This window comes from Meleagris gallopavo, chromosome 1 (genome assembly GCF_905368555.1).
Source record: "Meleagris gallopavo chromosome 1, MGAL_WU_HG_1.1, whole genome shotgun sequence".
NCBI classification, from domain to species: Eukaryota; Metazoa; Chordata; class Aves; order Galliformes; family Phasianidae; genus Meleagris; species Meleagris gallopavo.
In genome coordinates this window covers 143,689,365-143,977,722 of record NC_139404.1, presented here as the reverse complement: position 1 = coordinate 143,977,722, position 288,358 = coordinate 143,689,365, and the positions used below count along the sequence as shown (strand labels likewise).

The following is a 288,358-nucleotide window of genomic DNA, read 5'->3' as shown; positions in this document are numbered from 1 at the left end:
TTTTGTAATGCTTCCAGTGTTTTCCAACTAGGATGGTTATACAGTGGTTATAGCAAAACTATATAAAGTTCATTTGTCTTAGATCTATCTGGGCCTTTACTCCATTTTGCAAGTAGAGTGCCAGTCCTTCCGGCACCTGAACACATTGCCTTGAAGTAAGCTAGTATGTGACCATGTAGCTTCTCTATGCCAGCTGCCTGTGTGCGTGCTCTTACTCTCTGATAAATATAGAAGGAAGGAAGAAAAAAAATCTAGAAGTTATCATTCAGAGGAAAAAAATCCATGCCTCCCCCCCATGTGCTATAAGTTAAGAATGAGAGAGAATTGGCATTTACAGTGGAGTAGATTTTATCCTATGAATTTGTAAGCTTAGTTCACAGGGATTTGAGCTTACTGTAGAAGAGAGCAGCTGCTCTTGTAGAACACTTGTAGATAGCCTTGTTATGGCCTCTTTCTGAATTGCTGGGACTCTGATTTCAATACACAGGAGACACCGAAGATGTCTTAGCCACAAAATATCCTCACTTCCTTCGCTTTTCACCAAAACCCAACCTATCTTAGCATAAGTACTTTTTTTTTTTAAAGTGATTTATCAATTAAAGTTGTTATATGCCAGAAAAAAATAAGTTAATTAATAATTTTCTGTATTGCTATAATTCTATTACAAAAATGTGCTGCAAATGTGCCCATTAGATCTGCCAATGAATTTGACCAACAAAATACCATATACTTTCACTTGCTTCAATTGAAATCTGTTGAAAATAGCTGCGAAGCTCTTATCTGTTAGTGGAACCAGGCTTTTAAACATCGTTTGTGAAAACACGAATGCAAAGTATGATTCCAGTCTACTAAAATTAATGTGAATGTTCCCATTGACACATGAAAAATGTGAAACTTGTGTCCTTTTGTTCTCTTGGTCCTTCTGTCCATTCAATGGACAAGTAAAGTACCTTCATGTTTCCCATACAATCTACATCAGCATTAATTAATGTTGGGGTTTTCTGGAATAGTATTATGACGGTTTGGGATTATTTTTTTTCCCCTCAGTTTTCATGGGAATGGCTTGAGAGTATTAACAATAAGCTTGGATCTACCAGTGCAGAAAGATAGGTAGATAGGAAATAAGAAATAGTTCACTTGTTTATTGTAACAATGATCTGAATCATAGCAAATACCGAAAGCATTCTTCATTATCTGAAGACTTCATTCAAAGTCCACTGAAATACATCCTAAGCTGATTCCCAGGTTGATTGAAGACAGGCAGTAAATCAAAATGGTCGAACCAACACTCTTGACACCACTGTTGAATTCAGGTCTTCTTAGGTAAGAGGCCAGTTCATTAAACCACTTTGTTGTCAGTCACCTATTCTTTGCTTATCTCTTGCTCTGTTTAATGGCATGAATGGTTATCTTAAAGATAAGGAGTCAGTTGAACTTTCAGTTCCTACCACTGCAGGAAAGACTGGAAGTGCATAATCCTTTTCCTTCAGAAGAATGAATCCCTTTCTCTTTGTCTCTTGGGTGTGTTAGTACTATCCCTTCAAACACTCATATGCTTATAGATGTTTTGATTTTCATAGAGGAAGAGATGAGTATAACACAGGAGTTTTGCCTCAAAGTGTAGATGCAATTAGTTTACTTTGGCTCACAGCTCACGGAGTTTAAGACAAAACAATAAATTAAAACCTTCGGGCAGGATTCCTTCGGGCACTCTGACGTGTTTCTTTCTCTTTTTTCCTTTTCCTTTTTGTATTTAAGAGGAGGTGGCAGTTGTAACATTTGCAAAATAATAAGTACAATAGGTTGACATTGTGATATGATTACTTATGTAAGTGCTTACACATACAAATACCTAAACACTAATGTCATTACTGGGAGTCATGGCAGTTACTACAGCCAAGTTAATAAAAGATCATTACTATAACTATCTACACAGGACTGAACACGATGGGGAAACTGGGATATGGGAAGCCTAACAATACCAAATGCACCAAAACTTAATGCTTTGTGTATCTGTGGGCACGTGCTTATTCTAACAAGTAATCAGAAATAATTAAATGTGTACTTTATCTGCAGGGGTTCTTAGAGCTAAAATTGTAGTAGAAAATATTGCCTCTCTCCTCTTGGTATTTCATGTCCTTATTTTCTCTGTTCAGGTAGCTCAGCATAGTTAATTTAAACACGATTCCTCTGTAGTTTACATGCTCCTGGATCTTAACATACAGATGTAAATATCTGGGTGTGAACTTGCCAGGTATTATATACAGCTGACACAAACAACCTAACCAGATAGTTCTGTGAAGATAACAAACTCATTCCTGTATTGGTTGGGAATTAGGACTCAGGTGATTGTTGCTCTTTAATGATTATTTATTTAAATCGGTCTCACTCATGCAGAGAACCACTCCTACGCAATGGCTGACTGGACAAACTTCACAAGTCAGACAAAACATTGGAGCTGAAAGTCTCTCTAACCTTCCATACCTAACCTTTCCCTCCCCCCGCTCTCCCAAACCAGGATTTTTCCACTGCGTTACTCTATCGTTCTTTCTTTGCATCCAGAAAGAGCCTGCAAAAACAAGCCTTGCCGTGTTATGCAAGGACCAATGAATCTCAGTTCTGGCAGGTCAGAGGGGAAGTAAATATCAAAGTGAATATTTGAGCTGTATCAGTAAATATGACTTCCCGAATAGGCCTGTTTCCAACCTACCCACTGCATTTTTAGACAGTATCTTATCTGAGCTCTTTGATACAAGGAGAGCAGCTGGCCCTGAATTAATGAGGATCAATTCCACTTAAGGCACCTAATAAAATGAGTATTTCCTACTGAGGCCTAAGGCTGAGTCCAGTGCTCCTCTGAACACACACACTCCTCACAATCCCTTCCATTAACTGGAAAGCCACCTTGCACCAGCAAAGTTTCTGACAGAACATAGGGACAACCACATATGAAACACACTACAATGCCATCCTGTGTCAGATCAAATGGTTCTAACCTCTTTCCGAAAGGAAAATCAGAGTGTAGATACAGCATTCCTGGTAGAAAATGAAAAGACCATTTTTCAAGAGACTGTCACTGCCAAAAAAGTGTTTAAATATCCCTGAGGAATGCAGGTATTATAGCTTGAGGACCAACATGGCAGGAACCTGACTCCTGTCTCCTGTCTCTTCCAGAACTTGTCTCTTCCTGCTTTTCACCAGCACTAAAAACTGTGGTCAGATTAGTCAGATGATCCAGCTGAAAGCTTACAGTCCAAAAAAGAAGACTCCAGTTTTTACCAGCCACAAAAACATCCATTTGATTATGAATGCTGGTGTATGAGAAGCAGGGGTAGGATGAAATCAAAGAGAAAGACACGACCTTCCATTTCAGCAGTGTCTGAAATCAGCTAAGATACTCATGAAATCTCATCCTGTGTGATAGACAGAAATTCAAAGAAGGAATCACAGAATCACAGAATTGTAGGGGTTGGAAACAAAGATGGCCTGTTCACCTATTGGAGAGTAAAGCTGGGAAGGATTTTGAATTTTCATGAAGTTAAATTCTCCTTTGAGAGAAGCAACGCCAGCAGCAGCTCACAAAGGCCAGCACTCCTGCTGATCGTGATTTCAAATTCCCCGGTGGCATATGTGAATTAAGCCTTTCCTTTTTTGCTTTGCAGCTAATGCATAGTATGTTGAAATCAGATAGATTTGGCATAGGTCCATCATCACTGGCAGTTTCTCTGTATACTATGTTTACTTAAGACAATGAAGTATAGGAGGAAGATGTTTAAGGCTGGTTGAGGAGTAGTCAGTGATATGTCTGGTCACTAGAGAGAAGGCTGTAATAGGCTTCCTCAGTCAATAACTTCTGGCCTGGAGCATAAACAGTGCTTGAAGGGAGCCTAAAACTGGCGTTTTACTTCCAGAAATGAAGAAAAAAATAATACTTCTATGTTCACCCTAGCCATGACTAGAGTTTCTGTCACCCTGTAGACTCTCAAGGAAGTTCCTACTGCAGTAGCATAGCTAGCCAGCAGGGGCAGCGGTGGCACAAGTAAAGGCTTCCAAAGAAACCTTTTGCTCTCTCCTTGAGCTGGTGACTGTGCTAGCTCATAAGTCCCTGTCAACTGGTCAGTTTGGAGATTTCATACATTCAGGACCAGATGGGAGCTAGGAGGTAAGTAAGCTCTCCCGATGTCGTTCCTCACCTTCCTCACAGACGAGTCTCCAAGGCTTGAACTTCCAAGTCACATCCCACCTCACTGTGCTTCCCACACCTTTCTTTCTCAGGCTCTTCAAAGTCAGAAAATCATAGAATGGCCTGGTTTGGAAGGGATCTTAAGGATCATCACATTCCAACCTACTTGTCATAGGCAGGATTGCTCCCCATAGATCAAGTACTAGATCAGGTTCCTCAGGACTCCATCCAACCTGGCCTTGACCACTTCCAGAGATGAGGTATCCACAATTTCTCTGGGCAGCCTATGCCAGCATCTCACTGCTGGCATAAAATCTTCCCCTTGACATCTAATGTAATTTTCCCTTCTTCAGTTTAAAAGCATTCCCCCTTGTCCTATCACTATCTATCAGTGTAAAAAAGTAGAGTTGCTTCCTGTTGCTAATCTCTCTTTAAACATTGGAAGGCCATATTGAGGTCTTTCCACAGTCTTGTCTTCTCAAGACTGAACAAGCCCAGCTCCTTCAGCCTGTCTTCGTAGGAGAGGTTCTCCAGCCCTCTGATCATCTTTGTGGCCCTCCTCTGGACTGTCTCCAAAAGCTCCACATCTTTCCTGTGCAGTTGGCCCCAGATCTGCACACAGTACTTCAGATGGGACGTCACAAGGGCAAAGTATGTAGGGACAGTCACCTCCCTCACTCTGCTAACCACTCCTCTTCTGATGGAGAGTCCAGGGTACCACTGACCTTCAGGACTGCAAGCGCACACTGCTGACTCATGCTAAGTTTTTCATCTACCAGTGCCGCTGAGTCCTTCTCAGCAGGTCCGCTCCCAAGGAGTTCTTCTTCCAGTCTATATACATATCTGGGATTACCCTGACTCAAGTGCAAAACCTTGCACTTTGCTTTGTTGAACCTCATTATGTTCACATGGGCCCAACTTTTGTGTTTCTCAAGGTCCCTCTGGATGGCATCCTTTTCTTCTGCCTTGTGAACTTGGTTTCATCAAGAAATGTGCTGAGAGTGCACTCGATCCCATCACTTGTGTCACTGCTAAAGATGTTAAAGAGTACTGGTCCCAAGACAGACCCATGGGGGATACCACTCATCACGAGTCTCCACCTGTACATACAGCTATTTACCACAATCCTCTGGCTGTGACATTCCAACCAGTTCCTTATCTGCTGAATAGTTCATCCTTCAAATCCATCTCTCTCCAATTTAGCGATGAGGATGTGACTGGGGACCACGTCAAAGGTCTCGGAGAAATCCAAGTGGATGACATCAATTGCCTTCCCTTTATCCACTGTTGCCACCCCTCCATCATAGAAGGCCACCAGATTGGTTAGGCATGACCTTCCCTTGGTGAAACCCTGCTGGCTATCTCGGATCACCTGCTCATCCCTCATGTGCCTTAATATGTCTTCCACGAGGATCTGTTTCATGATCTTCCCAGGCACAAAGGTGAGGCTCACCAGCCTGAGGCTCATGCATTTCTGAGCTTCTGACTCCTCCTAACTCCATAAGACCCTTTTCCAGGATTAAATAAACCCAACAGGGAGGAACATACTTACCCATAGCACTGACATCTGTAAGAGGAAATTGCTGTAGTTTCATATATCTTAATAACTGAGTATTTCATTAAGAGCCTGCATGTCCGAACACTGGATCAGATCCTCACTGATCCAAATCTGTCAACTTCTATGGAGAAATCCCTGGCATCACATTTTTTTATCTTAATCGACCATTTGTCTCATTGTCTCTAACACTGTTGAAACCACAAATGGTGCTCCAAGATCATTTGCCTTGATAAAAATGGTAACAAATTTAAAAAACACAGATATGTAAGCCATATTACAATCTTTATCAGCAGCACCCAAAACCAAACTGGAACCATTAGCCTTCAAGGAGAGACTACTAAAATAGGTTCTCCACCTCAACAAGATAAACCTGTCCATAATTCATATTTGTTTCCATGAGTAAATCACTTTGATCTTGAATGCAGTCTTTCAACAAATCAGAAAAACAAGAAGAAAAAAAACAATCCCAAAACATATCTAAGTATTCATATGGATCATTAAGACAGTGTGAGTAAACATATGAAGTTATGTACTGATGCTTCTACCTAGCAATGAGATGATTTGATTTCAGTGTTGCTTGATCCTTAAACTTCAGTGTGAAACTCTACAGGAGTTTCTTCTGGAGATGGCTGTTTTTCTTCTGAATGAGGCATCCACATGAGGGTTTAATGCATTGTAATTTATGTGCATTAATCCTACAGCCTCAGATCATAACACATTTCTTGTCTGTCCCTAGTTAAACAAAACACATGTATTTATTTGTGATTGAAGTCATAGCTGTCTTTCCTAGCATTTGTAGGTGTGGCTTAATGTATTGTCTTGAGTCTGTGTCTTTCACAAGCCATGGAGCAACGGCTAGTGTTTGAGGCAGAGTGCTCCATCAGCTACTCCAAAAGGACGGAGCGTACAGTCAAATAGCATTTCTATCCGTGATTTCCAAAATTCCAAAGCTATTACTGCTTGCAGACAATGGCCTTTATTTATATTGAATAAAGTTTCGTTCTTCATGCTTTAAGTTATACACTATGGCAATTATGTAAAAATACTTGTTCTACATCTGTGGCGGTAATAATTTGTCTTTCACATCATAGACTGTTCTCTATCCTGAGTTGCATTCCTCATGTTGTGGGTTGGGTGAAATGTCATTGAAGCTATGGGTGTAACCACCATCTTCTTTTAAGGCAGCTAAAAGAAACAGTTATGCTTCTCTGTGAAATAATACCTCCACCCCAAACAAAAACGCATGTTACTGATCAAAAACAAAGTACATACATAGGCTGCACAAGCTGAATATTGTAAGAGAGGGCTTCCGCAGACTCTTGTTTTTAATAGGGCAAGATGTATACTCATGTGAGTGGAGTCCTGCAGTGGATGGCTATAAGCTCTTCAGAAGGGATAGGCAAGGAAGGAGGGATGGCACGACTCTCTCTGTTAGAGAGTGTTTTGGTGTTGTTGAGCTTGGGGCTGGATATTGTAAAGCTGAGCATGGGTAAAGATCAGGGGTAGGGCTGACAAGGCAGACATCCTGGTAGGGATCTGTTATAGACTGCCAAACCAGGATGAAGAGACAGATAAGACATTCTATGAACGGCTGGCAAAAGTTGCACCATTGCCAGCCCTTGTTCTCATGGGAGACCTCAGCTTACCTGATATATGCTGAAAATACAACGTAGCGCAGAAGAAGCAGTCTAGGAGGAAGATAACTTCCTGACTCAGCTGGTAAGAGAGCCTACCAGGAAAGGTGCTCCACTTGATCGGCTGTTCATAAACAGAGAAGGACCAGTGAGAGATGTGGAGGTTGGGAGATGCCTTGGACAGGGTGGCCAAAAAAAAATGGTAGAGTTGTGTATTCTTGGTGAAGTAAGAAGGAGCGGCAGCAAAACTGCTACCTTAGACTATCAGAGGGTGGACTTTGAAGTTCAGGACACTGGTGGGGAGAGTCCCTTGGGATTCAGTCCTGAAGGGTAAAGGGACCCAGGAAGGCTGGTTGCTCCTCAAGAAGGAAGTCTTAAATGCACAGAAGCAGCTGTGCAGCAATATGAACCGGTAGGGAAGAAGACCCATCCGCATGGATGAACAGGGAGCTTTTCTTGGGGCTCCAGGAGAAAAGCAGAATCTACCTCCTGTGGAAGAAAGGATTGACAACTCAGGGAGAGTACAAAGAAGTTGTTAGGATGTGCAGGGATAAAATTAGAATGGCAAAAGCCCAGCTTGAACTCAACTTGGCTGTTGGGATAAAAGAACAAAAAAATTTTTTACAAATATATTTACCGTAAGAGGAGGGGCTAAGGAAAATCTCCATCCTTTACCTGATGCAGCAGGGAATGTGACCACTGAGGATAAGGAAAAGGCTGAGGTTCTGAATGCCTTCTTTACATCTGTCTTTAAAAGTCAGACCAGTTAACCTCATGGTATACTCTACCCCCTGACTTGGAAGTCTTGAATTGGGTGCAGAATAAACCCCCCATGATTCATGTGTAAACAGTTAGAACACCTACTACCCCACCTGGACTGCCACAAGTCCATGGGGCTGGATGGATCCACCTGAGGGTGTTGAGGGAGCTGTTGGAGGTGATAGCCAAGGCACTTTCCATCATCAATTAGCATTCCTGGTCAATCAGGTCCCAGAAGACTGGAGACTTGCCAGTGTGACTCCTATCCAGAGAACTACTGACCTTGCTGCCAGGTAAGGTTATAGAGCAGATCACCTTGAGAGAGATCACATGGCATATGCAGGATAACTGGGGGATCAGGCCTAGCCAGCGTGGGTTCATGAATGCAGGTCCTGCTTGATCAACCTGATCTCCTGATCAAGTGACCCACCTGGTGGATGAGGGAAAGGCTGTTGATGTAGTCTACTTTGACTTTAGCAAAGCCTTTGACACTGTCTCCCTGGTATTCTCCTGGAGAAGCTGGAAGCCCATGGTTTGGACAGGCACACTCTTTGCTGGGTAAAGAACTGGCTGGATGGCCAGGCCCGGAGAGTGGTGGTAAATGGAGTCACATTCAGCGGGCAACAGGTCACAAGTGGTGTTTCCTAGGAGTCAGTATTGAGACCTGTCCTGTTCAGTATCTTTATTGATGACATGAATGAGGGCATTGAGTGCAGCCTCAGTAAGTTTGCAGATGACACCAAGTTGGCAGGCAGCGTTGATCTTCCTGGCACTAGGAAGGCCCTTCAGAAGAGTCTGGACAGCCTGGATAGCTAGGCTGAGGGCAATCAGATGAAGTTCAACAAGACCAAATGCTGGGTCCTGCCCTTCAGCAACAACAACCCCAGGCAACACCTGGAGTTTTGGAGGCAATGCCAGGACTGGGGCAGAGTGACTGAAATACTGTGTAGAGGAAATGGACCTGGGTGTATTGATTGAGGGCGAGCTGATAATGAACCAGCAGTGTGCCCAGGTGGCCAAGAAAGCCAATGGCATCCTGGCTTGTATCAGAAACAGTGTTGCCAGCAGGAGCAGGGAGGTGATCATCCGTCTGTACTCAGTGCTGGTGAAGCTGTACCTTGAGTGCTGTGTTCAGTTTTGGGCCCCTCACTACAAGAAAGACATTGAGCCTCTGGAGCATATCCAGAGAAGGGCAACGAAGCTTCAGGGGGTCTGGAGCACAGGTCTTATGAGGAGAGGCTGTGGAAGCTGAGAGTGTTTAGTCTGGAGAAAAAGAGGTTCAGGGGTGACCTTATCGCTCTCTAGAACTACCTGAAGGGAGGTTGTGGTGAGCTGGGAGCTGATCTCTTCTCTCAAGTAACAGTGATAGGACCGGAGAGAGTGGCCTCAAGTTGCTCCAGGGGAGGTTCAGGTTGGACATTAGGAAAAGCTTCTTCTCTGAAAGAGTTGTTAGGTGCTAGAATGGGCTGCCCAGGGAGGTGGTGAAGTCACTGACTCTGGAGATATTCAAGAAATATTGTATTGAGGGATGTTGTTTAGTGGGAAATATTGGTGATAGGTGGATGGTTGGACTGGACGATCTTAAGAGGTCTTTTCCAACCCTGGTGATTCTACGATTCTCTGATTCTTTATTCATTTCTTTCTGCCTCCAACATGGACACATAATCACAAAGAGAAAAAAAAAAAAAAAAAGGGTGAGAAAAGGAGGGTGGAAAGAGAGAGAATACAAACCTTATCATTTCTCATAAATGCTCAATACAAAAATTACAATTTAATAATGCTTATTTTTTGATATAGTCATTAGATTTTTTTTTCTTCTTTTTTTCTTAAAAAGGAATAATGATGATAAACAATTGTTCAAGGTTTTTGATCTGACATAAGTTATGCAGTTCTTGCTGTATGGATTCCTGCACTATTTATAAGCCAGTTTAGCTTTGCACTTGTGTTGCAGAAGGATTGAACTATAGCTTTGCAGTAGATTAGTTTTCTTTGTATTATTCTATTTATATATCTGGTTGCTCTACTATGCATTTCCTTTGAACTATCTTATAAACTGATTGGGACATATCTCCTTTTCTATTGTGCACGTAAGTGCCCACCATAGTATGGATTTAAAAGCAAAATTAAATACTGAGTATACCAGGCTTAGAAAATCATTGGTGCTCTGTAGCTGCAATGTAATTCTGCTTACAGTTCTACCTACCTCCATTCAGCTTATATCAGAAAATGCAATTAAAGACATGGATTTTTGAGAAATGGGAATTATTTTCCATGAATCATAATGACTAAACTTTGTCAATTTCTGGCCCCATATGCCATACTCGAGCTTAGCTGAGGGGAGCTCTTGATGACACTTGTACATTCCTACTGCAATATACAGTGTAATATCGAAGTATCTTCTCAGCTCAGTTGGCATCTTTTTTTGCTTGGGGAGCTAGATGCCTTTGTGTCATAAAATTATAGCATTTGCTATGGGCCTTGGACAAACTAACATGTGATTACTTTCTGCAAGAGGCCTATGAAAGGGGAAAATATTGAATATATTAGTAAGCACTAAGATGTTATTCGCGTGATAATGCATCTTAGCATAAATCAGATTCTAATACTGTTCTTTTCCTACGCTGTTGAATTTGGTATTCGTGACAGTAGGACTCACAAAACAAACTAAACCCAAGCAAAACGAGGGCAGCTGCTGTGCAAGCTTTGCTCCCAGCTTCTCTCATGCCCCCTTCATCTCAGTCTGTTTCTGTTTTCATACTGTAATGCAGTATGTAGTACTTCTTAATGCAGAAATATGTCTTTATTGCTTGGACAAACATCTGCTGAATCCTGTGATGAAACTGCCATATCTTTTTCACTACACAGGCTCTGAACTCAGGTTCCTAGAGGTGAAGACCCGGTGCTCTGACACAACATCCCAGTCCATGTGAGCAGAGAGTAAAGAAGTGAGTACTGTGCTTAGTTGGCTCTTTTTATTCTCCCCTGCACCCAATAAATGTATATGGCAAGCAGTGAAACCCCTGTCTAAAGAATCAGGCAAAAGACATTTGTTTAACAGTGATAGCATTCAGACAAAGGCTTAACAGGAACATAGCTGGTATTCATAGGCTATTTTGGGTTAGTCAATTAAGTTGGTTTGGCCTTTTGCATTCATCTAATCGTAAATTAAATTCAAGTCCCATGATCTCTGAATTCATTTGCCCCTTCGAATGGCCCTATAAAACGAATTCTGCATGTTTTGTGTGTATTTGTATATTTATAATAAAAATGTAAATTAAAGAATCAAAACCTGGTAGCTTCACTTCATAATACTTCACTTGAAGCATAGAGGCAGAGAGTACACATTTGAGGAAAAAAAAAAAAAAAAGTATTAGTAGCTCTAGGAAGCATAGAGTGTTTAATATCCAGATTAAATATTGGTGGAGCTTGAGCTCCTTTTCTGTCAGTCTATCACCTGCTGTTGTGAAAGGCTCCTGTCACATATCTCCTGACCAATTATGTCTGCAGCAGCTTGGGAAGAATCCTCTGTGTGACTGCTCACGGTGCTGTGGGCTATGAGTAAGAGACGGCCCTGAATTATTCTCAGGGTAAACCCTTTATGGGTTTGAGAAACAATTAACTTATCTATTTTCTACTAGTCCGAAAGCTTTATGGGTAGCACAGATGTAAATTTATTTTAACCTCAAACCCAATGTATAGTTTTTGTGAAACTAGAAGTAGGGAACCAGTGTGATTGGAAGATACATTTCAATTAATTCTTCCTCCAACGCTTTATCTCCTCGGCATCAGAACCTTTTATAGTGTTAAAATTAACAATTATGCAGCTGATGGCTGGCTGAAACCACAAGGGGATCTGGAAAGGGCCTCAGATAACACAACATGTATAAATCATTCAGGAGAACAATTCATGAAAGAAAAGTTATCTGTGTTTTGGATGACATTGGAAGAACTAAATAGGAGTCAATTTGAGGAAGGGACATTTTGCTCCATTGTCCGGCTTGCCTTTTTTTCTTTTTTTTTTTATTGTGTTGTAATATACATTTTCAAAATTAATTAACCATTAACAGCAAGATAAATGTTTCTTCTTGTGTTAGGGAAATGCTGGCCTCACTGGTGAAAGATTATTTCACATGAGCAGCACTCCTGAAGAAAGCTGTTGCCAGATAAGGTGGCGACTGTACTTTGAAGAGGAACAATGAGAAGTGACAGACAAGCCCGTGTTTACCAAACTGAATAGGGGACTCGCAGGTTTCCACTCACCACTCGGTTACCTAAGCACAGTGAATCAGGGCAGGAGTGCTGTTTCACCGACCCGTATCAGTAACAATGCAGTGACTCCTTCAGAATATAGTAATGCGTCATGAAATCTTACCCTGGGCAGTAATGAATAACCATTTTATTTTATTTTATTTTATTTTATTTTATTTTATTTTATTTTATTTTTTAATTTCACTCTCATGAAACATTTAAAAAATACGCTGTTGGAGCTGCTCTTCTCTTTAGGCATTTGGCAGCTGCGGAGGATTTTTTGTACCGTGCCTTTTCTCAGCATTCAGGCTTTTGATTCCAGGCTGGGGTGTGAACACTGCACAACGTGAATGTGAAATCATTCCACTTTAACCAGGCCAGAGATGTAGAAATAATAAGAAGACGTTCTTGTTCTGCAACTCAGAGAAGATCTAAATTTGGCAGCCACGCTATACACGGAATGTCATGGGGCTCATGCATATGTGGTGTTTGAAACCACCATCCTGGCAGGAGCTGACACCTGGAGCAGTGCATAGCCCACCTGTTTCCACAGAAGGCCGCTGTGAATGGGAAACTTCCACATTTCTGTCTCTGCCATTGCTGAATGGGCTTGGAGGGTAGGGTGGGCCTTGTGATCGTTAATCAAGTGCTCTGCTTTTCCTATTTTTTATGCTTTGCAGGCGCACACCATGCTACAGTCCTGAAACCAAATATTTGTAGAGCTGAGGCCTAGAATGGTGTTGCTAACTGCTTGCAGCACCAGCAGCTTCTTTGCAGATAGGTACCACATGCATCAGCGCTGCAATGTGAGGGCCTAAACCAGTTTGGCAGGAAAGATCAATAAAAGCTGGACATACACGCTTCTTATATATATAGTAAAGTTGTTTCTTTCTCTCACATCTGTAATAAGCCATTGACATAGGTGGGTTATTGTTAGAGACCAGCACTCTAACAGTTTGTGATGCACACGTGAATGCAAACATACACAAATGTGCAAACAGTATTTACACATGTAAATACTATATAGAGATGTGTATAAAAACAGCTAAATAAATACAGTATTTATTTTAACGTACATTGCTTATATGAATGTGGGGATGTAATTTTTCAGCCTGTGCTTAATCTGTTGCTATTTATTTGTTTAAAAATGTTAAAAATAGTGCATCTTACTTTGTTTTTTTCATCTCTTGCTAAATAGTCTTTGTCTGCTGTTCGATCTGACTATGGTACAAACATTATTTTTACATGTGAGTTCTTTACATTTTTAGATTCTAGCAACAATATTCATTGTTCAAAGGAATAAAACAGAACTCTGATTTCTATTACACAAAACTCCATATCCATGAACACATCTTACTAGAACATATAAGCATCTTGCATATTTTTTCCATTCAGATCCAAACACATCAAATACAAATGTGATGGAACACAGATGCAGAAAATATTTGGTCAAATCACAGGTTTTGATTAACCAACAGAAACAAATCTGCTAACTTATGGGAGGAAATGTTTCGCATTAATTCTAACATGCAGGCAGTGACTGAAGAGTTTATTTTCTCCCAGTTACAGTCAGTAGGTTAGATTAATATGGGCAGTACGAAAGTAATACAAACCTTTGTTATGTATATTATCCCAAAGATCTTTAGAGACATCTTGGAAAATATAAGTTGTTCTCAATATAACATATTAATAGTGCTCAATATAAATTACACACACACATGTATGTTCAACAAGTGACTGAATCCCCTTGTCTAATGGCTTGTGAGAGTGGAGGGCTGAGGTTCCTTTGCTCTGCCAGCAAGAAAAGGGAGTAAGGGGAGAAAGGGGCAGTTTGGAGAGAGTAACAATTACTTCCCAGGTCAAGATTGTGTCCCTCAGCTGCAGAATCAGACTAGAACACCTCAGAGGCTGCTCTATTTCGTGCCATTTAGCTATACCCCCTAAGGTACAGCAGGGTAAGTAATACCAGATGAAAGCTCTGGATCTGTCCTGCTCCATGAATTGCCTGTGCCACAGCGACAGTGCGGATGAATGATCAGCCAACTAAAAATGTCTTCTGTACTATTTGGGGAAGTTCATGACCATTTCTGATTTGGTTCACCCTGTGTGGGGTATCTGGCTCCAAATTGTTTTTACAAGCTTCTGGAAGCTGAATTTTGAAGGGCCATTTCTTGGGCTTGATGTACATAATTAGCTTCCATAGGTGGTGAATCAGGTTTTCTGGTTTATTTTTGTTTTCACGCAGCACTATTCACTTTTGGAAAAGTAATTGTAGCCCTTGATTATGTAGGGATAAATAAGTGTGGTTTGAATGACAAGGGCACTTGGAGAGGAATTCTTGCTGGGATATCACGTCCTGCCCATAAGGGAAGGGTAGAGGTGACCAAATTCTCAAAGAGTATCAGCTCTTCCAAAGCTGCCCATTTTCTCTGCCAGGAATTATGGCATATGGAAAAAGGATGGCTGAAGTGAATATGTGTCAGCTTCTCAACTCTGGCAGTTTCAATACTGGTGTATTCAGTTTAACTGACAGATGTTCATTCCACTTTACCAAGCTGGAGCAGAGTTCCTTCAGCATCTGTCCAGTGGAAGCAGTGGCATGAGCAGAATGCTGGCACTCCTATCGTCTCCAGCCACTGCTGCTGAGTACCGCAGAACTCAGCCATCAAAGTTGTAAGGCTTATTGACATGTAGCCTAGCTCTAAAGCTGTCCTCTCTCCAGCAAGAAACACCATTTCATAGAACCATAGCATGACTTAGATTGAGAGAGACCTTAAAGATCAAGTTCTACTCTCCTGCCACGGACAGGGCTGCCCCCCACCAGCTCAGGCTGCCCAGGGCCCATCCAACCTGGACTTGAGTACCTCCAGGGATGGGGCATCCACAACTTCTGTGGGAAACCTGTGCCAGTGCTCCACCACTCTCTGATAAATGATTTTTTTCCTCACATCTAACCTAAATTTCCCCTTTTCTAGTTTAAAACCATTTGTCCTTAGGTCCTTCTGTTTAGTTTCCCTAGTATAAGCTGTAATGATAAAACATATTAATTTAGTTTCGTAAGGGCTGACTAATAAGCATGGGCAAAAATCCAACTGTAACTTCATTTCACCAGAAACACAGATTTAGGTCAACTGACATTCTTTACAAAACTGCGTTGGTTTTTTTTTTTTTTTTTTTTCCCCAGCAAATCTTTTTTCATTTAAAACTCATTTGTTAAGATGACTGTTCCATTTAGCACTTTCTAAGAAGATTTTTCCAAAGTTGTATTTTAATTATATTCTTAATGTAAATAAAAACTGAAAACTGCAAGAACCCTTTTGCTTTGAGTCAAATGATTTTTTCTCCAGGTTTTCAGAACAGACAATGCAATGAAAAACTAGTTATTCTTCCAGTTCTCTTATGCTAGTTTTTCTCCCAGTTCATATTTTAATTTGTGTAAACTCTCTACTCATATGGCCTGAGACTCTAAGAAAAATATTGGTGCATTAAAAAGTCTTAGATAACCCCCCCACATAATCTCAAAGGAGAGGCACAAGTTGACTGTAAGGAGCAAAGCAAAAGGTGGGAGGAGGAAAGAGGATAATGAAGTAATACCCCCTTCCATGAGAACAATATCTCAACCATGACTGAAGTCACTTTTACAAGTAGCCCATGGCTCCCATGTGCAAGCATTTGTAGGGCACTTGGAAAACACACACATTGCTGAGAATTGCTTTTCTGGATAATGATGGTTGCATGGAACTCCACTAGGCTAGATGATTGCTTTCCATGAGGGCACAGCTGTGTCCTCTACAGGAAAATCCAAAATCCTAGTGCACAGTGCTGGAGGGCTTAGTGCTTGGGAGATGTAAAGGACTCCAGAATGTAAAATTGGGCTTGATTAAAATTTAGGATTTAGGTCCAAAACTGAACATCCTGCAACCATTCCGTGGGTTCCCCTTGAGCTGAGATCCAGGACAGTGAATGAAAAGACTGGGCCAAAAGACAGCAACACTGTGTCAGCGGGAAGCTTTGAGGCTTTGAGGAAAGAACTGAGGATGTACTGGGCTGGAAAGAGAAAATCTGTGCGGGTTTGAGGTTAGGGCTGGAACTTGGCACTGGGGGGAGAAAACAGTGATTTTAGTTCGTGCACCTTCCCGTGTTGTGTACTTTGTCCAACGTCTGCTTAATGTATAGTACATAAATGGTCATTGGTAGGAACAAATCAACAGCTGTTCCTCATCAATCCATTCCTCATAAAGCTCATAACTACCAAGCCACAGAGTGATGCTGTATTTGGGCTTTATCTACACGAATCTTGTAATCTTCTCAGTGCTGGTTGTTTTCTACACAGGAAAATGAAGGTGTGAAACTAGCCCACAATTTTTGCAAACAAGCAGAATAAATCATATCTGTAGCAAGTATCTTTAGAACGCAGAATACATATCCAGAGCATTCACAGCAAGGGCTGTTAGTCTTCTTGTGAATATTCCCACCCACTCCCATGACTCTTGTGTTCATGCTGGAAGGTGGCCCAGCTTCAAAAGGAGGCATTGCGTTTAAATAATGTGGGGCATGTTACTCTAAATAGCACTGGAGTCAAACACAGCTCATGTAGTTGGATAAAATACCTTTTTGTACGTATTTTCCTTTTGAATACAGTCTACAAAGAGATGAGGAAATTTAGTTTAATCCATCAAAATAATTTGTTCCAGCATTTCCAAACATCTGCCCCAAGACAGGAAGCTCTCAACGACGCTTCCTAAAAATATCTTTGATTTTGATGAGCTGGCATTTTCCTACAAAAGCAAGAAAATTCCTGACTACCTCTAATTCTCCCTAAGATGGGGAGAAGATTTAATTTTATAAACACTTTTAAGATCCTGTCCTACTGGCTGACATTGTGTTTGGGAACGGCTGCCTCTGGCTCTGCACTGTCACATGGAAATTGCCATGTAGCAGTTGAGTTACTGACCTAGTGAAGGGAAAAGGAAAATGATAGGCATAGAGTAGTTGCATAGTGTTTAGCTGTGGAATACTATAAGCATTTATACAATGTCTTAATGAGAAAAGTGATGTTATAAATCATCCTACAAAGAGAAGAAAAAAACATCTAATTGCATGGTTTATCTTCAAAAGTGATGAATTTCATAGTGATCTGCATATCTGGTACCTACCTTGTCTGCATTTTAGTGCTAAAAGGCTTCTGTTGACAGGTATCCGACTTCTGTTGCCTCTCTTTGATCCATCACATAGTTATTTTCTTTTTAATCTCTGAAGAGCAAAAATATTGTGAGCTCTTTGCTGGTGCCAGCATGGATAGAAGCCATCCCTGAAGAGACGTATATTGCAATTGGCAAGATATAAATCACCTATTATATAAATATAGAGGTGTTTGTGTGTCAGGATGTTGGCAAGTGGTTTGTGGGAAAAACTACTGCGTTGGATGCTGTAAGCCACTCCTGACTTTTCCTTTCTTGCTGTTCCTGTGCCATCTTGACCCCTTGTCATTAGGGCCATATACAAATTTCTGTCCAGATGTTGCACAGAAGTGCCTTGAGAGAGAAGGATTTCCTGCTCTGCTCTGAGTTAAAACAACACAGTTCAGGGTTTGTGCATTGTTGGGGTTTTTTTTGGTGTTTTTTTTTGTTTTTTTTTTTGTTTGTTTGTTTGCTTTTTCTCCAATATCTCTCTTCATTCCCTAATATCAGCAATTGTTTATATGTACAGGATCTTTGTTCTCTACCAGCATTGCAGTTTGAAATGGCCTTGCATTGCTGTAACCTTGAAGCGCAGTAGTTATTTTTTCCCAAACCTCAGCTCCACATTGCTGCTCCTTGGCCTACTGCTTGTCATTTCACAGAATCACAGGGGTTGTAAGGGGCCTCGAGATCACTGAGTCCAACCCCCTGCTAAAGCAGGTACCGTGCAATAGGTTGCACATTTAAGCATCCAGATGGGTCTTGAATACCTTTATAGAAGGAGACCCCACAGCCTCTCTGGGCAACCTGTTCCAGTGCTCCATCATACTTACTGTAAAGAACATGTTAGAATGAAACTTCCTATGTTCAAGTTTTAGGCCATTACTCCTTGTATTGCTATATACAACTGAGAAGAACCTGGTCTCATCCATTCACCTCCCACCTCCTTCAGATATTTATTACCACGTATCAGATACCTCCTCAGTCTTCCTTTCCCCAGGTTGAACAGACACAGGTTACTCAACCTTTTCTCATACGAGATATGCACCAGTCCCTTTATCATCTTTGTTACCATCTTTTTATCATCTTTTCCTTTCTTCCTATTTCTTCTCCTCTCTCCCCCCAACTCTGGTGAACTTCCCCTGAGACCTCCAAGCCAGTTGCAAATTCACCAGCAGGTTGGGGTGATCTGGGGAATCTAATCTGTGTCTGTTATTAATCTGATCTGCTCTAGTATTAAATGTGGACATTGGTGGCCCTGCCTGTGTCAGGGGGGTTGGAGCATGACGATCCTGGATGTCCCTTCCAACCCAAGCGTAAGATTCTATGATTCTTTAAATACCTGAAGGGAGAGTGCAAAGGATACGGAGCCAGGTTCTTTTCAGCTGTGTTCAGTGACAGAACAAGAAGTGATGGGCACAAAATAAAAAATGGTGAATGCCTTTTAAACACAAGAAAAACTTTTGCACTGTAATGGTCAGGCACTGGAATAGGTTGCTCAGAGAAGCTGAGGATTCTCCAATCCTGGAAATACTCAAAACCTGACTGAAGAGTGTCCTGAGCAAGCTATTCTAAGTGACTCTTCTTGACCAGAAAAGTTGGATTAAACACTCTCCAAAGATACCTTCCCACGTTAGCCATGCTGAGGTCTGATGCCTTGCAGATCCATAGATAGCACCAAAAGAGCTAATCAGCTTGAGAATTGGGGAGCAGCAAGGAGTTTGTGGGGTTAGAACATGATACGAGAGACAGCCTGGCCATATATACATTAAACAATCATACTAAAGTGCCGCGGATAGCATCCTAATCAGATTGTTCTCAAGCGGGGAAGCACGACAGTACTCAATATGAGTGATCAAGCTTCACTTTATTGTTACACACACAGGGTTTATATATGATTCCAATACACATGTGTTCACTTAGTATTGGAGCACAACTGGGCGGCTAGGTGGGCTGCCTAGCTTCAACCAATGCTCAGCCAGCATTCACACCTGCCACTGAGCTCATCCGCTTATCAGCCCCCCACATATCCACAGAGCACAGCTGCGGATGTGGGCCTGCTGTTTACATGCAGCCCCAAGGATGTTGTGATTCCCATCTTAACTCCTAATGTTTTCTCATGGTATGCACTCTGTGCTGCCGCACCAGTTATGCTCATACACAGTCTCATGTCTGCCCTGCTCCTGCAGCCATTCCCCAACACTAAAGAGTAAAACAGACTGTTGGAGGCTTTCTCATCACGGGTTATCTTAGATCAAATTTATGCGAGGATTGACTTATTCTGAAACTATACCATAAAATAATTCACAACAGTAAAATATTGAATAAACACTACATTGTCATATTTTTATTATTTATGTGGCTTGAACTGTATTAAAATCAGTTAGAATTCCTTAGAATGAGTTCCTGAAATTAGTTATCTGACCTGGATATGAATCAGTAACCTAGAGCTGCAAAGCCATGCATGTAATTATACCACTTTCCCCACTTTAACTTGCTTTATTATGATAACTGTAACCAGCCGTGTTATGAAAAACTGCTTCTACACTGCATATATAGCCCCTTCTGAAATCAGATTGAAAAAATAATGACCTGGGCCATCTTCAGAGAAGAATCATTTAAATAATTGTGTTTCAATTTTACATCTATTTTCTTCAAAAAAGACAATGATTTCAATACTCACATTTACTTTTTTTTTCCCCCCCAACTTATTTGAAGTTCATCATCTATTCGTTAGGAATCAAAGTGCAGTAGTGTTCTGCAGAACTAGGCTGTCAAGGCAAGAACTGATATCAGTTTAAACAGTCTGTGCAATACAATGACAGAAACCAAAACCTTCACAAAATATGAAACAGGATCCAGTAAAGAAGCAGTTCCATTAAAAACAAAACCTTAATTAATTAGGTTTTTAATTAAATAACAAGATGTAATTTTATATAACCACTTTAGGTTTAATGGTGGTTTGCTATCATGAAGGATTTTGCAAATGTTAAAGTTATCAGTGTCCCCATATACGCCTCAGCTCAGCAAAGCAGTTAAGCATGTGCTTAAGTCTCATTCTGTAATCTCTTTCTCTAACCATAAATCCTGCTTCATTGACTTCTGCACTTTTTATAGCTTGCTGAGGGAAATTCATGCTACCTGTTTGGCAACATAACAGTAGCTTGACAGACTAGTGCATGCCTGCACCTTGTTTAGGATTTTATTAGAGAACACTTTTGGAAATGGAAGGCGAATGCAATAACAGAGATAATCACTTCATTCTTCTCATTTCTGTTAGCCCCAGATGTTTTAACTCATAAAAGGTGTACTGCTAATTACAGATGATGTCTACTGAGATATTAATTCCTCAGTTGCCTTCATTATGATATTTTTTTATAATTGTCCTTGTAGAACGCATAAGGCTTTGTACTAGCCTTGAACTCAGATGTGGTATGAAAGGCAGCTCAGCAGAAGCTGTATGTGCTATGAGATTTAAAGTCTGGGGACAGTCAGAGAAAACAAGAAGTTTTTTGGTTTGGTGAGGACTGCTGTTTTGGGTTTCCTTAATGCTTTTGCATGGATTAATCAGCTCAGTGATTGTACATTTCTATAAGTTTGTATGTTTTATACATCCATATCAGCCATTTCTGAATGTCAACCACATGCAAGCAGATTAGATAAGCACTTTTTTTTAATAAAAAAACCTCACTTTCTTGTATATGTTACACACCAGAACGATTTCCAGCACTGTGGATGAACTGGGATTGTTCAATCCGGAGAAGAGGAGGCTCAGGAGGGATCTATTGCCCTCTACAATTACCTGAAAAGAGGTTGAGACGAGGTGAGGCTCGGCCTCTTCTCCTGTGTAACTAGCAACAGGAAGAGAAATAACGGCCTCAAGTAGTGCTGGAGATGTTCAGATTGGATATTAGGAAACATTTATTCTCCAAGACAGTGATGAGGCATTGGAAGAGGTTGTCCAGGAAGGTGGTGGAGTCACTGTCCCTTGGAACTGTTCAATAAACATGTAGATGTGGCACTGGGGAATGTGGTTGGGAGGCATGGTGTGATGGGTTGATGGTTGGACAAGTTGACCTTAGTGGTCTTTCTCAACCTTAGTGATGCTATGGTTCTATAATTTCATGACTGATGCTGTAAAAGAAGGATGCATTCCCAACTCAAAACCTCTTACAAATTTCCACATCATACAGGTCTAGAGTTTTTCAAAACTCTACTGGTGATGCAACCTGGTCTAGCTTTAAAGTTGGCCATTTTTTAACAGGGCACTGGACTAGATGATTTGCCATTTTTAATGGTATTTTAATAAGAAACAGACGGAATAGAGTAAATCATAATGTCCAGTAAAATACCACTGATTATTTTATTATACTCCACGTGATAATACTAATTATTGAATAAATAATTGCATGACAACATGTTAGAAAAATATAAAGAAGAGAACAAAATAAAATTCCTTACTGAGGTATTAATGCTATCCTTTAAAAGAACAAAAAACCTGGGAACAATACTGAGAAAATCCTGTTTGACAAAGGTGGCTCAGAAATGTTTTCATAAGAAATGCTCACATTTAGGAATTTGCAGAGGCATTAGTTATGAAAAATACAGAATTTCAGCAGCATTTCAGAATTCTGTCATTGTGTTCCATATGACGTTCTCTGTTTTCAACCCAAGAATATATAAATATAGTGTTTATTATTATCAGGTTACTTCTGACAGCAATGTAAAGTACACCAGATTTGTTTCTAGCAGAAATTTCTGCAATGGAAGTGAAATCTTCGAAGGAGTGGATCTTCCCATAACAATGTTAATCACAAATGACATTATGAAAAATATTCAGATGTCAGCTAAAATTTGCTTTCCATTATTTTTCCCAAAACACATTTTTAAACTACAGAATAGGCTTATCACAGAGAGTTGTTATTATTACTCTTTTTCCTTTGAGAAGAAAGAGTCTTCTTTTAGAGGAAAAGAACCATGGCCAAGGAGAGACCAAAACTCACAAAGGAAAAATCTGTTTCTGTAAATCCAGAACATAACCAGCCATGGGATCTGCTGGAGCTGATAGAGCTGGAGCAAGCTTGGGAGAGCTACTAGGACTCTCACTCCACCAATACATCTGTCTTCTGAAGTCAGGTGCTTAATGGTGTGGGCTGATTCTTTTGAGGCGGTACACAATGCCCCTTTTGCTCTGGCCTTGCAGCCCAGTGTATGGAGCACTTACCCAAAACACAGGAGAGCCAAGTTCTACACCTGCTGAAGCTAGACGTGCTGTAGAGCAAGTACTCTGAGTATCAAAACATAGAGCAGAGGGCAGTAGCAACATTATTATCATTGAGGACATTATGTTCAGTTCTGACTGGGACTAGATTTTGGGATCCTCACCTCAGATACAGGATGACAAACTGACAGTGAGAAAGGGAGACAGAAGTAACCTGACCTAAGATACAGAAAGAAAGAAGGGGATGGTAAAGTCAGAACTGGCGTTACACAAGAAACAAAAATGGCCACAAATATTTTAAAGAATAGTTTTTAAAAATTAATGGAATACTACAGTAAGAGATGCAACAGTGGCAAAGCTATAGCTTGTGATAATCTCCAAGCATTCAAAACTCATCTAGAAATAGAATGAGAGAAGAAAGAATACAAGCAGAATTAATTCCATCTGGATAGATATAAATGTTAAAGAAAATGAAAGAAAGATCCCTAAGGAGCCTATGAAAAGATTTATGTTGAGAAAGCTGCCACGAACGGATTTGGAAGAGCTGAATCTCTCTGTAGAAGAAATGGAACAGGGAAAAATGGTTTTATCTACTGAAAAATCATTTGTATGCTCTGCAGTAAGTACTCCAAAAGGGAAAAAGACCTAAGTTCAAAGAGCTGATCCAGATGAGGTTAAAGAGAGACAAACCAATAATCTTGTTTAGGTTTGCTGTAGGAGAAACATGCATTTCTGAACAATGATTGAGCAAAAGAATCTGATAGAGATTTTCTCTGTTCAATGTCTGAGTTTTCATTTGGTCAACATCATGCAACGTGAATCACTGAAAAACTTACCAACTGGCTTCAGACACCTCCTGTTGTGCTCTTCTGGAGATATAAGCCCTTACCTTCCTTTTCAAACAAGCAAATGCCATTAGCAATGAACATCAGAATCCAAAATACAGCAAATCTGTTGATTAGCTGGTAATGTGCGGCTCTGCAACATTCTCACAGGTAGCCTTCAAAGTGTTACTGGACACTGGAAAATCCACTTGTTGTGAACTTACTGTGTTTAGGAGTCAGAAGAGCTCAAACATAGTGCTGTTTTTTCCAGTGCTAGACTTCTCCAGACAGTGGAGAAGTTCTCACAGTGCCCAACCTTGTATCAACATAGAGGTACCTGCTTTGATCTCAGGGCCCAACGCAATGTATTTGTGCGTAAATAATTTCATTTTTTATTCTCATGAAGCCATGCTACCAGTTCTCAGAACCATGAGATTTGCTGACTTTGTTTTGCTTCATTTTTCTCTTTATCATGATCAGTCAGATAGATACCCTTCTGTTACTCACTAACTGTACCCTACACCTTTTTCCACCAACTTTAAGTATTCCCAGGAGACAGCCTCAGCTTTTCCTGGTGCTATCCTCCAGCTTAACAGTCAGAGCAAGCATGATCTCGTTATTGTATTTTTTTTTTTAATAAGACGTGCTATTATTAGATGTTTGTTAGATTTGAGATAGATGAGACCAAGAGTTCCATGCTTAAACTTGGGCTTCCCTGCAAATTCCTCATGACCACTAAGTTTTGGCAGTTCTAACAGATTTGTCTTAAATCGATAATAAGGGCTGGAACTTGTCTTGAGTATCCTGTGTTGTTAGTCTTTACGCAATTAATTAGGATTAATAAATTAACTTTCAACTAAACCCAAAACATTTGGAAGTTTTCTCTGTAAAAATTCAAGTCATCAAATACAATCAAATTTGGACTTTTCTCTGCTGCGTTTTTGTCAGATGCCATCAAGATTGTGGCTGAACCATCAAATATATCCTCATTTATATTTAATTTGCAAATGATACACTTGTGGCTGGAAAAATTATCTCTTCTCTCTGTTCTTTGGGGTGGAGGCGGGAAAGTTGACAGGTCCCTTTTGGCAGTGGCAAAAAGTGGTTTATGGTAATTTAGGCTAACCTTGGCCTCCCATATATAAAGACATGACACTTGGTAACACCCACACTCCAAGTCTGATGCTTCTCTCTTGAGTATATAACACTCCACTTGTTAGCACATTGGATGCAGCAACCCCAGTTTTGGCTATGATGATGGCCTTCTTGAAAGACCACTTTGTCTGAGTTCAGATCTAGAAGACCACTCCTGGACAAGGATTCATTTAACCCTTTCATTTCTTTTACTACAGTTTGTACCCTATGTCCCTCGCCTGCCTTTGCATGCTAGTGCTCCCAGGGTCATGCAGCCGCACCATGTGCTTGTTCCCTTTTCAGTGCAGTCTTTGGGCCCCTCTCTCATGTGTTGAAGGAGGTGTGACAGCCTGCACCATGTTCTGCAGTACTCTGTGCTGTACTACGACCAGCTAAAGTAAGGTAAATGCCTTTCCGTGGAGTTTGCAATAGCATAGAAACACTGATTCTTCCCAAAGCTTCTCAGAGCGTCTGCTTTGATCTCTCCTGGGGTTCCTTTACTTCAGAACCTTCAGTGGGAAAGTATCAGTGTTTTATCTACTGTGAAAAAAAAAAGTTGCCTTTTCTGGTGATATGCACCAAGCTTTTAACACAGATTGAGAAAACAGTGTTTCCCAAGGGGGTATTGAACATGCTCAGACGAGTGCTCTGTTTTCGTAAGGACACCTGCCAGAATCTTACTGACATACCAAGCATTGAAAAATGTTTGGCATCAACTGTCTCTCTCAGAATTTCTTCCCTTGTTGACAGTAGGAAACAGCCATGTTATGCATATTTCTTTAATTCATTTGGCTCTCTGATAGCAAAATGTTTCATGTCACCACTGATTCCCAAAGAAATCAAAATACCCAGCTTTGTTTTAATCCGAGTTTTAAGAAAAAGGGAACTTCGGACTGGGAACTGAAAGATGGGAGAAGGTTATTTTTCACCTTTATACTTTTCTGTGATAGGAACTTCCTTGTCTACTGGAAAATACTTTTGATGAAATACTGGTTTCTTTGTCCTTTCTGCTCCTAATCATATCATACCTGTTTTTTGTTTGTTTGTTTGTTTTTAATTTATGATTGGGTACCTTTTCTTGTATTACTATGATTTTTATCTTTTCTGCTCCATTCTTTATCCATGGTTTATTTCAAAATTTTAACCTAATTAGAAGCAAAAATTCTCATTTACCTTCTGCTGACTGTGTGGCAAAAATCTCTTAAAGCGCCACTCGTTTGCACGCAAATATCCATCTCTGCTTTCAAAGCCTCATATTCCTCATTGCACTGTGTAGGGGACAAGTCCACTGGTGAAGCAAAAGCTCTTTCATTTGGGAAGAAGCTAGCGGAGTTTTACATTTCTCTGCATAAATTTCAGGACAGCCCCACTCACATACAATTTTTGCTTTCGGACTGTTTATGCCTGAACAAGATCCTCTGGCCTATTGCTTCCTGTTGTAGTCACACGCTCTTCTGCCAATCAAAACATTACACACAGCTATCAGGCATTATTATCAACACCTATACTGCAGCAGCTCTTTTGTTTGTGATGAGTAATTTAACAACTCAACACTCTGCAACTTAAAGCTAATATTGTGAAGTACTCCAAGGAGACAAATTGCATGTATTTTATTTGTTCGATCATCATCTGATAGTTTGGAGATACTGTTATATTATTACACTGTGGGTTTTTTTTGGGGGGGAGGGGAGGAAGAAGAAAAAAGTAAACTCATTCATACACACAAACCAAATAAAGGAAAGTTCTGTTGTTGATACAGCCAAGGACCCCTTGCTTTGCCTGTTGGATCTGACCTGAGCTGGGCATCGGTGGCTGGGTTACCTCCTGGCACAAGGAAAGCAGAGTGCTGTATTGGTGCTCCTTCATCAGCAAGCCTCAATCCAAAATGAAACCTTCTACATTCATTCAACTTCTAGCTAACGAGCCTGTCCGTTTCTTTAATCTGCTAAACATCCAATTCCTGGTACTTGACCAGTATTGCAAGTTTTTGTGTGCACATGAACTACTGCCGCTTTGCTGAACAAGGTTCCCTCTCTCATCATGGGGACAAGCTGTCTTTGCAGTGATCTTTGGCTTCCACCACCTTCCTCGGCTCAGTGGTGTAACTAAATTTCTTTCCTACACTGAGCAGTGCAGGAGGCAGATACTCACATGCTTCCCCAGCTGCACGAGCTGCTACATAAGCAATACAGTGCCCATTCTTTGAAGTAACCCCTATGAACAGTTGAGAAAAATCTAATTCTCAAAAAAGGTGTTTTCTTGGAGAATTCCTCCTTCTCCACTGAAGTCCTCCTGAACGCTTAGCTTAGAAATATGTGAGTGTCCAGTATGGGTCTGACCGGCATCAACAATCAGTCAAAGTAATTTCTAATGAAAAATACCTTTGGGTGGCTGCTACCTTTTGTTCTGTAGAACTTAAGCCTGATATTAGAGCAAAGTCACTACTTGATGGATGAACTTCATAGCTGGATGTAGAGTTTTCTAAAGTGTAGGGGCTGAAAACATTCTCTCCCTATGGATCTATGCATGTAAGTTGAGATCAGCGGTGACAGTCCTTCCAGTGAGGCCACTGTCTTTCTTTCTGTTGACAGTTGGACTAGAAGATCTTAGAGGTCTTTTCTAACCTTAATGATTCTATGATTAAACTAGCCTGTATGGTCTGCAGCCAATGCATTTGGTTGTTCCTATTCCCTCTCCTCAAAACAAATATAATTTTTCCCTTTGGCATCTTTCATCTCTCCCCTTGGCTAATAATGATCTCAGTTCCTCATGTAATTCCTCTCGATACTTTACCAATAATTTGTTATTCCTAGTACTGATTTCAGCTACCATTTTCTATTTCAGACATTTTCTCTTTGCCAACTCAGATAATTCAATGCTATATTCACTTCTCATGTTTTACTTTTACCTCCTCTCCCTCCTTTCTGTCACTTCCAAAAGCGGATATTGATTTTTTTTAAAGAGGGCTTATTACATAGTTGGCACCTTCTTTTGAGATGCACTTCTTTGTAACCTGCACACCGGAGAACCCAGATCACTGTTATTCTGATGTGCTCTTTGGAGTCATGGTCTGGCACAGCTCGGCTCAAGAGCGTGCAAGGAATCAGAGTGGTTCCAGCATGGACAGCCCAGGCTTGCAGTGGACACCAGAAGGGCAGCAGCAGAAGGGCAGTGGTCTGTGTGTAGGCTCACTCAGTTTCAATTCTGACTTCAACCAGGAGGAGCTCCCAGACCTGGGAAGTCCTTTTGGGTAAATGTCCTTTTCAGTGTGGAGAAGAGGATGCTCAGAGGAGACCTTATGTCTCTCTATAACTACCTGAAAGGAGGTTGTGGGGAGCTGGGGGTCGGCCTCCTCTCCTGTAACTTATGATAGGGCTAGAGGGAATGGCCTCACCTTGTGCCAGGGGAGATTCAGGTTGGATGTTTGGAAATACTACTTCTCTGAAAGAGTGGTCAGGCACTGGAATGAGCTGCCCAGGGAGGTGGTGGAGTCACCATTGCTGAAGATGTTCTAGGAACATTTGGATGTTGTATTGATGGACATGGTTTAGAACTATTGGTGATAGGTGGACTGTTGGACTGGATGATCTTATAGGTCTTTTTCAACCTTGGTGATTCTATGATTTTAGAAAGTGATTTTAGTTCTCTGATTCTATGATTCTAGAATAAGACTTAATTGTGGAGATAGATCTCTGTAGGAATTAAATTAATGAGGGAAAGCCAAACTGCTGTGTTGAGTGACAATGTGGAATAGACCAGTTCAGAAAGCCTCACAACACTCTGCAGATAGTTGGAAGATTGAGGTGTATCATCAGGCACAGAACAAGATAGCAAATACCTCAAGAAAAGGAGTTGCTTCTTTTGGTTTGCAAAATATAAGCTGAGCAAAGATAATGGGGGATGGCATCCTAACAGCATGGTCTTAGCAGAGTAGGAATTCAACCATCACTTCCAATGTAACTCTGTGCCATGAAGGACACATCTTAACTGTACGGATATGGAAGTAATAAGCAGGAGTGGAGGGATGATAGTACTTCTTTTGTTCTAGCAGGATAAAGGATTCAGTTCTGGCATTTAAAAGAAAAATAAATAAAAAAGATGGAGATGGTGTTAAAAAAAATGCAGAAAGAGATTTAAGAGCTGGAAAAAAAAAGTCTCTCTCTCTCTCTCTCTTATCAGAAAGAAAACTGAGAATCGACTTGATTAAGTATATAAATCCGTTCACTGGGAGGAAACACTGAGCATTAAAATGATCCTGAATTTAGCAGAGAACAAAACTGGCTGGAATCTGAAGCTAAGTCAGTTCAGGACAGAAGTCAGATGCCTTTTTTTTTTTTTTTTTTTTTCACAGTGAGTGGGATTAACTATTCAAATTGACTTCCATGCCATAGATTTTCTGACTCCAGATATTGTCAGATCAAGATCAGATATTCTGCTAGAAGTTATGCATTAGCCAAACAGAAATTATCCTTTCATCAAACAGAAGTTATTGGACTCCATACAAAAGTAATTGGGTGATGAAGTAATAGCTCTAATATACTGTAGATCAAATTTTGTGATCTAACAGTCCTTTTTGGCAGTAGACTTTAAATACCTAAGTGTGGATTTAAATGCTTGAATTTGAGATACAGTTTTATCATTTTCAGCCATTTTCTGTGGAAATCTGTTTCTTAGGATCACAGAGTTTTCTGTATTTGGTTATAGGGTTCTCCATTACCTCTAATTTCCCATCTCCTATACTGAGAAATATCTGTGAAGGTTCTTCCCCTGTTACACTTCTAATTAGCTGCATAAGCTAATTAGAATTCCACAAACACTCTATGTTGCACATGTCATCAGCTTTGCAAATTCTTTATGTGTTGTAGCACCCTATAAGCTTTGACCAGTTACCCCTGAGAATACCCCTTCCTTCCCAGGATGAATTCTCATCCCCATTGAGTAAAAGAGGAAGGCCATGGAGGCAGCAGAGGCTCTGATTCTGACAAACTCCACATTCAGAACTACTCGCTTGCAAGAGACAGTGCTGAAGTTGAATGTGAAATTTTGCTTCTGTTTGTCAGTGTAAATTCATTTGCATGTATTCATTTCATATTTCAGCTTCTTATCTAGCCTGCCCCAGCATGCACTCAGCACAGCTCAGCTGAATTCAGTGGTGACACTAATGATCTTTTAAAAACTCATTGCAGTTAACTAAATAAGCACATTTAGATGTCCAGTGTCTGGAAACCTCTTACAGAGTAATTCTTAGTTATGTTCTGATGGCTTAAGATCTATGAAGAGGGAGAATTTGCTTGGGAACATTTACACAAAATTAAGTAATATACTACAGAATTGCAGAGGTATCTGTCTACAATTAAAAGTAGGATGAACCAAGTAGTATCCAAGATGACCACACATTACCTTTGGTTCAGACTGCCTTCAATATCTAGCTATGCACGTGAGAAAGTCCTGCAGATTATCTCACCCTTCATGACCTCAACAGGAGCCTGCTCACAGCTCAGTTATTGTGAATATGCCTGCGGGAGGAAAAGACGTCATCTGGACTGCTCTGTACGTAGGGTATGTATACCAGCACCGTAGTGATGGGAACCAGAGAACATGTATGTTCACGAACAATATTAAGCATGTCATTGAAGTCTAATGCAATTCATTGCAAAGCAGAGAAGTTCATTTGACAACGATACTGTGAACATTAAACATTTTTATGTCATGGAGTAGTGGAAGGATTCCTCTGCATAAGTTCATAACAAAGCTGGAAGGGGAATCTGCAAACTGATTGGCAGGTAAAATAAGTTTTCCACTGAGAATACTAATAGCTAGAGATTGCCTATTTTGTAATTACAGAAGTGGTTGAAACACATGTGGGTGTATCTCTTGACATCAGTAGCTTCAGGTGAGGCCTGCTTTGCCATGCTGCTACTGTCAGGGGATGAGTGGCTAATGCTATTTTCTGCAGTGCCTCAAACTTCTCATACTTTGAGATCAGGGATATCTCCAAAGACAAAGTAGTTAAAGAAATGAAACCGTTCAGAAATTCCTTGATACTTCACTGTTCGACATCTCAATTTCAGGAGGAAAGTGTCTGTGGCAATATGACAACATGGTAACTTTATATAAATTTCTGCTTGTATGCCTGATCTGTTTTAGTACTATTTTCCCCAAGCTTATTCACAGTTTTATTACGTCTTAACTCTAAGTCACCCAGAAACCCACATCCTCCTCCAGTTCATGGTAGTTCTTGATCCCTCCTAGCCCAGGAAGGGGTAAATACTTGTACTGGTGAGAATCCAGATCTGGAGGCACATGAAATTTCCTGTCAAGGTCCTATAGTGTCTGAACTAATTGCACAGGACAAACGTTTAAAAATGGATGGAGCAGGATGTATCCCAGTGCTGTAGTTCTTCCTAGCGGTCAACTCCAACACTGGGAAATATTTAAATCAAAAGGATGTATGTACTAAACTGAAGTCAGCTGAAGGGGGAAACATAATCAGGAATTCCATAAAACTTCAATTTCAAATTTAGTACCTAGTAAATTTGTTTTGAGAACAAACTCTCTGTACAACAAAAACTAAAATCAAATAGAAAGCTACTGTGATAAAATAATAGAATGAGAAAATAAGTACTTTATATCAAAGCAACAAATGTAACTCTGAAGTACAGGGCCCTCTGAAACAAATACCTTCTGAAATAATTTAGTTTTAAATGATCTGTGGATTATTTTCCTGATCTGCGGCATTTACCGGCAACAAATCCCGCTTCCAAAGAAGGACGATGGGTGATGTTCTTGAACTGTGATGACTAAAGAGCCTGAAGCATGTGAAAAGCAGCCACAAGCATGAACAGTTGCTTAATACCACTAAATATGTAAAAGAAAACTTTTTAAAATCCTAGAATCATAGAATATCCTGAGTTGGAAAGGACCCATAAGGATCATGGAGTCCAACTCCTGGTAGACACAGAACCAACCGATTGGTCCTGTGGCCAAAAGAACTTTCTAACTCCTCAAATCTTATACTTTAATTCCTGTTCCAGTGGGAGCACAGCAATAAGCAATTTTGTGTAAGGCACAAAATGAAAGATTCCTTACTGAAGTTCTTTGCAGACCCAGAAAACACACTCTTAGCAGAACGTTGTTGGAATTCTAAGTAAAGAACAGCTTTATATTACTGACAAATAATGGTGTTCTACACAGGTGTCTCCAGGTATGCAGATTATGAGCAGAAACTGATATGATTTAATCCTGTTAGAGGCTGCTGTGAGGCTCCAGCTGAGGCCCTGGCCTGCTGCAGGCACTGCCGTGCATGCATGGAATAAGGAGAAGCCCTCTTTCTGGAGAGTTGGCAACTTCTGTAGGTGAGATCTCAACATCAATTGCTAGAGTGTGGGTCAGGACACAACCCACAATTACACTATGAAAGAGACTTTGCAGGAGGGAATTAGCCTTACTCAAAGAGCAGATAGGCAGAAGATTGCTTCTTATTAAGAATTTCATGACAAGTTCTGAGCATAGTATTCAACCTTATCCATGTGGGTTTTGTACTGGAAATGTCTTTAGCATTTGCAAGACTATGAATGTGTACATCAGCTCTGTAAAAGCTGGCACAGAGTGAAACTGGGAGAAAGCATGGCTTATCTTATTACTTCATAGACAGGAAATTGGAGCACTTACAAATCGAAGGTGCAACTCCTGAACCTAAATGCAAGCACCTCCTGCCATTGTAAACATCTGAAAGTATTCAAAACATCTGAAAGTATTCAAATCTGCATGAGACTGAGAGATGCAGATGGAACTAAGAGAGGCATGTGCTTTGCCAGGCTAGAGCTGGAGGCAGGGCAATATTCCAGTCAGGACTCCTAAAAAGGCCTTATGTTTAGAAACCTGAATTGCTGTCCCAGTGATCATTCATGGACTGAATCTACTGCAGGGCAGGAATTTAAAAGCAGATATTTTGAGAAGTGTCTCACTTGCATTCTTGTCTACTCTCAAAACCAAAAGCTATAATTCAAGAGCGTTTACCATGTAATGATATGGATATGTTCTTTCCTGATCAATACTGAAAAATACTTTTGAGAAGGACCCCTTGGTTCTTCCGATTTGTATCCTAATTTTAAAAAGTGAATCTACTTACATATAGTAATTACTGAAACCCTGCCTACTTGTAAATGTATAAAATCTGTGTGCATTATAAAAATGACAACATTCCGATTTCACTCAAAAAAAAATTTCTTTCTCAACATTTCCTTAATGTGAGAATTTCTTTAGCTTGGGAAATCCCATCAGAATCTGTTCAGGTTAAATATTTCTTCTCCCAGCCTGTTCTAACTGCTGTCTATTAAATGACTTTGTGGCTTCCTGACACTGTAGGCAGCTTAATTGAAAATTTGATTAAGTGAAATAATCGCCTGTTGTACAGCAAGAATGAGAATTTTTGTGGGAGAGCTGGTTTCTTGTCATTCGTCTCTGTCAGATGAATCTCTGCCACTGTGTTTTGATGCACATTTGAATTGATATAATTGCTGACAAAACAGTCCCAGCCCATCTTTTGCTCTTATTATGTTTTCCACTGACATTTCTGAGAAAATAATAAAGATCTTAAAGTTTCTTAAAGACAAGATCCACAGTTCCAATATCAGCTCTTGGTGATCTCTGACTACATATCACTAGTAAGGATTTAGCCATTTGAGTAGCTTAACTAAAATAGCTCCAGCAGAGTTGGAGGGTATAACAGCTTTCAAAGAAGATAGGAGATATCTTCCAGAGATGTGGAGAGCTGCTCTCCTCGTTGAGTCCTATCCGATCGCAAAGCAGAACTTTTGACTCAGGAGCAACCCTTGAATTTAGCCAGGCATCACAGCCAGGCACAACATGAAGATGGTGGCTTTTGGTTAACTGCTGAATTAGTGCTGTGTAGGACAGAAGCTCTTTATTACCACATATCTCCATAATTTCAGTGGAGGGCTGCATTCTCAACATACAGATTTGGGAAGCTTTCCCTGTCTCCCAGATAGACTGCTATTGAGGACACAAGTATGAACTCAAGCATTTCAGAATCTAACATGGAATATTCAGGAAAGGAACAGCAACCTCAAAGGAAATAGGAAAGAAGACCACAGGATCACAAGGTCACAAAGTCAGTATTAAAAAAAAATCATGTAATGTTTTTTTTTTTTTTCTTCTCTACATTTCAGGGCTTTGTGTTGTTAATGAATATCATTCTGTATGCAGTAGTATGTCACTATGAATTTCTTTACTGTAAAATCATTGTGTTGCTCAATATGGTTAGGTATTTAATATGAAAATATGTTCTGATATGTCAGTCAGTTTTAGAGAACTGCTGCCTGATAAGGGGGAAAGCACATTAAACCTTTCTGAGTATTTCTCTTGACCAAAAGGAAGGATTCAAAAATTGTTGATATTAAAAACCAACTGTTCATAATGGCTATAAATAGGCTTTTCATCTTGTCTAATATTTGAAATACAGGTTCAGTAGTATGTCAGATTTACGAAAGTGGATGATCCTTCATCAGAAGAACTGGGAATAGGACAAAATATGATGGACAGCATTCCAGTCTAAGTCAACAGTTGCGAACTAGTGTTTGCACTAGTGTCGAGTGTCAATGGATAAACAAGACACATACTTCTCATTGATCTGTGGTCTCAGAGGATTATGAATTTTCAAATCTCATTCCTGGACAAACACTGTATTAGAAATACTGAGATGAACCATTAGAGACCACTGTGGCATTCGGAATAGCTTGGAAGAGAAACATAAAATCATGAGAAAATGAGGCTAGAAGGGACATTGAGAGGTAACCTGGTCCCTCCACCCCCTCAAAGCAAGGTAAACTATACCTATGACATTCTTGAAAGGCACTTGTCTAACCTGTTCTTGAAAAAAGAAACACATGGTGATAGAGATCCTACAGCCTCCCCAGGCAATCTATTACAAGGCTTAACTAGGAAGTTTTTCCTAATGACTATCCTGAATCCCCTTTACTGAAATCTAAGCTCATCAATTCTTGTCCTATCTACTAGGGACTTAGAGAACAGATGATTTTCTGCCTTTATGATTACATTTAAAATTATGAAAATTTCTGACTTAATTTCTCTGGTATAAGCCTTGTAATTTCAGGAAGTAAAAGAAGACTCATGAAAAAAATGAGAAAGTAATCAGGAATAGGTGTAGAGCAAGTATATAGGAATAAGATTTCATATCTATCAACCTCTGGTGTTTAAATATAATAAAGATGTAAAATTCACATGAGCGTATATTTTATGGACTAAAATGTTAAAAATCAATGAATAAGAATGCAATATCAGACTGTAAACAGAGTGAAGAAAGTTCCTTATTTTTGTCAGAAATCACATCTACAAAGCTAAAACTGTTTTTAGTGCTTCGTGGTCATTTCCCTCAAAGACTGATTCTGATTTGGGTTTCGTTTCACAAAAATGACAGCTGATTTCTGACTTTCTTTCCAACTCTCCTCCCTTGAGAGGGAGGCAAATATGAAAAGGGGAGAGATTATTTTGATCACATTAAGTTCACATAGCATGCGTCTCTGTTAGCATAGCCATTTGGACCAGAAGAGCAGTAAGTAGAGTGAAACAGTACTGGGGACCTTGTGTCCACATGTGGGGTGATCACACAGGGTGGCCCAGTAATACAGGCTGTAGCACAGGCCCAGGACTGGAATGCCTGTATGGAGGGGGAATACCACGCGTGCACTTCTGGAGCGCATCCTCTACCCTAACTTCACCACTCAGAAATCCAGCTGACACATGCCATGGTGTGGTGTGAAACAACACGCAACTGGGGAGGACAACCAGGAAATCCACTTAGAAAGTCTCGATTTGAGCTAAAATGCTTATTTCTTACTAAGTTAAGGAAGAGCCAAGCTATGCCATCTCCCAAGTTATGCTCTGTACGTCATTTCAACAGGTAATTTCAGAAGCCAATTTGATATTAAACGTAGAAATGGATCAAGCAAAACAGAACAGTTTTGTACAGTTCTTCCTTTAAACGCTTTCCTTTAATTCTCTGGATTTTCAGTGCGTGGTTTCTTCACATGGTATGTCAATTTAAGGAGCTCCCATTCCCTTCTGCTCTACCAGGCAGTGCTTGCTCCATCAGTTTTGCTGCCATACTTGCTTATGAGCTGTGAGCCTCATCTGGGCACCAAAGGGTCAGAGAAAGGCAGACCAACAAAGCCAGAGTGGGTGGCGGGAACTCTTTACATCATTACCACAAGTGAGGAAAAGCTTGTGGATCCTCAGTCTCTAGGAAAGCATTGTATCCTGCCAATAAATATCTGTCTGAGCCATAGGACTGTCCTTGATTCTTCCAGTGTTGTTTTCCACTGACCCCAAATTAAGTAAATAGCTTAAAGAGGAAGAAAGATGAGGATGACAGCCCTAAGGGACTGCATCTGTTGTGTAGACAAGAGGGAAAGAGCGATGTGGGTAATGAAGAGAAAATCACAGGGATCCAGTAAAGACAACAGAGCCTTGGTAAGGGTTATTCTGTTGAGTTCAGAAAAATGGATATCAGAAAACAAAGGCATACAGTGGAGGCTGCCTGGAAACTGTCACAGAATCATAGAATCACAGAATGGCCAGGGTTGGAAGGGACCTCAATGATCATGAATCTCCAACCCCCCTGCCACAGGCAAGGCCACCCACCTCCCCATTTAATACTAGACCAGGCTGCCCAGGGCCCCATCCAATCTGGCCTTGAACACCTCCAAGAACGGGGCATCCACAACCTCTCTGGGCAGCCTGTTCAGCTCCTCACCACTCTCTCTGTAAAGAACTTCCCCCTGACATCCAACCTAAATCTCCCCTCCCTCAACTTCAAACCATTTCCTTTTGTCCTGCTGTTATCTACTCTTTCAAAGAGTTGATTCCCCTCTGTTTGTAGGCTCCCTTTAGATACTGAAAGGCTGCAATGAGGTCACCCCGCTGTCTCTAGCCCATATGCTGCTGTTGTGGTATTTTTTCCATTTTTCCAGTGTAGTGGTTTGTAGGCAGAAAGGAGTACCATTCTTTTTTTCCTTTAGTAATTTTTCAACCACATCAGTGTCCTGACCTTCTTGACTCTGCAGCCACAAAAATGACCAGCAGAAGATGGAGTTTAGGAGAAGCAGCAGGGCAATGGTTAAGTCATCACAGCCACCTGGAAAGCTCTGTGTAAGCGCTGTATAGCCAAAGATGAGTGAAATGCAAGCAAGACTGACTGAGGTGAATGACAATAGGTTTATTCATCACTGTGGTTTGGGAAGCACTTAGTATGATTTAAAATAGGAGAAATGTCCAAATATAGAGACTTGACTTGATCTCTCTGGACACAAATCTCCTTTAAAGTCAGGATGCAATTCATTTTACCTGTCTTCAGCCATCTAAAAAGTTAAACGTTTAAGCCAGTTACCCTAGGCTCCCTTTGTAGTCAGTCAGGAGAAATAGGCATTTCCAGAGGGTGATTGATCCCTCCTTAAGCTGGATGTCTGACACAGGTCACATAATTTGCCTTCTGAAGGTGCATATTTTTCCTGTTGACTCAGAAGAGAATCCAGGGTGGCTAACTCAGACTCAGGTGTCTAACTTCTAGATGTATAAACATAGGTGAGATGAATCCCATCCCAGGGAATCTCACCATTTGGGAACCTCTGCAGAGCTATATGAGTTGTATTTCACTTACATGACCAGAGTGCTAAGAGGCCTTTACATTAATAAAGCCTTGTGGGTCAATGACAAAGCTCCATTACTCCAGGGGAGCAGGAGCCAGTCAATATTGAAAAACTGCTTGCTGACTGAGATGGCCTTAATAATTCTATTCTACTATGAACTTCTGACTTGTGGCTTATTTATTTATTTATTTGTTTGTTTGTTTGTTTGTTTGTTTTACTGGAACCTTTATCCTAACCAAATGAAGGGTTGAATTTGATGTGAGTCATCTCTGTGCCTCACCAAAAAACAGGGATGATTTGAATTTTTAGAATGATTTGAGTGAACAACATAATGTAATTATATAATGGCAATCATCACAATTGATTAGATACTTTAAAAAGCTTTTCTAATATGCGTGCAAATTTCCTCGTATATTGAGTTGCGGAGTTCCTAAGCAAGCATTCTGTTCATCTGTAAATATTTTATTACTTGCCATTCATTTCTGTAATGTATAAATGCTGTTGTCATACTTCTGGTCAGGTTCTGTCACGGTGAGAACAACATGAGAACACGATGAGTATTTTATTCTTTTATTTTTCCTGAAATTGATTAGAATTTTCAGGCACTATATGAAATTTTTCGGTCTCACTACTGAGTATGCTAATGCCTGGGTCAATAAACATCACCATTTCATTTACCGAGAAGTGTCTCTTTTCAAGTCTTTCCATTCCTAAGTGACAAGCTCCATATCCCTGCACCGTGCTGATGTAACCTTGCCTTCTAAAGCAAGGTGCCCTGTTATATCAGATCCAGCGCAATGCCAGGTCAGCAGCCTAAGAAGAAAATGAAAAGGAACGTATATGAATGATATACCATACACTTCTTACTCTACAAGTTTAGTTAAGTACTAAAAAATGTCAGAACAATGTATGGCTTACGTTTGAGCAGCAGTTATGTGATATGCACTCCCCTCGTGCATGGACACACACAAGTATGCGCATTCATGAAAACATATCCACTGCAACTGGCATTTAGATATCTGGCTCTCAAGGGAAGGAGGTGCCACGGAAAGGTTACTTTTCTCTGGGAAATCAACAATACTGTGCCAGGCTCACTAGGCATCATGGTATGTATTAACCTCCATAGAGGAAAAAAACAAGAAGAAGCAAAGGGGAGTTAAAGTTTCAGTGACCTGTTCCAGGATGTTTTCGCCTCCTGCATTTTGTTTAAAAGCTATCAGAGCCCATTTTCACTCAGGAAATAGTATTTTTGTTGACATGTAGTGAGTTTATCTTTTGACAGTCATTGACTTTAATTGGTGTTTGACTCATAACAAATGACATTTGTGTTCTTCTGAGCAAAGAGCTAGACCACATACAATTAGAAATACTTTAGCTGACCTTTCATAAACCATGATCCCCAACAAAATTGCTCAGAATCACATTAAAAATGGTCTTACATCTTTTGTGGATACAGACAAGATTACAGGATACTTTTATTTTAGAATAATTACACAGTGACCTTCAGCGTTATTTGCAAAGGTCATATTCTCTTCACATATCCTTGATTTCCTTTCAGTTTTCCCTTTTGTCCCACCAGACATAAATTTAGCAAAGGAAGAAGAAAGAGAGAGTATTTTTTCTGTGGCTGAAAACTGAAGAAGATAGTTCAAAGTCCCCATAGGCACTCAGAGGGCTGTGGGCTATGATAGGCTATTTTCTACCATTTAGCTCCTGTATTATCACTACTCCTTTTTCTTCATTATTCTCCACTTATCACATGCAGCATCACTACAGAGCCCAAATAGAGAGTTGTAATTACCCAGCTGCCACCTGATAGTACCCCTTCTATCATCTTTATCTCACAAGGCCTTGCTGTTTCATCATTGGATAAAACTTGCCCATGGCAATGCCTGTGATAGCACATCTCAGAGATACATTTAAAGTTTACTCATTTATCGCAGAAAAATGCTGAGCCCATGCAATTATTAGATACACTTGCCAATTTATTTGTTCAGTAAGGCTACTTTAACTCCTTTTTCTATCAGCTATTTGTTCTGTTCTTCTCGAAAACACCGAGGTCACTGTTGGGCACCGAGATGAAATAGGAAATTTCTAAACCATCCAGGCAGAAGGCAGCCAGAGACTCATTGATAAAAGCAGATCTGTGCATCCCCTGGCTGTGTAATGTGAGATACATGCATTTTGTGAATATTTTTTCTTATAGTCAACTCTGTGAGGCTGACTTGTGGGTCACATGGCTTGAGCATCTCATGCTCCCAAAGTAGATGACACAACTGTCAGGTCCAATCCAGAAATACCACATTTGGGAAATAAGTGATCTGCTGACAAGCGTAAAAACCGAGAGTAAAACTGTGAGGACATGATATAAAACGTATCCAGATGCAATTGCTCTATGAGTAGTCATCACCTGCTCTGGCCTGCATGTCTGATGTTTTAAATTGGTAGTTTGCTTTAGGATCAGCACAAGCTTCTCATTCTTCAGTGAGAAATAAAATATAGAAAATGAGAAAACAGAGAGTAAATGAGAGTTAAACTTTTTTTTTTTTTTTAATGTTCAAATCATAATTAGAGTATAGCAACAGCAACACTTCCAGCTGAATCCCACACCAGCCCACACAATGGGAAGCCCTGTGAAGATCCCAATTGTTATGGAAGATTTTTATACTGGGGACTGAATTTGGACTGTATTACTGATTTTTCTGCAGCCTTTGGCAAGTCACCTAGAGCAGTGTTTGCAAATACTGGAGTTCAAAGTGAGGCACGGTGAACAAAGTCAGTACAGGTATTTAGGCTAAGCTGAGGTATGCAGCAATTAACCCTTTATGTGATGTGCCACCTGCTGAAATATTCACTCCTGAACTAAACATCCCACATAGACACTGTTATTCTAAATAACAGAAAAGCCTGGATAATACATGTGCAAGGGATCAAGAGCACATCTGGTGGGTTTATTGCTTCCAGCTGTTTCCACCTTAGCCTGGGCTCTTCCTGATGCAGAGGTGGCTGCTACTCTCTCGAATCCCAGCTGCCAAGAGATAACAATGGATCTGAGCTGGCTGTGCATCCCTACATTTATGGTTTATCAGCCACTTGTATAGACAACACATATAACTGGGAGCTGAATTCGTAAAACATGGAGAGAATGAGAACCTATGAATGGGAGTCAGAGAAGCCAGAAAAGTGAGAGTAGCACTGCTTAAACTAGTCACTGGCAAATCCTGGGGAGGAATGTGTGGCTGAGACGCTCAGTGAGGACACTTCTTGCCCAGAGAGAGACACCAACCTCCCCCATCCTTCTCAAGTGGGCAGCAACGTCTGAGCCTCTGATCTTCATCCAGGACAAACCTGCCTGGAAAGAAACTTGGCAGAAATTTCCTTCCTCCATCTCCTATGGCTGCTAGCAATGGCCCTGTGGTTAGGATAGTAAAAGACCTTCCTTTACATGGTCACCACACTTGATTTGGAGAGGTCTGAAAGTAATCAGCCCAATCACTGAATTTTTATTTTGTAAGTAATCCTGCATACATCTCAGTTTCTCATTGGAAAATGGAAAAATCATTAAATTTCCCCTCTCTGGGACAAACAGTGTTTAGACCTGTTCTCATTATCAAGATCACTTACGCTACTTGCATTCTGGCACTGCAGAACAAAAGGGGTTCTTGAAGACTTTCTGGAAGAGATTGCCTCAGGTGCCCACTGCAAGAGAGACACAAGAATCCCACCTTCCAAAAGTAACGGAGAAATCCATGTAGCTTGAAACTTAGAATGTTCACCAGTGTGAGAGAAGACATAGAAGGCTTCACAAAGCTCCCACCCACTTGAAAAAGAGAATGCCAGATAATTAATGGAAATTGACATTAAATATTGGCTCCACAAAGTGTGTTAGAATTTTTTATCCCCACCCTCAGCAGCTCTGAACAGTGTTTGTGTGCATCCTGACACGAGATGACATACTGTGGCATGAATTTTTAACTAATATTTTATTGAGGTTGTATGCATTTCATAAATTTTTACTACTTTTTAGCAGTCTGCTCTTTAGTACAGAGATTATTATGGCAGTTACTAAAAACGAAAAATAGCCCACAAACCTATTTCTCTTTTAAAAGCAGTCCTTCTAATTAAGCAGTCAGTACATGGTCGAAATGGAGTGCCATGCAGTGAATAGTTGGCTTGCTTGAGCGAGTAAATGCTGACAGAGAGACTGAGCAGTCCACCAGCCCTAAGATCCCTTTATTACAGGTACAACAGTCATTTCTCCTTATACCATAGTTAATATTCAGGAAATAAAATTATTAATATTATTTAAATGTCTGGCTCCATTTTAGAAATTTTAACTTTGAAACAGAGCCGAACCAGATGCTGCCTTTCTTCAGTGTGCCAAAACTAGCATATGGCCTTCCAGACGTGGCTGTTCCCCCAACTACCACTACATATTTTTCTTTCTGAGGAAGGCAAGCTCAAGAGGTAGCGTGTTCATCCTCCTCTCCCAAGGCAACCTCCTTAGGACCTCAGCAGCAGAACATTTGTCTTTTCCCATTTGCTGACTACTACAAAAGACCCCGAGGAGTTTGCAGGTCAGGCCTCTGTGCTGCGTATTTGTCATGGTGATCTAATGGTGAGGAGCAGATTGATATTTCCCTCACTTCCTCTCTCGCACAGAGAACGGGACAGTGATTTTCCAGATGGAAAGAGGTCTGGCTCATTCCTGCCTCGCTAAGCATGGTTTTGGCTATGTGGGATCAGAAAAGAGCTCTGTGGTAACAGAGGGGCTGAATGGCTTTTCTTATCCAGACCAACTGAGAAGGAAAAGGATTGCCATAACCCAGTCTCCAAAGAGGCTCCACTTTCAGTTGCAGAGCCTTGCAAATTGTTTCAAGGACAATTTCTAATCCCGTTTCAGACAGAAGAGAGATTCCCACCATTTGTCCTTTCCCAACTTAATGTTGTATGTGCATCTATATCCATGCAGGAGCATGTTCTGATCACCTTCTTCCCTGCATCAGACAGGGCCTGCCCAGACTGATTTCAGGTAGGGTGTGCAGGGGAGAACTGCCAGCTCCCCATCACATCGCCATTCTAAGTGGTTTACCCACTGTGCAGATGGGTGCACATGAGGTGGGACCCTGAAGGCTAGAAGGCATCTCTCCATACTTCCCTGCATGTGCTCCTCAAAACACATAGGGGAAAGCAGCCTCATTCTTCTTCTTCATCTGTCCCCAGAAAGTAGCACAGAGCTCATTGCAACCTTTTAGAAGAAAAGATTTGGTCTATAGCAGAAAGCACAGCCACAGTTCTGGCAAAAATACACCTGGACCTCCTGCCATGGCCTACCTCAGCTCCATCAGCCCACCATGGATCCACTGAGGGTTCACACAAGTAGCAGATCTTGGAGTTCAGACCCTTCATTGCTGCTTACTAAGAGAATCACTACCAGTAACAAACAATTTGTGGCACAGTGCTACTACTTGCTATCTGTGCTGCAGCATCACCAGACCTTCCTGTTGGGGAATGTAGTCCACATTCAGAATATGGTGCACCAAATACATAAGAGGACAATGTATGTCCCAAGGAGCTATAGCCAAGACATATGTAAGATAAATAATGAATGCTATCATAAAAAAAAAGAATACTCCAACCTCCTCCCCCTCCAAAACTCCCCAGAAAAGAAGAACTTGGGGAAAAGATTGTGGAGATTTTGAAGATTCACAGTTGTACACCATAAATCATAGTAAATTGAGAACAAGTCACAGATGTGTTGGTTCTGTAATAAAACAGCTCCATATATGTGAGGTTTAAGCTTATGAGTCCAAGGCCAGGGCCCAGCATGCAGGGCACGGACATTGCCACATGCTGAGTGCCATGTGCAGGTTACACGTGCTCTCACAAATTGCCTCTGTTGTTTGTATTGCTTTTACCTAAAAATCTACTATATACACAGGATTGAGCCTATGGTTCAGAAAGGTACACACTTGAGCAAAGCCCTGTTCAGCAAGGCACTGCTGCACTCGCTGAAAGTTTAGCATAAGCAAGCCTAATACTCAGATAACTTCTGTGCCTGAAATAGGGGACATCCATTTGGATACACCAGATTGTAAGGTCTTAAAATGATTCAGTTGTGTAAGATATGTCAAGTCCAGGTAGGAGATAGAGCAGTAGCTGTAGTCCATCATAGATTTTCTGAACCTCTTGTTTGGCATTGTTTCTAAGTAGGGGAGGAGAGGAAATCCGTCTGCCTTAAAGTTGCTCCAGAAAGAATAAATCAGTCTCTCCATCTGTGCAATATTCTTTGTATTTCTGAACTCATCACAGAAAGTGCTTTTTATATATTCACGCATGCATGCATGTACTTACAGCTATGTAAGTTCCCTGAAATACCTTTTCTTGTTTTGTAGCCAAAGTCAAGTCATTTTCAACCCAGTTATTTATAGCAGATTAATCTAGTAATTCTTATTATAAACTTTTGGATCTAGAAATACAGGTTTAAATAAAAATATACAAATCTAAATCTTTGTAAAGGTGGTTGTACTATAAATCCTCAGTTTAATCTTGCCAAAGCACCACATTTTCAAGGCAGAAACCTGGGCAACCAAGGCCCAGATAAACGGAGAGTTCTACAGTGCCCAACAGTATCAATTACCTTATAGCACAGAGGCAGCTCAGACCTAATGAAGTCTAGTGTTTGGTATAAAATACATAAAAATGAGGTGATTTTTTCTTAATAATATTGTTGTTATGACTGGAATGCCCTGAGAATGCAACGCTGAGACTAATTGAGAAGAGAGATGTTACCAGTGACAGTGTGGAGTTTATAAAGAGGACGAGCTATGTTTAGAATACCTATTGGGTGTCTCTCCTTAAAACACAGATGCCAAATAAGTTATCACCATTATTTTTACTATTTGAAGAGAAGCTGTGGATGCCCCATCTCTGGAGGTGTTCAAAGCCAGGTTGGATGAGGCCCTGAGCAGCCTGAGATGGTGAGTGGCAGCCCTGCCCATGGCACAGGATTGGGGCTGGGTGGTCTTTAGAATCATAGAATCATAGAACCACCAAAGTTGGAAAAGACCTCCAAGATCATCCAGTCCAACTGTCCACCTATCACCATTATTTCCCACTGAACCATGTCCCTTGTGGTTTAAGGTCCCTTCCAACGCAAGCCATCTGTGATTCTGTGATTCTTTGATTTGGTGTTACTGCTAGTTCTCCCACAGCACCAAGCTCCGTACAACCACAGAGAGAGATGTAATCCATGCTCCATGGCATATATGTTCTAAATCAACTAAAAAAAAATCAGTGTGAACAGAGAATAAAGAAACAACTACAGATGGACAATGTGACGCTGATGCTAAGTTAGCAGTGGGGATTTGTCACCCAAGCAGGAATAGATCTCCCACATCTTCTGAGCTCAGACCAGTACCTTACACAAATGGCATTCATGGCTTGTTTCCTTGTCTCTTTGAGAGGGAAATCTCTAAAGCCATATATTGAAAATGAGTCATTTTTGTGCTCTGTGCACTGGGACCAGAAGCTAGCAAAGCAGCCTAGCCAGAAACCAGCTCTTCAGAAAGTAACACAGACACCAACTACCTCTGTGAAAGAACAGGCTCAGAATCCTTCCCTGAAGTGAGATAGCAAGCACACAACAGAAGGTTAGCCTTATGTCTTCCATGGGACATAAGGATTAATGAGATACCTTGCAGTTCTTGGATTTATCAGGCCTAGCTAGCAAAACGGCCATTCACATAATATTTTACCTGGAATCACAAATTATGAGAACTCTTTGAATGCCAGGCATTCAGGTAGAGTTTTGGTTTTTTTCTCCTGACTTCATGAATGTTGGCTTCAGGCACTGGTAAGGTTTCAAGGTAGTTAAGACATTCCATTTACTGGTCCCTATTGACAAACCTGAATCAGTGATTCATATTTTATTCTGGAAAAAAGGCCTTGCTTTTCCTTGACAGATTCTGTTCTAATTTGTTTCTGCAACATCATAAGAATTGGTTTGATTTATGTCTTATTTTCATTTGTTATCATGCCAGCAAAGCTAACTATTCCACAAATCTCAGGACAATCTATAGTGTTCAGGTATGCATCTTGCAGTCTCTCAAGTACAGCAATTGATTTTAATGCTAAATTACATATTTTTATAAGCAGTTGGCCCCCCACTTCTCACCCATGTCCAGGAGTGTTGGAAGAATACCATTCAGTTCTGCTTTCACCAAATACAGCTTGAGCTTCTAGGCTCTGTCTTCACTGCAATGTTAGCTGTGTCAGTCGGAATCTAACATTAGGGAAAGACTGAGAGGGGAAATGGAGGATCAACTCCCCTGACTGCAGTGCTTCTTGCTTGTTGTAAGTTGAACTGTAAGCTAAGTAGAGCTATAAATGAATGTCTCACCATTTTGTGTAAAGAAAACATTGATTTTTCTAAACTCCGTTTCCCCTCATTTGCACTAACCAGGGCCCACCATCCTCCACAAATTACTGCTCTCACTAACACAGCTGCCCCTCTAACACAGATTCTCATTTTTCCATTTTCTCCCTGCTGGACAGACCCTCAGGATCAATTGTACTTTAAGCCCATGAAGCCATAAAGTCTCCAGCGGTTCCCTCAATCATGCACCCCTCCAGCAGTTCGAAGGGCCGCATGCATTTCAAGGGTTTCGCTTGCCTCTCCCTTCAGCCTTCGCTGAAGTTTGCAAAATAGTTTGAAAGCATTTTTCTTCACAACAGATCTAAAGATGCCCGATACTTCAGTAATCTGGTAAATAGCAAATAAAACTCTTGGGCATACTCCCTTGATACTTCCACTACTTTGAAAGACAAAGGCAAATTGACTGCCAGACGAGAGTTCTCCAGTACATAAATCCTTGTCTGCAAAGCCACAGAAACTTTGCACAATGCCTTTATCTTTCCTCTCTTTGACTGTGGTGATATAATGGGGACACTGTGTTCAAACAGCTATTTGCTGGAAAAACTGCAAACACTCCAAAAATTAAACCTAGCACAATTGCATTCAGGCTAATGAAAGCCGGGAACGTCACAGAGGTGACACTCTCCATCTTGGCAATGAGGGTGCATTATGGGACCTGTCACTCCCCAGCACTCCTGACTGCCAATCTCCCAGAGGGAGCGGGGCTCACAATGCCCGCGCCTTCCCCGCCGCCAGGCCGGTGTCACCAGAGGGCAGTGGGACATGGCGGGAGGGATGGGGGGACTGGGCAAAGGCGCTCTGTTTCCCCACAGCGGTCCAGCCGCCCGCACCACTCACTCGGTCACGGATATTGGTGGTATGTCCTCGGACAGCTCTACCACAGGCTGGTTCAAAACACTTTTACTAAGTGCAAAATACTGCTCAGTAAGTCATAAAAATACTGTCTTCTCCAATATTTATCTGAGAAACAGTAGCGACAAAGCTACCTGTGGCAAGTAGCTTCAAGAAATTTCATTACTCATTAGGAAAATCATCCAGGACTTGCTTGCTCAGTGCTTGACTTGTACAGTGTAAGGTGCCTGGTGCCAAGAGTTGGAGCTCAAGGGGGTACCGTCCACACACAAGGCTTAGTAGCACATCATTATCCATTGGCTATCAGCTGCCATAGCTGACGGGTGCCATGGATGGCTCGTGGGAGATGCAATGCGTGTTTACAGCATGGTTATTATTGTTAATAACCAGCATTTGAGCTTCTCCTCCCAAATGAGCTTGCTCCTCCTGCTCTACAAAAGACCAGAGTTATATGGAGGTGGCACTTCTACATGATATTTCAAGCATATGGACGTAATAGTGGCTGCCAGAGGCTCCCGGTATCATGTGCTACCTATAAAGGGGAGGGAAGGGTGACCATATTCCACTGATGAGTGGGCCATGACCCAAGAGTGCAGAGCAGAGAGGAGGCTGTGTATGGCAGTAATACCTTGGGACACCTTTGTGGATGCAGAGGTGTGCACAGAAGGCAGATACCTGGTTGCCTTCTCACCTCACAGACAGGGCATTTTCTGCCTCCAGAAAAGCAGACACTCAGAGTCACAGGGAGATAGGAACTAGCCCACTTCTTCAGCCTGCAGACTTGTTGACTACCCATGAAATTTGTTCTGAATTCTCTCTGACTCTGGGTAGCTCTCCCAGGACCAACAGCCTCGTAATGGAGTGTTCAGCACAGCGCTTGGGCCTCTTACATCATCTTAATTCAAAAGCTAAAGAATAGCAAGGCATTTGCCAACTAGCCAAAATAAAAACAGCAGTGACAACCCCAGTTCCCATTCATTTCCATGCACACCACAGCTATGTGCAGCCATCCTGCGCTGCCACTGCCGGCAATGCTGCCGCCTGCGCTGACGGCCGCCAGGTGATGGGCAGGATGCCTTGCTGGGCCGTGAGCCAGCCTGGCACAGGAGGTGGGACCCAGAACCACTGCCGGTTGCAGGGTGAGATGGGCATAGGACAAACAGTTCTCTGCATTCCAGCATCACAACAGGAGCCTAATTAAGGCTGTAAGAGTCACTGATTCTTTGATGCCCAGATTCCCACTCATTCAACTGGCATAGAGTCTGCCTTCCTCTCCTGCTCGATGGCTGTTAAGGTGTTTTTCCAGCTGAGTGGCTGTGGTGGGAGCTGGAAGGCAACTCCCACCTCGAGCGCCTCCCAGTTCAGGGAATGGAGGTCACGGGGTCCACATCTTGCCCCAGTTTGCATGCAATTATTTAGTAGCTTATTTAAGTGATTGACGGAGAACAATCCATGGAGAGAATGGGAAGCCTACCCTATAGTTTAAAAATTAGGTTACTGAGGTAACTGTTCAAATCTTTAAGCAAGAAAGAAAATTGAATTTGGTCTTCCAGATCCTGCATGAGTTTAAAATGACAAACTAAAGACAAAAACCACCATGGGTATTTGACTGACTACCTTGTATCCCCACCTTTCTTCACAAGGAAAGAGATGAATTTACCTCCAACCCATTCAAAATTTTTCTTTAACAAAGTGTCTTCTTGGGTGTTTTTCTTGTAACCAAATATTGTAACTCGGTTTGGAAAAGTTACGAATCACAATATTATCTCCCACATTAACATTAAGAATGAGGAAATATTTTGGCTTTCTGGTTTCTTTAATTAGGAAAGAAAACCAACAAAAAACAACTTATCTTGCTAGCATTTTCTTAAAAAGCAAATTCTGATAAAATAAAATATAATGGAGATGAAATCTTGTCTCTTCAGAGATTGAAAAAATCGCTTTTTCCAATAATCAGTATTACAATGCACAGTAACATAACACTATAACATAAATAATTAAGTAAAAGAAGTATAATCATAGTGGATAGCACCATCAAATACATTATTGCATGAGTTTGTAGATATCCTAGCACAACAGATGTTTGATATTAATCAAGAGTATCTGAATTCACCACAACAGAAATGTGCAAGAATTGCTATTGCAGTGACAGCCTGATGCACAGAGTCAACATCTCACACCAGAAGAAGGCTACAAACCACAACAAAACAAACAATAAATGACATAAGGCTATACTAGATCCTTCTTCCTTATTAATTTAGAAAAGATGTTCTGTTTAATCCTGAGGACTTATTTCTTTTGCCTCTTTTCTAGAAACCTTAACAAGAGGCCATTTACTCACAAGCAGACTCAGTTTCAGGTATCCCAGTGGTTCCCTTCTTCATGAATCACAGATCATGGACTGCTCTATCTCCTAAGTTACAGCAGGGGGTTAACACATCAGCAGAAAAATGTTTGTGTAGAAGTAGCAGTGCTTTAAAAAGCCATAAACACCAAGGTTCCTCAAACTGTTAATCCTCAAGCATGTAATATGATCTTTGGCCATTTCAAGAGGCAAGTACTTTACAGACATTTCATAACTCTTCATTCTCAGAAATTCAGCCTACTAAATTTTACGTTCCCTCAGCACCTCCTGATCTTGGAGACCAACAAAGCTCTACGAAGAAAAGGATGTTATCCACTAACTGATCAGTATTGAATACAGCAGCTATCCAATGACAACATCAGCCATCTCCTTTTGTGGATTTAGAGAAACCATAAATCACCAAAGGAGAGAAAGATAGAGTGAAAGAAAAGAGAAGAAAAAGGAGTGAGGAGGGGAGGGCAGGGAGGGAGGAGGGGAGGGGAGGAGGAGGAAGGGAAGGGAAGGGAAGGGAAGGGAAGGGAAGGGAAGGGAAGGAGGGAAGGGAAGGGAAGGGAAGGGAAGGGAAGGGAAGGGAAGGGAAGGAAAAGGACTTCATATTTGTCAGGCAGTCTTTACTGAAGACTGAACAGTCCAGTGCAAGTTAGCAAAGTTGGACTGAGGTGGGATAATCTCATTTAAATTCAGTAAGATTGTACCTTGCTGTGTAACTTCTCAGAAAAATGGCTCAACAACAGTGTATTTACTTGTCTTAAATGCTCCTTCCTACTATCAATTTACTCTAGTTTTACTTCAAGACTGCAAATGCTCCAGGCCTTGTTTTTGCCTCCCTTGTTATGTTCTTGAAGGAATGGAGAAAACAGGCTGTTTATCTACCCAGCTATCAGAGCGACTGCCAGGCAATTATCTGCTGGAAGCAGTTTAGTCTCATTATTAGTGTGTGAGCTCCTACAATAGTCAACACATTCTCCAAAAGAATCATTCGTTGTCAGATCACCTTCTAGGTCATCATCACCTGGCTCAGGGATAGCACCATGTACATCACAACAAAAGCAAGTCAGCACTTTGCCCAAATGTGCAGCCAGCACTTTTGTCTGAATGTCTTTCCAGTTCCTTCCTGTAGCCCTGAAAAAGAAGCAGTAATTGTACAGGCAAGAAGAAAAAACACTGGTGCCTAGCACCTGTGTAGTTGCTCAGAGTGCATTATACTTATTCAAGTTTGCAAATAAGGGCTGCTACTGTGATTCTTGAACAAAAGAAGCCATTAAGATAAGTGAGATGCTTGCTCCCTTTCCTGCCAGCTGAGCAGCATCCTTACCCCAGTACCTCAGAGCCTCCTGCCTCCCATTCGCCTGCCTGCTGTGGGCACCGGACGAGCTGCCTGGCAGACCAGGGCTGGAGTTCACTCTTTCCTCCTTTTTGATCTCATTAGCATGAGATTCAGACAGGGCTGCTCCATTCAGAGCGCTGGATGCAGCCTGGTTTGGAGGGGTCTCTAATTCCTCCTTCTGGCCTCCGTGCGTCCAAAGGGAAAGCAGGGGGTGAAATCATCCGACTGCTCTTTTCTGAGGGCAACAATGAATCCTGGTAGTCAAGAAAAATGCCATCAGCTAACAAAGCTCTCGCATAAAGTACATACTGATATTTTGGTGAAGCTACATACTCAACAGTTAGTATTTCTCCTCACTGAACAACTGTATGTGGCACTGCAGACTACATGGCAAATTGTAGCCATCCTATGATTCCTGCTTTCCTCCCAACAAGTAATAGGTAGAAATGGAGAGAAGAATCTTATGGAGATTATGATAATTTAAAACACAGTTTCTCATAATGACTGACTATATATATTATATATATATATGTTTTTTTTTTTCAATACTTTTTATATATACCTGTATTTTTAGAGGGTTTTAAAAATCTCATAAAATAACTTCTCTTGATTAGTATGTGATAGTGTTTCTCTCTGGAGAAAGAAATGAGGAAACAGAGACATTTTTGAAGGCATGACTTCCATTTCTCCCTTCTTCTAAATGAAGTCAGCACCTGGCTTGGATATTCTGAAATTCCTGTTGCATTTCTAAGATAAGAGAATAGATGATAGAATGATTATGTGAGCGATACATAAACCTCTGCCCAGAAGTATCTAGCTCTTGGGATGTACCCAAGCTGGGAGCTGAAAAGCCCAGGTTCTGTGCCCAACAATTTGTCCAAGTGCTGTGCAGGAGTTTCCCCCCCTTGTCTACTTGGACTGTACGCAACATAATTCTTCATTACGTTATGCTATATGCTGTTAACTGCTGGTGTTAATACACTCTGTACAATCCATGCACTCTGTGAAGGTCCTACACGATGTTATAGGACCTAATTCTTATTTTCAGACAGATAAATATAACTTACTAAGATCAATGTACTGACGTTCTCATCAGGAGACATCTCAGGCATGGCAAATGATTAATGTTGCTGAAGAACTTGACCTCCGTCTTCCTAAATCAAGAGATTGATTTATTCTTCTTTATTGCCCATTGTTACCTAAATCAAGTGCAATCACCCTTCTTTACAAATGCATGTGTATTAGTCTTTGGCTCCTCCTGTAGATTGCCCTGGCTTCTTCAGTCCTGCTTTCTGCAGTTCTTCTTTGAACAGTTAGGAACTGGCTTTGGAAAAACCAAAACTGTCAGGACTGGATTTTGGAAAATCTTCTAATTTGGCTTCTCAGAGGACCTAGGCACTGGTGAACAGATCGTGTCCCCAAGAGGACTTCCAATAGAAAAAAAGCATTTGTTCCTTAAGATCGTGCTACCTCTGTCACTCCCAGCAAGCTACCAGCTAAGCTTTTGACTTTGAAAGAGAACTACATGGAGGCTCCATGAAACCAGAAAAAGAGCTAAAGGAAGCTCCATTCACATCAGCTGCGTATGAGAACGCTGTGTCCCTTCCGCAGCCTCGTTCTCCTCTCCACACCCCCTGTGTACATCAAGGTGCAGCTTTTTGCTATTTAAATATGCTCCATGAGGAACAAGGTGGTTTTCAAGTTTTGAGCAGAAAAGCAATCTTCAAAGCAGCCCTGAACTTGCTTTAGGTAGGAATGTGAAGGGATGGAGTAAAGAGCGTGGGAGGCATGGTATTATTTTGGAAACAGGGAAATCCCAATTTTATTAACATCTCTGAAGAATCCAAATCTTTCTGCACCTGGGGTTTTCCCAAGTGGGATGGGGAAATACATTTTTCCATTTGATAAATGCCTGGATATGGGGCCAAACTGAAAATTTGAGGTAAAACAATGTTTCCAGTCTGAAAACTGCCTATTTATAAAATTCCTGGGCTTCATTCAGGAATGCTGCACTTCATCACCATGGAGTATTAGATTTTGCAAATCTGCAAAAGTGTCATATGCTTTTTTGAGCTCCATGGCTTGATTACAATATTGCAATAGCAGATTATCACTTGGTATGAGCTTTCACAAAAACCCAATGCCTGAAGCCCCAAGAAGGTTTCAATACTACCTAAGAGTCTCTCACAATGGTGGTGGAAAGCTCTGGGTCTGCCCCAAAAGAAACCCTGCCCCCTTGTTGCCCCCGTGTGCACTGATGGATAGGGTGGATGTGTCTGGTTTCCTACCCAGGGCTGGTTCCCCTTGTGTGGGAACTCACTGAGGTGCAGCATCAGGCCTGTCAGCTTGCTCACACCCCCAGGTATTGCCAGTGAGAGCCCAGGTTCTTGGTTGTCATAGAATCACAGTCATAAAGTGGCTTGGGTTGGAAGGGACTGTGAAGCCCACCCAGTTCCAACCCTTCTGCAAGGTTGCCAACCACTAGACCAGGTTGCCTGGGGCCCCATCAACCTGACCTGAGATTTCCTAGAGTGCAAAGGGGCCCTGAGCCAAAGTGATTCTTGATGCATTGTAATGGAGCACTCTAAAGCCCCACTTACCCCTCAGAGAAGAGAACAGGCCAAACTGCTCGACTTGCTTCACAACCCAGGATAGCCCTGGATGGTGCTCCATGTAGGAGTAAATGAAACCAGAAATTGGAATAGAGCAGGGACTTTTCTTTGTAGGAGATGCCTTAGATGTCACCTTCTGCCTACAGCCCATGCCTGCAGCACAGCTACTGCGCACTCACAGTTCTGAGTAAATGGAATAAAGCAGTGATAACAAATACATGCATTTCAATGACTAAAATGTTCCTATGCACCAGGCCACAAGCTCAAAAACTCCCATCTTTTTATTTAATTGCAGTTTACCGGGATTGTGGTAATTAGAGATAAAACAGATCTGTTAGATTATCTAGTTTATTTTACTGCAACAGTGGTAATTTAATAAGACATATTAACATATTAAATTCATTCTGCTCTAGATTTCAGCCAAAATGCTGAAGAGATATGTTAGTGCAGTTTGCCTTCATAATAAAATGGTTGATATCTGCTTGCTTTTGGCTGCAGTGCTCCGGTGAGTCATGTTAGAAAAGGCTTTTTTTGTCCTTGTTTTACCTGTAATCCAAACCTTGCCATGCTGTTCAGAGCAGCTCCTGACCACATTGCTCTGGATGGAATTAACTGCAGCACAGGGGTCGGATTCCTGCTGCAAATAATCTCCCAGAAAGTTACCCTGGCTCGAACTTGCGGGAAGATTTCTCTCTGAGCTACAGGTTGCAGCTGGGCTGTCTCTCAATGTGTGCTGCTAAGTGCTTAGACTGGCACTTTATTATCAGAATAGAACAAATCTAGGCTAATGTGTGTAGTATAAAGAGTCCCAGGGAGCCAGGGCTCCTCATTCTCCAACCATTCTTTCCAGTTTTTCTGCTGTTGCACTCCGGATAATTGCAGTTTAATTGGGTGACATGAAATGAAAACTGTGTCCACATTATCCAGGATTATCTCTTTTTCCTGAAGCCTGCCACCAATTGAAAGGAGCCCATTTATCAGTCCAAAGAGCTGTGCTCAGTTGCTTTTACGAGCTGGGAAGAGTGTGAGAACAGGCTGGAAGTGGGAGAAAAGGACTTGACAGCTAAGAAAAATTATTTCAGTTGTTTATCACAAGGAAAGTTTATCTGATTCTTTACAAAATGATATGGAGGCTCAGAGTGTCAAGCCATGAGTAATGAACATTGACCAAGTTTGCTTCCTCAACTTGATGTGCTCAAACACTGCCTCCCTTTTGTGTGGGCACAGATCAACTTTAAAAGCTTCTTTCAGGCAGCATGAATGCACTTCATTTTACCAAAAAGAACTTTGTATTGATAGCTAGGAAAAAGGAAGGTTGTTTAAAAAGGAAGGGTAGACAATCAGGACAAAATGAAGAGCTTTCAGTTTCCATTATGAGCATGTCGCTCTATTCTTCTCAGCTGTTTATACATTCCCAGCACAATAATGCCTCTTTGCAGTAATATGTTTCCCCTTTTACACTATTCATATTGAAAAAAGCCCTCACATCATGACCACAATAATAAATACTATAGAAATGTGGGTATAATGTCAATTTGCATTCTGTGAGAAGATCAAGGTAAACCTAAAGGCCAAAAGAATATTCCACTAATGCTCATTCATCATTCTACAGTTCCAGGTAACAGAAGGACCTTGTCACTACACCGCACACCCTTTCAATTGCTAGTGCATCTATGTGAATATTTTAGCCTAATGCATTGATTGTTAAATAGAAAGAGCAGTCTTTGAAATTGTCTACTGCACTCAAATCCCTAGCTGCACAAGGTCTGGGCAGGAGTGGTTTCTATTCAGAAGGAAATAGAAGGCTTTAGTTCAGTAGGCACAGTGTGTGTGAAAGCCACTGAGGATATTAGGAGTTATTAAATTAAAGTTTTTAAAGAAAAAGGCAAGCGATCCATAAATGACTACTGTAAATATACTGTACATAGCTTGCATAGATGACTGAAACCACAGCAGTTGTCCAGGCACTTCTAATCATCAATCTTGCCAAAAGAAGAAATTAAATATGTACAAACTAATAAATTTCCCTTTTCTGTCACTTACGCCTCCTTAGAACATTGGTCAGCCATGTTAATTGTCAATTGCAGCACACCTATGCACAGAGCTTCTCTCACAAGCATATGCACAGAGCAATGCAGAGCAGCCAGTTCAGCCCTGGCTTGCTCTCTGGGCCAACTCCTGCTCTCCCTCCATACAGACAACATATTAATGCCAGAGCCCATCCTGAGTCTGTGGGCAGCAATCGGGAACAGCATCCCCTACCAGAGCGGCTCTGGGACCAGTTCACTCTGCCTGTCTGTGTACTGAGAGTTCTTAAAAAAATATGCAGAATATCCAAAGCTTGTATTTCCACTTTTTAATACTTAATTAACTTAAATGTCATGCTCAGGGGCTTAAGCGAATTTCTAAGTATTAAAGGAAGGAATGAGATTTAATGCAAGGGACTGTATTTGCCACTGGGCATTTTTAAAATCTCTGGAGTTTTGAGTGCTTGTTGTTGCCAAAGATTTACTGCTGGACAAGGTGAAGCTCGAGGAAGGTCCAGGGTGACAATTTTGGTTTTCCTGTTAGTGTGCTAATGATGGTACATGATGTTTGGATAGGGAAAAGTAAGAATATTTTCAAATGTCACTGCAAAGATTTCTTAATACTCAGAGAGTCTCGTGAGAAGCCACCATCTGTAAGCTGGGCCTGAATGGTGGCTGTTTACATCACAGAAATCAAACTATTCCATATCCAGCTACAGTCCAGCTAAATTCTTCCATCCAGCGTTGGCTGAAATGAAAGAGATAGGAAACATAATCCATTCCACCTTCCTAGATGTTAGCAATGGAGGCAAGCCATGAAGGAGCTGGAATTTCATATAGCATATGTAGGTGCTTGGGTATTTAATTTTTTGACCATTAGAAACATGAAGGGCATACTCCTGGGAGAATGTATTTTAAATGTTTATGGATTTCAATTTCACAACTTGTGGCAGGTACAATCCATTTCTGCAGTGTCTTATGCAAATTTACCAAAACAGCATATATCTTCTAAGCATTAAGGAAAAAAAAGAAGCGTGCTAAGAAGCCAAATAATTCACTTCTCATTACAGCACATAGCCAAACACGGGGAGATGAAAGTTGTCTTTATCCACTGAAAATGAACAACTCCCCAGCTGGGAAGAGTGCGGAATGTTTATCAAAGCTGGATATTGTGCGTCTCCCAGACAGCATTCTCTTTTTGTGTACAGCAGATTATAGAAGTTACTCCCTCCTCCTGGTGTGTGGCTGACTACCTTTTTTTAAAGATCTGCAGGAGCTGTTTGCCACTCAAAGCCGTATTATAGTTTATCTTCCCTTTACTGATCCATATTTTCCGTACTAGGGAGTCATGGAGGTCAGAAAAGTGATGAGAAATTTACTTTGCTTTTTTATAAATGTTTCACTAACAGCCAGGCATATGCCACTGTATTTTTCTCATGTTTTCTGTAGAAATAAGTTATGTCACGGAACTGTTACAGTTATGAAGAGGAGTGTGAGTAAGTCAGTAATGCCCAAGTTAAATAAAAATGACCTACAGCTATTTATAAGTTTGTTCTAACACATTCCTTTATGCAGACTATTCACTGAGGAAATTCCATTTTTTTTTATACATTCCACCTTAGTAAAAAACTAGGTTGACCCACGCTCTCTCCTTTTCTTTGATGAGACATCATCTGAGATGAAGGGAAAACAGTTCTGATATTACAGAGGACAGAAGCAAGGTAATTGTAGTGAAACGCTTATTTCAGCTTTGTGAATGGCAGTGCTAGATCTTGCCAGCCCAAACTATCTATGCCTTTTAGTCAGAACTTCCTTAACTTCCTATTTTACTGAAATTAACGATCCTTAAGATTATTAGATTTTTTTTTTTTTGCATGTTTCCACATCCAGCTTTTTTTTAAAAAATGTATTTATGTAACATTTCTGACACTGTAACTTACAGAAGTCAGGAGACTACAGTAGTACCCAGGATAGCCCCAAAGGTGTGAACCCGAGGTAAGTGGTTTGTTGTGCTGCCAGTTCAAATCATTCTAAGTAAAGAACACATACCTCAGTACAGAAAAAGATATAAGCATGCTTCATCCAGTACTCAATTTTGAATGACTAATGTCTGTAAGATGTTTTTTATTGCAAGTGCAGTTGTACTACCCTCTGTTTTGCTGAGCTATCTATGCCTTTTGATGCATTAATTTTCCCTTTTCATTCAAGGTGCTGCTACTGAGAAGCAGGAAATAAAAAGACATAATTTGCTTCTTTGCATAATGCATTTCCATAGCTTTGCTGTGATGAGGACTCATGTCCATGGCCTGACCTTATATATATCCAAGATTTTCAAAAGAAGGGGTGCTTCCATTTTTTAGTAGTTGTGTCAAAAGTGTGGAGTGAGGAGAGTACCGAATAGTCGCAACATATATGGGTCTTTAATAAGGCTCCATCTTTCCTTTGTTATCCTGACATTCACGTGGTCTAAAATAGGGTACTCTTCATTTTCAGAAACATTTGCTGATGCTGCAGTAAGTGTGACGTTTCACAACTTGTTCTATCTGCCTTCACAGCTGACACTTCACTAAATTCACTGCAAACTCCCTTCAGACGAATTCTGGGTGCTTCAGGAGACCTGGCAATGGAGACATACACAGGAGGAAAAGGGCTTCTGCAGGAACACACTTGTAAATCGCACTTCAATAGGAGAAACCTGTATAGTAAGGGATTGCAAACGTTTTAAACTGCAAGCTTTCCAGACATTCTGGTTCCAAGTCACTCATTTCCAGTGTTGAGTAAACCAAGGTATTTCCAGCAGTGGGGAAAAAATAAGTACCAGTACCAGTACCACGTACAGGACTTTGGTAAAACCTTGTTTTGGACATACGGTTTTAGGCATTCATGAAAAATCAATATCACACTTAAAATTATTAGTAGGAAAAGGGTTTGTGTTCTCATGTAAGGATCTGGAAGAGACTGGCTTCATTATCTGGTTGTAGTAAGATGTGATAGCTCTCTGTTGATGCTTACTGCTCTGACATATTTTCAGAACAGAGTTACTTCACGTAAAAGGAATGCTGGCAAGAGAACAAGTAGATACAAAGTGGCCACGAGTAAACTTTTCCTGGAAATATGGTTCTCTGCTGTCAGAAAGCAGAGGGTTTGGATCAGACTTTTACTTGGAAGAAAGTGGGCAAAATACTATCAACACTTCAGATGGAGTCTCTTATATAATGTGGCATGTATGCTTGTAATAGCAGATGACTGAAATGAATGACAGATTCCCACCTGCCCTATATTCCTGTATTTGTAATCATCTTTCTTATTCATTTTTCCCTTTTAAAATTGTTCCTTACTTTTTTTCACTCTTGCTTGTAAGAGGACAGGTTATTTAGAGGACAAAGAAGGAAATGCTGATGGATAATATAAAGCATTGTCAGTTCCCAGGGATTTGAGTAAGCCACCAGTGACGTTCTGCGCTAAGCCATGGTGTTGCAAATATCTAGACACTGTATTTGACCAGTGGAAGGTTCTTTGGGTACTCTGTTTTTCTGTCACTTGTGATCGGACAAGGCATGTCTGTGGCATGGGAATACAAGACATGCCTATCTAGATTCAGCCAGCTGTCTTCATCACAGGCAGTGAACGGTCAAGACAACTGAGGTATCATTTGACAACGTTCACTGAAAGAGGTAAAAGAGTCAAGCTACTACTCAACATTTATACTCTAGGCACCTATCAAATAGGAATTGCATTGAAATCAACAGTCCTCTAACAGATAAACCCAGAGACCACAAATTTACAGTATCTCATTTATGTGTACATGCTGGGGTTGTCATACTTGCTTCAAACCATGAAATTCATAAATCAGGATTTGAAAAGCCATACATTATAGTTGGTTTCAGATAACAATATTATGAGCTACAGATGAAAGGGAACAGGTTGGCCAAGCATCAATCCAATCCCAAACTCGTCTCTGGTTTTCTGCAAAAAATTTGAACACATTTATCCTTTTTCATCCAATTTCACATTTTTAAAAGAAAATTCAAAGTCCATCATCTACATAATTCTACACATAGAAAGGACTCCTGATCAGTCCTTTCATGTCAACTAACTTCACCTCTCTAAGTGAAAATCAACTGAGATTATGACCCCCAAACTTAAAAGACCACAATGTTGATGTCTAAGGTAAGCTGGGTGCTTCAGGTTCCCATTGTGGTCAATGGAAATCACGACTGAGATGTCATAGGACAAAGAGAAATGTCTGATATCCTTTGAACCTGCCGTAAGGTAGTCAACTTCAACTCTACATTTAAGTTACTGCCCAGAGATCAACTTGCTGGAAAAAAAAAGGACAAGAAAAAAAACATGCTCTGTGGTGGCTGTGGAGATGTTTAACACATTTTCTGAGTGAGCAGAGGCACTTGGAGAGTGTTATCTTGCATCTGTCCTCTGCCCGGCACCTGCTGTTGGTCTGCTCAGGCAGCAACTCTCAGATGCTTGCCAGCATGCATTTGAGTTAACACATTTCAAGGCTGCAAAGCCCCATGCCCTGCATGAGTGTCCCTTAGTTACACAGCAGATATCTGTGGGGTTATGCTGGAAAGCAAAGGGAATAGAAACTTCCTCTGACACGAGCATCACCTGACATTTCATAAAACTATTCTGCTTCTTAAGAAATGGGCTGTTTTTCTGTACCTGATAGCTGTTCCAAAACTTCATGACTCTAAAGAACTTTTGATTTTTAGCTGAAATTTAGCATGTATCAGCTCAACCCTATTTATTTTTGTGCTGACGATGTCCTTTACATCACTCTTCTCCTGCCCTGTGCTTTCATCCTGTGATGCATTTACAGCCAGCAGGCACATCTCAGCTTTGTTTTGCTGGACTGAGCCCAACTTGCTCTTTCAGTCCCTACTTTTAAAAGAGGATCTGTTTTCCCAGCCATATGGGGAGCTGTCCCTTGCATGCCTTCCTCCCCTCTTCCCAGTCTGTGCTCACAGACCAGGCAACCAGCAGCGTCACTGCCCATGTGGCAGCACCATGGGTATCTCTGTCCTGATCTGGCACCTCTTTCCATGTTAATGTTTCCCTGCATTTACCAGCAGTAGCTTGGCTGTTTGATCTTTTTTTCTTGCCTTTTTTCTTTAATTCCTCTGTTTTATTTCTTATTTCTGGGCTGCTCCACATCTAACAGCCCAGTTAGCTGACCAGCTAACATATTCAAGTCCTTCAACTCCTTGTTTACTTCCAAATGGAAATCTCCAAACTGACAGCAGAAATTCTTGTGCAAAACTCCATTTTTTGCCATTCCTACGGCACTTTTTTCATCACGTTTCTCTTAGGCCATTTTTAAATTTTATTTTATTTCTAAGATATCCCAGTCATCTTGTGTATTAATGATACTGCCTAATGAGACCAACAATTAGCTTCCAGTGGTGTTGAGCCAATGCCATTTCTACAGCAACTGATTTCACTGAAGATTAATTTTGTCTGCATTTTGCGCTGCTTGATACATGTATCATCCTGGCCCCCTCCTAGGAAGAAGGGAAGATGGTCAGGAAGAAGTAGGTCAACTTTCCTTGAAGGTCCATCTGCATCCTAGTGCAGATGTTTTCTCTTTGGGTTCACAGGGCTGGAAAAAAGTTCATTCCTAGATTTAAAGGAAAGCACAGCAAAAGCAAGCAGAACTTCCCAGGACCCTTCTTGCAGTGCTACTTTTCCACAAGAGGGTAGGAGAGGGTCTAGTCTATTAAGCCACGAGCAGATGCTGAGGATCAGATTCTCTGGGGTAGCAATGGATCATAAGGCAGCTTTTCCAATCTCTTGATGTTTCCCTTGGATTCTGAACCTGAACCTCTGCAGGTCCCTCTGCAGCTAAGCTATATGAGGCTGCAACTCCACATACGTTATTAGCAACTGATAATCACCTCATAATCTTCCCTTAACTCAAACAAGGGTAGCAGTAATGAAGGTAGCTGATACAAAACTGTTCCTTTATAGGAACTGAGTGACAGAGAGGGACTGCAGCAAGAAATGGCCTACAGTATTTGAGTTCTCTGCAGCTGTAGCATTGCCACAACCCTGGGGTAGAGTGTTTTAATTTTTGTCATGGCATCAGGTGACTGCTCATGGGCTGTGGCTTTCTGTAGCCATAGGTGTCCAAGATGTTGGCCATGAGAAGGAAAAACAACTGTTTTTGCCAATATTTTTGCCAGTGACCTTTCCAGTCAAATAACTCAATGCATGTAAGACACACAGAGATCATTTTCAATATATGTATTTTAATTATATTTCTAAAATTCTGACACACTGTCATCAGAGAGCAAAGCTCAGTGCTCCCTGTGAGGGGCTGCAGCTGCCATGAGGCCTCCCCTCAGCTTCTCTTCTCTCAGCTGAGGAAACACAGGGGCCTCAGCAGCTCCTCAAATATCTTATCCTCTCAACATTCATCATATGCTCCACTACAAACACAGAGCAGCATCCAATAAGCTTGGAAATAACAGAGGCTGCAATGAGATAACTACTGTAGAGTAGTGACCACCAGTGTAAAATAACTACTCTGTTAAACATGTAACTCAGAATATACAGTTCTGAACTCTATATGTTCTCCTTGCAACCAAAGAAATAAGCTATCACCTTACTTGAAACCACTTCCAGCTGCCCCCTATGCTGACTGCAGTAATGACGTGATGTGCTGTGATGTGATAGAGGAGGCAGTCCCCTAAGCAGAGCTGCTCTACCCTACCTGCACATAGGCTGTCTATGCTCCCCTGAAGCCAGTTAAAAACTCACATTTCCTTGGCCACAGCCAAGCCCTGATGATTACTGCTAACACTGTAAAACCTCCTCTGCAAGCCTGAATAAATAGAAACAGAATACAAGGAAAAATGTCTACAAGGACAGGGTACTGGGAGCCAGCTTGTACAATAGGGGCCACAGCAGGCCATTTAGCATGGCAGCCTGAATTTCCATGCTTCTTGAGCACAAAGTTTTTCTATAATAAATATCAAACTTAGAAAAAACTGGCACTACCAAATATGGCCTTTCTTCCCATTTTCCCAAGAAAACAAAGCAGTCTAGTAGGGTAAGTAACAGTCACAGAGACCTTCTCCCATCAAAAGTGAAGCCTCATTTTCCCAGAGGGAAGTCTGTAGCTTGCAGATGCTTGGACTTGTATCACCCAATGCCACATAGGTGTACAAATTCCAGCTGACATCAGAGGTTCCCAACATGACCATTCTCAAAGCCAGCCTAAACATCCCATATATTAGTTCACAGCTGTGCATGCAAAACAAAACAAAACAAAACAAAACAAAACAAAACAAAACAAAACAAACAAAACAACAAACAAAGCAGGAGTGATATCTTTTTATTGACTGAAAAAAAAAGATCAGGATATTAAGATAAAATAACAGCAAAAGCAGTAGACATATCTGCTACTGTCTGGGAGTCAATTGATCTATAAAATGCTCTGCAGGAATCTTTAAAATACATTTTCCCAAACTGAGTGATGAAATCTTTCACTTAGCATGGCTACACGTTGTTGCTACAGGCATGCAACTACCAAGCCATCTTCTGCTGATCCCAGTGCTGGTCCCACTGAGCTGCTCAGCAGAAGAACCTTGCCACCTCCACCTTGCTTTCTGTATGCATTTCTTTCTGCAGCCCACACAGAATCATAGAATCACAGAATTGCTCAGATTGGAAAAGACCTTAAAGATCATCAGATCCAACCTGAACCTAACCATACTACCCTCACTCTTAACAATCCTTCTCTAAATCATGCCCTGAGCACCACATCCAAATAGTTTTTAAACACATCCAGGGATGGTGACTCAACCATCTCCCTGGGGAGCCTGTTCCAGTGCTTAACAACCCTTTCTGTAAGTGTGATGATGATAGGACTGTGCCTGCAACCTTTTTTCTGTGTGCCTCCGCTACAACTGCAAGAGCAATATTTCTGTGATCTTCAGCAAACAAAGTGAGAAACAGAGGCTAAACCTCCTGTTTGTGGGGCAGCCCACTGCTCTGACTCTTGCAGCAGGTGGAAGGACTGGACTTCTTTTTTGTGGGACTGGGATAAAATTGACTTTGACTAAGAGAGAAACCAGGACTTTCTGGTTTCTTTCGTTTCTTCTACAGGGAAATAAAATTAAAGGAATATAAATAAATCCATACTTCAGCCTGTTGTCTCGCAGATATTACTTTCCTCAATACTTGTTGCACAGGAAGCTTAAAAATGCTTCTAACTGGATACTTTTGGCATGACTTAATTCTAATCTTTCAAGTATCATAAAAACAGCCAAAAAATACATCTGTCAGAGAAACCTGTGTGCATGAGGCCTCTTTCAGGCTGGAGCCTGCAAACTGTGCTGGGACAGATGTGGTTCTGCCTCACATGGACTTCTGCAGGGAAACAGAGGGGGATGAGCTGATAGTTTTTACCAGATGAGCACATGGCTCTGGACAGCAAGGGATTCCAGAGCATATCTGAGGATCCCTGGGTGGTGCCAGCATATCTATAGATGATGCATATTTCACACCAGCTCAGGGATCTTTTTAGAAAGGCCACTGACCAAGGCAGGGATCACTCTTTCCCAGCTACCAGCCGAGGAGAACATGTGACTGAGGGGAGACCTTACTGCTCTCTTCCAATACCTAAAATATGCTTACAGTGAGAGTGGGGTTGGACTCTTCTCACTGGTGACAAGTGACAGGATGAGGCCTTAAGTTGCACCAAGTTAAGTTTAGGTTGGATATCAGTAAACACTTTTTTACAGAAAGGGTTGTTAAGCACTGGAATAGGTTCCCCAGGGAGGTGGTTGAGTCACCATTCCTGGATGTGTTTAAAAACAACATGGATGTGATGCTCAGGAACATGATTTAGCGGAGGGTTGTTAGAGTTAGGGTACTATGGATAGGTTGTGGTTGGACCTGATGATCTTTAAGGTCTTTTCTAACCTGAGCAATTCTATGATTCTATGCACAGGGTGATCTGTGAATCCTCGGGGCTGTGGTCTGTAAAGGGTTACAGTGAAAATGTCTGTAGAAAATCAGCTTTAAAATGTTATACAACAAAACATGTTATTGCTGGTATTTGAGACAGGCTTGATAATGCATTTCAGGCTAAAATATTTCTTTGATTGTCACAGAAATATGTGGAGAGCCAAGTGTTTGCTTTCAGTGTTCAGAATATATTTGGTTGCATTTCATTACCAGAGGCTAATTGTCTGAGAAACCGTTTTCACATCCAGAACTCCTGATACGGTGCAAAATAAAAGGGACTGCTGGGAACCAAGAAGCCTTATGTTGCTGATTATTTAAGAGTGAAAGGATTAGTAGTGGCAGCACCTATTTAGGCCCTTTTTGAAAGAAATGTAGGTTAGTCATTGGATTGATGTGGGTGCCCAGAAATCCTACCCGACACAGAAGTTCAGGCACCACGTGTATCCTGGCTGTTTGTTTATAAATACCTCAATAGCCGTTTTCAGTAAAATATGGAAATTCCTTCATTCTGAAGCTGCTCTCTGTTAGATCATTAAGCATGTCAATACCGCTGAACAATCAAACAGAAAAAAAAAATGGTTTAATCTGCTTATGCTGGAGTGCTTATTTATTACAATCGTTCATCAACAAGACCTGAAAAAAAGGGTTTTGATTATATCCATTGGTTAAATACCACACGGTACACAAACGTGGCAAACACAAGAAAAAGATGGGCACACTGCCTGATAAAGAATTACACTGGAAGTGAAAGGCTGACCTACAGTCTGCAAATGTTAATCATTTTTACACCAAAGTGAGTGTAACGTTTCTATAGGGAAATTACTTCAATCTGGTCAGTGCAAGGAGCAGTTTGTATAATCGGATTGCAAATAAGGTTTGATCACATTCCAGCTTAATCTACTCTCTGAGCACCATTTACAGCACTAAATCAAACACTGGGAAGCTGCAGGTGCTGCTTTACAGTCATTACACCCAAGGGGCAGGGACTTGGTAATAAACAGCAAATAAATTGAAGCACTGACTTGCCTGCTACAGGGCATTTCTAATTATCCTCTAGTTTAGCTGGAAATTGTCATGCTCTCATCACAGCCTATTTTAACTGCTACTGAATAAGTGTGACACTTTTAGACTGAATTAACTGAGAATACGAAGAAATGCTTTTTTTTTTTTTTTAGTTGGGGAGAGGTGGGGATCAGAATTAACTTGCTAAGATGCAAGGAGAACATTGTGTTTTCGTGTCCCCGCACTGGAAGTAGAAACATGACAACTTTAAGCCTCGTATATTTTAATTACGGGCTGAAGACCTACCAAAATGAACAGCACTTACTATGATAGCTCACACATATTATCAAACAGGCTGCTGGTAAGCAGAGCTGCAGCCACCCATGTTGTAGTTTATTCAGTGCTGCTGGTAGCGATGCTTCCTAAAACGTGGTAGGAAAGTGGATCCCAAGAACAAATGGCAATTAACAACACTGTACACTGTTTCTACAATAAATTTAATAATTATAAGGAGATAGGAGGAAGCTTCCAATAAAAAAAAAGCTGTTTGGAAATGCACAGATAATTGTACTGATGAAAAGCCACAAATATCTTAGCTTTGTGATACCTCTGGATCCTCCCAGCCAGCTTTCATTCTAGTAACTTGTCAACACAAGCCATGTTCAGAGGAATGCTGATATAAAATACATCTCTAGCAGGGAGCGCAGCACTGTGGCAACAAAGGTATGCAGTACACTTTGATGAGAGGTGATGCAGCCATCATTTCCAGAACTTTTAATAGGATGTGCGATACGTAGGTAGCCTGACAACTGCAGGTGGTTATGAAGCTGCTGTTTAGCTCAAGACCAAATCTAAACATTTTTTTGTGGAGGTAAAGAGATACAATGCGTCTGATGCAAGGAAGCTTTCTAGCTTTTCAGTGAGAAAGAAGCTAGATGGAGCTAGCTAAGACATTATTTCTTTCTGTTTTGAGATGACATCATTGCGTAAATTTCTGAACTGGACTGAAGTCACAATTAGTAATCATATTGCCACCCAGATACGGATGCTTTTTATTAATACAGTATGAAATAAGTTTCATAGCCTTTAGGTAAGTTGTTCTCCCTAGTATGTTTAAGATAGACAAGGAAAGCACTCAGATAACAATCCTGTAAATATTCTTCTTGTATTTGCTAATGAGCAAGAGAAAATAGAATAATCCTCAGGTCTGCATCTTTTAAGACAGCAAACAATTAACAGCTTAAATGATTTATTACAGGAAAGAAAAAAAAAAAGTGCAACTGCCAGTTTTATGAATATCAGCAGCTCCATTTAGAAAGCCCACCTTTACAGGTAGATTACATAAGAGGTATCACTGCCAAGTGCTGCACAGCTGCTGCCACCTAACAAACAAAAAACCTCAGCTCACTGACCTCAGGAGGTTCCGAGAAGAGAAGCAGAATTGCATGGCTGCTGGGCCAAGTATTTCTGTAGAGGGTAAATGCATCTTTCTGTCGGTATAAAGTCAATTGTGGACTGGCGTGATGGTGGAGCAGAGGTTACTCCATTGCCCAGTGAAATACTGCTGAGGTTTCTACCTCAACTACAGGAGCAAAGACTGGACTTGGAACTGTTCTACTGGAAGAATAGAGTACAATCTGTCCCAGGAAATAAAACATGTGTTTTAAGGGTTTAAAGGCCCTGAACGATTGAGATCTCAGTCACTGTTAGGTATGATTATTTTCCACCCACCAGTTGGGCTTCAAAACTGCTTATTTACTTGTAGATGTTACCGTAGGGGCACAAAGTATTATCCTGCTCATAATACTTTCTTTCCCCAGTAGCTACCATTACTTCCAGTGGCCACAACCGGAGCCACTCAACATTAGCTGGCAACTTTATTTTACTTTTTTCTTATGGAAATGCAAAGAATGTTCTTTTGTTACATGTTGATTTGGTATGGTGTCTGCATTTAAAGTGCATCCATGTTGTAGATGAGCTATGCTTTTCACATTATGTTCTTTCTTTTGGTTTTCAGGCAAATTAATTAACATGATACAGAAAAGGGAGAATACAAATGCTGAAGCCCTCACTTTAAGCCCTCATACTCTTTTGTTCTCCATTATTGCACCAAATTATTTAATTGGGTCTCTCTGATTGTGCATAGACACAGAAAAGAACACAGTCTATTGTGAGAAGCCCTATAACCATAATGCAGTATCAAATTCAATTCCCATCAAAAGTGCTTGCTGCTAAAAGCCTGTACTGTGGCTGCAGATTAATGAAGATCTGCATTGAGCAAAGTGGTGGTCGTAGAGACATTATTTTTCTCCAATAGAAGGCCTATTCTTGAAGAACAATAAAAGCATAGAAAAGCGTTAGTCTGCTTATGGATGGAAATAAATCAAAATGAATAAGAGGGTTGATGGAAATAGTCTGAAAGCAGTAGAGTGGAATTCTGAAAATACTGTTTTTGTTTTGTAAGGATTTTTTTTTTTCCCATAGCCTCTCAAAAATGCTGCTTGATGGAAGCTCAAAAGCCTTGGAGTGAAGGACAAATCTGAAAAATCAGAAACTAATTGCAGAAAATCAGCATTTCACAAATGCATTTTTTTTTTCTGCAGAAATGTTGCACAGAATCAGGGATCAGAATAAGAGGAAAATGTAAAGAAGAATGAAAATCAGTCATATTAACTAATGTACAAGTCTGATCCAAAGAGTAGTGAAGAGCTCTGAGCAGCATTCAGTTACTTCAGATGAACTCTTCGCTTTTCCTTTTTTTTTTTTGTCACAATCTGTTGGTTTTTGGTAGTTTTTGTTTTTTTTCTCCTTTCAATGTCAAAATCGACTGTGCTTGGTTACATTACCTGTTAAGGCCAAATCCCACCATACTAACCAGCAATAAGAATATCACTAGCAACCTTATCTAGACAAGTCTATTACTATAATACTAGACACTTTCTTTAAATAGCTGGATGGTTACTTCACTTACCAGGGTTTTCACCCAGCACTGCTCAGTGCTGGACAGGTCTGAAGAATGAATAGAATACTCATGTAAAGCAAGTAGTCCAGTCCTTGTCACGCCATGGTCAGTGATGATAAGTCAGGCCAGGAATAGAGGTGGAGACCCAGAGTACATTACCTGAAGTCATGCCCAAGCTGAGATAGCTAGGTAAGGATGTTAAGCAGGCTCAATCTTCTCTCTGGAGGTCTGTCTTCCATATTCATTTTGACTGTGTAAAGAAAAAGTGTGGCATCTGTCATCCTGACTCAGGTGTGTGTTCTAGTCACTGTTGGCCAACTTAAATGAGTCAAGACGAATTTTAAGCAGAGATTTGTATTTTAAGTACTTACACTCACTCCTTCATCCATTTCTAGCAATCCAAATCCACATACAATTGTAGGTGATTAATAGCAAGAAATCCTCTTTCCAGAGCTGATTTCCTAACACCAGAATTGCAAGGGTTGGAAGGTTGGAAGGAACCTCGAGAGATCAGCGAGTCCAGCCGCCCTGCTAAAGTAGGTACCTTACAATAGGTCACACAGGTAGGTGTCCAGATGGGTATTGAATATCTCAATAGAAGGAGGCTCCGCAACTTCTCTGGACAGCCAGTTTCAGTGCTCCATCACCTACCACAGCTTGTTGTAGCCACAGAATGAGAAAAGATGCAGGTTCTTAAATTGTATTCATGAACCCACCTTGTTGATTTACTTAGGGTTTCAGTAGCCACCTGAAGTTTACACTGCTACCTGCTATTAGTTCACTGGACGTGGAAAATGTGCTTCTTGATCTGTATTTTATGCTGAATTAAGTCATGAAAAGTATGCAGCAACCTTGAATTGTGCATTAGAATAAATTCTCACTAGACTAAGCAGTGCACTTTCTCATTTAGCATTTTTATTTCCCAGATCAAGCTCACTGTAGACGAGAAGAAATTCCAGAATAGATCCATTGAGTGGTGTCCCTCTGGTGACACATGTATTGAAAAAGAACTTTTAAAAGGGCTTATTTATGGAAAGATCTCAATATCAAAACACTATACCTCCTCAGAAAACTGCCCCTATGCATCCAGACACGCCTACACTGATTTCTGGGTCAAGACTTGTCGTCTTAGAGGCTGTGAACATGTGTGGGGATGGTCTGTAAATCCAAGCTGGTCTGAGCATGGGCAGCTGTAGCACTGAGCATGTCTGGGCAGTTTAAGATACTGTATATTACATTTACATTATCCAGGGACTGTTATGTGCAGTCTTATGATCTCTGCACAGAATTAAGAGTAACTAAAATTTATGTTGAATAAAAAGGTCTGAAAATAGAATAGGGTTAACCACAAACTAACACATCCTTTCACTGGAAAAGGATTCTGTGCCTGTGAAATGCCCTGAGTATATCCCGCATCTCTGCATGGGCTGGAAGAGACAGTACAGGACCGAAGGGGCTCCTGTGCCCTTCCTGGGACACAGCTGAAGGCGAGCAAGGACACTTCATGGTGCCCAAAGTGACACCATTGCTTTTTGTAACAGAGTGCCAGCTGCCTATAAGCACTGTGTCCTAGGTCTGTCCTGTGTCAGCAGATGGGAGCCTTCCTAAGGGGTTAAATCATCTGTGACAAACTGTACCCATTCATGTAGCACAAGCTAGATAAAATATTGGGTTTATTGTTCACTTCTTGGTTCCCTCTCATTGAACTTTCTCTTCTTGGTAACTGGTAATAGTAATCCAGATGAAGTATGTGGTTTAGGCTGCACTGATGCTCTCCATCACCATCCTCTCCACACCCTCTCAGAGTAAGGTGTATGTTATCCTGAACATAGTGAGACAAACTATCATTTGGAGGGGGACATGCTGAACATTTGGCATATGGTCACCAACATATACAGAGTGGATTCAGTAGCTCCAAAATGTTGGGTGCCAAGAAGGTCTTCACTGTTCATAGATAGATCCTATCTCCATCTCCAAGGAAAGGACAGCATTTTCTTGGAAATGATCTGGAGCTGCCTGTGATGGGGAAAGAGAGGTTGCAGTGATCCTAATTTTTGGCACAATACTCCTAATTTTTCAGACACAGTTCCCTAGCACTGGCAGGTAAAACCTTACATTTTTCAGGTAAATATATACCTGATGTAGATCACATCCTATCAAGGGCAGGAATCCATAGCGCTGCCAGCTGGTCTGAGAGCTGTCACCTAAGGCAGCCACAAACCACCTGCACAAGGGCCCTGTAGGGAAGTCAGCAGCCATACCAGCTGGCTATAGTTCCTCATGGTTGTTCTTCTGCCCACTTCAGGTCACACCAAGTTTATAAACCTTACAAACCATGTCAAATGAATTGATTACTTTGGATGGCATTATTCATGCAGCAAACAATTACGTACCTGACATTTAAATACTTTTGCTGAACCCTAACCCAAGACTAATCAAGGACCAAATGAAAGTTCTTCACTCATCTTATTCAATCAGACAAGAAAGCAAACTAAACAAAATCAGACAAAAGTATATTGAGCTCACACATAGCTCCCTCACTGCTCATTCAAATCCTTGATGTTTGTTAGGAAACGGTGCAAAACTGCACTTGCAGATTTATACACCTGCTTTTGCTCTAGCAAAATGAAGGTGGGAATGAAAGTCTGTTCTGAGCTGGGGGAGAACCCCTCGCCTTTGCTGCAGCCTAACTGATCTCTCCACACCAAGTATTTGAATTTGGCATTTCCACCATCAAGTTATCTTACACAAATTCTCACCAGTTTTCATAAGCTCCAGGATTTGAGGTGTTAATGACCAAAGCTTCTTATCGAGCAACTCCTTTCCTAGGCCAAACTTCCCTCAGTAAATGCTGTGAGCACCTCACGTCTTCACTGTCTTTGAAACACCCATCTCTGTTTTGCAACAAAGGCACTCCGGACATAGTGAGCTTTGCACTGTGTTATAACTTTCGTATTACCCTTTGCACAGCCATTTTACTTCAGCTGCATACTGTGTATCATTCATTGCAAGTTTACTTCATTCTCTGGATTCATGGCTGATGCTCTCTGGACCATAAAATTTCAGCTGCAAAACCAGAACATCTCATTATTTCTGAAATATCGAGCTTGTATCTTCTTGATAAATAATTCCTACTAGTATAATGTATCAGACTAAAACATATTTTCTGAGGCCAGTGAGGTTAAAGCGGCAATCTCACCTTTTTTAATTTTTTTGCCCTGAAGACAGTGATTTCCATATATAGAGTGACCCCGGTTTGTGTTGAACATGGGGAATGAGGATGAAGCATGAAACGACACATATTGCTGTCAGAGATTTGAAATGAGGCCTGCTAACCTGTAGGCAGCCTTACAGGACTAATCAGTCCCTCACATTACCAATGTATTCAGATTGCTGCATGCAGCAGCCAGCAATGACCGGGGAAGTTTTCTTTTTTTATCACTGCCATTGACAAACATTACATTTTAATGCAATTCTCCCTTTCCTTCCACCGTCTAAAAAAAATCTTTTGACACCATATCTCTGAGACACTGGTCTCATCTGGTTTCCTTGATGCTTGAAGAGTGGGTGCGACTGTGTTGATTTGCTTTTGAATATACATTAGTCAGCAGTGCTTAAACAGCTGATAACATTTTTTTACTCTTGTAGCTGACAACACAAACTCTTTTGAATTCATCTTGTTTCTTAAACTTTGCCTCTGAAGTTTAGAGTAGCCCGAAACACCTGAGCTGAGTTTGTTTGGAGATGATGGAAGATGCCTGAGCAAGAGTGAAAGCCAAAACCTGTCTTACTCACAAGAGTTTTCTTTTTTATAGTATTCCAAACATCAGCCAAAACATTAACAAAAGAGCTTCTCGAATCCCTAAGTTCCTTACTTTCCTATTCAGACAACACACCCAGCAAAAACTGGTTTTCCCATTTTGCTGATAAATGTAATTTAAATATACTCTTTCAGGTGATTGTTGTACTAAGTAGTACTTCATCTACAGACAGTGGTGTTTCTTGTGTTTTGGTGTTACGTGACATCTCTGTTTCAAGGTTTTGTGTGGGGAAAGCAAAGCACGAAAACATAGGAAAAAAACCACTAGCTGCTCCAGTGAGTAGCAGCTACTCAGTGCACAAATCCCATTTAGCCCACCAGACTCTGGGGGAGGAGAACCGTGTGGTAGGAAGGGCTGCTGTTCAGTTGCTAACTTCTAACAAACAGATAAAGCAGTGGTGCTCTCTGTCCATCTGTCTCACCAGGTTTCCTCAGCACTTTCTCCCTAACTGGGATCCTTCTTAGGAAAGGAATATGGAACTTGCACCACAGCTTGCTGTGTTTGGTTCTGGGCTTGCTTTTAGGACCAAAGTATAGCAAATGGTGAGAGGAAAAATGCATGCCGTTGGTCTGTATTATCTGTAATGCTAGAGAGTTTAGGGAGGATGTTTTACATCTCTCATCCTCAGAGGGTGCTGCTCCAGGGTGGCATGGGACAATGTGACCCACTCTTTTACCCCCACCCTGGGCTGTGCATTCCTTTCCCCTCCCTGCTTCTGGCACCAATGCTCAGACGAATCGCCAGCAAGCTAGCTCCAGGCACAAAATTAGCTGAAATCTAACTTGGGATTTAAAAAAAAATAATGAATGGAAGCCTAAAACTGTTGTGGAATCAGATCCTAAATGTGCTTAGCAGCTCTTAGAGATAATAAGCCCCCCACACTTTCCAACCCAACCATATTTCGTCCTGGAATAAAAGAGGAAAGAGAAGGAGATGTGCTATCCTAGAGCTGTTCCCCAGTCTGTGCATCCATAGGGCATCCCTCTATACATGTAGGGCTGCCCCAGCCCACTCCAGGAAGAGCAGCTCTGGCAGTGGAGTGATGTGGTCACACCAGCATGGCGCTTTATTTAGCTGGGCAGATGTCAAAGCTGCACTTGAAGATGGCATCAGCTGGCTCTTATGGTCAAGCTGGGTCACAGGTCTTCCATAGGTTCCATGTACACGTGGGGACATGTTGGACATGCCATGTACTTGAGAAGGCATCTGTCCATGGGCAAATGCACTGAGTCCCAGTACTCCATTGAGAGGAACTGCATGGATGCACCATTGCATATTCCTCCAGTTCACTCCCTCCCTCAGTCTGGAGATCAGCCTCCCTCCTTGTCATCGTCTGTCACTTCTCAGTGCTTAATTCCCTCTCAGGGGGATTCACCTGGAGGTTCAATTTACCACAAAACTCAAAAGCAGCTCAGGGTAAACATCTGCTCTTCATGAAACAGAAAAAGAGAAAGTTACCACTGAGGTTTTACATGGGTGTTATTTTTCCCCTTGTGTGCAGTTGAACTTGATTTTTTTCTTAATATAAAAGAGCTTCAAAGGCAGTTTAAATAAATAAATAAGCTTGATGAAGTGATAGAATTTTTCTGGAGGAGAGATCATCAGCAACTTCATTTTAGACATCCTTTTTTTTTTTTTTCAAACCATGGCATCTTGTTTTTAAAAAGATGTTTGAAGTCTTTGAATTTGCCCCTTGGACCCATTTAAATCTAATTTCTAATCCCTTAGTCTCTGTAATCATATGAAACCTCTATTTTGGTATTATCGCTCGAGTCCTAAGTATTTGCCAAAGACATACTGTATCATCAAATATTTGTCATATAGTTGTGATTAAGATGTAGAGCCCTCAAAAGAAGTTGATAACAATTTAAACAACTTTGGAGTAAATTAAGGGATTTAAAGGATTAGAAAAGAGATAACAGATGTTAAGTGTGTACAGATTTTTTTTTGTAAGTTTTGTTTATTCTAAAATACCTGCCACAAATAATGAACCGCAGAAGCTGTTCTTGCACGTTGCATTCCCGCTTTCCGCTCTCCCTCCTGTGAAACAATTAAAAATAAGCTATCCCTGCCATAATTTAGCAAGGCATTTTACCCCAGCGGGACGTTTTGTTAGGGGAAAGTATAATGACTGTGAACCTAACCCTGCAACTCCAACTCCCGTCTCTCCAGCAAGGTAGAAATCAAACCTGTGTGTTCTCAAGTCTCGCCATGTACGTGAGGGGCCATGAATGTCCCTGGTCATCATGGTGCTGGCAGCCGTCCCATGTCAGAACAGGCCTCCAGGCAGGGCCATGCTGCAGTAGATCAGAAGAGGGAGGGGGGACTGCTGGGAGAGAGGAGAGGTCGGGTCCCTGCTGGAGGTAGCATGGGGCCATGACTCAGGTGACTTGAGGGCTGAGCAATGTTGCTGGGGCTGATGTAGCCATTAAAAGCTAGACAAGAATTTGTTCAGTGTCCTTGGTAGAGGGTTATCTTTTGTCAAACTAGTAGGGGGTTATCTCGCAAATAGAGAGTTCAGGGCCCAGCCCTTTCTTCCTCTTGGAGGTCTAAAATATTAAAAGCTCATACAAAAGCTTCTTCCTGCAGGTTTCATTTTGTCTGTGTGGAGAAGTGGGTTTTCAAACACTGAGAGCTTCTCTCAGCCGTGGAAGCCAGGCAGCATTTCTAGTGCAGCACTCAGCAGATTAACAGTGCTTGCTGTATGCAGGGTGGCGGCAGCCCTAATGCGAGGGATGCTGCTGCAGGAAGACCTGGTGAATAGTTCTTATCCTAAAATGCCTGGAGTTGAAAGAGGCAAATGGAAGCAAGTATGCACAGAGGGCACCTCAATGAAGCAAAGAGTGGCAGAGAGTATTTGCATAGGCAGGAAGGCTTGGGGTGACTGGGGTGAGAGAGGATCCTGACAAAGCTGCAGCGCTGCTGAATGCGAGCCAAGGCTCGAGCTGAGCAGCATTGGACCTGGAGATAAGCTTTGGCAGCAGCTGGCAAAGCACGAGACCACATCTGAAAGTGTGTGTTTATACCAGGTGCTGTTTGACAAGCCGGGCATCGGAGCGATGGCAACCGAGTAGAAAAGAACAAGTGTGAGAGGAGGCCTCAGGTGTTCCAGCAGGGAGGGCTCATAGCAAGGAGGGAGGAAGGGACCATGCAATGCCGAGCTATCCAAGAGCTGGGCGGTGTGGATGTGAGAAGGAAACAAAAAGGAAGAAAACAGAGAATGAGAAGACAAGGTTTGCACAACGTTTCTGCACACTCTCTCCCTATAGAAGGTCATTGGTATGAGGAACACAATAACCCACAATTGTCAGGCAGCCCGGGATGTGTTTACAACACAATGGTTTGCTGCATTGGCAGGAGAAACTGCACAGCCTCTTGGAAACCCCCTTGTTAAAATTCTCCCACCAAACTGAGGGTTATATGACAGAGATAAAATCAGAAAAGCTAAGACACAAAACGCATTTCAATTAGCAAGGGACATAAGAGGCGACTGAAGAGATTCTTCAACACAATGGAAATAAAAGGAGAATAAAGGGAAGTATAGCGCCCATTAGCAAAAGGCAACCAGAGCAAATAAGCAATGATGCAGAGAAGGCAGAAGTGTTAAACATGTTATTTCCTATGGATTTCCATCTCTTTTGTTTTTTAGATTTTGACAAAAAGAAGGAGAAATTTGACCAGATAATTATATTATTATATTATTTTTTCCCCAAGGAACCAAGAGTTCAAGACAGGACAGCAAAACCATTGCACTACAGAATAGTTCTGGTAGGGAAACAGTCAAGCCAGCTAAATGGAACAGCTGTATCTATAGCGCTGAAGGAATGGGCTGCCACCCACGAGGCAACACCAAGCTGCCACCAGGAGAAGCTGAGGTCTGCTGGATGGATACAGCAGTGGCTGAGCTTCCAGCCCTGCTTTCCTCACCAGGGAGGCAGTTAGGCACAATGAGTGCTGACATCCTTTGCTGGACCTAGCTCACTGCCCCTGTTTTTAAATATGCTAGGTTTATGGCCACACAACCAAGTCACTGTGAGGGAGGAGGAGGCATATACTTACTGAAAGTCTGCTGCCTTGCCATGGCTGCCAGGGCACAAATTCTTACCATGAGGCACACATGAGAGAGTTTCCTCTTCAGCAAGTAAATGAGGGGTAAACTGCCAACCTGGAGAATTTACTGCAGGAAGAAGAGCAATTAAAGCAAGTCAGCTTTGAGGCACTTTCACACTTTAGCAACCCATCAGTAATTAGTTCCTGTATTCATATCCTTAGTGCTAGATTGCAGAGAAATATTTCTGAAGGATATATTTTTCTCTTTTGTGTTCAACAGGCTGCACTCTAAGACATGGTCTGCCAGAAGAGCTGCGTGGCTTACTTGATCTCCCAAGGCTGTTTGCCTTCATTCCCTCACTGTGGTTACGAGTGTCGCTCTTTAACTGGTGACATGCAAGTTACTTGACGGGACACCCCAGCAGACATGTTCATGGTAGAAGGGAGCAGAACATATTAGAACACAGATGAAATCTTTTAGAGAGTCTTGAGTAAAATACCAGAATTACACTTTCAATGAGAAAAAAAACCTCTCAGACCTAATTCCAAGCCAAGTGACCTGTAAGCCAAGATCGATAGACTTCGGACTACATCATAAGGTGGGAAAGTGTTATCTAGCTACAGATAGTCTGCTTCCATTTTGCACTGTTTGCATACTCTTTATGCTTTGGACAAATCAGTCTCATTAAACTAACATTTAAACAACTTTTTCAGACATCTGTAATGGTCTCCCCTGCCCAGATCACTGTGATTTTACTTCTGAAAACTAAGTAGAACTCCTGCACTATTGTTGTGATGCATTTTTTGCAACCTACTGTGCCAAACAGCAACAAAGATCCTGGATGCTCACTCCATTCCCAGTGGTAGGCCTTGGATCTGGGTGCTGTGGCAGTGGCTGAAGCCCCAGCTGGAGGGCCTGAAGGTGCTCCCGGTGGTGCAGTCATCTCCATCTGAGCAGCCTAGCAGATCTCTGGGCTCTGCAAATGTGGGTACCTCACTCCTGAGCAGACACTTGAGTGTGAACACCTTTCTGGTAGCTAAATCCCATTCCTCCAGTGTCCTGTCCCAGGCTGTGCTAATGCCAGTGTAGTCCATCTCATCATCCCTCATGGTGCACATTTCTCTCCTGTCACCCTGGAGGCATCAGACTGTAGGTTGTCAGTGGGAGACTTTTTGTTGATTTCAACAGATCAGGAAATAAATCTACAAAGAGCAGATCTCCAAGCAAAGCCCTTTAGTGGCTGATATGAAGCAATTTGGAAGGGTGCCGCTCGTTGGAGCGATGCCCCCCTGGTGAGCTGTGCTCCATTGGGTTTCTGCAGTATTCAATTAGTATTCCCAAATATTACACCTTGTCCTGATTAGATTTGTTGGTTATGGCTCTCTTATGTAGTTACCCTTTTGAAAACCAATGATGCCTGCAAATTTACGTGGAGGAGGAGACAATAACCTTTTGCATGATGTGGGGGATGAAATCTACCAGTCCCTGGTGATCTGCCATGGTGTTTTGTTTTATTGGATTTTGTGATATTGAGATGGTTTGGCAACTGTTGGCCTGTCAGATTGAGAGGTCACTCACTAGTCTCCATCAGAGATTTAAAGGCACTGCAAGGAAACTCCTTGTGTCAATTTGACTCAATTTGCAAACTAATGAGTTAAGCCCTCCCAATGTGTTTAGGGTCAGCTCAGATCTATTTGGGAAATGTTTGACTATTAGCATTTAAAGCTTCAGATGTGCCAAGCCCAGTTCCCCCCTCCTACTCCCCAGCCCTCTCCAGGTTTCTCCCTCCTTTAATTTCCCTGCAGGTTTTAGAAAGGATGCATTAAATTAAAATCACTAGCTGTTTTGTGAGCAGTCTTTTGTGACCAGTAATGAATGTAATGAGTGAAAAAGGAAAGGGAAAACAGGATGATTAAATGATGCTGGGCTGTTTTTTACCCAGCAGTTTGCAATGTGACACAAATGGACAATTGGGGCTTTTCTTTTCCCATTAATTTGTATCTGTGTTTGCACTTGTCACATAAAAAACAGACTATTTACTAAAACATGAGGTAGGTAACAGATGCCACCTCCTTTAAAATGAAGGGAGCTGAACCTGATTGACCTTGTGTCTGATAGTACAGTTGCGCAACGCTATTTTGGATTTTCTCGATATTGGATGCAGCCCCAAGCACTGTGGCAGTTCAGTTTTATTCCCATGTGCCTTAAGAAGGATTGGATCTTACCTTATGTGCTTATTGTGTTTTATAAAAACATAGCAGTCATTCTGAAATATTAACCCTGCCAGTATTGAAATGTAGTCAGGATTCAGATTTTTTCAAACTTTGGGCAAGGCTAAGAACTTTCCTTCCTACAGTGTGTGTTAGGATTTTTCTGTGGTAGATATTAATCAAAAGCTTTAGCAATTAATCATTTTTGTCAGGGCGTGCTATCAGGTAAGTCCTATTTGAACATGTGTATGTGTTGATTGAATCATATATCTGGATCAGAAATCCTCGGATATCTGTACTCCAACAGATTCCAAGTACTGTTTGGTGTCTGTCTTGAGAAACAATTCTAAGAAAAAATTTCTGCCCTCTCCAAATATACCAGATTGCTTCTTACTGTTTTCCCATTCCTCTGAATCCCACGAAACAGCCCACAGAATGGGGAGTGCCCAAACTCAGTACCTTAACTGAACTGAACCCCGTGCAATTTTGCGTACACAATTTCAAAGTGTGGTGCTGTTTTATCTTGATAGGATTTATGCTGAGGCTTTACGCTGGTGTGGAGCCAGAGGTTCAGAAGTATCAGAAGTGTCTTCTGTTACAGTCTGTCCCCGGAGACTTTCAAGGCGAAGCTGGATCAGATCTTGGGCAGCCTGTTGGAACTGTGGTGTCCCTGCTCATTGCAGGAGAGTTGGATTAGATGGCCTTCAGAGGTCCCTTCCAATTTGAAGGATTCTATGATTCCATGATTCTATGAGCTCTTGGACATGAACACCATAATGGCCATGTGAGACAGCATAATCCATGGATGGAAGGACACAGTCTGTTAAATGTTTTGCTAAATCTTTATTTCTAATGGGTGCACTTGGCACTCTTACAGACGTAACAGGAGGCTGAACCAAGAACTGGCCAGAATCAAGTTACGTTCAAAGTCAAAACTCAAACAGACCACCTTTGCAGTAACAGAACAGGGACACAGAACAGCAGAATTTAATTCAGAATTAGCAGAAATACACTGAGGCTGGCCAGAGTATAATGGATTTCAAAAATGAACTTGGATCCACAAAGAAATCAGGTCTTTTAAACCTGATTGTTTACAGCTGCTGCACCATGTGAAATGACAGGTCCTGGAGCTTTGATGGGGTTCTAACGAGACTCATCATTGCCAGAGACAAGTGACACATGCAGTGAGCCGCAGTGCTTTAGCAAGAGGCAACCTTATCCTACTATTAAGTAAACTCTTCATCCGATTGCCATTTCAATTTTATAGCTACTGCCGACACAAGCCATTAAAATGCGCAAGCTAGCTTCACAATTATTCATTCAAATAGCACTTAAATTTGTAGAGGGGTATTCTTGCTCTTGAACTTGCAGAGCTGCCATCCACACCTCACTGAAAAGCTGCTTTAAAAACATACTGGCGAGAAAGTGTCCTTTCTATCCTTGTTGGCCTCAGCTTAAAGATCTGTTTCTGTTCACAGGAGGAAAATGAACTCTCATGCAAATAAGGCAACAACGGTAAATACTTTTTGTTTTGTTTTTCTTGAATGGGAAAACAAACTTTAATTTGAATACTAAACCATCCAGAATATCTAGCTGAAAACATGTTTTTATTATTTACATTCCTAGGTTTGGCTTGTTATGCTCCTGGCATATCTATTCATATCTCTTGCAATATTTTTTCATTTCATATATTAATATTTAATATTCTTTATACATTGTTCAACCTTAATGGTTGTCTAATTTCTGTTTTTCATCCACAGAGAAGCTATTAATTTATGAGCATATAGGGCAGTAAGTAATAATTTGCATGAATGCCTTGAGCAGATATGCTTCCATAGGCCTCCCACAGCATAGACTTTGGAAAGGGTGATACCATCTATTGGCCAAGCTTCAATGAACACTCTTTACAAGAAGAAAAAGAAAAAAAAGTTTTTTAATCCATAAAGAAGTCTACTAAGTGAAAAATCAAGAAAGATGACAGGAACTGGATTGTTCCTACGGTTTGTTTAGCTCTTATTCCCTCCCTTCCCCCCTCACCTCCCCCATTAATGTATTAACTATATTCCTGTGGTTTATAAAGCATCACAGAAATTGAAGTTTTCTGTACATCCTCAGGATTTACAAGGAGTATTCAAAAAGATTCTCAAAGACTTGCTGGCCTACAGGGACACCCCCACACCTGGTGTTTTAAGCCACAGTCTGGGACTCTTTTTAAGAAGGTCAGTGGTAATTTAAACTCTGTGATAAGACTGACTTTGAGTCCTTCTTCCACAGGCAGATGTCAATATAAGGCATTAATGATGTTTATCATATATTATTGTCCCCAAAAGACACAAACGAAGCAAATAATGAATTTTTTTTTGTATTCTGCTTACTATGGGATGGAGAAAATGGCATTGTTTGTTGCTTAAGTGCATGTCTTCTGTTTTCACATCCAGCTCATTATAGTGTGTGAAACTTCTTGCTCTGAATAACATCATGAATATATTTCTGAGGGGAGACCTTTCTACTAGACAATAGAGACAAGGAAATTTCAAAATACTTGTAGGCACACAACAGCAACATCATTTTCTATATGCAAGTGTTGAAATTTTGACTTGATTAAGCCACCAAATTCTGATTTCATTTTTTCAGTGTTTTCCTGTATTACACTTCGTCATTCAAATTTTGAGTGGAATGTTAGACAAGTTTTCAATAAGTTGTTACAATATTTAAAAAAAATTACTTTAAAAAAATTTTTTTAAGAAATGACTCAAGCATAATAATTTCTTCATGACGGTATTGCAGTGCGATCAAAGCATATTTCAAAAAATTAAACTGTTTTGTGGAATAGAAAGACTATGTTTTGACTAAGTTCTTAATGGGAAACTGGATCTCCCTATTCAGTATAGGCACAACTGAGTAGAATGCTGCAACCACCAAAGACCACCCAATATCACACCGAGGTGGAAAAGGAAGACAGTTCTTGGTGACTGACAAGATCTTCCAAGGGTTATGCCAGTGTGTTTTTCACATAATATTCTATTTAAGCAGACAAGCTATATAAGCACTTCTCTCATTTTAAGAGTAGAAAAAGAGTACTCCTCACTAAGAAGTTACTGCAGGATCTCTTGCAACTCATCTGCTTTGCCAATAGGCATTTCCAGCACCTTCATTTAGGGACATTAGGGACATAGGATATGGCTGGACTCCATATTTTTTGTAGAGTTCACAAAAATAAGGTAATAATTCAACAGCATTTAATCATGGTTCAATTATTATGAGGGTCCATCCAGACAGAAATATGTGCATCTTTTTCTTCTGTCATCTGAAGTGTAGTGATAATGCCAATAACTTTATTGGCATAGACACTATGGCGGGAAGTCTGGTCATCTGCATGTGGTCCCAGCTTTCCTACCCTAAAGTGTACTTCTGCAGGGTAGAGCTACTGGGAATAAGGGATCCTTTAGGGTGCCACTTATCTGACCTACCCCAGGCTATGATATTAGGACACACTATATGCCAGGTATACCCATCTGCCTCCACTAGTGACAAAGGCATGCAGAGAACAGGACTCATGCTCTCATTTGATCTTTCTCCCTCTGAGAAGGTGCTATTTTTCAACCAACTTTCACATACCTTTTAAGTGCTTTTCTTGGCACTTCTACACAGGGAGAGTGTAGAAGTCCAGGAGTAGAAGCTTGATTTAGGTGCACAGACGCAGAGCTCCAACACCATACAGGACGGCTCTTGGTTGTTCTTCATCTCCAAACTGCTGATCCAGCAGAGTCTAGGAGCAGATTCAGCATGCACAAAGTCTGTGAGTTTCACCACTTTCAAAAGTTACGTCACTGCTCATTCTGACATTCTGCCCTACTGGAAATCAATTAACTAAATGATAGCTGGCTTTAAGAACATCAACAAAAAACAACAGTAGTCTTCCAATGTTAAAGGCATATTTTTTTTTTTTGTCACAATTTGAACTGTGTAATGAGTACATGGTACAAAATGTGGTTTAAGAAAAACATCAAATGAAAATTTATCTCTATAGTCATTTTCTACTCAATTTCCATGGTTGAAGAACTTAAACTCTAATATAAAAGTTCTAAATTAAGCTGTGTATATCAGTGCACTAATAGTACTTGGTGGCATGTATAATAATCTGTCACATTGTTTTTCCAACTAATCATTAATGAATTAATGAAAGGGTTTCACTGGATTTGTACTGTGTAACATAATGAGATATACAATATTTAAGGCTTTCAGAGATTTAGGACTCTATTAATGAAAAATAATTATTATCCTACAAGAGTAATTAAGTGTAATTTGCATGGAACTAACATTTTCTAATCTGTAAACATTAGTGAAGTCAACAGTTCCTCTCAGAGCTATTGCTGTGGCTGTAACTGTTCTGCAACTTTTTTTTTTCTTTTTTTTTTTAAGAAAGATGAATGGGCTCATATGCTGGCAAACGAGTACATGGTTCAGAAAGCTGGTAACAGCACTGGGGCAGAAGGCCTCTTTGGCAGATCCGGAAAGGTACAAAGATGTCTGCAGGTGCCTATCTACAGCTTTAGGTGCCTAATTTCCCCAGGTCCTTCCATTTAGGCAAAAGACAAAACAGGGATGGTGCATATGCATGGAGCAATTTTCATGGTGCAAAGCTGCCTCTTGCACACATGCGTGGATGTGGGACTCAGCAGAGCCTATAGGAGGCAATCAGATGGTCCTGCTATGGGAACCTGCTGAAATGCATTTGAATTATGAGGCTTACAAGCCACTTGCCAAGAAACCATGAGTCACTACCTCAGTGCCACACAGCCTCAGCCAAATAAACAAGAGTTTTGCCTGTATCCTTAGGGCTGGGCCACTTGTAAAATCACAATGAGTACCACACATCCAAATTTCCAAGGCTCCTCTTATAGCATAGTAGATTGCAACCAACAGGAACTACTAGCAGATCTTTTGAAATTATGGGTTGATAAAGAAGAGCAAGAGTTGTGACTAGCAGGGCAACAGAAGTGATTGTCCCTCTCTACTCTTGTAAATCCTCATTTGGGATACTGTGTCCTGTTCTGGAGCTCCACTACAGGAAGGATGTGAAGCTGTTGGAGCAGGTCCAGAGGAGGGCCATGAAGGTGATCATAGGGCTGGAACTCCTCTCTTATGAAGAAATGTTGAAGGAGCTGGGCTTATTCATTCTGGAGAAGAGAAGGCTGTGAAGAGACCTCACTGTGGCCTTCCAGTACTTGAAGGAAGCTTATAAACAGAAGGGGGACCAACATTTTACCCTTCCTGATAGTGACAGGACAAGGGGGAATGGCTTTAAACTAAAAGGAGGCATTCAAGGGCAGCCTGGTCTGGTGGTTGGTGACCCTGCACATAGCAGTGGGTTTGAAATTGATGATCACTGTGATCCTTTTCAACCCAGACCACTCTATGATTCTGTGATTCTATGATTCTATGATTCTATGATTCTATGATTCATTAATTAAAGAAGGGAGAATTAGATTAGATATTAGGAAAAAAATCTTTACTCAGAAGGTGGTGAAGCACTGGCACAGGCTGCTCAGAGAAACTGTGGGTGCCACATGCATGGGGCCCTAGGTAGCTTGATGTGATAGTTGGCGACCCTGTCCGCAGCAGTAGGTTGGAATTCAATGATCTTTAAGGTCCCTTCCAATCCAAGTCATCCTGTGATTCTATGAAAACTTACTTATCCGGGTTACTGTTAGATAAAATTTTAATGATCTGCTTAGTGGACAGGAAAATCTAGAAGCAGTGAGCTTCACAATTCTTAAAAATATCCTCTCCCCTCTTCTTTTACTTGTCATTTGGAAAACCTGAAATTTACAAGCATTACCTCAAAGAAATTTAAGACTGTACATTGGGAATGAAAGAGAATGAGGCAATTTGCAGAGAGCAGAGTGTGGCTCAGGAGCAAGGGATCTGGTCTGGCTCCAGCAGCACTCCAAGCTTGCCACAAAACTCTAGGCAAATCTGCACAGTTTCAGCCTAGGGATACCAATAGACTTTAAAGTGCATTACTAGCATTTGAGTGCTTGTCTGTACACTACAGAGCTATTTTGGTAGTTTGGAGATTTGTGTGCACTTCTGAAAGCGTAGCTGATTTATAACCATGTGACGAACTGCAAGGGGTGTTTGCAAAGGTCAAATTAATAACTGACAAAGAGGCTACCAGAACAGAAAACTGAATAGAATTTGTGATTTTATAATCTAGTGATATGTTAATTTTATGTCTTTTATCTATGTGCATTTTATTAGCAGACAACACTCTGTTTGCCTCACTACTTTCTCAGAGAGAAGTACACAGGGAGGGAAGAAGAGAAGGCTACAGGAGGTTTGGAGGTTGATTTAATTTCTTAGCAGTAATTCAAGGTGCATTAGAAAATAGCTTGTGAATAGATTTTCCCTGAACTTAAGGTTCTCAAGCCTCAGAGTGAAGCTCTGAAATCATTGAATAAGAAAAAAATAATAGGAATAAATAATTTAGCCAGATTTAAGGTGGAATTAAATGATATGATCTATCTTCCTCAGTTTCCTGTGCTTTTCAATTTTATTTTATTTTTCCCCAGTATTATGTTTTCTTAGAGTCATTCCCCACATCCACCAAGGCCTTCATACCAGCTTCAGGCAGGAAAGGACATTAGCATGCTGTCCTCCACCCCCTTCCTACATTATGCTGATAATCTGGGATCCTTCCAGCACCTTTTGTCATCACTCCTAGGATGCTCTTCCTTCCTCTCTGCTCATCTGCCTCCTGTCCTCTTTATCAGCCAGAAAGTCAATTTGTAGGTTTAAACTGTGATAGTAAAAAGGTGGCACTCTGTTTTCTGCAACAAATTTTCACGCATTTTAACCAATGTCTACTTTAATCTTTTTAAGAAAAAACAAACAAACAAACAAAAAATAGAAAACCCAACAGCTATTCCATATAAGAGCAAGCAGAAAATTTAGGCCAAAATTAAAACCAACAGTCTTTAACCAAACTCACCAAGAAAAATGAAAACATTTCTCCAGGGAGGAGATGCAACAAACATAAATAAGGGCCTTTGCTTCAGAGTGTGCAAGTGGGCAACTCAGGATGCAATCAATGGATATATGACTGTAGCATACACTGTATTCCATTGGCAAAAGTCCTTCAAAGTGTGCATTTATCATCTGATGGGCAGTAACTCTTTTCCATGTTGTACAGACCATTGTCAGAGACTGTCATTCAAATCTATAGTGAATTTTAAATGTATTGATATATATTTGATAACTTTATTTTTAAACATGTTCATCAACTTTAAATGATTTCATTTTCCTGTTTCTACTTATGTTTAAAAGGAGCCACTAAAGCCAGTAACGGCCAATTGCTTCTGCATCTCATTTGTGACCCAACCTCTTCTGTCACTTACATCAGAATGAACCCAGAGGCACTGTGAGACCTATAGTGGGACTATCCTCACTTTGCACAGCCGGAAAGACTAGCATGCACTGACCCTTCGGGCCCATGTTTTGACTCCCTTATAGAAGAAATCAGGTGCAGATGCAAGCACACACATCTGTAATGATGAGCAGGATCGATGAGAGCATTAATTCCCCCAGTTGTTTAATGCAGTGGACATGTTTCTCTAGAGAGCTGAGTTCAAATTCAATTTAGATGACAAGTCAAAATAATAGAGGCCATTTTTTTTCCTTCCAAGGAGATATCCATCTACCTCCATATACCATGACATAATTGGCAATATCTACTCAAGACAAATCAGATTTGAGATTGGTAGGGACTGCTGCATGCTGAACCTTGAACCAGGACTTCCGGAACCGTTCCTTATTCCAGCTGATACTGCTGGTTCCACAGAGCATGAAACTAATGTGCAATACTTCAAAATTATGAATTAATTTGTAACAGACAGTGTCTTCTGGAAGGGTTCAAATTTGCATCCCCAGTGATGACAACATCTCTTCTATTGGTTTTAAAAGGGATCTGGAGAGCCAATAGTGACGGCCATTTTCTAAAAGTACCTACTAACTTCCAAGGTCTCCCCATTTTACCTACTGAAACACACAACAGTGTGCTCCCATCTCCACCCCTGGTCACCCACACAGGGAATTTGGAAACATATGCAAATGTAGAGTTGCATGTAGTCTGATCACTGCAGTTTCCTTTTGGTTGACCCCAAGGGCAAAGGAAGGGCAGAGGTAGAGATGTGCACTGCTGCTCATCTAGCCTGCAGCTGGGACTGCTCTGAAAACAGGAGCAACTCCCTTCTTTGTGGTCACCTCCTTGTTTCAGTTTGTGAATGCTCTGATTGCAACAGTGAAAAATTTCAACCATGATGCTGATGTTCTCTACATCAAATCAAGCACTGTCATTGACGCTCTAAACATTTCTTAAAGATAGAAATATACTCAAGGAAACAAGGAAGGTGTTTGGATTCACCTTGGGCTGCAGAATTGTTCTTTCTTTTAAGAAGTCGAATGAGTAACTGTCCTCTGTGCAGGTATCCCACCTGCGGCTGTAGTTCTGCTCCCCATCACCCTCCCAGCACCAAGTGTCAATAAGTCGCATGGACAAAACTATGCAGGGAGAGGGGAAAAGTTTCCTCTTAGAGCTCCACACTTTCAGCCCTACCTGTTAAAATACATGTTTTATTCACTATTCATCTTGTGGAAAGACTTTCGAAGGAACCTTAGCATAACTAGGAACAAAATTTAATCTTCAGCACACAGCTCCCTGTGCAAATGAAGGACTATGTCATCTCTGAGTTCAACAATAGCAAGAGATGTGAATTCTGAGCTCTAACTAAAAAGGACATTTCACACCTAGTCTTGGTTTCAATGTGTAAGGCTTGTGCTTAGCGATTCAGTAAGACCACCTTGACATTTAAACATGTGTCACTCACTTCAAAAATGTGTCTGGCCCTCCACCCTCCTCGACCCCCTGGCCTCTCTGAAAAGGAAACTGGGCCTTTTAATGGCATCTGTCAAATGTCAGGCAAGCATGCATAATCTGCAGTGTGCTCCCAGGGTAACTGCTGAATAGTTGCTGCTAAACCCTTCGGAAACTAAGGAAAGAGCCAGACCTGTTGAAACCAAGGACAAAACAGGAGGAACTTTTAGAAACGATTTGTTGGTACAAATGCAGAGACCTCCGCTTTGAAGCGCGCAAGGCTGTCGCTAGTGGCAGCAGACAACAACGGCACGCATTCACAACACCGGCTGTCATAATTAATTTCTTGGCAATCATTGCTGGGGGAAAAAAAAAAAAAAAAAAAAAAAAAAAAAAAGTTGCGGAGAACTAAGCCAGTGCAAAGTACCCTACACCAGAATAGGGAAAAAAAATCAGTGAAGCCTTTGGGAAGACCCAAATTAAGCTTGGCTTTCTGTGTCCTGTAGCTTATTAACCTTAAACTGTGAAATTCTTGAGAGAATGAGACTAGAGTATGAATAGAACAATTGCGAGTCTTTCCTCTGTATTGAAATGATTATGTGTATCACTGTAGTGCATAAACAACAGCGACGTTGAGAGACTCAGCATTTCCAAGATAATAAAATAAATGGGCAGAGGAAGTTTTCCTTAACTCATAATGATTTATAAGCCAAACTACTAGCCATCTAATCTATTATTCTTGGTAGCAGTTCCCTTCCCACCCAAAGATGTATTTATATATGCAATGTATCTAGTAATATCCAGTCAGAAGCTGAATGATTTATCTCACGGTCTGCAAATTACATTAACAACATAATTAATAACTTAGATATAAAAACTGTGTATGTCAGAGCAGTATGTCATGTAATCAATGGCAACAAATCATTTCCCCTGGTGTTTAATGATTCTTTCAAGAGGATGAATCTATAAAAACAGAAGAGTCAATCAATGAGGAGGTTGCATATATTGTCTGTCCTATTTGCAGACTTGAAAACGAAGGTTGCGTTTATTGTTTAAATTTTAACTATTGGAAATCGATCTAGGAATATAAACAGAAAGGAAAAAAAGTATTAATGGCAAAAAAAGTTGGTATCTGTAAAATCTAGTCAAAGTTGCCAACTTCCCCGGTATTGCTAAGTGCTGATCACATAAAATGTTTATGAAACCATTATAACTTGCACAAAAGCAAAAACACGGGCAGCACATTGAAAAATTACCTTTTAAAAATGGAGTACTCTTCCTCCCAACTATAATGTACATCTTGGATGTGTCCTGCAAAATCGATGAGCTTTTCTGACACCACTACTTCATTCCCATGCCTTCTGCCAAAGGCAGTGTTCAAAGCCCACCTCATTCATACTCACGATCAAAATGGGATACAAAATGTGTGCAGGGCATAGGCTCTCTTTTGTTGACTGGCTCCATGTGAGTCAAGTTTGCTCAGTGTGTTTCTGTATCACAGTGCTCTGCATACAGGGGAAAGTGCTCTTATCTAGAAGCTGCTCTGGACTGCCAGGTTCCTCCTTGTTTTTTGGCAACGAGGTTTTCCACTTGCACTGACTCATTTCAGTTAAACACCTTCATTCAGGAGTCAGGGCTGTAATTCAGGAAATGCTTTTATGTTGTTATGACAGACGTTCTTTAAATTCATTTTTCACTCTGAGATGGAAAGAATGACTGCCTTCTGTATAGCTTGGAGGCACTCAGAAGCTTTAAAATAAAAAAGGGAATTATTAAGGGCTTCATGCTTTTTCTCTGCTATCTATCTGGAAGAACCAGCTCTCAAGTAGGAGAGGAGGACAGGGGAATGTGGAGCTCTGCATCCACACAAGCACTAAGTACATGTGGGTGGGATTCATCTTCCCAAACTTGAGTGTCCATATCTGGGCTGGCTATCCCACTCTCTACTAGCAGTGGCAAGAAATAGGCTCTGTAAGGTGCATTTCAACACTGATGCCAGAGGTGACCAAGAAGAAGCATTAAGTAGCCTTTTCCAGCTGACTTGAAAGAGCAGCTAGGTCTGGGGTGGAAATCTGTGTTCACACCACCTGTGGGTGTTCCTCAGTGCCTCTTGTTTGCCAGGAGCTTCACAGTCCTAAGTGTCTCTGTGGATGTGGTCTATAACACCTCAGAGAAGAGCAGGTATGAAGGATCTTCTCGTTATGCTGATCAGGAGGATAATCTGCAGTGCTCTCCGATGATGCACAAAGTTCAGCCTCCACCTACTCCCAGCCCCACCCTGTCCCCTGCTTCTGGCCATGAAGGGTATTATAGCTTGAGCAGCTACATAGTAATAATTACTATTTGTGTGCATTCTTCTCATTGCCATATTTTTCAAAAGCTACTCTTGATCTTGTTCAAAGCGTGACGCATCGAGGGTAACAGCTCCTGGGACAGACAAATGGCACTGTTTAGCAGCACAAGTCTCTCTTCCCAGTTGTATTTGTACGTACGTGTTTGTTTGCTTCCCAAAGCAAATCTGGTAACCAATTTAAGCTGTGCAGCGATGAGGCCGGGGGGAGGGATGGAGGGAGGAGAACAAAAGATTTTAGATACCTACAACAGGGAGCGTAGGGTTAGACAAGAATAACCCAGATGCACCAAAAGCCAGAGACAGGGAAGGATCAGTTACACACTGAGCCTCTAATGATCTGCTTACATCAAAAGCCCTTTCAAGGCACAGCGACGTACCTGTCCTGCAAAGGCTCCTGAGCTACGGGATAATGTAATCATCCGCACAATATCCCGTCTCCTTTGTGAGTATTTTAAGCAAAGAAAAGCAGCTGCTTTGACTCCAGTAGTAAGCCTCATCTCGTACAATAACCAGGAACAATGATGCCATCTTCTTTGTTGAAATGCGCCATGTTAGTACTCAGAATGTCTCTACCTGGGATATTTGGGCATTATCTATACAGTTTCGGCATTTTGTAATTTTTGGTTTTTTTGTGCTCATCGTGGGGTGGTGTGGGAGCTGGGGAGACACGCTCAAGTCAGTTGAATTTCTCTTATTTGTTTCAGGAGCAGGTATTTAGATGAGCTTTGTCTCCCTAAACCTCTTAATATAAAGAGTAAACTAGATTGCCTGTGAGTGTATTGACTGTGTTAAGAATGCTGGATTGTATTGCAAAGGAGTTCAGGCCTGTAATGTTATCACTCAGCAGGAATGGATCCCATCAGAAGGCACATGGCGTGCCATGACGTAGCCAGCCTTAGACCACAAAAGCAGACTTTTCTCTGTGAATTAGACAAACCACACAAAAGGCAACAATAGCTAGCATAAACACTATTTAATACTATTCACAGGCTATTGAAGAGATGGGCGTTGACTAAGAATTGCAGCAAAGCCAGTACATTGTTGTCAGATGAAAGGACGCCTAATGAACAGGAAGCATCATTTGAGCAGGCTGACAGTAACCATATAACTGCAGGATTGTGGGACTGGCATTTACCCCATGGGTCTTTACAGTCAAAAAAATAAAGAGAAATTAAAGCATAAGGAATCCTTTTTTGTAGGCACTTAAAGCCCATAAAGCGACACAAGAAAGTGTACAATTGTCTTTTCATGATTTGTCTGTGCTTTAGATAATCATAAAAAAAAAGAACATTTGGGGTGCAGTAACTATAGGATCTGTGTCGTAAAATAAACCTTTCACACAACAGAACATTTGGGTACTTGCAAATTATCCCAATTGAAATAAGAGCTGGGTTTGTTTCTTTTTTTGTTTGTTTGTTTGTTTGTTTTTCTTTTTTCTTTTCCTCAGCTACCTCAAACTGGATTCCAGCAATGGCTCCTGTACCAATGTCACGATAAACACTTTTGTACTTGCCCCAGCAAACAGGCTGAATAAATGCTTCCTTGCTGCCCTACTTTATTTGCTAATGCGTAACAGTAGAGGGAACATAATTAAACAGATTCCTTTCTGATACAATTATTCCAAGTATGTCCTCCCATCCCAGCGATCACACACAGAAAATAGCTTTAAATTGTTCTTGCTTTGTGTTGTTAACCTTTTAATTTGGGCACTTAGGATGCAGGATGCCAAGACTGCTTTCTGTCCAGACTTCAGCTGAGACAGAAGCGACTCAGGTTCTTAGAGAACAGAGGTCTGAGAGCTGAATTTTGCCAGTGAGAGTTTTTCTAAGATGTAAAATATTTTAGGACTGGCATATTTCAAAATGTTCTGTGGGAAACTGAATAGGGAATAGTGTCCACAGAAAGACCTCCAGGCCACTTAGGCCTGTTATTTGGCAAAAGGCTGCGATGAATAGCATTGTAGCCAGGAAGAGGATATTATTATTTTCTGAAACTGAAGAGCTAGCTCTGTGCTGTTTGTCACTGACTGAGCAGGGATGGTGGAATTATATGTACACACATATATATGTGTGTGTGTCTATGCATATATACGTGGACCAGAAGAGCAGCTCCTGTACTCTCAGTGTCCCGGCACTCTGCCCCAGTAATCCAGCAACTAGTGCATACAAGGGGCTGTGTATCTCTATACCTCTCTATCCCCCCCACTTTTGGACACTTCCACCACAGAAAGCCCCAGACCAGCATTTTGGCACTGACACTGTGAGAAGGAGGCAGAGCAAGTTTCAAGTAACAAAGTGTGTCCTGTATCATCATTTATCCCCGTTCTCCACTAACCCGTCAGCCCTTTCAATAGGTTCACTGTAATACACTTGCAGAAAAGAAAGAGAAAGCAGGTGTCAAGGGAATGAAAACGTAAGATCCTTTTCCACATGAAACAGCTGTGAAAAGGCAATCCATGTTGAACTGTGTTTCAAGGATTCCAGCTAAATTGTCCCCTTAAGGATTTTCATTTTCTTTACAAAAATTCAACTACTTGAAAATTAGTTCTACATTAAAATTTCTGTGAATGAGCAAATGAGGGATCCAGCCAGCTCCTGACGCACTATCAGCCCCATTTACCTCGCCCACACAAACCTTTTGATATGTTCTGAATTAGAGCATTGGTTATGCCGTTGACTTTCTGCTCTGTTTATTAACTGGCAGAAGGAGACCAAAAGAAACACTCAGACTACAGCGTGCACTGCCATTACACTGTTTTTAAACATCCCCTTTATGTTTATACAGATATATTTAAACACTCACTAAGACATAGAAAAATGGTTCTCGTCAGTAGAATTGGAGTGATTGATCAGCCTTCTTGTAGAACTATGTAAAATACGAATGTAAAATCTCACTGAGCTGGGGTTGGTAAGCTGGTAAATTAACATTTAAGGGGACACAGCTAAGATTTTTTGGGCAGTGGAAGTGGAGAAGGATGTACACACGGGCAATGGAATGAATAGCTGATTTCAGCTTTAACCACTGAGTGACTAGTATAGTTTATCATGTATTTAAGGCTGGGAAAGCAAAACAAAAAGAAAGAAACAAAAAGAAAGAAGAGAAATAGAAGTTTAATTAAATGCCATGGATGCAGTATAATGCAAATCTCACAAATAGAGCATAATTGGTTTAGCAGAGAGATCCAATGCCATAAATAACCATTCATAGTCATATACAATTAACATATCAATAGTTCTTTTTTGGAGTTATAGTCCATAAGCTAAGTTAGTTCTTCACGAGAAAAGTCTGGCAAAACCAAGCTGTTAATTAAAACCTTTTCAGAATTTGGTTCTACATTTTGACTCCTTCACAAAAAAGTCTGAACCTATTATAGTGTCCCTCTTCTTCACAAGCAAAAGGACACATTTTTTAGCCTATTTAATACCACATAAATCTTCTGAGAGGAGAAAACCAGTAATATCAAGCCTTTCCACTACAGCTGGCTAGATGAAGTTGCCTGTGCTGTAGAAGAGTATTGAGACAATGCACTAGAGCAGAGACTTTGGCTTTTTGTACAGCATCAAATGCAACTTGTGTGACTGATTGAAAAAGACTTCATGATCATCTGAAACATTCTTAAAAGAATCCAGTCCCAGATGAGGGCTTAGGTACTTAGGTGAGAATTGTAAGAATGGGTTAAATATCTTCTTTTCCTTAGAATTAATTAATGCCCCTCTTTTGTGTATATTAACAATAATTCAATCCTGATCTCTTAGTAAAAGAAAAGAGCTCGCTAAAGAATAGCAAAGAGCTTGCCAGTTACCTGCAAAAATGCTGAGAGCTTTCTGAGTACTCCCAAATTAAAGGGGAATTAGAAAAGCTTTAACCACTTCCACAAAGGGCTGAAATTTTCACCTCAAGATGGCTTCAAAGAAAGGTGACTCTCCAAGCAGCTGGAGCCCCTGCTCTGCTTTGAACAGCAGGCTTGCAAACGGGATTGCTTTTCAGCTCTGTCCCTCTCCTGGGGCTTGCCTTTATTATTAACCTCACCAAACATAACTTCACAAAACAAACACCAGCCCAGTCTTGACTGATGCCTCCTCAGAGCACCATGGGCCTTCCTCTGCTCCAGTTCCTTTTCCTGTCCATCACCCTCCCAATGCCTCTTGGAACTGCCTGCCTGGCTCTCCAACCAGCAGGTCTCATGCCCTGATGGTTTTGTTCAGCTGAGAGCAAGGTGACTGGTAAGATGATCTAGATGTCTGCCACCCTGCCTGTTTTGCTTGTTTCAGAGCCCTGTTATGTGACTGTGGAACTGTGCAAGATTCATTTTTGATTTACTGGTATATTATTTTTTAATGAGGCCTCAGAACAACTCTGTGGTCGTCCATATAGTATTTTAGCTTTATATCTACAAATTTCCACCTTCACCTACGAATCAGTCAGAAAAAATCATGAGGAATTATGTCCATATATAGCTCCATTCTAACAACAGAGTTTATAAGTAATACCACACAGAACAATAAGCTGTTTTGTCAAGATGTTACCCATCCTGGTGCCTTTGCTGAGGCATCTCACCATAATGAATACATGGGCACAAAGACCCCCCCAGGATCCGCGCTCAAAGAGAATTATGATGACCACCATCATAAAATATATTTTTAAAATAGACAGTGCCTTTCTTGTCTGTTGAATGTTGCTATATTACTGGCAAATCAGTTTAAAAGCAAAGAATTGTTAGGAAAAATGTGATAGGATTTATAAAGCATTTTCTGGGCATATGTTTATTCTGGACTCTATGTTGAAATCAAGTAGTAGGACTCAAAGACAAAAAATGAATAATGAAATGTCATCTTTCACCTCCTTAATTCTAATGCTATACTCAAGTCTGTAGGCTTTCTTCTCTACATTTCATTAACAATGCTGTGGAAGGAATAGGAAGTTTGATTGATGGGACCAATGTTACACTAAGCTAGTTGATTATTTCATATTGGATGTCAAACAAAGATATCTATGGCACTTAAATCATTAGATAATGTAAAACAGAGAGCATTTAAATCATGAGATAATGGGTACAGAAAATGTAGCACTACTATCTAATCTCTGAATCAGCTGAACTTTCAAAACCAAACTCTAAGTCCAAGTTTTTCAAATTCCCTAATACCAGTTCAAGACAGTCAGGCATGGAAAAAACAGCCTGCTAGTCTTATAAGCATAGTCCTGTAGCCACAGATCTGTGACCATAATCACTTCAGAGGATTTGATGACATTCATTAATGCTCCTCATTAATTTAGTGTAGTTTTGTCTACAGAAATAGAATAGCACATGTAGTGGAATTTATTCCATATACCTGTATTGTATGTACTCTATATACAAACGAAGTCTCTCGAGCAGAAATTAGCAGTGCTAAACCCAGAAAATGTCAGTGTAAATTATGTCTCTACTTCATTTTGAGTGCAGGCACAAATCCTCAACCTGTTTGTGCCATATTCAGAGAATGTGAGCGCAAGTCACAAGAGCGTGAGGAGACATTGGGAACTTGCTACAGGGAAATTTTTGAACTAAACAGGGAAAAAAAGCACTAAGCACAGATCTGCCATGAAAGTGAGGCACCACTTCAGGATAGGATAGATGGAAGCAGTTGGGTCAGTCATGTTCAATAACTTCCTCTGAGAAATGGACTGGCCATTTTTCTCCCATTGACACCTTCCTATGATCATCACCCAGTGAAGGAGCCCAGATGTTCCCCAGTATAAAGAGCTATTTGGCAGTTTAAGCTCGGTCAGTCCTAAGGGCATCATGAGTACTGTATTAAGCTGCAGGCCTCTGATGGGTGGCCATTTTCTTAGTTTCTCAAGTTTCTCATTCTTTTAATTTTCTACCTTTCTCAAAAAGTTCCTCTTCTGTGTTGCCCCACACAGTGTTGTCTATGTATTGTAGGTGTTCAGGAGCTTCCCCCTCTTCCAACGCAGTCTGGATTGGCCCATGACAAATGGTAAGGCTGTGTTTCTCCTGCTGGCTATACTGGATACATCTCCAAGTAAAAGAAAACTGCAGCCTGCACTCTGCTGCTACAGATATTGAGAAAAATGCATTTAGCATTTAGCATGAGATTTCAGGGGTTTAGGGCGTTTAGTTCAAGGAACAGGAGCTCAAATGATCTTTTGTTCTATACCTTCAGGAGCAGTGAGGGACACGGACCAGGCTTGGAAAGCACAAGTAATGAATAATTGGCTCAGAGTCTGGTGTCGAAGTAGAAACTTTGGGTTACTTGATCACAGGGCAGTTTTCTTGGCCCCTGGCCAGTTGTCTGTCCATGGAACCCACCTATCTCAAAGAGGGCAATAAATCCTAGCGCAGAAGCCAGTGGGTCTTATTGAAAGAGCTTTAAACTAGCTACGATGGGGGAAGGGGACAAAACAGGGCTCACAAGAGATGAGCCTAGAGAAACGATGCTTGAGCTGGGGGTGAGGCTGATGACTTGGCTGAAGTGCATCTACACCAATATACGCAGCATGGGCAACAAGAAGGAGGAGCTGGAAGCGATTGTGTGGCAGGCTAACTATGAGCTAGTTGCTATTCCTGAAACATGGTGCGACCATTTGCACAACTAGAGTGCTGTAATGGATGGCTACAAACTCTTCAGAATGGATAGACGAGGAAGAAAGGGTGGTGGTGTGGCCCTTTTATATTAAAGACTGTTTTGATGTTAAAGAGCTTGGGGTTGGGAATGATAAAGTTGAGTGTCTATGGGTAAGGATGAGGGGGAAGGCCTGTAGGGGTGACATCTTGGTGAGGGTCTGTTATAGACTGCCTAATCAGGATGGAGAGATGGATGAGGCGTTCTATGAGTAGCTTGCAGAAGTCGCGCGATTGCCAGCACTCATTTTTGTGGGAAACTTCAACTTCCCTGATATATGTTGGAAATATAATACAGTGCAGAGAAAGCAGTCCAAGAGGTTTCTAGAGTCTGTGGAAAATAGCTTCCTTACGCAGCTGGTAGGAGAACCTACCGGGGTGGTGCCCTGCTAGACCTGCTCTTCACTAACAGAGGAGAACTGGTGGGAGATGTGAAGGCTGGGGACTGTCTTGGACAGAGCAACCATGAAATTGTAGAATTCTCTATTCTTGGAGATGTCAGAAGGGTGACTAGCAAAACTGCTATCTTGAACTTCCAGAAGGAGGACTTTGACCTGTTCAGGATGCTTGTAGCATGAGTCCCTTGGGAGTCACTCCTTAAGGGTAAAGGGGTCCAGGAAGTCTGGACACTCCTCAAGATGGAAGTCTTAAAGGCACAAGAACATGTTGTCCCTGAATGCCATAAAGTGAGCTGTAGGGAAAGAAGACTGGTGTGGATGAACCAGGAACTATTGTTGAGACTCCGGAAGAAAAAAAGAGCCTATGTCCTCTGGAAGAAGGGACAGGCTACTTGGGGAGATTACAAGGAAGTTGCTAAGGTATGCAGGGAGGAAATTAGGAAGGCAAAAGCCCAACTTAAACTCAGATTGGCCCCTGCAGTAAAAGAGAACAAGAAATCCTTTTACAAATATATTAATAGTAAGAGAAGAACCAAGGAGAATTTCTATCCTTTACTTGATATAGTGGGAAATGTCACCACTGAGGATAAGGAGATGGCTGAGGTCCTCAACACCTTCTTTACATCTGCCTTTAATAGGCAGATCAGTTATCCTCAGGGCATTCTACGTCCTGATCTGGAAGTCTGGGATGGAGTGCAGAATATACCCCTGATGATTCAGGTGAAGACAGTTAGAGAGTTCCTCCTCCATCTGAACTGTCACAAGTCCATGGGATTGGAGGGGCTCCATCCTAGAATGCTGAGGGAGCTAGCGGGGGTGATTGTTGAGCAGCTCTTCGCCATCTATTAGTGCTCCTGGTTATCTGGAGAGGTCCCAGAGAATGGCAGGCTTGCCAATGTGACTCCCATTTACAAGAAGGGCCATAAGGAGGATCTGGGGAACTATAGGCCTGTCAGCCTTACCTCAGTACCAGGGAAAATTATTGAGCAAATCATCTTGGGAGAGATCACACAGCATGTGTGTGTCATCCAGGGGATCAGGCCCAGTCAGCACGGGTTCGTGAAAGGCAGGTCGTGCTTGACCAACCACATCTCCTTCTATGACTAGTTGACCAGACTTGTAGACAAGGGAAAGGCTGTTGATATAGTCTACCTAGACTTCAGCAAAGCCTTTGACATGGTCTCTCACAGTATTCTCCTGGGAAAACTGGCTGCCTGTGGCCTGGACAGGTATACTCTTCCTTGGGTAAGGAACTGGCTAGAGGACTGTGCCCAATGGGTAGTGGTTAATGGAGTTAAGTCCAGCTGGTAACCCATTACAAGTGGTGTCCCTCAGGGGTCGGTACTGGGGCCCATCTTGTTTAATATCTTTATTGATGGCCTAGATGAGGGGATTGAGTGCATCCTCAGTAAGTTTGCAGATGACACCAAGCTGGGAGGTGGTGTCAATCTGCCTGAGAGTAAGGAGGCCCTTCAGAGGGATCTAGACAAGCTGGATTGCTGGGCTGAGGTGAATGGGATGAGGTTCAACAAGGCCAATGCCGGGTCCTGCACTTTGGCCACAATAACCCCATGCAGTGCTGCAGGCTTGGGGATGAGTGGCTGGATGACGTGATGATGTGAAGAGGAAAGGGACCTGGCGGTGTTGGTTAATGCTCGGCTGAACATGAGCTGACAGTGTGCCCAGGTGACCAAGAGGGCCAACGGCATCCTGGCCTGCATTAGAAATAGTGTGGCCAGCAGGAGCAGGGAGGTGATCATCCCCCTGTACTCAGCACTGGTGAGGCCGCACCTTGAGTATTGTGTTCAGTTTTGGGCCCCTCACTGCAAGAAAGACATTGAAGCCCTGGAACGTGTCCAGAGAAGGGCAGTGAAGCTGTGAGGGGTCTGGAGCACAAGACTTATGAGGAGCAGCTGAGGGAGCTGGGATTGGTTAGTCTGGAGAAAAGAAGGGCCAGGGGAGACCTTATTACACTCTAAAACTTCCTGAAGAGAGGTTGTGATGAGGAGAGGTTTGGCTTCTTCTCCCAGGCAACAAACAGGACCTGGGGAAATGGCCACGAGTTGTACCAGAGGAGGTTTAGGTTAGACGTAAGGAAAAACTTTTTCTCTCAGAGAGTGGTCAGGCACTGGAATGGCCTGCCCAGGGAGGTGGTGGAGGCGCCGTCCCTGGCAGTGTTCAAGAGGCGTCTGGATGAGGAGCTACAAGATATGGTTTAGTTGCTTATGGTAGCAATGGTGATGGGAGGATGGTTGGACTAGATGATCTTGTAGATCCTTTCCAACCTTGTGATTCTATGATTCTACGATTCTATAGCGATGTCAATTGTGGCTTACCACAAAGCCCGAAGTAGTGAACTAAATGAATATCATGGATAATTTATACGAATGCTCCAGAGACTATGGGAATAATATGTCTGTATATATATACAAAAAGCAAGGTAGATGATGCTAATTAATTAGGATGTGTAGAAACTGTGAGACATGAACATGATGTAAATAGTACAGAGTAAGGGATGGATGTTGTCTTAGCTTCAGCTGGGATGAAATTGTTTTCATCAGAGCGTCTGGTATGATGCTATGTTTTGGTTCTAGGAGAAAAAAAAATGTTAACAACACACCGATGTTTATGCTAAGCAGTGTTGTACAGAGCCAAGGCCATTTACAGTGAAGGGCCTAAGGAGCTGAGTGGGAACAGGGTTAGGACAGCTGACTTAAACTGGCCAAAGAAACATTTCATACCATGTGACATTATGCATAAGAAGTTTTGAAGAGAGTGGGAGTTCATCTGTCTCTCTTTCAGCATTTGGGGGGCCTAGCCAGGCATCAGTAGGGTGGTGGTGAGTAATTGCTTGTGCATCATTTGTTATATACACTCATATATATATATGTGTGTGTTTGTGTGTGTGTATGTCATAATTGTCCATTTCCCTTATCTTAGTAGTTTTCTCCCAGTGCACGAGTTCTACTTTGCTTTTGTCAATTCTCTCCTCAATCCCACTGGGAAGGGGGGAATGAGTGAACGACTGTGTGGTACTCGTCCCCCTGCTGTGTTAAATTGCAACAACTGTGTAGCACAATATTTCAGCCACTAAGGGCAGCTAATGTTTATCACAGAGTCTGGTAGCCAGTTGACCAGATGCAAACATCTGGAGTCATTGTAGATATCCAAATGTATCCAAGGCAGCTGCATAGGGCTTGCTGACATGAATCCCACCTCTATAATTGAATATATAGCTATATTGCTGAACATCATACTGTATTGGTGGTGGGATATTTAAATTGGTGTATTTTCTGGGAGCACCAGGGGTAGGCTTTGTAGTAACGAATACTAAAGGAGGAATGACATATTGTAAAGGATGATAGGGAAGGATTTGAGAATCATGGCAACAGGTTCAGAGCAGTAGGTGAGAAACATATCACTCCCCACATTGGCCCATCTCTCCAAGCTGTGGGAAGGTCTGCTTTGTAAGAGCAAAGGAGGAAGGGTGAGCTGCTGGAGTGACACTGCCACTGAGTAGGCTAGAGGGGGCTGGAGAAGAAAGCTAGGAGAAGAGAAATCTCAAAGATTCCTTTTGCAAACACACACATTTAAAATATCTGAGGGAATATGGGAGTCTGACAGACAGAAGGAACAAATGGGCAAGAAACAGCTGTTGCAGCTGGAACTCATACATTCTCCACGGGAGTGTGTTTCTGCACTTTGATGAAGGAAATGGATGAAAAGAAGAAAAAAGAAGAGAAAAGAAGAGAAAAAATGAGAAGAGAAAAAGAGAAAAAAGAAGAGAAAAGGATAAAAAAAGAAAAGTGAGAAGAAAGAGGGAAGGGAAGGGAAGGGAAGGGAAGGGAAGGGAAGGGAAGGGAAGGGAAGGGAAGGGAAGGGAAGGGAAGGGAAGGGAAGGGAAGGGAAGGGAAGGGAAGGGAAGGGAAGGGAAGGGAAGGGAAGGGAAGGGAAGGGAAGGGAAGGGAAGGGAAGGGAAGGGAAGGGAAGGGAAGGGAAGGGAAGGGAAGGGAAAAGTCACACAGTGTTTTTTATTGCTATGTTACTTTTCACAGCCAGGCAGAGGTACCCAAGATCTAATTCTGTGCTCTGAGTTTCACCAACTCCTGGACTGGGGTCCCACTACGAGCCTTTTTAAATTGCACCTGGTTTTTGAGCAAAACAAGAGAGTCCTGCCCCTAACAAGCAGAGCTATTCAGCGAGAGCACTTCAACACCCTCACTCTCGCTCTGGAACAGACCAGACTGAGTACTCCTGTTCAGACCTTCCTTTTGTCTTAACTTTCTTCTTTGCTCCTTCATCTTCTTCTTTTTTTTTTTTTTCCCTTTTTCTTTCTTTTTTTTTTTCCTCAAAAAGGCACTGCACAGTCCAGAAATTCCTTGCTCCTTGTGTTGCGTGTCTGGAATCCTAACAAGTCAAACCACAGGAGTTAAGCCAAAAATTTGAATGGAGACAATTAAATTCTTCAACACTTGCAAAAATTAGGGAGTCATAATTTATACCAACTTTAAAATCTACCCCATCTGTTAGTACATTTCTAACAATGTGATTTGTCACAGTAAAAAATAATTAAATGAATGTATAAAAACGAGTCTCATACTGTTTTATGCATTAAATATATTTTATTATAATTAGTCACCTGAACAAAGGATGATGAAGTGATTATAAATGGTAACACTTAGAGAACTTAAACACACAGAAGACGTCGTGTAAGTAAAATATTTTCTCCACGAAGAATCGATTCACCCAGAATATTTAAATGATAAACCAAGATTCATTCAGATAATCCCGTTGTCTTCAAGAAACTGAAAGTTTTGCAAAAGGAGAGCAGTTATGTACAGTGTTGGGGCCCAATTCAGACTCAATTAAAAGACTCCTGCTGATTTCAGTGGCTCTCAACCAGCTTCCTCAGTGTGCCACTGTGCTGAAGAGCTCCCTCGCTGAGCTAATAGAAAGAATCAATGGTCTTTTACACCAAGAGAAGAATAACTCACCCGGATTAAATTGATCTCACTGATTCGACGATGTAAAAAGTTCACATTAAAGCTGCCCATTATCATATGAATAAACAAACCTTTCTAATGCTGTCATTGTTTTTGCCATTTCGTTGAGGTTTTTTTTTGTTTTTGTTTTTGTATTTGTTTTTTTTTCATTTGGTGCTTGCAGACACACCTGTAATACTTCATTTCTGTGCCAGGAAACAAAAAGGTCTTCGGTTATGTGCAATACTTTCAGCTGTGAGGAGGTGTTGTTTATGTGCATTAACTCAAACTAGACCATGAACCAAAGAAAAAAAGCCGCCAAAACTTTAATAATATAGTACTAAATACAGATGTAATGAAAACTGAAAATCTATTGCAGGAGAGAGAGATGGGGTTTATCCCATAAGGAGAAACAGCAGGAAAAGCACAGAAACAAAAAGAACACCCAGAGTGGGAATGATGATGAGGCTCATTTCTGACCTGACTCAACCAGATCGCTTAGAAAGCGTCTGTCCCTCTCAGTCATGTAGCAAGAGCCACTGGTAGTCACCAAACAGCCTTCTCCAAGAGAGCAGTCCTTTGCACCCTGCTAAAAGAAACAAACTGCCAGACAAAGGTATTTAGAATCACAACAGATAATGATGTCTATCCTTCTAATTTTAGGATGAATTTCTGACATGTCTGGAACTTAAACATCCTTCTCCTTCCTGCAGTCATAAGCTCTTAACGCTTTCTTTTGCTTTTGGGCAAGGAGAACTTTGTTCTTGATATTGAAAAGACAAAAATCCAAAGAACTTTTGTCTAAGTGGCTGGAGGGATTTTTTTTTTTCTTTATCTATGTCACTTAGGCTGAGAATTTAGGTTATGGAAATTTAAATTTCCAACTTCATATTATGCTTGTGCTTGTTCTTCGTTTCTTTAATCAACTCTTACTCCTGTAATGTAGGAAAAAGACAAGACACAATAACCAAGAATTAAGTTTCAGAAAACAGCACACTCAAATGCGTCTTTGCCATCTTTCTTTTTACCTGTTTTTGTCCCAAATCTAGCTGACCCAGCTGACCCACTGCTGAAAGCACCGTAGGCCAGAACATCTCTGTATGGACTACTCAGCAGAAAAACAAGTGACATTGTTCTTTACTTGAACATCACTGCCACGTTTCACTTTCAACATGTAAAAATAAAAACCAGAGCTCCAAAGCCTTTATTATTTAAGTTAAACAATGAAATTGTTACTGTGTCACTTGAAGCAATGCTTTGCTCCCACTGTCTCAGGACATCAATTTTTTTCTGAGAGACTGATGCAGAATACATTTTATAAAACACAAATAGATGCAAAGCAGGGCCTTTTTACATCAGCTCCAGGAATACAGCTTGCTGTGAAAGGAAGAAAGAAAGAGAAAAAGGATTCTGCTGGGAAAACATGAGAAAAAGCAATTTCATCTCATGGTCAAGATAAGTTATAGGGAAGGGGCTGTCTTCTTCACCTTCACTGCTACCTGGGAAACGTGCTGAATGAAGATGATGAAAATATAGAAGTGCTGGCAAGCTTGTGTTAACAAACCAAAGCTGTGTTGACAAGATTACTGAAGTTGCTTAATTAATTCCTTCTTTGCTAATATCCACCCTGAGATCTCCACTGTAACTGGTAAACAACCATCAGCCCAGGAAGCTGAACTCCAGAGTCAACCATAAGGATGAGAAAGCCCACCTTTCCATCGGCCCTGCAGCCGTGGCAGAGGGAGCCACCTCCTCCTCCCTCTTTCACCAGTCTTGGAAAGGGGAGAGGTATCACTTAACCTTGCATTTTTTTAATTATATTTTGCTCAAAGATTAAGAGTTGCTCACCAGGTGTGCCCCCTGCCCTGCTTTCCACACAGCCCAAGCAGGAATGAGGAGGACGTCCCTTCCCTCCAGGGGATGCGGCTGATGCTCTCTCTGTGTGAGCCCTGTGCTGAAAGCAAGTGTGGCACTGACCAACAGCTGGATCTGTTATGTGACGTGAATGAATATGCACATGACTTGCAAATTATGGCTGATTCCTTGGGGTGTTATAGATAATAAAATCCTGATCTGACATTTGTGCATCCAAAGAAGCAGAAACTGCTACAGTTTATGTTTTTTTTTCCCTTCCTCTATTACAAAAATAAATAAATCTAAAGCAAACCGAAAAAGCCTTGACAAAATAATAATGGAAAGTTTTAATAAACCTCCTCTTCTGAAACAAAAATGAAATCCAGTTCCCCAGAATTTCCCAGTGACTTGTTAGCAACCATTGTGCATCTTTATCTTTTCCTTAAAGGAAGTCAAAAATACATCTCTCAACTCTCGAAGCTGCCCAATTCATTGCTACACTCATTTGCATGTACGTTTTATTCCTATTCTTCTACTCTTTGTTTATTTTTGTCCTCTAGATGGTTAACTCTGCAGGGAAGGGATTATATCTTTGCTTTTTCATACAGTTCTGAGAGTAATGCTCCCCTACTGCTTCCTTTGGACACCATCATAATATAAATATAAATATTTACTACCACTGCTAGCACACAGGAGGAATTATTCCATATAGCTGTAGAATTGCAGTCAGTAAAATTTTAAGGATCTCAGTACAGTAAAATGCATGTGAATTGCTGTTACCTATTGATCCAAATGAATGATACCTGTATGACTGCAGCCATCTGGGCTAGTTGCTATTACTCTTCATTTGCCAGCATCATTAGGGCTCTGTATCATGGCCATACACAGTCGGTTACGTGCCCTGTACCGTGTAAATTATTTTTTTTCCACAGGACTGGCCATTAACAGTGAGAGAAATTATAACCTCTGTCCAGGAAGCCCTCTGCCTATGCAATGCTCCTCCCTTTCATTTGCAGTGTGGCACGCTAAATGCTGGCAAGACAGACTGTATGCAAAGCCTTTCTGTAATAAAGGTGTGACACAAGGGACTACTTGTAGAAGACTGATTTTCTCCTTTCTGCTTAGTTCCCTGCTATATTTTATATATTATGGTCTGGTTGTACAGGGAGATTATATACTTGCCACATGGTAAAAGTTTTCATGACTGCTGACTCCACTTTCCACAGTTAAATCTACTGTTTTTCTTATGCACACAGGCACACATGCCCTTTTAACGTTGAGTTCAAATGAAATATAGTATCAAATGAAAATAATATTATGGCAGGTGTCTCAGTTCCAAATTGTATTTCTTAGATTGATATCACATTTTTACTCCAGGAAAAAAAAAAAAAAAAAAGCTCCATCTTGCCAGCAATTCTTTATTATTTGAGATTTTAGGTAAAACAGCCATAACGGCAGCAAGGGAGTTTGCATCTCTAGTATTGTCCATCCCTCAAGTATAGCTGCTCTACAGTGCTAGAAACTACATGGAGATACTTAGAGATGGCTTTTTGCCTCCGTAAACACAGGGACATGAGTTACATTTGGAGTATCTTCAGACAGTGTCACAAATTGACCTCCTTTGGAGGCTGCCCTGGGAGGCCCCAGCCTGATGCTATCATGCCAAGAACAACAACATGATGACTGCGCGTCCCTTTGTTGCTGTTTTCTCATTGGCTTTCTGGCCATGCAGCGGCCTCTGATTCTCAAAACAAACACAAGGTCTGGACTTGCCACCAGCTGTGTCAAATAGATCATCTCTATTTGAGTGTCCTAAGGAATCAGAGTACCTGCACAATGAGTGGGGATGTACGTGGCTGTTACTCAGTGGGTAGACTTGTCCATGAGGAGAAGCTGCAGAAGCCTGTGGGCTTGGCTTGTTTTTGTCTCTCATTGACATCTGGGTAACTGCCAAGTCCAGCTGGCACACACACTTCAGGGGAAACAGGAGTGACACCGACATCTTTAACTTGCATTCTTTTCTTTTCCACCCACTTTTATATTGAGAAGTGTACACCAACCTTGCAAAATGAAGTTAACAGGAGTTGATTTACTCAAGAACCTTGCTTGATTTTTGCCACTTGCTTTGTCTTGGTCCTTAAAATACCACTGAGTCCTGCTGTCAATTATTGTATTTTGTATTGCTTTCTGAGCAAGGTTTTCTTTTTCATCCTCACAGTTCTCGTGTGTTACTCACGTACAGTGTGAATCACACCATGAAGGAACTTAGGTTGTACCTCAGATGCTGATGTTGATATCATCTGAGGAGAAATCCTTCCATTAACCCAAATAAGGTCAAAAATACAATTTTTGTAGTAACGCCTGTAGCTTGAGTTTACAAACAAAAATTGTCTTCAACATTTAAGTAGTGACCCAAGTTTTTCATTTTGCCTAAGAAGAAGCCCTAGTATTTGGTGTCTTGATCCATGTCTTTGGTTCAGCACACAGCGTAACAATGTCTGGCTTTAACTTCTCTTAATGTAGATAATTGGTGTCTGTCCAGAGTCACTAAATATCACTTAACTTTTCCATGAGAGTGAGTTCAGTTGTAAATTTCCAAAAGCTAGTGGGACTTCACTGTATTATTTTATTAGCATTTTATTAGCATGTCTTAAAGACTGTTTCCCAGCCTTTTCAACCTAGCATTTCAGGGGACTACAAAGCTATTTTGAAAATAATGTCATTTTGATGTTAGTGGCTGTACTCCTGCTAACCACAGCCTCATGCATAGCAAGGTCCCAGTGTGGTGTCCATGGCCCCAAACGTGGCCTGCACTGGGGCTGCTGGTAGGGCTGGGAGAATATGGGCCTCATGTCCTAGGCCAGAGCTGGGATGTGGCAGGGTGGGTGCCCACAGTGAACAGGCACTTGGCAGAGCTCCCAGGCCCCATAGTCTAGACACAGCCAGTGTATTAATTAGCAGTAGAACAAAAGTTAGGCTGAAACTTTCATGTTCCTCAAGTACTTTTGTTGTTGGCTGGCAGATTTTCCTGTCTGTGTGGAGGAGCACCTGTATACGGCTCACAGAGGGTGCCTGAGACTGATGCAAAGAACTGATGTTTTGGGTGTATTGCCTGGCCTCCCCATAGCTGGTCTGGTATTGTACCTCTCAGCTCACATGGACGAGCTTCAGAGCTGCAAGACATCTGAAAGGACACCAGAGGTGTGTTCAGGCACCTGAATGACTCGCTATGTGACTGACTTCTATCCAGTTCCCACTCTTCAGAGGATGCAGTCTCACTAGTCAAGACTGGTACATGCAAGAATGTGGGAATTAGGTCAATGTGATATACAAATATATATCCTTTCCTGCTATCTACTTCACCAAATTTTACAGAAGTACCACCTGTATTTTGTGTAGCAAGCTAGCATTCATACTCCCACTGTACCCAAGCATACTCACTTTACATTCATCTTAGTTTTAGGTATCACTGAATTTGTACTATCCGACCAACCACGAGCCTGTGCCTTGGCTTAGGACTTCATTATAGTGGGTACTGTAAACACTCAAAGTTAGTTTTGTCTTTGCTGCTAGAGGAAAGCAGAATTTGGTAAGTAAAATGAGATGGTCTTAAATGAAAACCTTGAGGATGTCACAAAAAACACTTCCGAGGCCACGGAAAAAGTCACAGAGTGCTAACATGAAAACTTAATGTGAAAAAGGGGAGTATTTCCCCAGTCAAAACTATCGTAACCTACTTTATCAGAGATGAAATATTGGATAGTGACAGCTTGTGAAGGCCCTTTCCAAGAAAAAAGGAAACTTCTTCTCTTGTAGTAGAAAAGAAAGAGCTAGTGGGAGAAATATAGAAAAACACCAACAGGCTGTGTGGGAGCAGGGCAAAAAGCATTCTCAGGTTCACAGGAGAGGATTTTGCAGGATATGTCCTTATGTAGAAAATGTGGTACTTCTATGATACAAAATTTTTGCCAAAGGTTGTACTTCTTAAAAATAAATATTCCTCCCTTTTCCTCCATTCTCCTGTTTGTATCACCTTCTGTACAAGAATGCTGAATTAAACAAATTCCCTGGCTGATTTCATTTCTTCTCGGTGAGATGGGGCAGAAGCTTCTGATCCCCTTATCAGTTGTTATGCCTAGAAGCACTTCCACTTTTAAATAAAAATATTATTAAAATGCAATCTACTTTGTGTGTCACTTGTCTTAAAAGCAAACAGATGTCATGCAGACAATAGAAAGAGTTTAGGCAATGGTTTCTCAATCAGTATCCATTTTTGCTCCCACCATGCTAATACAAGGCTCCATGGATTTTCTAGCAACAAACAAGTTTTACCCATTTGAAAATCTTAGAAACATATTTCCTAAAAATACAAATCTGTATATGGGTTAGGCTAAGCAGCCAGTGTTGTTGTAGCTGTTTTCCAACTTACTGATACAGAAAACCAGCATGGATGTGACACTTCTGTCATCCGTTCTGAAACCATCTTTAGCAGAGGCAATGGGACTTTCATGATTTCATTCCCATTTGAGTTGGAGAAGATATTTAAAATAAATAAACAGCTTTTCACACGTAACATTTAACTTAGGATTGTGAAAATTGCTATGTATTACAAGCTGATCTTGCTTTCTACATGAAAAGCTCCTCTGCTGTTTTACTTGGAAGTCAGATATAGTTTTGTCAGGAATAAAAGGTCTGCTTTTAAATCAAAGGCATCAATGAGTTATACTTCTATCAGAAAAAACAGCAGATATTTTCTTTCCACGAACACTGCCCATTCAAAGCCTGCATTGAAGACTTAGTAGTTTGTCAGACACTTGGTGGAGCCAGCCATGCCAAGACTTGGCACATATTTAAGAGATATACAAACACAATGGATTAGTGGTGTTTATATTTTACCCTTCACCTCTTACGGGGGTCACGTTCTCAGAAGAAGGTGACATCATTGTGAAACTTTACCCTGCTTAAGCCCCAAGCAACATGTCTCCTTATTTAAAGATCAGATTATCCCTTCTTCATTGTTTTGCATTTGATTTTGCTCCTTTTCTCCATTTTGAGGTAGGGCAGCTCACTATTTTGAAGAGGTGATGGAGCATGTCAGGATTTAAAGAGTGAAAGGGAAGAGATTGGTTTGGATTTTCTCCCTTTCCTTTGTGTGCTCTGAAGCTCAATATACTTAAAGTGGTGGCTGCAGGTACATGGGCAGAGGAAAGCTTTTGTGCTCTTATAAACCCCAGCATTCGCCTGGACTATACCTCTATAGTCAGAAGACAGGAAAGAAGTTCAAACAGTTTTTTAAACCACTTTCCATTTCAATGGGTGTTTATTAGCCATATTACAGAGTCTTGGAGACCAGCACTTAAAAGATCTGATAAGGAGTTTGATGCACATTCAGATAACACGATACAAAGGCAATAACAAATATAGATGTCCCCGCTTTAAAGAAAGCTAGAGGATTAAGTGCAGCTCACATCTGAGTGTTTCATTTTCTGAGTACGGTAACTGATCATTCCTGTATGGGAAACAACTTCAGCCAAGTCGCTAACTCCCACTGACATCTATTCTGGATAGTTTCTTACTTCTTACCTCAGAGGAACTCCTGAATTTCAGCTGGCTTGTAAACCCTGCCTAATGCTGGAAAATGCCTATCTTCTTATGCTATTTTTATATGTAAGGGTTTGCAAAATAAGGAAAGAAAACCTGAACCCCATGTCATGAATCAGGTGAGCTTCCTATGTCAAGACTTTCTCAATTAAAAAAATATATATTGTTAATATTAATTCATTGTATTTTATATTAATGGATGTGACAAACATGGGAGACAGCAATTTCAGGAGAAAGCAGTTTCAAAGAAATATGGTAAAGCAAGCGACTCTGTGAGATATTCTGAGGAGAACTTGTGTCATTGACCATATGGAGGTGACAAAGTATCACCTCAGTGCACCATTTGAAGATTAATATGAGAATAATGTCGTCTTAAAAAGTCTGCTGAAAACATGGGTTATGGTTATGTGAATATTTTGGATACTGTCTTACTAAAGGTGGATGAATGTGTCATGAAAGTTTGATCCAACACTCAACTGGATTTGTTTCTGCTACACTCACAAACCTTTTGCACTCGCTTTCTAAGCATTGCAGGGAGGTTTAATTTTACTGACATAAGTGCTTGCAAAGAAAGAAAAGCAAACTTCAAGGTCATGTATTTAAGTATTGAAAAAGGCATTATAATTCAGCATGCATGACTATTCATGCTAGAAATACTTGTATAATTACTCATTTGAGCCAACAGCAAGACTTTAATCAGAAAATAAAGATTTTTTTTTTTTTTTTTTTAAAAAGAGTGTCCTTAAAAAAGCAACTGCTTTCATGATAGTACCCTGATCTCACCCATCCTCTCTCTGGGCCAGTCACTAAGTGTGAATTAATATGGGGAAAATCTCCATAATTTGATCCTGGTCTTATTCCCACTGAAATCAGTGACAAAACTTCCACTGATTTCAGTAATGCTGAATCAGAGCCTTCATCTGCGTAAGTATGAAACAAGGGAACAAGAAGAGCATCATGTAAGATACATCACCAATCACGATTTACTTAAAATAAAACTATTTATTGGGGTTAACAAGTGCTTGCAAACCTCTCTGTTAGCATGTATTGATCTGTGATCTGCTATATTTCTTTGTATCAATTTCTAAATTCTTACCACATGTAGAAACTCTGCGGGGCTATTCAGGATTAGCACCTTTGGGCACTACGCAGTGTAAAACTTAGCCCCCATTCCTGGTGGAGGGGTTGCATCTTTCTTGACTTACCAGCATTTCTCTTTTCCTTTCTACTGTCAGTGTCCCTGGGAGTAGGAACAAGATCCTAAAAATGTGATAGGTCTTTTAAGTCAGGCAATAGAGGAAATCACATGACATCAATTACAAATTGATATCTGAAAAGTATTTTATATTTAGAGGTATTCCTGTTTTCATATTTAAGCTTTTGATGGATGGGGGCATTATTCCTGTGGCAATTTCCACTTTAATAAATCTTGGAGCGGTTATTTTGCTATTTTTGCTCCCCATAGGTAACACAGGACATTATCCGAACCTTCAGGGACTTGATCTTACAGAGCTGTTGGGATTTTGTGTTACTAGCTAAAGAAGCTCTATTGTGTTGTTTCCACCTGAGCATCCAAACCCAATCCAAAAGAGAGGGAACATAAAATTAAGACTGAAGCAGCATGTTATTAGATCTATTTGAATTAGTTTTAAGAGGAAGGGCAGATTTGTGTTTGGTGAGACCTGATCAGGCAACATCTGGACACCTGCTCATGCACGATAACTCTACTCCAACTTGAAGAAATAGCCATGAAGGTGCAATGTTTGTGGACTGCAGGATTCATCCCTGAAAATCAATCTGTCATTCATTAATGTATGCATGCATGCATTTACATATGTGAGGAAGGGAAAATCTGACCTCTGGGTATTTTTGAACAGCCCTCTAAGATATGTTTCCTCAGTAACACTCTAGGTGAAGAAATTGACCCAATGAAGATGCAGATATGCACAGAAGTCGGACCTGCAGTTGGGAGTTCCTCAGCTCTTCACATGGCACTGACTGCAGGGGGAACTGTGGAAACCTGGTGTTAAAGACTGTACTGCATAGAGACACTAGTCCCCAAGGAACCCTATAGTTGTCACCTATGATCACGCTGCCAGGGCCTGGCATGCTCGGCTGCACACCATACTCACATCCACCACATAGACATCTGCACCACCAAGCCCTTCCCAAAGGCTGTTCCCAGGGCCCCATCTCTGCGAGGTGAGGTGCACCAATGATCTTGCTACATCCAGTAATCCCATTATCAGGCAGGATCAGGCCCTGATACCGGACATGCTGTCTTGCTGGCTCTAATCAAAATGCAAATGGCCCCTGCCGCGTTTGGGTTAAGCAACAAACACCAGGAATATTCTGAGACTTCCCATTCCCCGGAATGAAGTAATCTTCCAGGATGTTTGTCAGGAGGATGTTGCATCACTATATTTTTCTACGTTCCAGTTGTGTTAGCTATGGAAATGCATTATGATTCTTAAATAATGTTTTGTTCCCAAATCCTCCTATGTTTTTCACAAAAACATCTCTATCATTACATTTGCATTTTAAAAGACTGTGGATGTCGTACTTACAATGGGCATTATTTACATTTCAGATTTCCGTATATCCGCACCAACTGGCTGTGCTGGCTCTCAGATCCGGCCGCGCTCTCTGTTATCCATCTTCTCCTGCTGCATGGGTAATTCTCTGCTCCTCCAAACTTTGCTGGTCGGGCCGCAGCTCACGTCTCACCACCGCTCCTAAGTTCGGTGGTCGTTAATGGAGCGCTTACAGAGGGGGTGCTGCATATTGATCTAATTAAATGGTTTTGAATCAGGACAACAACAGTAATGGGATTAATTATTGTAATTTGTGCAGCAGAAGTATATACATAAACTGGCAATTTTTCCCCCCGTATAGCCGGCAGAAAATGAATTTCAGACATTAGGACCTGAGAGACCGGAGAGCTACAGCTGCTGAGCTGGTGCCTGTGCCATAGTGCTGGCCAGCAGCTCTGACATCCCCGCACAAAGTAATCACAGATCACAGCATTTAATCACTGAAAACAAGCACTCCAGAGGACAGCAGTGTCAATATCCCACTCTCTCATTATCTGTTTGGATTGCACATCCACACTGTCAGATAAACAGAGTGGAAAATTAAGATTAAAAATATGGTAATTTCATTTCAGGCAGCAGGCACCACTCACTGCCCCTATTATGCTATTGATTACCTCTGAATTCAATTTTTCTTTCAATGCAAACTTTAATCTGTTTGCTACCCAGCAATTCAACTCCCCAAGGGCTATTTGAGAGTAAGTAACCATTTAATCTGATGCTAACTGAAAAATCACCGTCCTTAATGAATTGTGTAAATCATTCAGCTCTAAAGCACCTTTGACTTCTATTTCATTTTTTATTTTCTACTCAATATAGGAAGGGATCGGCGTGTGAATAATTACAAAGTAGCAAGTATTTTTAAATAGAGCAAATATGATAAAAACCCTATTATAGTGGGGCATGTGTAATGAACAGTACTTTTTAATTTCAAAATAGCTATTCATTAAAAAAGAATGGGAGATTAAAAAGAGAGGCTCAAAGCTCAAGGTAAAAGTTGATAGACATTGTAATTACATGGTTAATTTCAAAGATTTATATGCTGTTATGATTTAAAAGGAATTTTTATGACCTGACATTTTCATTTGAGAAGATTTTTTATTTAAAATTAATCTTCTAGCTCCTATTCTTAATTATTTCTTGGCAAGCGATAAATGGGAATACAAAAAATGCCCTATATCAAATTTTCAGCAGAATAAATGCATGTGAATTTGTGAACAGCAATAAAGTCCTACTTACCATCGTCGGATCCCTTTACCCTGACATCCTGGGCTCAAGTAAATTCTTTCCATATGGAAATTATTGACACTTTTAGGGAGGCTCTCAAGCCACCACTGTTTTTATTTTCTCAAAGGAGAATTTCACACCAATGACAGCACAATTTGTTGAGACTGAGCTGAGCACTCAGGGCAGCCTGTTATTAGAGCAAGCTGAGACCTCTCTAATTTTCCCAGTGCTGAGCAGGGTTCCTGCTCCTCCCTCCGCCAGGTCTCACGCTGGATGTGGGGTGAAGGACGGGGGGTGCAGGATGCAGCATATGGGATATGGGTTGTAGGATGTGGGATGCTGGATGTTTGATGCAGGACATGATACATGGGGTGCAGAAAGTGAGATGCAGGACACAGCATACGTCAGAGAAGCTGTGGATGTTCCAGCCCCAGAGGTGCTCAAGGCCAGGCTTGATGGGTTCCTGGGCAGACTGATCTAGTGGCTGGCAACCCTGCCCATGGCAGGAGGTAGGATCCTAGGGGATCTTTGAGGTCCCTTCCAAACCAAGCCATTCTATAATTCTATTATATAGGAGGGGGAGATGCAGAATGTGGCATATGGGATGCAGGACATGAGGTATAGGACGTGGGATGCAGGACATTGGCTGCTGAATGTGGGATGTAGGGATGCAAAATGCTTTCTCACTCACGGTGCAGTGAGTGAAGGAGTGAAGATAGACCCAAAGCGTGTCTCCTGCTAAAATGTAGCACTGCCTGCAGCCACAGCAAGAAGCTCTAAGTCATCCCTCATTCTTGGTCCTGCTCTTGGCCCTGCCTCAGAAGGGATCAAGGCAACAGTATTTGGGGACTAGGGGCTTTTTGCTCGGCACCAGAAGGAACAGCAGTGGTGGTGGCAGTGGCAATGGCAGTACCCATGATATTCCAGTGGGCTGCCCATGGCCCCACTGCATGTGCCTACACCCACGTGTACCCATGCCCTCAGTATCCTCCTGTCTGCTTGCACACACTCATCCACAATTCATGCAGAGTGATAGGCACTTGATAAATTGCAAAGCTGTATGCTTGATATGCCTACCAGACATAGTCACCTCCATCTTCTGTTCTCTTCTTGCACCTTTCTCTGTTGGCTTTGCTTTTCCTATTCCCAAGCAGCGAACAGCTAACAGCAGCTATCATTTAATATTTTTGTTTTTTAAAATTTGATCTGCCAAATAAAACTACCCTCCTTGCCTACTTCTGATTCTGCATGTGGTTAAAGGTGCTTCATTTCCCTGCCAGCCCAAGTGACAGATACCGCCACATCTCCTGCCACCAGCTGACACCCGGCTCTGTCCGCAGTGAGCATTAGATCAGAAATCCCACATGGAAGGCTACCGAAACTCGCTCATGACTGAAACCTCACGTCAGCCCTGCTGACTCCTCCAAGACTGTGACAGCCAGGGCTCAAACCGAGACCTGGTTTGAAGATTATCCATGCAGCAAATGTGAGGTTTGCATTGAGAGAGGGGGAATTTCAGCTTACCTGTGGGATGCTTCCTTGTCATCCTGGAAATTCCTGAGCTTTCTTGCAACCTAAAATTATGACAGCATGCTGTGCGGTGAAATGTTTTAAAGTGGGGAAAAAGACTGATTCATGTGGTTTAGCAGCACGCAGTTTTGCTACAGGTTCTGTACAGAGTTGAAGCCAAGAAGGCTACTGACATGAAGAAAGTGCTGCTGGTGTTTACAGAGCCCCGAGACATCTGGCATTGGAGGCAGAAGGCTGTAGTGCCAATAACGTTATTAAAAACCCTCTGCGATTGTTCCAAAATATTTCTTTAATAAAAGGTATTATACACATAATAGCCCGTGTTGGGGCAGAGCATAAAGGTTTTGCTGGCACTTGTTTGGGAGAGGATGCATAAGCAGTGTCCTATGACCCAAAGCGGGATTGGAAGAAATCCTCCTGCACATGAAGTGTTTGGTGCCGAGAGCTGCACACACTGACAGACTGCCTGTCTGACAGCGTGCAGCACCAAAGCAGCCTCCTGTATAGGGACAGGTTGTGCATCTACAAGAAGGCAATGTTGAGCAGTGCAATATATGCAACAAATCTGTGCCTGAATGTGCCTCCTTTCTGTCACAGGTACCCCAATAACAGGAGCACGCATTAAATATACTACATGCATTATACATAATTTGTCCACGTAGCCCAGATGTTGTAAGGCCCCATCTGGAGTACTGCATCCAGGCCTGGGGCCCCCAGTACAGGAAGGACATGGAGCTCTTAGAGCAGGTCCAGGAGAGGGCCACTAAGATGATCAGAGGGCTGGAGAACCTCTCCTGTGAGGAAAGGTTGTGAGAACTGGGATTGTTTAGCTTGGAGAAGAGAAGGCTCCAGGGAGACCTCATTGTGGCCTTCCAGTACTTAAAGGGAGCGTATGAGCAGGAAGGGGAATGGCTGTTTACGAGGGTGGATAGTGATAGAACAAGGGAGAATGATTTTAAACTGAGACAGGGAGGTTTAGGTTAGATATTAGGAGGAAGTTTTTCACGCAGAGGGTGGTGATGCAGTTGCCCAAGGAGGTTGTGGATGCCCCATCCCTGGAGGCACTCAAGGCCAGGCTGGATGTGGCTCTGGGCAGCCTGGTCTACTGGTTGGTGACCCTGCACACAGCAGGGGGGTTGAAACTAGATGATCATTGTGGTCCTTTTCAACCCAGGCCATTCTTTGATTTTATGATTAAAAGCTGAAATAAGCTCCCTGGATGGAAGCGAGGTTCTCACTTCCCCGGACTCACTACACCGTTATGAGAGCTGCTGCTGTTTATCGGGCAGCATGTCGCTCAGCTCCATTGTTCTTGTCTCCAGAACAGCCTCTCTGCAGTCACTGCTTGCTGTTTTGTTCCCAGGCAGTGCTCACTCCAACCTGCCAGCACACCCCTTGCCGCAGCAGAGAGGAAAAGGTTCAAACCTGCCTTGAGCCTCTCTTACGCAACACGTGCACAGTATGCAAAGATCATCTGCTAGCCAGAGACCCCTGATGGAAGTTTCCTCTCTCTGCAGTACCCAGGTACCGCGTGGTGAACAGGAGCAGGCTCACAAAATGGGGCTGTTGGGGTTACACAGGCAGAGCTCCCATGCCATAACCCTGTAGCCCACAGAAGGCACCCAGAAACCTCAATCCGCTCTTGTTTCAGCTGAGGACTGTGAGTGCAGTGGGAGGAATGTGTGTGTGTGCTCCCTTATTTGTCCCACAAGAACCTTCACCTGGGAACAGGAGAAAGTGTAATGCATCCCCATCATTACAGTGGGCAGTGCTGATGGCCTGATGCAGCTGGAACAAAATGCCTGCATTCAGAATAATTTTCAATGAATATCTTTTCCCACATTGGTGCTGAAAACTGCCTTGAAAGCTGTTACGGTCCATCATGGCAATGAGCACTTACGGACTTTAAATCCACAAATTAGATGCTGAGCATAAGAACTGGAGGCCATTATACATCCAGCTCAGTGCAAGGAGCCTCAGTCAAACACATCCAAGTGCAGCACCCCCAGCACACCAAGACCCAGCACCTGCTTCCTTATGGATTTATCTATTTGCAGGTGAGCAAGGACCTCCTGAAACTGTACCTATGAATAAAATGATTTCTAAGGGAGGGACCATGGAGGTAATCACCCCTCTGTACTTGGTGCTGGTGAGACCATACCTCAAGCACTGCGTTCAGTTTTGGGCCCCTGACTACAAGAAGGACAAACAAGATCTTGGAGCATGTCCAGAGAAGGGTAACAAAGCCGTGAAGGGGCTGGGGCATGAGCCTTATGGAGAGTGGCTGAATGAACTGGGATTGGTTAGACTGGAGAAGAGGAGGCTTGAGGGAGAGATTATTGCTCTCTACAATGACCTGAAAGGAGGTTATGGCAAGGTGGGGATCAACCTCTTCTCCCCGGTAACAGCAATAGGACAAGAGGGAATGGCTTTAAGTTGTGTCAGGGAAGGTTCAGATTGGATATTAGGAAGAATTTCTTCTCAGAAAGAGTGGTCAGGTATTGGAACAGGCTGCCCAGGGAGGCAGTGGAATCACTGTCCTTGGAGGCATTCAAGAAATGAGTGGATCTGGGATGGAGGGACATGGTTAGTGGGCATGGTGGGAATGAGTTGATAGTTATGGTCTTTTTCAACCTTAATGATTCTATGATTCCATGACACAAGGTTCTTAATTTTTTTCTACACAGACCTCCCTATGAACTTGGATCTATAAATAGATTAATAAGGCATCCTCAGTTCTTTAATGATACAAATGCAGATCTACGTACACACGTCACACACATCAAACTTCTCAAAAGCTAAGAGGCCACTCTGAAGTCAACACCAGCTTGCATCAAATTTCATTTTTGAAAATCATGTCTGGATGGGAGCATCACAGCTTAGATACCTGAGGGATCAATATTTCTATGGCTGTTCTGTGAAAAATTGATTTAATTGGAAATACTGACATTAAAAGGTAAAAGAATGAAAATTACACCACAGAAGAAAGAAACAATGTCAGACTGTATTTTGCTATTGTTTATAGGAGCAACAGAACTAGCAGGTCTGCCACGTGGTCTTTTTGCCCACCAAACCCATCACCATCTTACCAAAAGATTGCCTGGATTCCAGCAGTGCAAATAAATGGCACCAACAAATGAGAGCTGACTTCAGGAGTGTTCAGGAAATAATGCTGAAACTGCACCTTGGAAGCACACCATGGAGTGGTTGTGCACAGGGCTCACCCTTGGCTTCAAATCAGGTATGAAGGGAGAGGATGGAAGCTTGTTGCAAATAGACTGAAAAAATTGGGACACTTATTCTGAGAAGAAATGAATAATAGGTGGGGTAAATGAAATGATACCTTGTAGACAATTTCTGCTGTATAAATTAAGGAGTTGTTTCTAAAGGAAATACTTTATTACACCAAATATAATTAGTGTGTGGGTCCTTAAGCCACGGATACCACTGAGGCTAGGAAGAGAGGATTAAAAAACGGGCTACTAATAATATGAATGGCATGAGCACTGAGAGTTGTGCTACATTAACTTAAAAAAAAATATAATAATTCCTAAATTACCTAAATTTAGTTCCTAAATTACCCAAACACAAGGAGACTTTTTGTACAGGGAAACTGCAGAGGCCTTTATGGAGGAGCCAGATTGAGACATGGGACATAGCTGGGCAGGCCACGTGGAGTCTGAGTCAGCTTCTGGGCAGCTGCTGTGAGGTGCTGAGCTGGCAGGGATGTGCCCACCTTCTGATGGGACACCAAAATGCTCCAGGGACATGAGCACTGAAGAGGGCCAAGGGGTGGGGGATGCCCAGAGTCATAGAATGGCTTGGGTTGGAAGGAACCACAAGGATCATCAAATATCAGTCCCCCTGGCACAGGCAGGGTTGCCAGCCTGTATGAGGTATCAGGATCAGCTGTGGTCTGGAGACAAAAGATGGTCATGGCTATGTCACAGTGCAATTTCTTACTGCCTTCTTCAACATATACAGGTCTGGTCATGACTTCAGACAGTGTACAAGGCTACCTTTACCTGTGGCTACTTTTTTGTTTTTTTTTCCACTGTAAAGACATGTGAGAAATGAGGTGACATTGGTGACATTGCTTTGCTGCCTTTCCTCCTCTAAGCAGTCTAGCCGTACTTTGTTTTGCTGAACTATTGCATACCATGTTAATTGCTATATAGGTAACATTTAAGTATTAAGTGCTGTACAAATAACTCTAAGTATTAAATCTATTAGACCACACTTTTGGAAACTTCAGCAAAATGGCTCAGAGGTAGAATGCCTCTGCTGTGTGGCTGACTTGCTCTCAAAATTAAGTATGTGGGTGAAGAGCAAAGGATTTTTTATAGCCAAGAAATGCACTCCTGTCACTGCAAGACACCTTCCAAAAGGAATTAAAATATTAGTTAAGTACATACATCAACGCTACTACAAGAATAAGTTTGCTGAGGACACTAAAAAGAGTGTGGCCAGCAGGTCAAGGGAGGTGATCTCCCCCTCTCGTCTGCTCTGGTGAGGCCACATTTAGATTACTGTTTCCAGTTCTGGGCTCCCAAGTTAAAAAAGACAGAGATCTCCTAAAAGGAGTCCAGTGGAGGACCACAAAAATGATAAAGGGCCTGGAGCACCTCCTGTATGAGGAAAGGCTGAGTAACTTGGGTCTGTTCGGCTTGGGGATAAGAAGACTGAGAGGGATCTGATTAATGTTTATAAATGCCTACAAAGAGGTGGAAGGCAAATGGATGAGGCCAGTCTCTTCTCAGTGGTGTGTAGAGATAGGACAAGGAGTAATGACCTGAAATTTGAACACAGGAAGTTCCATACTAACATGCAGAAGAACTTCTTTATAGTAAAGGTGACAGAGCACTGGAATGGGTTGCCCAGAGAGGTTGTAGAGTCTCTATGGAGATATTCAAGACCCATCTGGATGCTTACCTGTGACCTATTGTGGTACCTTGCTTTAGCAGGGGGAGTGGACTTGGTGATTTCTTGAGGTCCCTTCCAACTTCTGCAGTTCTGTGATTGTGACATCTCCAGGAATGCCTAAGCTTTGAGCTGAGCTCAGCAGGGATATCCTTAAGCAAGCACAGGATAAGGCTGGTGGAGGAGAGTGGCATAGCTCAGAGCTGGGCTGAGAGGTACCACTATGTCCCTCAAGTGGAGTGTGCACTGACATAACTGTGCTTCTCCTGTTTCAGCCCTGTGTGTCCAGCACACCAGCAGTTGCCATACGTGGCCAGTCAAATTTGGGTTCAGCAGCAGAGGATCACCACAACTGATAATGCAATGCATGACAACACCAACACATGGCAACATCAACACCCAACAAAACTTATGAACTGTGTTCCTCTGAAGTATCCCTCTGTTGTGTTGAATTGGTATGCTTGCTCTCGCTCGTTCCCAACACCTAAAAAAGATGCTGGCTAAGAACCCCAGCAGCTGGAGTTGCCTGACCGCATACCAGAGGTGGTACCTGTGCTCCACCTCATTGTTCTGAATTTCCCAGGGGCTTGCTTACACAGCTCCCAACACTTTGCACAGGTTTCTGTGAGCTATACCTCCTCCTCCTGCTCTGGGACAGGAAGGGAGTATATGGAGCAAAAGCTTGTTGCCTAACCAAAAATCAAAACTATAAACAGGTCACTCCGACAGCTGTCTTACAGCCCCAAAGATGGACTTGCTGAAGAGCTTTAAATAGTGCTTTGAGGCTAATGGATAGCTTCACAGGGTGAAATGTGCCAGCCTAGAGCAGATCCTCAGCACATAAAGAATCAATGACTGTAAACTAGGAGTGGAAATTGGAAGAGGCAAAGCACAGTGCAGAACTGAAAAGAAATCAGTGAGCAACTAATGTGATAGGGGGAGAATTGAAATGGAGAAATGCATCCCATTTCTATGCCCAAAATGGATGGAAATGTGAAGAAGAGGTTTTCTAAAAATAAATAAATAGTAATAATAATAATTTAAAAGTAGTAGAAGACTCTCCGGTAAAGAAAAAAATGTTGAGGAAAACCTGTGCACAGCTATGGGAGAAAAGAAAAGGATGGCCTGTGATCATGATGGAAAGGAACCTTCCTCCACATCAGAAACGAGTCACAATGATGAATGGGAAGAAGTTATAACTCCAAATGCTGCGACTATCCTCAGTTCTGCTCTGGACAGATGTTTGATGTATTGTATCTCTCTATGACAGAGTCCTGAGGGTTCTGAGGTCTTTTTAAAAATTATTTAATATTTTAGCAAAACTTGTATAGCTTGTCATGCCAGCAAGGTATTTTTTAATTAAAATGAAATGTATGTATGTGGGGTGAGCCAGAGTTTATGAGGAGCTTCTTCAGGGGGAAAATGAATCAGTCCAGGATTTTCAAGAAGGATTCAAGGCTGAGCTGGAGCTTACTAACTCAGGAGGAATGTAAATTAGACTGCACTTACAGGGCTGGGAAACTGGGTCTGGGAGTCAGGCTCCTTCACTTGGGTTTTGTGCTACCCCTTGCAGCACAAGCAGCAACCTCTGAGCAGCAGGGGCAGTGCACATTCAGCGACATTCAACTTATCCAAGCAGAGCCCTCCAACACATTTGCCATAGCACCACTTCCCAGCAGAAGTCAACAGCTATTAAAGGTGGCTTTCTGGGCACCTTAAAGAACCCCCAGGTTCACAGGGAGGTCAATAGTTTATGAGCAGCCTGCCCAGGGCAAGCGATGGGCCACTTGCTCATGGTACAAGCTGGACAAGTGCTGCTCATCTCTTCTCAAGGAGTCCATAGTAGTGGCCGGTCCTCAGCCAAATCACAAAACTTCAAGCAGCTGTTGTTCCATTTACTATGTCTAAAAGATCATCATCTTGCTGCTTGGACTGGAGCTTTTGGGCAGTTTCCAAAACTTTCCCCTTGTTCCAAAGAGTTTTTTGTGAATTGCTAAAAAAACCCTACATTTACCATGGCTGTTAACATATGCTCTCTTGGCTTTCCTCTGCATTAAAGAAGCTATTTCATCAAAAATAGCACTTGGTATTAGACTGCATTATATACTGTTATATAAAGTATTTTTAGTATTAGCCTGCCATACATTGCATAAGAATAAATAATATTATTTACTCTGAATAATAGCATTTTCCCTAGTGAACACAGTGAGGAGCCTTGATTGTTACGAGCACAGCAGTTGATAAAACAGCCATCATCGGCTTTCCAGCATCACCACCCCACCCTTCAATGGCCTTAACACTGAAGTCTTCCCCTGGCCCTAATTCCTGGAGGTTGTCTTTGAATTTGACTCTGAAAGGGGTGACTGTAAGCAGTTAGGAATCAGAGGGAGAACTGGTGCTACAGCAGAGCACAACACCAGGATTGGAGACTAACAGGGACGTGACCTTTTCTTTTAAGGCAGTTGTATATAATCATCCACCAGGAGACAAAAGAAACATAATTGACGGTAAGCACAGAAGATGAGAGGCATAAGTTTACTACTTCTTACAACACTTCATGAATGCTAGGGATATATTTTGTTTTCATATCATTCATATTAATTTTCTGAACATATAATGTGGTCTGTTTTGCTGGTAGATTAAGTGTTCCCCATTTTTTTATTATTTTCTGTGGTTTTTCATTTCTTCTGCTGCTGCTGATTTCATAATGTGATATACTTGTAATAAGTAGTTGTCCTCTCTGAAATCTTTCTTGATAAACAATACATATGAATCATCATTTTTCAACCTTGTTCTGAACCATTTCAAAATTAATAGACTAATTAGTAACCCGGTAAATTATTACCATAACCATTTTGAAAACCAACCACTTTGGTGTGGCCAGAAATTGCTATATAGAAATTGAGATAATATCCGTGACAGACTTTTGCAACCATCTGCCATAACCTGAGACATGAAAGCATGAAAGCCTCTCTGCTATGTGCTGAAGCACGCTCTTGTGGTGGGACCGAGAGTGCCAAATGTGAAAGGGTGACTCACGTTCCTCAGGATTCAGCGATCCTCTCCTTGAATACTTCACATAGCTGGGTCCCTATTCATGCTGCCTAAGTTCAGGTGTCTACCTGAGGTCTGTAGAGAGGCACATGCCCAAATCCTCACCTCAACGAAGTTGCCTGGGGTGGCAAAACTCCTCCAAAAGGCACCGCAGTGTAGGCCAAGTCTGGTTTTTAACTGGGACATACACTCAGGTGCTGGGCAGACAGGGCATCTTCAGTTTAGCTAAATGTCACTAAAGTTTTCTTCTGTTGTCACAGTGCTGGGGGGGATCCCCCCTGTGATAATATGTAGATATCCTGATCCACTCCCAGCTTTTTTCAATCTTTCTGGAGTTTTAAATCTTTAGCCACACTGCTGTCTGCATTAGCACAATGCCACCGAGGGTTTTTTTAATACTTCCAAAGCAGGATGACAGCCGCTGTGTGATGATCCCATATCCAACTTCATCTTCAGTCTCTCCCCACTACCCAGGGTGTTAACCAGATTATGTTTCTATCCATCTTGCGCAAGATGAATATTTCTAAACTGGCTATCCCAGTCTTACAGTCTGCAGCACTATCTGTGTCCGCAGCATGCATATTTTTATTTCACCTCCCATCCTTCAAGAGTGATTTTACTTTTCCTGAAGCAGTAGAGTTTTGGGATGTTCCCCTTCCTGCTGCTCTGTCTCAAACACCCACTCCCCTCAGAGGGCAACATGTTCCTGCATCTTCTGCAATTATTTTGCTTTGCACATCTTCCATCTTGACTGAACTGCTCCTGCTGACACCACTGTATTCCCACAGACACAGTGGTTTCAGCAGCATGGTGAAATTTGGGGTCTGCTTCAGCAGTGGTCCTCACCTGGGTACCATCAACAGGAGTTCTACCTTGTGTTTGGTTCTGGGCTTGTCTTAAGCCATCACAAAACTGGCAAATTTCTGGCACTTTCCTTCATGATGCCACAGTAGCAGAAAGGAAATAGGCTCTCCAGCCTGTTGGTTTTGCTTCTGAAAGCCAAACGTGCCCGCCTGGTGGCATCTCATGTGCCACAGAATGTGTTCCTCCTGAAGTGCTCTAGTTTTGCCAGCTAACTTCTTGGGAGTAAATTGAGCAGGAAATTGCATATTTTTCCCTCCAGTACATTTATTCTATTTAATCAAGGTACAATTCTTGTTTTGGTATTTTGTGGATTTGCTATTTTTTCTTTACTTTTTTCCATTGCTGGTCTCCACAAACTTGAAATAATCATGCTTTCTATATATACTAGCTAGCTTTTGCCATGTAGTCTGACTTCCTCTTTATGCAGTCAAATAATTTCTAGTATTTACACTGAAATCTTATGCAGATGAACTTTGGCAGCTTTCTTGCTTGCATTCCTCCTTTGTCTTTGACAAACAAAAAGTACCCTGTCACCAGACCTCCAGAGCAATTTGTGTCTGCAAGTCTAGGTGTCTTGTGCTACTCTTTACACAGTAGAGTGGCCCAGTTGTTCTCAGCTGATCCTCAAGCCTCCTGCAGCCACATGTGCTATCAGCCAGTCCCATGTGATGCTGCTAGGTGTCACAGCTGTAATATCTTTATCTGCCAGTTGGCACCTACATAAATCATAGAATCACAGATGCACAGAATATCCCAAGTTGGAAGGGACCCACAAGGATCATGGAGTCCAGCTCCAGGCTCCACACAGCACCACCCAAAATCAAACCCCTATGTCTGAGAGCAGTGTCCAAATGCTCCTTGAACTCTGGCAACACAGGTTTCAGATGCTCTCCTGATAGGTGCATTACATGAAGAAGAATCCCATCTTTTAATGAGTTTTCCACAACATAAAAAACTACAGTGTAAATTAAGCAGTACGAACTCCCCTGGTTTTCCACAGGCTTCCAAAAAGACAATGTGTATGCTGCTGGGAAATGGATTACCAGATCTATGTGGGCATACATGATTATGATTGTATGTTCCATCGGCAGCATCTATGGAATCAAAAACAAGTGGTTTCTCACCGTGACTGAAGCTTCCAATTACAACTTCCCCTGGCATCTGAAGAAGTCTGACACAACTCAGAAATATTCACATAGGAGTCTTTGAAAGAAAGCATAAAAGAAAGCAAGAAAAAATCATATGGCACAAAGCATACCCTGTATCCTCTCGAAAACATATAGTGCTCGTAGCAGGACTGTCACAGTGAAGAAGACATTTGTAAAGCTCCCTCAAGAACCTGTGCTGGGTCTCTAGAATCTAGGAGAAAGGAAATAGAAAGATGGCTGAGACTTATTCCATTTTTACTTCATCTCCCTCTGGACTGGAAGGTGGGCATTGCAATTTAAAGGAATTTAAAGGAATTCATGTGTAAATTTAATTCCTTATGTTGATAGAAGTGAAACTGTGGCCTTGCTTTTTGCACAATGTCTGCTTTTCAACCCCTCTCCTTTGGCTGATAATCCTTCTTCTCCCCACACTCATGTTGAATGCCAAGATACATCAGCACGTGGCCAACAGCATTCTGATAGTCACAACAGCGAAAGGAGAGATGATGACCTTCTGGTGTCAAATACAGAGAGAATAAAGATTGACAGTATAATGTGACCCTGACTTGCTGCAGGCTGGCCGAAAAGAGTGAGGTATCACTGTGAAGGTTCTGAGGGATGAGCTGCTGCATGGGCTACCAATTTAGTTCCTGAACATAGTGAGGGAGATAAGGTGTGGTGGGGAAGATGGCACCAGCATTTCTGAGTCCTCAAAGGCTATCTGTGGAGAGGATAAACTCCTCCAGGGCCTGTTCTAAACCTCATGTGTTGTACACCCGTTGACCAAAGGAAAATAAATTCATTGGGAAACAATGGAACACTCTCAGGTGAGCCCAATCAATGTATAGACATACCTCATCCGCTGAAACATTTTCATTTTTCAGACTTTATAGGATTCCATGTGTTTTCAAATCCATGTATTTTCACACAGGAGTGCTTCTGTAACACCAGTATGATGAGGACCCATCATCACCACACAAATACAGTGGTAAACATGGTTTCTGTCTCCAGAAACTGAAAATTTAAGGGCTCTAACTCAGCATCTGAGAAAAAGTACCACATTTAGCATGTTCAATGCTAAAGAAGCGTCCATGATGGAGTTACAACATTGATTTTAAAGCTCTTAATTATAGACCCATCTGTCTGGGAACGAGGGTTTTGTATCTTTCAATCAACTAAAGGAGCCTTCCTGACTGCGGTAGTATCTTCAAGACAGATATCTCATCTGAGCGTGATCTGAATGTAGTCAATGGGAGAGCAGCACCATGTAGTTCACAGAAATATGTTGGGTATGCAAGCTCCAGTCGAGCTTCTCAATTGCACTCGGCTTTTCCAAGAAGAGGTCATGGCAGTTTTTCATCTGGAGAGGAAAGGGACCATCGGAAAGCAGATCAAAGGGAGAGGAGAAAAAATCATTTCCTTCCCTGTGTCATTTCAGGGTAGGGAACAGTGACAAACAAGTTCCTATGCTTCCCACAGGAAGGTAGGCATACACAGCGCCTGAGACACCGCATCAAAGGGACAAGCCAGGAGGTCAGCGTGGGCCACAGCTCCATGGCACAAACACTGCATTGAGCTAACTCACCAGGTACTATCTCGCAGGCAATTTAATTCCATGGCTTTCAGTGGGAAACATCAAGACACCCTCTTTCAGGAAAAAGAAAGAGGGCTCCAGCAATTAAAAGGGTCATATTACCTGAATGCAGCAGGAGGAAATATGAAAGGAGACATTTAACAAAGAGTTTGCGTGGCTTGCTAGGTTCTTTCATTAGAGATGTGGCTCCTGGCTGAGGGAGGTCAGAGCAGCACCTCTCTGCTGTAGCGACGTCTGGGATGATGGAACACATTCATGCTGAGCCTCAAGATCTAAATCTCCCTGTTTTGGTGAGGCCTTTTATCCTCTCCTAATTGTGAAGGCAAGTGCTGGAATTGAGAACTGTATTTTCTGCCATCATTTAGGAAAATAATGGAAACAGTGGAGAAAAGGTGAAGCAAAGGAAAGAATTGGCTAGAACAGAAGCGGGCAGAGTACTGTGTCTCCCTCCTGTCTGTGTCCTGCAAGCATGAGCAGCCCCAAAGGCAGGGCAAAGAGAGAATTCAGCTGATCTCTGCAGGAGCTGCAGCCAGGGTAGTTCTTGGGGAAACCTGCAGAGATGGAGCTGTGAAACGAGGCTCAAATCTGGCACCACCGCATCTCTGTGGGATGGTATCTTTGTGCCCAGTGTTGGGGCAGGTGAAGCACACACAGCAAAGCCTGCAGCCCTTGGGGAAGGTGTCCCCTTGTGCAGCCAACCTTTGGAAAGAGCTCATACAAACAACATCTTCCCCAGTAGGGAGCCAGAAAAGCAGGGTAAGGAGCAAGCAGCAACATATCAAAGTCAATTACGTGAAATTTTCTCCCCCAAGTTTTCTTTTCCTCATCCTGCAATGGGAAAATCCTGAGAGATCACGGATGGAGCACAAAGAAATGGATAAAGAAGAAGGCTTAATTTATAGGGGAGCTTGAATTTTTAATCCTGTGCCCCAAAGAAACCACTGCCTAGGCAGCCAAATCCTATCTGCAGTGACTAATGAAAGCAGGAGGTACAGCACAGACCCCCATAGCAGCCCTATACTTCTAAGCTGGCAAATAAGCAAAGCGTTAGCCTTCTCCGCCCAGGAGGCTGAAATTCCCCTCATGAAGGGCCCTCTAACATTAATTGCAGAGACACAACCTGCCTTTTTATAAGACAAATTATTAATTTCCTTAATCCATCATCAGGAAATAGAAGGCTTTGATGCTTTAATTCCTTCCCTGTGACCATGGCAACAACAAAAAGAAAAAAAAAAAAAAAAGAAAAAAGAAAAAAAAAAAGGAGAGGGGGTTGTTAATTTTCTCATCCATGAGAATTTAGGCAAATAGCCTGTTAGCGTTCTTTGTCTGCAAGTGAGTCTTTGCTGGAGATGAGTCCAGAGAATTAAACAAAAGGTAGGTAAAAAAATGGGTGCCTGGGATATCATGGCTTGGAGCTGGGCTTCAGCCATGCTGCTCCGATCAGAAGGAAGATGCAGAGGGTGCAGCATGGGGATAGTTCACCTCAGCCCCATTGTCCCTGAGGAAACAAAACTAGCTCACCAAAGCATTATGCCCACTGAAGCTCAGAGAACCTTAGGCTGATTTACCCCTAAGAAGAAGCAGCACTGGTGTGGACACAGCCTCAGTGCCCTGTGTGTGGGGTGCAGGCTCACCCCAGGTGCACAGGCCCATTCTTAAACATCCAGTCATTCAGAGCACACACCGAGGCTTCAGCAGATCATTGGTTGTGCAGAAGAATGTTTGCAAGACTGAGATGAAAGCAGACACCTCTGCTGGAGCTTGCTTTAGTTATTCTGCAGTAATGAAAGGCTGGATTCCTAGTGTTTGAATCAGGTTGGATGGTCTGAGGAAGGCTGATTCACCCAAGTTTGACTTCACTGGAATGTATGGAGCCAGGGCTTTGCCCAAGTGAAAATATCGGAGCAAAGATCTAACATGCATAATCCCCAAATTGAGTACGTCGTCCAGCTGGGAGGAGCCCGCATTCAGCTGCTATTAGGAGGCAATGTCTCTTCAGTTCAAACCCTTGTGGTAGGCTGACTTGCTGGGTCAGAGGAAATGCTTCCTTGGGTTCGTGTTCTTTTGCGCACTGGGTGGAAGGTCCTTTGGTTTCTAACACATACTCCTCTTCCCAGGTCTTAAAATACCGGGAGTGTAATAACTGCTGAATAATATTTGCTCTGCAAGTTTTCATTTCACAGCTGCTGTGGGAATATGATGTGTTTTCAGGTGAGAATAGGAATAGATTTGCTGGGCTTGAATGGGCAAAGAAGCATCCAAAGGGCACCTCTGTATCCAGTGCTGGGCACTCCCTGAACAGCACTACGACCATTAGGCTTGGCTAGTGAGACACTGGGACACGTCCCTCCTCTGTCAAGCAGTCTGTGGATGCTAAAAGTGTTTGCCTGCATGGTGAGATTCATCTGGTTGGCATCATGAAGCTACGTTATACACTCTTTGTGAAGCAGCCCTCTTGAAAGAAGAGCCTATGTAGTCAAAAGAGAAAAGTGCCTGTGGAAGACCCTGATCTGTCCAACCTCATGCCAGGGTTTCCTCACCAATGGCTGCCACTCCAAGGACCACTTCCTACACAACTTCTTAGTATCTCCTTACAGCTGCTGACTGGCTGCTGCATTTTTTCCAATCCAAGGCAGTACTTTGCCATTAGCACTGAAAAACAGGAAATTTCCAGAGCAAATACTTCAGCAGTCCTGAACTAAGGCTAGTTAGTTTACACTCAAAGAGTGTAAATGAAAGGTGTAAATAAAATGTCGATATCCTTCTATCAGTATGAATCCCAAATGAAGAAAAGTTTAAGCCTTGATGCTAGCTACCATTTAGCTGATACACTCATTTCCAAATTCTGAGCATCCACAAAAGTGGGACAAGGGATCTTTTGATACCCAAAGCGCAGAATAAGAGTGAACTCCAGCTACACTTGCTCTCTGAATGCCTGTATGGAACATGGGCCTCTTCAACACGTAAGTGCTTACAATAAGGTCTCATGGCATCGTCATATTTCTGTGAACAGCAGTCAATGAGGGTACCTACAAGAAGGATATCCCTTTTGAGCCAGTCGCAACCCACGTGCTTGGCTGAGGGGTAGAACTGATCCCTCATTGAGTTCAGGCAAAATGAATGTTCTCAGGAGGACAGAGGCACTGATATGTATTGTGTTTACTGCTGGGGAGATGATCAGTTTTAACACATGTGTGTGTGTGGGCTTAAGGGATTAAGCATGATTGTGTGCTGACTGTCAATACTATTTGCATCTTATCATGTGTTAATGATATTAACACAGAAGTCATGATGCAATGCGTGGCAGTTTCATTCTCCATCATTACAGCAGCTCTCCCTTGCAAATGCAAATGTACTGGAAGGCTGACCTAAATGTAGGAGAAGCTGAATGATGATCTTTATCTTAATGAACAAATACAATTATCCAAGTGTTAGAGTGTCAGATATTGAAACGATCCTCTATAATACCTCCTTTCTTTTATTTCATGGTGATGAGCATCTTCTGATGGTATCAGAGAAGCATCTTATCACAACACCTGGTGCAAAAACTACGCCAGGGTCTATGCAATATCATATCTGGGCAGTCAGTCCATGTCCAGGGTAAGCAGACACTTCTGCAGTTGGACTTCCTCAAATGTACAATAGCCTTTCAGGATATTCTGGGAAAAATCCATTTAATGCTTTTCAGCTTTCTTAGCTGTCTCCAAGAACGGAGGAAACCTCATTTTCCCCTACAAGAGCTGGTCTCCCTCACATAGAAGCAATCAACACTGAAAAATGCTTACAGGGAAAAGTGACAGGAACCAGGGGCTGAAAATGAACCTCACCAGATGCAGACGATCAGTCCACTGACAATAATAATAATGAGAATATGAACGAAGGGGCTCCAGGGGGGTCTTTGTCCCTGCTTTGGGGACCTCTCTTGGCAGAATTGTGGCAAGGACAGTGACATCCTTTCTTTATTCTGGTTGCCTGATCTCCTTTGATTTACAGTATCTGCTGCAATAAGCCAAAAACTTCAATCTTTCATGAAGACTCAACTGCTGAGCTGGCCTCATCCTCTCTAGAGTGAGGTTTCTGCCTAGAAAATGAGGGGGAAATAATAGATTTCCATAGATTGAGTATTGTAAAAACAGGTTACGTACAGATTTTTCAAGGTTTAAACTTAATTTGTATAATCTCAGCACTGAGTGCAAGTTAGAAGACTTGATGCAAATTCGAGCTTGATTGATTAATAGGCACCATGTGCAACACATTTATGCTCCGGGAAGCAGAAACTTCTTCCTCCCTCAGCTAGGACAGGGGACATTTTGCTTGATCAGAGCAATGGAAACTTGAATCTTTGTGTGACTTTGCATCAAAGAGACATTTGGGACTGACTGTCTGGGCTTTTACAGCAAAAGAGCTACATGAACTGATTACCCAGACTGAATGTTTCAATTAAGTCTTCATAGGGTGCAATGATTAAGACTCCTTTCAGAGGTTCATTTTAGTCTGAGAGAGTTTAAAATTTTCTCACCTGCTTGCGCATCCGATTTGATCTAGCTTCCATCCCCAGCATTTTCTCAAAGGGCAAGTAGTTTTGTCTGGATTTGACAACCTGGACTAACAAGAGAAAATAGATTTAGATTCAGGAGAGGTTTAGACACTGAAAGTCCTGATTTGTAGGTCCCTCACCACCAGCAGTTTATGAGCTGCACTCAGTCTCCCTGCATAGTTCATGGTGGAGATTGGTTGCTTTGGTGTTGAACCTAAAGGAGTTGGCAGAATATAGTGGGACCTTCCTGAAGGGAGCACGCAGCTGCTTACATTCAAGCACTAGGAAAAGTGGAGGACAGGGGTGTATCTGCAATTCTCTCTTGCGCTAAAAGCTCCTTGAGGCTGGAGTGAGGCAATCCTGTCTGCTTGGGATCTATTGTCTGAAATCTTCTCCTGGAGATTGGTACCTACGCCCTTTCTTTCAAAAGACTCCACACAGATCAGTCTTTTAAAAACAAAGCAGGAAGAAGAAAAGGTGGTGATAGCTTTTATTATATAATGCCTTGGTATTCAAAGTATATGCTGAGGAAGTGGGAGGCCTGGGTTCCTTTCCCGCCTCAGCCTGAGGGGTTCAAACCCATGTCTCCCACATCCCATGAGAGTGCCCTAACCACCATGCTGGAGGCTACCTTGGGTGGAGGATCCTCCACCCCCGCTTTGAAACTGCTCCACTCTGCAGCGAGGAATTTAAAGACTCATGAGGCCGGGAGGGAGGGGGGGGAGTGTGAGGGAGCCTGTGCTTGACTCTGAAACCTTGTATTGAGGTCAGTCAGCAGGGAGTGGGAAGGCCTGGGCTCACTCCTACTCCCCTGACTTTTGCTATCCAAAGACTCTTGTGTGCTAACTGCAGGCACAGTCACACACTTCGCCTCCTAGATTAGTGCACATGGCCTCCAACTTTCTCTTCTCTCTTTTGCACCATGTTTCTAGGAAGGATGTTTAGTAAGGGCATCCAAGTGGGGAATGTGTCTTCCTTCCCAGGCACCCAGGGCACCTTTCATCCTGATGGCAAGAGGCAGTAAATACAGGCTCAAAGTCCTGCAGTCTGGAGAGGGCCAGGTTCATAGGCTGAGTGCTTCCTCTGCCCCAGGCTGTGTGAAGGTTTTGGGACCCTCCTCATCCCCTTTCCCCTTTGCTTTGCAGGTGTGCACCTGTGTGTGTCTACATAGATGGAACAGACACTGCTTTGCATGCAGAGGCTCTAAGCGTGGCTACTGGGGCCCACCAAGCCCCTCCACAAAGTTTCTCCATGGTTTCTCCATGCAGAGAGGCTTAGGTGAGATTAAGGCACCACACAGCCCAGTCTTGTCAGCTCTGGAGAAGCTAAGTGTGGCTCTCCAGACCTGGGTAAGCTCTAGGGTAAAAAGTAAGGTATTTCTAGAGTTTCCAGGCAACAGCAGGGTTAAGTGGAAGAAAAGTTGAGTTTTCCAGAAGAGCTGCCTGGACACATGCACTTCAGTTCAGCTTATTCGCATTGGTTTTGATCCTACCTACAGCAGAGGAGGCTTTTTTCTTTCCAAGTGGGCATGCTGGGTGGCAGGCGGGGAATTAATGTCCCCTCCCTGATGCTGGACAATAAATCAACTCCTCTCCAAAATTCAGGATTAAGCACAGTCCAGATAAATCAATGTGGGAAACCCATCTCTTCCCTAAACTTCAAGGCAATGGATTAGAGACAAGGAACACACTCAGCTGTAAGGAAGCTGCATGCCTCCTTCAGCTATGATACGATTAGGTGTTAAAACTTTCACAGGGCTGGTATTTCTCCCAGTGTAAGATCAACTTTCGCAGTCAAGAAAAAAAAAAAAAAAGAAAAAGAAAGAAAGAAAAAGAAAAAAGAAAAAAGAAAAAAAGGAAAATAAAGGAAGGAATTATGCAAACAATTTAACAGCAGGGGTCAGTCTTTATTACAGTCCCCTCAGGATGGGCAAATGAAAGCCCGGAACAGCTACCAACAACAGTAGCCACAGTTACAGTAACAGAGCCTGGGCGTTGTGTGAGCCTGGCAGCTCTCCCCAGCAAGCAGCCACAAAGCAGCACATTACGCATATTAATACGTGATAGAAGTTTGCCTCAATAGCAGTTCCAGGGAAAGGCTCATCGCCTCTTGAGAAGAAAAAAAAAAAAAGCTGGAGGGAAAAGCAGCCTTTCTGGTAAAGCCGTGACAACAGCATCAGCAGCTCCAACTGGTTTGTTGCCATTACTTCTGGCAACCCAGCAAAGCCATCTCCCCGAGATCTACACGTCTCTCTGTTAAGTAATCGCTGCACTCGCATCCATTACACTGCAGCTCAGGAATCCCCAATTAACCGGCCCATTAGAGGTCCAGGTAAGAAGTGCAGCTGCTGCACCTTCCTCATGGCACAAAGCTGTCACCTCAGCGCTCAGCCTGGGCCTGTGCTCCATGGCTCCATTATGCCCTCAGAGCTGTCCTCAGCAATGTCTCTCATTTAGGGGCTTCTGCTCCCCCTAGATGAGCCCCACAGTTGGCAGGGGGCTCAACATGGTACACACACTGGTGAGGATACCACTGAGGGCAGCATGCCTCAGCCAGGCATCTCCCCAGGCCTACAACAGGGCAGCCATCTGCACCCGCTCACCAGCAACGCCGAGCCTTTAATTTTTCATTTTCGGTGATGGGAATGGGCTCTGCACAACTTTTTTACAGCATCATTAGAAGCACACAGGTGTCTAAGGACCCGATGCAGGTATATGCAGTGCAGAGAGGCTCCTTCAAAGCCCCGTGCTTCCCAAACAAGCCCTGTTCCACAGATCGCAGGCAACCCACCATGCTCTGCGTCCCAGTGTCAGAGCGCCTTCACGTTCTCTGGAGGCTGTGATCGTCTCTGTCGTTTGCTGCCAGGAATGGAAGCAGAGACTTTTCCATAAAACTATTTAAAAAATGCAGATTCGCTTCCCTGCTGTGCTGCGGTGCCTGCATGACGTGACACGCCATTCAAGTACAGCTAGCTTTACCGACATGAATATGCGCAGAAAGGAACACACACGTGCATGCCCAAAAACAAACGAAAACAGAGTTTTAAATTCACAGGTATGGACATTTACACCCACTGACGCAGAGACAACACCGTGCAGCTTCTCTGATCTATTATGAATATTACTCAAACATCAGTAAGCATTAACCACGTGCATAAATTCACTCTCTACACAGAATGCTTAAAAGTAATTGCAAAAGGATTTGTTGAGTAACTGGAAAAAAAAAAAAAAAAAAGCAAAAAAAGAGAAAAGCAATGATTGTCAGGAGATGACCTGGTTGTGGGAAGAGGGACTTACTTAATCACTGCATGAATGCCTCACGGTGAATTACTTGCATAACTCCGCTTGAGGAAATCGCTACTCTGCAAAAGTGCATACATGTTAAATCAACCAAAGCACAGAGTGCTGCATACTCATGGTACAATGTGGCCTTCTTGCCAGTACAGAACAAACAAAAATCTAGCTAATCTCTCGGCCTGGCAGGGAGGTGGGGGAGAAATCCTCTTTTTTGCTATCCTGGCAGTGTTTCCAAAAGAAAGTTGTACGGCGCTCACTCACCCTATTCATGCCTGGCATTTATGTTAAAAACAAAATCTGGGCTTGTAATTTTCAAGAGCAAGCTCCTCTTGTTGACAGTGAAACTTTGACAAATAATTCTTGGGCTGCATTTCCCATCCAATTCAATTTAATGCTAAAAAAGTTAATTACGGTGCTTTTCTGCAAAATACAGAGCTCTGAGAAGAATGTCAGTTGGTGAGAACACCAGCAAGACTTGCTCTCTTCATGCTCTTCTCAGAATAAGTCCCTACTCTATTTGCTATCTGTGACTGAACTGCAAAATATAAAACTTTATGAAATTAAACAAAAGGATCAATTTTTCCTCCCTTAATTTCCCATAGCAACTCTAAGAAACCCTCAAAAAGCCGTATTTCCTTTGTAAGTCTCGTGAGTCTTGACGTGATCCAAAGCCATACCTCAGACATCAAATCCGTATGTGAGAGTGCTTAAGTGATGTACTTGGCTGCAGTGCTGCCATTTAGACTTTGTAAACCGATAGGTTATTCTCTGGATACAGTCAGTGCATAGACTTCAGATAGAAGAGCTCTTTTGCTAGGAACTTTATTGATTAATAAAGAAAACCTTGGTCTTCAGGGAGACTCACGGTTGGATGTTGCGTAAGGAGCAGCTGCAGCAGGAACTGCTGGGTACAGCAAGCAGCCTGTCCAGAGCAGACATCCACAGTCACAGAGCTGAGGGCAAGAGTGTCCTTGGGGAGGCAGAAGAAGAGTGTTTCCTTTTGTGGAGCAGCCAAACTCCTCAAGCACCAAGTCTGAAACAACAGGCTGTGAGCTGCGGGAGCTGGAGCCTCGGCCTGGTGGGTGGTGAGAGCAAGCTGATCCTGCTGCATGGTGAGACCCCAAGTACAGAACAGGGGCTCTGGAGCAGAGTTCCCCAGCTCCTCCAGGTGCTTGTGCAATTTCCACAAATAGTCACGGAATAAAATGCAGAAATACACCCTGGAACTGGAAATACAACCTGGGATTTCCTTTTTCCAGAAGAAACATTACCCCCCACATCCAGTCCCAGCTTTTGTTTATTCTCTTTGCCACCTGAACTACCACGTTACTGACCCACTTCATTTAATTCTGGTGAATATCCCTGCCAAAACCATCCTGGGGATTATGCTTTGGAGATGCAGAAACCTGAAAGACTCAGGAGGCTCAAACAAAGCCTGCAGTCCCCATTTCTTGGTTCCTGAGTCTGTACCCTGAATAACCAGGATAACAAGGAGAGAGGGAGAGCAACTCTCGTGCAGCTGTTAGCTCAGCAGCATGTGAAGCACACAAGGTGTGATCCAAGTGGCTCCTGAGTGCCACAGGGGCTACCTCCTGTTTTTTGCTCAAGCTGTTGTACTTCTGAGCACGTGTTGAATCTGTGACCAAGGCCCAGCGGGAATCTCAAAATGGCCAAACCGGTGTGCAAAACTATATGGATAGTGATAGGACAAGGGGGAATGGTCTTAAACTAAGACATGGGAAGTTTAGTTTGGATATTAGGAGGAAGTTTTTCACACAGAGGGTGGTGACACACTGGTACAGGTTGCCTAGAGAGGCTGTGGATGCCCCATCCCTGAAGACATTTAAGGCCAGGCTGGATGTGGCTCTGGACAGCCTGGTCTGGTGGTTGGCAACCTGCACATAGCAGGGGAGTTGAAACTAGATGATCATTGTGGTCCTTTTCAACCCAGGCCATTCTATGACATGATTCATTCTATGATATGAAACAGCAGAAATCTGATTTCCGAGAACAGAATGTGGCCTAATGTTTTTATATATTATATTGCTCAACATCAGTGAAACAGCTTGATTCACTGAGTTGGTGATATTCGTGCATCTTCTGTGGTCAAGTTCATAAAACTTTGATTTTGCTATTTACCAGCAGCTCTCTTTCAGGCAGATGACACAGTTCTACCTCATCTCGACAATGTTACATTAACAACAGCAGCACAAAAATTTGGTAAGCACATGCTCCAGGACACTGTACATTCCACAAGCATCTGCTGTGCTGGGACAAGCTAAGATAAACTCACTTATACATCAAGTTAAGATAGCTGCATTGCAGTTGCACTGCAGACTTTTGGTAGAAACATAAATTTTGAATACACGCTCCAGCATCCTGTTAAAAAAGGACAGGTGACCATTTCCGTTTTATCAGTCCTAAAACTTGCTAACCTGGGAGATGAGTGATAAATGCATAATCCAACTTGTACTAAAAACTCATATCCCAAATCACAGATTTAACTTCTTGAGAAAGTCGGCAGACAGGGAGAAACTTTGAGCAGTTTTCAGAAATGAGCAGTTTCAGAGTCTTGTTGAATTAAGTAACAAACTCATCAGAGAAAAGCACAGGATTGAGAGACGACACCAAATTTTGGAGTTTTGCTGTTAATCCATTCTCTTCTGTGTCCATTAGCTTTATCCAGTCCATTTAGCTTGTGAGCTGTTCGAGGCAGAGACCATATCTGATCCGTACATTTGCAGCTGCAGTGGTTCTGCCTTCAAGTCATATAATGATTTTTGGAAATCTATTTGAATTACTTTTTAGTTCCTGCCATTGAGGCAAAAAGCTTGAAAATGTGACCTGCGAGATCTCAGACAGCAGAAGAATGGTAAAAATGAGCTGAGATGTAGTATTCTGTGTTATCCTCATAATGGAGGATTTTCAGCCCTTGGAGTTGGCAGTGCTACAAAGAGGTGTTTGGAGCTTTCGGGCATGACCTGTACCGTGCTCAGCCCTGTACTTCTGCCTTCACCCATACATTCACAATTATGACAGAATTCAGCACACTTCTGAGAAACACATTTTATTGTACGACAGAAGCTGTTGTGGATGTCGACAAAAGAAATCATTCCACAGAAATAACAGAATCAAATTGTTACACAAATGTAAAAACCAAAACAAAACAGAAACAGGGTTAAAATGATGAAAAAGCAGTGCGATGTTACACAATGTGAAACATAGAGAAAGCCACATTCTTCGGCTGATGTGTCAGAAGCTCGTCATCATTACAGGATGTAAGTGATGTCAGTATCTTCCCCTTTCCCCCTCAAACTTCAAGGTGAGACATTTGGAAGGGTCGGATTAACACAAAAAGCAGCATTTTCACTGAAATTTCTATACCACTTAGATCTTTTGTCTCCTCGTTCTTTCCACCACCTTATTTTCAAATGTGTACTGGGAAGGTTAAAAGAAACCGTCAGTATCACTTTATCAACCAGCACTGCTAATCTTGGTCAGAAGGAGGTCCTCCCTCTTCCAAAGAGGAGCATGAGTGATATCACAGAAGACTAAAACTATCTGGCAAGTGAACTGTGGTTCAACTCACGGAGCAGAATTTTGCCCTTAACCTAAGCAAAATTAGAAATAACCTATTATCGAGAACCATGTTGGCTTTGACTCTCCCAGTGGTCTTTCAAGGACGGGTAAAGCAAAGAGATACCAAAATGAACGTCTGAGGAGCAGTTCTTTTGATCTTAAGTAGAGGCTGTTCCCAGACTTTTGAACCAAACAATAGTCCCACAACTGATGATGTGCAGTATTTCTGCACAGAATTGTCTATTAGACTCTGGAATACCTTAAGGCACCTTATGGTGAAGAAACATTTTAAAGGCTTTAATAATGTTGAAGACTGAGTTCTTTTTCCAAGATCCCCATGAAGGAATGTAGCTTGAAATAAGCAGCTTTACTATCTCCAAACATTTCTCCAAACACAAACATTTTCAAAGTGGAAATTTAGAACTATTTGAACTTTTCTTTAGAAGGAAACACAAAACACATGGTTGTACATACAACAGACCATGACGTTCAAAAGGAAGTCCTCTCTTATCCTCGAATTTCAGGCACGATGCACTTTGTCACCCACCTAAAATTAAATAGGCGTGTCCATCTTAACCAACAGTCACCTAAACTACTCACAACAACTCTCAACAACAAGCAACAAAATAATCTAAAGAAACAACTTCCTGACTGAAATATATTTATTACTCTAAACTAAAAAGGTGGATATCATGGCAACGACAGGTACAAATGGCTCACTATCTGTTGATCTATTCAGTCGTGTATGGTTTTCAAGTGTGATTCTTTAAATATTTGATTTCTGATACCTACAGATAGTCGTATCCTGTCAAAACATGTGAAAAAGCAGGATCTGCATTTTGAGATACCTAGCATTTTTGTGCACGTTCAAAAAGCTGCAGGATCAAATTAACTCTGCCTTGTAGACCGATAGCTGAATTTGTCAGGGTCTCATACCAGTGAGTGGGCTGCAGTCAGCATCTTGGAGCTCAGCTCTGAAATACAACTTACCATAGTTTCATTTCAGAGCTGAAATGAATTAAAACTGTAATTATACCCTCAGTTTATAGATCTCCTTGATTTCCATTTAAAAAAAATATAAACAAAATATACAGCCACGAAAACATACTGTTCTCTCAGAGCATTTAAAAGTCTCAGTGTATTATACATCACACTTATTTTCTTGTATGAACTATTTAGAAAGCAAAATAATTCAATATTGCAAAGCATGGGTAGACTCTGTGCATCTGCCCAAACTACTGAATAAAAAAGGGAAACGCATGAGCTCAAGCTCCAGTCCCTGCTAGCTGTCTGCACTGTCACAGTCAGCTCACTCTGGCTCTGTTTTGGAGCACTCCAGCTGGATCTCTCTATGATAAAGGCTGAGCAGAGCTTGGACATGGTTTATGCCATGGACCGCTTCCAAAAGGCAGTTACAGACAAGAAAGACCGTGCAAGGCTGAGCTTTCTCCATGCTACACAATCCCCCAGCATTATCCCATATGACTTTACATCCTCAAACACTTCTCTACATCTTCACATAGCTCTGCAATACATTCTGCTGAGCTGCAAAATAGCCCTATCCTTATTTGAGACCACTTGAATTGAAAAGAAACAAAACAAAACACATTAGTGTTTTGTGTGCTAGGTACATAGGAGGCAAAGTGATCCAGAAAAGAGGCTGTGGCTGGTGCGCTCTGAGAAGGATTAGCTATCAGCTTGCTGCTTACATGAGCCAATCTGTGCCACTTTGCTTTGGGGACACGTAGTCATCCCTGACTGCCTTGTATTTAACACCAGACAAAGGACAAAACCCACATGAAGTTCAGTTCCACTTATCACAGAGACACTTGCAATAGTGAGCTACACCCCACAGAAGTGTTGGAGACTGCCAAAAGAAAGCTAAGGGCAAGAGTGCTTTGTTGTGTACCTTCCTGCTAACAGTACAGGAGGATGCTGCCAGCAAATCAAACACCCAGCGCGTGTCTTTTCCTCCCATCCACCAGATTAGCCAACTGGTGGGGGTGCAGGCAGCAGGGAAAGAAGGTTCTGCCTCTCACCACCAACTTCTGCACAGGACAAAGCTCTCCTGGATGAGCCCTGTCCTCAGGCACAGGCTTTGGCCTCAGTTTGCTTCTCAACAAGGAGAAGCAACAATCCTGTATTTCAGCAACTTACTTGCTGGAAAAATGACTTGAAATGAGAAACATTTGTGTTCACCTTAATTTTCGACTATTGGGGGAACATTGGGTAAGCAATATTTAGCTTACCAAGGTAATAGCAGGCATCTTTTTTTTATTATTTTTCTTTTTCTAAAAAGCACAGTGTTCTGTGTATCCTGAAGAGTTGTTTTTTAGTGCCTTCTGTCACTTCAGACAATAATTTCAACAGATTTATTCTGTACTGGACCTCAAAGGGTAGGTATCTCACTGAAGACAAAAAAGCTCTGAAGCAGAAGAGCACTTGCCTGACTTTTTAAACCACAGGAATAGTGCCTTTACACTGAAGTGCTTTGCTGAATCAGGACATGGTGTACAAATAAAGAATCTCTCTCTCACTGCAATCTCCTCAGTACCAGCAACAGCCATTCAAACCTAAGGGTTGCACTTCCCTACCTACTCCAGCAGTATGGTAACTTCAAACAGCACAAGTTCAACAGAATCCTTGATGCAAAACTTTAAATATATTAAGGCTAGATATTTTTAACATATATTTAATGAATTTGTTGTGTACCCTGCAGTTATAGCTTTGGCTTGAAGGCACAAATATTAAGGCACAATAAATGCAAATAACGTATACATTTCAATGTGGTGTGTTGAAGATAACTTTGTACTACGTGCTATTTAGGTATAATGACATGTCATTCAAAGATTTCCTCAAGTTATTTTAATACTTTTTTTTTTTCTCTGATAACCTGGATAAAAAGAGGAATGTATGTTAAATTATTTAAATATTTCTTCAGTGCAAATGTTCTCTTCTAAAGTACAGAAGACTGAGATTGATTTTTCAGCATCTGGATTTCAGCAAAATAAAACTTACATTTACATTCATCTTGAACAGCATTACTTGAATTATATAAAAAAAATCTAAGTATATAGTACTTTTTGCTATCAAAAAAGGAAGTGTTTTTGGCTTTTAATTCTTTTTTTTTTTCTACCACCTGCATAGATATCTGTGACAGGTAGAGAGACACCTGTGTTAGAAGCTAAGTTGTATACAACCAAACCTGCTGTTTAGACACAGCTGTGGAGGTATGGTGACACTAAAAAAAATTTGGTGTTGCTTGCTCTCAAAGTATCTCCAACTGAGAAAAGGGACACACTCCAATCTTTCTTTAATAAATTCCAAAGATGCACCCTAGATCTGTTAGGTGTCCTGCACCTGTTTAAATAACAGAGATCTCTACCACATAACTTTCAAATAAGAACTGAGTCTGCCTAATTTCCTTAGCAATACAAAAATAATTAGTTGGAAAGGAAAAAAAAATATTGCACTGAAATTAAAGAAACAGGGATAGTAAAACTTTTCTTCTCAGTATTAAATAGAAAGGATGTCCAGTGCAAAGAATCGTCCCCTCCTTTTCCTCTCCTGTTGACACTTGTGAACATCGATTGTTTGGATGCTCTCAGGTTTATATTCTGTGGAAAAAAATTGTGGCTATGAGGAATCACAGTGCAGTTTCAGTTACGCATAATCCTGAGGAAGGATCCAGCGAGGAGTCTGTGGTAAGCTGACCATTTTGAACAACTTCAGGGTAATTCTTCTTGAAGTAAACCTAGGGAAAATATCAGATTCTGTATGTCATTTTACATTAAACGCCTTTTAGCTCAAAATACAATTCTAGAGATATACAGAGAACAAATAAATGCGTGCCCCTAAAGAATCCAAAGAGAAATTTCAGGTTGGGGATCTTCAGTAATGGTATGCCCCATCCCTGGAGGCATTCAAGGCCAGGCTGGATGTGGCTCTGGGCAGCCTGGTCTGGTGGTTGGCGGCTCTGCACACAGCAGGGGGGTTGAAACTAGGTGATCATTGTGGTCCTTTTCAATCCAGGCCACTCAATGGTTCTATGGCACTGAAAAATTAGTAAAATTACCCATGATCTTAGATTGTAACAAAGTCTGAGAAAAACCCCACACAACCTGTAGGTCCGCTGAAATTCTGGTGATTCAGATAAACAGATATATATTATCACTTTACATTAAATTGATAAGTAAAATCATTTTACTAGCTCAAAACACGGAGATAAATTAAAAACAGGATGACAAAGAAACTGTGAAATCTTGCGTCTGCACAAGGGTTTCTCATTTTCACACATAAAATGAACACAATGGATTTGGATGTTAATATCAGGTTGTAATCCCTGTATTTTACAAACTGTGATTGACAACCATTGAAACGTCGAGGTATATATATGAAATATCCCAGCGTTTAATTTGTGCTGCAGAGCAGTTATAGGGCCTATAGAAATGTGATCTCTGGATAGCGAACCACAATAATGAAAAGAAGAAGCAAAAGCTTTAACAATGACTCAACCAAGCAACTTCTCTAAAATGTAAGATGATACCAAATAATAGGACAGTTCTTTGCCAAGCCTTTGAGTTCTTGAATTCTACCAATTTCTAGCTGAACTAGAAGAGATACAGGTTTCCTGATAAATGTATAATCAGAACATAAAGGAAATGAAATGCTGTCAAGTTTCACTGTTCCACAATCATCAGTTTTTAGTAGCTGTATCATATCTCTGTTCCTTGACAGATGCGCATAACAAAATGAAATAATGTCAAGACTTGTGTGCTCTTATCTAAAAATGTGTTTGGGTGAAAAAGGACTTCAAATGCATTTTTTTTTTCAAAGAAGAATGTGAAAAGTTTTGTTTGAGTCTTCAAAAACAGAAAATGCACTATCTTTCTGAGCCTGACACGTGTCACGAGTTAGGTCTCATAGTCAACACTGCCCCGACTACAGCTTATGAAATATTTCTCCAATTTACGTTTCAGAGTGTTGTCAGCAAAGTTTGGTGTGTTTGATAATAATGTCCCTTTCGTATATACGAATACATGTATAAGACATGGGGTATAAAAGGAAAATAGTCATTCTATGGAAACATTCCTGTAAATACCACTGTCGTCTTTTGTGTACGCGCACCAACGCAGGATATACATATCTTCAGACAATATCTCTTTGCAGAGAATATTAAGGTTTGATTTGAACCAACTGGGAGGCTGCTAAGAGGCATTCCTCAGTAACCAGCCCCGATCGGATTCAGCAGCAGAAAGTTAATCAGGAGCCACACACACAGTGTGTGCAGCCCCAGCCCAAGCGCTGCGCTCCCATCCTGTTCCTGGTTGGAAACACAAAACTCTGGCATACTTTTTAAATGAAGCTTCTGAGTGTGAATTTTTTTCAAAGTTAATAGAAAACCTTGGCACATTACTAGAGACCTAATGAAATGGCAGCTGCTTTTCAACTGTCTCATTGCGATTCTTCCCCTGAGCCCAATCCCTCAAGATACTAAATGCCCAAGTCTTTACACAAGCTTTTTCCACAGCCAACAGAGCTGCAACCCTCTGATGAGTAATCATGGAGGTGAGATAACACCTCTTTTAATATTTACACATCTGTCGTAGCTCTAAAATAAAATCACCCTCACTCTTCCCTCAAAGTACTCAAAAATTGATTGACAGAAGAACAGTCCTACTCTTATAGAAAAGCTTCTCCGAGCGCCGACAACAGCATGAAGAACACTCTGAGGCTTTTTTTTTTTTTTTTTTAAATCTAAAAAGCTGAACACACTATAAAAAAAAAATAATTCTTTTAACTATTTCATTTCTTACCTACCCACAGGATTTTCTCCTAATAAGCTTTTTGAACAAAGACAAATGATGCCAACTCCACTGCAGTCAGGCTCACAGACTGCAGCCTCCATCTGAGCTGTGCCTGCATTGCATTCTTTCACACTTGCACAAAAATACAGGATATGGGGTGACCAAAAGAGACATACAGGGAGCAAACCTGGGTCCACTGAGAAGCTTGAGCTAAGTTTTCAGCAGGCATGGTGATCCTGAATAGTTTAATCTTTCAATGTTTAGCTAAGATAACCAATATATATCTTTTTTTTCCCCCAGATAATCGTGTTTCTTTCAAAGATGTCCCAAGTTAAGTCTTCCGACGTAAGGTGCGTAATCCCTCTTTGTTTGCACCTAAGGAATATATGCAAGAGCCATACTTTTCCAGAAAACTGATTGAAAATCTCACCTTACTGAAAGAAAAGCTCTTGGTACTAATTTGCTCTGCTCAAGATTTGGGTCCAAAGCACAATAAATCAAACGATCATTGCCAAAGCATGGCCACATTCCAAACCATTTCACTTAGTAACCCACTGTAACACCTTTTGAAAAGTCTGTGTATATGCTATATTACCATTTCCTTTTATGTGCAGTGTGCTGTTTTTCAACAACAGCAAAAAGCAATCCTTCATAAAAACAGTTCTTGGTAACCACAGGAGAATGTATGAGACCAGCAGCAATATGTGCAACCGACACACTCGCGCAAAATGAACGGCCCCCAGAATCAGCTCCTCTAACTAAGCAACTTCTCTGAAAGTATGCATGAAACACAAGGGACAGCAATAACAAAAACCTTGAATTAATGCCCAAGTCCTTTAAACAGAAAGTACTGTAACTGTGCTTCTGAGTAGCTGCTGACTGGAGATATAGTCTCTCGATTCCCATTTTTTGGGCTGAGTGTGGATAAGCACCATGCTTTGCATTCTTGGCAGATGCTAAAGCTTGTATCTGCCTTCTAGCCTGGGAGTTAGCAAACTTTTTCATCAAACCACATTTCAGCAGAGACCGGTTCCTGGATCTCTTCCCTTCCTGTACAAAATCACATAACATTGATGTGGTAACTGCAGATGACTATATGGGCAAGTAACATCAGGCAATTATTTTTATACATTTATATTTATCTTTTAATGCAGTTGTGCAACTGAGGAGGGCTGCAAAGAAGGAAGGAGAGACAGCATGACATGGCTGAATCTCTGTAGGTGATAGCAGGACAGCCACCCCTCGCCATCCCAGGGATTAAGTCCCAGGAAGCCTGCCCAGACAAATACTTGTCTCATCAATTAGAATCAATTCTTTTAAACATCATTTATATAATCTTCAGATCGTCATACACGTGTCGCAAAAAAAACCCACCAAAAACATGTCTAAACCATTACATTTAGTAATAAAATGTGAGAAGCTACTTTGCAGCAGCTGACAAAGCCATTTCCTCAGTTTTGCAATCAGTGCCACACCTAAATTTATATGCTGCAAAGTCTTCATGTTAAAAACTCTTCTAAAAAAAAATCCAAAAAGAGGTTTAGTTGGTATAACAAAAAAAAAAACAACAACCAACAACAAACCTAAGTATGCACAGACACGAAAAGCTCTTCCCTATGCTTCAAAATGCCCACTGAAACAGCTGCAATACATGAGCATCCAGTGTCCCTGACTGCACAATTATTTGTTTTTCCAACTTTCCAGAAATGCGGCTATTCTTGCTAGGAAGCAGGCAGACACCTGTCACTTTGTTTGCTGTCTTTATCAGTTGCTCCCTGCCTAGTGCTCTCCTTTCCCCCCAGGAAATAGTTTGCAATTTGCGTCCCCCTTACGATCCGCACACCAACCAACTTGAGGAGAAGAAAGCATAGAGGACAGAGATAAGACCTTGTCCTCTCGTGTGGAAAGTCTCTTAGGATGCTACATCCCTAATATCAGTGCCTTACTTGCACACTTAAAGTTGTGTGAAGATAATCAAATTGCTCCCAGACCAAGCACTGCAAGTCTCAGCTGCAGCAGTGCTGAAACTTCATTTGCAATATGAAAAATACACGCTGGCTTTGGACGTCCTGTGTGCTGAATTATCACAAAAAAAAGAGAAAGCACGCCAAAAGCTAGTCAAAATGAGTTCCTTAATCAAAGGTCATTTCTTTTTATCTTCTTATCTCAGCTTTAGCTTTCCATCTGAAAAGTGCAGATGATATAGCCTCACCTCAGAGGCATATTATGAAAATTAATCCATTGATGTTTCTTAAACACTTTGATTGCCAGAGGAATGCTCCCAATTACATTAATAATGCTACACTCAAGAGTAGGATTTGAATAGTAAGCAGTAAATCAGGCACAGAGCCTCGTATGGAACAAGGAGGCAACAAAACATTCAACAGCTGTTTTTTAATTGAGTGCGATTCATCCTATCTGCAGAACAAAGCAAAGGTAAAAGAACGAAGTAAGAGAAATAAAACTGTGATAGCACTCCCAGCGATCATAATTTAATGAACTAGTACTGAACCTCACACTAACACTGGTTGGGCCTTTTAGAAAATACAGGAGAAGTAAATGCTGGACTCTGCAGCCTTTATACGTTTTTAAAGAGAGTTTTTGCACGACACGTGCCCAGCACAGGTGAGTATGTCATATATTATTTACACTTATCATTGCGAGTACATCCAGAAAGATGCAAGAAACACACTCTTTCAACTCGGAGTACATAAATACACCTATCATTTGGAAGCCTGTGTGTAACCACTAAAAAAAAATCAGTGAAAATGAGGGTTTAGCCTTACAAAGTCAACAGATTCTGACCTTTAGGGGAATGCCTACTATAACCTTGAATATGCTAACTTGTGATAAACCAAGTGCAGAGACAAACTGAATTGTAATTATAAAATTACCCGTTTTGCTGTTTCAATCAGAGAAGCTGCTTCTGTCTTGCCCACTTGTTGCACCATTTTGTAAAACAAGCCGTCCTTTTCTTGCAGCAAAATGTAAGGCTCGCCATATTCTTTTAGTCTTCCTGCATCTAAAACCTGTTAAATCAGCAGAAATCAACTTATTAACATAAGAAATTCAAAAACAAATGTTCAAGTCCGTAAGCAAAGGGAGAATGTATCCATTTCAAGTGCTAAGATGAACTTTGCATTCTGAAAATGAAATATTATGTCTTCTTCAAACAAGCATAACACTTCTTTAGTTTATAGACCTGTTGTACAATTTTAGAGTGCCCTACAGCCATTCCACCTATAGCAATCCAATGCAAAGTTATGCAGAATATGGAAATACAATGTTTGTGAAGCCAACAAAGCAGATTATAAGATTCATTGTGTAAGAACGAAACAAAGAGACCTGAAATGGGCTCTGAAGTAAACAGCTGTAGGTATAAACCACGCAATAACCACCAAGACGGTTAGGGGAGAATAAGTAGGTCTTTTGGATTAGAGGAGGTGAAGATGTAATTAAAGAAAATGAGGGTGTTGCAGAAAAGATAAACAATTTCTTGCATCAGTTTTTGCCAACTACATATTAGAAAGATACTTACCCCGAACCTATTCTTTCTACATAAAAAAGATGAGATGCCACCAGGGACATAGGCAACAAAGAAAGGAGGGGAGAAGGAAAAATAGAAAGGAGAAATTAAAAAAGCATTAAGTTAGCAAGCTGCAGAGGATACATACAGACAAAAACATCAGAAGAAATTAAGAATAGGTTGCTTGAGCCTGTAAGAAAATATTCTCATGCAAGTTGACTACTTCAGGACTGCGTGGTAGCAAATACTACACTTACATTTTGAAGAACTTATAATCTTTCAAGGAACCAGCATATATATATGTCTCCAGGAAAACAATTTAGACAAAACTGAATAAAACACAACTAGAAGACACACAGATCACAGGAAGAATTTGTTTATCACTATTTTAGTAAAATGAAAAGGTACCTCACAAATCTGATAGAATACTTAATGTATCAGAATGAAATGAAAAAACTTTTTATATGGATTTCCACATGGATTTCCACAGGAAGGTGTCTGGTGTAATGAAATAACAGCTATTTGAAATAGAGCTATTTGAGGGGACAAAACCTCAAGAATTTGCACAGAAAACAAACATTAGAAATAAGCAGTGCATTTCTGCTGTTTGGGGAGCTGGAAGGGCAGGCACTGGTAGCTATCAGAGTGCTCTATGGTAGCTACATATGGGCAGTCATCAGAAAGTTATCAGAGAAGTGACAAAGCTGCAAATGACACAAAAACATGTAGGTAAGTCTAGACCAGAGGAGATTCAGGTACACCTAACTAACCTAAGAGAATGATAAATACAATAGCAGGGAAAAGTCAATATTGACAAAAGCAATACACTCAAATACTTAACTGGCTTACAAATTAATGGTATTGACTCAAGAAAGAAAACTGGATAACACTTTACAAGTTCAGAACTCCAGCCCATGTGCAGGAGCAATGAAGTTCCAAAAAAGAAAAAAAAAAAAACCACCACCACCCCAAAGTTATGTGAGAAAAAGTAGTTCAGAAAATGTTTTTGTCCCTGTATAAATAAAACATACTGACTACCCAAGACACACTATTGAAAAAGATATTGCCACAACAGATGGACTTCAAGGACTCATAACCAAAGCTGTAATTGTGGTGTACATACTTGTAAGAAAAAAAAAAAAAATCTAAAAAGATGGAGTTGTTCATTTCAGGCAAGAAAGAAATAAAAGGTACCACGAGGACAACATCAAAATAACAAAAACAGTTTGCAAACTTATGTTCAAAAGAAGGAACTCCAGTAAGATTGGAGGTAAATTCAAAGTCCTGTGAGGAAACTTCCAAGTGTACCATTTGCCTGTGCAACTCCTTAAAACAAAGCATCTTAATGGCCAAGAGCTCAGCAGAACCTACAGGCAGTCAGGACCCCTTTAATGACAGAACACAAGAGGAAGCTGAACTAATCGGCTTGGCTGCATGATGTGCAAACTACACACTGCTGGTACCTGCGCCAGGTTGTTGGGCACCAGGGACCAAGCACCCGGGGAAAGATGCCCAGTCCTGAGCTTCTGCTTCCATTCAGTACGTTGTATTTGAATGTAAAACAACACAAGCCAACAATAACAGTATACTGACATTCAATTTTATAAATTGGATACTTACTTCTATCGCATTTAACTGTAATCACAACATTTTACGTTCTACAGTAAGAGGTAAAGACAGAATCCTTAACAATGCCATAAATTGGACTATCACATACAGTTCTATGCAATAATTAACATGAAGTGCTGCGCCACGGAACACTTCTGGCTCCTTGAGTGATTTTTTTTCAGCATAGCACTGGGTTACATAGACACTCCTTAACAAAGAAAACAAAACTGTGTCCACTAAAAGTGTCTCCCTCTCTAGTAACAACTACCACAAAAGCTGGAGGTTTTTATTTTCTTTTGCATTATGCAGTGTTCAAATTCTAACAATAGTTTTGCAAATATCAGAAAGAACCATGGACAGTCCTTCTCCTCAAAAGAACATGGGAGAGAAAAAGTAGAAATTTATTTTTTCTTGACAAGTTTTAAACAGTGAAGTCCAGAAGATGAACAGATAATTAGGGTGATTTGTATCCAGAAGAATTCTATTCACATTTTAAATAAAACTTTAAGCTATTCAAATTCTTTCTTGGGGAATAAAAACCAACTTATGTTATGAAAACTGACAGAACAACGATAGGAAAAACAACCCTCGCTACTTTCTAAAAATCTGAAACGGAAAAAAGAATGAATGAAATAGAACAGACACCATTTTTATATATCAGGAATACTCTATAAACCACATTAACTGGGAGAAAAAAAAAAAACTGTTTCTCCTATGTGCTGCCATCCACGACACAACGGAGTGAATTTAAGCGGGTTGACTTGGTAGTTAAACATTCAGATACCTATACGTTTATTAAAAAGGGCATAGACAAAGCGATAGGTATTCTTCTTTGAAGAAATATATGCTGATAACATTTAAATAAATAAATAGGTACTTTGGCTAAGGCTTTGCATACGCTTACTCACTGACTCCAAGCCAAATTAAAATCATTAGAACTTCAAAAAGCAAGCTAATCATTCAGGAAAGGTGGAATCTGGTGTTTACTAGCCACATATTTTCTGATCAACTTGCATGCAACCCTTATCACTGTACAATATGACTGAATCGAACCCAGATGCACCCCAAGGTGGTTGTACCAGTGGAACTAGATACAGAATGCCAGAGAGGCTTGTAGGCAGTGAAATCAGATCGGCATGCTGATTACAGAGGACACACAAAGGAGCATGGGACTTCATGATTCCATTACAGGCTCTAATACAGATTTTGAGAGACAGAGAGATTTTGGACAAATTTCAGTATTGCTGTATATACTAGAAACCAAAGAAAATCTCATAACTTCACTGTCTGTGAAATACTTCGACAGCTCAGAGCAAAATAAAATAAGCACAAAATGGCAACATAAACCCAAGGCAATCGTATGTAATCCACGGCCAGGTTCTCCACTGTCTTGCACTGGCATCCTCTTTACTTCACCTGCACTGTTCTTGCCTCTATGGTCAGATTCTAACAACTTCAACATATTTTCTCTAGCAGAAAAGTAACTCCAACAGTGTGAAATTTACAGAATTGGATGACAGTGACCAGGAAAAGCTTTATTCAGGGAAATTCTCTCACTTCCTACAGTGAAGTGAAACTGATCTTTACTTAGAGCTATTCAAATTCCCCATACAGTAGCGCTACTCAGACACGTTATGTTCAAATGGGGTGTAAGTTCAATACTCCTCTGGAGCAAAATCCTCTCATGCCATCTAAATCTACTGTACCCAAAATTTAATTTGGGTCCAACAGTCTGGACAGTGATGCTCATCACAGCTGTGAGATCTGCAGATGGATGAACATCACACTGGCCAGAAGGCAAGAAAGTTTTTAGCAGCTCTTGGTTTGGCATGGAGGCACGGAATAACACAGAAAGAGCAGGATTAAAATATGGCAGCAGAGAGACAGAGAACTAGGGAAGAAGCAACTTGAATCAGACTGACCTGCAAAAGCAAACATGAAAAGGGAGTATTAGGCATTCAAATGTGTTGTTTATGTTAGCTTTAGCAGAAGGACTATTTGCCTATGCCACAGAAATGTTGTTGCACTAAATTTATGTAAGATTTGGCGGCTATAAAATGGTCGTCCATTTCTGCCTCCTCTCTATCCTGCCTGATTATTTACCTCCACTCTGCCTGAGTCCCCCCTCAAAAACAAACTATGCAGCACTTTCATTACATAATCTCATAGTTTCAAGTATTAACCATGATTTCTATGTACAAATTCTGGGCAGGGGGGTTCGGTATTTGAGCTATCAAGAAATTGTATAAGGCCAGAGTACCCACAGCAAATACAGAACCAACAATTTATTTCCCAGGCATTGTATGTAAATATTTGGCTTACATAATAATTTAAGTGAGCCTTACTCATACGTAGAATTCCACTTGCAGATTAGTTTAGATGTTCAATACATTTCTGTGACTGTTTTCATACTGGGATTTGTCTAACATTCAATGGTGGATGGGAAGGAGAGACAAAAATGAAACCATAAAATGACGAAAATGCAATCTGAGAACCATTTCACAATGAAATGAGAGGAACAAGACAATAAAGGAAAACAAAACTCCATGAAACCGGTCCACATTTCTGAAAAGACCCAAGCAGCAGAACTAGGACAGTTCTTTTTCTCATGATTCCTGAAACCGATTTATACAGTTGGGTTGCACAGAACTTTTAAAAAACAAATATTCATTTTGTAAGTGAGTTTAAAGTCTTCTGCATGGATTAATATAGTTAAATACTGATATTATCCACAGAAAGAAAAAAAAGCGTGGATCCTTAAAAATGCTGTCACAAATTGCATGTACTTATGGCTATCCATAGACAGAAGAAAGAAAGAAGATTCTAAATCCTGCATTTTCTAACTTTCAGCAACAAAAGCAGACAAAAACAAGAGAACAATAGTTATAAAACACTCTGAGAAAAGAAAAGCCCAAGGTTGGAAGTGCTGAGCCACAAAGGAGGGGGGCATGGAAATCTATTTCAATTATTATTGAGGAATGACTAGTATTCCTATTCACGTTCATCTTCACCATAAAGCCAGAGGGAAAATGGGACATTTAGGAGTTGATCATAAATGTTTTTATTTCCTATTCAAAAGGAAAATAATTCAAGCAAATTATCTCCTAGGGAATACATCTGATTTAATTTAGACTTGGAGAAGACATCACCAAACAACAGAATTATTAAAGTTCAAAACTCTGCTAGGAGTACAACTTTGAACAATGTTTTCCTCAGAGAGCATACATCAAGATGATCTTCAATAAAGTCCTGGGAAGAGGAGAATATTCAGGAGATGCTTCTGGTTACATCATATTAAAAGAAATATATTTACACAAGACAATACATGGCTTTGTGGGAAAGAGTCAACAGCCCATTCCCCAGCTGGCATTAAGTTCAGATGCAAGTACGTTCCATCTCTTCCATCTCATCAGAGTTTGCCAAAACAGATCAGAAACATGTACATACTTCTCTGAAGAGTCATTTATAAATATTATCCTATCTGAACAGATTTGCAAAAATGGAAGAACACTGAGACCGCAAATCTAATTTGAGAACCATTTTAAAGTTTTTTGGTTTTTTTTTGTTTTTTTTTTTTAAATGAAGTTTTTCTTTATTTTTCTTTTTTTCTTCTTGTTTCTGCTCTTGATTTTTTGGTGTTGGGGCTTCGTTTGGCTTTTTTTTTTTTTTTTTTAAATTAAATTTTCAGCTTTAATCTAAGCATTTCCCAAGCTCCTTCAGGAATCACATATAACTTACTCTATGACGAATCTGGTGTCAAATAAAGAAACTTTCATGCACCACGTGCCAGTTGTATACTTCTTGTTTTTCCTTCAGACAAAGCAGAGCACACTTGGGCATTCACCTTCTTACAATATGAATTATTCTTTTCAGAATTTCCAGATGTTTCATCTCAGCAGAGTTTAACTTCATTGTAAGAATGTTAAGCGTGCCCTTGGTCTCTGGTATTCAACTCGTCCCCTTGCCCACTTCCCCTGTTTCACAGAAAAGGAAATTTCAGACACTGTTCTGGAGTCAGAAGAAGTGGACTTCTTTAAACTGAACTTATTCTTTTTAGAGAAAATTCAGCACGTAAAAATGACTGGTAAGTCGTTCCACACACGAGTTATCTTCGCTCTTCTTGCAGAGGCTTAAAAATCTCCCCTCCTGCTGTTTTTCTCCATCTGATTGCACACCACTGTAAGCTGGTTGGAATGTTGTGGGGAAAAAATATCAATACGTATGTAGTAATGAGTCTTATTTTATTGATAATCATTTGATATTAACTTCTATATCTTGTTGGAGGAAAGAAATTTGTTAACTAGTTACTGTAGATGTTTTTTGTATTGTTAAATCTCCTCACCTCAAACTATCCGACATATCAGTGCAAGTTCAACTTTTCCCGTAGAGCCACCTCTTACCAAAAGCTCTAAATGCTGACAAAACTCTTCCTTGGCCAATAAGTAATGACTGTTTCCAGCACTGGAAAGCCACATTTCTCAATCTGGATTGCAGAATGGCTCAAACATGGCCCTGAAGTGATGGAAGATATGCTTCAGCTTAAGAAAACCCACTCTCTAATAACGCTTTTGAGGATTGTCAGATAAGTTACAAACGCACTATACTTTTCAAAAAGTTAAAGAATACAGCTGCATCTCTCCTAGATTTATCTGCTTCTGATGACAATGAACTTGTGGCTCAGCTGCCATGCACACAGTTTTACCTTATCAGAGACACTGCTCAAATCATCAGCTGACAACATGTCCTGCACTAATTTGCTCCTAAACAATAACACAGTATTTCTGAGAGAGCAGAAAACCACTCTAAAGATGCGCTAGCATTTCTGGTGTGGTCTGCATTTCATACCACCATCTTTAAAGAAATGTCATCTGACTGCTCTGTCCTTATACAGATGAAAATACATTCACACACAAATGACTGACAGAATGAGAGATTAAGGTTCATCAGACATTAGCTTCATTTCCTGCTGTAATTCAAATGCAGCTCTTCATTTGAATGCTCCCAAGCTGAAGCATTGCTTCAGTAATTACCTGCTTTATTTAGGCAAAAAAAGAACCTTGTTGGGCAGCTGTCTTGAAATTAGAGCAGCTTTTAAGAACAATCTTAAAGTTGTCAACATTTTGGGAAGGTATGGTTTCAAAATGGCAAAGAGAATCAACAATCCCAGTGCTTCTTCAAGATCATTGGGGTTTTGACTTGTTATAGCGACAGCTAGGCCAAGTGTGACACTTCAACTATCACAGACACACCATTTCAATTGACAACAGTGGCTCTGATATAAGGTTCATAGCTCAGTACTTTATGCAAACTTGGATTAAACATCAAGATAATATCCTCTTAATAGCAAAGATGTATAATTTACTGAGGTTTGACAACAACATATTCACTGTTTATATCTTCTGAACTGAATTACTGAATTCCACAAAACAGCATCGAAGAAACTGTTTTTCCTTCCTGTCTGCAAAACGTTAACCCACTTTCAGAGGATCTGGAAATTGTGGAAATTGGCTTTGTTTCCATTAAAATAAAAATTGATCATTTCTGAAAATCACTTGCTAGTGCTGAGCTCTTCCAGAAATTCCACAAGTCCTTAATTACCAAATTAAAGGAGAAATCTAGACATTTCCAGGGCCCCTGCCCACCATCAACTGTCCATATGGACTCCAACACAGTAAACAGCCAAGCAGGTAGATCAGCATTAATTACACCTGGCAGAAGGTCTGGCGGAACTGCATTAAAACTCCTGAAGTGTTCCTGAAATATTTAACCAGCCCTCTAAGTTAAGCGTTAAGATCTTTCCTAAATTTTCACATTTTATCTCCCAGATCCCGAAAATCTGGAATTGCAGACAATTTACCTGTCATCGTACAGAACACACATACACAAGCAATGTTTATGTGGGATACTGATATTCAGCTATCATGAGACCAAGTACTCTTTCACATTTCCTATGTAAAGCATCTCAGCTAGCACCATTAAGTTTAATGTGCTCCACACTGATCCTCTTCTATGACTAACGTTCATTTACTTTTCTTCACATTTCTTCACCCAGGAGACTTTGGTCCCTTTGGTTCCAGCACAGATGGATTTTTAGTTCTAGTGTTCTCAAGCCTGTATTTTCAAGAGAGAGGCTTTAATATGAATGCCCTGTGTATGCTGGTGGACATGGCATCTTCCTGGGAATGGGGAGCACAGTGCTCAAACCTCGGCAGAGAGAGGAAAATGTAGAGCTTAGGTTTCTTAAATTTCTGGAAGAATGCTCTCTTTCCATGCTAACGATGGGCAACAATGCCATCACTAGCATGCTTACTTAAGTGTCTGTTAGCAGAACTGCCACATCTCCAGCTGGATGGCTGAAGGACACTAATGTGCAATATACTGGGTCAGACACCAGAACTCCAGAAACAAGCACTCAGCCCTTATCTGCTGCACGGCATTTTCTGTCTAGCTCTAGATTACTCCCCTGTTACTATGCAAACTTCTTGAATCTCCCTGCAGAGTTCCCTCTGTCCTTTCAAGGTGTTTACACCAAATTTTGATGGACTGATTTGCCCTGTTGAGGTTAGTTGTCTACAATACATGAAACACAGCATCTGATTTACGAGGCCCAGGTGTTCCAACAAGGTAAATATAATGCGATGTCAGAAAAATGGGAAAAACTGAATGAGGGAGGTGTACCAGAGAGATGTAAGAAGTCATTTTCTATTGACCAAAAAAAGACCTCAGGTCCAGTTATCAAGTACATTGTACTGTTAACTATGAGCATTAAGTCATTTCAGTACATAGCCACAACAGGTTTTTCCATAAATAAATCAGATCTCTTCCCATGGCTCTCTTTGTCAAAAACTTCCTATTTGAATGACAATTTTTAATTACTAGATCAAGTTCTGCTTGATAAAGAGCTTTCATTTCAAGTAAGTATTTCACTAATATGAAAAGTCTCTGTGGAGAAATATCCTTGTCATTGGAAAATGCACAAGTCTTCACTACTTTAAGGCTTTCCTACCGAAAGACCACAGCACAGCAACCAGAACAAAGAACTGCATCAGATTCCTGCCAGACGCACATATTTAATTTGCTACTGATTCACTGTTTCCCTAGGTGAGCCTCAATTTCTGCATGCTTCAGCTTCTCTCCTCTCTAAAAATACAGTTTCTAAAAAGTATTTCTCAACCTGGACAAGGAAGCAGAAAAGAGGGGGAGGAATGGGTGATGCGGATTTTACAAGATACCGCTGGAAGTCTTGGGAGTGGTGCCTGTTGGCTGCCCCAGGCTGCTCCTGACTGGGTTTGGTGAGCTGCAGATGTGATTTAGGTAAAAGGCCCTCACACTGTAAGGTGAGAAAATGACAGGGAAGCAGCTGTTGTGGTGGTGGGGATGCTATGTGGAATGGGGAGCAAGCCTGAACTGAGCTTTTCACAGGATTTGCCACTAGAAGAGAGGAAACCGTAGCATTTCTCCCATCCTCCCCCCTTTGCCAGGGAGAAAGGAGGCTGCTTATATCAAATGGCTAAAATGAGTATTTGTAGGCATCTGGTGGGAGGAGCTACAACTTGGATTCTTCAACTAATGAGGGAAACATGAGTGAGAAAATATCCTATAGTACTCTTGAACAGCACGGGGGAAAAAAAAAAGTTTGAAAACCACTGGATCATAATTTTATGGTAGTATTATTTGATGGCCTGACTTAACAAGTCTTTCCAACTTTGGTTCCAAAGATTGTATGGATACTTCCCTATCTCACCCAGGTGTTTGAAGTTTAATTAATTAATGTTTGTAAAGAGCGTTACAATTTCCAGATGAAAAGTCCTATGCAAGTGCAATGCAGGATTACTCATTGAGGTGATTGGGTTAGAGAGTATCACATTACACAATGCAGCTCTTCCCTCAACGATTTTATGCGTTTGAAGTTCTGATAAAGTGTATTTATCAGTAAAATGGATATAATGGAAATACTCTTAAGGCGTGACCTGGATTATGAAACCAGAGGTATGGTTTTGGGAATAGAACAAACGAGAATTAAAACAACTCCTGAGGCCAGATTTGTCTACAGTTGTATAAAAACGTATTCTGTTCTTCCTTTTTTTCCTCTTCCAGTAGGCTTTCTTCTCTTTTAAAATAGAACCGGTTATTACAATGGGTGTGAGCAGACATGCAACAGTTCACGTTCAGTTCCTATTTCCATACTCATCCAACTTGACTTTTTCTCATGACTTTCTCAGAATTATTTTGTTCTTTTTTATTTTTATTTTTATTTTTTTCTTTTTAATGTTTGGATTAACTCTAATGATGGACATTATCTTTTTGGAAAATTCTGGTTTAGCTAGCAATTAAATGGAATTAGATCAAAAGCACGTGGACAATGTCAAACTGAAGACTGCAGTCAATGTGCTTAAGACAAAGATAGCAATCAAGGGGATCTATATGCAGACAAGCTAAAAGAACAGTTCAGCATGAACTTGATGACAAACAACATGGACAGATGTAATGGGCTGTACTGGGCTAATCCCTTGTTATCAGTACCAGCAACAGTTTTGCCAATGCTGCTCCTTTCGTCTTTTACCCAGAACAATAAAGATGAGGGTAAAGTTTAAGTTTAAAGTTCTGGTTTGAAGTTTGAAACATAGTCAGCAGGGTAATAAGGGCACTGGGCCATCAGCCCAGTGAGAGGACAGGCTGACAGAGCAGTTTGTTCACTGAGGAGAACAGATGGCTTTAAGAGACTCAACAGGAGTAATTTCATACCTACAATAAAGTTAGTCAGAAGACAAGAGCCACGCTCTGTAGTGAGATATACTGTGGGAAAACAAGGAACTTTTGCCACGTACTGAGGTGATGTTTTAAGTGGATATAAGGAAAAATACAGATTTGTTGGCAGATAATTAAACACTGTGACAGGATGGCCATAGACATACAGAATCTCTATCTTCTGATGTTTTCAAGATGCAACAGGATAAAGCCCTGAACAATTTGACCTGTAATAGGACTAGAGACCTCCTCTGGTTCCTTCCAAATTAAATGATTCAATGGGGAGAGAGCTCAAGTTACGTATGCTTGTTCAGGAATGGGTTTGGACTGTTACAATTAAGTCAAGAAAGCTGAACGGGTCTGCTCAACATTTATTTGAAAAATAAGTTTACTCATTGCTTGCCAAAAGACAACTGATAATATTCCAAACTATGAGGTGCCATCTTTGTTCTTCTTCATTCATTTTCTACCAAACTTACCAAAACAGACAACAGAGATTGGGATGACATATAAATGAATGCAGTATTTTATCTATACATCTCAGTTAAACAAGAAAGAAAAAACAGAAGTTTTAATAATACCTGATACTGGAATAACAATGCAATTCAGCTGTGCATTTTTATACTTGTAAAGAATCTGCACAAAGTTAAATCCGTAAATTACTAAAACACATTAAAATTTTGAGACACCAAATTTTAAAATTCACAGAAAGCTCTCTCTAGCTGAGTTTTCTCATTTTTTAAAATATTTAAGTAAAACATTACTTTTTTGTGAAAGCTGTTTTTATTGTTAATGGAACTCCTTAATATTTGCTTTCTATGATTATCCTGTTCCTTATGTTTTTAACACACAGACTTTTCTTACTCTTCCAAAATTGCATTAAATTCCCACTAGGATTTACATGCCTGAGTAAACCAAGTAATTAAAAAATATAACAAAAGCACACCTGCCGTAACTCTGATCACTCCTAAAACAATATAAAGTTTACAATTTGTTTGGAAGCAGAATCAGTAACTCTGAATAAGGAAGTCAAGAAAACAGGCTTGTTACTGAGTCAATGTGCCAGTTTCCTCCATTTTCTAATACTTCTCACCGTTTACTTCCTCCCAGAATTACAGTAATACAAAGGATCAAATGAAGTAATGTAAAAAGATGAAAAACATTGGAGTCACTAATGATTGTGGATCCTAAAGTAGACGTAGACCTTCCTGCAAATCTTTTCCTTAATGTACTCTAAAGTCATTCCAAAAACACTGTACTAGATAATGTAAAAGTGGACCTTTAGGAAGGTCAGATCTTGATTGTGGCTGAACTGAAACAACGGAAGGTCAAAAATAAGATACAGGATCTAAACATATAATAGTTATACTGTTGCAATTACACTGAACAATCTGAGGAGTAACTTCCAATTTTAATCAAATGGTTTGAGCAAAATAGTAAATAAAAACATCTAGTTTTCATTTCAACTGCATGATATTAAAAGGTAAAACTAAGAAAACATCTTCATGGAAAGAACATTCTGTGCATAACATGTTAATGGTAGTTAATGAACCAAAACCCACAGAAATCCCTTTGGACAGCTAACAAACACATACAGCTATTAATTAGGTCACAGTTGTTTCCTCACAAGTCTTTTGTTCACTTTACTTGTAGAGAACACCAACATATCCATTAGACTTGTGGGGAGGTATTCACCAGTGAAGAAAATATTTATTTATTATACCTTAAATGCTTGCAATTACATGACTTATTATGGCAGTTCTGCTGGTTTCTCTCTTTGTAAGTAAACTATAATCACTCAGTTCACAATCTGCTGCATTCTATTCCTTAGAACATCATTCACCTCAGAAGGTCCAATTGTTTCATTTTGCATACTTTGGGCAACCATTGTACCTCAATCTCAGATTTTAAAATGCTCTGGGCATCCAGTTAAAAAAAAAGAAAAAACAACCACACAAAACAATACCAAAAGAATTAACAAACTTCATTTTAATATAAAAAAAAAGTTTCATAAATATTTTTTAAAATTACCACTGAGAGGATATGGGTAATTTCTGTTTGACGCACATTTAAATTTGAATTCCACTCACAAACACGCTTTGCCCACTAGTAAGTTACTCCATTAACTGTGACTGTGAAGAAAATGTTTGCAATGGGCTCCCGCTGCTACTGAAGAAAATTGCAAAAGTGCAGATAGAACATCATTTCAAGCACACAAACCAGACTGAGCTCCTGAGAGCTGAGGGAAGACCACTGCCTTTATGAAAATAATCAGCAAGTATGTATTTTTCATTTTGCGTGTGTGCAAAGGGCAGGCACCATGTGGTGCTTCACATTAGCGGAATATACCACTGTTCCGTTGGGAACAAAGATGGCAGAGGCTGCTGGATTGGTAATACTCCATCTTTTCTGTTTGAGCCTTGCTTTGTAAAGCTGGCCACGTTCAGTTCCTCACCGGTCTAACTCCAGTTTTCCAAACAACACCCTTGCCCCAGGGCAGTTGCTGCCTTGTTACCAACATCTCCTGCTCCAGAACCTCTACCACTTCCTTCTCATACATTCCACACCACTAAATATTGCACTGCCTTCCTCAGCCCACCAAGACTGAATTAATAAACTTGACTGAATCCAGCTGACTCTGTCCAGAGCACTTGGGTGTGTCTTCACTAGTACCGACAGAGATCATTTGCTTAAGTTTGCTCTTGCACCTCACCTGCAATAGGTTTGTGCCTGGCAGGTTGGAAACCACAGAGTGAGAAAATGTAAGCAGTCTTTTCAGGTCATTACTACTACAGTTTCATGAGTTGCCTGTCACAGCCCCTAGGATAACTAAGATAAATCCTAAGTTACAACTTAAACTTCTGACCATTTCTCAATCAAAAGTAAGGAGAGTAAACAAAATTAACAATTTGCAGGAAAAAAAAAAAAATTAAGCTGTTAATTCTTACCATAATTCTGTCACTGTCGATAATGGTGTTCAAGCGGTGTGCAATGGTCAGAACTGTGCAATGAGCAAACTTTTCACGGATTGTCTTTTGAATGAACTCATCTGTTCTGAAACACAGCAAGAGCAGTGCAGACAAAAGTAAGATGTTTAGCAGGGATAACTTAATGGCAGGCAACTTTTACGACTTCATCAAACATGACTGTATGGCAGGAAATGTGCTTATGAAGTCATTATAGTGCTTCTTCCTGGAGGCATACCATGAAACATACCCCAAAAGCTATCTGCTAGTGGTTCAGGACAAAAGAATTTCTCCTTGAAAGTAGAGCAGTAAGTTTCATTTCAGGAGTCAAGCCTTCCAAGCTGTGATTACAGAAGAAGGGACATCCCCTTTAGCAGAGTGAGGTATTCCTACAGATATTCTATACCAAAAAAAAGGTCACTATACTTATGGTTTAGTTTGTGCAAGCTGTGAATAAAAGTTAGTGAAAGTAAGTAACCTTCATCGTAAATGAATGAAGACAACCTATAACTAAGATTCTTCATTTCAACTGCAAAAGTGGGTTAAATTACAGAGCTGGTTGGTAAGCAAAGCTATAACTGCAGTAGCTCAAGGACTTGAATACAGAATGACATGCTTTATAAATCAAATGTTGACTGATACAAAATCCAAGGAAAGGGATAGAATCATGAAAGTCCTGAGTTGGAACACATAAAAGCTATCAAGATAAGAGTCTCAATCCACTCCATGAATTAGTCTCCTAAGGAAAGGTATCAGGTAGAAACACGTGACTTTTAAAGAATGAAAACAAAGCCAGAGCACAGACACTGAAGTACAGTGTGAATGTTGAGAACTGTCACAAGTTAAGTTGAGAATCCTGAAAACGAAATATACTGAAATATACAAGAGACACTAAAATGTTCTTTAGTTGTATAATCAAATATTAATGCAAAAGGTCTGTCATAATGATAAAACTGGATAGTATTCAAGAAACTACTGAAGAAGCATTGGTATCACCTAACTTAAAGCACTGCAGTTAGACTTAAATTTGGAAATCTACATAACCCTCCTTAAAGTCAATGAAAAGAGGAAAGGCATGGCTGGAATCTGAATAAGAGCACCTGAATTAGGCAGCCATCAGGTGATGAATGCCTTCTACAGGCACCTGACAGCCCACAATGCACCAGAAGCCTAGGTTCCTGGGCACAAAGCCAGGTCATGTGAATGTGCATATATTGTGCATCAGCCTTCAAAAAGATGACGAAAAAAGATGTTGAGTGGCAACACTGGAGAAAAAGGCAGTGTGGGAACACAGATACAGAAATTAAAATTATCATCCAAGATCAAAGGAAGACATAAACAGCTCCAAATATCGGTGTTACTGAGACCAGGGTGTTGCAGCCTAGAATTCAGGCATATGAAGGCACAAGTCTAATTTCCAGGATTCCTATTAAAACAGAATGCTGTACTTCTGTGCAATGATTGGACAATAATAAATGCTCCACATAGAGCACAGAAGATGTCTAGATAAACAAATATATTTAGGGGCCATATTAACTTCAACTGGTTGCTTGCAAAGCCTTAATTCTTCAAACTGTTCTAAGTAACTCAGAAATTAAATACAATACAACACAACTTCCTCTGACAAATCATTATTTTTCTAGATACTAGTACATTGAATCCATCTGGACGTGACAAATATTTGGTACTGTCTCACAAGCAAAAAAGAACTGTTCTGTTTCCACCATGGCAGGAAGCACTAACGACAAAAAGGAGAAACAGACAACTTTGGAAGTGTAGGATGACATGAGGAATGGTGTAACCATTGTTTCCATGGTTCACAGTATGATTTTGTGGTCTGATGGACTGAACACAACTTCTGTTACAAACTGTTTAAGCAGTCAGCATGACAAAGGAAGACAGAGCACTTCTCATGAGAGAACAGATGATGAGAGAGAGAAGGAGGATTATTAACAGTTAAGTAAGAATTCCCATGCATGCTTACTGTCATCCTCTTACAGACACAGAAACATTTATGCTCTGTCATGAATTGGACAAGACAGAGCACTTTTAGACAAGAACTCAGTTTCTGCCAAAATTGTTACTGCTACCTGGACCACTGGACCGGTTTGGAGCATGACACACTTCTCCTTTGACCATTTACTACTAACAGTTTAGCAGCAATAAGAACACTCATTAAGGAAATGAGAGATCTGACATTCTTGGTAGTTTGATCCTTCTGCTACTCTTTCCTAAAAGAAGAGTCAGGAAAGACTCAGGAAAATCCTTCTCCATTCAGCATTAGTAAAGCCATCCCTGGAGCACTGTGTTCAGTTTTGGGGTTCCCAGTATAAGCATATACAAGCATAATGAAAAGAATCTAACAAAGGACCACAAAGACAACTGGAGCACCTCTCCTACAAGGAAAGGCCGAGAGAGATAATACTGTTCAGCATAGAGAAAGGGGAGGCTTGAGTGGGGATCTTATCAATTGCTATAAATACCTGAAGGAACAGTGCAATGAAGATGGAACCAGGCTCATTTCGAGGGTGTCTAGTGACAGGACAAAGCATAATGGCAACCTCCTTAAAAAAGCAATTTGCTTAACACTCCACTACCATGTACTTCTATCAGATCGCAGCAGTAACAGTGCTACCATTCCACTGCTAATGCACACATTTTTTTTGCTGTCCTCTCAATAATGCCTTAGTGATCTGACCACTATTTATTTCAACAGAGAAAACCAGGCCACACACTATAACACTAAGTAGGGAAGAGGCAGTGGTTAAAAATAGCCTACCATGAATAGCAAAATGGAAACAAAAACTTCAATACTAACTGAAATAATGTAAAGAAAGTCTTTTTCTTTCATTATAGTCAATCTCAAGGTGAGGTTTCCTATAAAGTAAGTAAGGAGCACAGAAAACTGCAGTTTGCTCAGAAATTTCAAAAATAACTTTTAAAAGAGCTCAAAATGATTTTCAACTCTAAAATTATTCCTACTCTTATCTCAGTAGAATGCAAAATCCTTGAACATCCCTGTCCTCTGCATTCATTTATTATACATTCCATTATTACACGCATTCCTTATAGCCCCATCCCTTATTGCATATCCATTAAGAAAACAATTCTCATTCTTGAGAGGCTGCAGAGTAGCCCTGCAGAACAGCATCCGAGCGTTCTGGTTAATGCCAACTTGAATCTGAATCAGCAGAGTGCCCCTGAAGCCAAAACTGGCCATGAGTACCAACCAGTACCTAGGGGTGCATCAGGTCCAGCAATGCCAGCCAGGAGAGGGAAGGGATTGTCCTGCTCTGCTCTGTGCGGCCTCACCCTGAGCACTGTGTGCAGTTTTGGGTGCCTCAATACAAGGATGTAAAGCTATTAGAGACTGCCCAAAGGAGAGCTACAAAGATAGTGAAGGGTCCAGAGGACAAGACATACAAGAAACAACTGAAGTCACTTGGTTTGTTCAGACTAGAAAAGAGGAAGAGGATGAGGGGAGGCCTCATGGCAGCTTACAGCTTAGAATTACAGAATCTTTTGAGTTGGAAGGAACCCCTAAGGGTCATGTAATCCAGCTCCCCTGAAATAAAAAGAGACATCAACAGCTAGATCAGGTTGCTCAGAGCCCCAGTCAGCCTGACTTGAACATCTCCAGGGAGGGAGTTTCCACTACCTCTCTGGGCAAAACTGTAAAAAACATTTTCCTTATTCTCAATCTAAATATCCTCTCTTTTTGTTTGAAACCATTGTCCAATCTTTAAAGACCCTGATAAAGAATCTGTCCCTTTTTCTTATAGCCCCCATTCAGATACTGAAAGGCTGCTCTCAAGTCTCCCCAGAACCTTTTCTTCTCCAGGCTGAACATCCCCAGCTCTCTTAGCCTGTCCTCACAGGAGTGGCGTTCCATCCTGGATTGTTTTTGTGGTCCTCCTCTGAACGCGCTCCAAAGGTCTACATCTCTTCGGTACCGAGAACTCCACATCTAGATACAGAACCCCAGGCGAAATCTCAGCAGTGCAGAGTAGAGGGGTTTTCCAGAATTGTCTTTAATGGGCCAGCTGTTCTTGGGCCTTCTTTGGAGCAGAGACCCTCTTGTTCTCACCTTTACAGTGATACACCATGGCTCTAACCCCAGCTTCCGCCCTCAGCAAGGCTGGAGCTGCACCTAATATCAAGCACTTTGAATTTCCAGGGGTAGAAATGAACCCTGCCCTTGCTGTCACTGCCAGAGACATAAAGGGGAATGAGAAGAAATTCAACAGAGTATCAGTGATAAAAGGAAAGCGAGGGAAGATGTGGGCCCTCTCTGAAAGGACACTGGAGACCTGATCACAAGGGATATGGAGAAGGCTGAAGTGCTCAATGACTTCTTTGCCTCAGTCTTCACCAGCAAAGGCTCTAGCCACACTGCCCAGGCTGCAGAAAGCAAAGGTAAGAGCTTGGAGAAGGAAGATCTGCCTGCTGTAAGTGAAGACCAGGTTCAAGATCATCTAGCAAACCTGAAGGTGCACAAATCCATGGGACCCAATGAGTTACATCCACAGGTTCTGAGGGAATGGACAGATGATGTTGACAAGCTGTTATCCATTGTATTTGAAAGGTCATGGCAGTTTGGTGAAGTTCCCACTGATTGGAAAAGAGGGAATATAACCCCCATTTTTAAGAAGGAGAAAAAAGGATCCAAGGAACTACAGACCAGACAGTCTCACCTGTGTACCTGACAAAATCATGGAGCAGATCCTCCCGAAGGCACATGGAAAACAAAGATGAGGTAACTGGTGGTAATTAATATGGCTTCACCAAGGACAAGTCATACCTGACACACTTGGTAGCCTTTTATGATGGAGTTACAGCATCAGTGGATATAGGAAAAGCAACTGATGTCATCTACCTGGACTTGTGCAAAGAGTTTGACACTGTACTGCATGACATCCTGGTCGCCAAATTGAAGAAAAATGGATTTGACGGATGGATGACTCACTGGGTAAGTAATTGGCTAGATAGCTGCACTCAGAAAGCTGCGGTCAATGGTTCCATGTCCAAGTGGAGAGCAGTGACACATGGCATTCCTCAGGGATCTGTGCTGGGACTGGTGCTATTTAACATGGCGACATGGACAGTGGGATTGAGTGCACCGTTAGCAAGTTTGCAGACAACACTAGGCTTAGCAAGTACAGCCAACACACTATAGGGAAGCAATGCCATCCAGAGGAACCTGGACAAGCTTAAGAGATGGGCTCATACCAACCTCGTGAAGTTCAACAAGGCCAAGCACAAGGCCCTCCATATAGGTCGGGGCAATCCCAAGCATACAGGTTGGATGGAGAATGGCTTGAGAGCAGCCCCGAGGAGAAGAATTTGAGGGTGTTGGTTGATGAAAGATTCAACATGAGCCAGCAATTTGAAAACTAGCCCAGACGACTAACCATTTACTGGGTTGCTTCAAGAGAAGTGCGATCATCAGGTCAAGGGAGGAGATTCTGTCCCTCTACTCTGCTCTTGTGAGAGTACTGAATCCAGTTCTAGAGCCCCCAACATAAGAATGGCATGGAGTTGTTGGAGAGGGTCCAGAGAAGGGCCATGAAGATGACTAGAGGACTGGAGCACCTCCCCTGTGAGGAAAAGTTGAGAGAGCTGGGGGTCTTCAGCCTAGAGATGAGAAGGCTCTGGGGAGATTATATAGCAGTCTTCCAGTACCTGAAGAGGCCTACAAGAAAGCTGAGGACATGTAGCAACAGGACAGGAGGAAATGGTTTTAAACCACTTAGACTAAATATTAGGAAAAAATTCTTCATTGCAAGGGTGGTGAGACACTGGAACAGGTTGTCCAGTAAGGTCGTGAATGCCCCTTCTCTGGGAAGCATTCAAGGCCAGGCTGGATGGGGCTTTAAGCAACCGGGTCTAGAGGGAGGTGTCCCTGCTATAGACAGGGAGGTTGGAACTGAGTGATCATGAAGGTCTTTTCCAACCCAAACCATTCTACGATTCTATGAAAAAATGGTGCTATAATTGTCCCACTGGCACTGTGGGCTAAAGGTCTAACAGTAAGCTTCACTGCAACTCAAGACCCAGTATACCCAGAAGCTGACTGGGTAAAAAGAAAGACATCTAAAGAGCAAGTATAAACGCAACGTGAGTGAGAAGCAATCAAGCTTGTGAAAGAAATGCTGGATAAGTCATTATCTTTAGTCTAATGTCATCCTGGGATTGTCCTGGAAGCATATCTCACACTAAACAATTCCTGAGCGGCCCTGGAGAAGGCCACACATGCTGATAACTTCTCCAAAAGGGAAACAAGTACAGATAGCAATAAGATGTAATAAAAAGTTAAATTTTACAAGGTTAAGCTGACTAACAAACTGAACTGTGTGCAATGACCGTTTTTAAGCAGATTCAATGAATCATTGATGTGAAAATGGGGCAGTGGACTGCATTTACAAGTAGTAAAAACACAGGTTAACACACACTACTGTGTGCATTCAGTACACAGAAAGTTCAGTACACTGAACTTGGTGTTGAAAATAAGTCAAGTCTCAAAGACTACAGATTTTGTTTCAATATACCACCAAAGTGACAGCAGAAAGATTTTTCAGCTCTTCTGCTCCAGATTTCAAATCACCATTCCAAATCACTTAACTGCTACAAAAGTATTCCATTCTTAAGGATAAGAATTCTGGCTTCAGGACCAAAAAGATAAAATCAAATCAATACTTGTCATTCATTACATACAACATGCAAGCAGTTTGACTTAAAGGAACCTTCTTTATAGCAAACTCCTCCCCTCTCTTACAACAGCACTGCCACCCCTACAGTATGCAGAACACCCGGTATCTGTAAGATGCAGGGTACTTATGGGGGCTCTAAGATGTAGAAAGAAGAAAGATGCACTCCAAATTCCTTCCCTTTATTCTTTTGCTCAGCTTCACTGGCCAGCAAGGACGAATGGCTTAGCCAGGCTGAAGAACAATGAGGAAAAGTTCCTCAGCACCAAGGAATGTCATATTCCACTACCTCATGCCATCTCACCCACTCCTCTCCTTCTCCACCTCAAATCCTGTCTTCTCACATTTGCTTTCAGGTTGAATTGGAGGGAAGTGCAGTTGCAAGCAGTGGTCCAGGTAAAAAGATGATGAGCAAGAAAAATAAAAAATGAAGTATAATCTCTACAGCCAGCAGCAATTCCCCATGGTTTCCTATTCCAGGTGCTTGATACAGTGTGCGCTTATCATGCCAGGTATGGGGGCTGTGCATCACAAGACAAGGAGGTTTTCTTTACATTCCAAAAATGCCTCCCTAACTGCTCAGTTAAGCAACATAAATCAGCATTTCCTGATGAACATCCTATCAGATTGCACAGCTGAAAAATACTTTGTTCTAGTTTTAGCAACACATTAAGAAAAAGGTAATAATGACTGTAATGCAAACTGAATTCAAAGTAGAAGTTCCAAGTTATTCTTTGTATTGTTATGCGTAAAGTTGATACAAACAAACATTTACCTTATTATAATATATATTGCAGCACACATTAATCAAGATTAATTAAATGGATAGTGCAAGTTGAGAACACACACGTTAGATGCCAAAATAGGGAGGATGAGTAAGATGGTATTAAATTTCCACAGCTATGATTAATCATAGTTAATCTATCAGTGCTCAGCCAAAAATAAACTAATAGTCAAAAAAGAAAAAAAATGTCGAAGTAAAATAAAACAAAATAAAATAAAGAACCTCTGGAAAGGGAATGCACTCCTCTAAAGGTTTTAGAAATACACTGTCAGCTGAACTGCAAAGCTATCCTAGTGGCACCACTTCTCCCCTAAGAAGATGTTATAAAAATGAGTCACGCCCAGATGACATACAAAATCCTTAATGCATCTGTTTGAGGGACTTGCTGTGTTATTGTCCTCTTTGGACTTTGAGTTCCCCCTCAAGCCATAGTTTGTTGGAACTATATATTCAGTTCAGACTAATTGATGCAGTACATTTGCAGTATTGTTTCCAAAATATTTCCACCAGTGTTTCAAATGTTTAAAAATTAACAGTGGGGGTACTTAGCTATTGGAACAATTTAACAAGGGTTGTCATTGAAAGTTTCTTTCTATTGAGGCTAGATGTCCTTCTAGCAGTACCATGTAGTTAAAATAGGAATGAATTCAGGAAAGTTCTGCTGGCCTGAGTTATACAAGACATGCTTTTTACCTTTTTTGGGGAAGGTTGAAGGGGAAGGGGGGGGGGAACTAATTTATTAATTTATTATTTTTCCAGCAGATATTTCTTCCCAGAATCAACAGAACTCAACTTAGTTTCGTGGCTATTCTAACACCACTGATCTGCATTTCCAGCTAAGTTCTTGTCTATGGTTGCGGGAGAAATACACTTTGAATGTTAATCTTCCTACTCTACATAACGCACTGAATTTAGGGATATTTTGGGCACATACCTAGTTTACATCATCTGCTCCGAATCTAAAGCTCAGTTGCCCCACTATGAATAGAAAATTATGATAGTACTGTGGAAAACATAAAACAGCAATACAAACGACAAGAAATAGAAAGCATTTAATTTCATTTCTACAGCACAGGTGATCAAACTAAAAGAAGAAACAGTTCATCTTAACGCAGCATTTTGGTTTGTACCTTGGGTCCACATTTGCTGTTGCTTCATCAATGATAAGGATCCGATTTTTTTTTAGAACTGCTCTGGCAAGACACACCAGCTGTCTCTGACCAACACTAAAATTAGACCCAGATTCTGCGAGCTGTGTCTCCATTTTATTAGGTAGATCTTCCACAACCTCTTTCAGTTGCACCTGTTGACATGTCAACATATTGTAGGATGAGTAACTCCCTTTCAAATCAGCTATTGTATGTCTGATGACACAGTAATAAGTATGCAAGATTTACCTTTTATATTCTGGCACAAATGACTAAGTGCCAAGTTGGATTACACAGTGTCAGTTATTAGAATTCTAAAAACATTAAAGCATATTGTTAAGAATCTATTAATGTTCATTAAAACTAAGATATGAATCAAGATGTAACCAAAACATCATCCCAAGGAATAATTTCTTCATAAAAGACTTATGTAACAATATACATGTCTACACACATGCACAAACAACATACACTGACAAACACAGACACAACGGTCTACCTTTTTCCATCAACAGCTATGCCCTTATCAAACCTTGGGAAAACATCTAAAACCTAATGCACATAAGCACAACAGTGTAATTTGGCTTGTAGACATCAGATGTACATTATTAGATTTAGTAAATCACCTCTTCCAAGGCATTCCACAGTTCTTCGTCAGTGTATTCATTGAAAGGATCTAAGTTTTTCCTCATTGTCCCAGTGAACAATACAGGCTCCTAAAACCAAGTAAAATTAGCAGTCTATTACAAACACAGGTTTTATTATCACAATAAGTAAGCTAATAACAGTCAAAATTAACCCACAACACAGAAATATCCTACAACAAGCTACCTTTTATGAAACATGGAAGAGTACTTAGCACACTGAAAAGGAGGGAAAAAAGAAATTAAATATTCAGATGTTCTGTGTGGAGATGATTTACCAGAGTAGGTCTATTTGTAAATTGCTGTACACAGTTACATTGGTTCTCAAATGGGCATTTACGTGAGACTGTTTAGATGCCACAAGCTATATATATATACTTCCATGCAATCACTGCTACCCTGGTATTCTGAGTGAAAACCAAAAACTGCTGATGTCAATGGGCTCAGAATCCTAAATTATGTTTGGGTAGTTTCTAAAATTCGTGTTTACACTAAATAAAACAAAGATGAATTAAAGAGCTCCCAATGACATTTTTGTTCTTTTCTTTTTCCCCTCTCTTCATTTCATAGTATAAAAGCCTTTCAGTTTTACCAGAAGAGCCTAGAAAAAACAACTTGTACTATTTCAGAGCAATGCTTAATTCTTCCTGCACATACATATAACCTCACAAAGAAGTTAATCTACATGCCTACCACATCATATCAAGGTTACTCAGGTTACTTACAGCTGGTCAAAGATCTAACTCAAAATAAACCACTGAGTCAAACCAGTACAGTCTCCTATTAAGGCGCCAGTGTGGGTTTACCAGTGCTCAAAGCAGCCATTGTTCTACTTCAGTTCCCATTCAAACAAGTAACAGATCATTAATTACATGGACATAAATCAATGCACATTGAAAAAACATGGTGTTTGAGAAGGTGGAAGATGGTTTTTGGTCCAATGTTCCCTGAGCAGCAAGTACTAACTAAGGTGATTTGCCAGACCTGAGAATCATGCACTGACTCAACTAAATTTCTCTTAATACTATATCAAGACAACAGCTCAAAAGCTTTAATAGTGCTAATCATAAAAGGAGACTACTCATCAAATAATCAGACTTTTGTTTGATTTGGACAAATCTTATTTCAAATGTTTTCTTTTTTTCCTCTATAAAAGAAAGGATGCCTGAACTTGTATTTCATTATTTCAGCTTATGCCAAGATTACTCTCTTTTGACTGACTTCCCACCTAACTCTATTGATGGCCAGTCCCAAATGGCAGCAGCAAATCAGACCAGAATTCAATGTTAACCCTTTTATTATCTTGACATCTAAACCATTCTGAGTGGCCTCAAAGGAGTAACAAAGACAGAACACGCCGCAAACACTGTAAAAGAATATGCATTTCTTGACACAGCATGCCAATTATACGAAACTTTGCATTGACAGTACATGCCACTAAAAAAAGTGTTGAATGAACAAAAGGATTTAAAAAACATTAAATGGTTTGAAGAACATTTTTCTTCCAGAACACCTGAAAAGTAATTACTCTAACACTTTTTTCAAAATATACTATTTGGTGCATTTTGAACGTCTTGTTAGGTTTGTTTTCCTTTTCACTCTATTTTTATAGGTTGGTGAAATAAGGGACTGAATTTAAAAAATGTTCTTAACTACGATAAAAGTCTTAACAACACACATGCATTGCAACAGTAGATAAGGATATTTTTTTAATTACCATTTCTGACACAGATTATTATTCAAAATAGTCTGGTTTATGAGAGGAAAGTAATAAGACAAACCTGTAAATAATTGTTGTAAAAATGCTTGCAGTCAGAGAGGCAGACAACATTTGCATAGAAAAGATTTACAAACACAACCTTCATACAGCTCTATCCAAACAAGCAATTAGAAGCCTAAGCACATTTTTATTTCTCCAGGTAGGTATTTAAGCTTATATATAAGAAAACTTCAGTCTTGCCTCATTACTCTCTAGGAACGGTTTAGTTTAGCATGCCTTGTAATTTAAATGAACATCTCCCTCCCTGGTGTTTTTTTTTTTTTCTTTTTTTTCTTTTAAAGCTTCCCACATAATTATGAAGATATTTGCTGCAAAATAACTGCCTGTTACGTGACGATTTCTATTATTAATACTAGTGTTATTAACATACTACAAAGACAGCGTTTGTCACTCAGTTTACTACAGCACGAACCTTATTCCAAACCATCCTCCTGTTCTTACTACCATCGTTTCAACATTCTGCATATTTTTAGTGAAAACAAGTCTTCCCTTATGTGGAAAACAGATGCCACTTGCTATCCTTCAGACACTTAAAGCCCCTTGAGCCCACAGTGAAAACCCTATCACAATATTCTACTGGAATAAAATCATTTATGGCCATAAGACAGCGTCAGTAAGATGTTGTATACAAAAAATAAATAATGGAAATAATGTGTAACTAAATGCAGTGAACTTTGAGCATCTGCATAACTCAATGTGTAGAAACCGTACCTGACCAACAGCTTTCCTGCCTCAACACTGCATTTTAGCCAACGGGACTGAATGCTTCCCAATGTGGAAATCACTTGCAAAAGGGAAGGGCTTTGGGAAAGCTGCAGACCACCGTAAAAAACCTGATGACTGTATATTTTCAGGAGAAAGGAACTTAAGTCCACATGAAGTTCTCTTTAGATCCCATAAGTCGACTATTTCCATAGTTACACCAAGTACCTCTGCTGTGCACAAAGAAAGATTTCAGCATACAGAAGCAAAAAGCAGCCTGCATTAGGCAACAATCCAGTTGTTGGGGAAGTACTTATTTATTTTTATTAAGATACATACTTTCTTTCTCTGACTTGTATTCTTGGGAAAATAAAAACATACAAAAAAAAACAAAAAAGGCACGTACTCCAATGAGGCTGGAACCACTGTTCACTGCCATTTTTTATCAGATTCTCAATTCAAAGAAAGTAATATAAACACTCTTAATGCCATCGCAATGACTGACTAGCAAAGATTCAGATAAAAATATGGCCAAAGAACTCTAAATACAACTTCCATAACAAAATACAAAGATTCTAGAATCAGTGTTAAACACAGTAAATGAATTTCTCTGGCTATCCAGTCTACTGTTCTATCAACCTGCTGTAAAAAAAACACAAGATAATTATTTGCCACAGAGATGGACTTTGCGTGTGCAATGTATGAACTTTTCCCTCTTCTTTTGTTCTCTACTGGAGAGGAATTAGCCCTCTTATGAAATGCAGTAATCTGCACATACACTGCCTTCAGGAAGTTCTGAGGTTACACATAAACCTTCTCTTCTTCATTGCTTCATTCAAAAGGCAGACAATAGAACACAACACTTCTGGCCTACTGGACTTCTTAGAACATCCTTTCTTCTGTTCCAACATCAGCGCTGTATCTATTCCCAACAATGTCTTTTCTCCCCCCTCTTCCATGGCAGCCTTTCCTATATTCAGTATTTGAAGATCACCAAGTTCTTATTTATGGGTAATGATCCACTCTTTTTTCTCTTCCTGTTCTCCTCTCCAGCTTTCTCTCCATAATCGAAAGTCTGGTAGCTCATTTACTGTTGGCATATGTGCTCTTTCAAGACCTAGCCTCAGTTGGTTAATACAGGAGTGCCTACAGAGCTGAATGTAGCTCCTCAAAGTCCCTTACTAAGAAAGCTTCAGGCAATGCACCAGGTGAGAGTTTCTGCTAAAGAAGGAACTGACATCAGAGGACTGCTGAAGCTATGAGTATTCCCACCCATTTTTCCTTGCTCATTCCCAGCCATGGAGGACAGCATATTGCTAACATCTACTTGTAATTATTCTGGAGGAATGGACTGAAAATAGAACTAGGAAGAAAACCCTCCAGTTCCCAAAGCTGATTCTGTTCTATATACTCTGTATACATATCCTGGCAAAGCATTTAAGTACTACAGAGAAAATGTTTATAGCAAAGTCAGTTTCTTACCTGAGGTATAATTGAAATTTTCTTTCTTAAGTCATGGAGGCCTAGCTCTGATGTCAAGTACTTATCAATCCAGATCCTTCCTTCAGGTTCAGCCAACCGAAAAAGGGCTGCTATCAAAGAGCTCTTCCCAGCTCCTGTTCTTCCCACAATTCCAACCTGCAGACCAAACAAAGCTTGTACAATTAGACCAGGAGCCTTGCAGGATAAGGAACAGTTTTAGAACATCACAGGATTTGTAATAGAACAAACATAAAACAAAACTACTTTGTAATTAACACTTTTTCAAGAGGAAGAAACATTCCTGCTAGATCAGTTGGGATTCAGGTGACAATTGAATCCAAAGTGATTTTTAATGATCATATCATTCAAAGGTGAAAGAAATATTTTCCTAACGAAGATTTTTCCCTCGATGCATTGTGTTTTATTGTGTATATAAGATGGAGCAGTCTGATGCGTAATGTGATTCAAGGCAACCAATTTTACATAAAATCTGGTTTGCTGCTTGATGTTAAGTAAATCACTTCAGGCATGCACCTACTTCTCAATCCAGAAAAGGACTCTTATGAGCACTTCAGGAACAATTTATTACTCCCAGTTTAGAAACTAAGGCTGGTTAGTATGGTTAAGGTAAAGTACTGTAAAGTATTCCGATTCTAGAGCCAAAGTAAACTTAAAACTAGCAGTAGGATTATAAACAGTACTCAGATAGCTTCAGCAGAGAGGATACCAGCATTGAAACTACTGGACAACAGGAGCAAGCACAAATTCCCATCTAAACAGGATGAACAGTGAATAATAAAATCATAATGATTCAGGCTTCATTAGGTTCCCCAAGGAAATCAGAAACTGAATGCAATGTGAAAAAACAATGCTTTCAGAAAAAAAAAGAGGTAGAGACGATGCAAAATATGAGATTGCTAACTTTTATGACAGGGAGTAAGATTTATAAATATCATATAAAAATGAGATTTGGGAGAAAGTAAGGCCATTAATAATTAAGAAGAAACAAAATTAGTGATGGTTAAATACTACTTGAACAGCAAACCTTAAAAATATGTTGTCTGCAGGTGAACAATACTTAAAGAAAACAATGTACAGTAATCAATTGTATCATAGAAGGTGATGGGTGTAACTCACTATGCAGATCTGATTTGGCAAGATTTGTTATTTCCTGCACTCAGTTTTAATCGCTACATTTCCAGAAAGAAATCAACATACTGGAAAGAGTTCAGAGAAGTGCAACATAAAATTAATATGAGTTGGAGATACTGATTTTGTGAGGAAGGATTTATGAGGATTAAACATGTACAATATAGACTGGCAAAGCGATTCAGGTGCAGAAAGGAAGAAAAAACATGAAAACCTTCATGAGTATACGTACAGACACCAGAGGGCAATTACCCACTGCCTGAGACTCAGATGTATGCAGTAATGACTGCTGGAATGAAATTAAGCATAGGAAACATTACACTGAAAAGCAAGGAAGAATGTTCTAGTAGTCAGAGACCTTCAGCTCAGATAGAGCAACGTGTCCACATTTGAACAAAAATACACAAGAAGAGCAACTTACACTGCATAATCTAAACAGTATTTCCTAATTCCATTTTCTGATTGAAAAATTTAATCTAACAATTCATTACTGTGCAACTGTACATAAATTGTGGTGCTTACTAGTAAAGCTACTGCATAATCTAATCAAATATACTACATTAAATAATAAGATATCCAGTATTCATATTATATCAAACAAAACAATAGGAAACAAAGGAAAAAAACAGTTCTGAACAGTTACATTACATCTCAGAAAGAAAATACTGAATGGAGAATACAAACAGTTATGAAAACAAAAGTTCAATTGTTTCCTGTAAACATCAGTGATACAAAGTATTGCATTAAGAACATACAGAAAAACAACAACAAAAAAACCCCATTGATACTTAAAATAAAAATGCAGCTGCTCTGCATGTTGTCAAAATCCCACTTTCAGTTTGGCAACAAATGAAAGGACTATGCTCCTCAGTATTTAGAAGAATCTATTTGTATTTTTGGTCCAATTGACTACAGGCTGCTGAAAATTAACATGAATTTGAAACAGTTCTCCCTATAGACTTTTTTTTAAAAAACACTGTATTTGTTTGAGATCCACATCTATAACTAATGCAAACACAAAGATGGTCTGCAAACGGAAGTCCTGGCCACCTAACAGGAATCACCTAACCAGGATTTTGTAGCCTTGATGTAAGCCATGTGCATACACAAGAGTACACCTGCTACACTGGACTCATCATTACTCAAAAGTCACTTGTACTTGAAAGCAGAGCTGCACAAAAAATGAGCATGTCAGCTACTGCTCTCAAACTGCTCTTGCTACCCCTCAGGCAACCTCCCTTTCATGCTATACTGTAAGGGTATTTGTGTGAACAGTATCCATGCCATAAATCTAGATCCTTACCCTCCTAACTTTTTCATGTAGCCATACCCTTAGATTCAGGATTTGTTGAGGCAATGTACACTTAACAATTCATAGTCAATAATCATTCATAAGTTGTTGAATTCAACTAACCTTCCTAAAACAAAGATAGTGGTGTTTACAAACTAGGGTTGTACATGGCAATCTGCTTCAGAGACACGACTTTTTACATAGGCAGATAGCGATAGGACAAGGGGGAATGGTTTGCAACTAAAAAACGGAAGATTTAGATAAGATATTAGAGGGAAATTTTTCACTGTGAGGGTTGTAAGGCACTGGCACAGGCTGCCTGGAGAACCTGTGGGTGCCCTATCCCTGAACGTGGTCAAGGCCAGATTGGATGAGGCCCTGGACAGCCTGAGCTGGTGGGTTAGCAGACTTACCCACGGCATGGGGTGGGACTAGGTGAGCTTTAAGGTCCCTTCCAACCCAATTAACTCTGTGATTCTATGATTCACCTATACTACCAGAGCACAGCTGGCTGCTAACTCCTTGTGTGAGCATTCTCTGGTCTGTCTCAAGCAGACTGCACTGGGTTAGCAAAGACGGTTAAATGAGAAGGACCCTCCTCACCTACTTTGACTATAAGGAGATACCAAACACAGAAACATGCTGGCTAGGTGGCAGGTGTAAAGACACCACAACCCATAAGTGATCTCTTAGAAGTTGCCTCCTCTATTCTTCCTGCACCTAGAGCCTGGCAGACTGGGTGCATGGTCAGTTACAAGAAAATCTAAGCACATGGCAGAAGTTTAAAATTCATTAGTTCCATGAGAGGCACTGCAGTCACCAGAAGTCTGAAGTAGTCAGGCGTATGAGCAAGCATAGAAGCACTCAATGACAGCTCCATGGGTAGAACCCCCCCAATGCATCAGAAACCTGGTTCTGAAGAGACATTTCTCCATAATTAAAAACAGTATAAGGGGCACACAGATGCTTGAAAGATTTATTTTACACAGTGGCAGTCTACTGCAGTATTGTGCAAAACATCATAGAAAACAAACATGAAATTTTTGGCAATGGTTTCAAGCTGAACAAATTCACTTCAGGATGACAAACCACAGCACAACCAGAGCAAAAATAAATATACCCACTCATCCCTCCTCCTCCTGCCCCTACCAAGAAGTGAGTACTACAACATTATTATCTCTTGCTTCCATTTTATTATTATTATTACTACTTTAATTCTCTCCCTAAGAAAAGTAAACTGCCTTGTCTGCTATTACACTGGGATGATGTATTACAGCTGAAGAGATGGCCCATAGGCAAGAAAGGTTCTTTTTCTTAAGTACCTTTTTTTAACTCATCCAATCTTAATTCCATGCAGCGAAGTTGTGTTGAATTCTTGTAACACACATGTTATTAAAAGGGTCCACTTGAGGAACAAAACAGGTTTGGGACTGAATGGAAAAGCATGTTACAAATGAGGCAAAGGTAATGATTGTAGAGAGTTTAACCAGCCTCCTAGGGAAGATATCCTAATCAAAAAAGTACGTGTGTATTTGAAATGTAGCAAAGTGTGAATTAACACTGTAGGGCTCTAATTTAATTTTGTCTGTGGGAGAGACCTTCCTTACAGCACTCCTTCAATTGGGATAGTGTCAAAATTGGGGAGGAAGAGTCAAATCTGCAGAGGAGGAAGAGTTTTATTTCTATGTTTCTTTTGGCTACCAATCCAATTAACAGCAACAGTTAATTGGATTGATAGCCAAAAGGAACTGAAATAAAATCCCCAACTCTGAAGTTATGCAATGGATTTGTATTTCTTTCTTCTCTCTTCTATTCTGGGCTCTGTGCAAGAACATGTACATTCCTTATATGCAGTAGTCTCTGCTCACCTTCTGTGTTGATACCCTTCATTCCATTTCTGTTTCCTTTACTGAATTCCCAATTTCCTAATGCAGCTTCATTTGCTTTAGATTTTAACAAACGTTTTGGGTTTTGTTCATATTCCGAATGTCAACCACTTTCTGATGAAGTCTACATTTTATCAGTTATTAAATATTTTTAACCTTTTGTTTTGATACACAGAAATGTAACATTCCTGGATTCATTGATGCTATATTTACAGGAAATAAAGAGGCTCCAACTAATGTTATTAAGTATGGTCACCTTATTTTTTAAAATTACAATTATCTGATTTCCTAACATTCATGTATTTTACAGTGTCTTTTTGTAACACAGCTTCTTTTCGACTTACCCTCTTTGCTTAATTGCAATAAATGACCAAACCCAACAATATACATACCTTTTCTTCTGGTTTAATAACAACAGACAAATGTCTTAATACCAAAGGTCCATCTAGACTGTAAGTGAAGTTAACATTTTCAAATGCTATCATTCCATGGCTTGGCCATTCAGGTGGTGGATGCTTGTTGGTTTCCCAAGGGGCTTCTTTTTCGAGATCCGTGTATTCCATTACTCTTTCTACTGATATCATCTAAGGGGAGGAAAGAAGACATATCCATAAATTTCAGTTTACTCTGTTTTTTCAATGCACACCCACACACACACACGTGGATTTTTACTGTGAAGATTCAATGGAAATTATTCCAGAGCTTTTCCTTCAGGCAAAGATAGGAGTGCTTGGTACCATCCTATACTTCATGCAACTGAATCAGTGAGATTAACTACAACTTGGTGTACGTGCATAAGTTTTAAGAAACTTAAGCTAAGATTGTTGTCTTGGCTAGTTTGACACCATTTCACTGTCTATTAAGAAAACAGAGATAGAAATGAAACTGCCATATAAGCTACAAGCATACCAATGATAGGTACTAGCATTGTCACAATATACTAGAAGTTACCATCTTCACCTTCCCTTTTTTGTCCTCCTCACTACCACTGCACTAGTGCTTTTTAATATGTTTGTCACAAGCAACTCCAAAATCTAAGATAACTGTTACACCATATTATTGCCTTAATATTCAGAAAAACTTGTTTCCCTGTATATTTGACATAAAATACTAAATAATTGCAGTATTTGATGTTGTCTTTAGTCTTAGGAAGGGAAGAAAAATAGAAGTTGAGCAATCTAGGCACCCCTTCTTCCCTCTCAGGTAAATAATAAAAGTTGTATTTAGGCTTTGGCAAATATTCTCACCCAAACAACTATCTGTACAGCTTATTTTACTTAACTGTATGCATGTATAGATGGATTTTAAAAAAGCCATCTTAAAGATATCCAGTAAGCTTACCTTCCCTCAAGTGGCTTTAAAGAACAGCAGTCACCAGGCAACAAGTTCTCTGACCTCACTGCCATCTACCCATTCCACATTACAAAACAGGCTCAGACAAAAAATGCGTAAAGAAAGAAATATAGAAAGGGAACTGTTCTTGTCTCCCCCAAAATAGTCAGCCTTTAATAGCACGAGATTTCTGCTGGATGTCCACTTGTCATAGCTCCAGAAAATGATCAATATTCCACTAGAAAGCCAGCTAGTGAATGGTGAGTCTTTTTCCTCCAAGATATTTTTGAATAACAGCCTCCAACAGAATCCAATAGATTTATCCTTCCAAATCTTCCTAACTGGTCCAAAAAAAAATCCCAAGAACTTTTCTCTCTATTTCCCCAAAGTGTGTGACCATTAGCTTATTCATGTCTGAAAAATGCTATAGAGAAGCAAAATGCTAGCCAAAAAAACCCATCACCACCACCAATAACACACCTAATATTGTTATTTATTTAATCTGCTATTAAACATAGTTTTGGTCCTTTTATTAAAGGAATATATATGTCTCCTAGAGTACGGACATATTTACAAGCAACCTTCATCTTTCAACCCAAATAGGTTTATGATGTAGTATGTTCCTTTTATAACCCTTTTTTCTTACACACTAGCTTAAAAAGAAAATAGGCAAAACACAGCATGCTAGTAGATGTTGTAAACTGGTGAAAAGTATACTGTTTTACATATATTCAAAACCACACTACCCTCTCAGGTGAATATAAACTTAAATATTTTCAAATACTTGTTAACTTAAAACAAGTTAAGAACGTGTAAGCCTTTACAGTGAATTAACAGGGTCACAAAAATTCTAATGATGGGTATAAACAAAAATAAACATGCAGTAATGCATGCAAAAAAAAAAAAAATCTCCAATTTAAAGAAGTCTTTAAGAAAAAAATCTTACTTATTGAGTGATTAATTTTATGTAATTTAGTGACTTCGAATGCAGATTCTACATCAAAACTAGACAGCCTTCTTTCTACCAAAGAAAGGAGATTATAAAGGTTCCCATACTATCAACAGAGATGGACAATTCATCTGAATAGACATTCAAAATCAATGAGACAAATTATACTCTAGAAGAAGCTGTTTTTCTCTACTGTCTTTAAGTAGCGTTTCAGTTGCCCAATAAGGTAATTAACATCCTAAGTTAACTAAGAAGACTGCCATCCTTAAAGCATCATGTCACAACTACACAAAGGAATCAAGAAGTGAAAAGGAAGAAATAAACGTTACCAGGTTTTCAACTTCAGCACTTTGTCTAACACCCCACTGGAATGTTCCCATGAGAGTGATTGCATAGGACAGTGCCAAACCAACTTGCCCCGCATTCAAAGCTGCAGAACAAAGAAAAGAGAGAATCAAATAGGTACACTACTAATTACACAATTCTAGTTAACTTCACTTTCATGAGGTTTCTTACATGATGGAATTATCACAGCCAGAATTTTGTTTGGTTACACCATACTTACCATCTGTGTGTGCAATGAGTAGCTCCAGGCAGAACAGTTTCTTGCAGCACTTTCTGGGAGTGTGTTTTGGATATTATTTGTGTTTTTGGAATGAATCCTGATACTTGGCCAGGTATTTTATCTTAAAACTGAGACTCGGTCTCAAGACCATACTTACATATCTCATTAGGTCATTCCTACCCAGCTAAGCATTGGTAAGTTTCCAGTCATTTATAAAGGAATTATATCAACCTCTAAATCTAAACAAAAAATAATCACAAAATGATTTCAACTTAAGAACATTTACATAAACTCTGTACAGTTTCAAGTGATCAGATAAAATAACTGTACAGAATATTTTCCCCCTATTAACATAAAGATTTGTTGGGTTCAGTGGGCCTACTCTCATAAAATAAAATAATTATGTCTGCCCCAATATTAAGCATGATTGTTTTCTAACTTACTTGAACTTTATCCTAGCACAGCTCTATTGACTTCAAGAGAGCTACTCCTTATCCAGAGGCAAGGAAAGATTCAGGACCATTGTTTTGACTTGTCTGTTTGCATTCTATTAACTTCAAATCTGGCTCAAAATTTTTGGTATCAAGAAGTGTAGAGTGTTCAAATTTTGAAACACACATGCATACACATAATTTGTCCAAAGGAAAAAGAAAAGAAACAAAAACAGCAAATTAGCACTAATTTTCACGTCCAAGATAATTACTTCTTCCCTCATACTTTAGATGACTATCTCGTTCTAGTACATCTACGCAATTACATCCTGGATGATGCATACACTAATGACAGTTCATGAGTGACAGTGAATATAAAATGCATCATTACAAGGTGATTTTCTTTCTCCAACTTGCTTATCCTGCTGATCCAAGACATTAGAAAAGCATCCCTAGGAATTTTAGTCTGACTTTTTGCCTACTGTGCCATGTGCAGAAAGGAAAAGAGCTGTTAGGAAGCAGCTCTGTGGGTGTTTCAATATGAAAAGCAAAGCCCTGTAGGGCTAAAAAAGAAAGGCAAAGGTGGCAAAAAAAGATTTATTTGTTATTATTGCTCTGAAAGCCAGAATCTCCCGAGTGAAGTGCAGATCTGCAAGTTTGTTTGCACATTTGAGGACAATGGTAAATGCATGCCCAGAAGATGTCTGAACTGCTTCCAATATTTGCAGAAAAGGAGATAGAGACCTAGTGCTCTAGATTGAGGAAGAGATCATGATCTAGAAAGAAACATTTAACTTAATTATGGTCCTTAAACAATTAGAAACAGTAAACTATGAAAAAGAATTAGACATTACTATACATGGTAATTACTGGGTGAACTTTTTCTAACGTCTGTACTTACTCTTGGCAAGAAGCAGGGAACCAAAAGCAACCACTATAACAAAAATGGCACAGATGGCATCCAGACGCACAGCAAACCACCTCGAGGTCGTCAAAAATAGAAACCAGGCCTCTAAATGGTATTTTAGAAAGACATTAGAATAGTGGATTATTAGAAAACAGAGCTGTATAATTACTATTAAATCAGCTTAAATTTATATTTTACTTTTTTTACTTTTTTTTTTTCTGTTGTTCCTTTTTTATCAATTGCAGTTGTCATCTTCAAGTGCACATCTCTATGAGATGATCATCAGAATACTGCCCAGTTTTCCTGGAATGGTCTGACCTAGTTATCACATTAACAGCAACCAAAGCTAGCATAACACTCAGTAATAGGAAGAAAAAGGCCTGAAGCATTTATTTAAAATAGAAGCCTTTCCTTAATTCTAGTGGACTATGAATGGGAGTTCCAGACAAAAAGCAGAAGTACAACTATATTTGCTTTAGCTGGACTAGACTCTACAGGCTTTTGGATGGAGTACCACAACACAAATGTCGGAGTAAAGCCTCTAGAAGACAGCTGCAAGTGGTTAAGCAGATTAGAGCTTCTCAATAGAGTGACTGGAGCTACAGAGCTGTTCAGTTGACCAAAAGCACATATCTACTTTTGCAGAAGGTTACAGGTGAACATTTCCACTGGCCACTTACATATGTAAGCAAGTGTTCACAATTTGGTGCTAATTTCCATCCCAGATAGATATTCTGCAGTACAAGATACAGGAGACAGCAGCAAAAGACACTGAATACAGAAGGTAAAGCATTTGAATTCAAGGCCAAAATCAGAAGTGAAATACCCATAACAAAGCATGGCATTATATACTGCTTAGGGTACAGTTAGATGTATTGTTCTAATTGCTACTGAGTCACAGTAAAGGACTGCCAACCCAATGCTTTCTGCACTGCTTGTCTTTCCCAATGCTAACTTCTGGAGGGTGGGGGGAGGAGTGAAGATGACAGTAATAGGCAGTCAGGTAAAAGCCAGAGCTGGTAATTTCCTAGTTCCAATTATACCAGCTCTAACTGCATACATATGATTTAGCAGCTAGTTTCATTAAACAAAAGACACTTGGTATGGTTTAATGGATAGATCTGGGCCCAATGAAATTACATGTGCAGAAAGGGGAATCATATAAAGTCACAAACCTAATTTGAGAAATAGAATTCACGGTGAAGCTTTAGAATCATAGAATCACCGTGGTTAGAAAAGCCCTCCAAGATCATCCAGTCCAGTCATCCACCTAACACCACTTCCCACTAAACCATGTCCCTCAGTACAACATCTCAACGTTTCTTGAACACCTCCAGGGATTGTGACTCCACCACCTCCCTGGGCAGCCCATTCCAGTGCCTGACCACTCTTTCTGAGAAGTTGTTTTTCCTAACATTCACCCTGGATCTCCCTTGATGCAACTTGAGGCCATTTCCTCTAGTCCTATCACAAGTTACACACTTCCACCTCACCACAACCTCCCCTTAGGTAGTTTTAGAGAGCAATAAGGTCATCCCTGAGCCTCCTCTCCACTAGACTAAACAATCTCAGTTCCCTCAATAACTCTTTGTAAGACTTCTGCTCCAGACCCCTCACCAGTTTTGTTGCCCTTCTCTGGACATGATCCAGGGCATGGGAATCTCTCTGATACCTGGGAGCTGGGTATCTCTGAAAACAGAGAAATGTGACAATGGTGCTGGAGATTTTCAACTCCAAGGTTTTGCTCCATTCCTGTTGTCCAGGAAGATGCACTAAACTGTCTGCTAGAGACACAGATCATTCTGCAATCTCCCCATGTAATTGGGGCGCCACTGTGTATACAGGAATATGACATTGTGAGGACTAACAAAAACTCATCATGATGTAAATGTTGATGACTCAGGAGCTCTCCTGTAGAGATGGTGCACTGGCAGGAAGGAAGCTTAGCCTTAGTTCAAACCTCAAGAAGCCTTTTAGATGTTTCTTACATAAAGGTTATTTAAAATCGCATTCATAGGCACACCTGAAACAGGCTTTGAAAGGCAGCGTCCTGTTTTCTAGACTCAGCCTTAAATAGAGCGGAGCCTACTCCAGCAAAAAGCACTAAACAAAAACAGTGTATGGTTCAGGAAAGAATTTAAACCCCTCTGAGGCACTTAAGAACTCAATACTCCAACTTCGTGAGCTAGCACAGAAGATTACTCTCTTCCATCAGCTATGGTTTGCACGCATTCTGTATCAAAGAATCATTCAGGGTGGAAACAGTCCTGGGAGCCACCTGCTCAAAGTGGGGCCGGTCCTGAAGTCAGATCACACTGTTTCACAATTAATGCAGCTGAGTCTTGAAAATCTCAATGGATGGAGCCTGCATAGTCTTTGGACATCCTGCTCCTCTATTCTGACTATCCTCACAGTAAAGTCTCTCATGTCAAATTATTTCAAATTATTCCTGTTTTCACAATCCTCCTGTGAACAGTCTCATTCTGTCTATTACAGTACTGCTCTCACTGGATGCTGGCACTGACAAGGTCCTCTCTAACCTTTCTCATCCACAAGTTAGCAGCTTTCAGTTTTCTCATCTTCTCCTCGTAGTACCCTGATCATCTTAGTGACTCCTCAACTGAACCCACTCCAGACAAAGGCTAACAAGTGCTGAGGGGGATATCGCATTCCTCCTTCCCTGTCTGTGTTAACAGAGTACAGGATGCTGTTGGCCTTCTTTGCTGCTCAGGCACACCGTTGGCTAATATTCCCTCCAAGAATCTAAAAATACATATACTAAGCAAGCTGGCATACCCTAAATACTTCAGTGGGAAATTAAGCATGTAGGTACATAAAACACTGCAATTTTAAGCACTAAAGTTTAATCTGTAAAGCAGCTTCTGAACTGCCCCATAGAATTGTTCTTGATAGTTTTTTTTTAAGATATAGATGCATAAGAATAGAAAACACCGTGTTTATGCTCCTTTGATTTGACCATAAAATACAATAAAAAATTTATTTTAAAGGTCACAGTCCTCTTTGCATAGTTTAATTTGTATATGCAGTTTTTCCACTGAAGATACAACAATTCTGTGTTCCCCTACACTCAACTACTGACCAATTATACCCCACAAATTGAAAATATCAATAAATGGGAAATTCAAATCTAGAGGTGGCTCCCTGGAAAGTGTGTTTCCTCAGTCAAAAATTCCTCCACTCAATACAAAGTGTGCAATTTCTCTGGCCTGTGATAAACAGCCAGTCAGAAATGATCATCAGTTCTGTTCAGAAGTCAAAAAATGAGAAAAAAGCCATAGAACATACTTGTATATCTTATGACAGGAAAATTCAAGATTTTACCTAACAAATACCAGACTGCAAACTTGCATTCTGCTGTATCTTGAAGAACATTCCAATAGAGAGTACTTAATTGACAGAAGGTAAGAAGTTGTAGCACAAACCTAAATCCTATTAATTCTGCTTGCTAATATTTTGTATCCTCTGGTCTTGTTAATTATATTTTTTATATTTAAGCCCTGAAAGTTACTCAAACTAAAAAAGAGATTCACAAAACTTTTCCAAGACTGTGATTTATATTAATTATCTCTGCCTACTTCTAGCACACTATTTAATATTAAGTGCTTCATAATATAGCTTGTTTCCCGCTCCCTCTATCTTTTTCAAGATGAAATCCAGGAAAATGTCAAAAATTATTCTTTAGACATTCTTTTCAGGCACAAATTAAAATGTTTATCTTAGACACTGCTGAAACATATCCAAGTGTACTTCGAATTATATTACAGCCCAAAGTGAATGTTCAAAATCTAGAAAGATAATAACTTTTTTTTTTGTTCTAATAGAGAAATTTTACCCTAAAGAGACAAAATGCACAGCTCCTACTGATTTTTAATGTACATTATATATATGTCATTGAAGGCATAAGATATTTCCCTCCTACAAAGTAAGTATTTGATTTTTCATGTCCGTTTATCACAAACCTGAGTGGAGGTCTTGATGTGCATCAAATAATTTTTGAAATCTGTCTTCTGCTTTCAAAGCCCGAATAGTCCAAAGTCCCTGGAGGGATGACGACAAGTGGGAGAACACTGGACTCCGAGCTGCAATGGGAAATGAGAGTAAATTAGCAATAGTTGAAGGGCAACATTTAATTCTTTTTTGTAGAACACTAATCATTAATCCTACTACTTTGTGCTTAACCATACAAGTTACTGTACTGCATCCTTTCAAAATACACAAACAGTACCTTAGAATTGGTCAGACAGAAGGAATGATTAATATATACAAAACTGTCTTCCAACAATAGCTGTCACTGAAGAAATTCTTTGACCTTTATTAATGACATGAGGCAAACATGTTTGTTATTGATAATACTTAATATTTCATATCACAGTCAAGCTAAAGTCAGGCACAAGAATCAGATTACATCAGAAGCACTGTTACAATGTGCATGTAAGGTGCCAAAGACCAGCTGCTTAGCACGTTTGTAACAAAATTCAGTTACACACAGTTAAACTGACATACCTAAGGCTGTCAGTACACAAAAACAAGAGTTAAGTATGTAATCCACTAGTTGAGAAGAAAGGCAATAAGGAAGTTATTTGCGTAACAGAAGAATCTTTGATGGATTGTCTATAAAATGCTAGCATTTCACATAATAATAAGCAGAGTCCAAACTAACATTCGGTCCCGCCAAGCTACATACTTGTGGATTCTAGACGTTTAATATCTCTTGAAGTGTCTAAGAAATATCGTCGAAGAAAAATGAAAAGAATAAATAGTGGAATTAAGGGAATGAGTATCCAAGGAATCACTGCCACAGCCACAGCTACCACACCAAAAATCTGTAGAAGAGTCTGCAACACAATAGAAACAAAATAAGAAATCATTTGCCAGAAGAATTTAATTTAGAACAAGCATAAAAACTGTTTAACATAATTGAGACACTTAAACATTTAAACAAAACTACCAAATTTTAGAGCAGAAGCATTGTGTAACAATATGAGCTGCATTTATTTTTAAAAGAGCTTGAAGACTTTACAGTAATACCTAAATTGACCAATTGTGCAGTTTATGGTTTTCTTATGTATTATTTGTTCTTTAAGAAATATCTTTATAAATAAATTAATTGACTGAACACAATCGTCCCACTTTATTGGCTGTTCTTTGACTGCTGTCACAAAATGATAATTTAATAATGAAACAGACAACTAATCTTTGATGAACCCAGTCTATATGGTGAATCAGTTACATTTTTCACTCCAGGTGAAAAGACAGACTGTTGAAAGATTGACTTTCAGTTAAAAAACTCGACAGTTGGAAGACTGACTTTCAACAAAGACTTGTAACCCACTTGTATAAAAATCAGGCAACAGAAACTCTAGCTCCACACTAAATTCCTGTATTATATTTACTTCAGAATTCCTTAGAGGTGACAATATTTCCAAAACTGTTTCTACTTCAAAGACAGTGTGGAAGCCACCCTCATCATCACATACTATTCGTAAGTAAATTCTGGCAAAAATGTGTTAGTGACCATTGGATCTTGAGAATGCACGTCTTGCAGCTAAAAGGTTTCTGTCCCTTTATTTATGCATCCAGTCAAAGAAAATTAAGCAACAGAACAGCCCAGGCTGGATAGTAGATAGCTACTAGGTTTTTCAAATACTTTCAGTGGAATTGTCAATGAAACGGAATTTCCTGTCATGCTTCTGGCAGAAAAGCCTTCAATCTCAGAGATCCTGAAAGCATGCTACAAGGTCTCATAAATCTATTAAGGAAAATAGCTATCAGGTAGGAATAGGATAGGAGCTCTGAAGAAAGCTGAATTACTACTCCACTGCTCATCTGTGGGTGAAGTTATTAATGGCATCGTGTTGTTCGACCTTCTAGATAGAGTGCATTGCAAACATTTTACCTACATTTCATCATGGGGAGGTACGGTGGCAGTGAGAGTGCATTGTATTTCACTTGGATCAATTACACAAATGGCTATGTCAGCATCAAACAAAACAAAGCATCCTGACTCCTCACCATGATGCCGTCAGCCCTTCCCAACATGTTCTACTTCTCCAGCATTCCTTAAAATCCCTCTGGCATATTTAGTTTTCATTGTGAAGAAGGAGTGGGATGGGAAATAAAGACTCCTGTCTCAAATTTTCTCTTGCCTAGACCACTGCTTCCCCAGTATTATTCCTTCTCTTTGCTAAGCCATCAGCCATCCACATGCTACCCAATTCCTGAAGCCCCTGTCAACTCCATCCTCAGTGGTAAATAGAGACTGAAGTCAGTTCCTTCCCTTGGACAATCTGGTCCCAAACCTGCTTGATACATCTCCTGCCTTCCCCATCTCCCTTGGTCACCTTTGTGGGACTACAAGCTAAATTGCATGATTCCTAGGCAGTGACAAGAGAACAGTGTGTGAAGTAATTGTCTCCTCATACTATGAGTTGCAAACAAAGTGAAACAATGAGGAAAGCTGCTTCAAAGAATAGAATTACAAAGAAAATGAAACATTTCTTTAAAAAAATAAAACAATTGGAAAAAAAAAAACCACAAAACTGAAGTTTTAGTGATAATAATCTATAATACACTGCAAAGTGCTGGTAGGGGTGGGAGTAGGATCTATTAGGATCCAGCTCATGTAAACAAAGCCTTGCTGCAACGAAAATACAGGGAAGGAAAAGATGGTTAGGATGACTAAAGTAAAAATCTGGCACCGCCTTCTGAAGGAATTTTGGATGAGCCTGCACCACCTTATCATTATAAAAATTTATGATAGGGTGGATCAGTCATGTGTGTTGTTTTTTTGGAAAACCAAACTTGCATATAAATTAACTCCTAATGAAGAAGTCTGAAAGCCAGACACAACTACTTGCAGACTGTAATCAAGCAGTTACTGTGTGAGGTAAGGCAAGGGTTCTAGTTCCCGAGTTTCACAACAGATAACCAATCCCTTCAGCTGAAGGCTACCTGAACTTCTAGTAGAAGCACAGCATGCAAGAAGAAGGACCTAGGATAATCAGCAGACTGCTGATAATGATAACGTGAGCAGTCAGACTGCTCTCTTTTCTAGAGAGGAGCAATGACCTACGTAATCATTTGGCAGGACTGGGTATCTAGGTCTTGTCTGGTAGAATCAGCTTACAGTTGAAAATCGTATCAAAAAGCTAAGCACAATAGAAAACTACATTACACAAAAGAAATACAGCCCATAAAAATCAGCAAAATTCATCATGTTTCTTAATTTCAGCATTTTGAAGTCTTTCGTAATGCTGTGCAGAAAACAATTGCCAATTTTTTTTTTTTTAAGGAGCTGATTAATTACATTTTATTGCTATCTGCACAGTACTGAAAACAATACCATCTTATATTAAAGACAACAGATGCAGAGGTTACCAAGACTCAAAAGACCTGGACGCAAGGCAAGATCAAATTAATTTGTTTACAAATTGAGCCATATTGCCCAGTGTCCACATTCAAACTTGTTTCAGTTTCCCTGGAGAAAGAAGAATCATCCACTCAGACCTATTCTTAGACTGCATACTCTATTCTTAGAAATACAGAATGTAGAAAATATAGAAAAATCAAATGCTGTTTCTGTTGGGGCCATCCCATTGCTTGCAAGTATCGTGAAGGGCTTCCCTCATGCTCTGATTAGTCACACTATTCACTGCAGCTTATTTTTCCTCAAGAAAGCTCATCCTACTGCAGTTCTCACTAGAGCAAGCATAGTCTCCTAAAAGCCTCTAGGGAAGTAAGTACTCAGATCAGTGCATTCATGTGCAAAACCTGTGCCTTCCCTTCATCTTCTAATGATCTACATATTCATAATTCTTACAGGTACTAGGAGTGATATCTTGGAGTTTCTATCTCAAAAAGGTTTTGATGTAGAACAAGGTTTTTCCATACTCTAACCACATAACAGAAAAGCATTTAAAGTGACATAACAAAACAGCAAGAAAAGAGTCATTAAAATCTGAAAAAACATGAGAATAACAAATCACAAACTAAAGCTTTTCCGTCTGTTGCAGAAATGACACCATTTATATAATGTCAGAAACCTTATAACAAGTTGTAAGCCATTTGAAAACATTCATTAAAATACATTAGTAAAATTTAGAGAGCTTTAAGATGTCTCACAAGAATGTCCCCTGTTCTATCCCACTGACTGCTTCCATTCCAATGCTCAATATTTCATACCTGGTTGAACACTTTGAGAAAGGCACTAAGCATTCACGTATATGTTCAGAATTGCTCAGGTCTGCTGGCACCTTGGCTCCAGTGGTTTGTACCCGCACTTCTTACAGTCCTTTTCCTCCTCACGTAAGCCCAAGTTTTTTTTTTTTTTGTTTGCTTTTGTTTTGTTTTGTTTTTTTTTAATGCAGTTTACAATTTATTTCAGCATATTTGTAAAACACGCAGTTAAGGGGTATCATGCAGACTGTTCAACTGACTAGTGTGACATGGAAAGCCTTTAGCAGCATGGATTTGACAGCTGTGAATAGTATTGGGCCCACCTACTACCACAGGCATCACATCATTCTGCACTTGCAGCAGGTGTGCATGTAGGATCTCTAATGGGCAAGTGGAACCGAAGAGATGGCATGTGAGACTCGTAAATCTGAATGTAGGAGTCCATATGCAAGCTACACAGCTAAGTTTCTGTCCCATTTGTCTGAGCTTAGAAAGAGACAGAGCTAATGGTTAAGAAGATATCAAACGACTCAGCAGTTGAGCATTTCTCTAGACCCTTCTAAGTGCAGTGCCAAGGTGCCCACTCCACTGCCTGCAGCTCTCTAAGCACCTATGGCCCAACAAGAAGATATCTGCATTCTGACGACTGAATCTGCTGTCAAATCCCAAGAACTGCAGGAATTCAATAATGATTTTACCAATATTTGAACAGAAGTCAAAACATACCTCCTGAAACAACAAAAAGCACTTCCAGGGATTCTAGCAGCTCACGGATACGAAGCCTTACTAATGCAATAACAGCAACTGTGCATGCTCTGGATTTCAAGTCCACAACTTTAACTGCATTAACATAGGGCACTCTCAGTCAAGCTCAGTTGTGCCTGAAGCCAAGCCAGGCCAAGAAACTACAAAACCCCACTCTGTTCATACATGCTTGGCATCACCTTTCCTCCTTCTCCTCCCCTTCCCTGACTAAAATTATCTCCTCATTGGCTCTGACAAGTAACTGCATGCACAATCAATCCCTAATCACTTCTGATGTTTCCCTTTTCCTATCTTTCTTTCCTAATATGCTTTCTCAGACCAGATTGTCTGGCCCAACTGCCATGCAGTCCTGTTAAAGCCCAGCTGTACAGACCGACTGCTTGTACTGGAACACCAAGGACCGAGTTTCCTTGGAGAGGAGACATTGCAATGAGCAGATCAGTGAGGCAAACATTTCCCTTGGGCCAGCTGCATCCAGTGTGGCATCACCAACTACACTGTAGACTTATTTATTTTTTCTTTATTACTTAAAAAAAAAAAAAAATCAGAAAAGATCCAGATGGAAACCCACTCAGATAAAGTGACTGGAGCTGAGGTGTGTAGGTGTGTTTTTTTAAAACTACTTGTTGAATAAAATGCACGGATTTTCTTTCAGAACTGATTTTAAAAGGTAGAAATAAGATTGTTTACATTATTGGTTGCACCAAACCATCAGCAAGAGATTTGTCTTGAGTGAAGAAGCAAGACTTATGCACAACATTTTTTCTCTTGTAACTCCAGCATTTGAAAGACATGTCAGACAGAGTCCTTTTCTGAAACAGTGACAGAAATCCTCGACAGGAATAAAAGCCATCAGACAGTGTTAATTTAATTTTAGGAAAATGCACATCCACAAGAAAATTCAGGAATATAAAGACAAGCTAAGACAAACAAAGCTCTAAGTGTGGAAAAAAAAAAAAGCATAGTTGGGCAAGAAATTAGAGATAAAGTGATTGAAAGAAAAAGTAAGAACTAAATACTGTTAGCTACAAAAGCTCTAAAAACAGCAAGCTCACGTTATCTTATACAAGATGCTCTCTCCTCCTCAGAATTTTGCTATGAGCAATAAGACAATGAATTTATGTGACTAAATCCACATCACTGCAAGTGGTCTGAACGTGTCTGTCAGATACAGCATGGAAACGTATTTGAGATTAACAATCACATCTTTAATGCTTTCCTGGTCTCTATCAGACAGTCCTTCTAGATCATTGTCCTTCCATGTGAACAAGCATATACTCAGCTTCTTGGTTTTCTGTGCCACCACCATTCTCATTCATTTTCCATAGCATGCATTTTGCCAACTAAGTGAGAAGCCTTAATATTTCAGATCATGACGAGTTTACTCCAATTGTTCTTTAACAAGTGACCTTATAAGAAAAGGGTGTTTTCTTTAACACATTGATACTGCTGTCATTTTGTTGTATTAAACTAGCATCCTATCATCTCTCACCTCTTTAACCCACAAGAAGGGTTAAAATAGTCTTTCTGGCACTCTGCGCCAATACTTTACACAGCTCAGTCTCAGCTCCAGCAGCAACTCTCAAAAATCACAGTTCATACACTGCCTGAGACTTCCAGACACTGAAGTTTTGAAAACAGATGCACAATCAAGCTCCAGACCTTCTGATTTGGTCAGATATATGAAGTACTTGTTTGTTAAAGCTTTGCATGAAATAACGACTTCATATAGAGGTTATTTTCTTTTTAACAATAAATTATCCTCACTTAAGTAAGTAGTTGTCAGTGTCTTTTGGCCATGGCAATAACTTACTGCTAATAAAGATTTTCCATGAAAACACAAGGTTTTATCAGAGTCAAAGCCACAGCCTCTACTTCTGCATCTCTATATGCAGTTCTTGTTCACAGCCACTGTACAAACTGCTGTCTCCTATACTGACCTGTTCAGCAAAAAGGATAGAGCAAATAGGTATTTTTGTAAATGTCAATGCACAAGCAGTTTTTCTATTTATGAGCAGTAGAAACTCTAGATTAGAAACTCTAACCTGATCTTCTGAAACGCTTTGCTATCGCACTTTGTGCCCAGCAAGCACTTCTGCATAGAAGTATTCTCAAGTGATTTGAGCAAGCAAGGCATGGCTTTGAAATGAGGACAGGTAAGACAGTTCCTCTTCTTGAAATTAATACGGAGTTAGTTAGCATCACTCTGACCTCCTTATAAAAAAGATTTCTCTCCTTGTACTAACCAAAAGGTAATACATTTTGTCCAACAGTGCTAGGTTTGTTTTTTATTCTTAAGTGTCCCCAGTCTCCATCAGGAAGGCCTTTTGCTTATGACAAATCATCAACACACCACAGCAAATAACTGGCACTAAGTGAGTCCCCAAGTTCAGACTTCTATGAGTAAGAAAACTGAAAATTCTTATGTTAAGTGATGCATGGACAACTTCATAAATTGGATACCAAAGCCAGCGAATTCTCAGTTTCAGAAAGATCTAAAACCTTTATTTTAGCATGAAATGAGTGACTTTTATAATGAGAGCTCAGCTTGTTTAAACATTAGGCTGATTTCAAAATCCAATGTGAAAAAAAACAGAAGGCAAAGAAGATTGAGGGAAACAACTGTGGAAGAAAATGCAACCACTCAGCACTCTATTCTTCCACAGTGTGGGAACAGCTATTGTCTAGCTCTTGAAAAACATTATACTGACGTACAAATTTGTACAATTTCAAGAATTCAACCCAAATTAATAAAAAATTTTGAATGATATAAAGCTGTTATGTAATATAAGACAAAGAGATAACAAGCTTAACAAAGACATTTGACATTCAGATCCCCACTAAACTCATCTTTTTCTGCCCACATTGAAGCCACTGTGTCTCAAAGAAGGAACTCACCTGGAGTTTTCAAATCAGATGTAGAGTTCCCCACAGCTAGATCACAGCTTCAGATCTCATGAAAAGCATGAAAAAATTCTTATGTTCTGCATGAGATGTACACAAAATCCTGGCAGCACATTTTTATGAGATGCAGTCTTTTTTGCTAGAGATAATTCCTTGTCTCACATGTTTGTTTTGGGAATAAATATGCATCATGATTTAACACACACACATACAGACACACATACACACACACACACCACTTATACGGCTTAGTAATTCAAATAACCTCAAAGTTTCCCCTTCTCTCCTGAATCAAAAGGAAAATCTCCAGTCCTTCTGCCAAACAGTGAAATCCTACTTTGTTTGTAAGCACACATCCTATCTATACCATATCAGTAGTTAAAGGCAATCTAGAAGATTTGTACTTATCACCATTCTGAACAGGATTGTTACACCCTATGACTGACAGCAGAATTAAAAGATTTCTAGTTACTGTGAAGTGTTAGAAATGTTAATGATCTTTGGAAGTCTTAAAAAATAACCATGTTTGAGCTACAGATGTGAAAGGGCACAACAATGCTTAAAAAAAAAAAAGGTAAAAAAAGAATAAATAATAATAAAAATTCTCACTTGGGCACCTAACACAAAAGTAATACACATAGAAATTTTTTTTTTTTTTTAAATATAAGTTCACTCATGCCAGAGTACTACTTTGCTGCCTTTCAGTGTAAGAAAAGCAAACAAGGAAACACCTTTTAACAAAGAGCCCAGATGAACAGAATCTCTTTGAAATTTGCATCAGTTAACATAAGAAAAATAAGTAAAGTAGAAGAGCTTCCAGATTACACAGAACTGGAGCACATTAGTGGACTTCCACAAAACTGCTCTGCTTTCTAGTAGCTGAAAACGTAAATGAGAGTAAACCCAAAAAGAACACAGAGAAGGTAAAGACACGCAAGGAAGCAAGAAGACAAGACAGTGAAACGATTTTTTCAATATATATATTTTTTTCCTATGTTAAACACATGGTTGCATCCTCAAATTTTATTAATACAGTCAATACTAAGTAATTATAAACCCTAAAATATTTTCAAAGTTACATTATATTCCCATACCAATTAGTTTTGTTCCTGAAATGATATCTGTTGCCTTGACACTAATACATAGAGAATGACGTGTGCACACAATGATTTTTTAAAAAATTTGACATATCAATGTAAATAGGAAAAAAAAATGAGGTGAGAAAAAGGATTTGGACTGATTTCATACAGCTGCTCTAGTGAGAACAGACCTGTAGCTTTCCCTAGAGAATTGAGGTCTGAGTAAGTAGGAAACCACCTATACAGACATGAACAATGAGAGTACCTATGCAGTTCATGTGATGCAAGAGAATTATCTTTAAATTCCAAGAAATATGATGATGGGCCCAGTGTAAAGGCCAGCCATAGTTTTGACATAGATGATCCCCACTGCTGGTCACCATCAAGAAGACTAATTGGCTGTTGAGATTTAACAATCAAGGCATTCAGCAACCAAGCAACAAAAGGTCAATAAAGGATTGCATTATTCAGTCAAGTGGCTATGCTAAACTTGCAGCTCCTGTATGTTGGTACTGGAGATACCTGTGCAAGTCAAGTCTCATTCTTCTTCCCCACCTCTTACAATGACATGGGCACGATAGACAGCTGTGGGGTTTTTTTTTTAGCATTGCAATATATAATTTCATTTGAATTCAAAAGAATAAATGCAAAACGGAAAGTATATACAAGTATCAAGTGGCTATATCAAAAATTAAAGTTAGCTTTCTACAATGTTAATTTCAACCTTTTCTGAAATTAGAGTTCAATGAAAAAAATAAACTGTCCTTTTATTTTCCTATTTTCCTTTTAGTTTTAATTGGCCTTTTGTTATGTACCAGCAGATGCACTGCAGCATACATCTCTGAATTTTAGTTTTACAGTGAAAGTTCAGTGAGATTTCAGCAGTCAACAAGTAACTTGCTTTAAAAAAAAAACAAAAAAGAAAACAAAAAACAAAGGAGAAGAAACTTATTTACTATTTAAACCTCTTCACACAGAGTCTTAGGATAAAATCATCATACAAAACTATCAGGATTCACTAAAAGGGAAACCCAAAGGTATCTCCAAGATACAGGACTGCTCTGTGTACCATGCTATAAAGAACTTGTGGACATTTAACACAGATTCTATCACAATTTTTTTTTTGGTCACATGTTTAGTGATTATATTTTGCACATGTGGAAGCAAATACACAAAGAATTATTCTTTAATGAGCACAAACATTTCCTGAAACCATCTCACATGCATACATACAAAACCTAACTAAACTGAAAGAAAAAGAAAACAAACCAAAAAAACCCCCCCAAAAAACAAAAAAAAAAACAACAACCCCACCTCTCACAGGAATCACAAAATAACAAAGTCATTGTTAAACTAAAAGATACTGGAATTCCTTTTACACACTTTCTCTGACACAATAAATCTTCACACAATAAAATGCAAGGGTCAGTGGTACCGAAACAAGTAACGGCAGTTCCACTCTTTTGCACATATGAAACCAAGTGACCCAAGCTATTATTCCAGTCTGAGGCACTTTTTGTTCCTAATATCCAGATGCAGCAGCTTTTTTTTTTTCCCTTTTCTTTCCTTTTTTTTTTTTAATAAAAAAAAGAAATGACTGTGGACACCTCCTTCACATTTTCCTTTTCTTCAGCATTTTCACTTCATAAAGCTGCAGTCAATGTGTTTTGTGTGTGGTGAGAAGGGAATGGCACATTCAGTGGTGGTCTCAGCCACAGCCTACATTGGTGGCTCAAGTAGTCTCAGGATTAGGTCTTTGTGTGTGATGAAAGGATATGAAAAGTCAGTTATTTAAACGCAGTCAAGCTGTTGATTTTGGGGAGGAAAAAGGTTTTGCAATTCACTTTTCCTCAATAAATCACTGCCCTTTTCCAAGGACAGCTGTAGATAGTTCACATGTTTACAGTGTTCTCCAAAAGCAAAACAAATCATGATTTTTTCCCCCCAATTCAACACGGGAAGAAATCAAAATTAAGGCGCTATTGCATGAAGTTACTTAAATTCACTAGAAACTGAAGCAGAAAATCATCTTTGTTAAAAGGTAATGAGATTACTGGAGAAAGGGTAAGAAAGTACAGGAAGAAAGAACAACTCTTTAAAATTTATCACTATAATGAACAGAAGAGCAGAAGTCTGATATATACTTCAGCGTCCAATAAATATTCTGTTTATAGACACAATTTGCAGTTAACAGCATATCACCTTGTGCACTCATCCTGCATTGATGAAGACCACATATCAAAGATGTTTAGCCTCTACAGATCTATCACAAATGAAAGCTCAGGTACTGAAAAGAAACATTTGATGAACCCCCAAAAATGCAGCATCCACACTACCAGCTACTTAGAATATCTGGGCCAATGAGCATAAAATACTACTGAATAGAATGGATTTCTAGTACTTTCTTGCAAAATTACTTTATTCTATTCTATTTCTTAGTTGATCCTCTCTCAAACAACTACGGAGTGTTTTATTAATGCTGCACTGAACTAGACATCATTAGCCATTTTAACCATATTTCAGATTCCAAGCCCCATACCTATCACTGAAACCTGCATCAACAGAGGTGAAGGCAGGAGGAGGAACAACAGCTGGTTAAAACGCTACAACATTATTTCAGAGAATAAGAAAATTTAGTCACAAAATCCCAGTCATTTTAAATGGTATTTGACTTCAGTTCAAACTTTCTTCCTTTAACTTATAAATATGATGATCAAGTTCATATAAAACAGAGAATGCATTTCTGCAATTATTTATATTTGGGTAGCTCTTGGAGGCTGCTGTCAGGCCTGCCTTCTGATTAAATTAAGAAATATATAAATAGAGTATACAGATCTAAATGAAGTAAGTGCTTCAATCATCTTAGAAGAATTTAAAGCACTGTAATGACCCTTACATAAGCAGTGACATACCTGAAGAGACTGCAAGATATGTAAAAATACGTAACTCAGAGAAGAAAAAAGAAAGGGAGATAGAGAACTGAGGCTGAGGAGGCTTACAGTACAGCGAGGGGTTAAAAATATGCACGCTCACTAGCAAAAATACATCACCATGGCCAAAAAGTTCATTTGGCTTTTTCACTATCTGAATCAAGCTATAAAAAATTAACATCTGATTTTACAAATATATTCCATGCTATATTTAGTAGAAATAAAAACTGTTGTAAAAAACATAACATTGCTTTTTAATTTTCGTAAAGAAGAGGTGGTTCAGAAACTTACGGCCAACCAGAATCCAGATCCTTTAGCAGGACAGGAGAGCGTACAATTTATTTTCTATGCTAATGAGTTCTGAATTGGACCACAAACATACCACTTAAGATATCTCAGTTAAATTACATAGCTTAGCTTTGGTTTCTTCTCTGTTTATATGCTTTGTGCTACTCAGTTCAACTGCTCTGTTCAACTCTACACAGCTGCATACACCATAAAAGTGTTTTCATAAAGGAGGCTTACTCTTGATTTATAAATCTTCTGAATGTGATGTCTTCTATGAATCGACAGTCAACTGCACAAACAGGACATTTCCTATTAGCTGTTAATGTCTTAAGTTATGATGAAACAATGAGTGCCTCCTCATGGTAAGGACCGCTTTCTGCCCATCTCTCTAAAGACAGGTACGCTATATTCTGATGCACTTAAACCCAAAGGAGGGAAGCTATAGACTGAGTGAGAGTTGCTGCTTTGGGAGCTATTGCAAAGCAGCATTCATAAAATCTAACTGGGTTTTCAGAAAAATGCACAAGATCTACAATGTATTTCTGAGCTGCCACAAACCTATTTTTTCTTTAACAACTAAATATACAGTAACCATCCACTGACTTGAACATGACTAACTGCTTCTTCTCCATTAATCTAATGGAAGATGCAAAAATTTTACTTCCTTTACTTTAAGGAATTAATTTTCATGCAGTATAGCTGTCTAGACTAATCATGCTCATTATGACTGTAGTGCAGTGTATAAATCTTATTAGGGACTCAAAAAGAACATTATCAACTTATAGCATTGCCTTTAAGTCTGCATTTAGTGTAATTACGACATTGTTAAAACTAGTATATTTTAATTATTAATCTGTAGGTACTGAAATGGGTTTGTATTGTAGCTTTTGAGTGCTCAATTAGAATTTGTTTATTTATATATAAATTTTACACTCACTTGCCAAAATAGTAAAGGGCTGCAATGCTTCACAATGATCCTAGTAATAACTCAGAAAAAAGAGCACTTCTTCAATGCAAATCCGCTCAAGAAAAGCTTCTACGCACAAAGTAAGATGAACCAGTTACTGCATTGTTTATTAAGTTTCACTTGATTCCTCCTGACAACCATTTAAACAATGAATGTTGGGAAATGTCTCTCAGAGAATCAGCGACAATGGCTGGGATCAGAGCTTTTATATTTAGCTAATACTGTTTTTAGAAAGGAGAAAATATTTCTTCCTGAAGGGATTATAGGAGGTCTTATAAAAGACACCTGCAAACAAAGCAAGCAACAAAAGATCTCTATCATAATTGATAACAGTTATCCTTTGTACAGATCTGCACTTCTTCAGAAATAAATATTATATCTTTGCTATTGAATTTCAAAAGACATCAACTAATCAATGAGCTTGCTGATCAAGAATAATAAGTTTTAGAAAACCTGACAAGAAGGAAGTGCTTATGTCTAATGGATAGCAGCCTATTATTAAACAACAGCAAGTTCCTAAGTTTTCTTCTCTGATATCAAAGGGTACATGCAAGCTTTCAAATTGTATTCATTTAATAGTGTACTGAACATACAACATCTTTGTTTTTGTTTTGAAAAGTTTTTGCTTAAAATACAAAATTTTGCATTTTAACTTCCCCCTCCCCTTTTTTTTTCCTCCTATTTTTGACAATTCCTTAGTAGCCTAGTTAAAAAAAAATTAAACAGCATCAGAGGAAACGTTTATAACATGTAGTTTACACTACAAGCTTTGAAGAAGAAAGCAATCACGTATAATGCAGTAGCTTCTACACCCTTTATTACAGACCAGTTCTATTTTGTAAGCATGTATTGCCTGGACTATGTGTACACTGGTCAAATAACTGGGCTTTCCAATTCCCCAGTTCTCATGTACTTTGCATACAGGTTACCTCCTTCCCCAGCTTGCATTTGGAACAAAGCAGTTGTCTTTCTCAGAATGAAAACTGCGTCATTCTCAAGATAATTTGCTTCAGGGTCTGCTCCGAAAAGGAAATATGAACAAGACCACACCAGCTTTGGGTCCCTTCTGTTTACATGGAGTTCTCTAGCATTTTCCCAGCAAATTTTGCATCCTCAGACAACCCCACATGCCTTAAAACCACATGCCAGGGCATGCAAAACACCCACTCAGTTTCTTGCTATAAACACATCACACAAGTGGGCTGCAACACAACCCTCACACTATTATATATGCACAGAACTAAGGAAAAAGGATAATCTTTTTATCTCAAGATTTAAGGCCCAGACGATGCTCTGGCCAAGAGTGGTGTGTAGTACAAACGTTGTCCAGTCTGCTGTAAAGAAGAGAAATGTGTGCAAACACAAACTCTTCTGCATTGCCTGGTCTAAGGGTCAAGGACTTCTGTGTAGAAAAAAATGGTTTTGACTTTGTGGAAGTAACCCCTATGTTAAAAGAGAAGAGGATGAGGATTGCACAACAGCCTGATGCCTGATCTTCCAGCCAAAAGGAAAGGCACTTATGTATTGTCCCAAGAGAGCTGAAATAAAGTATAATATTCTGTCTAAATGATTGTTAATAAGACTGAAGAAAATTTGGAATCTTTGTAAACTGTAGAAAATGGGTAATGTACTATAAAAAATGTTGATATTTCATTTTCAGGAAATAATTTATCAAGGCCTTTACAGAGGAATTTGAAGTCTTAATTGCTAAGAGCAACTCTCTCTCTCTCTCTCTCTCACACACACACACACACACACACACACCTACCCAAGAACAAAACAGCACTTGCTTTAATTGTCAGGTAAAGCACATTGCCCTCCTTTATTCCCCAAAATAGTATGGTGCACAATAAAGCTTGAAAAACAACTGCATATTTCAATTCTAAGGGCTTAACTAAAGCAGGATAGCTCTTTGGAATCTTTTGGGTTTTTTTCCCCTGTTCTCAAGTTCAGAATTTACAATGTAATTAGTCTGCTTTTATAAACCTGCAATGTCTTCGGCTTAATTTTAAAGAAGTCAAAGGAAAGTTGAAATCGTGATTGAGAGAGGAAGAAAAGTTAGCAATCACACCTTAATAAACATTTCTGATTGAAATATTACAGGGCTGATCCACTAAGTGGATCCAGAAGATCCACTAAGCCATTTCTTTTGTCTAGCTTCCATGACTCTGTGTTCTGTGATTCAAGTTACTTTGATATAGTACAATCAATCCTTTTGTTGCTTTATGCTTTTCAGGGAGTTTTGTAAGGAGGATTAACAGAAACTGCAACAGAAAAATTACCTTGGTGTCATATATAATCCTTTCATCATCATCGAAATCTCAGTGCTTTGTCCATCTTTTTTTGTCTGTAGTAACTTATTTCACTTGTTCCTATTAAGGCTATTATATTCACCTTATTACTACTAATCTTTTCTTTGTAAATAGCCACACCTATTTTAATCCAAAATGGTGTGGTAAGCATTTGATTCTTTGTGGAAGTAGACACATAATTAGGTTAATCTGTGCTATCTTTTCATGTGAGTTGATTGTTTCTTTACTATGGACATATTTCTTATAACAGCAATAAGCTTGCCAGATTGCTTGGAGGCAAATCAGGAGCAATTTACCAAGCATGTAGCTACTATGAGCTGAAATCCTGACATAATAGCAAGCTGTGTACAGCCACTCCTACCTGCCAGTTATTACTCATGTTAGCTTTTTACTGACATGCTGAATTTCAACCACACCTTTCTTTCACAAACAAGCACTTTCCTTAAACTACACTACATCTGTAATAAATAGTTCATTTTCACTGAAGCCAATGAGAATCTAAATTCGGAATGCAGCGTAGAAGCAAATGAATTACCTGCACAAAATCCAAAAATGTCAATGGAAGCAAGTCGTCCAGATGGCCAATATCTTTTGAGAAACGATTTAAGATTCTTCCTACAGAAGTTGAGTTGGAAAAGAAAAAGGAAAAAGAAAAGGTAAATATTGTTCCTTAAAAGATAAAAATACCTTAAACTATACTTAACAGTCAAGTTAACAGCTAGTATCTAAAAAGATACCTTTTGAAACCACCATGGAAGACCCCTTATAACCAGTGCAATGTATTTTGAGAAGAATACTTTTTAAGAAATGCTTTTATTCAAACGTAAAAGATTTACTACGAAGCTGATGTTGTTCTTTTCTGTCAGTTTAGGCTAATAGTTCAATAGAACATAAGAGGTGAAACTTTATATATTCAGTCTGTGCACATAAAGGGGATTGAAGTATCAGCACCCTAATAGAAGTTTCATCAGGTAACATCAGCCAGAATCTGCTTCTGGCTTTGAGTGAAATTCACTAGTGCATGCATGTCTTAGATAGATCACAGTTGATCTAACTGATCGTTTTTAGTATTTCTGTTCTCACTCCTCCTTTGTGAATCCAAACAGCAGGCATTTCTGAAATAAAATTCAAGGTAGATTTCTGTTTGTGCAGCTTTACGTTTAGATTTATTCAACACCTTGACAACACTGCTCTTCATTAAAACGAATAAAACAATTTTTAATCTGCTGTCACTGAAGCATTTACACTCTTCTATTTTCCCAAGTTCTACATGAGTGAAAAAAAAATCAGTAAGAGCAATAGTTCTTTAATAATTAAAGTCACAACACTGCCACCCATAAGTGGATTAGTATCTTTCTCTATTAATTGATACCTCGACTCTACAGGAAAGAAACTAAGCTAAGGATGGAAATCTGTCTGTTTTAGGGCGTGTAATGCCCATACATGCATTCACATTGCTTTTTTATCTACATATATCTTGATTCAATTATTACTTCTAACTGGTACAAACACATTCTCTGCATTGGCAACAAAAGACTTTTTTTCCCTTTACAAAGGAGCTCATTAAACTGAAAGTAGTTAAGTTTTAAGTTTCCATGGAGTGCACTGGAGACAAAATTCAGAGATAACGGCATAAACAGAAGCAACTTCTGTAGCAACCATCATTCTATTTTTCAGTTCATGGCCGTCTCAGAATTACAGATTTTGTTGCATTGTAACATTGATTTCTTTTTGAAAAGAATTTTCGTTCCACACCAACCATTATGCAAAACCCTCCTCAGGGCTGGGATATGACTCCAAAGATTCTATTGGCAAGCAGCTTGTTCTGCAGTACTCCAGACCAAAGGCAGTTATGTCAAACAACAACTTAGCATGAATCCTATTTTGGTGCACTACACATGCAGAGAAAGGGTATACAGCAGCACAAGATTCAGCAAAATATATTTCATAATATTTCTACTAGAAAAGGCAGCTAGTGATTTCACTTATTTCATGATTGGATTGATCCATAGAAGGAACTCCACGAAAACTTTTTCAAGTTTCCTTTTCCTTTGTCTACCTTACACTGGGATTTTGCCCATGGAAGAGTATGCACACCCTGCACACACATGCTTGAGATAAGACTTTTTAACATCTCTAAACACTGCATTCCAGGATATTTCCCAAAGATCCAAGACTTCATTGGTCACTGTCCACACAGGTGAAATGCTTCCTTTGGGCAAAGCTTTCCTTAGCAGCCTGTCCCAGAGAGCAGATGAGAGAAGGAACACAGCACAGTGGTTGGACTCAGGATACTGGCTTGCTTTTTCCATCTTTGCCTCTCATCACCTGAACTATCTTGTTATATGTTACAGAGCAAAGGGCAGAGAAAAGGGAAGTAGCAGCACCCAGCCTCTTGGTGAGACACTATCAGGGGTGCTGACAACAGCCTGGCCCTGTCCCACAGCCTGGAATCTGCGCCCAAATTCAGTCTTACAATCTTCCTTTACCTTTTAAACACAAATAAGTTTTATGTGCCATGGTTACAGAGGACTGTCAGCCTCATACAAACTGTCAGCTGCTCTGCAAAGAATCTCTAACAGAGCTACTGGTTGCAGCTGCCATGTTGCTGGCCGCCATGTTGTGGGACTACCCCACAGATATGGCACGGCACGGGTCACTACCAGCACCCCCAGGAAATGAGCAGTGCCTACCTCACCTCCATGTTCTGACCTGTGGAGGAGCATATCCTAACTTGTTCCTAGGAAAGTGCTGTGTTCATGCTCAAATTGGATGGTGAGGACAAGTCCTTAAGGGCTAGAGGAGAGAAACCAGCACAAAATGCTCACCGACTGTCAGAAGCATTTAACTCTTCTGTAGCTTCACTTCCAACAGGATCCTGGAATTCAGTTCTCATTTTTTTCCCTGCCTTAGATTTCTATTGAAGAAAGGCCAATTAAAGTTCCTCAAGGAGGAACTCTGCAGAGGTTGAGTTTGGGTTTGGGCAAGTTTTTTCGGAAGCTGTGACTATTCTCAATGATTTCCTGAAGTTTCATTTTTGTAACTAAGAATTTCAGGCTGCAAGCATGATCCATATCAGTGCTTCTAGCTGGTAAGAAAGCAACACAGACATAAATGAGAAGTGCATAATGCTTGCATTCATCCTTAACACCAGGGGAGGTTGTGACAATGTTCTCTTTTACAGCAATACCTGGTAAAGCTGTTTGAGGAGTATGGTTACAATATTTCTCTGATCTTCCACTCTCTTCCATATATCCACTAACAACCAATTACTCAAATTTCCCTGAGTAATTAAGTTTCTCATTAATTGCCAAAACTGTATTTTTGGCAATTGCCTTTAAGCACTGTTACATTTAACAATTTCATTCAGTGCTTCCACAGACTACGTTTTGACAGAGCTACAAGCTGCCACTAGGAAAGCGGAAATTACTCTGACGTTATCAATAAAACATGAAAACATCTTTTAATCTGCCTAATCCTCTTTAGAATGTAAATACAGTAATTCTGTAAAATGACATGAACTAAAATACGAGTGAGCAGAAGAAATGGTATATAAAAGACTTAACTTGAGAACAGTGGAACCTTTTACAGTCCACCTCATACAATTACAGCAATTTAAACACTGGGGAAATGATGCAGCTGGTTCACAAATAAGTACTGAGATGAATCTTTGGCAGCAGAATGTTATTGCTTTAGAATTTTCAAGTTACTGGAAAAAAGTTGTCCGTGGTCTATTTAGTGTTTGCATATAGTAATTCCAGAAAACAGCACATGAAGTCATTAAGATTAAAAAAATGCCCTGCTTCTTGCTAAGAGGTCTCTTTCTCTCATAATGCTACTGTTATTCCAGTGACTACTTTCAGTGACTTCGAAAAGGAAGCAACATAGTTCTATTTTTGTGATGCTGGTTTTCAGTAACATTACCCTGTTGACTGCTTAAGAGAAGACACAGGCCCTGAAGATTTATTTCAGATCCTGTTCATAAAGATATAACTGAACTGGCATTTTATTCAGCGTGTTCAGCACAGAAGGCAGCACAGTAACCCACTAAAGCAAGCAAATTCCAGCACCAGATAGCAAAGAGCAGACTAGCTCCAAGCAGAAGTGCGATACTTTGGAAACATCCACAAAATGCCCTGTAGCCATCATGATGTTGCACTGAGAACGACTGCTAAATTTACAAGGATGTCTGCAAGTAAATGAGGTCTATTTTGCAAGGTATGGAGAAACAACTGTCTCCACTTATGGGAAGCACAGCAAATCAGTGGCTTAGTTATGCATTATTAACCATGCAAGAGAAAACCTTCCAGATATGAAAATAACAGTAGTCATTTTCAGTCAGGATTCAAAACGCTTACAGTTATTACTACAGTTTCTACCTGCATTTGCAAAGCTGGCTTTTAGAGATGGCTCTTTAGACTAAAGAAACTGTTGCACCTGCTATTCAGGAAGGACAAGGTTTGTACAACATATACTAAAACAAAATACAATTTCCCCTCCAAAGCTTCTAACATCCCGCTCTTCCAAATTCAGACTATCAACATCACCATACAATACCTAACACTTAAAAAAGACGACATACGTTGTGAGCATTTCTGTGATACAGACAGATGCTGAGAGACAGTATTTCTTACACCTAATCAATTCACAAATATCTTCCAAGCTCACCTAATGCCTGTTCCTTTTATTGATATCACTGAAATTCAGTTCAAGTTTCAAAAGGAAAAAGGAAATACTAAATACAGAACTTGCAAGGCAATTGAAATTTCATGAAAAGGCTACAGGAAAAAAAACCTCTTGAAAACAACAACACAAGAACTGAGCATGCTGATGTTACAACAGCACCCAGATTTGCAAATACAATCTGGTGCTTTAATCATTCTCAAGCTCCCACTTAGCGTGCTGTGTCAGTAGTGAGCTGCAGAAGGGAACGTGCTCTTTTCAACAATTCCATGTTTGTTTTTACATCAAGTAACTTAATCAAAACACACACTGTTGTTAAATTTTTTCCTTAGTAATTAAATAGCTATTCAATGCCAATTAATCATCGTTAAATAAAAGTCTGTCACCAAAGTGCTATGTACACATTTGAGACTATTTAATGGTCAAATACTTGGCAGTATCAAAGTTAAATAATGATTCATTAAACCTCCTCCACTACACAATAGTTAGGCTAAACTTGAAGTGAAAGAATCAAACTCTTTTGTTCTCCATGAAAAAGGCATCTAACCTCAGAATGTGATACTTTTTACTTACAAACTCTGTAGATTGCTTTAATTGCACGAATCAGAATGTGTTCAGGTGCGACAGACTCACTTTGCTTCTGCAGGTGCTTACTGATACTTTGGAATTGATGTTCAAACCTATCATCCAAATAATGAAAACACTTGACAGTGTACCACACCTACTTCAAATGTTTATACATACTTTATGATGAAAGAAATATAATCCAAATTGAATCAACACTTGTGATGTAAACACCAGAAAAGAAGAGGATTTTTTTTTTTTTTTTTAATAAGAAATGAGGATCTTCCACAGGACCAACCAAATGCCACCAATAGCATTCAATATTGCAAAACATAAATTCCAAGGGTCAAGGACTCCAAGAGCTGCTGCACATTATTTCTAAATGTATTTGGCATTTCTAGTATCCTTTGTTGGCCACTGCATTCACTGAAATATTTCTCTGTAACAGAATAAAGCAGACATAGATTTTACATGCCTTGCAAAGAACTCACTCTTTCTACCCGCTCGCTTCACCATACATTGCAGAAATACTTTGTTACTCCTCTAGTCCACTGATTGGCTTCTTCAGAAAATACAGGTTTTAAGGAGAAGGCCCTTCTGGGGACAGAAAGCTTTTTCTTCTTGTGTGCGTGTGAGCCTGCACAGCTGTGCACGCTTAGAACTTCTTCCTCTACCCTCACAAATGAGGCTAATCCTCAATCCAGACAATTTTAAACTCCTCTCACTTTAGTCGAATACACAGTTTATTATTAAATGCTGCTTTACTTAACCTAAACAACTCCATAGCAACTGGGATAACTATAATTCTCACGTACAAGAACACTGCACTTACTAGGGGAAAAAGTCTTCAAAATCCCTTTAACAGTGAAGACATGGATGCTCCCCCCACCATCTGGTCTCCATGAAGAAAAGGTAACAAATTAAACATCATCATCTCCCACTCCCCACTGCAAACTAGTAGAAACATGTCTGAAAGCAAGTTGTACCGTTAGGAATTGATTCAATAAGCTACTTAATCATATACGTAGAAATAATGAAAGCAACCTTAAGTGCAGCTGCACATTTGCCCCAAGCCAGTTGTGCCACAGAAACATTCTCCTGGTTTAAGACAACTTTAATTTGGAGGAACTCCACTTTGTTGCAACCCGCTTTCATCAGCAAGGAGAAAGCCCTGCGTATCACATCCTGCTGACAGTATGCTCCAGGTCCTGCTGGAAAGAGGATGCAGAGCGTAGGCACGAGCACAGGGACCATGTTACTGCACTGTCATCATTCACCGTCCTGGGGAAACGCACCATGACAGACCACACTGAAGTTTTTGACAAGGTGAGCTACAGGTAAAGGTGTTAACTTCCCCTAAAGAGAGAAGTAATCTACTTAAACAGCCCAAATTACAGATTATAAAGCCAAAGTAATTTTCTACAAACACGTGGCAGTACAATAATGCTCAGACATTGCCTGAGCATGTAATAACATAATAACATAATACTCAAAGGTGAAAATAAAAGGAATAACTGCACAGAACTGGCTATGCTTAAACATATATCCATTCAGCTACACTGAACAATTTTTCCCTTTCTGTCAGTGGGATAAATCAACAGCTCCACACATACTGTGCTGTGACTGGTAAGTCTGTGCCCATGCTCACTTCTCACTCACACACACACACACACACACACACAAACACACATGGAAAAAAATACTGTGGCTACAAGCAGCCTTCCATTCGATCAAAGCTGTGACAAAAGTGGATTGTCCATATCAAATGTTGGCAGCAAGCAGACATTACATCAACCTTGTAAAATACAACTATGAAATCAACAAAGTAATTAAAGATGGATTACTGTCTTTGAAAGGAATTGTAAGTTTGTGAAATATTTCTTCAGAAAGAAATCTGGAAATGCATCTCCTACATAGCTGTCAATTACTGATCTACTCTGGCTTTTCTTCCATATTTCTACAAAGAAACGTCAATAGGTCTGTTATCTTTTTTTAATATATGTTTAGCACCACACATCCACATAACTGCCACATACAGCATTACTGTCTTCCCTACAGGCATCCTATAAATATAAATAAGAAATGCTATCCCATTTTTTTCTTTAGCAGCCTGAAACTGACAGCAATATTATCACTTTCTTAGACATTTGCAAATAGGCACAGTGGTGCAGGGCCAAAATATGCTGAGATCATAATATCTGTTTATCTAAACTGCCAGCATGTAATAAATTCAGGTGGGATGCTTTCTATCCAAATTAATTTACAACTTGAAAAGGACTTTTTACACAAATGCCGTCAAACAGGAAAACAGCTGGGAAATGGGAAGAAAATGTGAATGCTGTGTTTGATCTTATTTTTAAGTGTAGGATTTAAAGACGAAAGGATAACTATTGATGATGATAAGAATGAAAAACAGGTTTCTGTGTACATAATTTCTATTTTTACTGATGATGGAGATGTCTGTTACCTATCATAAACATAATGATCCCAAGCATACAGATTACAATCCATCAGTTTAGCTCAGGACTCCACCAACCTACCGACTAGAACTGCCTTGCTTGTAGGAAACCAGAAAAGATCAGTGCTCCATGCAAGTCCCGCTTGTCCCTTCCTTAAATTGAATGGGATTGTTAATTTCCCTCTTTCAATGTGGCCAGAGATGCATTAATATTACTCTCAGTTATCACCAATCAAAGTCTCCCCAGTTAAGATACAGTGGAGAAAGCATATGTAAATTCTTCATTATAAACAACCTGTAACCTTCCTTCATTCTACAACTGCTTCCATGAGAAGTTTCCAAATGCTTCCTGCATACCATTCGCTTTTCATATTATATATCATTGCCATCTAAACGCATTAGCTGTAATTTCAGAATTTGTAACAGAATCAAAGATACTTTTACTTCAGTTGCTACATTAGGTGCACTTAGGTCGTCATAAGTGAAACATTTATTTATTTTACAAAAACAAGGTAGATCTAGGGTAATATATCAATAAGCAATTTCAAAAAATATTGATCAGCGTAATACAACGTCCTATAACAATAACTAGCATTCACAGATTTATCTTTATTAGCTTATTGTGAAAGAAAGTATTGGAGTCAATTAGAAACAACGAAAAAAGTTAGAGGCTCTATAGCAAAGTTAATCAAAGTTAGAGGGTAAAACTTTGCTATAGAGCCAGAAGTTCGTTGTTTCTAATTGACTCCAATACTTTCTTTCACAATAAGCTAATAAAGATAAATGGAAGTGGATGTCTAATGTGGCACAAATTGCCTCCTGCCTCATTGTAACACTAAATCTTTCATATATGATCTGTGATGAAGATTGTTCAAAGTTCTAACAATATACAACTTTGGAGTTATTTTTTGTTTTCCTGAGTTTTATGGATGAAATCCATACTTAAACATACTGAAAAAAATAGAAACTAAACCTACTCTAACATACTATCAAAAACACATAAAAGCACAACTTAATTTCTACCATGTAATGCAAAATAAACACCACCACAATGCACAAGCCCAACTGAATTTAAAAAGTGTATTTATAAGAAGGAGTATAAGAGGTGACACAGGCCTCCATCCCCTCCTGAAAAAAAAAAAAAAAAAAAAGGCAACCCCTTGCAACATTTATTCTAAGACCAGGTGTTAAGTTGTATTCTATCTACCCAATTTTCTGTTGATTTACATCACTTTATTCTACTCCAGATGTAAAGTTATCTATTTTATCTTCCCACTCATAAAGCATCACTGTAATAGAAACCTGAAAGAGTATATATATGAAATATAGGCTTACACTGGATTTTTACAGGCTACATCATTAAACCACAAACACCCAGTTGTTAAAGAATATAGTGTAGCATAGCTCTGTGCTCTCCTATAAAACCATATGCCCCAACTGTTGTTTTGCTGCTATTTTGAGGCAAGGAGAAGAGTTTCAAGTGAGTTCAACCAAACACTACAGATCAGGACAAACTGATGGATCTGAAGACTGCTGTTGCTCATATTTTTATGTGACAAGAGGAATGTTGCTCTTAGAGATCTGGTGGTCATACATCAGTATGCATCTGTATAAGAATTAAAACAAAAAGGCGAAAATACATCACATTTTTGGTAAGGTTTTCTAACATTAAATGGAGTTCTTCCTGTGCTACTTATGTCATCAAGACTGGTTTCAGAATAGGCCTTAAATAATGTATTCCAGAAAAATCTCAGGAAAAAGAATATCACATAGCTCCATATGAGCAAATATGCTCATATCTACTCTTTTTTTTTTTTTTTTAACCAATCTTTACTTTTCCTAGGCACTGAAGCTAGAATGGCTAAATCAAAATTCCAGCCTAAGACATCAATAACCAAGACACTGAATATAAAGCTTCTCCCTCCTTAAATTTTCATCTGAAATTGCTATGTGGCAGATGCAATGACCACAAAGAAGACAAGTATTATCTTATATTTTATCAATCAGATGTAATCAGATCACCTCCTAGATATTGAAGAGAACGCACTCTGTCTGTTTGATCCCATGGAAGATAATTCCATACAGACTATTGTGAAAGCTATGACAAGACTTCTGGCCTCTATCTAGTCCATCCATGTTGGAGTACAACGTCTTTGGGCAGCTCAAAGAGCAAAGCCATTTTACATCCTCATCAGACTTTGAAAACACTCGTCTTCTGCTTGGCACATTACTTCGGTTCAATCATTTTCTTCTCTTTAGCTTCAGTTTTTTTCTCCTTCTCTGTTCTTCCGGAAAATGGGAACTGTTTGGCAAGATTCTCTCTAAAGTCCATCCCATCCATTCATACGCACTTTATGAAAATACCATTTCTTTTTAAGAACTCAAACCACAAAAGAGCCACTGCAACAACCCAGGTTTGGCTAGACAGAAATCACAACAGATAACATCAGGTAAAAATCAGAACAGTATTTATTTTAGTTTGCTGTGCAAATAATTGAAGCATTTGCTTTTAAAGTTTTCTGTGTGTGTTTAAAAAAAAAAAAAAAAAAAAAAAAAAGGACATCATCTCCATGAACTTAAAAATTTTGCTTCAATTTAGGGCATTTTAAACCACATCTTAGAGCAAAACCTCCTCTGGTCTCTTCCGTCAAAGCTGTTCTGCCTTTGGATGAATCAGTGAGTAAGTATGGCACCGGAAGAAGGCAAATGAGTGTTTGCCTGAAGGCTACAGCAATCAGCATGGGAAGGACTTCAGCTGGATTCAAATCCCTTTTTATTTTTGCCTAATTTGGGGCATGGAATGAATCCTTTCCCGAGGACTGGGCTGTAGGGGAAAAGGAGGGATGACTTCACCTCCTCTTCAGTTTTGTGATTGGCATCAAATTCCCCTTGCAAATCTGGCCTCAGAAGCAACCAAAAATCTTTTGTCTCAGAAGAGCTGAAGGCAACAACCACATCCTAACAATTTTCTTCAAGCAAGAATGCTGTCCAAAGGAATCTAGATATAGTCTGGCAATGCATTTCTTTGGGCCATCAGCTTCCGGCGGAAAAAAAAAAATCACTGTAAACTTCTTTACAGCCTAAACTATAATTAACAACACTGAAATGGAAATGTGGGTTATAATATACATTCAAATAAGAAAAAAGCAAAATATGACCTCTTCTCTTCCGTATATTAGATTCATTACATTTTTAAAAAGTAATTTTAATAATTAAATGCAGAGAATTGTGAAAAGTTGCATGGCACGGTATATAACTTTACCCCCTCTACTGGGCAACTATTAGAAAGCTTCACCTGAAAAATAATAAAAAAAATATACTAGAAGCAAGTAGCTACAAGTGATGACTATGCTAAAACACCAGTGGTATATAAATCAAATAAACTTTAATGTTCATATAAATGTATACCTTATGCTCCTTCTCGTAGATTTCTTGACCACTGAATGTTGGGAGTATTTCACTTAAGTCTGCAGCTTAAATAATTAAAAAAACATATGTTTACAGTTGCATTGCTTAAAACTAACGAACAATCTAGTAAGGCCCTAAAACATTCAATTTTGACGCCTTTTAAATAATAAGAAACAAACAAAGAACAGCAAACCAGCATACACTAACAGCAACTTTTCTGCACTTTTCTGTAAGCAAAGAATTTCACACACATCAAGGAGAAAAAGATGACTTCTCTGAATAGTCATTCAAGCAAAAGTGAATACAATTTACAATCTATTTTGTCTTTGTTCAATTCAAAGATAGACTTTAACATGAAGCTCTGATTTACAGCTGTCCAGCAGCATAAACACTTAAATAAATAAATAGGCAAAAGCAGAAGAGTGTAGTCTGTAACAATGGACTTTGAGAATGTTATCATTTGTTATTTGCATGACAGAAACTCCCAAAAGGGGATTAATATATCTGAAGTGGGAGTCAAAGCCACTAGGCTGGACAACCGCATAGCCAGCTGCATGCCCTTCCCTCAAGATTTTGTTGCATCAGTGAAGGGAAACCAACACAATTGGCTGTAAAAGGAACAAAGAGCCAAGGGAAGATGCAGCAGTAAGCTGGAACATAAAGTTGCAAGACAAGATGTGCACCTTTTTTTTTCTTTTAAATACGGGAAAACAAAGGAACGAGGGAATGAATTAGTTTCCCTACTCATACCTTTAACTAGTCTCCGTTTATAGATATACTGTGGTTACAGTGATACTGGTATTCTTGAGAGATTATTTTAAGGAAGGAGAGCCAGCTCGTGGATGAACTCTGCTGCACAGGGAGCAGGAAGTTACAAAGATGTAAGCATGAAAGATAAGCAGACAAAAACGATGACAGAGGGTGGAAGACACACAGGAATGTGCAAAACAGCTGCAGTTACCATGTGCAGAAATAGTAAAAGCTCTGCAGGAGCACTGGGCTAATGCTTAAATGAAGCTGCAATCTTTCTACACCTCCTGGTAGGCTCCTCAAAATACACTGAGGCTGTAAGATCAAGAATGAGCTTTCTCTCCATCTGGCCCTGGGGAGGAGCTGCAAGACAGCCTTGTCAAAAGACTAGCTGGTACTAAGTCACAGAAGCTGCCAAATCTGGCACATTTAGGTACTGTGAGACTTTTGCACATATTGATTTGAATTTTCATCCTGTGCAGATTTGACTGTTTGCATGTTCACTCTCCTTCAACTTCTGTTTCATTTACTGTATATCCGTTCTCTGACTTTCCTCTTCTCCACCTTTCCTCAACATTTATTATTCTATTTCTCCTCACCACAGCACGGCACAAGTTGTTGGACATAAACAAGCATACTTTAGAAGACAACACCAACCCAAGCACAACACAGGCATGAAGCCTGGTGAAGCGAGATAAAGGCTAAGAAACGTGGATGGGGAAGATATACTGAGGTAGTGGAGAGAGAAGACTTGGTCAAAGAAACAGCTGAGAAAAATAACCCAACCTGGACCTTATGGCATTGACTCAAATGGGACAAACAAATGGGAAGGTGAACAAAAGGTGGCCACAACACTTTAAGCAGAACAGTGCCTGAATTAATGTTCTGGAAATGCAATGTGACAAAACCAGCCATATAGGGAAACTGCAACAGCTATGTGAGTCATACAAGGAACAGGAAGGATGTTTTACACTGAAAAACATGAGAAATCCTTAGAGCAAATGAGATATCAGGTTGTGAAATAGTTCCCAAATTAAAACTGTGAAAGTCACAATGCTACTGTCACCCAAAGTAAGATTGCAAAATACATTCATAAGATACTACATAGCTATAAATCAGTTGATATATACTGACTACTCAGAAGGTTATACATAGATAGATGAGGCAAGAGTTGCAATCAGTTCAGAGATGCCTTTAGAGAACGGTGCAGCGGATCTGAGTTACCTCTTGCACTGAACTGCTCTTAAAGAAGCACATCTCACTCCACTAACTGCAAAATTGTAGGGGTTGGTTGTGTCTAAAGCTGTGCTTTCAGAGTATACTCTGATGAGTTCCCTTAATTTCATTCACACATGGTCTTCAGCTTTCACAAGGCTGATTAAGATTTTAGGTAGAAGAACTCTCATCTCAGCAAAATCTTCCTTCTTCCTTCAAAACAAACACATCTGTCTTTGGGTCTAAACAGTTCACTTCTCACTTATTTATGCATTCATTTTGTTTCTCTGACAATTTTCATAATAAAGAGGGTTTTGTTGTTGTTGTTGTTTGTTTTAAAACAGAACCGTATCTGCTGAAACTCTGTCAGATCCACTACAATGAAAGGAAGTTTCAGAATTGCAAGGAACTGGACCCCTCACTGCAAGGAAGACATTTATGCCTTGGAGTGGGTTCAAAGAAGGGCAACAAAGCTGGTGAGGGGTCTGGAGCACAAGCTGAAGGAGCTGGGATTGTTCAGTCTGGAGGAGGCTCAGGGGAGACCATATCGGTCTCTATAACTACCTGAAGGGAAGCTGTAGTGAGCCGGGGGTTGGCCTCTTCTCTCGTCTAACTGGTGATAGAACTAGAGGAAATGGCTTCAAACTGCGCAAAGGGAGATTTAGGCTGGACGTTAGGAAATACTACTTCTCTGAAAGAGAATGGAATTGGCTGCCCAGGGAGGTGGTGGAGTCACCGACCCTGGAGGCGTTCAAGGAACATTTGGATTTTGTTTGAAGGACATGGTTTAGTGAGATCTATTGGTGATGGGTGGATGGTTGGAATGGTGGATGATCTTGAAGGCCTTTTCCAACCTTGGTGATTGTGTGATTCTGTGAACTAAAAGAGCATTAACTAAAACAAGCATACTTACTTTTCAGCTGTCTATATCTAATCTATATAACACCATAAAATTCCCTCATGTAACTTACAGTTGTATTTTGGAACCACAGATTTTGCTAATAGTTACTGATCATAATCTAATCCTAGAGGAGAAGCTGTTATTCTGAATTTAATATGGCATTAACAAATATCTCTGATAAAGCTGAATTAAAATGGAAAAATACACATATAATAAAATTAAATTACAGAAAAATCTCTTTGATTCCTTTTCCTCTTCACATAACCGCATAACCAATAACTGCATAACCAGGAAACTTGATCCTGGATCAGTTTGTGGGTACACTGTTAAAAATACGAAGCAGAAGTGTAACTAACAACAACAAAAAAACCTACTATGGAAGGCAAGGTTGTGTCAATATCACAACCATCATTAATATTACAAAGCATTAACTACTAAAAGATAGTACTACAGATATTCAATTGTAATATTTAGAGAACAAACGTTGACTCTAATAGTTCTCAAAACGTAGCTTAATTTTAGAATGCATATGAACAGCATCCAATACATTTTTTCATCACAGTTGAATCGTATTTACAACGCCTCTTAGCTTTCAGAATGTCTATTTTGTCCTTGACTGACTCCAGAGAGGAAGTCCTTAAAGAGCAATTCACATTCCAAATATGAAAATTCAATTTCTAAAGTTCCTAGCAGCCAACTATACAGTGGTCATGTTTTCAAGAAAAGATTTCAAACAACTTTAAGCATTTGGATCATTCCAGAATCCTTTAGGATCTTCTGGACAACAGCATTGTTTTTGTTTTCAATATTCTGCATTTTTTTCAAAGAAAATCCAGGGAAACTTCCTGACATCAAGGTTTTGTACACTTTCGGGATTTTTTCTGCAAAACTGCCATCATTAGTCACTGTCACAATTAGTGTAGAAAATTATGGTTTTGTGAAACCTAAGTCACTGATACAGCACATGATCCATGTGGTGAGGTCTATTCCCCTTTACAAAAGACACTTTACTTCAGCATGGCACCACCCTCAAACCTGCAGAGGTCTGTCCACAACGCACCACCCTGGAAGGATGTGGACCTAAATTATATCAAGACATTATGAATTACCTGAACTAAAAATCCAAATTAATATTGAAAACATGACCTCAGATATGCTGTAAAATAATATTAATAACATGCATCAGCTTGCATCGGTCACATTCTCTCTTCTCTCCTCAGTGCATTCAGACCCCATAATGACCATTTGGTTCAGAAAAGAGATCCCAGAAGAACTGAAAGGTTCTGACATCAGAGAATTCAAACTGAATTTGAATCCCATTGAGAAGATATGACTCATCTCCGAGGTTTAAATTAGATTATCAACAAAGTGAAGCAGCACAGTAAATCTACAATAATAGATGAATGCCTACAGGAAAATAATTTTTGCCCCTAGTGGCAGATGCTTGAACTTTAAAGGATCTGAGACTAAGCTTTTTGTATAAGCCTTCCTGATGTAAAGCAATTGAAATAATTTCTTTAGTTTGTCCAGCTTTGCTCCATATGCCACATGGAAACAATGTCTAAACCCTGTAAAAGAAAATATATTGTCACTTCTAAACCAATTGAGGATCAAACAATTTACAGAAACCAAGACTTATTTTGCTGACAATTAAGCTCTATCACCAAGACTTGAGATTCAATGAAATTTGACAATTGTGAAGAAAGAGGCTTTTGTCTAAGTAAGTCTGAAGCATTTGGAAGAATCAACAGAAAATCAGAAAACTGAATTAGATGTTAGTATGAGAGCCTTTGAGGATAGTCTAGAATTCAGTAATTAAACTGCCTTCTTTGCTTTGCTCTGTTTCCTCTCTGAATTGCTTTTGGTATTACAGCAGAAATAGAAATATAGGCTGATTTGGACTAGGGAGCAAGTATGTTACCCATCACACTTCCTCTTAGATCAACAGCATTTGTTTGTCTAGTCCACTGGTCAAGCTCCATTACAAAGAACTTCCAATCTTTTAAAGATCAGATGAAAAACAAGTATGACGAACAAGCTGAACCCAGGTAAGGGAATCTGAAGAGCCTTTTAAGTCTTTTTTTTCCTATGCTAAAAGCCATATTTATTTTGCAGTAATTTAGACACAATCCAAAGAAGTTAGCAAATTCTGTGCTAGCACTGAAGATTACTAGTTAGTATAATATTTTTGCATCTTCTCCTCGTAGAATCAAAGAATGAACATACTTCCTTGTTTCTTCAAGAAACGTGATACTAGTTTGTTCTCCTGTACATTTAATTCAAAAAGAAATAGGTAAGATTCCTGTTCAAAACATCTTCATGCCTACTCTACAATCAATAAAGAGTAGTCAATAGGCATCTTAACGCCTTGCAGTGCAGAACTACAAAAAGCTTAAGCAGAATGCAAAGGTATTAACAAACTAATCTGTCCTTACAGGACTGGATTTTAAGCTGAAAACATCTGAGATCATTTCAGACTCTGGATTTTGCATTTCACAGAATGTTTGTGTGTCATTTGAAAGTATATACTATTGTTTCTTTATTGTGAAGCTAACATGGGAAAAATTTAATGAAAATCTGTGCTTTTTTTCCACAGTTATCTCTAAGCAGAAGGCCTCTTCTACTGCATTAGAGTTTATTCTTCCTTAAATAATTAAAAAAAAAAGTTAGGATTTTTTTTTTTTTTTTTTAAGATTTTGTTGTTGTTGTTTTCAAACACAAGTAGCATTCAGTGAGTGGCTTTGAATTCAATACTAAACAACAGTCCTAACTGAATTATGAAGAAAAATCATCATCACTATTTGGAATATTAAAACCTGTCAGCTTTACAAAAACCCCAAGGCATTTTTTTTTTTTTCCTCTTAAGGTTAGTTTCATTCTGGAAGTGCTTCTCAGATAAGATTTGTAAATATCAGAACTATTTCAGAAAATTATATCTAGTCTTTTGTTGAAAATATTGGGAAGAAAATATTCCTTCTACGTTATTAGTTCAGTAGAAAAAGATGACTCTTCTAAAGCTAAAACCATCTGCACTGCACAATTCTAGTACTTCCAGCTTGTAGAGGTTTCTGTAGATATCTTTTGTCCTGTGAGAACACCATATATTTTTCTCTCCAACAGTAGAGGAACATCAGCTGAGCAATGATACCACTTTTGACTTTTCCTTAAATCATTTTTTATTTAGGGAATACCAGAAATATTCAGAAGGCTAACATTGGCTGTTTCCCTTTGAGTGGTTACTGAGACCGGAGAGAGGAGACTGGAGAATGAAGGAAGGGAGGAAGGAAAGAAGCATTATACTAGCATCAGGGATAACATATATATAACATATATATAACATATATAATATATTAAAAATATATATATATTATATATAATATATATAATATAAACACACACTCATTTTAAAATTATGATTCATTAATTTTCCTTAAATTTAACAGTAAATTTAAATGCTGAAGATTGTATGATATTCATCCTTAAGCACACGAGACAGCTATGAACAAATTTTTTTTCTTCATAAAGAACAGCTATGACTAAGACAAACTCTGAACTCCCACACTAACGTACAGGAAATTCAGTTCCCCTACCATAAGATTTAGAGCAGAAGTCTAAATTCCGTGCTATGACACCCTAGAAGAGCCTGAATCTCTGTCATGTACCTAGGCCAATGTTAACCTTCGTCAAAAGCCTTGTTTGTCTCATCATTTCTCATTGTATATAATCTTCAATCTGGAATCTTAAATTATTAGAAAATAGAAGAATTCAGGGATTTGAAGAAGTTCTATTATCTTACTACTTGAAACTCTGATCTCCATTATTCAAGGGAAAACGTTATTTGGACATTTGTACTTAACAGCTCAACCAAGTAAGTTGCATACAACAAATGTGATCTGAATGGGCACAGGAACCCTGGAACTTAACTTTGCTTTCAGTCTCTCCTTTTGTAAACTGAAATTTAAGCTCGTACCTCCTTAGGCACTGCGAAGATTTACTCACATTTACAGGTTATAACACAAATATAAGTTCTTCTGTAAGTTGCCCAGCATGAAGGACATACCCCACTTCAGGGAGGAGGGAAAGGAAAACAAGCACAACTAGAGACAGAGAACCACGATTCTTCTGAAAGTGTTCATTATCCCATGTAATGAAATGATCACTGCGTACAAAACATTTAACATCCTAAGAGAAGAAAGACGCTCACCACCTTCTCTGCAAAGAACTGCATGACATTATAAATATAAGTGCACTGGAAGAAGAGATGAATGAGATGATTTAAAGTTTACAGCTTTCAATTTTCGTATTAAAACAAAAGAAATAAAAACAGCACAGAACTGAGTAAATGCCCCCAGTATCACATTACTTACTGTCCTCTGGTCATGTCTTAGAAAGAATGGGGTGGGAACAGTATTCCTGTATGAGAAATTAGTTACGACATCTTAAAAACAGATGTAGAAAAGTTTGAAAATTTAGAGTGAACTGCATCTGTTTTGGGCTGTGAAAGTGCAAACTGATGAATGTGGAACTATTCTGAGAAATGAATACGTGCAAGGAAATGGGAGCATGTATTTCTGATGAAGGGAAGTTTACCACAAAGCAGTAGGGTGTTGCTTTTTTTTTTTTTTTGCCTACGCACGAATTAGCAATATTCTGCATTGCATCATTTGCATCTTAAATAGACAATAACTTCATTGAGAAAAAAACAGGTTTACCACACACATACAATCTCATCATATCTGATAAAAAGAAAACTGAGAAAGAGAAATGTTAGGCTATCTATCCTTCATCTTTTATATCTTATAACAGCCAACAACAATGCTCATATTCCAAATCTTCATCTTCTCTTTTTTCCATGCGCTGTCAGATTATTCTGCGCTCTGCATCTCAACATTAACACAGGGCAGTGAAGATTAATGCGTGGAAGAAAGCAAGATACATGCAGAATACAGTTTAAAGAGGTTAGGAGAGATGGAAGAGTAGCATTCCCAGACACAGAAAGTAGAGGATAAATTCAGGTATACAGAGGGTGAAAACAGTCAAGAAACATGCTGCGAAAGCATGATCTTGCAGGAAGTTTTAACAACTTCCCTTGAGTTCAAATATTTTATATATTATATGAGTAGCTCATTATAAAACTTCAAGCTTGAGGTGCATTGCTGACCTCAATAACATTTTTCAACTGGCGAAATGAGGACAGATGAGGGAAAGCATACCTGTAAGAACATCAGGTCAGCAGTCATTCACAAGTCTTCTACAGCAGAGAAAAGTCCAAAAGGAAAACAAAAACACGAGCATACAGTTCACTTCTACCCTGAACCAAACAACTGAGAATGAAGACTCGCTACCTTTCTCCAATATACTACTCAGCTTGCTATGTGCTCTGGCTCTTTGAATATATTCTCCTACCTAGCTTTCAGTTGAACAGTGGCCAAAACAGCCTCAGCTTCTTCACACATTTCAGAAATCTCCTCATTCCAATCTCTTGCAAGGGCCCACCACAACTAAATGTTCTGCTCAAGCAGAAAACAAACACTAAGTCAACTAAAGTTGCATGTCAGAATCACCTCAGAAAATGTTCAACAGGAGCCCAAATAATGAACATTAAAAAAAAGAACACTAAGAATGAACAGTAAGCAATTTCATGGAACCTACTCCAAAGTAGGTATTGTCATAAGCAGTAATTAATATCCATTACAAAATTCATTATAGGACTATTGTCCAGTAGCTAATAAATCAAAAACACTACCAAACAAGTTTTTCATATACTTGATAGTATTTTATAATAATTTGTAAAGTTGCCTTAAGACAAGCTGTCAACACATATGGTTTGCCATACTACTGCCTCTTCCAAATAAAGCATTATTTTGTATTAAATACCCAGAAGCCAAAACTTGAAGAAACTCCTCTGTATGTATTCATCTATATACATAACAAGAAACACTGACAACTTATCTATCCAAACTGATTCCTAGAAAAAGAATACCAGGGGAAGACAGAAAGCAAGCAAGCAATATCTCATATTATTCACAAGCAGATAAGTAATTAATTCTGACTACTGAGTTTGCACTTTTTAAACTGAACAGGACAGTAAAGCAGAGCTTTGAGACAATACCTCCAAATACAGAGACACTCCACTTGCCTACTTTGAGATTTCTATCATTCAGTTTTCACTTTAGATTGCCAGAACAGGCAGATTCACATACAACATCCATTCTTTTCTACATTAAAATTTTAATTTTGGATCAAGAAGTGCCCTTTGTTTCCAAGTACTCTCTAAGATCACCACAGGCACAAACTAATCTTCACTTGTTGCATAATCTGCAAGATGCTGGCAATCTGAAAAAAAGAATAATTAATTCACCCAGATGCTGCAGTGCAAATTACCTAAGATCATCTGGGAGAGAGATTTCCGTGCATTACAAAACAGAAGAACAGAGCTAATGAAATGAGTTTGCACTCTAATAGTCTGTTTCCTTTCAGTTAACAGCCATTCTGATAAAAAAAAATAAAAACGGTCTGCAAGCACCACAGTGGTCTGTATGTCCATAAGAAATGAGAATAAAATGTTATAGAATGCGAAAGAATCAAGAAAAGCCAGCGCCTTAATGTACAGGGCTTTCTCCTGGGCTGTTGGACTCCTTCCTTCCAGACACTTAGTAGTGAGAAGATGGGGCCTTCCTTCCCATACTTCATGTGCAAACTCTCACCACCACCAGGCCATTTGCCATCTCTGCCCTACTGTTCACAAAGTAATTCTTTCAGAAATACTTTTACCTTATTCCAAGGTAGAATGAAAGTGGGTTTTTGAGAACTTCATTTCTCAAAAATGCTCATCTCCCACCCACAACTGGTATCTATAAACAAGGAAGAACTTCACTGTCAAGACAGGCTGCCCATAGAGGATGTGGAGCCTCCTTCTACGGAGATACCCAAGACCTACCTGGATGCCTACCTGTGTTACCTGCTGTAGGGAACCCACTTTAGAGATCATGGAGTCCAACCCTCTGCTAGGGCTCCCCTCCAATCCCTGCAGTTCAGTGATTCTGTGATTCGACAAAAGACAAGGCCTCCAGTCCTCATGGCTCACAAGAATCAAAGCAACGTCCAGCAATTTTTTAAACACATAATGGCAAAAAGTATATATACTTAATCTAGTTATTATCAAAACCAAGATATCTTCATCCTTCACATTATCTCCGAAAGGTGATTTGCAGCACCACCTCAGCGAGGCCTTCTTTTACCCCCCTCAAATCTTTTCACTGCAGCCTTCCCTTCAACCATTTCCTTCCTACTTGTAATAACCCTTGTCAAAATCAGGCTGATATCTATGTGAGACTAAAATATAATGCCTTTTTTTTTTTTTTTTTCCCCACTTCCTTGCTACGCTTGCCACGTTTCTGAACATCTTCTGTTCAGTCTTCTAAACCCAACACTTTTAATTAGGTTTATCTTCGTCAGCTCCTCTGTGCTTCCTTTTCTTTTGGTTGAGGTGGAGCGAGAGTAGCTTGCCTTGTGGTTGCTTTAGCAAATGAAAAACCAGAACTGCAGTATCTGGGCAGGTCAGCATATGGTCAGAAATGAGTTTCGCAGCAGGTCGTTTTCCCCACCAGGGGATTTTAATGCAAGGAAGATAGAAAATCCCTGTGAAGGCATGAGAAATCTTGTGCCAGGAAAGCAGGAGTTTGCACTTGGAAGCAGTCATCGGTACCAGCTTCCCACTGTTTTCATCTTAAATAATGCACCATACCCTCCTACAAATAGTTTTCTGTAAACCTTTTCATTTTATCTCACATATGGAGGATAAATAGGGTGAGCACTGATTTGGTGAACCAAACACGTAATGGGTTTGTCTCATCAGTTTATAGCCAAGTTTCATTCAATTATTACTGTAGAAAAAAATAGGATAGAGTTGAAATGGGTTACACTAATAGATAATAAATGTAAACATGACTCCAGAGTGCTATTTACTAACTTTAAAGACTACTCCTACAGTAATCAACTTTATAAGGTTCCTGACAGAATCATAATAGCGATAAAATACATGGAAGTATAAAGCTATTTAAACTCTTAACAAAAGCCATGATAATACTAGCAGTAAATGAGCAACTCCCACAAAATATCATTTATTAATCACGTCCTGATAAGGTTTAAAGTACACAGTACCATTGTGTACTTTAAACATTAAAGTTTTTTTTGGTGAACAAATGTAGCAACCTAACAGGTTTTAATTACCACACCTACTTCAGTGACGAGCTGTTCCACTAAAACACCCAAACATAATATTTACAACCCTGTGTGGTTGTTAAGAATCTCAGTGATTGATGGGACATATTGTGTTGTCATCTCACCACCAACGAATGCAAGTGATTACCAACACGGAAGAGAGAAGCTGTGTTTTTATTTTACAAGAGGCTGTCCCGTAGGGACTTCTTTTCATCATAAACTAACAAACCTATGTACACGTGAACCTGCTTTGGAGCTTGGCAAAGAGATTTGCAAACAAAGCCTTTGCTACACTAAGGACAACATATTTCTTTTTGTATTAGCTTAAGAGAACATGGAAGCTGTCAAGAGATCTAGTATACTTTTACACAATCCCTCAGAATTCATCTTGACCACAAGGAAATATCTAAAAACTGCATCAGAAAGATAGCACAGATCTTGTTTCAGAAAAAAAGAAAGCAATTGAATCACTGAGTCAAATAGGAATACAATACATTTTCTGGCATCACTACTGAATATTTATATCAGAGATGAATGAGACTACAAACGAAATATTTTAACATGAAGCTCTGCCTTGTTAACTGCATGATATGCCAAAACACCACCTACTATAAATCACAGGGTATAGGACCAGTATTTCTTGTTTAAACATGTTACTCATTCAGCAGAATCACTTGTGTGAACAAGCATACATTAATGTACACTAACTAAAGCAGTTTCACTATCCAACTGATAGAACTATAATTTAACAACCTCATTATCAGCATTGTAATTTTCAAACTGCTGAAATACCGTATTTGTTGCAAATATTATACAGCTTAAATACTTTAAACATGGTCCATTTGACGCTTCTGTCAGATAAAATGTAGATAGACACTTGTGCACTGACGAACAAGCTTTTAATCCTATAAAGAAACTTTCTCTGTCAAATTATAGATGTTTCAACACATGATTTACGAACACCATAATTAAAATCCTTATGCCTTAAAGAAAAACAAACTCTTCATTATAAAATCAGCTTTCTTTTGCATTTTTATCTTTTAATAGTTTGAGTTTGCTTTATACACTGCTCTTAGCTATCAGTTTGGCACACCATTTCTGGAAGCCACGACAGAAGAACATAACCTTGGTCAAACCTTGAAGTTTGAGTAAGCAACCAAAGGGATCAATGCAGCTTCCATGAAGCATTTGAAGACAGGAAGTGGGAAAGCTGCTAATTTAACAGGTAAAGGACAAATCATACAATTCATTATCTTCTGTCTATAGGAAGACCAGAATGCTGTAATGCCTGCTGAAATATTTTTCCTGATTGCATGAACAACAATGCATCAACAGTTTGGAGAGACAAATTTAAAAAACAGGAGGAAAAAAAAAAAAAAAGAGAAAAAGAGCTTCACTTTCAAATGTATCTCTGTAGCGGTTCTCGTTCAATTTGAATTTTAGACAGAGGAGGGGGGAGAGATTTCTATTTTATCTGAACAAATTCATGCATATCACTTATTCATTCTTGTAGCGCCCATCAGCACAGCAGCAGCAGGTTTCAGCTTCCTAAACTCAATGCAGTTTAAAATTACACACAATCTCCACTAAAACTACCATTACTGAAAGTGATGCAGTTATACATTAGCATTCCTTCTCTAAAGAAATCTGTTCCCAAATCCCAGAAAAGAACAATTTATTTACAAGCCAAGCAAGTAATCTTGAATCAAATCCTAAAGCTTGTCAAAGCCAGAATCTCCTACATTATCAATAAGAAACTAATTTTAAAAGAGGGAACACCCAATTCAACAGTCATCGCAGCCGAGGTTCGAGTCTCTTTTACTTCACTTTCTATCATGCTTGTTTTAAAACATTTCATACGTTTTGAGAAAGAAATGTAAGGAATAATGGCTGAAAATCTCACTGACTGGACTAAAACTCCACAGAGTTATCTGACTTTTGTCCACTAGGTTCCTGACCTCAGTGTTATATGAGGTAAAAAAGTTTACTCTGTACAAGATTAAGAGAAAATATTAAACTTGCAGATAATGAGAATAACTAAACAGAACCACTAGTGTTCAGTGTAGAGGTTGAAAATCATTCCTCAAATGCCATCTCTAAAACTGTAACAGATAAATTTTGCTAGCCTTCTAACAAGCTGTTGCAATGCTACGCTGGGATAAAACAGATCATGCTGCCCTCTTGTGCTAGACCTGCACAGAAATCAACTCCTTTACTCCTGTAAGTGACACGTAAAGAGGAATATATAAAGCATACACTATAAAGTGTGAATGTCCATATTTTCCTCCTTACAGACATCGTGACATGCCTGCAACTCTCTTAATGGGATGTGATAGAAGAAGAAAGGAAGTTTCTAAAGAAAGAGACAACTTCTTGAAAGGAGTAAATAAGAAAGTTCTGTTAACAAAGTCAGGTGTGATGAATTCACAAGAACAACCACATAATGCATAACTTCCCTACAGCTGTTTAAGTGGTGCCATATAGGTATCAACTGATAAATTTAACTTTCAATCATAAGTATCTGTCTGTTCTTTCTGAATTCGGGATAGCACAATAAGCTTTAGTCATTTTTGATTGTAAGCTCTATAGGGTTAGGTCCTTGAGAAACAAACAGTTGTGCATTAGCAAGGTTCATCTAATGCAAAATACCATCACAACGGCAACGTATAAGTACTTTTAGATCTATGCCAAATTACAGAAAAGTGAAATTTGTGTAGATAATAATATTTTTGAGTGGGAAAACAGAAAGGAGAGGGGTCCTCATACTTCTTTTCCATCTGTACTGTATAATCCAAGTTCCTAAAAATATACCTATATTCTCCATTGTCTGAGTGAGATGCCCATTACTATTCCCTTAACAAACATCCCTATACATTGCTGATGTAACATATAAAGAGAGGTCTTAGTCTCATGCTTAAGCTGATCCAAAAAGCATTTTCTTTTTTTTTTTTTTTAAGAAATAAGTCATCTCATTTATTCACCACAACTGATTGGATCTATACTGTTGGGAGTTGACAGACATGTCATGATTCAATACGTATTTCCATTTCCTCATGTCGACTCCCTGATACTGCTCATCAGTCTGTTTCTCCAGTAAGAACCACGAAGAGCTTGGGATGTCTATTAATTTCCTTCCTTCCTCAACTTTGAAAATGGATCACTGTGTATTCAAAATATTGACTCCAGCATTTTTAATTGGAGATTATTTTTGGAGAAATAAAACAGCAAAAGTTTGCTGCAACTGCTCCTGCAAATGTTTCAGAGACTTCACACAAATACTGAAAACACACTGGATGCTTAAATGATAGATCTGTCGCCACAGTATCAGCTTTGCTAATGTGAGATATGCTAACTAATAGCTTGGCTTGATTGCTACAATCACAACACTAAAAAAAAGAGTGCTTAGTAATTTCTACTTCTTTTCAGTATCTATTTCTTAGTGTAGTATCTTTAAAACTGAAAAAAAAAAAAAAAAAAAAAAAAAAAAAGACAAAAAAAAAGAGAAAAAGGCTTTTGCTTCCTTCCCTAATGCAAATTCTAAAAGATACATACACAGGAAAAAAAACAACAACAAAAACAAAACCACCTCACTCAGGTGAAGAAAGAAAGATATTCAAAACAGAATTCAGAACTGCTATACACTGCAGTTCTGAACAAGAGCATCACGTCTCCCATGTCATCTTTTTCCTTTTCTTTTTCCTTTTCCAAAAGATGTTCAGATCAGAACATCTGTACCTTTGCACGCTACCGTGACCAAAAGAAAGATGAAGGAAAAGAAATTTATACACGCTGAAGTTAATCTTCTATTATAAAATATCTGCTGATAAATAGAAACATACATCAGTAAGTCATGATGGTGTGTGAATACCAGCGATAGGCAGGTTGTATGAATGCCACTCTTTTACAAAGCACTGCTAATTTGAGCTTCACAGTATGTTACAAAGCAAACCATTTCTTATTACTCTACATTGTCCCTGATGTTTAGTCTATAGCTCTGACTTTATTTGTTACAATGAGCCACGGTTTTGGGCATTCTTACAAGATGATTATGTATTCCTCAAAAAACACAGTGCGCACGGTGCATACAAAAAGGTAAGAGGATAAACACTGCACTTCTGACAACAAACCCCATTAGCACTGTAATTTCTTGTGACATATATGCTCTCACTGGCTTTCTACTGAGCTTACTGCTTTACTTCTAACCCTTTGCAGCGGCCTTCAATTTTCATTGCCACAGACACAGAGTACAAGCCCATATAACGGCCTTAAACTTGTGCAGCTGTAGGTTTATTTTTTTTTTTAAGGGGGAAATTATCTATGTTTTTTTCATCATACTATGGATGTGAACCTTTTCTACACATGAATATGTTTCCTGAAAATATTCCTACTCTCTCTCAAACAACAAAGCTATCCCTATGAACCCTTACAGTTATTAAACAGCCCCTGGAAGGATGAAACCAACCCTATATTCCTTTCCTTCAAGAGAATGAAGGCCAGAAGGCACATCAGATTTCTGGTCATTAAATCAGCAGCACTCCACTTCCCCAACTCTCTTAACTCTGCTCCAGCTTTTCTCCCTGTTCCTTTCTCTGAAGAGTGTAAGGATCTGCATTACAGTTTTAAATTGCATTCTATTGTCCATTTTGGAAGGATATTAAACTACACAGTTTCTCAACAACTGTGAATTACCACGCTTGCTTAGAATTATTTTCTAAAAAGGGCAAATGATGGCTGGGGTCAAATTTTCAAAGAAAAGCACAAGAAAGGCATCCCCACAAAACACATGCATATACGTTCACGATGTCACAGAGAGGTCTTTGCTAACTGAATCAGATCAGAACCAACCAGCAACTGGTGCAGTTAGTGCTACTAGCAGCAAGCTGTTCAATGAACAACACCAAAAGCACAGTTTCGAAAGGAGTAAGATCAACTGTCATATAAGCAGTCAACAGTCTGACTTCTGAATTTAAGAATACCATAGTAGGTTTTTATTAAAAGAAGCAGAAACCACAAGTGTGTAAAAAAACCAAAACTACTACTTTCAATTTATAACTGCTAGGAAATAGAATATTTAATATAACCAATTAGTTACATTAAATGTTAAGGGTTTTTGACAATTAAACTTACCTATAGGATTTCTGTCAAAAAACAGGACAGGAGCTTTCAAAATGGATTTAAACATTTTGTTGTGCAAGGTCTGACCAGAATTAACAAGAACTTGAAAGACCAGAAGACTTCTTATTATGCCAAACAGTATTGTAGCCACCGTTAAACCTGAAAGTAAACAAAAATTGACAGAGCATGCATAAAGATACGCATCTTTCTCACATGCGCGCACACACACACACACACACACACAAAAAGGATTTCAATATAAAATTGAACAACAAAATAATTCTGTTGGTTTCTGCATATAGCAAGAATCCTAACAACTGCCTAAGGGACTCCAAGCACAGAACATAGCTAACTGATATTTGTCAATAGCTGTAGTTAGTCATATTTAAACAATTTCTCTTTTTCTCTTCAAAAGAATCACTGCTTAATGGAAATGCAGGAAATGTCTGTTAACCCACTAAATAAATCTGTATTATAACCTCCTGCATAACAGTTTTGCTAAGAAATTCATTTCACAGTGCCATGTGTAATTGTGGTTTGCAGAGGTCACTGTGAACATTCAGCATTTGCCAGCAGGTATTAACCAAGTAATATATATATACACGGCTATTTAGCAACAACCTTGAGTTATTCTCAATCAGTTCAAACCACTCATGCCATACTTCCCCATGTAAACCACATCAAATCATTTAAATGATGTATATTTCTCTAACACAGAACAAGATGCATCCCTTATGCAGTGTGAATAGAGTGCTTCTAGGGAATTGGTTTGCAGACTGTTTGTCTTCTGAGCACATCTCCACTTACAAGACAGAGGTGCTACAAGGCAAAAGATGGAAACAAAGAATAATGAGATTGCTGTGGGTCTGTTTGCTGCAAGTAGCCCGCAATGTGCTTGCCTAAGTTTCCAGCAGAGTCCAAAGCTGAACAGCAGTTATTAACCTTGTACTTGGCAGTTCTGCAGGCCTTCCAGGCAATGTGCTCCAGAAACTGAATGCAGCCACCACAAGCCCAGATGTTCAGGCCTTGAGGACAACCTTAAATTAGACTTTAACTATCAACCTAACACATGAACAGTTCTAAGGACAGGGAGAACCTGGATGCAATTCAGGTACAGCTATGGTGTAGTGGTTGAATGAGGTTTTACATGATACGATGTCATTCGGCCAATTGTTACCTCCTGTTTACAGATGTATCCTTCTAGAATGCAAATATAACTACTATGTTTGTCTGTATGTACTTTATTGCTCTGGGTGGAGATGCACATGGGTGGGATGAGAGTTTGCTTTGTCCTGACTACTATATTCCAGGCCAGGCAGAAGAAAGCTCATTTTCCAAAAGTAAATGCACATGCTCCTCCAGGAAACCTGGGTCAGGCAAGAAGAGAGAGCAGCAGAGGTACCAAGCAGAGAGAACAGGGCAGAGCTTTGGCTCAACCCATCACCTTCAGAAATCTAAACACACTGCTTGGATATCTTTTGTACGCAATATTGCTCCTCCTCCTACAGCCTGGAGAGAAATGGGAATGGTAAAAATAAGTTTTTCAGTGGCAAATAAATTACTTTATGCATTAATTTTAACCTCATTATCCATGTCTTTCAGAGTGAAAGCCTAAAAGGAGATGGCTGGAGAAACGGATGAGGATGGAAAGCGCTCCTGGCAACCCCATGTTTCTGCACAACTTCATTCAGTCTTCAGAGCTGATTGAAGTTGCTGGTGTGGCCGTCACTGCACTAATCACCTGAGGACACCTAATGGCTGGTGGAAAAAGGGTGTAACAACACTACTGTCAAGCCTTTCCTCCTGTCTGTCTCAGGCAGAAGATTTTTGCTTACTATGTTTACAAGCTTACCTCCTCAGCATGAGAGGCAGTCTTCTGACACACTTATACAAAAGGTATGGACATGGCACCTCAGTTCTGACCACTGAGGATTCCCATTAACAAATTTTATTTTTCTAAATCTTAATCCCACTGAAACACCAGGAAGGAGCTACCATGGTGATTATTTTTTTTAAACATTGAAAACAATTAAAAAAATTCTTTAATTACTTTGCATTATTTCAGAGGGTACAGAAAAAATTAATTATGTGTTTCATATGAAATTTACTATCCTTTTATAACTGTTTTTCAACTTACAATTTTATGGAAGTAACAATGCTTTTTCTTTAACCACTGCAAATGTATCACTGACTTATCAGAACATTTCAATATCAAAGTTAACTTTCGCTTTTCTGTTATCTAGAACAAAATTTGCCTTAAAGGATAAAATTTTCTGCAATTTGATTTAGGTTATATGGTCAAAGAAAGCCAAGTTTGACATTCTTAATCATGCTGTGCAGTCCACTGATTGGCGCATGAAATAAGAATGAATTACAGAGAAAATAAAAGCCAAGTTATCTGGCTCCTACATTGCTGTTTCCCAGGCCAAGTACGATGTATTCAGTCAAATACTCAGATCATGTGGATTCTCACAAAAAAAAAAAAAAAAAAAAAAAAAAAAAAAAAAAAAGAATAAAAAAATAGATTCCACTTATCCTCTCATGCGAGAGAGATGTTTCTAATACATTCAGAGAATTTTCTTTTGGTATACTACCTGTTTTCTCAGACCTATCACTCACATCTCAATCAAGAAATTACTGTGCCATGCAAAACTATCAAACACTAGAAGTGCTAAATAGCAGAGCCTGAGAGCATATTTCTGCGCATTATTTTTCAACGTTAATTTTTAAACTGACACTTCAGACAAGTATTTTGAGATGTCTTGATGTCTGAATGCGAAGATTAGAGTCCTTTTCTGGGTATTAAAAAGCATATGGATAACTATTATATATATATTATAATATTATATACTGAAATGTATATGTAGAATATATATTGAATTTTTCTTTAACGCTTTGCTTTGCATACTCATCTAGGAGGCTTTTTAAAAACTGATTCTTTTGCTATGGTACTTCAGAAGTAATGCTGCCATGCCAAGTTTTATTACAGTACAGAACAAGTATCAGTTTCAAATCCCTCTTGCTCAACCATATAATAACAGAAGATAGAGCTGAGTAATCTATTAATAGAGACAACAACCATAAGCTTACTTTTTGAATGCTTAACTTACTAAAATCTAGGCAAAAAAACTGAAGAGTCTGCATTCGACCTATTTCTTCTGTTGTATTTACCTACTTATTTATTAATTCCAATAAGTTTAGTAAGGAAGAAAGACTGAAGCTCCAAATATGTTAGAATATTGCTCAGTTCCAGCTAGAAATCACATTTCCCCACATTGCCATTCCTTTGCACCGCTCAAAATTGTTTATTACAGTAGGTTAAATAACAGATCTTTAAGGTATATAGACACATGCACACGTGTCGTTACCTGCGTAAATTCCCAAATAAAAGGTAAGGTCTAGATGTTCAGTCTCATTTGCTCCATTATTTCCATTTGTTGTAACATTCAGCTTTTCTTGATGATTTGCCCTGTGGCAATGCATATGGAAGATAACGATCATCAAATCACATTCTGCAAATATTCATGAGCACGTTTAACTGTTTCTAGATTAAACTCTATTGAAACCTTCAGTTCAAAAGATCCCATGTATCCCTGACGCTGCCATGCACCACACCATGAGAAGAAGCTATCACAGTCACAGCATAATGTTTCTTTTTTTTTTTCCATGCACAAAATGAGTAGAGATAAGAAAACATCAAGCAGATCCTGAAGTTTCCTAGAACAAGTTTTTTTTCCCATACCCATAAAACAGTGATTTCTATTTGACAAACAACTCCCGAGTGAAAAGACAGGCACAAGTGATCAGTTTTCATCATTAACATACCAGTAAGAAAGCCACCAATCCTGGAGCACATATGCCACCTTGAATAAAAGAGGAAAATACAGGAATCATTTTGCAAAATGAAAAAAACATTAGAAAGTTAACTTCCTTGCTATTCTTTTATGTTCTCTGGGAAAACATCACATATTCAAAAAAGTATGCCATCCAGTCTTTCAAGATTAGCAGCAATTTGCAAAGCACATTAGAAGATTTATGAGATCCCTCTACAAAGAAAGAAGTTACCTTAAATTACCTTCCTTGTTAGTAAACTAAAGGAAAGCAAGACACTTAGGCAAGTAAAACATAGTAGCTCTTCCTAACATATGTTAATTGCACATTAAAGAAGACATATTTTCAGTTCCTAAATTTGCCACTGCAGATATTTCAAAATGCTTTTTGATTAACAAACTTTCTGATGTTACCAGTCCAGAAATTTGTGTTTACAGGAGATAATTACCAGAAACAGAATTGAAAGAGGATGAGAGAGGAGAGGGAGGGAAAAAACTTTTACCACCATCTTCCTTCTGTGACAAGAGGTGACTATAAACCTGTAAAAGGGCTACTTATCTCAAAATATACCTCTGTTCACGTGAATTAAAGTTCTAGGAAGCCTGCTGCAGAGATCCTGCTTAGTTGTCCTTCTTTCTAACAGACTCAATTTAAGGATAAGCAAAAAGGACGTAACATGTATAAATATACATACTACTTTTTACAGCCAAGACCAATCATTTCCATGAAATGAATTTGAGCTTTCTCAGCAGGAAATAGAGAGAAGGGCAATAGGCTGTCTTCACAGAGCCTTCTCAACTCATCATTTCTTTCAGTAAGTTTTAAAAATAATTTTCCTTCTCTAAAAATTCTTTTACATATCTGTTACAGTCTGCATCACACAATATTTCACTTTCTTCTTCTTCTAAACAGTGATTCTCCTAGCCTTTTTCTTAACCTGCGCTTACCAGCAGAAGAGCTTTTCTTTTAACAATTCTGTAATCCTCCCTCCATACCCAGTCAAGCTTTTTATGCTTTCACTTGAAGAAGGAAATATTTCTTCAGATTTGCTAGATGCTATTTAATACACCTTAAGATTTTGTTCTGCATCTCTGAAAAACTAAACTGGCTTATAATTTTTGTGCTGCACTGTCAGTGGAATTATGATTTCACTGAAGTATTACAACTTCTGGAATAAGGATCAGTGCGTAACATCTCAATGCAGTATAAAAACTCCATACTTGATCAACTTATTAGATGTAAGAAAGCCACGTTCCTAAATATCTTCACTGCAACATCACAGTAACAATCATACACTACGTTAGAAAATGGTAAAAACAAAATTATTTGTTATTAATATTTGTTACTCCCAGTGACTTACCTGTGCCAAAATATTAAATAATACAAGTATAAAAATCACAAAGTAGTTCGCTCCTGCAGTGAAATACTTTCTGTAAACTTTAAAGCTTATTTTTCCCTCAGAACGACTCTCCTCTGGCACGGCAGCCAGTGGATTTTCAGCCTGGAAAATAAAAAAAACAAAACATTAACCTGGCAGCTATAGATTCAGACTAAGCTACTTGAAAGACATGGTTCAAAATCAGCAAACAATTAAATAATAAGATAAAGTGATTACACATACAAAAACTTTAAGTATGAGAACTATAGCTTTCACAAAAAAATTAGTCTCATTGCAGTAACACTGAAAAATCTACTGGCAGGATCTACTGAAAAATGACACTGACAGGATTATGTTCTGCATTGCATCATTGCATGTAACATGAGATCATTTCCAATCAGAAATATTTGCTCCAACTGCCAGCACTGCTAACTGCTGAACCAGATTTTTCTTTTCTTATGCACTAGCATCAATCATCATGGCTCTCAAAACCAAGGCCTTAACATAGAAAAGGCTCTGTTTTCAGTCCAAGTGTGTATAATCTTTACTTTTCAGAAAAGTTTTTAAAGTAAACAACCTTCTGTAAGTTTGAATCAGAAATCAGTCAACATATGCTGATAGTAAAAAAAGAATTAACAAACTTCTAATCAAAGCATTTGTTAATTGGGAAAACCACTAAAATGACCCATGGATAGGGAACACTAAAAGAGAGAAAAGTAAAAAAAATAGAACAGACATAAAACAGGTAGATAGATCTATTATCCGAAAGAACAACATTCTGTTTTTTTTTTTTTTGGGGGGGGGGAGGGGGGGGGAGAGGAGTTACTCTTATATGATAGAAAACCAAGTGTTAGATCAGTGCGCATATAACATTTGATATTGTTATCAGCAGACATAACTGCACAGAAGCAGAGGAATTAACAGATCTGACTCAGAAGTGAAGAGAAATCCTAGTTACTTGCCTATAAGAGAAGCCTATCTTGTTTTTCGGGGAGTCGTTTGTTTTGCTTGTTGTTCTTTTATTTTTTCCCCTCCCAACCCAACAGCTCTAATACTGCTAAGAAGTTTGGCATGTTTATGGATCTTACAGCAGTCACTGCTGACAAATGAATAATATCAGATGTGAAGGTAAGTTCACTGCTTTTTGGCATAAAAACATTCTTCCAAAAAGATATGAAAAGTAAATATTTCCAGCCCTTTTTTTGGGAGGGTGATTGAGTTTAGCAGCTCTAACTGCTTTCTATTATAGAAAAATATATCATATACACCCATAGTATAAAGATTAAAAGATTCAAAGACATACAGAAATTACCTGTTCCATGGATGTAGTGCTAGCATAAGCTTAGCAGGGCTACAGGACTCCTGCACTGTTTTGTGTGAATGCAAACACACCATCATAAGGCTACCTCTGGTACAGAAAACATTACAGCTGCTTTTGCACGGTGTAGACCAAGAGATAACAAGGCATATGGAAGTCAAGCTGGCACCATAAAAGCATTCTTTTTTCGATACCAGAAGAGCTGGGGAGAGCTGTGCAACAGCATCCCAAGGTTTTTCCCTCAGGGCCAGCTCATGATCATGTGGGTATGATAATACCGATAATACCAGCCATACAAATGAAGATTTTGTAGGAAGCCACTGCTATATATTCTGCATGCATTTCCCAAGCTTATCATTTCAAGGAAATCATTAATCTGACCTCAGCACTGCACAAACACATAAAACCCACTCAACACAGTATTATTGGTCCTTTAAAGTACCACTGTCAGAGGACAGGAAATATCAGGGTACAACTCTTTTGGAAACCTGGCAGAGCCAATGACGAATCTGATCAAACTGCTGAAAAGAGCTGCACAGAGCTGTTGGATGCCTGCCCTCTGCAGCTCAGGTTGTAGGACTACCAGTTCTGGGCAGCCATGAGTGAGCTCTCACCTGCTAATGGAATCCAACACTCACTGAAATTCAAAGGCAGTCAGGAAAGAGCCCTCCTCATAGTCTGAGTTAAAAACAAACAAACAAAAAAAAAAAACCAACACAGCCAAACAAGAATTGTGATGTTTCTGTTCTCTGAGTACTCACAGGTGGCTGCTCCACTGCTCCATCTTTCACTGAGTGGACAGAAGAATCCTGGGACCAGACAGAGGACTCTGAAAAGGTACGGCTCCGGGAGGACTTCAGGTTGGGGGTGCCTGGAACTGATGGCTGTTCTGCCTCCTCCTCTTTTTTCAGAAGGGAAGCAAAGTCGATGCCAGACCTCAGGAATTCTGAATAGGTCCCTTTTCCCACCATTTTACCCTACAATTAATACAAGATTTGATTATCTTCATTGTACCTTTTCTGTAACAATGTTTTCACCTATCCCTGCTGCTTCTAGAGTTCTACTGTTGCTAAGCATACAACCCACTGCAGTAAATGAAGTGAAGCCTCTCTCAATTCACCATTCCAAAGTGCAATAACAAGCTCTTCACTCTCTAAGCAATCCCATTCCAACAGTTTACAAGGCCAAGTAACACAGATGGGGGACAGCAAAAGTCCCAGTTACAGCCAGGTAGCCTTACCTCTCTGGAGAAGCTGCGGAGGACAGCCATGCAGCTTTAGCACGTGCTTACTGAACTACATTCATGACCACCAGTCATGTCTACTCCAAACTGTTTTCCTAGTGTGTGTTGTTTCTTATATCTGTCACAAACTCATTCCTAGAACACTAACGCAATGTTTAAATAGATCTGAACAAGGAAAAAGGCAGGTAATATACTTTCTTGCAACTCTGTGATGCAACAAAAGCAATTTGAAGTACTTCATCACTCAACTTTAAAAAACATCTGAAGTTGTTGCATTTCCTCTCTACACATGAACAAATGGTACAAGAAAGTCTGGAAGGAACAAGTTTCTCTGAAGGACTGCTTGTTCTCAAAGGTATCTGTGCCTGTTTCTCAGTCTGAATTTAAAAAGGTGATTGGCTGCAAAACCAACACAGCCCTTAATCCGTACAACAGTGTAAAAAACAAGAATAGAAGCAAAGCATTAACTCTGTCTCAAAAGAAATAATTCTTTCACAATATATTACATACATATGTAAATTCATATGTAAAATTCATATGTAAAATTATATGTAGGTATAATAAAATTCAGAAGCAAAATGTAACAGGAAAGTTGTTCTACAAAACTGCTATTAGTAACTATTTATCTTAAGAAACACATGCAGTCAGTAAACAGAAAATGCATCTACAAATAAAAAATGAGATGCGAACTTTTTTTTCCCTTTCTTAGATTATAAAAGACAATTAGAAAGCTATAAATATATAGACATTATTATCACTTACATCTTTTAGTATTAGAATCTGAGTTGCAGCACGGAGATATTGCAACTGGTGAGTCACCAAAACACAGATCTTCTGATGTAAAGCCTGACAAATACACCTGCAAACAGATAGCAAAAAAGTTTTAAAAATAAGGTATCCTAAAACATAACGACTGTTTCTGGGAAACTTCTACTCAATTTAACAGTGTTTAAAATAAAATGATACTCATGCCTATTGGACTTTTCAAAATTATGCTCAACAAGCATGCTGGTTTGGTTTTGTTTTGTTTTTAAACTTTTTACATATTCAAGGAAGAGAAGTAATTTTGTATTTCTGATTTAGAGTGACAGAGAAGGATGTAGTTCATTAAAGTTGCAATGAATGTCCTCCTAACAATGTTCATATATAGACTGAATTCTGAAGAGGTTATTTAATGAAAATGAAACTAATGGAAAGGAAGCAAGGCAACATATTGTGGACAGCGATAGAAAAACACAGCAAACAGAAGTAACTTCTCTGAAATAAACTTTCATAACAGTTTTTACAAGTAAGTCACTGAGAGGGTTGGAAAAGCAAACATTACTACACAATCTGCTGTGGTCTATACAGGCAAGCAGTACTAGTGAACGTAGACTGGTCTTCCCGTAGATGAAAGCACGCTGGAAGATACACTCCAGGAGCACACATCACATTCATCTGCCAGCAGGAATGCAGCCCACAGAGGCAGAAGATAGCTTGCTAGAAGAACCTTCCTAACGTGCATGTGGACCTGGGCACCACACGTTTTACTCCACAGATCCACTGCTACTGAGGTCTTTTTTTTTTTTTTTCCCCCCTAATAAAACACAGGAGGATGGCACTGACAACAGAAGAAAAACAAAAGCACTACACAACAATTACACCTTTTCACTCTTACAAAAAAAAACAAACAATAAAAATAAAAAACCCAACAAAAACACAACCAAAACCACAGCAAACTAATTGTAAAATTCAATGGAGAAATGCAAATAAGCAGTATAGGGAGAAAAACAGAAAAAGAACATGAGCTAAACAATAATGATATCATATGGTTTATTCTGTCCCACAAATTCCTGTTGTGCGTCTGCTACACCTTTTAACATCTATTTTGTCAGTCTGACAGACCATAGGGAGAAGAATACAACATGTTTAATACTACTAGTCAGAATAAATAATTACACACAGAAAGTATATTATGCAGCTCCAAATAAACTGCAGTAAAATTAAGTTAAAAGCACCACTTGCTGAACGAGTTATCTGCTTTCTAAGCAGCATTCAACAAGTAACTATAAACCAGTGATGTCATTCTTGATTGATGAAGATAACAATTAACCAAGACAGGCTACCTGCAGCTGGGTAACTATTTGAGCAGTTGCAACTATTCATACACCAAACTCTTTGTGGGAGTATTATTTTGGGTGTGGTGACTGCCAACCTTTTGAGCAGTCACGGAAACAAGCCGTGCGGGACCTGGAGCGTCAGTTTAAGACATGCTACAAAAGTCTTCAACAAACCCTATCCAGAGGACTGGACAGAGATCAGAGACACCACAGGATATTTGCTTGCCTAATAGGAAAGCTGCCAGAAAAGAATATATGAGATATTCATTGTCAAGAGATCTAACTTTCAACCTTACATAGGTCCTACAAGCTACGTGCTACTTCCAGTATTAAATTTCTCTGTGCCAGATATCTGCCTAACAGTTCACTGTTAGATCCACAAAATCTAATGGCTGAAAACCTTCAAACCTTGATCCTGAGTCACAGTGAGGTGAGCTCACTGTACTTTAAGTTTACATTTAAAAAAAAAAAGAAGAAAGGCATGTATTATCTCAGCATCAGAGCAAACCGATTAGTACTGTCAGAGCCATCAACACAGCACCTCACGTGATCTAGATCGTGACCTCTGTGGAAATGCGGATTTCCAGAGATAGATCAGTTCATCCAAATACGGATTTTTTTAAAAAAACAACAACTTTATATTTGACGTCTATCTGGGTAGAAAGAAACTAGCTGAACAGTTTGTTGATAAGAGATGAGTAGAAAAATTGTTGTCACAATTCACTGGCATGAGCACAGGGAGGAAAAAAAAAAAATCACAACAAAGCGTATATACCTCGAGCTATTACTGAGTTAAACAACTCACTGCTCAGACAGCTCACTAGAAAATTTTGCCATTTAAAATACAGTATCATCATGATGCACTGAGGTTGCAAAATGAGTAAAACAGTACGTGTATACTTAATGTCTGTTTCAACACATCAGGCTATTTATGTTTTTGGTTTTTTTTGTTTGTTTGTTTGTTGTTGGTTTTTTGTTTTTTGTTTTTTTTTTTTGTTTTGCATATTCTCTCCCCCATTTGACAACATCCTGTTTTGCAAAGTACAGCGAGTTTATAGGCTGAAGATCGCCACGACAAAAGGCAAAGTTCAAAGCGTAGTACAATACAGCCAAATGTAATAAAGGGCCCTGCACACAACTCCAAGCTCATTTAATTTGTATTTGTGAAAACTTAGCATTGCCTTAGAAATGAAGCACAAAAGATCTGAGATAGTCTATAAGCATTTATGTTTTGAATTGGTTCACGAAGGCTCAGTTTCATTCCACCTACTTTTAGAAATATTGCTGTGCACAGCTGAAGAAGAACAAACATAACTGAAGACACCCAATTCTAGGTGAACATCTGAGAATATCTCATTTTCTTACCAATTATGCAGGGAACTCAGTGAAAATACAGGTGGCGCACACCTGGCCAAAGTGTTCAGATGCATCAGCATGTTTAGACTGCTGACTTTTTAAACAGAAGGCCAAATTCTGTCAATCTAAGAAGATTTGTACAGCGTTGCTAGTAGGCAGTGTGTCCTCTCTTGAAACACTGCTGCTTTGTGAGCGTGCCTGCAGTATGGCTTTCACACTTCAAAAAGTCATCATATTATTCAAACCCACAGCAAAGGGAGTGGAACTAAATGATCTTCAAGATTCCTTCCAAGCCAAAAATTCAATGGTGCTATTGGGGAGCAATCGAAGAATGGCTACTAAGATGGTGAAGGGTGTGAAGGACACAAGATGATGCATGAGGAGCCACTGAAGTCCCTGGGTGTGCTCAGCCCAGAGCAGAGGAGCTGGGGGAGGCCTGATGGCGGCTGCAGCTCCTCACAGGGAGCGGAGGGGCAGCGCTGAGCTCTGCTCTGTGTGACAGCGACAGGGCCCGAGGGAACGGCATGGAGCTGTCAGGGGAGGGACAGCTGTGGCTTAGGGACAGGGTCTGCACTAGAGGGCAGTTGGCATGGAAGGGGCTGCCAAGGGCTGTGGGCATGGCCCCGAATGCTGGAGTTCATGGAGCATTTGGAAGCTTTTGGACATAGGGCTTTATTTTGGGTGCGGCTGTGTGAAGCCATGACCCTTGTGGGTCCCTTCCAACATGGGACATACAATTCTATGATACAGACTTCTGCTAAAGAGCATGCTCCAAACTGCCTCTATCGTTTCTCCTGCTGCTTAAAAACCCATAACGTTCACCTTTAGCATGCTTCTCCATTACTCCCTTGAGAGGCATGCTCTTTTTAGTTAGACTGCAAGCATCTTCAGTGCATTACAGCAGGATGAATTAGCGAACAAAAAAGCTGTCATATTGTCACATTTATTAAATGCACATATGCACACAGACATACATGTGCACACGCAGTCAGGAGATACAGCGAAGACCCAAATGTTCTTCAGTCCTTCCAGTACAAGGAAAAGGAGGAGGAGGGGACTATGAAAGTTTCATTCTCTATACCATGTAAGAATCAAATAACTTCCTGACAGATTATGGATGGGCTGTTTTGCATGATTGTTTTAAGCTCAACAATAGAAATTTCAATATTCCTCAAAATGTATTCTGGCACCAAACTTCCTTTACCACTATACATTTTTCTCTAAATCCAAGTTCATGGTTTTTTGATGTAGTTTAAATCCACCACTTCCCAATAAGCCATTATTCCTGTGTGCATAAACCCTTTATACAGTCTTCAGCTTCACTTTTGGGCTTCTTCATTCCAGACCAAAAAAAAAAATAAATTCAAGTGAGAAACAGTTTTTTCTTTTTTCCCTTGACTTCTGAACCTCCTTTACAGGTCACACTGAGTCTGAAGCCCCTCTACGTTTTTTGAAAGTTCACAAAATTGAATACATTTTTTCAGGTACAAAACATAACGTCAACAAACCAAAATCTAACAAGAGGGCACAGTTTTCTTGACAAGAGAATGACACTGCCAACTTACACTTATTTGTGATCTTCCACAATCTGTGTAATTTTTCACCGAACTGCTACACCACTGATCCCTGCCCACTGAGTGCTCACAGAGTCACACACTGCACTTAAACCTTCTGTGTGCATAAAAACTAACAACCTTTAATCAAGAATTTCCTTTTCCCTGTCTGTCTCCAAACCGGCCTGAAGCATAGCCCAGGTTTCTAACACCTGAAAACTAAAGCATCAACGACCTTCATTCATTCTGCAAAGCACTGAGGACAGAATCAGGATAGATCTGTTTCAAAATTATTCTCTTCCAACTTGACATAAATAAATAAACAATACTTTAAGTTAACAAATCTAAGTAATAGGATATTATCACCCATTTAAAAACCCATTACAGTTTGCCAGAAAACTTCTGTGCAATTAAAAAAATAGTTTGAGCTTTGATACTGCAGGGCACGTGGCAGAAGACAGGAAAGTGCCTACAACAGCACAATTGCTCCTCTAGGCAGAGGCAGCATGTTGGCACCTTTACGTATATGAATCCTCGTTTGTTCTTCCTTCCATATCAGGTTTTCTTTACTTTGAGAGATGTTGTTCTTTAATCTTTTTAAAGTTTTTATCTCTAAGAACCAGCTTTCTTTCACCTCCGCGAAGTGTTTCTTCTTTAATGATTAGACTTTCTTCCTTAACATTCTTCCTGCCTCTTCTTTTTGCAAGTTCACACACAAGTTTAAGTTTACTCTAATACTTACATCTGTTTCAGTGGAAACAACCATTGAAATTAAATTAAAGCACATGCAGAAGTGCTCACAGGCGTAAAGCCTTTGTTATATTAATTTGCTTACTACACGTGCTTTTCTCTGCTTTAAATTTAAGAAGGTTAAGATGAATTCTCCAGCTGTTTTGGTACGTTATGAAATCTACAGAATTTCAGGAGAGGAAAAAAGTGACATAATTGCCAAAAATACACAAAACCACATCTACTTATATTACATCATTTCTATCTGTATGCTTATCTTGTTAAGATACTTTATTTCAATCTCATGACAAGTCCCAGTCTCCACTGTGACAGTGCATAAGGACAACTGCACTGACACAAAATAAAGATCCGTAAAATTCATTGTCCTGACCTAGACAACAGCCAGCAGTGAATGGCTGGTTGAGGTATATAAGCAAATAAAGATATTTCCTTTACTATACAGTTCTAGCTTCTAGACTCCATATACTATGGACCTTCTGAGTCAGAGATCTTTGCATTCAAGTAGCTCCTCAGGAACTTTTCCTCCATGAACTTGTACAGCCCCCCAAGTCCATTTTTATTCTGGTATGCATAATACTCTTCTCCATCTCACCCACAGAACTCTAAGGCATTTAAGTATATTGGGGGTCTGTAAGCATATATTGTACGATTTTAAGACAAACAAAACAAAACAAAAATGTACACACACAGAAAACCCCAACATAATTCTAGACTTATGCTTTTCATTTTATTTAAAAAAAAAACAACATTTCTATGACCTATTCGTACCTTTTAAACATAATACCTACAATAAATGTAATGAAATTCAAGGAATTACTATTTTATCATCCAAACATAAAGGCATAACTAACGCACTTCTAAGAGCAACAGCACTACATTAGGGCTGTCATCACTGCAGTCATACCAGAGGAATGACGAGCATGGACCAGGTGTAAATCACAAAGTGGGAATCCTTACAGATATCCTTGAGATATCTCCTATTTCCAGACATTATGCATAAAGGGAAGCAGAGAAAAATTCTTAAGTTTACAGAACAGCGTCCTTGTACATTTGGCAGGGTTACCATTGCTTGGTTCCTCTGACACAGTAATTCTGCTTGTAACCTCTCTACAGCAAGACTTTCTAGCTTCTATTTGCTAATTTTGCAGAACTGACATACTCCACTTGCTTTCCAAGTCTACACGACCACAAAAGTTCTATTCCCTCAAAACTTCAGCATTACAGGGAAATTGCAAGTGTAGCTCACTTTGAGGAATGCTAGAGTGGAAGCACTCACAAAGTCCTACAGGCTCCAAAAGTGAAACTGCTTTAAACAGACTAAATAAATAATCAGATCTGTACATGTAGTTTTAAAACAGTTCTTTTATTGTTTTTCCATACTTAATTTTCTTCCTCCCTTCAAGCACTTCTGGGTCTTAGGTAAGAATACACTAAGGAATTCAGGATGTCTTATCCATCCATTTTGCATGATGGAATTTCCCGCTCTCCTTTGCCATCAGCTTACCATTTTTTTACCTTTTTCTGCAATTACAAAATGATTTGCTACAAATCATGCCTGCTCTTCTTCCTCTCTTGCAGAGCAACTCTCAGTTGTATTAGATGGCAAAGAAGAAACGTTATCTTTCAGAACACCTGGCCAAGTTGCCAGGTCACTCTCTGGTCAACTTCAACCTACAGTTATTCAGCGACCCACTGTCCAGCTACATGCCACAAGTCACCTGAGTTCCTACTGGAAGCTGTCATCCCCTGGTACCAACACCTGAATATATGCTCAAGTTTCATTGTTATTACTGTGATAGATGAAAGGACTTCTTTTGCAGATTTTTTCTAATTCTAAAGGCAAAATTCAGAAAGAACAGACAAGTGACCATTATATTCAAAACACCTTGACCATAAATTCGAAACAATCTGCAGAACTCCCTTTGATAGTAGGAACGATACATCTATACCTACTATTGTCAAACATCATTACAATTTTAAGTGTGATTTCCAAATATTCTCAAACTGTCCTGTAATCTACTCCCATATGTACAAAGGAGGAACTGAAAGAAATCAGGCTGATCATCAACTGAGACCGGCACACTAGAAAAGATACAAGGGAAGAACAACACCTAGAGAAGTCTGTTTGTCTCAATACAGTGATAAAATATAAACCTGACCCTTAAAATACCTTAACTCAGCATCAGCAATAAGACACAATTTCTGTTGAAGGGAGATGTGAAACCATACAATTACTAAAATATGTTTACAAAGATGCACAGGCAGACCAGGAAATCTCTCGGGGCCCAAGTATGATTGAATTCCTTTCTTAGAGCACGACAGGCTATTCCAAACTTTGTCACACAAGGAAACGTGTCACACTATCTGCAATGTTTACCCTTCATTTCAAACCTGGCGGAAAATCCAGAGGTCTAAAGTTTCCTGAATTCCCTTAGTGAAAAGATATCATGTGTATAGTATATGTAAATAAAAAAATATACATATATATATGCATATTTATGTATGTATATATGTATATATGTGTATACACACATGCACTATACCAGCACCTCCTTTTATGAAAAGGTTGATGCTGGTCTACTGGCAATTATCAGAGAATTCACCAGAAAAAAAGAAAACAAATAGCACAAAAATAAGGAATATCCAATTTATATCTTATTAGGCCTCAAGGAATCTGATCGGGAGAGAGAAATTCACTGAAAAACTGACTTTATCTACTCTGTCATCCACAGAACAACTTGTCTGTACTGTGGAAAAATTTTTAAGAGACACAAGCCCTCATTAATATTAGGGACTATTTTCCACTGGAGCTGTGCTACTCGCATTCTTTCTCATTTGAAAAGAATTTATATATTTTAAGCTGTTTACCATAGCAACTGAACAGAACAGAGAGAAGCAACAAATGTAATGAATCAGCCCTCTACAGCTTCAGGGAATTACTAGGAACATACCTATCTTTAGATGTAAACAAATAGCATAGGCACTTCTAAAAAAAAATTTAAACTTTAATATAAAATTACAAAGGAAAAAAAAAAAAAAGAGCGAGTGAACTGAACAATATCCATTTCAGATTCTCATTAAACAACCCCCTATTTCTTCCATCTAGCCCATTGTTTTACGCCGTGCGGTTTGGATTCCTGGGGGCAGTTTGTATGAAGTGGTATCTCAGACATTCCTCAGCACGATGTTCTAAGAAATCGTTCTTGCTCAAGCACTCCCTTCTTTAGATTTCTAGCACCGTTCAGGAAGCACTAAGAAACAAGCCCAGACTATTCACAGAAAGCTACTGAACTCTCCCCGCTGACCCAGCACCTTTTACAGCTGGCATGCGGGCCTCAGAATCCAGGTTCTGATCTAAAAAAGTCCTCATTTAACATCTTTAGAAAAGACACATTTCAGTTTTCTTTGCCACTGCTACTCCACACAGACTGTTTTCCCCACGAAACAGTTTTATTGTACTTTATCTACCTAGCTCAAATTAATCCAGAGCTCAAGAGGAAGAGGTAAATGAAAATTCATGCTGCTAGGAAGAACCACAGCCAGTTTTCCAAGTTTCACATTCTCTGAGGTCATCTCCTTATATCTTCACATCTCCATTTATCAGCAAAACTTAATGCTAGCAGAGCACATACAAAAATCCAGATTTCCAGTTCTGCAGCAACATATAGAGACTCTATATCAAAGCTCTCATAAAACACAGAATAAATCAAAGAGGCAACTCAAACTTCCACCTAAGGCACTTCTATACTTCCATTTTCCCCTCAGCGAATAAACCTTCAGACCTAAAAAAAGAGAAAGACTGACAACATAGGCATGTGTGCTTTCCAAACTAAGGCACAGACAGTTTCAGAAGCTGAAACTGTCAAGTGACCTTGTGCAAAAACAGAGAAGCAGTGGCTAAATCTTAGATAGCTGCAACAGGTGTAAGAGGAATTTTACAGAGTACATAAGATACAGAAGTAATGAAGACCATGTATCAGCTGCAGCAGGTGAAAATGAACATGCATACAATAACAAATATAAAGTCTACGCAGCATAAAAGTCTAAATTCATACCTGTTCACAGAAAGAAAATGTAACCATTTCAAGAAATCGATAAAACATTGATGAGGTTTTAAGGAGATCTCCACATTCAAAACCATAAACATAAATGGGATGTACAATTTTCAAATTTGGATGCTAAAAGCTTCCTCGCTTGGGAAAAAAGGATGCATATATTGTTGGTCAATGGAAATTCTGTGATCATTTCTTCAATACAAGTTTCTACAATTGCCTAGGGGTGAGGAGGAGGGAACAAAAGTAAAAGCAAATTTAAGTAGTTTGAGTGTGGAATTCAAGGGAAGTACATATGCTTTGGAAAATGCTTTCACTTAGGCTTCGACTAAAGCCAAGTGAACTGAATCACTGGAAGCTTTTCCTTACACTTCTAATGAATTCTGTTTGACAGGGAGAGAAGTAGGTTATGAAAAAGCAAGGACAAAACACTGGCTGGAAACAAAATGAATTATTCTTATAGTATCAGTGTGCTGTAGATTAGGCAGTCTGAAAGAAGAGAGACAGAGAAGAGAAAGCTCATTGAGAAGGGAACCTGATTTTTAATGAAGACTGTCCTATCTCTTCAGAAATAGAAGGTCTAACCTCTCTTCTTTTTTATGTTAAGCTTATACATTCTCTTCTCCTCTACTTTTGCTATCCACAGTCTGGTCTGCAGGCTATCATTCCCTGTTTCTTCAAAGGGAAATTTCAATTCAACTACTCAAGACTGTAAGAGTTCTGGCCTTTTCTTCAGCTGCTTGGAGTGTCTATCAATCCAATAAAGCTGCTAATAAATTACTCCACAAATAAAGCTGCAATAAAAACTAAGAGAGATTGAAAATCCTAGCCCACACTGTTCTTCACTTGGTACTAATATTCATAAAACCCAGCACTGATCAATACTGATGTAAAATCTGTCATTCTCCTCAAGAAAACAGCACAGATTCCCTTAGGAATGATTCTAATATCTTCAAACCAGAGTATTCCAAAGCTTTTAAAAACAAAGAGAAAAAAGGCAGGAAAGAGTCACAGCTCTTACAAATGTGTAAAAGAGAAGAAAAATAAATGCAGAAAGCGAATGCATTAAATATTGTGAACCATCTACCCAAAAGTGCTTTTTCAAGTTTCTCTATAGGAAATTGAAAGACAACAATTGTATTTTAAATAAAAATATAGCAATAACCTACTTTTCAAACAAATGTCTTCCAACTTCAGAATCTACTGCACTCAGTGGATCATCCAAAAGATAGATATCTGCATCCTGATATACAGCTCTATAAGGTTTAAAGAAAAGCCAGTGTCACAAAGTTTTCCATTCATTTACTTTTAGTTACTAATGTCTGTCAACATATATATATTTTAGAAACAACAAAAATGCTAACCTGGCCAGATTTACACGGGCCTTCTGTCCCCCACTCAGCGTAGCTCCACGATCTCCTATAACTGTTAGGTCACCGTTTGCTAGTAAGTCCAAGTCCTGTGAACATAAATAACAGGCAGAAAGCAATTAAAATAAATCATTTCAACCTCAAAAATAAGCCTATTTCAAGATAACATTCTCCTATTTCAATAGTATTGTTTAATGTATTACTCTACATTAAAAAACAAGGATTATACTGGATTAAATATCTACAATTAATTTCTTAGTTTGTACCTTCAGCAAAAGATTATTAAGAAAGCAGGAAAAATAGGTGAGGTCTTAAAGATTTGTTTTACAACAAGTTTTGCCAAAGGAAAGCACACAACCATTCTTATTGTTATATGGAATACTTGCTGGTGATTCAGACTAGTCTAAAATAAAAATTAAGTATAATAGTAAATTCATTATTTAACAAAATGAACTGTCACAATAAATAAAACCGAACTAGCTTCTATCAATAGATTATTTTCCATTTATCATTATCACTAAGAATTACATTTATTTTCACTACAATTTATTAAAAAAGAAATAACCACACCATTCATTACAAAAAATTGGTTAACTTATAGGACTGTAGACTACTAAGTTAGAATAAAATGCACAGTGCTCCATCTCATAATACTGTATTTCCTCAAATGAATACATAAGTTTTATATTAAGGTATAAAACATATTCAAAGCTTTTATACGATACACACATTTGAAACAAAATAATGAAAACATATCTACTATCAAATACTGTGGTTTTTTTAAACACAGTGTGCCATCTTTTTAAGTCAATGAAACCTTAAGTTTAGACAACAGCCTATGACTGAGTATCAGCAGAAGATAGTAAAACTCAACCGACTATGTGTAAAAGCCTTGCAAAAAAATTTCATCACAGTAACCATCTGCTTTTCACCTGTGTTGCTGCTGACAGGAATATCATAACATGCTGCATAAAACCTTTTTAGCTGCCAAGCAAAATGTCTGTTTTTTGACAAATCTGGCTTAATCCTCTTCTATATCTCATGTCACAAACTCCTTTACACACAGACCTTTCAAAAATATTTTTTCATAAAACTACTTGGGCTCAGCAAGTTATCCAATATATACCACTAAGGTTCTTTTGATAGCTGTTACCAATGCATAATCTACTTTTTTTTTTTTTTAAAGCATAAAGGATATTTATAAAATAAAAGTCATAAATAGTGCTAGTTTGATCATTTGTTTTTTCACATTTTGTTAAATCTACGCACATATCTACTGTAATACTGATGAACACGTTCATAAAATTGAACATCTGGGAACAGCTTTTTTCCAAATTTGTTTGAGCTTCACATAAACTACATCTCCCTCTAGTGAAAGTTTTAGGAATTATATGAATGTGCTTACATGTGGATGTCAAAAATAATGCCTGCGTCTCTATTAAGAATTTATTTCCCATAGTACAGATAAAAATCAATTCTATATATTATATAATGCAGCACGTAACACTAGCCTGCAAGAACATTAATGGTGAAAGTAAAAGACACAAAAAGAAAACCATACCTTTTTGAGAGCACAGACTTTTAAAACTTTTTCGTATTTTTCTCTCTCATACTCCTTGTCAAACAGTATGTTACTTCTTACAGTACCAGAAAACACCCAAGGCTGCTGAGAAACATAGGCAATTCTTCCAGAAACATTTATCAAACCTTTCTCCTTAGGCAGCTCACCAAGCACAGCGCTTAGGAGTGAAGACTGAAAAACATCATAAAACAAAAATTCAGAAGTCTGATTGCATTCAAAACATCACTGAGCTTGAGTAGTGTTTTTTGGCATGGTGGCCTATTTCACTCTGCCACCCAAAGTACTGTCAGTCTAAATGCACAAGTACCCTTTGCATGCAGTCCAGAAGCAAAATGCAAAGTACAGTCCAACTTTGAACACTTTCTTCCCCACCCACAGGACATCTGCCTTTCTTGAATGACAGCACCCTGATGTAATGCATACTGCTACACACAAAAGATCTTTACAATTTCAAGCTTTTAGCCATGTTAACAGACTAAAAAACCTCACAGAATGGACTTACTTTTCCAGCTCCCACAGGACCGATCACAGCCAGTAATTCCCCTTGTCTGACGGTAAATGAAAGCTGTTGGAGTGCTGGGCTTTCTAAACTCTGTGGATATAAGAAAAAGTCACGCCTCATCAGTCATGAAATATATATCATCAAAACAGCTCTTAGAAACAGAGGATAATGCATTTAAATGACTGTAAGTTAGCAAACCATGTGACAACCATATTTTAAGACATGTGGTTTGCCTCTTCAGTAATTCACAAACACCTCTGACAGACACCAATCTCTAATCCAAAATGACTAACACACAAAATTGCATTCAAGGAACGAGGAACCTAAAGGCAATAGCAGCAGCAGCACTTCTTCCCAGCCCACATCTCCAAGCTGTTGCTCAGCACAGAGCTGAGACAGTAGCCTTGAAAACAGGAGGTCTTAGCTGGCCATCTCCATAGCATTCACAGCTCCAGCCCTGCACATTCAGCTTCACTACGCAGACAGGCATATGTTTTAAGAGAGAGGGTCTGAAGCTTTCTCAAAACCTGGGAAGCTATGACTGCTTGCTCTCACCAAGGCCTGACTATCAAAAGTCAAAACAGAAGAGTACTGTTTGCTTTTACATAGCTTCATCTCATGCAACTTGGAAGCCTTTGGCAGACAATGATTTGGGTTATTTGAGTAAAAATATATGACCTGGAATTCTGTGTTCAACAGTACACCTATTTGTTATGTCATACTACTGGTAAGAGCTTATATATTGCACCTTTTTTACCAATGTATAATTGTAAAAATCACGGAATAGACTTATTGGGTTGGAAGGAGGCTGAAAGATCAAGCTGCCCAGGGTCCCATCCAAACCGGGCTTTGAATGCCTCCAAGGATGTGGCATCCACAGCTTTTCTGGGCAGCCTGTTCCACCCTCAATGTGAAGAATTTCTTCCTAGTCTAAATCTACTTTTAGTTTATAGCCATTCCCCCTTGTCCTATCACTATACACCCTGATCACAGAATCACCAAGGTTGGAAAAGAACCTTCAAGATCATCAAGATCATCTCCCCTGGCACAGCTTGAAACCATTCCCTCTAGTTCTATCACTAGTTACACGAGAGAAGAGGCCAACCACCAGCTCACTACAACCTCCCTTCAGGTAGTTACAGAGACATATAAAAAGTAAGAGAGTTATAAGGTCTCCCCTGAGCCTCCTCTTCTCCAGACTGAACAATCCCAGCTCCTTCAGCCACTCCTCATAAGGCCTGTGCTCCAGACCCTCACCTGCTTTGTCACTCTTCTTTGAACCCGCTCCAGGGCCTCAATGTCTTTCTTGCAGTGAGGGGCCCAAAACTGGACACAGTACTCGAGGTGGGGCCTCACCAGAGCTGAATAAAGGGGGACAATCACTTCCCTGTTCCTGCTGGCAACGCCGTTCCTGATGCAAGCCAGGATGCCATTGGCCTTCTTGGCCACTCGGGCACACTTCTGGCTCATGTTCAGCTGAGCATCAATCAATACCCCCAGATCCATTTCTTCTATGCTGTCTTCCAGCCACTCCGCCCCAAGCCTGTAGCGTTGCCTGGGGTTGTTGTGGCTGAAGAGTAGGACCCGGAATTTGGCCATGTTGAAACTCATCCCGTTGGCTTCAGCCCAGCTATCCAGCCTGTCCAGATCCTTCTGTAGGGCCTCGCTACCCCCATGCAAATTGACACTTCCAGCTAACTTGTCATCTGCAAACTTACTGAGGGTGCACTCAGTGCCCTCATCCAGGTCACCATAAAGATAGTGAACAGGACAGGCCCCAGCATCAACCCCTGGGGGACACTACTCGTGACCGGTTGCCAACTGGATTTAGCTCCATGCACTACCACTCTCTGGGCCCGGCCTTCCAGACAGTTCCTTATCCAGCCAAGAGCATACCCGTTCAAGCCACGAGTTGCCAGCTTCTGCAGGAGAATACTGTGGGAGACAGTGCCAAAGGCCTTGCTGAAGTCTAAGTAGACTACATCAACAGCCTTTCCCTTGTCTATCAGACAGGTCACTAGATCATAGAAGGAGATCAGGTTGGTCAAGCAGAACCTGCCCTTCACGAACCCATGCTGGCCTGATCCCCCAGTTGTCCTGCACATGCTATGTGATCTCCCTCAAGACAATCTGCTCCATAACCTTTCCTGGCACTGAGGTTAGGCTAACAGGCCTGTAGTTCCCCAGATCCTCCTTACAACCCTTCTTGTAGATGGGAGTCACACTGGCAAGCCTTCAGTCTTCTGGACCAGTCAACAAAGAGCACTGATAGATAATGGCAAGCGGCTCGGCTATCACCTCTGCCAGTTCCCTTAGCACTCTCAGGTGAATCCCATCCGGCCCCATGGACTTGTGGCAGTCTGGTTGGAGTAGTAAGTCTCTGACTGCATCCTCCCAAATCGCAGGGGGTTCTGCCCGCACTCCAGTCGAGATTACCAGGTGACAGAGTGGAGTATCCTGAGGATAACTAGTGTGACCTTTAAAGACAGACGTAAATAAAGCACTCAGAACCTCTGCCTTTTCCTTATCCTCAGTGGTCACATTCCCAGCCTCATCCAGTAAAGAATGAAGATACTCCTGAGTCCTCCTCTAACCGCTGATGTATTTGTTTTGTATTGTTGAGTTTCTTGTTCCTTTTAACCCCAGCGGCCAGGTTGAGTTCAAGCTGGGCTTTTGCCTTTCTGATTTTCTCTCTACACATCTTAACAACTTCTCTGTACTCTTTCTGAGTCACCCGTTCCTTTTTCCACAAGAGGTAGATTCTCTTTTTCTCCTGGAGCCTCAAGAATAGCTCCCTGTTCATCCACGCCGGTCTCTTTCCCCGCTGGCTCATTCTGAGGCTCAGGGGGACAGCCAGCGCCTTTAAGACTTCCTTCTTGAAGAGCAACCAGCCATCTTGGACCCCTTTTCTCTCTAAGACTGATACGCAGGGGATTCCCCCTACTAGCCTTTTGACTAATTCAAAGTCCGCCCTTGGGAAATCCAAGGTAGCAGTTTTGCTGTTCCCCCTCCTGGTTCCACCAAGAATCGAGAACTCTATCATTTCATGGTCACTCTGTCCAAGACAGCCCCTGACCTCCACATCTCCCACCAGACCTACTCTGTTAGCAAACAGCAGGTCAAGTGGAGCAGCTCCTCTCATCAGCTCTTTCACCAGCTGCGTCAGAAAGTTATCCTCCATATATATATACTCCAGAAACCTCCTAGAGTGCTTCTTCTGCACTGATAAAACAGTTGCTTCCCCAGCTTTCCTGTAGGCCTCCTTCAAGTACTGAAAGACCACAATGAGGGCTTGCTGGAGTTTTCTCCAGGCTAACAACTCCAGTTCTCTTAGCCTGTCTGTCATAGGAAAGGTCTCCAAACCCTCTGACTATCCTCATGGCCTCCTCTGGAGGAGAAGGAACAGTTCCATGTTCTCCTTCTGCTCTGGGCCCTAGAGCTGAACGGAGTAATCCAGATGGAATCTCACAAGAGCAGAAGTACAGCAAGAAACTCATTCACCTGATGGTCAGACTTCTTCTGATGCAGCTTAGGACTACAAGTACCCATTGGCAGCTCACGCTAAGTTCTACATCAACACCCTCAACTCCTTCACCTCAGGACTGCTTCCCAATCCATTTTCTACCCAGTCTGTAAGGTGCAGGACCTTGCACACAGCCTTGCTGAACTTCATGAAGTTCACACAGGCTCACCTCTGTCTCTCTGGATGGCAGTCCCTTTTTTCCAACATGTCAACTTCACCACACAGTTCGGTGTCATTCATACACCTGCTGAGGGGGACACACAGTGCCCTTGTCTATGTCATCAGCAAAGATGTTGACAGACCAATAGCACTGGTCTAATTCCCTGAGGAACAGCACTCATTGATGGTCTCCACCAGGACATTGAGCCGTTGATCACAACACTTTCATTGCAACAATTTATTCAATTCCTTATACACTAAATGGTCCATCCATCAAATCCACATCTCTCAAATTTATTGACAAAGATGTCATGTTGTCAATATGATGTCAATAGATGTCAAAGGCTTCACACAACTACAGGTAGTTAACATCAGTTGCTTCTCCCTTACCCACCAATGCTGTCATCAATGGCCTCTGTTTTCCAAGTGCCTTAGCACAATTTTCAGTAGAATTTGTTCTATGATCTTGCAGGGCATAGAAGGGATACTAACTGGATTGTAGTTCTCTGGGTCTCCCTTCTTTGTTCCCCTTTAAAAAACGAGGTTTTGTTTCTCCTTTCCCAGTTAGTGCAGACTGTCACAGTTTCTGAAATATGATGGATAGTGGCTTAGCAACTCCATCCATAAGCTTCCCCAATACCCTCAGATGCACCTCAGCAGGCTTCATGGACCTCAGGTTCCTCAGATGGTCTTGAACACGACTTTTTCCTACAGTGTATGGTTCTTCGTTCTCCAGTCCCTGCGTTTCACTTCTGAGACCTGGACAGCGTCTCTAGAACACGTGATGGTAAAGACTGAGGCAAAAAAGTTGTTGAGTATCTCAGCCTTCTCCATATCCTGGGAGCTAGGGTTGGAAAAGACCTTAAATACCACCTAGTTCCAATATCTGACACTATTATGTCACGTGGCCATACACTACTTTTAATTTAAACCCATAAACAACCCATAAGTTGGCTCCTCATCCATCCCCATCCATGCTATGCAGCTGATTACTGACATACCAAGTGGCACCTCCACTTCATTTCCCCTATTTTTTATGAAAATAAAGGATCTTCATGTATTTAATAACAGTTCCCTCTCATTAAAGCAAAGCATCCTTGTAACAGGACCTGCCCTTATATCCATCTTAGACTGTACTAAGTACAACTGACACTAAAATGCAGACAGTAAAATAAAAGCAATCAAGCTGCCCTGTGACTAAATTTTGAAACTGCCAACAGGGGAAGCTTGCAACTAGCTCTTTTAAATGATCTGGGAAAAGTATGGTTGAGGTTATGAGAGGTATTCGCTCATATCTGTGAGTACTGGGAGAACTAGGCTGACATGCATGTGCCTCCTCATGTTGATGAAACAGGAAAGCCCTTAAAGCCCAGTAGCACACATCCTATCGGATTTGCTATCTCACAAAACAACCATGAGTTTTGCATTAAATCAGCCACAGCATAAGAATCCAAAGTTGCCTGTGCTGTGTAACATTCCAAAACCACTCTGTTGCTATCGTTTATCTCCATAAGATGGCAGCAATGCTGCTCTTTTCTCAATTCTGCTATTGATTTGATTTCTCGGTCCAGAGTACCCTGTTCAGGTACTAAATTGGAGTTAAGGTCTGGAGGGCCCCACCAGTTTATGAAAGAAAATGCATTTTTTTTAATGCAAAGTTTTTAGGATGAGAAAATATCTGTTATTAAATCAATTAATCTTTACAGAAAAGTAAATAAGTTTTCCCCCACACCAGCCCTACCACAGACCTCTTGATGACTGTAATGAGGTCTTGAAGTCATGTTTCTGAAATTACAAAAGATTCTTGCCCAGGTTTTCAAAACAAAACATCATAAGAGCCTAAATCATTGAAGAATTAAAAAAAAAAAATCTTAAAAATAATTATCCAAATATTAGACGCTCAAGTGTTTTTTAAGATATCATGGACCCTACATAAAACTAGTAATGAAAGCAAAAAGAATGACCACATGTATCTCATAGAATCGCAGAATCACAGAATGGCCTAGAAAAGAACCACAATGATCATCAAGTTTCAACCCCCCTGCTATGTGTAGGGTCACCAACAACCAGACCAGGCTGCCAAGAGCCACATCCAGCCTGGCCTTGAATGCCTCCAGGGATGGGGCATCCACAACCTCCTTGGGCAACCTGTTTCAGTGTGTCACCACCCTCTGAGTGAAAAATTCTCTCTTAATGTCTAATCTAAACCACCCTTGTCTTAGTTTAAAACCATTCCCCCTTGTCCTACTACTACCTCAAGAGCATGCTATTCTTGAAAAACACCATTATTTATAATTAAAGACAGTTTGCCCCATTTTTAGGCACTGCGGCACTTTAAATTAGAGCACAGACTGATGTTATGCATAAGTTCATCTGACAGCTAATTGCCACCAAATGTCTCAACTCCCTTGGACCCTGGTAAGTATTTGTGCCTGTCATTTTCCTTCTGCTGCCGCTTCTTCTTTCCTAGCTTTGTGGATAGGTTTTTCATGGGACTCAGCTTTCAAAGAACAAATCACATAAAAAGTGATTCATTTTCTACTGCTTTATCCCTGTGGACTGTCTCACCATGGGGTCACACATACAAGCATTAATGCTAGAACATGGCACAAAGAACAAAGCAGTATGGTAGAAGGACACGGGACTGATCCTTTCAGTGGTAGCAACTCCTTAGGTGAGCGTGGGCAGACATTATATCCCATATCCAAATAGAAGTAGTAATTCATCCCATCTACAGAGATAATTCATTGTATAGAAGTATTATGCTGCTTAGGCTCCTCATTTAAGTGACTAAAATGACAAGGGACAAACTTGGCCACTGTTCAAATTCTTGAATTTTAAATTTTAAGTTTTTCAGTAGAACAGACAGGCTGTTCCAGAAATTAAAGACACATCATGAAAAACCTCGTATTGAAGAATCTCTAGTTCCATGCTGCTATCAGACTAGCCTGTGGAACTCAGATAAGCCTTGCCTCAGTAAAACAAGAGTGTGACCGTGAATTAATTGGTTTTGTTTATCTTTTGATAAACTGTAATACACCATGTTAAGTTGTTTTCCTAAGAGTCTATCTAATAATCCCTTTTTTACTTCCAGTGATTTTGGATTTGTGGGGTGTGTTTGGGTTTGTTTGTTTTTTTTCCTTAAGTATCTACTTTGGCTCATAATCCTTAAAAACAACTAAACAAAAAAATCATCATTCAGCCGTACAGTTGTTATACATAGATCCAACCAGTCATGAGAAACAGCGGGTAGCAAGCTAAGTTGCTTACATGACAAAGTACAGCATACTTTTATTATTCCTTTTATAAATCCTCTCTCACAGAACTCACCATCTTTTCAGGTAGCAACTGTATAAAATTAATTTGCATTATTATAAGAGTATGTGAGAGAAATATTCCGAGCTGCTTTTAAATTTCTGGGAGAACTGTTCTTCTCCCATGCACATTTCAATTAAATATCAAAATAAAAGTTAAATTAGGAGTTTTGTTTTCTTTTTTAAACAGAAAGGAAACCAGTAATTCCAGTCACGCTACCCAGCTTTACATAATATAAATAACTCAGGAAAAACCTGAAGGTGTTTTATGGGAATACTGTGCAACCATTTCCTATAGATTGTTAAGCATCATTTTGGCGAGTGTGATGCATTTTAAGTAAAGAACAATTTGTAACTGAACATTCTCAGTTAAAATACACAGAGTAACAAAGACTGGTAGACTAGTCTAAAGCTTTCAAACCTGCTATGGGAAGTATAATACCGTACTAGTTCTAGACTAAAGCACTGATCAACATTCAGTTCATTGCAAAAAAAACAAGAACACATATGCTAAGGCCTGCTTTAACGTGCTGACTGTCTTTAATTCCAATTTGAATATCTAAGCTGCATTATAATCCTGTTTAATAACAAGACATTTTCAGAATTAACGTACAGGTTTTTAGTTAGTATAAATTCAAGCATAGGTACTTTTAAGATGCATTTGATACTGTTTAATACTATTCAGCAGAGTTAGTCTAACATGCTAAAAGGTTTCTCCAACACAAATGATGGAATACAAAACAAGAGCACACTATGCATAGACATTGTGATTTTTAGGCTTACATTGCCTACAGCACAAGTATACTCTTAACATTTATTAAAAGTAAATTTACCTTATCCCAGTAGCAAGTCAAATCCTGAACATGAAGAATGACATTCTCATTATTATCATGCAGTTGTGGTTTGAAATGTGAGACCTCATCAAGTATCAGGAAGTTCTGCAATAAAAGAAAAGAACAGGATACTGCCTAATGTGAGACTGGAAAGAAACCCAAGAATATGCTTTTGCAAGCAGCATACAAAACATAGTTGATGGACAAAGTACACACACTCATGAAAGAATAGTATTTCCAAAGCAATGCACAACTCATTCAAGCAATGCACCTCTAACTAGCTGATCATCCCAGAGATCACTCGGAAGCGCAGATTTCATTACATAGCAGTACTGTGGGACTCTTAACAGCAACCTGCTGGGCAAACAGAAAATTCCTGAAGCAAACAGAACTTGACAATCAGTCCTGACAAACCTTATAATTGTTTGATTTCCTCTTCCCATGAAGAAGAGATGAAACCTTAACTGCAACCCCTTATTGTTCCATTGCTTTCTTACTTTCCTTGCCTAGATGCTAGATCATAAATAGCTCAAACACGCTTTGAAAGGAAAAAGGCAAATTCATGGGTAAAAGTTACCACAAGTTTAAAATAAAACACAGAAAAACTATCATGACTTGAACTGCTGACTATGAAGACCTTAAATAGGTCTCTAGCAGACAATACCTTAGAAATGTCAAGTGTAGCTAACAAGTACTGAGCTAACAGTCTGCAGACATGAGACTGGTGCTGAAGACTTACAGAAGTCAGGAACCAGGAAGAAACAAAACAGAGCTGACAGACAGCTCTGAGAATGAGAACAGCACTTCTACATGTTAGCAAGCGCAAGGGACCTTGCTGAAAATTCAGCATCATTTTTAAGAGAGCTGTGAGAAGCCAAAGCATTTCATGCAGCAATCTCCAAATTCAACACACACATACATCTCCACCAAAAGGCAAAAGTGCAAGTCAATAGAAGTCTGAGATCTCCAGCCAGGTGAGTATTGCTGAGTCTCGTTTTAGACAGGCAGGTGCAAATGGCAGGTCTGAGAGAGAATCTGGGAGATGACGGTGGAAGTCAGAAAGAAATTCCAAACATACCTAAATCCATATTGCAGCATGTGACATAAGAAAAAAACCTTTGAAATATGATTTGCGTTTAGATAATGGCCCAGATTTCAGAGGGTTATTAGCAAGGAATCAGTCTCCTGCTTCAGCTCTTACCGGGAATTACTTTTCTAGCAGCAGCATTCAAATCAGCTATAAATGCTAGCTAGCCATTTAAATAAAAAATGTAACAGTACCACACATGGAAGATTTTAAAGAAAAGCAGTACAGAACAAGAAAAAAATTACAGGGCTAACACCAGGAGTTTTACATAGCAGAGGATGAGTGCAGAAAATCAACACTATGAATAAAGTTTTCAAAAGCAGAATAACTTAAGCCTTAAGGACTTAAGATCTCTCAAAACAGTCCTTTGTTACTTTTATACCTAATAATCTTCCTTGCAGAGAAAAATAAAACTGCTAGTATCCACAGGATGCTGAGAAACAAACATCAGCTTGAGATAGGACCATGTCCTTGAGAAGAAAACCTCCATCTTTTGTACTAAGATAATTTTTACCCTCCTTCCACAGTCTCTGTCAAAATAGCCCTCTGGAAAACAACTGTTCTCACTTTGTTTCACAATGGGACCGTGAGCCATTGCTCAAAAAGCACGAGCTTCAAGGAGAGATGCAGCTGTATAGCTAAGGTGAGGGGACATGACAGCTTAAAGGAAAAAAAAGAAAAAAAACAAAGACCTTCTGCCACACAGTTCTTATGTATTTATGCATGAATACAGAGGAACAGCAAATACTTCCCATCCAACTATACTATTTTCACCTGAAGCATGGTATCTCCTGCTTTCTTGTCTCCAACCGAGCATATTTATGATCAGCACTGAAAACTCACTTGTTCTATAAAGCTTATGGAGAAAGTAACTTCTTAAAAAGCAAAACAATTCTTTTCAGTTTTGCCCATCCTTTAGCCATCATCCTCATCCTTTTTTTCCCCTGTATTCTGAGTCTCTCTTCCTAATTCCTTTCCACTTACTTGTATTTCAGTAACACATCTTTAGTTACAAAGCATCTTGTCATCAGTAGCAGAATGCCTAACTCAGTTTGTAGCTTTGGAAATGGAAGCTAGAAAGTTGGTGTCTGCATCAGGGATGCTAAAGATTCATCAGGACAATTATTTGTCCATTCCAGTGAATCTTCATTCTGGAGCTAGTTTTGAAAAAGCATTCTACAGAATCCTAAGTGCAGAAAAACTGAAGCCAGCTCTCAGGAGCAAAATCTTTTGTCTTGTAGGATATACTGGAAAAGAAGACACGAGAAAAAAAGATTGCCACTATCTGCTCAAATGCCTTTGTGTCTTGTTCTTAAGGCATCTTGTTTAGACTTTCACTCATGTTTCTCAACCTGCATAACTAGAATGATCACTTGAAAGAGCACTGTGCGGGAGCTGAACACAAGGTACATGTAAGCACTGAAAAGACGTTGTGCAACATCCAGCATCCCAAGCATTTCTCTTTCTTTCCTCCTGTAGTCTAGTTTAAACAGTAATAAGAAATGTTATGGACTACAATTTTGTTGGGTAGTGATTTTCTCACCTTATGCTTTTCTAACTCCATCTGCATCACCTTTCACAAAATACTTCTTTGAAGAGCAGATTTTTTCTGTTTAATACATAGTTTCCACGTGGACTTAGTACAATTAGCAAATTCATCAAAAAAAGTTTTATTACACTCAGGCATACGAAGAAAGACATTTTTAGGTACCTTCATTATTAAATGGCATAGTGACACTCAGTAAAGCCATATAATTACATGTATAGCATTTCTATTTACCCCAATCTAATATTTTTTCACCAGTGAAACCAAACCACTCACACCAGTAATCATACCTTGATTCGCCGTATGCTAACCACTGCCTCGGATACTCTCTCAACAGCCGAAGGGAAGAACAGAGTTACTGTCAGTCTGACTGCGCCATACAGGGACACTGCAACAAACACCCGACTTGCAGAGATAACATTGCCAAGTAGTACATATGCCATGAAAGTCATGAACACTGTTATTTTGCTTGCCACAAAGAAAGAGGCTAAGTTCAATCCTCGAAGGTAGGAGCTTTTCAAAACCATGGCAATCTCCTTCCTAAAAATGCAAAATATAAGTATTCACATCAATCCTTTCCATCACAGGTGCCCTCAACAATAGCATGAGGGAGATTCCATTCTCAGGATTATACTTGTATATCCTTTCTCCTCCCCTTGCACCACCCCAACTCATATGTAAAGAACCGTACTCAAAAGTAACTGTAAAGAAAGCAGGGTACATGGAAAATAAAATTTAAAAGTCTTAGGAATTGAGGAAAATAAAAAGTTAAGATATGTAGTGTCTTCATAGCTATAGGAAAAAGAAGAATCTTTCAGAGACAGAAAACAAAAATACTCTTCTTTCCTTTTTCGGTCAAACTATCATCTCAATTCCCATTCTAACCTGCTTTGATTATTTCTGGATGGCGTACAAGAGAAAAAAAGAAAAGAAATCTGTATAATGGTCAAGGATCAAGCAGGTCCTTATCCTTTCAACACAAAAAAAGCTGAGTTTATTCACAAACTCTTGACAAGATCAACACATCCTCCACAACCAGAAAAATAGGGCAACTTCCATAACTTTTAAGAGTCCATCTGTGGACCATCAATCAGCTGCTGTTCCTCAAGCTGGATCACGGGATTTGCAGAATTTCCTTTGATCTCAGTCTAAATCCTTTCACTTTGGACCCTGCTCCTGGTTTCTTCTGCTCCAGGAGTTCTGGTTCATAATTAAGAGAATTCTGGTTTGCAAGGCCAGTTGTCCTGGCAAATAGTCCCTCAGCTAAACAGTACGTGATGTACGGCACAGACACAGAAGTCTCCTTGCAGAAACATAATAGCTGATAAAACACGTGTTTTCAGTTTTCATTTTAGTTAAATTTCAGTTTTGATTTCTAAATGACTCCTCAAGTCCAGTGCTCAAAATGTTACTGCACTAGCTATAATGATACTGCCATCAGGCTTAAATTCATGGTAAAGTAAGAGGTTTTCTTTATCAAAAGAGACAAAATAATTTGCTTCTTCCCCACATATATACTTTTATCTGCTTGAAATAACATGGAATTTTACTAAAACAATTCCTAACTTATCTTCCTAAATATTCCAGCAATTCTCAGTTAAAAACTTGATCATTGTGATTACTTTCTACTGGAAACTATATGCAAAGATGAGAAAGTCGAGTCATGATCACACCGCTTGAAATACATTAGGTCCTCACTTATGAAGACAAAGATGCAGGATCTACTACTGGAAAACTAGTTAAGCAACTTTCCCACTATACTTGCCAAATTGGCTGAACTGACAGACTTTCAAAGCATTTCAAAGACATTTTCCCAGCTTAAAGGCTCACAATTTCAGACCTCCTCCAAAGGACAGCGAAAGAACACTTGTACGTAAACTATTTGAACTGGGTCTAATTTAATTACTTCTGGATGAAAATTTTTTCCCACATTCTAATAATCTTCTCACTATCTGTGGATAATTAACAAGTTCTCTGTGCTATTCTCCATAAATATCTGATAAATTACAATCTACCCATAGGCTTTATATTATATACCACACTGTCTATGGAAGAGAGTTATTTCAAAGGAAACTAACACCAACAGCCACAGGAAAAAAGACAGCAGAGAAGTTCAAATGTCATCTTAACTTTTCAGGGCCACTGTGGAAACACTGAGCAACAAATGGGCTGAATTTAAAATTTCTAACTTCTAACTTTTTCACAGCACAGTGAAAGGGGGCTCAAGACGTGTTTTGGAAGAGTTTATTTCACTCCACCACTGGATAGGAAACCACTAATCTTAATGAGGTGCTGACCGTTGTGATGTGAATGCACCCACTGAGGAAGTTTTCAATAAGGAAATACCCTCTCTGGCTCCATGCAAGACACTGAAACCTTCAATCAATTGAGACAACTTGGTCAGCATAGGATCCTATATTCTTTAGTACTGCAGTATGTGTATGGGAAGAAATATCTTGGGGAACATTAGCACATTTGAAAACTTGCATATGGAAGGGAAAAAAATGCTATATAAAAAAAAAAAAAGGAATGCCAAATAAATAAATAGATAATGACAGATAAAAAAGTAATAGAGAATCTATGGCAGGTTAATAACCTTCTACTGATATGCTGAAGAAAAACACTGCATGAAAACTAAGTGCTAGGAAATGTGCACCTGCATTCCTGTCAAGAATAGAAAGTAGTGTTGAAAAACAAATTTATGAGTTAAGTTTTAATCAGATGCTGACAGATCTCTACAAAGAAACAATGCTGCACAACCAGAGCAATTCTGAACTGCTATCATTCTGTCTTCCACCCCTTCCAGGTGGTTGGAGCAATACTTCAAAAGGCAAAAAGTGAAGAAGAGTAGTATCTGAGGATGCCATTCATTTAGGACAGTCAGATACCACATATTTCTCAAAAGAGAAATGTCTGCTTACTGGTCTCATTCTACTAGCTTAGAGGGCTGTGAGGATGAACCTGTTCAATTACTTTATTTATCAGTTGCCATTTTTAAGCACAACTGTAAAAGAAAATAAAAAATATATGTAGTTTACAAATATCAAATGATTTCTTACTTCTTCTGTCCTCTCGGAATATATATTTTCAATCCTTCATTCTTGCTATAGAAGACTAAAAAAGCCAATGAAGTTCAAATAAACATCACTTTAAAGTACAAAATAATGCACCTACTGACATGTAAAAAATGGAAGCAGATACAGATCACATACCAAACTGTATCTCTTCAGGATTACCTTCTCAAACCACTCACAAGTTCCGCAAATGATTTTTCCCACGCATACATCTTTATTATCTTCATACCACTTATGACTTCATTCATGGTCCTAATCCTGACATCTGTAAAGGCTGCTGTCTTGCTCCTGTAAACAGAAGTAAAAATTATCAGATTTTCAAAAGAAGATAAACTATTTTTATCTATAATACACTCATATTAAGTTTGTGCTCTTACTTCTAGAGGATTCACGCAAATGAAACTGCATTAGATGATCTTTCTTAAACAGTATTTTATAGCTCACACACAGCAAACAGATTTGATAATTCTGTCCATGTTCCTGGCATTCCCCACTCTTAGGGAACTGTCAGTTGATTCATGTCTGCAATTGTGTATCAGTTTGTCCCAGCACATTGTATTCCTTAAATTACATCTTCATGTATTAAAAATAATAATAATAATAATAATAAAAACGCTAAGTGTTACAATTAGAGCAAATAAAAAAATTGGAAAAGCATACATTTTTAAGAGGTATTTTCACATTTCAAATCTATTCTCCAAATGGTATTTTGATGTTAATGAAACTGGCCTTGGTTTGCATCTTTTTAAGGCTAATCCTTCTTGAAGTACAGATTACTTGTAACACAGCACGAGCTATAATTTAGAAGAAACAAAAGCATATCTAAATTTCCTAAGTAAGTAAAGAGAATTTAAGTGATGATTTTCAGAAATGCTGAATGAAGCATACCTACTCTAGTCGTGCATTATGATTGAATTGATGAACAAAGTAGGAAATGCATATAATTAAATAATAAAGTCACAGTTTCAATTAGGAAAAAAGCACTGAAAGTTAGAAGCCATGTCACAAATGCATAAACCATGCTAATAAAACAGGTTACAACTCTGAATTCACTCATGTAAATAACTATACTTAGCACATAATTACCTATGGTGGGCCTTATTTTGATGAGTCCCACTTTTTTACTGTTAATTAACATATTTTTATATGTAAAATCAATGAAAGATAAGCTCAGAGACCATATTAAAAAAACCAACAACAACAACAAAAAAATATGTCAGTTTAATCTGCTCCCCTGCAAGATTTTTCTAGTACAGTCATGATCAAAGGAGATATGAAGAAAGAACATTAGGTAACTGCTCATCATTTTAAACTAACTTACCAGTTATGGATTCCCAGTGATCAATAAAAGTTAGGTGGCTAAACCAAGTTATTACAGAAGAAATCAAGAAAACTGGCCCTAAAGTAATCAAGTCTTCTTACTAGCACTGAGGAAGATTGCTTAGCCTAAACCAACCTTACTAGCACGGAATGAGAGAATCTCTGCAAAGTCCTTTTTTTCCTCTTTCAAAAAGAAGCAGTGAGACAAAAAGATTTCCTCAAAAAATGCGAGACCTCCTCCTTCTCCCTCACCCCTGCATCACAAAACGCACAATGTGTTGTTTATGTCTCTGTAGTAACAATGATTCCCACCTGCAATCTTTCAAAAACAATTACCTTTCAAAGATAACTTCCAGATTTGGCCTCCAGATGACAGAAGGTTGGAAGGAACCTTTAAAGGTCATCTAGACCAGCCTCCCCTGCAAGAAACAGGACCACCTACAGCTAGATCAGGTTGCTCAGAGCCTCACCGAGCCTGACTTTGAATGACTCCAGGGATGGGGCATCTACCACCTCTCTGGGCAACCTGTTCCAGTGCTATACCATCCTCAGCGTAAAAAATTTCTTCCTTATACCCAATCTAAATCTCCTCTCTTTTAGTTTGAAGCCATTTCTCCTTCTCCTATCACAACAGAATCTGCTGAAGAGTCTGATCCCATCCTTCTTATAGTCCTCCTTTAGAAACTGAAAGGCTGCTATCAGGTCTCCCAGTGATCTCAAGGCTTACAAGTCTTCTCAGAAGTATTACACTAATACTCATTTTAAATTAAGCAAGTCACAGAACTCCTTTTCACACTCATGATGCATATCCAGTGGATTCTGGTTATGTTTGATGCAACAGTTCCAAATATTATTCTTTAATAAATAAATAAATGCATACATAGAGCTCTAAATGGGAACATTACGGTTGCATAAGCGCTGAAAGGATTCAGTTCTTGTGAATATACTTTAAACAGTCTTCAGTCCACTACCTGAACTATTTCTCAAATAATAAAGGATTTCACGTGTATTTTGTGCAACGCCCAGTACTCTTGCAGGTAAAAGCACAGGAAGAAGACAGAGTAAGCACCTGTATAATAAACTGGTGTGCATGCATTTACAACATTGGGTTAAAAACGCAATGTTGAGTAACGGCACAAATTATGTGCCACATGGACTGTGCTTGGATTTGTGGAAAAGCCTTAAATTCTTAAATTACTTATTCATAGGGTGATTTCCTTATATACATGCAGATTTCCAGCAATTGTCACGTGAACATACACATCATTACAAAGCTGAAATCCACTCCAGTTTTTCCAGTAACTCCTTCTGTTCACTGGGCATTTGTATTCACAAACAGGGAGATATGTGCATACCTATGTGAGCAAAAGTTACTTCTAGTTAACGAATTCTTTCCCTTGCACTGCATCCAATAAAGTGGCCATTAATTAATAGGAGAAAAACCCAAGGAGTGTTACATTGCCACTGGCTAACCTTTAAAATACATACCTTACAGAAGATATTTTTGTCACCTTGTTGTCTGACCCTGGACAAGTCCCTTAATCTTTGTGCCTCAGTTTCCCATCTGTAAAATGGGGATAATAATGCTTACCACTTTGGAAAAGCACTTTGAACACCATGGATAAGGCACTATTTAGGTGCTAAGTATTTCAATTGTTGACATTAAAACTCAAATCAAGAGGAAAGTAGCTTGACACATATGAATGCATAGCACATATCCAGTGAAAATTTATACTTAGGAATATACATTCTACAAACAGATCTTATCGTGAAAAACCTAAGAAGCTGACAGAGAATATGGAATGATTCATTATTTGAGAAATAGCACATGAGCATAATAACTGAAGACTAACACAGCGATTACAAGCAGAAGTATATCTGAGTCGGTGTACCTTCATAATTCTCAGCTCTCTCTTCCTATCCAGCCATGCAATGACAATGCCAGTCAATACTTCTGGAAAACCTGTCTTAAAATACAGCTTGAAAATAACCCTACAGTAATCCACTAAAAATGAAGTTCTGCTTATTTGAAAAGCTAAAAGGAACCCATTCACCCTGAACAGAAATGCAACAAAGATGCGTAGCACTACAAAGTGTACAAGCACACAGAAAAATGAAAAAGTCATTTATAAAATCAAGATGAAAGTAGAGCATGATTTATTACACAATAGAAGGAAAATTAGGAAGCCAGAATATTGAAGATAACTCGACATTCCCACTTGAGGTATGTCATTTTTAAAGAAGTCACAGAAAAATAAATTAAATTTGTCTGACAGCAGAAAACTAGCGCAGATCCATTTTATGTATCTGCAACCCTAGAAACTTAGAGCTAGAAACAGTTGCCATCAAAACAATGGTCATAATATTGCTCTACCTTTCTCTCATTTCCTTCGCCTTTTTCTTCTCTGCATCTTTATCTTGGAGGAGAGACAGCAAGATTTTTAAACACAAAACTTCCAGAGCTTTCTACTCCAAGTTTATAATCTCAGTAAGTCAAACTCATGGCAAGAATGACAAGTAATAATCTCTCCCCTAAGCATTAGCTAGGTAAGGCAAAGCTCAAGTTGCTATGCAACTCTATGCCCAAAATCTACAAGGTAGATGTTGAAGAGCTACAAGGGAGCTACGGAAATAGCCCAAGGCTTTAATACACCGGACGTCTAAGAAGCGCCAGATACTGTCTGCATCTCCAAGGGACAAACAACTTCAAATCCCTATGAACAGAGCTTCAGAAATCTTGCATTATTAACTATGAGAAACACTGGCAGAGATCAAAGAGAAAGCAAAAATCCTCACCAAATGGAAGCTGTTTTCATCCCAGTACTCTAACTCCATCCAGCCCTCAGACAACGAAGTATGCACATTTTCAAGCTCAAGTCAGGAAATACCTACAACCTGATGTATGCAACCTTACCTTAAAGAAGAAAAAAGCCTCCCAATGCAGGTTTGTATAGGCAGAAGAATAATCAGTACCGCCATTCCTGCAAGACATGATGGGCCTATTTCCATCCAGAGAAGTACTGTTACTGCTACAGCTTGAATTGGTCCAGCCCACAAGAAGTGCAAGAAAATTGTTACCTAGGCAAAGAGATAAGAAACAAAAATCAGCTTTCAGTCCTAGCTAAAACATTAAATCCTAATAATGTGTAATTGAGAAAGCACCTCTGTTTGCAGCAGATACTGAGGCATTCAGTCAGAAGACTTGGTGCAATTCTGCACCAGATTCAGAGACCTGAATATAGCAGTCTACACTGAGGTGCCTAAGCTTTAGAAAGCAAATAAATCCCCACATTGACTGGCTTGTACCAACATTCATCTGAGCTTAGGAAAACAGCAGGAAAGTATGAAATAGGCAAAAAGAATGCCTTATGAGAATAAAAAATGTTTTAAGGAGTTGGGTTCGATGATACCTATTGATACTTTCCAGCTAAGGATACTCTATGATTCTATGACTCTATGAATATATCTTTCCACATGATATTTGAGAAACAACTAGAAGAAATGTTCATAAGAAATACTTATCACCAGAAAGATCTGTAATAGTTCTTACCTGATCAAATTTGTTCACATCATTTGAGAGAAGATTTACTATTTGTCCAGTGGTAGTTTTTGCCATAGCTACATTACTGAGACGAAGTGCCTAAAAAATTCAAAGCAGTCCCAATTTGTCACAGCTTATACAGCACAGAATGCATATACTTAGAAGACTCAATACACAAATACAGTGCTGGAGCAAAAGCTTTTGCCTGAGAGTATCTGGGCACAATTCTAAAACGTTAGACAATATGTTGGTTAACATTCCAAAGTCCTGAAGGTGAGCCTATTGAAAAAACAAGCAGTATAGGGAAAAGACTGCAAGAACACAGGTGCCATAAAAAACACTCTCATCACTTTCTCTGAGGTGGGAAAATACCAACATAGCAGTTATTAAAGCTAAACGGAAAAGCTTTTAACCTTTTGTTTACATTTCTCTCCCACCCACATTATGAGCAACTTTACAAAATTAAAATAGAAAACTCTACCTGAAGAACAAATTAAAATCAGGACAATGTTTGGACAATCAAAATAATTTTGTAGTGAGATTCCTGCCAGAATACAATAAATGAAGTTATTCTTTTTATATTATCACTCCTTAATAACAATGCAAACTCCATTGTCTGTCTTTGAAAAGCAAAGTTAATATCCCTCTACAAAGTGTAAACATTTCCATTGGTATCAACACCTGTTAAATGCTAAAATTTCTATTTTATATTAAATGAAGCGCGTACTATGAAAAACAACAGCAATAAATACCAAATAGTTTTGCAGGCTGATATAGATTAATCGGTAGAAAACAGAATGTGATTACAACAATATCCCCAAAAATATCTTATCTATAAACCTGCAGTCTGAGTATTACCACTGAGATGCAAACTGAGATAGCTCTAAGATGCAGATAACAGACTCTGCTTCCTTCTATACTTGCTACAAAGAAACAGTTTTGCTGCACAAATAAAATAACAAACAAAATGTGCTACACATTTTCCTGTAACAGGAAAGTTCACTCCCCAAAAACACCGAGCGTTTCTACCTAATGCACATCTACTTTCCCTTTCCACCATCTATGGCTTTAAATATTGCTTTGATCATAGCACTTCCAAATTCACTCTCAAGATAAGAAACACAACTAAAAAAATAATTAAAGCTAACAATTTTTAAAAAGCAACTATACATTGAATTTACATTTGACTTTACATTTGCCAATTCTCTGTTTTCAGCTCAAGGATATTCTGTCCATTACTTTTCCATACAGATCTATTTCCCAGCACAAATCCTTTCTCAAAGAAAACAGTTTCTAGTTATATCACAGAATCAAGAATGGCCTGGGTTGAAAAGGACCACAAGCACATTTTCAAACTCAAGTCAGGAAATACAGGAAAGGTGTCCTGCTTGCAAATGCCCTGGGGCTGCTCCATCCCCTCTTCTCACTGGGGCTGCCAGTGGGTACTGGGACTGACACCACGCTGGGTCTCACCAGCTGTACCCCAAAGGGTAAGGGCACTGCTGTTTGCCACCCTCAGCTACTAGATCACAGAATCATAGAACAGCCTGGGTTGAAAGAGGACCACAACGATCATCTAGTTTCAACCCCCCTGCTATGTGCAGGGTCACCAACCACCAGACCAGGCTGCCCAGAGCCACATCCAGCCTGGCATTGAATGCCTCCAGGGATGGGGCATCCACAGCCTCCTTGGACAACCTGTTCCAGTATGTCACCACCCTCTGTGTGAAGAACTTCCTCCTAACATCTAACCTAAACCTCCCAGTCTCAGTTTAAGACCGTTCCACTTGTCCTATCACTATTCACCCTCATAAACAGCCGTTCTCCCTCCTTTTCATACACTCCCTTCAAGTACTGGAAGGCCACAATGAGGTCTCTCTGAAGCCTTCTCTTCTCCAAGCTAAACATGCCCAGTTCCCTCAACCTTTCCTCATAGGAGAGGTTCTCCAGCCCTCTGATCATCTTAGTGACCCTCCTCTGGACCCGCTCCAAGAGCTCCTTCCTGTACTGGGAGCCCCAGGCCTGGACGCAGCTCTCCAGATGGGGCCTCACAAGAGCTGAGTAGAGGGGGACAACCACCTCCCTCTCCCTGCTGGCCACCCGTTTTTAATGCAGCCTATAACACAGTTGGCCATTTCTACACTTACTAGTTCAGTTTACACTCTGTTCTTTTTCAGATGTAATTGTACAGACCAAATTTCAGTATTTTTACCATTCCTTGACTTCTGTACTCCAATCTTAGTGTTTTAATCTCTCCGTGCCCCAAACTGCTAATTCAAGGGCACAGAGATGGGATAAGAAGTGACTACAGAGAAGAATACTGTAACTATTCAGTCAAGTAACTCCTGACACCTTTCTGTCTGCTTCCTGTCTCAACTATTTCACAGGCTAAACCACTTCAGTGTTTAATTCTGAACCTTCAAGAATTTATATGATTAAAGTCTTCCTCACCTCCAAGCCTTCCATAAGTAGTCTTTGGTTTTAAAGCATGAAGTTGAGGTATGAGACAGATTTGCCTTTTTCCTGTGCATCACAAGTGCTTCTTACTGATCACAAAACACCTCAGAGCTTGAATACAGGCTTTTTGCAAATAAGATGAGATTTTAACTTTCCCAGAAACAGAAAAAAAAAAAGTTTGATTGCTATCTGAAAAAAAAAGTTTGATTGCTATCTGAAGTTCTGTATTAAGGATGCTCTCCCACTCAACCCACTCATCTTTGCAAATCCAAGGTTCTATTTACTACAGCATTTAATGATCACAGCAAAACTGCTAGTAAATCAGCATCCAGATTCTTTCAAAAGCATCTATGGGGATAAAGAGGAAGTATGACCTATCTATAAGCCTCAGATAATGAAGACAACTGATTAGTAGAGTTTATCAATGTTCTACTGCGACCTCAGCCTTCACCCTCAGGAGTAAACATTTATGAGATGAGGGGAGATTAATTTCACATTTAATCACATCTCTAGAAATAAGGATGCACATTATAAACACTTCTTTGCCAAGCTTCTAGGCTTCTAAGCTAATATCAACACTGCAACAACAAAATCACTATATACATATTTCATGAATTTCAAACTGTTATGATAATCAGTTCAGTAAATTAATACCTTAGAGATGTGCCTACGTACAAGAAAGCACTGTGCCATGTTAGAATTGAGTTCCCAGAGGACAATTTCCAAAGTAGCAGAAGAGGGAGAAGAATAACATGAAAAAGAATCTCCACTCACAATTTTTGCTCTCCTCACTTCTACTGCTTTACCTAAAAACCTCACATAATCTATCACAGCATTCTAAGTGTAGTGGGTGGCACTTATGGCTAAAGTAACATGGTTTTATTTGTATTTTAAGTAAGATTTACACTCCTGATCCTTCACTCAAACTTCTTTGCTGAGGTCTGCCACAGGCAGGTTGCTGAAGTGAGAAGCGCAGGGCATTTTCTCTTCTAACATCCACTACCAGCTTGGAAGTGGAAACAGACTCAATGGCTCAGGCACTCAGCACCTCCAGAAGAGGGAAGCAGACATTCAGAACTGGCTTACTCGCTCCCCAGAACACCCCAAGGCCAGCATTTCACACTTAAGAACGAACAGATATGGCACTATGTTACTCAACCTCATCTCGTAACGTGATATCCCCAGCTCCTCCTCATCCACCTTCCATCTGATAGCAGCCCTGCAGCCTGGAGGGGGCAGCAGCAATACTGTACTATCTTCACATCTCACTGAACTAACCCCATGCTCTTAGCCGGAAATCCCCCTGTCCTGCAAAGCAGGCAGTTCACAGTCCCTAAAGCACTGCGGAAGAAAACAGAAATGAGTCAGGCCATTAATCACAGCAGGGGGGTAAGATCACACAGTGAAGCAACTCCCAGGCACGGGGGTGCGGAGGCTCATGGTGACATTCAAACACAAAGTTCTTCCTGGGGAAGAAACTGGAGGACTGAGAGATTGCAGGCAGGAAGCAGGTAGGGCCCAGCACCCACCAGCAGCTCTGCTCTTCTGCTGGATGCTGACAACCTCCTGCTGCTCCAGCAACCAGCCCTTCCACTAGCAGCAGGTGAACACCAGCAGCTTGTCCTAAGCTTTAAGGGCTATTCAGTTCATCGCCTTCACTATGAGGACTGAAGTGGTCATTCAGACATCGTGTTAGGGAGAGCAAAAGCACAAAGATTCATTTAAGAGATGATGTATATTAGTAGAGTGAAATACATTTCTACAAACGAGTAACTTCAGTGGCATTGCAAGAATAAGCATAACAAAGAGCTGTATTTTTAACCCCACACATCACATGAAATAGCAACTGAACACCAAATATTACATGTAAATTTTGCTTACCTTCCGATAAATCATATGACACATAGCCACTCTTAGCTTCATGCCAGCCCGCTGTACATGATAGAAGTATAAGTGGTGCATTATAGCTAGAATGAGTGTGCACACAGACAGAGCAGCTGCGTAGCAATATGCAATATTCAAAGCCACCTCATCTGAGGCATCATAGTTTTCAAAATAACTAATAATTTTTCCCAAAAATATTGGCTGAACTATCTTGAGGGTTTCCTAAAAGAAAAAGAAGAAGAAAAAAAAGCATCAACAATTTTATATCATACCACGCTTCCGATCTCAGTGTCCAAGCAAATAAAAGTCAAGTTACTGCCACAAATTATATCCTACGTTATTTTTTTATTCTCTAAAACATCAAGCCAATTTTTATAAAAATGTACTCCAAAACGTACCCATTATTTTTAAAGGGTTAAATTATTTTGGAGTACGTTTTTATAAAAATTGGCTTGATGTTTTAGAGAACAAAAAATTAAAAGCATTAAGATTTAGGTAAATTTTTTAAAAAAACTCTGTTACTTATGAGTAAGAGCTTTGAGGTTATAGAAGTTACATGAATATATATTACACTTGCATATTCAAGGATAACTTAATGTGTCCTTTACAACCATTTACATATATCAGGAAAAAAAACCCCGAACAGATACACAGATACACAGAATACACAGAATAAAGCTAAGCCCTATAAAGCAAGTAAGATAGTTTGTAATGTCTCAAAAGTATTGCATTGGAATCATTCTCTATTACAAGTCCATAACTCTGCAGCCACAGCTCAGTTTTTCAGTCTCAAAGGGGCTGCAGCTCTGTCTTATTTTTCTGAGAGAGTATATGAACAGTATGGATTCTCTGAACAACTCAGCATAAAATCATCTAAGTATTACACAACCTCAAAGGTCAAATTCCACATCACTGCTAGCTAAGAAATATGCTGCATCGCATTTTATATCACTTACCTCAATCATTGTGAAAATTCCAAGAACTAAATAGGATTTCCAGTAACAAAGAATAATAGCTTTTGTCAAATGGGGTGTTTTTCCTCTCTTTTTTGCTTTTTGCACCTCTTTATCCCAGTACCTGACAAACAAAAAACAAATATGCTGCAGACAGAAGTAAAACAATAAGGCAATTCTCTGGAATAAAACAGTTTCAGACTTGCAGCAAGATTGCCACGATCACCTTCATGCTCTTCATTCATTAAGAAATTAAGAAGATAACAGGTAATAATGTTTTCTGATCAACATACACTGCTTAGCATTACAAGATTAGTCTCCTATAATCAGACCTTCTCTCATGTCTGTCCCTAACTTGTCTTTGCCCTATGATTTCATGAGAACGAACAGATATGGCACCATCTGCCTTCTTAAAGCATCAGCAGCAGTTCAGTCACTTTGACTCCCCATTTCCCTCTGAAGGAAAGGATTTCACCAGCTGAGTAGCAATGACCTTTGTGTTAACCATGTGTCTACCCACAAGCAAGATACAATCTGTTCAGATTAAAATCAAAGACGATAATACCAAGAACGATGTTGTTCAGTTAAATGCAAACATGAAATTAACTGGAACTTAAGGAGACATTCAAATACACTTGTCAGACAAGAGGCTAAATATTTTTTGCCAGGCCCTCTGACTTAGCTTGTTTGAGGGCTGAAATTAGTCTAACTCATGAAAGCCAATTTTATTATTTTGTAATATGGCACACAAGTTTGAAGTATACAGTATGGATGGGAAAACATAACTTCTTAATTTTTACCTTCTTTTTTTATTAAAAGGATTATAGTTATTGTCTAAATAAATGCTCCAGAATCAGAACTGAAACTAGACAGATTCTTTTTGCTGGCAAAAGAGAAGAAGCTGCTTCCTTCAGTGGCTATTTATGAATTATATTCTTTGCTTTTGAGCCAAGTCCACTAGAGAATAAAAAAGAACTTTTTTTTATTTGGCATGCTGTATTTTCTACCATTTCCTGACTCATGGAAAGTGTGTGCTTTTACTGTAAGAATCATTGGAAAGAATTCATCTTTCTCTAGAGTGCACTCCCTGAACAGCTTCAAGACACATCCTTGGACTTTAGCAAAGATTTCAAGCCAGCTTACCACTGCCTCTCGTTCTTCGCCTTCCTCAGCCATGACAGGGTGATAAAAGAACTGCCCATAACCTTCAGTTTCTGGATTCCTTTCACTTCTTAAGGAGTCTCTTGCCCTAACTAAACTATTAGGAATGTTAATTTGCTCTACATCCTTCAGCATAAAGATGAGGCCACAGTTTATTAATTCAGAGATCACCTTTCACTGGGAGAGAGCTCTATTTAACAAAATTATTATTTGAATACAAAAACCTCTCTCTACTGAAAAGTTCGAGACAATTTTTGAGGGCTGCTTCAAAAGTAATGCCTGCTGGTAGGGCAGCAGAAGCTGAACCTTCCCACTAATACACCATTCCATGTTGTTGCCATACGACAGATAGTAGCAGAGGGGCAGCCTTTCAAAATGTCACAGACAGACATGTGTATGAAGCAAAGGGGTATCACTGAATTACTCCATGCAGAAACAACAGCACCCATGGACATTCATCGACACTTAAGGAAACATTCATCAAACAACTGTGAAGACCAAGAAGTGAGTGGTGTGCTTCAGCAGTGGCAAAAGCAGCTTAAAAGATGAGGTATGTTCCAGATGGCCGTGCACAGCTGTCCCACCAGGAAATGAAGATGTGTGACATTCACACAAACTGGTGGATAACGGCCAGGGAACTGTAAACTGAGCTGAATATTGGCTTCAGTGTGTTAGAAATTCTGGTAGCAATGCTGGAATATTGCAAAGTTTGTTTCAGGTGAGTTCCATGAATGTTCACATAGGAACAGAAAGAAAAGCGCATGCAAGTTTGTCAGGCCCTACTGAATTCATACAAGGCTGAAGGTGACAGTTTCCTGGGTCATATCATTACTGGTGATGAGACACAGCATCACCACTACAAGCCCCAGTCAAAATGGCAGTCCACTGAGTGGACACATATGAATTCCCCACCAAAGAAAAAGGTCAAGTCACAGCCCTCAATGGGTAATGTGATGTGCGCCATGTTTTGGGATAGGAAAGGAGTAATCTTTCTCTGGATTTTCTGGAACCTAGAAAAACCATCATCTCTGACCACTACATCACAGAATGGCCAGGGTTGGAAGGGACCTCAAGGATCATGAATCTCCAGCCCCCCTGCCACATGCAGGGCCACCAACCTCCACATTTAATACTAGACCAGGCTGCCCAGGGCCCCATCCAACCTGACCTTGAACACCGCTAGGGACGGAGCATCCACAACCTCTCCGGGCAGCCTGTTCCAGCTCCTCACCACTCTCTCTGTAAAGAACTTCTCCCTGACATCCAACCTAAATCTTCCTTCCCTCAACTTAAAACCATCTCCCCTTGTCCTGCCGTTATATACCTTTTCAAAGAGTTGATATGGTAGAAAGAAGACAAAGAAGACAACAACTGCAACACAGTAACACCAGGTGTCATTCCAGTCTGAAGACTGTTGAGCACATTGCCATACTGCCTGGACTGACTGTCCCACAGCAACCACTATATAATCTAGATTTGGCACCTTCTGACTTTTATCTGTTCAGGTTGACAAAAGATGGACTGCGTGGGCAATGTCTTCCTAGCAGTTATGCTGTCAGAGCAGCTCTGAAACAGTGGGTCATCTCTGCTGGTACACATTTTTTATGAGTGTAGCATGTAGGCTCTTGTTCATTGCTGGCAAAAATGCATAGATAATGGTGGTGACTACTGAAAAACGGTGTCATGCAGCTGAGGATTTGCTCTACAAAACAGTGTTATTGTGCTTGTATTGTGCTTGTCCTTTGTATTTGTTGTAGTTTCCATGGAAATAAATAGATGGCCTTAATTTCAGAGCAACCTTGGACAAAAGAACCTCCTGAGTTCAAGAAACATTTAGATGTTCTACTGAGGGACATGGTTTAGTAGGAAATATTGGTGATAGGTGCATGGTTGGACTGGATGATCTTGGAGGTCTTTTCCAACCTTGGTAATTTTATACTGGCAGATACATCACTATTACAAGAAAAAAGAGAAACTCTCTTTATATACACACATGTGAAGCATATACAGCTTTCGCTAAATTCATCTTGTTCTTCAAAAACACAACAAACATATTTTTCCTCACTTTTATAAAGAGAAGTTTTAACAGTTTTCATAGTTATTCTACCATAAGACCAAAATACCTGCATTAATTTATTAAGGATTACCACAATAACAGTTGATGAAAAGCCTTCTTTACCAAAGTATTCTGCAAAGTACCAGACAAATTTTAAATGACATAATTGGTAATACTCTAATATACCTTCATTACATATAATGAGAAGAAATGAAAATGTCTCCATAGTAAAATCTGTAAATGCTACTCTTAGCTATCCAGAATTGTTAACAATAGAGCTTGTTAAACTTTAAAACAACCTCTTCAAATTTTAGAACATGAATAAAACCTCACATTCATCAGCAGAAAATCAATGAAATAGAACAATGATTTTATTCCTTACCACTGTAAGTCCTCCCCAAGTTTCTTAGAGGAATCTTCTGGCAGTACTTTGTACATATCATCTTCTTCAAGTTTCCGTTTGTGGCCAATAATAAATAATGGATTCAGCCACCTATTTAAATACCAATGATTAGTAAACAGATCAGAGACCAAAAGAGTAATTAATTTCCCTGTTACTTCTTTCTTTTAGCCTCGTCTTCCCTCCTCTTCTCAAGCATCACCCAACATCCACGTATTTTATAGAACTTTTCTTCACAAACCCTAAAGAAGTAAGTCATCTTCATTTTAGAACATCCTAAAGTTGTTTATGCCCCTCAGAACCCTAGCTCCAGGCAGCCAAGATAGTCAATGCAATTTTCAGACACAAGGCAATTTTTTCAGTGTTTACTTATATTTATGGAAAATTAGCATTCCTTTAAATATTTATGGAAAAGTAGAACTTAAACCAATTATTATAATATTGACAGAACTGTGCATAAAACTATACTATATATTTAAAAAAAATACTTTTGTAATTTGCATGGGCGTTTATTTGTATGGGAGAAAAAGTAAATGTTCAAATTCCACATTTACAAATATTGAATGTCAGTAATTTATAGACAACCACACAAATGTAAAAATGGATAAATAATGTTTTATTACTAGGACACAGGTGGAAGTATAAACACAAAGCACCATGCCACATTAGAAAGGATACTAAGAAACGGGTACTCAAAAATAGGAAAACACTTTCTAATAGCTCAGTTTCCTCAAGTACTCAGATTTTTAAAAGCTCAGTATTTTATGAAAGAGATTGTTACAGTGCTGCTGTCATTTTGTAAGAAAAGGTAACTGATTCTTATGGGTCTGATACACTTCGAGATGGTCTCTGATTCTGAGATTTTTTTTTTTTTCCAATCAAATAGTACTGTAGTAAGACTAGCTTTTATGCACACAGAAACTTCTTCAATCTTGAAAAACAGGTGAAGGAGACTTAAATAGTTCCAGTTGCATCTCACAGAGCAGACAAAAGTACGAGAAAGCACAACAACAACAACATCATTCTTGAAGCAGAGTAAAAGAGAACGATACTTAAGAAACACACACACCTTAGAAGCAATGGAGAGGCTGTAAAAAATGCATTTTGCCACTTCATATCTTTTAATCCTTAATATTTGGTTTTGTGGTGGAGTGTGAACTTCAGCTCTCATGCTTGTTCCCTAGAAGAATTTTCTAGGTTGGCCATCACAAACAGAACAAAGAGGTCAGAAATGGACCCCATTTTGGAATAACAGTTGTTGCTTTTTTTTTTTTTTTTTTTTTAAACTCATGACAAGATACTTGTCAATTGCCTGTGAAAGCTCATATATGCTGTTCAATTTCTTCAGCCTAATTATTCCCTGACTTCAGCTTTTACTAGAACACCTGGTGCACTAAATGAAGAGTATTCTTTTCTTGAAGGCATGCACATGAGAATTCAAGACTGCAATGGTTTACAATGAGGACAGTTATTATTCACAACCACAACAGTGGTTATGAATACTCATCAACAAGTTGTATTTCCTGCTCAGGCATGCTCCAGTTTAACTTTGTATACACTGGCATATGAAAAGTTTGCTGGTTAGTTTCAGAGAGGGTGGCAAGACGAGTTGAATGCTGGAAGAGTGGGCACAGAGTTTCTTCAAGGCAGAACTGTCCCAACAGCCTTTTCACAGGCTCCATGGTAGGACTGTATGTGACAAATGGGATCTATGCTTCTCTTTCACTACTTAGCATGTCAGTGCACAGTATTTGCCCAATTCATTCAAAGATTAACTCTCTATCCTTAAAGCAGCATCTCTGATGCTCAACAGCCTCTTCTGAACTCTTGGAAGATCTGTATCGTATATGAGATGTTAAGTCCTCCGTTACGTTAAACATACAATTAGAAATTAAAAAACATGTCAACTGTTGCTTAGACTGTACAGCCAATACAGCATCAGGACCCAAATAACTGCCACAGCTTCTCTAAAGAATCAAGATTCTCTGGGCTGCATCAAAAGAAGTATGGTCATCAGGGCAAAGGAGGTGATCCTGCCCATCTACTCTGCACTGGTGAGACCTCACCTGAAGCTCTGCGTCCAGATGTGGAGTCCTCAGTACAGAAGAAACATGGACCTTTGGGAGTGCATCCAGAGAAGGGTCATAAAAATGATCCAAGGGATGGAACATCACCACTACGAGAACAGGCTGAGAGGGCTAAGGTTGTTCAGCCTAGAGAATAGAAGGCTCCAGGGAGACCTGAGAGGGGCCTTTCAGTACCTGAAGGGGGGCTATAAGAAAGAAGGAGACAGACTCTTTAGCAGGTTCCTGGAGATATTGATATTCAAGATTAGGCTGGATGAGGCTCAGAGCAACCTGATCTAGCTGTAGGTGTTTCTGTTCAATGCTTTGTGGTTGAACTAGTTAACCTTTAAAGCTCCTTTCCAACTCAAACAATTCTACGGTTCTCAAAGATCCTTTGCTCCTGCCACAAGAAGAGCTTCTGCACAGTTTGACAGAAACATCTCCATCAAATCACATGAAATCTGGGGTTCGACACTGAGCTCTTACTACTGACTATGGGTATAAAGCAAACATGGGGCAAATAATCTCAAGGTCCATCCACCAATTTCTGCCTGCTGGATGGAAGAGGCTCTCTTGGCTCCAGCACAGCCATGGGAAGCATCTGCAGCCTTCAGTCGGCTCCTGTGGTCAGTATCAGGTGTTCTTCCTCTTGCAGAATAGTTGCAGTGCACCCACAAACAGGCCAAAGGTCTCTTTCCTAACAGAGCAGGATAGAGTACAAGTAACCTTCCCTACCTCCTTTACTGTAAGTATCATGGTGAGGTTGTGCTTTCAGGAAAATACAGAAATATCAATCCTTCTCACAGCAGTGGAATCAGTTAAGACATTCCACTGGCTACTCATGTAAAAGTGATGAAAACAAAATTGTTCTAACACTTAAAAGTTAACAAGGAGCGTGAAGAAGGTATTTAACGACATATAACAGAATGCACACCACGGGTGGTGGGGAAATGCATTAAAAAATAACGCAATGCTTCCAATTTTGCTCTACAGAACAATATTTCTATGATCATATTTATACAAGCATGGTGGTACAGCAAGACCACGGAAGAAAGATGCTTCTATTGAGGATAACTGCTCTGTCCTAATGCCAGTTTGACTCAGCACTGCAGCCAACAGTAGCAAAAAGTGCTGCCACCACTGAGATGTATTGAATATATATTTTTACACATTACAACCTCCTTTTAACCACTCCTTCAAAACATAATGTTCACACGTTGCTTTTCAAAGTCCCATTTTTTTTGCTAGCACGAGCTACATATAAACATGGGAATGTTTGGAAGAATCCTGAGTACCCTCTGTACTGCAGTGAACGCTTCTGCTCTATCAAGACAATCAGCTGATCAAAGACATCAGTCTGGAGAGAAGCCCAGAATTAAGCCCTTGTTACTGCCAGAATATTGATGTCACCAGGAACAAAGATTTAAAAAGAAAAATTAAAAAAATCACTTGTAAACCTGGTGCAATCCCAAGAGATATCCAACTGCAAAGCAGTAACTCACTGCTCTGAACCCAAAAACATCCCTCTTCTACAGCAATACCTTGGGCACTGATAAAAATATAAAATGATTCATTTCTGAACTGACAAAGACCATAACATAAACACTCACTTCCTGCATTTTCCTACTCCTGGCCCTCACATTACACGCCCTGTAACATTACAACACAGCCAACTAGCCACAGCTTACTTGATTGTTCAGCAAAGTGCAATTTTTACTTGCTGTAATTAAAGTAATTACCTAGTATTTTGGAGAGATTCCACCAGGTCTGCAGAAAAAATATTAAGAAAGGGTTTTCTTATCAGTATAAGAGAAGCAAGACTTAAGGGAAGGTCTGAAGCTTCCTCATCAAAATAGTGTGTGAGAGAATCGGGGACTCCTATCCAACAGGCAAGGCTGTTATGTAACCAGAATAGTCATGCTACTCTGATACACCACATAAAATTTCCTAAATGAGAAAGTTGTTAAATTAGGTTTGCTAGGGTCCCAGAAGATCTCCCCTTCAGTCAAGGAGGATATATGGTACATAGGCCTAGCTTATCCAGTTCATCAGCCCAGGAAGGGGATTTGCTGTACTATGGATCTGTACGGTGTCCTGCTTGCAAATGCCCTGGGGCTGCTCCATCCCCTCTTCTCACTGGGGCTGCCAGTGGGTACTGGGACTGACACCACGCTGGGTCTCACCAGCTGTACCCCAAAGGGTAAGGGCACCGCTGTTTGCCACCCTCAGCTACTAGATCACAGAATCATAGAACAGCCTGGGTTGAAAGAGGACCACAACGATCATCTAGTTTCAACCCCCCTGCTATGAGCAGGGTCACCAACCACCAGACCAGGCTGCCCAGAGCCACATCCAGCCTGGCCTTGAATGCCTCCAGGGATGGGGCATCCACAACCTCCTTGGGCAACCTGTTCCAGTGCTTCACCCCAGAAGCTACGCAATTGTCTATCACTAAAATCTTAAGATGATGGACAAGTGTAAAGTTTGATCATCACCAGTTTCCCAAAAGATCTTATTTCATCACTAAGTCAAAAGACTAGACTAAATGGACTACTTTTCTGATTAAACAATTCTGTCTAATTACAAATAAAAAAGCAAGACAAGAATAAGTTTAACTATGGCGTAATTTTACAATGCCCAGTAAAAGCCACATCCTGTATGTTTTCATCAGCTAATACCTTAGGGAAGTGGTTTACAAGCTACATTTTCCCCATTCTTCCTAAGCCTACTTGTACGTTACATTACAAGCATCGTTGTTTATACTCAATGTCCAGTTATTTTTCCAAAGTTGCACAGGAGAGTCTTTGTTTACTCAAATTCTTCCACAACACAAGAATCTAGGATTTCACCTTCTGAGCAGCTTGAAAGCACTACTCCAATCACTAAGCTGCAAAGGAACATGCATTTCTTGCTTTTTAGTCACCCACTTTGGAGCTGATTTTCCGTAAAAGAAATTGGGTTTCCTCATGGGACCTTTTGATAGCAAATCCACAGTGCTTATCCTCCACAGCTTACACCAGGTATCTATGTGGGGTTTTTTTGTACTGTTCTTTGACCAACTTCACAGAATCACAGGATGGCTTAGGGTAGGAGGGACCTTCAAGATCATCCAGGCCAATCCCGTGCCTTGGGCAGGGCTGCCACCCACCAGCAGCTCAGGCTGCCCAGGGCCTCATCCAACTTGGCCTTGAGCACCTTCAGGGACCCACAGCTTCTCTGGACAGCCTGTGTCAGTGCCTCACCCTCTGAATAAAGAATTTCATCCCAACATGCAATTTAAATCTCTCCTCTTTTAGTTTAAAGCCATTCCCTTTGTTCTATCACTATTTACCCATGTACAGCCTTGGTACTCCTCCTTAAGCCCCCTTAAAGTACTGGGAGGCTGCAACAAAGTCTCCCTGGAGCCTTTTCCAAGCTGAACAGGCACCTCAACCTTTCTTCTTAAGAGAGGTGCTCCAGCCCTCCGGTCATCTTCGTGGCCTTCCTCTGGATCCTCTCCAACAGCTCTTCATCATTCTTGTGCTGGGGGCCCCAGCCTAGGACACAGCACTCCAGCTGGAGCCATAGAAGGGCAGATGAGAGGGGGAAAATCACCTCCCTCTCCCTGCTGGCCACTCCTCTTTTGATGCAGTCCAAGATACCATTGGCCTTTCGGACTGCAAGCACACACTGCTGGCTCGTGTCCAGCTTTTCACCTGCTAGGACCCCCAAGTCCTTCTCCACAGGGCTGTTCTCAAGGAGTTCTTGTCCCAGTCTGCAGATATACCTGAGATTGCCCCAACATGGCTTCATGACACAACTCTGAGCTCTACACCAGCAGTACATATCCAGCAGTGCTACATCCTGCTTTTAGTCCAGAAGAGCACTGTTGGCACGGGACGTACAGACAAGGTATAAACACCACTTCAACTCACTGTAGTCACCATGTGATTTCTTTTCTAAGCTTTCACTGCTTCACATGCTCACTCATTCCCCTCAGCCAGCTGCCCTCTCTCACTTCCCTTTACCAAGACAGTCACCTACAATGATTAAATATATTAAGTTCTGGTATTTCTTTGGGTGCTTTTCAACCAACGTTTTCAAGACTACTGTAATACACTTCCAAATATTTCAGATGGCAAGAAGTACAGACAGACAGAAGGAAGTGAAAAAAGGGGAAAAAAAGCGTACTGTCATGCATATCGGTCATTCAAACAAATTCCTAATCTCAGATGAGTTAACTGATCAAACAGATGGAGCAGGCACTTTCTTCACTGTTGCAAAATGCATCTAAAAATTGTTATAGCTCGCCTACGTGTCTAACACAAAAAAGCAGCCATAAGCAACAACAAAACAAAAAAAACAAAGAACAACAAAACACACCATGGATCAAATCCTGAAACCAAAGTTATTCAGAAGGTCTACAGTTGAAATTAATGGCGACTCATATCAGTTTCCAAAGAAACCTTCTGTTATCAATTTCTTTATTAACTACTCTTTCCACACCCAGTGGCAAGAGGAAGAATTAAATGATCTGTGAGCTCACGCTACTGTTTTAAGTGGTTGGATAGGGATATAGGAAGAAAATAAACAAACATGTGATCACTCCTTCTGACTCTCCTCTCCCAGAAATCATATTTTATTATTTTTCTCCTCCAATCTTAAGGCCTGTTCTAGAACTACATGAAAAAAAAAAAATCCAAACCAACAACAAACAAAAATACTCAACAGTACAGCATACTCCTAAATTTTGCATGGATTACAGGATGGACACTTCCTCTTAGAAATGACTGAGCATGGCTAGGACATTTCAAAAGCAAACAGCTTCAGTGTTTTGTCAAGCGGTTCCTTTAATTGCGTATCTAAACACAGATAGTTAGTGTAGATAGCAAATGCCAACATTCCTATAGTATCTACGCCCTTATCATAGCTGACATGATTTATACATAAGCTATGATTTTCAAGCAGTATTTTCTTCCATATAGTACAGCTACCTTGCAACAAAAGGAGCAAAACTTTTGGTCAAGAGACTGATTCAAATGTGACTACAGGATACTTAATGTCTCGCAAATGAACAAACAAAGCATTATTATTATAAAAAATGCATGTATGGCTATGGTTACAAAAGACGTATGGTTATAAAAGATGTACGTATGGCTATATCTATGGTTAGATATTAGGAGGAAGTTTTTCACACAGAGGGTGGTGACACACTGGAACAGGCTGCCCAAGGAGGCTGTGGATGCCCCATCCCTGGAGGCATTCAAGGCCAGGCTGGATGTGGCTCTGGGCAGCCTGGTCTGGTGGTTGGCGACCCTGCACATAGCAGGCAGGGGGTTTGAAACTAAGTGATCATTGTGGTCCTTTTCAACCCAGGCCATTCTATGATTCTATGGCCCTAAGGCTACCTTCAGCTGGGAGAAAGAAAGAGAAGCAAGCCTGATTTGGCTACTGAAAATGCATTTCCTGTTTATCTATATTGAAAACGCTTACATATTTGCTTCAAGTTTCCCATAGTATCTGAACAGTCCTGCTAAAAAAGCCACCTTGTACCAACTAATCAATAAATGAACTAAAAAGTAGCTATCTGAGATAGCTATCTCAGATCCTTGCAAAGTGAAAAACTCAAAAATCCTAATTTGGGACATTCCAAGTGGGAATTTACCAGGTATTACACAAAGTATCAGGCCAAATCTGAAAACCTGATGCTGTTTGCTATTTTCATTTGCTACCTGAAGTAAACTTAAAAACCTCAAGGCAAACCTTTCCAATGGCCACCATAAGGAACACGCATCAGTTGTAACGGTGGTGTTTTTGGACCTTTCTAGAAAGGCAATGAATTCCTTGTCTGACTTCTTCCCATGCAAGGAAGGACGTGCTGTGTCACAGGACCAAAGTGCAGGTGGCATCCAGGCTGACTCAAGGCCCAGCTGAAGCAGTTGGTGGCCCTTCTAACTCTAAGCTCTGGGGCAATGGAGGAAGAATTTAAGTGTGCATTTCACTGATACAAGAGAGGTTTACGGCACAACTGTATTTGGTCAGATGCAAGCAGCTACACACTCTACAGCCTCCACCGAAATACCTGTTGCCTTCATGTCTCTGCTTACTGCATTCTGCTTGTGCTTAAATCCAAGGGCAAAGATGTTTTTTATTGTTCTCCCACTACACTCCATTCAGAGCAGTCAAGAAGTCTCAGTCATTCTGTCATTTTCCCTAGAGCACACTCTTAGTAAGCCAACAGCAATGCTGCAGACACCAAAACATAATTACAGAAGCTATTTACTGCTTAGAATCGTAACTGCTTAGATACCTTGGAGCAAGTTTTCAGTTCTGTCACTGCGAGGCTGGAACAGAATTATTGTTATTAATATATTTTAATATTATTATTGAAAATAAATTATAAATACACGTTATCTAACAGCACTTTCTTTCACTTCTTTGAACAAAAACACTGGATTCCCTTTTCAGGGTGTTCCAGCTTGCTCTCTTTCTCATGTTCTTAATGGCTCAAAATTTACCCCACTGTAAAAATTTTGTCATAACATGTTTTATAACTTACCACAGGAGTGGATTCAGTACCTGACCCGAAGAGTGTTTAAAAATCCAAATGCTGTACAGTTAGAACATCTTTGATTATTCAAGAGAGCAAATGCTATATGTTAACAACAGCATACCAACTGCTACTTAACGAGCATGCAATCCTCAAGACAGAACAACAGTTATAAATATCCTTACTGTACAGTTATTAATTTAATAGTACTGAACCCTCCCCAGCAGAAAAAAAAAAAAAAAAGATGTGAAATGGGCCAGTCTCAATTTCACAAACCATGAAGTCTAAAGCATTTTAAACTCAAAACACTTTCCAGACGAAAGAGATGTTTGAACATCAAAAACACTGAATGAAACTGCCTTTCAGGTCCCTCCAAGAAAGCAAATCCTCCTATCAATCCTTCAAAGCCCTCATTCCCACCAGCAAGCTGAGCCATAAACAAAACAAATCTCACAAATGAAGTACATCAGAAATACATCTGAGCGCTGCTAACTGTGTAACTATCAGACAGAGAAGAAGTTTGGTTAGCACGGAAACTTGCAACTCTGAAGGTCAGCAGATAAAGCAGTAATTGCAACATGCGAAACAACAGTTTGGGCTTTGATAACTCTATAGTAACATAGATAATTCAGTGAGAGCTATGGAAAACAGGAGTATTTTGCAACCACTTTCATCTTCATAATCTTGCCATAAATAGTTCATTCATATAACATTCAGACTAGCATTACAGAAGGGATGCACTATAAAATAACAACATTCACACACAATCTAGATGCTCCTCTTTCCCATGAGTGTACTGCTGGAGAGTTTAATGTTCATCAAGCTCATACTTGTCAAAGTCACAACTCCAAGAACAAGAAGACAAGCTTTGAACAATGAGAGAAGAATGTCTTCAGCCTACACACTCATTACCCTAGTTTTATAATTCAGTGAAAACATGATTTCTTTTCTTTCCCTGTGAGTTTGATCTTGTTTCCGCAAGGCAGAATAATTTTAGCTTTTCTTCTGCACTACTGGCAACAAAAGAGGAGGGCGGTTTCTTGCAATGGCAAAACTGCATTTTAGGAGCAAAAAATACAGGGAACAAAAAAAAAAAGGAAAAAAAAAAGAGGACACAGCTACCTGCTGTGCCCTACCTTCTATCCTCACTGACAACACCTGGCATTTAGAGAGCAGAGCAGGAACACTCCTGCAACCACATGACAGCAGCTCCCAGGACTGTCTCCTCCAGCACCACTTTTCCAGTTCTCCAGCAGGAAGCATCGCAGAGCATCCTGCATGAAGCAGCAGCGGTTAAAACGAAGCAGTGCCTCAGCAGTGCTCACAGGGCAGGCTGTTAGATACTGTACGCATCTGTAGGACAGAAGAATATTTCTTAAAGTGACCCTTAGAGTTAATTTATAGCTAAAGGGTTTAAATACTTCTTGATTTTATGTAAAACCACACAAACTTGTAGGAAAGTGGAACCTCGGGTGTTTTTTTTTGTTGTTTTGTTTTTTTGTTGTTTTTTATGATCACATGCAGCACATGCAAGAGAAGAGGCTTTAAAAGGCTAAAGCCATTGCTGTGAAGTAGTCTGGAGGCCTGACAAGCAGCATACGGGGCAATTTCTCCCATTTGTTCAGTTTTTTTTCCCCAAGCACCTTTGTGTCCAGGCTTCCTAGCACTGCTGTGTTCAACATGGGCATTCCTGGTGTTACGACCTTACACATCTACCCCCATATTCTCACTAATTAGTCAGGACTTGTAAAACCCCCCTGCCTTCCAAAACCGATTCCTGCACCTGCTCAGCATGGCTTTCAGGATCCCAGAGCGTTACTTGTGTTGCAGAACCGAGTGCTATGCTCTCACCCTCCTCTCCTACACTGAGCTCTGGGCTCAGAAAGCTGCCTGCTCTCTTCCAAACGGATCTGCCCTGGCAGACGAGTTGGTGCTCTTCCATTTCACCTTGCGTGGCCTTTCCTAACGCCCTTCAAAGCAATAAAACTGTCGGGAAGTAACTCCTCGCTGTTCTATTACACGTGCTACGTCGAGGTCCCCGTCAACACGAGCACCGCCTTTGCCGCAGGGGCCATCCGACCCCGACCAGCTCCTAGCGAGCCGGCGGCACCCCATCTTCGCTCCGCCACACCCGAGGCCTTCAGCCAGCAGCCCCCTTCACTAGCGAACTCCGCACACCGCGCAGCTGCAAACACAGCCCGGTGGAACGAAAGCCCCGCGCCATGAAAGAGAGCGGCGCGAGATGCCGGCCCGCGGCCCGTTACGCGACGGGCGCGGCGGCGCGGAGCCGGGGGACGAGGAGCGGCCGGAGCGCGCTGCCCCCCGGCCCCGCGGCGCCCCACGTGCGGCAGCGGATCCGTGGGGCCGCGCCCGCCGCGTGCGGGCGGCGGTGCTCACGGGAGGCCCCGGGGCTGCGGCCGCCAGGCGACTCACCCCGGGCGGCACCACCGCCCGCCGCCGCGTTCACCTCGGATGACCTCGCTCCTCCTCGGCCGCTCCCGCCGGAGCCACCTGCGCGCGGGGTCTGCCCGGGCCACCCTACCGCCCCGAGCCTCGCGGCGGATCTATCCCTCCCCGCGCCGCGTGGCCGGGACTCAGCATCGCTCCGGGTCGGCCGCGTGCCCGGCGCTCACCAGAAGAAGAGCCGGGAGCAGAGGTTGGCATCCCGCAGCGGGTTGGGTTTCTCCTCGCGGGGTACCGCTTCCATACCGCCCGCCGCTCTGCGCCGCCTCGCGCCGCTCCAGCCCGCCGGCGGCAGCGCACGACTCCTGGCGACTTCCCACTGCGGCAGCTGCCGCCGCTGTGCCGCCGGTCGGTGCTGTTTCCGGGACAGCCGGCACTCCCGCCCCGGCCCTCCTCCAGCCCGCCCCGCAGGACGCCTCCTGCCGGCCCGGCTCCCCGCGCGCAGGCCGCGGCCGGGTGCTACCGGCGGCAGCGAGGGGAGGGAGCGGGCTGAGAAGGAACGCCGCGCTCTGCCAGGCGGCTCTTGGTCCCGCTGCGTGTGCTCGGCTCCTCTCCCTTCTGCCCGCCGTGGGAGACCCCTGTATGCACCACAAGGCTCGAAGAAAGGCTTGAAGCCGGCCGTACTTTGTATTGTATCGCCGCGTTTGCCAGGCTGCAGCCGGGTGATGTTGCCCTCGCTGAC

The 288,358-nt window shown here is 40.0% G+C and overlaps 1 protein-coding gene and 1 pseudogene across 2 annotated transcripts; one reads left to right on the top strand and one right to left on the bottom strand.

The window, feature by feature from the left end:
* The first annotated feature begins 81,436 nt into the window (after nucleotides 1-81,436).
* On the top strand, nucleotides 81,437-98,548 carry LOC146545670 (uncharacterized; annotated as a pseudogene).
* Nucleotides 98,549-136,578: 38,030 nt separating this feature from the next.
* On the bottom strand, nucleotides 136,579-288,070 carry ABCC4 (ATP binding cassette subfamily C member 4 (PEL blood group)). Of its 2 annotated transcripts, XM_085215631.1 has the most exons (32): nucleotides 287,847-288,070; nucleotides 276,601-276,711; nucleotides 273,005-273,125; nucleotides 272,046-272,270; nucleotides 267,717-267,806; nucleotides 267,081-267,244; nucleotides 263,009-263,134; nucleotides 260,063-260,312; nucleotides 257,140-257,244; nucleotides 249,311-249,400; nucleotides 248,788-248,979; nucleotides 247,221-247,315; nucleotides 247,026-247,112; nucleotides 236,809-236,905; nucleotides 235,565-235,780; nucleotides 233,468-233,608; nucleotides 232,102-232,139; nucleotides 231,645-231,745; nucleotides 228,289-228,435; nucleotides 201,495-201,574; nucleotides 186,224-186,374; nucleotides 185,499-185,618; nucleotides 181,513-181,623; nucleotides 179,945-180,045; nucleotides 177,727-177,918; nucleotides 174,390-174,446; nucleotides 173,009-173,164; nucleotides 169,027-169,116; nucleotides 168,383-168,555; nucleotides 159,744-159,849; nucleotides 145,808-145,942; nucleotides 136,579-140,860 (listed from the first exon to the last, which is right to left on the bottom strand). In XM_085215631.1, the coding sequence occupies exons 1-32, from the start codon at nucleotides 287,918-287,920 to the stop codon at nucleotides 140,753-140,755; spliced, it is 4,050 nt and encodes a 1,349-aa protein (XP_085071757.1). In that variant the 5' UTR covers nucleotides 287,921-288,070; the 3' UTR covers nucleotides 136,579-140,752. The 2 variants fall into 2 exon arrangements, with proteins under 2 accessions (XP_085071757.1, XP_085071756.1); XM_085215630.1 differs by lacking the exon at nucleotides 174,390-174,446 and having other exon boundaries at nucleotides 287,847-288,069.
* Nucleotides 288,071-288,358: the final 288 nt, after the last annotated feature.

Bases quoted from the DNA above. Each gene is read 5' to 3' on its own strand.
- ABCC4 (XM_085215631.1), bottom strand. From the start codon at position 287,920: ATGGAAGCGGTACCCCGCGAGGAGAAACCCAACCCGCTGCGGGATGCC. The intron at 249,401-257,139 runs GTAAATTTACTT...TTATATCCACAG, and splicing joins TGACTTGCTACTGGGATAAG to AGTTTAGAAAGCCCAGCACT. The intron at 247,113-247,220 runs GTTAGCATTTTT...TAAACCTTATAG, and splicing joins GCCCGTGTAAATCTGGCCAG to AGCTGTATATCAGGATGCAG.